The 243793-nt window shown below is 46.7% G+C and overlaps 1 protein-coding gene across 1 annotated transcript; it reads right to left on the reverse strand.

The window, feature by feature from the left end:
* Positions 1 to 104035: 104035 nt before the first annotated feature.
* LOC135057340 (lysosomal alpha-glucosidase-like) lies at positions 104036 to 242672 on the reverse strand. Its single transcript, XM_063963230.1, has 19 exons — positions 242274 to 242672; positions 234331 to 234476; positions 222527 to 222692; positions 216810 to 216906; positions 215306 to 215425; positions 210679 to 210797; positions 190339 to 190470; positions 190096 to 190206; positions 186493 to 186606; positions 175591 to 175675; positions 163591 to 163708; positions 156656 to 156789; positions 156417 to 156568; positions 155130 to 155278; positions 154888 to 155029; positions 149676 to 149774; positions 135505 to 135669; positions 134157 to 134309; positions 104036 to 104274 (listed from the first exon to the last, which is right to left on the reverse strand). Exons 1-19 carry the CDS (start codon positions 242670 to 242672, stop codon positions 104212 to 104214), a joined length of 2664 nt encoding a protein of 887 aa, XP_063819300.1. The 3' UTR covers positions 104036 to 104211.
* Positions 242673 to 243793: the final 1121 nt, after the last annotated feature.

Here is a 243793-nt window from a genome sequence, read left to right on the forward strand (position 1 = left end):
TCCTCCTTCCCCACCACTCTCATCTTCCACCCTTTGTGCCTGTCCAGGCACACCTGGGAGATATGTTGCAGGGTTTAATGCACTGCATCTCCTTATGGTGATGTTTACGGGGGCCATTAGTGCCAATTCCCATCTTGTAAACCGCGCTGATGAGACATGTCTGGTTTGGGCAGAATTTAACAAGGCTGACACTGCATGTGGTGTATGAATTGTGAGGTTGTGACCTAGCACGACGTCTTCGCTTTTCGTTACTAGCAATGCTATCGCAGCAACGCTTCGCAAGCATGTGGGGAGGGATCGCGCTACCGTATCTAGCTGAGCGCTGTAGTATGCTACTGGCCTGCTGGCATCACCGTGCTTTTGGGTTAGTACACCTGCCGCGCAACCAGCACTTTCTGTTCCGTATAGTTCAAAGGGTTTCCCATAGTCCGGCATACCCAATGCTGGTGCCTGCGTTAGGCACTGTTTAAGTCTCTCAAATGCTGTCTCAGACTCGTCTGTATGCGAAATCCGATCAGGTTTGTTTGAGGAGACCATTTCCTGCAAGGGTAACGCTAGGATGGAAAACCCTGGGATCCAGTTACGGCAATACCCACACATTCCTAAAAATGTTCTGATCTGTTGCTGGGTTTGTGGCAGAGTCATGTCTCTAATTGCTTGAATTCTATCAGCGGTCAGGTGTCTCAGTCCTTGTGTTAGACAGTGTCCCAAATATTTTACCTTAGTTTGGCATAATTGCAACTTGTCTTTGGAAACCTTGTGTCCTGTGTCTGAAAGATGAAACAGGAGCTGTTTCGTATCCTTCAGGGATGCTTCCAATGAATCAGAACACAGTAGTAGATCATCCACGTACTGTATTAATACTGATCCACTCTCTGGTTGGAAAGACTGTAAACAATCATGCAAAGCCTGGGAAAATATACTTGGACTATCTATGAATCCTTGTGGTAATCGAGTCCATGTGTATTGGACTCCTCTGTATGTGAATGCAAACAAATATTGGCTGTCAGGGTGCAGAGGTACCGAAAAGAAAGCGGAGCAGAGGTCAATAACAGTGAAAAATTTCGCAGTGGGAGGGATTTGCATTAGGATGACAGCTGGATTTGGCACTACGGGGAACTGACTCTCAACTATTTTGTTAATCCCCCTTAGATCCTGCACTAGCCTGTAACCCCTCCCCCCACTCTTTTTCACAGGGAAGATGGGACTATTGGCAGTGCTGGACGTTCTTACCAGAATGCCCTGTTGTAGCAAGCGCTCTATTACGGGATAAACTCCTAACTCCACCTCTGGCTTCAGAGGGTACTGTGGGATTTTTGGAGCTATCCTACCATCTTTTACTTGTACACTACGTTTGCCATTAATCCAGTGTCCTGTCCATCTTTTGTCCAAAGTGACTCTGGTATCTGAGATGTCATTTCTTCTACTTGGGAGGGAGTCCTATTTGTCATAATGGTATGTGACATTAATTTTGACGGGGAGTCTAACATGTCTCGTACTTCCTGAGCGTGATTCTCAGGTATGTCCAAGAATACACCTTCAGGAGTACAATAAATGACGCACCCCATTTTACACAATAAGTCTCTACCCAGGAGATTGGTCGGTGCCGATGCAGCCAGCAAAAAGGAATGCTTGGTATGTAACGGCCCTACTGTAATCTCGGCTGGTTTGCTAACAGGGTAGTGCTGGACTACTCCCGTTACCCCTATGGCTGGAATTGTCTTACCAGTGGTTCTCATGCCCACTGTCGAATTTATCACTGATTTGGCCGCCCCTGTGTCTACAAGAAAGTTTAATGATTTACCAGCTACATTGATTGCAATTTCTGGTTCACTTCCAAGGCTTGCAATCAATTTTACTGGCTGCAGATTACAGGTATGGCCACACCCCTATTGGGTATGGTGACCTCCCTGAATCCCGCTGGCAGCAACTACTTGTGAGGGAGTTAGCTGGGAACTACCAGAGGCTTGCCAATCTCTGTTTGGGGGGTATCTTTTTGTTTCCCCTGCATGTGGCTCATAACTCCGTTTCTGCGGACCCTGCTCCCAATGTCGTGTGTCGTGTCGTTGTCTAGGGGGTTGATAAGATTTTTGTACATTTCTCGATCTACAGTCTCGTGCAAAGTGTCCCTGTTTGTGACAAAAATAACATGTTACCACATTTGATTTACCCACAGGGTTTGGTGATGTTAACACAGGCTGTTTTGTGGTCAGGGCCTGTATACTTACTGCCATTAACTTATCACTTTGTTGTTCCCTGTGTCTGGTGATGTTCCTATCGTGATCAATAGCAGCCTCTCTCAAAGTAGCCACAGACAGACCTCGCCAACATGGTTGTGTGGTCTGTACCCTAGTCTTTAATGATTCTTTTAAACCATCCATCAGTACCGATACTGCTACTTCTCGATGGTTTATGTTTGTTTTAATGTCCTCTATGCCTGTGTATTTTGCCATTTCTGATAATGCTCTGTGAAAATACTCTGCAGCTGTTTCTGACTCCTTCTGTTTAATGGAGAATATTTTGTTCCATTTAACTACGGCTGGGAAATACTCCTTTAACTGTAAGCTTATTCTTTTTACATTGTCTTTGTTGTACACATCTGTAAGAGGTACATCCTGATCTAATCCACAGTCAGCTAAAAATTGAGCTGCGTCGACATTGGAGGGTAAACATGCTCTCAGCAATATCTGCCAGTCTTTGTTGTTGGGCTCTACAGTGTTACCTAGGTCTCTGATGTATTTTTGGCTGGCAACTAAGTCTTTTCTAGGGTCAGGGAATTCAGACACTATGGTCCTTAATTCCATTCAGGAAAATGGGCTATACATGGCAATGTTCCTCACAGGGGTGACTCCTGATGTGTCAGTTTTCCCATTTGGAACAGCTATTACCCTAACAGGATTAACTCTAACAATATCACTCTGTGTGGGTTCTACAGTCTGTGGTGAAATGGCTTCAGCATAGTGTATGGTGCCGTACTTACCTGTAGATACGACCTCACCTATCCCTCCGCTAGGGGCCCTTGTTACTAATCTCGTGGGTGGAGCTGTGCCTACTGTGGTCTCTGCTATGGTGGCTGCTAGAGAGAGCGCTGAAATTGTTGCCAATTCGTCTTCTTGATCACACTCCTGAGGAAAGTTCAAAACAGGGTACAACTTGCACGGGTTAATACTTGCATTGGTTAATTGGTTAACATTATCTTTAACATTTACACAGTTGCTAAGTGTTTGTGTGTTACACCTTAGTGCGTCATTCTCCGCAACCAATTTCTCTCCCGATATATATGGTGGCGGTGGGGCCGTGGCTATCAGTTTTCTGATTGAGCCAGATCCCGCCGCCTGAGCCAATCCTCTCTGTATGTCACCCTCCTGTTGCCACAACTGCAAATAATCATAATGCTTGATTCGTCTCTTTGCTGATTTAATGAGACATATCCTTCTCCTTAAATTCGTTAACACTTCTGTGCTGAAGCTACCTACTCTTGGGAATTTCTCCCCGTCATGTACCGTCATTCTCTCCCATTCATCACATAAAACCTCTGTGTGTGAACCGTATTTTTCACACATCACGTATCTTGCCGACCCGACTGGTCGGTTCACTGAATCAACCCGAACCGAGGTTGATCGCCCCCTACCTGAACAAGTGGCCCCCATAGTTTGAAGGTGTTGCTTTATTCAGCCAACCCTTACGCAAACCAAAATGTTCAAAATAGGCTGACGGTGGCGGTTTACCGAGTACCCCACTCACTCGCCCACGCCGACCAATACGACCTGATCACACCGATATGGTGCTGGCGTACTCGACCCAGGGCCCCTGCGACCTGAACCTCTATTTACTGGAACCTGTGAGGGTGATCCGAAGAACACTTACTCTTTCCAGTAACTATTGGTTGTTGGATAGTTCCTGAGTGAGCAGCGAACTTCCCTTAAAATAAAAAAAATTACACAAATCACGTTAGAATGTACAAATAGCGTTTATGACCTTCGTACACAAATAGTACCGGTCAGGTTTACTAATGTACACAATTACGTGCAGTACAATCGTTCAGCACATAAGCAACTAATCTTATGTACGGAGCGACCAGTGGAATCGAAAATTGCGGCTGCGAATTCCTTCAGCTAGAGCTTGTATGGCCTATATGGGTGTTGCACCAACCCTTTCTTGGTGTTGTGCCTGTGGACTGTATAGCGGACTTCCTTGTCTGCTGCACCTGAACCTGTTGGTCTGCTATGACCTCCTGGTCTGTTACAGGATGACCTCCTGGTCTGCTACACTCTAATGCTCAAATTGTATGTTTTAACCAGGGATGCCTCCCTAGCCACCATGTACGTCACTTACACGCATGTACCTCACGAGAACTCGACTTTTCTTGTGGTTCAACCTGTAAAATTGTATACAACACACTCACTCACCACATGTACACTTTTGTTTCTATTTCTATTTCTGCGCAGAAATTTCTCTTTAGACCAGATGTGTTACAAATTAGGAGAAGGATCTATTAATTTAAATTTCGCATTTAAAATAAATTTGTGCAATTTATCGCCTTGCATTATTTACCGCGTTGCGCTATTTATCGCGTTGAGAAGCGAAAAAAAAACTTGTGATTTGAGTTACGTGGGCGTACCCGGACGCTCCGCTGCGTGTTATACGCTGCGTGCGTCGGCCTTTGGTTTGCGTACGCAAGTCTCAGTCCTTTGTTAGAGACACGTGTACGCAAAATAAAGATCCACCGTAACACAATTTATACGTTTATCAATGTAGATGATCCTTGATCATCTACCGCGCACCACACTGACTTCGCCTTGTCTCTCAGGCAGAGCTGTGTGTTTGTCTATACTTTAACTATATTACCTTTACTTTTACACTTTGAAATAGCGGCAAATCTCTCTTAGCACGTTTATCAACTATATAATAGCAAACAGGAGAGTGATATACGAAAATACACGAATGAAAAGAAATGCAGATATGCGTGCGTGTGTACGCAAGACAGAAAAATAAACAGTTTTAAAAGAGACTAGCGTGTTGTTCTTACCTCTGGTTCCCGGATTCCTTCAGCACCCTTTACTAAGAGAAGCAGACGCTTATCCAAACAGCACTACGAGGAATATGATCTCCCGCCCTTTGCTGCTGGATAATGTCTGCTGAAATTACCTAGTGCAGATATGTGAAGGACAGGACGAGCCCGCAATTGTTAAAGCAGATTATTTATCTTATATAATACCCTTTATGAGGTCTAAGAACACTGTACGCTAACTACGTATGAAGTACCGTAAGGGTACGCACGTTGCGTAACAATCGCTTAGCCGTGGTCGAGACGCTCAAGCGTTACGTTCGCTCACGGCCAAGAGATCACTGGCAGGCACGCTATTGGCTGCCGACTACCGTAATGATTCGCTATAGCGATGCGACCGCTCGAGACCACGAGGAGATCACCAGCGGCGCATACGCTCACAATGTAAAACCTTTATATCTAAACCATAATCAGTGTATTATGCAGTAAACCCTTTGTGTAGTGATATGGTGTAAATGCAACACAGTATAACCTTACTAGCTTAAAAGCAGTTTGAGCGTCACCGACGCTCTGAGAATACTTAACTCTATAAGAAATACACAGATACCTAGGCTTAGGGTCCAACGCCTAATATATATATTTTGAATGATATACTTGCAAAAGAATTAATACAAATACAAATCATACACTACAATATAACATAGACTAACTAACCAGGTAACTACACAGTAAATACAATACAATTAAGTTTAAGAGAAAAATGAGAGAAAGAGAAGAGAGAGAAAGATATGGCCCATAATAACAAGAGAGAAACAGTATGATTACGGAGAAAAACTTACGCACAAAGGAAACGATCGCATGCGCCTCTGGACATCCAGCTCCCGATTTTCAGCAATGATAACCGTTGAAGAGTGAGAGCTGGATGTGATCGGCCTTTCTATTTATGCCCCACACACAATGCAATTCAATGGTCCCTACAATCTCATTGTTCATTGGACACAGGAATTCCTCCTCGCATTATAACAAAAGGTCATAGGTTGATTCATACAGGTGGGCTGTGACTATTTCCAACAGCTCAGGTGGGAGGGAAACTGGGTTTCCCGCCGCATGGGTAATAAAGTGCAAATAAAGTAAATGTTCATAAACTTCTTATGTCCATAACTATTCGCACGAGCGATTGATCTGCTTTAAACCAACACCGGAATATTTCTAATTAAATATTCTTCCGATGGATACTAAACACCACTGTATTACTCCTGTCTGACCCTTCGTATCAAACAAAGAGGGATTTCTCTGTTCATGAACATTCTATATTAACCAAACTTTCAGAATCTATCAAAGGGACCATGATCTAAAAAATACATTATATAGTGAAAATATGTAATGATTGAGTCGCACGCTACGATCACATAAACTCTACCGTAAATACGCATACCGTGCGCCTGCGGGTGCCCGCGACTGTGAGTATGCGCACGTACGGGAGAGCGTACGCATGCGCAGCACGGACCTGTGTGAGGTGCAAATATGGTAGTGTGCATAGAGATATTTTTCTGACTTTGACATACTATACTGTATACTACTATACTACTTGCTGAAGTGATATTTATAGAGTCATAGGGAGAGGACGTGGCTGGCGTCCTCTCCGTTTAGAGAAGAGAGAGACACAGTATACTATTTTGGGGAGCATTATTAGGAGGAGTACTACTATACTGTATACTACTCTACTACTTGCTGAAGTGATATTTATAGAGTCATAGGGAGAGGACGTGGCTGGCGTCCTCTCCGTTTAGAGAAGAGAGAGACACAGTATTTTGGGGAGCATTATTAGGAGGAGTACTACTATACTGTATACTACTATACTACTTGCTGAAGTGATATTTATAGATTAGATAGTGTGACTGTAAAGGCCCCCATCCACTAGTCCGATTTGGGCAGTTTTCTTCAGATTTCGACACATCTGACCGTCATATCTGAAGAAAAGTGTCACATCGGATGGCTCTTCCGATCCGATGCGCACTCCCGTGTCAGATATATCTGAACTACAGATCTCTGAGGCTGCCCCAACTATTTATCTGAATCTGAAGAAAACAGGTGCACATCGGATTGTTTTTTTTTACTTCAGATGTATCTGATCAGATTCATCTGAAGCGTCACTTGACTGGCATCTCCCTAGCCACTCCCACCCACCAAGAGGGGGAACAGCGGCAGCAGCAGCATCAGATCAATCGCATGTAGCATGTGTGCATCAGATATATCTGATGCGATCTGGCACATGATATATCGCATCAGATATATCTGAAGTGAATGTAATTAAAATTAAAGCCAGGGTCTGATCCAATTCCCGGGACTCTCCCGGGAGAGTTCAAGAGAAATCTGATGCTATCTGCAGTTCAGACAAGTCTGAGTAGTGGATGGCCACCTTTAGTGTATTATCTGACTTGTGGGGGAGACACTGACAGTGGGGAGCAGTTAGAGTCTGAGAGCAGGACTCAGGAGTACATATAACGTACAGTGCACACTTTTGCTGCCAGAGTCAGTGCCACACTGCCATTGTTGTGACCACACTGACCACCAGTATAATAATATATTTTGTGATTGTCTGCTTAGGACTCGGAGTACTAGTTGCAAGTTGCAACGTGACCTGACCACCAGTTTAATAATCAATCACCACCAGTTTAATATATATATAATTGTATATAATATATATATATATATATATAATATTGTATACCACCTACCCGTGGTTTTTTTTTTTCTTTCTTCTTTGTACATACTACTATAGTATAGTAGCTTACTGTAGCAGTCTGCGGTGCTGCTGAGCTGACAGTGTCCAGCAGGTCCGTCATCAGTCATCATTACCAATACCTAATAAATATATTATCTACCTGTCCGGCTGCAGTACTAGTGATATTATATATACATACATATATATATTGATTTCATCTCATTATCAATCATCCAGTCTATATTAGCAGCAGACACAGTACGGTAGTCCACGGCTGCCTCACACAGCTACCTCATTGCGCCTCTTTTTTTCTTTGCGTCATGTGCTGTTTGGGGAGGGTTTTTTGGAAGGGCCATCCTGCGTGACACTGCAGTGCCACTCCTAGATGGGCCCGGTGTTTGTGTCGGCCACTAGGGTCGCTTATCTTACTCACACAGCTACCTCATTGCGCCTCTTTTTTTCTTTGCGTCATGTGCTGTTTGGGGAGTGTTTTTTGGAAGGGCCATCCTGCGTGACACTGCAGTGACACTCCTAGATGGGCCCGGTGTTTGTGTCGGCCACTAGGGTCGCTTAGCTTAGTCATCCAGCGACCTAGGTGCAAATTTTAGGACTAAAAATAATATTGTGAGGTATTCAGAATAGACTGAAAATGAGTGTAAATTATGGTTTTTGAGGTCAATAATACTTTGGGATCAAAATGACCCCCAAATTCTATGATTTAAGCTGTTTTTTAGTGTTTTTTTGAAAAAAACACCCGAATCCAAAACACACCCGAATCCGACAAAAAAAATTCGGTGAGGTTTTGCCAAAACGCGGTCGAACCCAAAACACGGCCGCGGAACCGAACCCAAAACCAAAACACAAAACCCGAAAAATTTCCGGCGCTCATCTCTAGTTTTGATGGTGCAAACAATATGAGTCAGGTACTGATAGTGGGCATTTCAGTTCTTGCACACTTAGACGCACCGATGTACACCAGGGAAGAGCTTTTTAGCGGCATTAGCATAAATCTACAGGTGTGACTGCAGCAAAAGACACAGCCACATCTGCGTCCAAGTCAAAATCAGCCCCATCATTGCTCTGAGGCCTTCTACTGAGTTACCAAATATGTGTGCCTTATACTGTAAGTGTTCCTGCTCAGTGGTCAGCTACAAATACAGTACATACACAGAATAAAGTAGCAAATGATATTTGTTTCATTTAGATGAGAGGCAGGGGAAAGATGCAGTGCAAAAATCTGTGACACCAAAGGTCATTAACTGGAATGAGACCCCTAGTCCTGGAAGGTGGTGTCTCCTGTTGCTGCCCCTTTCACATAGACCACGATATGCTGACCCGTACTCAGTTGCCACTAAAACGTAACTCATGGTAGTTGAGGCCTCTGCTATCTCTGACATTGGCAAAAATACATTGAAGACGTAACTGGCTGACTATATATACTATCAGAAATTTGTTATCAAGTAAAGTTTTTGAGATATTTTTTTAAATGTAAAGTTTTAATCACAGTAAGTGCTCAGCAAGGCTACCTTCTGCCTACGCTATAGGGTACTTCATAAACTCTCTATGACCCAAGCACTCACGCTCCTTGCACACCAACTTATCTATAAATAATACACGGACAACAATAGCTGCGGTGAAATGGGTCAGCTTTTTTATTGAGAGGGATCAACTATTTAAATTTTAAACTAACTAATGTATGGTGGCAGGGAAAGAACGGCCTAGTACAAGTCAGAGTAAAATAATAAACGTTGATAACTCGGGCCAACTGCCCGACAGGGAAGGACAGACCAACTGCCCCTTTCCTTGCCCGTCTGACTCGCCAAGGCGGACCAACTGCCCAAGCCTTGCGGGGACAACACCACAAACTGATGAGGCCATCTGCCCACATCAGCATTGACTTGAGGCAGCAGTTCAGCCATGCAGGAGGAGAAAGGAGGGCCCACCTGGTCAGGTGATGCCCTCCGGTCCGCCTAATTGACCACGCCCATACTCCTACGTAACCGAACTGCCCCCCATGGGAAATTAACCTATACCTAATTAACCAATACCTAAGCCGTTCTGAAACCGGCCAACCCGAAGGTTTGCTCACCGCAAGCCTGCGCCGCCACCATACCTAACGCCTTAACTAACGACTAGGAAAACAACTATGAAAAAAGAAAACGACTAAGGCTATGGAAACTCAAACTAAACTCCAACTACAATGACCTAAGGCCCTGAAAAATATCTGCAACAAATACGGCCGTACCCGACTCAGGGGTATATTTACTAAGATTCGTAATGTTCAGAATTTGTTTGAAGTTGAAACGCGACTGACATCGGTAGTGTGAATTAGCAACTTTTTGTTTTTTTTACGGCTCATTTACTAAGCGTTCGTAATTTATGTTTTCGTATTTTCTGGTGTCGATGTCATTCGTATTTTTTTTTATGTGTTCGCGGCAGACTCTTGTTTTCCCGGCCGTATTTTGTGGTTTTTTTACGAATTCGTATCTTTAAATTCCACGGCAGTGTTTTTGACCCTTCCCGGCCGCGTTATTTTCTTACTTTCGTTTTCGGCACTCGTCCGTGATTGGTTGTGTTTGTCATGGAGGAGTGTCTGTGCTCATTAGTATAAAAACGCCCCCAACCAGCCGCACCTCGTGGGTTTAGCTAGTGGAGAGGTGAGAGGAAGTTGGTGTTTTGGAGTTGGTGATTTGTTGGTCGGTTTTGGTGGTTTCTTGCGATTGTTGAGTGCTGTATTGTGTGTGTAAGTAGTCTTGTGGTAATTGTTGTGTGGTCTCTTAAAAGTTTGTGTCATTTTTAGTGTTTGTGCATTTTACTTTCAGTCTATTGTTTGTGAGTGTGTGTGTGTGTGTGTGTGTGTGTGTGTGTTTGGTTGGTGTGCAGTGGTAGTGGAGGAGTGTGTTTTGTGTTTTTTTTTTATTAGTGTTATTTGTTGTTTGTCATTATTATGTCCCAGTCAGAGGTGAGTGAGAGGGAGGAGTTGAGTGAGGTGGAGGAGGTGAGTGAGGTGGAGGAGGTGAGTGAGGGGGAGGAGGTTAGTGAGGTGGAGGAGGGTGAGGTTGCTGCTGTGGCCTCGAGTGATAGTGACAGTGATGGTGGAGTTGCTCCGCTGCCACGCACCACTACCAAGACGGGCAGAAATGTTTAATTTAGCTTTGCGGAAAATATGGCTTTGGTGCATGAGTTGATGCGCCATCATCGCCAGCTGTTGCTGGCGTGATGCGGGCAAGGTGCCTTCGCGCAGGAAAACTGTTCTGTGGGGGAAGGTAGTAGCGGCAGTAAACAGTGAGGGTGTGGTGAAGAGGACCGAGGACACGTGTCGGAAGAGATTCTACGACATCAAGCGCCGTGTCAAGGCCAAGATGGCAAAGGAGGCTAAGTCAGCCAGGCAAACAGGGGGTGGCCATCCCTTTATAGCGTCTTATCGGGAGTGGGAGGAACCTGTGCGGACCCTTATTCCGCATGAAGTTGTTGGTGCGACTAATGTGCGGGATTCGGATCGTCCTAGGCCTGATGGTGAGTGTATTTTTACTAATCTGTTATATCTGCATATGTGTTTATGTCTAATTAGTATTTTTAAAATTATATTGTATTGTTAATATATTTTTATGTTCTAAATTGATTATCTTTTTCTGTATGTTTTTAATATATTTTGTGTTTGTATAGTGAGGTGTTAGGTTACATAGAGATGTGCACCGGAAATTTTTCGGGTTTTGTGTTTTGGTTTTGTGTTCGGTTCCGCGGCCGTGTTTTGGGTTCGAACGCGTTTTGGAAAAACCTCACCGAATTTTTTTTGTCGGATTCGGGTGTGTTTTGGATTCGGGTGTTTTTTTCAAAAAACCCTAAAAAACAGCTTAAATCATAGAATTTGGGGGTCATTTTGATCCCAAAGTATTATTAACCTCAATAACCATAATTTCCACTCATTTTCAGTCTATTCTGAACACCTCACACCTCACAATATTATTTTTAGTCCTAAAATTTGCACCGAGGTCGCTGGATGGCTAAGCTAAGCGACCCAAGTGGCCGACACAAACACCTGGCCCATCTAGGAGTGGCACTGCAGTGTCACGCAGGATGGCCCTTCCAAAAAATACTCCCCAAACAGCACATGACGCAAAGAAGAAAAAAAAGAGGCGCAATGAGGTAGCTGTGTGAGTAAGCTAAGCGACCCTAGTGGCCGACACAAACACCTGGCCCATCTAGGAGTGGCACTGCAGTGTCACGCAGGATGGCCCTTCCAAAAAACACTCCCCAAACAGCACATGACGCAAAGAAGAAAAAAAAGAGGCGCAATGAGGTAGCTGTGTGACTAAGCTCAGCGACCCAAGTGGCCGACACAAACACCTGGCCCATCTAGGAGTGGCACTGCAGTGTCACTCAGGATGGCCCTTCCAAAAAACACTCCCCAAACAGCACATGACGCAAAGAAGAAAAAAAAGAGGCGCAATGAGGTAGCTGTGTGACTAAGCTCAGCGACCCAAGTGGCCGACACAAACACCTGGCCCATCTAGGAGTGGCACTGCAGTGTCACGCAGGATGGCCCTTCCAAAAAATACTCCCCAAACAGCACATGACGCAAAGAAGAAAAAAAAGAGGCGCAATGAGGTAGCTGTGTGAGTAAGCTAAGCGACCCTAGTGGCCGACACAAACACCTGGCCCATCTAGGAGTGGCACTGCAGTGTCACGCAGGATGGCCCTTCCAAAAAACACTCCCCAAACAGCACATGACGCAAAGAAAAATTAAAGAAAAAAGAGGTGCAAGATGGAATTGTCCTTGGGCCCTCCCACCCACCCTTATGTTGTATAAACAGGACATGCACACTTTAACCAACCCATCATTTCAGTGACAGGGTCTGCCACACGACTGTGACTGAAATGACGGGTTGGTTTGGACCCCCACCAAAAAAGAAGCAATTAATCTCTCCTTGCACAAACTGGCTCTACAGAGGCAAGATGTCCACCTCAGAATCATCCTCCGATTCATCACCGTGTACATCCCCCTCCTCACAGATTATCAATTCGTCCCCACTGGAATCCACCATCTCAGCTCCCTGTGTACTTTGTGGAGGCAATTGCTGCTGGTCAATGTCTCCACGGAGGAATTGATTATAATTCATTTTAATGAACATCATCTTCTCCACATTTTCTGGAAGTAACCTCGTACGCCGATTGCTGACAAGGTGAGCGGCGGCACTAAACACTCTTTCGGAGTACACACTTGTGGGAGGGCAACTTAGGTAGAATAAAGCCAGTTTCTGCAAGGGCCTCCAAATTGCCTCTTTTTCCTGCCAGTATACGTACGGACTGTCTGACGTGCCTACTTGGATGCGGTCACTCATATAATCCTCCACCATTCTTTCAATGGAGAGAGAATCATATGCAGTGCCAGTAGACGACATGTCCGTAATCGTTGGCAGGTCCTTCAGTCCGGACCAGATGTCAGCATCAGCAGTCGCTCCAGACTGCCCTGCATCACCGCCAGCGGGTGGGCTCGGAATTCTGAGCCTTTTCCTCGCACCCCCAGTTGCGGGAGAATGTGAAGGAGGAGCTGTTGACCGATCAAGTTCCACTTGACTTGATAATTTTCCCACCAGCAGGTCTTTGAACCCCTGCAGACTTGTGTCTGCCGGAAAGAGAGATCCAACGTAGGTTTTAAATCTAGGATCGAGCACGGTGGCCAAAATGTAGTGCTCTGATTTCAACAGATTGACCACCCGTGAATCCTGGTTAAGCGAATGAAGGGCTCCATCCACAAGTCCCACATGCCTAGCGGAATCGCTCTTTCTTAGCTCCTCCTTCAATGTCTCCAGCTTCTTCTGCAAAAGCCTGATGAGGGGAATGACCTGACTCAGGCTGGCAGTGTCTGAACTGACTTCACGTGTGGCAAGTTCAAAAGGTTGCAGAACCTTGCACAACGTTGAAATCATTCTCCACTGCGCTTGAGACAGGTGCATTCCCCCTCCTTTGCCTATATCGTGGCCAGATGTATAGGCTTGAATGGCCTTTTGCTGCTCCTCCAACCTCTGAAGCATATAGAGGGTTGAATTCCACCTCGTTACCACTTCTTGCTTCAGATGATGGCAGGGCAGGTTCAGGCGTTTTTGGTGTTGCTCCAGTCTTCTGTACGTGGTGCCTGTACGCCGAAAGTGTCCCGCAATTCTTCTGGCCACCGACAGCATCTCTTGCACGCCCCTGTCGTTTTTTAAATAATTCTGCACCACCAAATTCAAGGTATGTGCAAAACATGGGACGTGCTGGAATTTGCCCAGATATAATGCACGCACAATATTGCTGGCGTTGTCCGATGCCACAAATCCACAGGAGAGTCCAATTGGGGTAAGCCATTCTGCGATGATCTTCCTCAGTTGCGGTAAGAGGTTTTCAGCTGTGTGCGTATTCTGGAAAGCGGTGATACAAAGCGTAGCCTGCCTAGGAAAGAGTTGGCGTTTGCGAGATGCTGCTACTGGTGCCGCCGCTGCTGTTCTTGCGGCGGGAGTCAATACATCTACCCAGTGGGCTGTCACAGTCATATAGTCCTGAGTCTGCCCTGCTCCACTTGTCCACATGTCCGTGGTTAAGTGGACATTGGGTACAACTGCATTTTTTAGGACACTGGTGAGTCTTTTTCTGAGGTCTGTGTACATTTTCGGTATCGCCTGCCTAGAGAAATGGAACCTAGATGGTATTTGGTACCGGGGACACAGTACCTCAAACAAGTCTATAGTTGGCTCTGCAGTAATGATGGATACCGGAACCACGTTTCTCACCGCCCAGGATGCCAAGGCCTCAGTTATCCGCTTTGCAGCAGGATGACTGCTGTGATATTTCATCTTCCTCGCAAAGGACTGTTGGACAGTCAATTGCTTGGTGGAAGTAGTAAAAGTGGTCTTACGACTTCCCCTCTGGGATGACCATCGACTCCCAGCAACAACAACAGCAGCGCCAGCAGCAGTAGGCGTTACACTCAAGGATGCATCGGAGGAATCCCAGGCAGGAGAGGACTCGTCAGAATTGCCAGTGACATGGCCTGCAGGACTATTGGCATTCCTGGGGAAGGAGGAAATTGACACTGAGGGAGTTGGTGGGGTGGTTTGCGTGAGCTTGGTTACAAGAGGAAGGGATTTACTGGTCAGTGGACTGCTTCCGCTGTCGCCCAAAGTTTTTGAACTTGTCACTGACTTATGATGAATGCGCTGCAGGTGACGTATAAGGGAGGATGTTCCGAGGTGGTTAACGTCCTTACCCCTACTTATTACAGCTTGACAAAGGCAACACACGGCTTGACACCTGTTGTCCGCATTTCTGTTGAAATACTTCCACACCGAAGAGCTGATTTTTTTGGTATTTTCATCAGGCATGTCAATGGCCATATTCCTCCCACGGACAACAGGTGTCTCCCCGGGTGCCTGACTTAAACAAACCACCTCACCATCAGAATCCTCCTTGTCAATTTCCTCCCCAGCGCCAGCAACACCCATATCCTCCTCATCCTGGTGTACTTCAACACTGACATCTTCAATCTGACTATCAGGAACTGGACTGCGGGTGCTCCTTCCAGCACTTGCAGGGGGCGTGCAAATGGTGGAAGGCGCATGCTCTTCACGTCCAGTGTTGGGAAGGTCAGGCATCGCAACCGACACAATTGGACTCTCCTTGTGGATTTGTGATTTCAAAGAACGCACAGTTCTTTGCTGTGCTTTTGCCAGCTTAAGTCTTTTCATTTTTCTAGCGAGAGGCTGAGTGCTTCCATCCTCATGTGAAGCTGAACCACTAGCCATGAACATAGGCCAGGGCCTCAGCCGTTCCTTGCCACTCCGTGTGGTAAATGGCATATTGGCAAGTTTACGCTTCTCCTCCGACGATTTTATTTTAGATTTTTGAGTCCTTTTTTTACTGATATTTTGTGTTTTGGATTTTACATGCTCTGTACTATGACATTGGGCATCGGCCGTGGCAGACGACGTTGATGGAATTTCATCGTCTCGGCCATGACTAGTGGCAGCAGCTTCAGCACGAGGTGGAAGTGGATCTTGATCTTTCCCTATTTTTGGAAACTCAACATTTTTGTTCTCCATATTTTAATAGGCACAACTAAAAGGCACCTCAGGTAAACAATGGAGATGGATGGATACTATTATGGATGACGAGTGACTGACGACACAGAGGTAGCTACAGCCGTGGACTACCGTACTGCGTCTGCTAGTATAGAGATGATAATGATATAAAATATATATATATATCACTACTGCAGGTATATATAATATATAATGACGGACCTGCTGGACGCTGTCAGCAGACTACTGAACTACTAGTATGAAGAAGATAGAAAAAAAAAACCCCACCACAGGTAGGTATACAATTATGGACGAGCACTGACGACACAGAGGTAGCTACAGCCGTGGACTACCGTACTGCGTCTGCTAATATAGAGATGATAATGATATAAAAAATATATATATATCACTACTGCAGGTATATATAATATATAATGACGGACCTGCTGGACGCTGTCAGCAGACTGCTGAACTACTAGTATGAAGAAGATAGAAAAAAAAAACCCCCACCACAGGTAGGTATACAATTATGTACGAGCACTGATGACACAGAGGTAGCCACAGCCGTGGACTACCGTACTGCGTCTGCTAGTATAGAGATGATAATGATATAAAAAATATATATATATCACTACTGCAGGTATATATAATATATAATGACGGACCTGCTGGACGCTGTCAGCAGACTGCTGAACTACTAGTATGAAGAAGATAGAAAAAAAAAACCCCCACCACAGGTAGGTATACAATTATGGACGAGCACTGACGACACAGAGGTAGCCACAGCCGTGGACTACCGTACTGCGTCTGCTAATATAGAGATGATAATGATATAAAAAATATATATATATCACTACTGCAGGTATATATAATATATAATGACGGACCTGCTGGACGCTGTCAGCAGACTGCTGAACTACTAGGATGAAGAAGATAGAAAAAAAAAACCCCCACCACAGATAGGTATACAATTATGGACGAGCACTGACGACACAGAGGTAGCCACAGCCGTGGACTACCGTACTGCGTCTGCTAGTATAGAGATGATAATGATATAAAAAATATATATATATCACTACTGCAGGTATATATAATATATAATGACGGACCTGCTGGACGCTGTCAGCAGACTGCTGAACTACTAGTATGAAGAAGATAGAAAAAAAACCCCCCACCACAGGTAGGTATACAATTATGGACGAGCACTGACGACACAGAGGTAGCCACAGCCGTGGACTACCGTACTGCGTCTGCTAGTATAGAGATGATAATGATATAAAAAATATATATATATCACTACTGCAGGTATATATAATATATAATGACGGACCTGCTGGACGCTGTCAGCAGACTGCTGAACTACTAGTATGAAGAAGATAGAAAAAAAAAAACCCACCACAGGTAGGTATACAATTATGGACGAGCACTGACGACACAGAGGTAGCCACAGCCGTGGACTACCGTACTGCGACTGCTAATATAGAGATGATAATGATATAAAAAATATATATATATCACTACTGCAGGTATATATAATATATAATGACGGACCTGCTGGACGCTGTCAGCAGACTGCTGAACTACTAGTATGAAGAAGATAGAAAAAAAAACACCCACCACAGGTAGGTATACAATTATGGACGAGCACTGACGACACAGAGGTAGCTACAGCCGTGGACTACCGTACTGCGTCTGCTAATATAGAGATGATAAAGATGATAGAGATGAACAAAAAAAATATAACACTACTGCAGGTAAATATTTATATAATATAATGAATGACGGACCTGCTGGACACTGTCAGCAGAATGCGTTTATAGAATAAAAAAAAACACCACAGGAGTGTTTGTTTAACTTTTTCAGGCAGACAATATACTGGTGGTCAGTGGTCACACTGGCAGCAAAAGTGTGCACTGTACTCCTGCTATAACTGCTCCCCAGTCTCCCCCACAATTAAGCTGTGTGAGCAGCACTGGCAGTGAGCACTCAACACAGTCAGATATAATACATACATAGATGATATATTATCATTATCATATTATCATGCAGCACACTGAGGCTGAGCACAGATATGGTATGAATTAGTAAATCAACTCAACTGTCTCTGACTCTCTAATCTAATCTAAACGGAGAGGACGCCAGCCACGTCCTCTCCCTATCAATCTCAATGCACGTGTGAAAATGGCGGCGACGCGCGGCTCCTTATATAGAATCCGAGTCTCGCGAGAATCCGACAGCGGGATGATGACGTTCGGGCGCGCTCGGGTTAACCGAGCAAGGCGGGAGGATCCGAGTCTGCTCGGACCCGTGCAAAAAAGGCTGAAGTTCGGGGGGGTTCGGATTCCGAGGAACCGAACCCGCTCATCTCTAGGTAGTATTGGGTTTTTTTTGTGAATTTTGTTTAATGTCTGCTGTTTTTTACTTGTCTTTGTGGCCAATATGTTAGTGTAGATGGCTAAGTATTGTATGTTTTTTTTAAATGTTAAAATCTTTTTTTTTTTTCTTTTTTTTTTTGTTTAAATTTAAAAATACTCATAAATGTAATAATGTAAAATATATGTTAATACATGTGTGTATATTCAGCTGTTGGCCCTGGAAAATTAGACTACTTGGCTATGTTTATGTCTTTGGAAATGGAACCACATTAGTCTGTTTACAAAAAATGAACCAAACCATTGTTTCAACATTTATTGTTAGAAACTGTACCCATAATGTTAAACATATGTCCACATCACTAAATGTTGCTGCTTACAAAAGTACACACTGTAATGAAAGGTCATAAACACCAATGTATCATTTTTACAGTACGAAAGCAAGCCTCCACTTCCAGAACACAAGCAACACTGTCAAGAGCTGTGGATGCTGGCGATACAGGTAACGCAAAAACGACACCTGTTAATGTGTCCACCACAAAAAAAAAAATAAGTCTAATGTTTGCAATGATCCATAGGAACTTCAACATCGCATCACAGTCCACAAAGATGTCCTTTACAGGGGTCTGGCAGCCACACGAGCAGGCCTAGCAAGAGACGTCATCCTGACGACGCACCAACACCAGCATTAAGCACACCCCCACGTCGTATTTCTACTGTGTTGCCTCAGCCACCAGAACACATTTTGGAGAGTACTCAATCACAGGGACCACATTCCCCTCAGCTGTCTGGTGAGTAAACACAAAACACAAATTACACATCAGCCAAAAAATGTAATAATCATAGTACTTATCCACAGCAGCAAGCACATGGCTTGCAAATTGTTTAAATTCAAAAAACATTTTTTTTTAAATAAAAAATAAAGTGTTCTCTTGCGCCTTACAGTAGTATTTTTTTATTTTTAAAATAGTAAAATATTGAGCTTCAGGTAGTTTCACACCCTTTCACAATGGTGATAGAATTCATATTGTCATTTACTGTTTTATATTTTAATGGTTGTACGATATGGCGGGTGACAAATCACTTTTTTTCATGGTGTAAACTTTATACCTCTGTCTGTTTGTTTCGTAAGTGTGTTATTTGTCAAACATGTGTCCACTTTTGTTTTGAAGTCATTTTTGACAACATAAAAACCATCACAATTTGACTTTTTGATTGTGTATACGAGTCTAGGTGAACATCCTAATTTGGTAAAGAAAAATGTTTTACAAACAAGTCTAGAAAGTTAAACTAAATATCAAAACCAACATAATTTAAAAAAACACTCAAATGTTGTCCCCTTAAAACCCATACAGAACCAGACATCATGCCCCCGGAAGCCGAGCAGGAATCTGAACAGGAAACATACACCCTCCAACTGCAAGCAATAGATGTTCACCAACCAAGCACGCCTCAGGAAAGTACCCCGCCACCTCAAATGTCACCACACCCACAATTGAGCCAAACAACCCCACCCCACCAACCTGAGCCATCCTTTTGGTCAACATGGAACTAACAACAGGCACAGAATATTGATTCCCTACGCACACACACCCAATACCTAGCCTGTCTGCCCCATCATCTACCGAGACTGTGTAGAAACACAAGCAGGCTCAATGTCCAGCTATGCAGAGTCGCAAACAGTATGGAGCAGATGAGAGCAGATAACAGCCAACTTATTGTTACCTTTCAGCGCATAATGGATGAGCAACAACGACATCAACAGGCCCTCATTCAGTTAATTCAAAGTAATCAAATTATATCAGAAACCATGTCTCGCATCATAGACAACAACACAACAGCCACAACACAACTTATCGCAACCCTGGCAAACCTCAGCCAAAATATTAATTTGTTGGCACAACACCAACAAGGTTCCAGCTCAGGAACCAACACACCTACACAGACCCCAATTTCATCACCAGTTCGAAGATCCAGCCGAACCCGCTCCACTGCCCAAACCAAACCCACGTCAGCCACCAAAGAACAGCCTAAGAAATAGTCCACCCTGTAGCTGGATACACATTGTTGACAAAACTAGGTCTACACAATAGCAGTTATTTGTAATGAAAACACATGTTGTACAGTAATAAATGTGAAAAGTGATTGATGTGCAATGTGTTATGTGTAAAAAACTGTCAGTGTAAGAGCAAATTTCTTAGAGTTAACACTCACATGTGTTGGGAATATTCTAGCATCATTACTAACATGAACGTTTACCACATCACAGCCATAATTATGTGACAAAAATTTTGTAAGGTTGGTGTTAGTCAATGTATGTATGGCTAATTGGCACACAATACTAAATGTCCATTATGTTGTGCTAATGAGGTAACATTTGAAACACAGCTTTAAAAGAAAGTCGACACACAACAAACACAAACAATAGGCTAAACAATAATGGTTGTTAGTGCATACTAAATTATTATGTAGTATTGTGGCAAACATTACCTTTGAATGTGTTTAAAAAACTTTGAACATTATAAAGACATAATTACTTCCCAAAATCGCTATACAATTAGCTAAGTAACTGATACCCAACAGTTAGACATAAACACATATCAAAAAAGTAGAGAATATTGCGCCACTCGTGTACAACAATAGTGAATAACCTGGCAGTGACCTCATACCAAGTTAAGCAAAAATCTTTTTATTTTTTAACTGGTATTATATTGTATTGTGTATATTGTTTTTATCCCAATTTTTAAAAAGTTTTTTCTGCTCAAATTTTATCTTAATTCAATTTTTATGTTTTAAAATTGTACTTAATACATTTTTTATAGATCTACCCTTCCTGATTATTCTTTTAGCACAAATACTATATTATATATTTTTATCCAACTATTTTTACTGCATCTCTCTTAGACACCACTGGTCGCTATAAACACATATCAAGCAAATAAACAACACTCAGCTGACTAGCTCAAGAGGGAGCAAGAGCCACATTACTACTGAAAAAACATTGGTGTGCCTTAATTGTTCATACAAAGCACACAGGCAAATTTACTTACCACTAAAATGTGCCAAAATCAGGTCTTGCCTTACCTGCCTCCCTATATCTGTACTCACAGTGTCGCCAGATGTTTCTAACTCCTCTGCTTGCTGACTGTTTTCTTCATCAACATCATCATGTGGCAGATGTTGCTGCAAACACATGTTATGAAAAAAACAGCAGCAGAACACAATCCTAGTCACCTTTAAGGGACTATACAACAAAAGCCCGGCAGACTTATCCAGACACCGAAACCTTGATTTCAGTACACCAAAACATCGTTCTATCACATTCCGCATAGACTTATGTGCATGATTGTAATTCTGTTCAGCAGGGGAATCAGGGGCGGACAATGGAGTCAGAAGTCAAGAGTAGCAGCCATAACCCCCATCACCTGAAAAACAGAGATTAGCAGCATTGTAAAACATTGATGCACAAACACAGTGCTAACATAATATGCAGGTTGAGCACAAAATAAAACACAAATACTTGGTACATACCCAGCAGCCAGCCATCCGGCATTTCTCCAGCCTCAAATTTATCAAAGAGGGATGACTGACTGAGGATGAAGGAGTCATGGCAGCCGCCAGGGTAACCCGCAACAACACTCATAATTTTGAGTTTTGCATCACAAACCACCTGGACATTAGTTGATTGGCGAAAATGTCTATTTATATAAATATATTGCCTGCCCCTAGGTGGTCTCAGCTCAACGTGTGTGCAATCTATGGCACCCAGCACATTTGGCATGCCAGCAAGGTCATAGAAAGCTACCCTGACTGCATGCCACTGAGACTCCTAGGTAGGGAAGCAGATAGAGGCATCTATGTGTGGTTCAAATGCATCCAAAACCTGAGTGTACAGTCAAACATATAAGGTGAGTGTCTTAAGCACTTTGTTCAAATATACTGTTATAAATTCACATTACACAATACAGAAATGGCCCATAGAGGAGTATGTATGGTTTGCCTCACCTGATTTAAATATTTTGAAAAGGTGGGCTGTGAGATTCCTATTACATCGCCTGTCACAGCCTGAAAGCTGCCAGTAGCCATAAAGTGCAACACAGCCAGGAGTTTGTGCAGGCCTGAGACAGAGCGAGAGCGTGCTGTCTCAGGGTCTAGGTCCAGTTTGACTAGGTCATACAGACGGAAAATGTTGGTCCTATTTAGCCTGAACATCTGTATGACCTGGCCATCGGCCAATGCGTTTAAGTTCAAACGCCCCCTAAAAAAGCAAGGCCTGCGCAGCCTCCGCGGCACCTGTACATCCTGCTGACCATGTTCACTTTCCTGGCCCTGGTTTCTTGTAGCCTCATGGAGCATTCTCAGGAATCCCACAGCAAAACCAAATTCACTGCTACACACGGCAGCAGCCATTTCAGAGTGATTGATTTGGCAAATGTGCTGGCCCACCTTTTAAAGGGCCAAAAATGCAGGTGTGATTAATGATGAAGTCGGAACACATGTAAACACGCTTCTCAAAAGCAGGTCTACTATTTTCCCGTGTTTTTTTACGAATTGTATTTTTTTACGAGCGCAAATGCTCTTTCTCGGTAGAGATTTCAAATACGAATGCATAGTAAATGACCGAGTTCTATACCTAAACAGCCGTGTTTGACCGATGGTGTATTCATTCGTATTTTTACAACACAGCCGTAATAAAAATACGAATGCCCTCATCACTGCCGTGATTTGAGTTTAGTAAATTCCCGAGATGACACTTTGATGAAAAAACACCATCTCGGTCAAAATCGGGAGCTTAGTAAATATACCCCTCAGAAAGATGCACACCATCGCCTCGGTACATCCCGCAATCCTTGTAGGAAATAGTCGGGTGCGGAATTACACAACCCCTAGCAGATGAGACAGCTTTGCCCACCACAGCGTTGACCCGTCTACGCACCAGGCCAATGGCACCGGGCTTCTCGGCTCCATACCAAACCCTACGCGGTAGAATGTCTGACCAAAATACCCTGCAGAAAGGCCATTCTGCAATCAAGCCGACCAACTGCCGCCTGACATCACAACGGAGGTCCAAGGACGACCGAGACATAAGGTCGTTGCCTCCCAGGTGAACAACAAGGAACAAAGGGTACCCAAATACCCGCAACGCCTCATCCAATTTTTGTCGGAAAGCCTCCCAGCGCATGCCCCTCCAACCTAACCACCGCATGACAGGAAGCTCCGGATAACTGGCACAATCCGCCATTACCGGCGACCGGGCGGTCCAAATAACAAATGAGTGTCCTAACACCCAGATAAATTGGGGGTCAATGCGTTTACCTGCAGGGGAATTAAAAACATCATTAATAATTGGACTAAAAGGTAATAATTGGACTAAAAGGTACAACTGGGCGGGGGGGGGGGGTTTAAAAGGGGCAACAGGCCTACACCTAGCCAGGGCTTGAGGCAAAAAACGCAAACATCCAATAGCCGGTAGAAACCGTGATTAAAACTGACTGTTAAACAAAAAATTCCTCAAGATCCCCATCTAATGATGGCGAGTAGCTAATCCCCAAGTTGGGTTGCCCCAGGCAAGCTAACGTCTGACATATCGCCGAAATACACCAGACCTCCACCTGCCCAGTGCTCGGATATCGTCTATGGACCACCCTGCCGCGGCAGCAGCCGTAGCGGCACCGATACGGAAGGAATAAGTACCATAGACATCCGCAGGAAGACCCAGGTGGAAGATGCAGCGCTTCAAGACCCACCCGAACTGATAGCGAGTCAAGGGAGTGCCGTCATGATGAATAAGCCACGACCCCGTAAGCAACGGGCGTCGTCGCTCATATGCCACTGCCAAGGCCACAGGACAAATCCTGCTTTCCGAGCAGCTACCCATGGATATCCAATGCCCCCTACCACTCTGATCCGTCTTGGACCGCTGCACCCGACACCACAACGCGTCATTGTTAAGGGACACATGAGACGTCAGAAGTGGGGAGAGCGCCCGCCGTGAAGAGGCAACCAGCTCTTCCACCCGAAACGCCCCATGGAAAGCCACTGCGAATGCCAGTCTGAAAAGGGCCGCCTCATATCGGGAAGCGCAAATCAACGGCAACACTCGCAGTAGCCTATAAAGGAGAGGCCCATCGATCGGCAATCGCGGGTCCGGAGGAGTGGGCTCCGCGCGGGCCCAACCCTTGAGAACCCGCGATAAGAAAAACGTTTTGGTGATATCCCATTCCCCCCCGTAATCGGAGGAAGTAGGATATACCTGCCAACAGCTTCACGACATAAGTTCTGGCCCGCCCTTCCAAGTATAACTCCCAAACGAAATTCTAAAAGCAAGGAAAGATGACTCTTACCTCCAGGGCCATTGCGAACCAAAAAACGAGACCACTGCTCCCACGTGGACAGGTAAGCCGCATAAGTAGCCGGGGCCAGGGAACGGTGGGCTAGTCCATCCACATCGGATGGATAACCTGCCACACATAAGAGGGGCAAGAGTCACCGCAGGAGTTTGCGGCCGGAGCCAGCCGCCTAAATCGCCGCCAATCAAAGCGCGACAACGTGTCCACAATGCCGTTATCAACCCCTGGGACATGATGTGCCGTAAGCAGGATATTGCTCTCTAGGCAGCGCAAAACAATCTGTGTCAACACCCGTAACACTGGAAGAGACGTAGAGCGCTGTCTGTTAATGGCCTATACCACGCCGAGGTTGTCACACCAGAACACCACGTGCCTGCTCTGCAGCTCAGAGGCCCACAGCTCGAGCGCCACCATTATAGGGAAAATCTCAAGCAGGAGCATGTTCATCGTCAGCCCCTGCGCCACCCAATCCTCGGGCCAGGGAGCTGCGCACTAAGCTTCTCGGAATACCGCTCCAAACCCTGTGGAGCCCGCTGCATCTGTGAAGAGCTGAAGAACCGGACTGGCGACCGGGGGTGACAACCAAATGCGAACCCCGTTAAAATTAGCCAAAAACAAGTCCCATACCAGGAGATTCCGCAGAATCTCCCCGGACAACCGAATATAGTGATGGGCGCGCCGCACACCCACCGTCGCTCTCTCCAGCTTCCTGCAGAATATCCTACCCATGGGAATAACCCGGCAGGCAAAATTAAAGAGACCAAGCAGCGACTGTGCCTGTCTAAGCGTAACCTTGCCCGCCGCCAATGCTAACAGGATGCTATCATGCAAGCGCGCTACCTTATCCCGAGGAAGTCGAACCAAACCGCCTAAGTTATCAACTTCGATGCCCAAATAGGCTATGACTGCCGAGGGACCTTCGGTCTTGTCCTCCGCAATGGGGATCCCCAGAGAACGAAACAAGGTTTCCGCCTTCTCCAGGAGTCTCGCGCAATGCGTGGAACCCGCGGGGCCCACAAGGAGGAAATCGTCCAAGTAGTCCGCTACACCCTCCTCCCCTGAACTCCGAACCAAACACCAGTGCAGGAATGAACTGAACCGTTCAAAATATGCACAGGAAATGGAACAGCCCATCAGGAGGCACTTGTCGACATAGAATTCGTCGTCCAGGCGAAAGCCCATGTATCGGAATGCAGAAGGATGTAACGGTAGTAACCGAAAAGCCGACTCCACATCCAGCTTACACATAAGGGCTCCCGGGCCAAACGACCGGACCATGTCCAATGCCGACTCGAAGGACTGGTAAGCCACGCTACAAAGACCGTCGTTCAGGGCATTATTCAGCGAAAAACCCTCGGGAGAGGATAGGTGCTGGATGAGCCGAAATTTCCCCGGGGTCTTCTTAGGGACTACCCCAACCGGCGACAGCAATAAGCCGTCAACCGGGGGACAGTCGAATGGGCCAGACATACGACCCAACGCCACCTCACGCATCACCTTCTCCCGTAATATAAGAGGAAACTCCGACGCTGAGCGCAAATTGCGTCCCGTACCCAACCGAACCTCCCTCGCAATGGGTAGGCTGAAACCCTCCGAGAAACCAGTCCTCAGGAATTCCGCCGTATCGCGATCGGGATAACAATCCAGCCAGACGGCGAGTTTCTCTAAACGGATGGGGGTTGGTGCTCTACTTAGCGGGGGCCGCCGCGGGACCGCGGTTTTGTTGGCCTGCTGTGCCCCCCCGGCTCCACTGGCCGCCCGCATGCAGACATTGATAGGGTGGGTACCGCTGCACCGGATACAAAGATGTTTGAACTTACATCGTGCCCCCAAGGAACACTGCCAGTTGTTGTAAGCAAAACATTTCCCGTGTCCAGTCCGCGCACCCCCTGACCTCCCTATGAATGCCTTTTGTGGGGGGTTCCAGAAACCGCGACTTTTACGCCGTGTCGGAACCGCCTCCGTGGGGGACTCGTCGTTATTCGTCACGTCCACATAAAGCTCGACATCTTTCTTTCCTAGATCCATGATCTCACGACCATGCTGTTTGCGACGAAATTCCTCGTCGTAGTAACGCCATGCCGAGCCCTTCGTGGAGAGCTTGTGGATTAAGAACATATAACGCATAATGTTAATATGCTCGTCCGGCCGCTTCCCCAGGTAACAAGTTGCAAACACGTACATACCCCGTAGTCATTTCTGGTACGACATGTACGCGTCCTCCGCCGCTTCGCCCTTCTTCCTAGCCGCCGCGAGCGCTTTCTTAGACTTGCCAGTTAGGGCAAATATATTCACGTAGCGTCCTTTCTGGATCCTATCCTTCACTTGCGGGCGCAGTCCCCAAAGAACAGCCGTGTTAGCACAACGGACCTCGTCCGATTGCGCCGATTCCACCGACATGCTGGACGTGGACGATCGCCTGTGCCTTTTCCGGCCTCTATCCCTAGAGCGCCTCCTGTGAGCCCGAGAGGACCCTGAGGAGCCAGCAGAAGTATAAGACAAACTATCGGCGCCCCGGCCTCGCCTATGTCGCCTATGGGTACGCCTCCTATAGCTCACCGAAGAAGAGGACCCCCGGGACATTGACACCTCCGAACTAGCGACGCTCGCCCCCGAGCCAACCCAATCGGGGTCAGATGCGGACTCACCAGATGATCCAGGTGCATGCGCCGCCACATCCGCGTCGTCTCCGGGTCTTCCACTCCGAGCTAGGTCCGCCATGTCGTCAGGTCCAGCTACAGCAGCTGCGGGTGCGAGAGAAGGAGACACTCCAGCCCTGTCGGGTTCGGTGCTGGCCGAAGGAGCTGCAACCCGGCCCGCACTAGGAGCCCTAAACCCGTCAGCGTGGGACTCACGCACCCTCCTAGTGTCCCTAACAGAAGGATCCACACTGCCCGTAGCGTGGGAAGTGGGGGCCCACAAATGGTCCGAGCCCTGCAAAGGCTCCAGCTCCATAGACGAGCTGCTACCACTGAGCCTGGCCGCATAATCCTCCTGTTGCCTATGGCGTCTCTCATGCATTGTCCAGAGGAGTCCCATCATCCGACGGGACCACAGTGCCAATGCCGCGCTGCTGGGGGTCCCCGCGTGTGAACCGTACGCCCAATCGGCCCCCACTCAACGCCCCTGCGCCACCCCTGAAATTACTCATGGCAGCCTGCACGTGATGTGTAGCCCCTTGAGGGGCCCTAATGCGCCGACCCCCGGGGGCCAGGGCCAGGACTTATGGATGTGGAGACCTCCCGCTCCACACTGGCTGCCACCCCCCACCCCCCCGTGCGTGTGGAGCTGCCCCCCGGCTCCCCGGAGGCCAGGGCCGCGCTCCCTAGCCGAGGAGACCTGCAGGCCCGACATCAGCCGCACGCACCACACTCCCAGCGCGGCGGGACACAGCAGGGTTTAGTGCGGCCGGAAGGGGGGCCCCAGCCGGCGAGCCGGAGAGGCCACGGATCGCCTCCCGGTCCCGGGGACGGCCCCTGCCCCTCACGGCCGTCGCCCCCTCCGTCTCCAGGAAGCCCCGCCGCGGGAGCCCGCGGGAGCGAGCGCCCGCGGCCGACCCCCGCAGCCTGCACTTACACCCCGCCGGGCGCCAGAGCGCGTCCGGAGCCCACGAGGTAGCGAGCAGGGAGGGCGACTACCCTGCGCGGCCTTCCTGCACGGGTCCCCGCGCTCTCCATTAGCATACAGGCAAAGGGTATAATAAGGAAAAAAGGGGGGTAGAATAGAGAGGAATAAGGAGTAGGAAAATAGAAGGAGGAGAAAGTAGAAGGGAGGATATAAAGATAGAAACAATAAAGGATAAAGCAGAATAGATTATGTGAGAAACACAAGAAGAGCAATAAGGACAGTAAGATAAACTGTACTTCTCTGGGTAACGTCCAGCAACGAAGAGGCTGAGTTGCCAGAAGATTCCTTACTTAGCTCCCTAAACTACCTCCCACATCTTCCTAAACCAATCACGGGCCTATCACCCCATTTTAACCCCTCCCAGCAAAAAAGCTAACCCTTCGTGTGTCTGCAAGAGCATGAGATCACTGGGCCAGGAGGTTTATGACACTCCTGTCATATATGAATGCCCTCCGTGTTCTTTCTGCCAGACCCTCTATGTCACCAGAATCTCCCTCCTCATCTTCCTCACTCTCCTCCATGTGCTGGTACTGGGGCTGAACCCTTCCCTTAGTTCTGAATGAAATGTTGCTTACTGGCTCCTGTCCCACTACTGTATATCACAAAGGAGTTGCCAGAAACAGAACTCTGTGTTGCTGGAGAGAAAAAAATTAAAGTACACATCATTGGTTGAGCCACATAAAATCAATTTACTTGCGCTTTACATTCAGAATTTTGTGAAAGCTATGGATAAAATAGACCAGGCTATGGATAAAGCTATGGATAAAGAAGACCAGCCTTTCAATTATCTGAAGGTTATTTGGCTTCTGACAAAATAAGATCCCTAGTGTGTACACATGTGTCTTCTTACATCTTTGCTGCACACACGCCAAGCAGCCCCTCTTGGCACGCTAGGTCCTATAAAAAAAACTCTGCTTGCGTTGGGTGCAATTTTTTTTGCCAAAAATGACCAGAGACCAGGAGACTGTGATTAATTTGATATGTGACACTTCTATATCTGTGTGCGACTGAGTCTCTTAATCTGCATACGAAATGCTACGATGCAGCAGCAGTGGCTTTAAATTCTGTTATGCTTCATATACAGGCTCACAGATATACATACAAGGGCCACATATCAAATTAATCAGCACAGTCTCTTGGTGCATCCTTGATGCATCGCATTGCAACTTAGAGATATTTTCAGCAAAAAAAGATGCCTGATGCTAGCGGAGTTGCATGGGATCTGTCAGCTCACTTGCGCCATGCATCTCACATCCGTAAATGTATGCCTGTACATGTGTTTAGGGCATCCCTGACAAAAGCCTCTCTCCACTCCAATCTATCCTCAATGTTGCTGCCCGACTCATCTTCATCACCAAACATAATACATCCACCTCCCACTCTTACAAGCCCTTCACTGGCTCCCCTTCCCCTTCAGAATCCAATCAAACTTCTCACACTCACTTACAAAGCACTCACGCACTCCTCTCCCATTTACATTTCTGATCTTATCTCCCTTTACACTCCCGTCCGTCCTCTCCACTCTGCTAATGCACGCCACCTCTCCTGCCTACTGATTACCTTCTCCCAGTCCTACCTCCAAAATTTGCACGTGCTGCTCCATTTCTCTGGAATTCTCTACCGCTCCCCCTCAGACTCTCTACCTCTCTACAAAACTTCAAATGGGCCCTCAAGACCCACTTCTTCACCAAACCCAGCCAACTCTCATCATAAGCCCTCTGTCCCACATTCACTGTTTACCTCATCTGCGACTCCCATGTCTGTCTGCCCCTCCTCTTTAGAATGTAAGCTGTCATAAGCAGGGCTCTCTTCCCTCATGTCCTTCTCTTACTTAAACTATCTTCTGTTCCATACTCCCTTCGACAGCACCAAATCCCTCCACCCTGCCACCCTCATAATTACTTCAGTGTCCTGCTTGAGCCAAGTGGTTGTCTTCTGCTGTCAAATACTATGAGGGCGATTCAATTCTTTAATGGGCACCCATAATTTCATATCTCCCGTCACTTTAGACTGGGCAATATTATTGTTTTGGCGCCCATTGCTGTACAGTGCTGAACACAACACAAAAAGTGCCAGTTGGGCTCTCAAACAGCACACATTTCACACATTTCTGCTCACCACTTCAAGAGTCTGCGAGCAGAAATGATGTTGGCACACCCGTTGTCAGAAACAGTTGAATAGCTGCCAGCGGGCACACAATAGTGCGGGAAGTGGAGATAACAATTGAATCGGGACGATGTTTCTATGCTGCTCTCAGAGATTGTTAATTAGGGGGAAATTGTAATAAATCCTAACTTGCACATAGAACTTGCAACATGAGAGGACTTTGAGGCAAAGTATATATTACATTCCTATATGGCTTAAGTGTCACGAGAGAATATTTATTGCTTGAGATTGTTTTTGATCTTTTTTGACCTTGACCATGTTGAGAAAGGAATGATACTTGTTTATAGCATTCTAGAATGTCTCCATTTGTACTGTCCTGCCTATTTACTATTTGAACATGATTACTTTAGATTTCAAGATTTGTTCCGTCTTTTTCAGTAGGAATCAGTACACTGTAAATGTTGGGGTAAACGTACTGAAGGTCAATTATAATTGATTTTAAATCAATCTAAATCAAAGTTGTGCTTCAGGGGCTAAGAAGCACATTTACTAACAGACCATTTTTTATTTTAATTTTGAAATGTTAGGAAATGTGTGATTTTGGCCCGTACAACACAACATCAATTTAGATGGATTTAAAATAGTTTAAAACTAACCTTTAATAAATATACCTCATAGTAATTATGATTATACCCCCCCCCCCCCCCCAAAAAAAAAAAAAGAAAAAGAAAAAAAAGGAATAAAAAAAAAAAAAATAAGTGACAGTCCTGACAACACATAGATTTGGGCTTATTGCTGATGAAGTTGCAGAACTTATTTTTAAAAAGTCTCAATGAAATTTTGTTTCATATAATTGAGGAACAATTAAATTACTAAAATGTATATTCAGATGTGTTCTTACTAGTTGTTGCTGTGTATAGAAGCTTGTCCCAATGCTGCAGGGATGCGGTCCACATTGTTCCCTTCTATAACATGCTGTGACTACCGGATCCCCTAGAGCGGTGCATTGTACAGCGGGAGCGTGCCAACTCATGCTCCAGCGACTGCATGCCACGCTACTGTATGCTGCTCACGATACATATGCATTGAGGGCAGCGACAGATAACGAGACATCTGTATACTGTATTCAGCTCTACATCATTTTACATGAAATCTGAGAGCTTTGTGGTTTTATTGTGTATGATTTTACATGTGGGGTGAATTTTAATAGCCTGCGAGTTGCAGGCTGTGCGGAACATTGGGAGGAATTCAACTGGGAGTGAGGTTTAGCGAGAAAAAAACCTTGCTAACCTTGCGCCCAATTTTGAATGACCACGGCCAGTAAAAAGAAAAAAAGAAAAAAGAAGAAGAAAAAAGCATCTCTGCAGGGTCTCTGGTGGTCTATGCGGCTCCCAGGGTTCCGGTATGAATAGTCGACCATGTTATGGTCGACAGTCATTAGGTCGACCACGGTTAGTCAACATTGACATGGTCGACATGGACACATGGTCGACACATGAAAATGGTCGACACATAAAAAGGTCAACATGGCTTTTTGAACCGTTTTTGGTGTCATTTTTTTCGTAACATGACCAGGAACCCCAATTAGTGTACCACGTTCCCTTGCATGGCTCCCTTCGCTCGCCATGCTGAAGGCAAGGTTCCTCGCTCCGCTGCCGCTGCACTCGGCACAGGTTACTATTCCCAATCGTAGTCCACGTGGATGGTAAAGTATGAAAAATCTAAAAATCTTATTTTTTAAAAAGCCATGTCAACCTTTTCATTTGTCGACCTGTCATATGTCTGCCATTTTCATGTGTCAACCATGTGTCCATGTCGTCCATGTCAATGTTGACCAATAGTGGTCGACTTAATGACTGTTGACCATAACATGGTCGACCATCCAAACAGATACCAGCTCCCAGTGGTCTCCCCTCCATCTTACAACTGAGGAGGGGGCTGCTGGGATGCTCCGGGGTTGGTGGGTATATCTAAGTGTTTGAGAGAGGTATCAGAGGTGTTGGGTGGCTATGTGACAGACCTTTCATCTGAGCTGTTTCTCCCCATACCCTGTTCTGTAGTACCTTGCTGAGAGAGGTAGTATAGATTGATACGAAACAGGAGTGAGTCAGCAATTCCAACAGGATGTCTTTTTATTGAGCCACAATTAACTCCAGATTGAGGATGATGATTGGTTAATTTGGCATAAAACATTAAATAATCACACGAAGAATTGGACATAAAAAGAAGATAAAGAGAAGACTATTGGCTACAGTTCACATCACAATGGATCATTCAAAAATGCAAAAGACAATCAATTGAATTACAAATATTGGCATATTATAATCACAATCACAGTCCGTGATGTGGTAATGAGATCAGTGATGAAAAACACTTTTCAATAACAATTACTAAATTTCTAGCTCTCCGTAGCCAAGGTATAATGATCTTTTCTGGTGGATAATAATGATGGAGCTCTTTAAGAATTCTGTAGAACCACAGTGGTTCCCAATGGGGGAAATAGCACACAGATATATAAGTAATCCTGGGTTGTAATAATGTCAATGTATCTCAGTCTTATTTCAAAAGAAGATATATGTTGCGAAGGGATGGTAGTGTCTCTGAACAAGATAACAGATGTAACCCACTTTCACTTGCATAAGTAACTCAGTCTTTTCCCCAAAAAGTAACTCTCTTCCACTGGCATAAATAACTCAGGGGTCTATTTTTTAAGCTTTGGATGGAGATAAAGTGAACGGAGATAAATTCTCCAGCCAATAAACCAGCCAATCAGCTCCTAACTGCCATGTCATAGGCTGGGTTTGAAAAATGTCAGTCAGGTGCTGATAGGCGTCTACTTTATCTCTGTCCACTATATCTCCCTCCAAGGCTTGGTAAATAGACCCCTCAGTCTTATTTCTCAACAGTGCTATAAACATTAGTTTTATGCCTTTGCTATTTTCCAACAAGGTCTAACTTGTAAGGTATACGCTGTGCTGTCCTCGCCTTTTGTACTGCAAAGTGTGTAACAAACTATATATTGGGGCTAGGTGTTTGATTTGCCCATGGTTCGTGTCAATATCAGTCTCAGTGTACTCACTCAGGACTGCATTAGAGGTGTTCACAATGTAGACCTGTTTCAGCGGTTCCACCCTGTACAAGATTGCTGCGGCATCCACGCCTTTCACTTTGCCTGGCGGTGTCCGGTCTCAGGCTGTGATGTCTCACACTCGCTCACCTGGCTCTCCGCTTCCCAGTAGCACCCCGCTGCTTCTACTCTGCAGCACGGCTCTCACCACCCAGCGTGACCATCTGATTTGCATCCGTATTTTGCCTCCCGCTCCTCACTCAGCGTGCCCAGCACCACTCCACACTTCTTCTCGACTCCTCCTTCTTTCCACAAGGCTCCTCTGCTCCCAGACTACCTTGTACAATCCACTAGCTGCATCATGACCACATGATCAGACCAGGCTCCGTGCTTAACCCCTGCTGTGCCAGTGTTTTACCTGCACTGTTGTGAACACTGTAACCAAATGTTAAAAGAGCACACACACACCATTTTCCTCCATGCAGTGACAGTATCTGTTGATCACCCACCTCCCCATGTGCAATGATTGTATCCACTGATCACCCCCTCTCCATGCAGTGACAATATCTACTGATTACCCCTCTCCCCCATGCAGTGACAGTATACACTGATCACCCCTCCCCATGCATTAACAATATCCACTGATCACCCCCTCCCCAATGCAGTGACAGTATCCATTGATTACCCCACTCCCCCATGCAGTGACAGTATTCACTGATTACCCCCTTCCCTCCATGAAGTGACAGTAACAACTGATTACCCTCTCCCCATGTGTAGTGATAGTATCCACTGATTACCTCCTCCCCCATGCAGTGAAAATATAAACTGATCTCCCTCCCCTCCCCCATGCAGTGACAGTAGCCAGCGATCACCCCCCTTCTCCCATGCAGTGACAGTATCCACTGATTGAAATACTTTCTTGTTACCTTATTTTATTCTAGAGATGAGCAGATTCGGTTTTACTCGGTTCTCAAAACGGCATCTTATTGGCTATCCAAAACACGTGACATCCGTGAGCCAATAAGATGCCGTTTTGAGAACCGAGTAAAACCGAATCCGCTCATCTCTATTTTATTCACCGGTTACTTCAGGGATCCACAGACGGAAGGGGAGTCAATGTCCTTTCTCTCAATCTGCACGGATTTAATACAATATCCTTCAATTGTTCAATATGGCTATTAGAGTCAAGAATTTAGACCTGGATTGCACTTAAACTTTGTTTATTTCACTGGAACCGTAGTTGCAGGTACGATGTCTTACTGGTAACCACGCATGACTGTAATACAACTTAAGGTTATAGGACTCTAATACAACTTAATGTTATGTCACTCGTATACAACGTATGAAAATATTCAGAACTCTGTAATATTTTCAGTTAATAGCAACAACAATACTCTAGACTTCCCAATATTCTCAGATAATGGATACTATAACAATATACTGTCTTATTTCTGCTTCCCGATCAATAGTCTCGGCTAAACAACAATCACTGTCTTTACAACCCGCCAGCGCAACCACCCTAAGCTGTTTTGTCTCTCTCAAAGTTCAGCTGATTAAATAGACGTTGGTGCACGTTGGGTACCTTAGGTGGATGTTGTACTAACACCAGGAGGCGGTAGTTTTGCAGTGGGAGTTTTTAAGAAGTGAGATCCCAACAGGATTCCAAGATAGATCTGTACAAAGTACTATAGAGAGGCTTCAGGTTAAATGGGGAGCTAATATTCTCCTTAAATCCACCCCTTAGGCTAATTCTCTGTGATAGGGTCAATGACCAGCAGAACTGTCTATGCTGCGAGCCTAGTCTGGGCTTACTACCACATTAGTTAATTGCAATATATTATCTTTTTCCTTTTTAGTGTGCTCGTGGTGATGGAGAACCGGCTTGATGAATTACTTAAGGGTAAGCTGCTTTAAGAAAGGAGTTTCTGCAAAGGTCAGTCAATTCTAGGTAGCTGGTTCTATTATTAAGAATACTCCACTATACTGAAGCAATGTTATGAGTTTTCTCTCTCTCTCTCTCTCTCTCTCTCTCTCTCTCTTTTCCACCAAGCAAGGTTAGTCGTCTCACTTTATAGCTGAGCGGGGTCGTTAGATTAGATGAATCAGTCTATTTTACTTAGGCAGCTGAAAGATAAAAACGATTCGACTCTGGGTACTACCTCTTAATAATGGAGGTGTTATGTGAGTGACTGAGTCAGTATCATATACTTGAACAGCTGAGTGATATTTAAGAAGCTGTTTAACTCAAGGTGCTTTTTAATAACTGTGAGGTGTTAGGCTGCTGACTGACTCAGGGTGCATAGCCTGTGAGGATACCATCCTACCTCTCCTGCAGAGTCTCAATATCTTTTTGCTTTAATTTGCCCCACTGGTCTGGGCGTCATTTGATGGCCACCTCTCCGCCCTCTAACCTGTCTCTCTCTCCTGGGGCGTTGATCCTCTTATGCGGCCGCCTCCCCTTCTCCGTCTGGAGCCACCTCCCGGTCTCCGCCTCCTGCACGTCACCAGACCTGTGTCACTCAGTCCGGCGGGCCGCCTTCGCAGCTTCCCCGCTGCTTCCGGACTACAGCGGCTGGGTGCAGCTTGATCCACGGGTAAACCGAGGGAATCGACAGCCGTCTATCACCCACTCCAGGTACCTGGTCCTCTCTGCCACGGCGCACTTCAGCTTCTCCTTCACTCTCCTCAGCGGCTCTAACCGCCGCCGCCCGCGCCTCCTGGTTTTAAACTGTCCTTTTCCAGTTCCCCGGATCTTTCCCGCCGGGGACACGAGCCACCCCGAGCGGACACTTGAAAGGTGCTGCTGCAATAACCCCCTACGTGCCTGCCCGCTCTCTCTCTCCCACTCCCATGTCACCGCAATGTACAGTTCAGGGGTTAAAACACGGAGGGGTACCATTATAAGAGACACACTTTAAATAACTACATATTTATTAAACATCCTGGTGTAGCTTACTGTGAGGCATCACACTGATCCCCCGCTGAAACAATACATGTCCTCATGTTTCTCGCTAACTTGGTCTCTTATAGACCACTTCTATCAGTTTAATAATGGTTTATATCGCATTAAATATCGTGAATCACAATCTATACTATGTCACTCAACATTTTTCTACCATAAGTCATTAAATTATTACAATCGATATTTTACAACTAGCAAGTTACCATCTCTTTTATTATTTACGATTGATATCTAAGAGGCAGTTTCCCTCTTGTACTCCTCTCAGAGCGTCTTGCAGGAAGCATTTCGGACTCAAACTCAAAGAGGGCCGGGATGTCTCCACCCACCACCTTTACGGCTTCTTGCCCTTCTGTACTTGGAGTAAAATAAAGAATCGGGCAATATAGACTCATAAGAAAGTCCATCTGTGAATTTGACTCTGGAGTTACTGTGAAAGTGTCGATTGGGGGCCCAGGAGCCTCCATAATTTCTCCAGTTTGGTTTGCATAATATGGCCCATGGGGACACAATTTTAATTGATTCCGATGCACTAAACTAGGTTGAAACCCGTCGTCCCGTACTAGGCGGTACACTGGTACGTCATGGTTAGGTTGTTCGATGACGGTATATGGACGAGGTTCCCATTGATAGTCCAACTTACTATGTCGCTGATTGTTTTTCTTCCACACCTTACTTCCTACCCTCAACAAACTAGCTTGTGCCGAGGAATTATAGTGTTCTTCTTGCCGACGCCGTACTATTTCCATTGTTTTATTCACTGAACTTTGAGCCAACTGCAAGCGGCGCTGGTGTTCCTTCACCCAGGTCGTTTCGAGGAATGGTTCTGGGTTTGCTTCCAAATTGAATTTAACATCTGCCAGTAACTTCCCTTGTCTTCGCTGTGGGGGGTATTATTATATAAGAATACCAGCTCGGCTAGTAGTAAGGGCCACTCCACTTGTTGCTGGACCGGAACGACTCTTAACATGTGTATAAGAGTCTAATTGGTTCGTTCACACAAGCCGTTTCCTTGAGGATGATAAGCGGTGGTCTGAAGTTTCTTACATCCATAAAGTGTACACAGTTCGTGAAAGAGTTTAGATGTGAAGGCCGGTCCTTGATCAGTTAACACCTTCGTGGGATACCCGTAAGGCCGTACAAAAGCCCGCCAGAAAATTTCTGCAGTGGTCCTAGCAGTCAGATCTCTTACTGGTAAGGCGACAGCAAATTTGGTGTAATGATCCACAATAGTTATGGCATATTCGTAGCCAGCCTTACTTTTTCCCAATTTCACATGGTCTATTGTAACCAGCTCTAAGGGTTGACTACTAACGATGGGATGAAGCACCGCCTTTTCTGTTGATCGGGGTGGTCTCCTCAAATTGCAGGCCGTGCAATTTTTACACCAAGTGTCTACATCCTGATGCATACCGATCCAGTACACCCGTTGCCTCAGATTATCCTCAGTTTTCTTTAGGCCAAAATGACCGGACTGGTCATGGTAGGCTTGTTACACTATTGATATTTTTGAGAGGGGAATAACCACTTGGGTTACTGTTTGATGTGTCTTTGGGTCGATGCTTTTCCAGACCAGTAGACCCTGTCGTAGTCTCAGACGCTCTCGTTGCCGCCACAACTTCACCAATTCCGGTGCATAAGTCTGTCTCTCCCGCTTGGTCAACACTCGGTCCTGCCGCAGTAAAATCTTTAATTGCTGTAGAATGGGGCATTTCTCTTGCCAGCGTTTCCATTCATTAGCGGACGCCGTTCCCAGAAGCGGCTCACTCGTTTCAACCTTTGATACCGTCGAGTGTTGAGTGATCTGTTGTTTTCCAGGTTGGAACGGAGGCAGTTCAACCGTTTCCCACTGATCCGAGGTTTCTGGTTCGGTCTGAGTCGGGAGGCGCGACAAAGCGTCAGCGTTACTGTTACTCCGTCCCGGTCGATAGCGGATACTGAATTGGTAGTTGGCTAACCGTGAATGCCATCGTTGTTCTAAGGCTCCGATGCGGGCCGTAGCTAGATGGGCTAACGGGTTGCAGTCGGTGTAGGCTATAAATGGGGTAACGGCCAGATAATCCCTGAATTTTTCCGTGACAGCCCATACTAATGCTAAAAACTCCAATTTAAAAGCGCTATAGTTGGCGTTGTTGCGTTCCGTTTTCCTAAGTCCGCGACTAGCATACGCAATTACTTTCTCCTTACCATCTTGTACTTGCGCCAACACTGCACCCAAACCCTGCTTGCTGGCATCGGTGTAGAGAATGAAGGGTTGTTGATAGTCCGGGTAGGCTAACAGAGGAGCTTCCATAAGAAACTGCTTCAGATGCTCGAAGGCTGTCTGATGCCGAGTTGTCCAGGTTATCATTCCCCGATCGTTTTTTTGATACATCTCTTAACAGTTCGTGTAGCGGAGACGCCACTTTGGCAAAATCCTTCATAAATCGGCGATAGTATCCTACGAATCCCAGAAATCGCCGGACCTCTTTGATAGTCCGGGGAACTGGCCACTCTCGAACTGCTTCGACTTTGTCTGGATCAGGAGCCACCCCGTCCGCACTTACAAGATGGCCCAAGTAATGGACTTTAGGTTTCAATAGATGACACTTGATAGGATTTAATTTAAGTCCATACTTAGCTAATTGTTGGAACACTTCATGCAGATGCTGCAGATGTTCTGAGTACGATCGGGAAAAGATAATTATATCATCAAGATACAGTAAGACCATTTCGTAGTTTCGGTGACCCAAGCAATGTTCCATAACTCTTTGAAAAGTCGCCGGAGCATTGCATAATCCGAAAGGCATTCGATTAAATTCATGCAAACCCATGGGTGTTGTAAATGCGGTCTTCTCTTTATCCTCAGGAGCCATCAGAATTTGCCAATAGCCGCTGGTTAGGTCTAACGTTGAAAAATACTTTGCCGACTTCTGGGCAATGGGTATGCATCTTTATGAGTGATCTTGTTTAATTTTCGATAGTCGACGCAGAAGCGCAATTGTCCGTTTTTCTTTTTCACCAACACCATCAGTGCCGCCCAGGGGCAATGGCTCTCTTGTATTACGCCCGTAGCCTTCATCTCTTCTAGCATCTTCCGGACGGGTTGGTATAAGGCTGGCGCCAATGGTCGATGCCTTTCCTTAATGGGTAGAGCGGCCCCTGTTATAATGCGATGCTTCACCGTGGCAACTGTACCGAAGTCAGTGGGGTTTTGACTAGTGATGAGCGGATTCGGTTTTACTCGGTTTTACTCGGTTCTCAAAACCGAATCTTATTGGCTCACTGATGTCACGTGTTTTGGATAGCCAATAAGATTCGGTTTTGAGAACCGAGTAAAACCGAGTAAAACCGAATCCGCTCATCACTAGTTTTGACTAAACGCTTCAGAGTTTTCTTTCACCACCTGGAGCGTTCCTTGTTTCTGTTCAAACGGGGTATCTTTATCGCCAATTTGGATTTCTTCCCACAAATTTTTATCACTTTCACTATGAGCAAGGGTAGTACGTTGGCTTGCCTCTCGTTTCGGATCAATAATATCTTGGAAAGTGGTCCAGGTTAGTTTAGCAATAGCCTGTTGTCGATACAACTTAATTGTATGATTGTGGGGATTCATGATCCGCACAGGGACTCTTCCATTCTCCACTTGGACTAACGCGTGAGCAACTATGAGATTATTTCCGTGGTTTGAACCATACGGTTCTACCAATGCTTCATAGGTCCTTCCTTGTGGTCCACACCTACTCTTACCCCACACAATCATTTCAGAATTTGGTGGTATCTTCACCGGTTTGCCATCGGTGATGCACACTTTTCCCAGATATCCGGCACAGTTTACGAATTTTTGCTGGCTTTGCAGGGTCTTAATAGTTTTCTGAAGTGTACTTTGCTCAGTTAATTCCATCTTTGATAACTCTTTTTGCAGTATAGTGATTGATTCATTAGGGCACCGTTGTAGAATGTTCATTCTCAGAATGATGGGCGTGGCATCTGGGTCGTTGGTATGGGTAATAAGGCACCCTTGCTGTGGAAGAAAAACCTCTCCTATCTGTACATCTGCCTCCCAGTAACCAACACAGATGATGCGTAGTCCATTGCTGGCCATCAATTGGAGCCAAGAGGGAGGAGGCATCATCAATTGATCTTTGCCCCAATGTTGCCGAAACGTGGAAAGCTGAATAGTGGTTATTTGTGATCCGGTGTCTAACATGGCAGTCGTTTCTTTACCATTAATTGAAATTGGAATATTGGGACACCGACCAACATACTGAGGCCACCATTCATCCGGATTTGGATCTATTCTGTTGAGTCCCCCCGAGGCTCGGTCTCCAACCTCGGGGCATTGGAGTTTAAAGGCTCCCGTAGGTTGCATTGACGCTCAACATGTCCTGGTCTTTGACATTGACGGCAAATGGGCCGTCCCTTGCTGTCGAACCTATCTGTGGATCGTCTCCCTCCTCTCGGAGGCGGGGCCCTCCAATCACTAGAGGTTTTTCGCCTTTCTCTTGACCATCGTGTCGCCATAGGAGTCTCATTTGGTCTATTGGTACTGGTTAAATTCCGCACCTCTTTGCAAACTTCCGTCATCCCTACCATTAATTCTTCCATTTGACATCGGAGGGTCTGCATGGGATCTGGTATGGGAGTTTGAAGATTATGAATGGCAGAATCCATATTTTGAATAACTTTGGTAGAGGGGTGGCGGTATTTCCACCTGATGGTGGCGCCTCCTGAAATCCAGGCATCTCTGGGAAACTTGCATCCGGCGCTGGCCTTGTTCCAACTACTTTAATGGCCGCTTCTTTGAAATCAAGAAAAGATTGTGCAGGTTGTTGAAGTCGCAGCAATCGTAACTGTGCTCGTATACTTTCGCCGCCGGCCCCTTCAATAAGCTGAGTGACCAGCGTTTCATCCACATTTCGTATTTCCTGAGCATCAACAACTTGAATAGCTTTCAAAAATTCCTGTAAACTCAGAGCGAAATCCCGTAAAGTTTCAGTGGGGAATTGCTTACGGGCATAAAATCTCATTTTTAGATCAGACATCGTTTGGGCCCCAAAGGTAGTGGCTAATCTTTGTAGAATCTGGTCAGTTTTCTTTCTTTCCTCCTCTGGCCAGGATCTGACTTCCCTAAGGGCAGACTCCTTCAGTTGTCCCATTGTCATGACTGAGGTTTTGTGAACCCGGTGTTAGTGAAGTCTGTGCGGGCGACTGGAGAATTATATGAATACTACCACTGACCTGGTTTGGGAGTGTTGTGGATTCGGGGCTTCTTCCGGTGACTGGGAAGAGGAACCGCAGCAGAGATGGCCGAATCTAGGTTCTCCCCATGCAGGATTAGGTCGGCAGACAGGGGGCACGTGTGAACGCTGAAGGTCTCCTGAAAGACAGAACTGGAAAGGCGCTGATGAATCAGTGAAGAATACCAGGTACAACTGCGCTAAAGTGCACTGGATGCTTGGAGACACTGAGGTGCTAGGAGGCACAGAAGTGCTTGGAGACACTGGGGTGCGTAGAGACACTGGGGTGCGTAGAGACACTGGGGTGCGTAGAGACACTGGGGTGCTTGGAGGCACTAGGTGCTGAGACACGGAGATGCTGGAAGCACGGAGATACTGAGGCACGGAGGTGCTGAGGCACGGAGGTGCTGAGGCACTGAGGCACGGAGATGCTGAGGCACGGAGATGCTGAGGCACGGAGGTTCAGAGGCACAGAGATGCTGAGGCATGGAAATACTGAGGCACTGAGGTACTGAGGCACTGAGGTGCTGAGGTACAGAGGCACGGAGATGCTGAGACACGGAGATGCTGAGGCACGGAGATGCTGAGGCACTGAGGTGCTGAGGCACGGAGGTGCTGAGGCACTGAGGTGCTGAGGTACTGAGGCACTGAGGTACTGAGGCACTGAGATGCTGAGGCACGGAGATGCTGAGGCACGGAGATGCTGCAGGGATACGGGAGCTCTGGAAATCACAACTACAACAGCAGTAAAGATGAACCACGGCAGCTGTGGTTTTCAGTTGAGACTATGGAATATAATACTGTGCCTTTAAGATGAACCACTGCAGCTGTGCCTTTACTTTGAGACTCGTGGAAATAGTGATCATCAGTGGCAACACAAAAGTAAACCAAACAGGGTAACAAGGAACAGAGTTTTCACAGGAACTAGAGTATAAAGGTTACCTTTAGGGAGCTCAGCTTGAAGACTCACACATAGCTGTGAGTGTGACACAAGGAACTGGCCCAGTTTCTAACTCAGCCTCCAAACTTATACTTCCTGGTTCTTGGTGATTGGTGAGCAGGATTAGGTAATGCAGAGAGTCTCAGGCTGGCAGAGGATTGGACAACTCTGGATCAGGTGAACAGTCACTGTCATGTGACTACTCCAGACTAGGCTGTGATGTAGAATGAGGCCTAGCAGGCCGAGAGAACACTGAAGCCTGAACTTCATATTACTGAATTCAGCCTCACACAGGAGATCACCACAGGTGGAGCTAATTAACTATTACCTTTCAGGCAGAGAACTCAGGAAAACACATAGTGCTGACAAGCTGTTTAACTCAGTGAGTAAAAAGACACAGGATCCGGGACAGATGGCAGGGGTAAGTCACCAAATATGAAACCTACAGTCAGGATTGTGACAGTATCCCCCTCTTCAAGGGTGGACTCCGGACACCCATCTTGAATCTTAGAGGAACTTGAGAAATTCATACGGAAGAATTTAGGACCTTCGTTGATGCCTCTTCTTCTTACGGGAACATTTGGTTTTGACCAGGGAGAGTGGAATCTCCTGTAAAGAAAAAACTTCCTTAGAAAACATGGGACCTCCCCTGAAAGAAGTAGCATCATGAACTGGATCAAATTCAGAGTCAGTCCAAGTCTATTGGAAGATACCAATCTTCTTTGGGAGTAACTACATCCGCTTTGTAAGCTGCAATAACAAGTTCAGAACAACACAAGGAACTTGGAGTGGAATCAATGGAAACATAACCAACACTTAAATCAACAGGCTGTTGTCTTTGTACTGTTTTCCAATTCTTGGCATTCCTGAAATTCCTAATGTATTGGTTCATCAAGGCATTATCTTGCTCAGAAAGCGATGGGTCAGAAAACAGAGCATTGGCTGAATGTTCTGAAGACTGAGTGGAGGATGAAATTGGACTCAAGGAAACAGATGCCACTGAAACAACATTAGACTGAGGTACCCATTCAGACATTAGGTCAATAGCCTTGGTATTTTTCTCGACTTTAGATGCTACTGCAGAATTATCCCGACATCGAGGAGAAGAGGTATTAGAATTCCCCGCTGAGGCTGTGGACTCAGTGCTGGAAGACAAGGAAACAGAATCAGAGACAGACTGAAGTCTAATTTTAGAACTAGATGGTGGAAGTCCTTTACTGGGTCCAACAGACAAAAGTTCTTTACTCGGACCAATGCTTGGAATCGGTTTGTGTCCAGATGAGTTTGAGCAGACTGAAACTGGAGAAATCTTTGGCTGGACGAGTAGGACTGGATTGGATCCGAGGATACTTGAATTGGCTGGGGCCAAAGGAGACTGACCAGGCAGGTCCTGGAGTATTGCTGGACCAATCGGAACTGGGACGGGCTGACCAGGCTGGGCCTGGAGTATTGCTGGACCGGCTGGAACCGGGACGGACTGACCAGGCTGGACCTGGAGTATTGCTGGACCGGCTGGAACCGGGACGGACTGACCAGGCAGAGCCTGGAGTATTGCTGGACCGGCTGGAACCGGGACGGACTGACCAGGCTGGGCCTGGAGTATTGCTGGACCGGCTGTAACCGGGACGGACTGACCAGGCAGAGCCTGGAGTATTGCTGGACCGGCTGGAACCGGGACGGACTGACCAGGCTGGGCCTGGAGTATCGCTGGACCGGATAGAACCGGGACGGACTGACCAGGTGGAGCCTGAAATATAGCTGGACCGGCAGGAGCCCCCTCTTCACGAGGCTGAACTGAGGCAGGAGCCCCCTCTTCACGGGGCTGGGCTGAGGCAGGAGCCCCCTCTTCACGGGGCTGGGCTGAGACAGGAGCCCCCTCTTCACGGGGCTGTGCTGAGGCAAGAACCCCCTCTTCACGGGGCTGGGCTGAGGCAAGAACCCCCTCTTCACGGGGCTGGGCTGAGGCAAGAGCCCCCTCTTCATGGGGCTGGGCTGAGGCAAGAGCCCCCTCTTCACGGGGCTGGGCTGCACTCTGTAGACTCTCTGGCTGGGCAGCACTCTGTAGACTCTCTGGCTGGGCAGCACTCTGTAGACTCTCTGGCTGGGCAGCACTCTGAAGACTCTCTGGGGCTGGACCCTCTGAACCCCTCTCTGGGGCTAAAGACACGGACGCCCCTCGTTGGGCTGAAGACACGGACGCCCCTCCTTGGGCTGAAGACATGGATGCCCCTCCTTGGGCTGAAGACACGGACGCCACTCCTTGGGCTGAAGACACGGACGCCACTCCTTGGGCTGAAGACACGGACGCCACTCCTTGGGCTGAAGACACGGACGCCACTCCTTGGGCTGAACACACGGAAGCCCCTCCTTGGACTGAAGACACGGAAGCCCCTCCTTGGGCTGAAGACACGGATGCCCCTCCTTGGGCTGAAGACACGGATGCCCCTCCTTGGTCTGAAGACACGGACTCCTCTGTGTCTCTAAATGGCTTGAATATTCTTCTCTGGACACCCAACTTGGAATAAGGTCTTTTAATCACCGGACCCCAGTCAAAAATTTGAGTCTCTTTCAGAGTAGCCATCTTGATACCCCCATCAGCAGTAGCAGGATCGGCTACTGTGGATGACTTGTAGACATGAGCACTGTGATACTGAGATTTGTCACCATTCCCTGGCTTACGAAGAATGCAGTCTTTAACAAAGTGACTGGAATTTCCACAGTAAAAACAGAGGTGTAGCTCCCTACGCCGCTGATGTTCAGCTTCAGAGAGTTTGGGCCGTGGATAGCTCTGATGAACAACTTTTCCTTGCACAGAGGAAGAGACTCTATTAACTGGATGGGACAAAACAGGATCAACAACGTTGGTAGTATTCCTGAAGAGATCAGGCATCACAGAAAGAATACTATACAAAAGTTCTTGTAACTGTAATAACATCTGGTAGAAAAACTGAAGTTGGTCAGGAGTCTTAGTGCAGAAGGTCAGAGAATCTCTGGAGAAAGAATTCCACTGCAGACACTGTGCTAATTGATGCTGAGTCGACTCCAGACCTTCCAAGCGTCCTGCAATATTGCTTAGGAGGTCCTGCGTCAGACAAACACTTTCAGCCGGGTCCATGTGGCCAGTTCCTACTGTCATGACTGAGGTTTTGTGAACCCGGTGTTAGTGAAGTCTGTGCGGGCGACTGGAGAATTATATGAATACTACCACTGACCTGGTTTGGGAGTGTTGTGGACTCGGGGCTTCTTCCGGTGACTGGGAAGAGGAACCGCAGCAGAGATGGACGAATCTAGGTTCTCCCCATGCAGGATTAGGTCGGCAGACAGGGGGCACGTGTGAACGCTGAAGGACTCCTGAAAGACAGAACTGGAAAGGCGCTGATGAATCAGTGAAGAATACCAGGTACAACTGCGCTAAAGTGCACTGGATGGTTGGAGACACTGAGGTGCTAGGAGGCACGGAAGTGCTTGGAGACACTGGGGTGCGTAGAGACACTGGGGTGCGTAGAGACACTGGGGTGCGTAGAGACACTGGGGTGCTTGGAGGCACTAGGTGCTGAGACACGGAGATGCTGGAAGCACGGAGATACTGAGGCACGGAGGTGCTGAGGCACTGAGGCACGGAGATGCTGAGGCACGGAAATGCTGAGGCACTGCGGTACTGAGGAGCTGAGGCACGGAGGTGCGGAGGCACTGAGGTGCTGAGGCACGGAGGTACAGAGACACGGAGATGCTGAGGCACAGAGGTGCTGAGGCACGGATGTGCTGAGGTACTGAGGTACAGAGGCACGGAGATGCTGAGACACGGAGATGCTGAGGCACGGAGATACTGAGGTGCTGAGGCACTGAGGTGCTGAGACACGGAGGTGCTGAGGCACTGAGGTACCGAGATACTGAGGCACTGAGATGCTGAGGCACGGAGATGCTGAGGCACGGAGATGCTGCAGGGATACGGGAGCTCTGGAGATCACAACTACAACAGCAGTAAAGATGAACCACGGCAGCTGTGGTTTTCAGTTGAGACTATGGAATATAATACTGTGCCTTTAAGATGAACCACTGCAGCTGTGCCTTTACTTTGAGACTCGTGGAAATAGTGATCATCAGTGGCAACACAAAAGTAAACCAAACAGGGTAACAAGGAACAGAGTTTTCACAGGAACTAGAGTATAAAGGTTACCTTTAGGGAGCTCAGCTTGAAGACTCACACATAGCTGTGAGTGTGACACAAGGAACTGGCCCAGTTTCTAACTCAGCCTCCAAACTTATACTTCCTGGTTCTTGGTGATTGGTGAGCAGGATTAGGTGATGCAGAGAGTCTCAGGCTGGCAGAGGATTGGACAACTCTGGATCAGGTGAACAGTCACTGTCATGTGACTACTCCAGACTAGGCTGTGATGTAGAACGAGGCCTAGCAGGCCGAGAGAACACTGAAGCCTGAACTTCATATTACTGAATTCAGCCTCACACAGGAGATCACCACAGGTGGAGCTAATTAACTATTACCTTTCAGGCAGAGAACTCAGGAAAACACATAGTGCTGACAAGCTGTTTAACTCAGTGAGTAAAAAGACACAGGATCCGGGACAGATGGCAGGGGTAAGTCACCAAATATGAAACCTACAGTCAGGATTGTGACAGTATCCCCCTCTTCAAGGGTGGACTCCGGACACCCATCTTGAATCTTAGAGGAACTTGAGAAATTCATACGGAAGAATTTAGGACCTTCGTTGATGCATCTTCTTTTTACTGGAACATTTGGTTTTGACCAGGGAGAGTGGAATCTCCTGTAAAGAAAAAACTTCCTTAGAAAACATGGGACCTCCCCTGAAAGAAGTAGCATCATGAACTGGATCAAATTCAGAGTCTGAGTCCAAGTCTATTGGAAGATACCAATCTTCTTTGGGAGTAACTACATCCGCTTTGTAAGCTGCAATAACAAGTTCAGAACAACACAAGGAACTTGGAGTGGAATCAATGGAAACATAACCAACACTTAAATCAACAGGCTGTTGTCTTTGTACTGTTTTCCAATTCTTGGCATTCCTGAAATTCCTAATGTATTGGTTCATCAAGGCATTATCTTGCTCAGAAAGCGATGGGTCAGAAAACAGAGCATTGGCTGAATGTTCTGAAGACTGAGTGGAGGATGAAATTGGACTCAAGGAAACAGATGCCACTGAAACAACATTAGACTGAGGTACCCATTCAGACATTAGGTCAATAGCCTTGGTATTTTTCTTGACTTTAGATGCTACTGCAGAATTATCCCGACATCGAGGAGAAGAGGTATTAGAATTCCCCGCAGAAGCTGTGGACTCAGTGCTGGAAGACAAGGAAACAGAATCAGAGACAGACTGAAGTCTAATTTTAGAACTAGATGGTGGAAGTCCTTTACTGGGACCAACAGACAAAAGTTCTTTACTCGGACCAATGCTTGGAATCGGTTTGTGTCCAGATGAGTTTGAACAGACTGAAACTGGAGAAATCTTTGGCTGGACGAGTAGGACTGGATTGGATCCGAGGATACTTGAATTGGCTGGGGCCAAAGGAGACTGACCAGGCTGGTCCTGGAGTATTGCTGGACCAACCGGAACTGCGACGGGCTGACCAGGCTGGGCCTGGAGTATTGCTGGACCGGCTGGAACCGGGACGGACTGACCAGGCTGGACCTGGAGTATTGCTGGACCGGCTGGAACCGGGACGGACTGACCAGGCAGAGCCTGGAGTATTGCTGGACCGGCTGGAACCGGGACGGACTGACCAGGCTGGGCCTGGAGTATTGCTGGACCGGCTGGAACCGGGACGGACTGACTAGGCAGGGCCTGGAGTATCGCTGGACCGGATAGAACCGGGACGGACTGACCAGGTGGAGCCTGGAATATAGCTGGACCGGCAGGAGCCCCCTCTTCACGAGGCTGAACTGAGGCAGGAGCCCCCACTTCATGGGGCTGGGCTGAGGCAGGAGCCCCCTCTTCACGGGGCTGGGCTGAGGCAGGAGCCCCCTCTTCATGGGGCTGTGCTGAGGCAAGAACCCCCTCTTCACGGGGCAAGGCTGAGGCAAGAACCCCCTCTTCACGGGGCTGGGCTGAGGCAAGAGCCCCCTCTTCACGGGGCTGGGCTGAGGCAAGAGCCCCCTCTTCACGGGGCTGGGCTGCACTCTGTAGACTCTCTGGCTGGGCAGCACTCTGTAGACTCTCTGGCTGGGCTGCACTCTGTAGACTCTCTGGCTGGGCAGCACTCTGTAGACTCTCTGGCTGGGCAGCACTCTGTAGACTCTCTGGCTTGGCAGCACTCTGAAGACTCTCTGGGGCTGGACCCTCTGAACCCCTCTCTGGGGCTAAAGACACGGACGCCCCTCGTTGGGCTGAAGATACGGACGCCCCTCCTTGGGCTGAAGACACGGACGCCCCTCCTTGGGCTGAAGACACGGACGCCCCTCCTTGGGCTGAAGACACGGACGCCACTCCTTGGGCTGAAGACACGGACGCCACTCCTTGGGCTGAAGACACGGACGCCACTCCTTGGGCTGAAGACACGGACGCCACTCCTTGGGCTGAAGACACGGACGCCACTCCTTGGGCTGAAGACACGGACGCCACTCCTTGGGCTGAAGACACGGAAGCCCCTCCTTGGGCTGAAGACACGGAAGCCCCTCCTTGGGCTGAAGACACGGATGCCCCTCCTTGGGCTGAAGACACGGACTCCTCTGTGACTCTAAATGGCTTGAATATTCTTCTCTGGACACCCAACTTGGGATAAGGTCTTTTAATCACCGGACCCCAGTCAAAAATTTGAGTCTCTTTCAGAGTAGCCATCTTGATACCCCCATCAGCAGTAGCAGGATCGGCTACTGTGGATGACTTGTAGACATGAGCACTGTGATACTGAGATTTGTCACCATTCCCTGGCTTACGAAGAATGCAGTCTTTAACAAAGTGACTGGAATTTCCACAGTAAAAACAGAGGTGTAGCTCCCTACGCCGCTGATGTTCAGCTTCAGAGAGTTTGGGCCGTGGATAGCTCTGATGAACAACTTTTCCTTGCACAGAGGAAGAGACTCTATTAACTGGATGGGACAAAACAGGATCAACAACGTTGGTAGTATTCCTGAAGAGATCAGGCATCACAGAAAGAATACTAGACAAAAGTTCTTGTAACTGTAATAACATCTGGTAGAAAAACTGCAGTTGGTCAGGAGTCTTAGTGCAGAAGGTCAGAGAATCTCTGGAGAAAGAATTCCGCTGCAGATACTGTGCTAATTGATGCTGAGTCGACTCCAGACCTTCCAAGCGTCCTGCAATATTGCTTAGGAGGTCCTGCGTCAGACAAACACTTTCAGCCGGGTCCATGTGGCCAGTTCCTACTGTCATGACTGAGGTTTTGTGAACCCGGTGTTAGTGAAGTCTGTGCGGGCGACTGGAGAATTATATGAATACTACCACTGACCTGGTTTGGGAGTGTTGTGGACTCGGGGCTTCTTCCGGTGACTGGGAAGAGGAACCGCAGCAGAGATGGCCGAATCTAGGTTCTCCCCATGCAGGATTAGGTCGGCAGACAGGGGGCACGTGTGAACGCTGAAGGACTCCTGAAAGACAGAACTGGAAAGGCGCTGATGAATCATTGAAGAATACCAGGTACAACTGCGCTAAAGTGCACTGGATGCTTGGAGACACTGAGGTGCTAGGAGGCACGGAAGTGCTTGGAGACACTGGGGTGCGTAGAGACACTGGGGTGCGTAGAGACACTGGGGTGCTTGGAGGCACTAGGTGCTGAGACACGGAGATGCTGGAAGCACGGAGATACTGAGGCACGGAGGTGCTGAGGCATGGAGGTGCTGAGGCACTGAGGCACGGAGATGCTGAGGCACGGAAATGCTGAGGCACTGAGGTGCTGAGGCACTGAGGTGCTGAGGCACGGAGGTGCTGAGGTACTGAGGTACAGAGGCACGGAGATGCTTAGACACGGAGATACTGAGGTGCTGAGGCACGGAGGTGCGGAGGCACTGAGGTGCTGAGGCACGGAGGTACAGAGGCACGGAGATGCTGAGGCACAGAAATGCTGAGGCACTGAGGTGCTGAGGCACGGAGGTGCTGAGGTACTGAGGTACAGAGGCACGGAGATGCTGAGACACGGAGATACTGAGGTGCTGAGGTACTGAGGCACTGAGGTACCGAGGCACTGAGGTACTGAGGCACGGAAATGCTGAGGCACGGAGATGCTGAGACACGGAGATGCTGAGGCACGGAGATGCTGCAGGGATACGGGAGCTCTGGATATCACAACTACAACAGCAGTAAAGATGAACCACGGCAGCTGTGGTTTTCAGTTGAGACTATGGAATATAATACTGTGCCTTTAAGATGAACCACTGCAGCTGTGCCTTTACTTTGAGACTCGTGGAAATAGTGATCATCAGTGGCAACACAAAAGTAAACCAAACAGGGTAACAAGGAACAGAGTTTTCACAGGAACTAGAGTATAAAGGTTACCTTTAGGGAGCTCAGCTTGAAGACTCACGCATAGCTGTGAGTGTGACACAAGGAACTGGCCCAGTTTCTAACTCAGCCTCCAAACTTATACTTCCTGGTTCTTGGTGATTGGTGAGCAGGATTAGGTGATGCAGAGAGTCTCAGGCTGGCAGAGGATTGGACAACTCTGGATCAGGTGAACAGTCACTGTCATGTGACTACTCCAGACTAGGCTGTGATGTAGAATGAGGCCTAGCAGGCCGAGAGAACACTGAAGCCTGAACTTCATATTACTGAATTCAGCCTCACACAGGAGATCACCACAGGTGGAGCTAATTAACTATTACCTTTCAGGCAGAGAACTCAGGAAAACACATAGTGCTGACAAGCTGTTTAACTCAGTGAGTAAAAAGACACAGGATCCGGGACAGATGGCAGGGGTAAGTCACCAAATATGAAACCTACAGTCAGGATTGTGACAGTATCCCCCTCTTCAAGGGAGGACTCCGGACACCCATCTTGAATCTTAGAGGAACTTGAGAAATTCATACGGAAGAATTTAGGACCTTCGTTGATGCCTCTTCTTCTTACGGGAACATTTGGTTTTGACCAGGGAGAGTGGAATCTCCTGTAAAGAAAAAACTTCCTTAGAAAACATGGGACCTCCCCTGAAAGAAGTAGCATCATGAACTGGATCAAATTCAGAGTCTGAGTCCAAGTCTATTGGAAGATACCAATCTTCTTTGGGAGTAACTACATCCGCTTTGTAAGCTGCAATAACAAGTTCAGAACAACACAAGGAACTTGGAGTGGAATCAATGGAAACATAACCAACACTTAAATCAACAGGCTGTTGTCTTTGTACTGTTTTCCAATTCTTGGCATTCCAGAAATTCCTAATGTATTGGTTCATCAAGGCATTATCTTGCTCAGAAAGCGATGGGTCAGAAAACAGAGCATTGGCTGAATGTTCTGAATACTGAGTGGAGGATGAAATTGGACTCAAGGAAACAGATGCCACTGAAACAACATTAGACTGAGGTACCCATTCAGACATTAGGTCAATAGCCTTGGTATTTTTCTCGACTTTAGATGCTACTGCAGAATTATCCCGACATCGAGGAGAAGAGGTATTAGAATTCCCCGCAGAGGCTGTGGACTCAGTGCTGGAAGACAAGGAAACAGAATCAGAGACAGACTGAAGTCTAATTTTAGAACTAGATGGTGGAAGTCCTTTACTGGGTCCAACAGACAAAAGTTCTTTACTCGGACCAATGCTTGGAATCGGTTTGTGTCCAGATGAGTTTGAGCAGACTGAAACTGGAGAAATCTTTGGCTGGACGAGTAGGACTGGATTGGATCCGAGGATACTTGAATTGGCTGGGGCCAAAGGAGACTGACCAGGCTGGTCCTGGAGTATTGCTGGACCAATCGGAACTGGGACGGGCTGACCAGGCTGGGCCTGGAGTATTGCTGGACCGGCTGGAACCGGGACGGACTGACCAGGCTGGACCTGGAGTATTGCTGGACCGGCTGGAACCGGGACGGACTGACCAGGCAGAGCCTGGAGTATTGCTGGACCGGCTGGAACCGGGACGGACTGACCAGGCTGGGCCTGGAGTATTGCTGGACCGGCTGGAACCGGGACGGACTGACCAGGCAGGGCCTGGAGTATCGCTGGACCGGATAGAACCAGGACGGACTGACCAGGTGGAGCCTGGAATATAGCTCGACTGGCAGGAGCCCCCTCTTCACGAGGCTGAACTGAGGCAGGAGCCCCCTCTTCATGGGGCTGGGCTGAGGCAGGAGCCCCCTCTTCACGGGGCTGGGCTGAGGCAAGAGCCCCCTCTTCACGGGGCTGGGCTGAGGCAAGAGTCCCCTCTTCACGGGGCTGGGCTGAGGCAAGAGCCCCCTCTTCACGGGGCTGGGCAGCACTCTGTAGACTCTCTGGCTGGGCAGCACTCTGTAGACTCTCTGGCTGGGCAGCACTCTGTAGACTCTCTGGCTGGGCAGCACTCTGTAGACTCTCTGGCTGGGCAGCACTCTGTAGACTCTCTGGCTGGGCAGCACTCTGAAGACTCTCTGGGGCTGGACCCTCTGAACCCCTCTCTGGGGCTAAAGACACGGACGCCCCTCCTTGGGCTGAAGACACGGACGCCCCTCCTTGGGCTGAAGACACGGACGCCCCTCCTTGGGCTGAAGACACGGACGCCACTCCTTGGGCTGAAGACACGGACGCCACTCCTTGGGCTGAAGACACGGACGCCACTCCTTGGGCTGAAGACACGGACGCCACTCCTTGGTCTGAAGACACGGACGCCACTCCTTGGGCTGAAGACACGGACGCCACTCCTTGGGCTGAAGACATGGACGCCACTCCTTGGGCTGAAGACACGGAAGCCCCTCCTTGGGCTGAAGACACGGAAGCCCCTCCTTGGGCTGAAGACACGGATGCCCCTCCTTGGGCTGAAGACTCGGATGCCCCTCCTTGGGCTGAAGACACGGACTCCTCTGTGACTCTAAATGGCTTGAATATTCTTCTCTGGACACCCAACTTGGGATAAGGTCTTTTAATCACCGGACCCCAGTCAAAAATTTGAGTCTCTTTCAGAGTAGCCATCTTGATACCCCCATCAGCAGTAGCAGGATCGGCTACTGTGGATGACTTGTAGACATGAGCACTGTGATACTGAGATTTGTCACCATTCCCTGGCTTACGAAGAATGCAGTCTTTAACAAAGTGACTGGAATTTCCACAGTAAAAACAGAGGTGTAGCTCCCTACGCCGCTGATGTTCAGCTTCAGAGAGTTTGGGCCGTGGATAGCTCTGATGAACAACTTTTCCTTGCACAGAGGAAGAGACTCTATTAACTGGATGGGACAAAACAGGATCAACAACGTTGGTAGTATTCCTGAAGAGATCAGGCATCACAGAAAGAATACTAGACAAAAGTTCTTGTAACTGTAATAACATCTGGTAGAAAAACTGCAGTTGGTCAGGAGTCTTAGTGCAGAAGGTCAGAGAATCTCTGGAGAAAGAATTCCGCTGCAGACACTGTGCTAATTGATGCTGAGTCGACTCCAGACCTTCCAAGCGTCCTGCAATATTGCTTAGGAGGTCCTGCGTCAGACAAACACTTTCGGCCGGGTCCATGTGGCCTGTTCCTACTGTCATGACTGAGGTTTTGTGAACCCGGTGTTAGTGAAGTCTGTGCGGGCGACTGGAGAATTATATGAATACTACCACTGACCTGGTTTGGGAGTGTTGTGGACTCGGGGCTTCTTCCGGTGACTGGGAAGAGGAACTGCAGCAGAGATGGCCGAATCTAGGTTCTCCCCATGCAGGATTAGGTCGGCAGACAGGGGGCACGTGTGAACGCTGAAGGTCTCCTGAAAGACAGAACTGGAAAGGCGCTGATGAATCAGTGAAGAATACCAGGTACAACTGCGCTAAAGTGCACTGGATGCTTGGAGACACTGAGGTGCTAGGAGGCACGGAAGTGCTTGGAGACACTGGGGTGCGTAGAGACACTGGGGTGCGTAGAGACACTGGGGTGTGTAGAGACACTGGGGTGCTTGGAGGCACTAGGTGCTGAGACACGGAGATGCTGGAAGCACGGAGATACTGAGGCACGGAGGTGCTGAGGCACGGAGGCACTGAGGCACGGAGATGCTGAGGCACGGAGATGCTGAGGCACGGAAATGCTGAGGCACGGAAATGCTGAGGCACTGAGGTGCTGAGGTACTGAGGCACTGAGGTGCTGAGGCACGGAGGTGCTGAGGCACTGAGGTGCTGAGGCACGGAGGTACAGAGGCACGGAGATGCTTAGGCACGGAAATGCTGAGGCACTGATGTGCTGAGGTACTGAGGCACTGAGGTGCTGAGGCACGGAGGTGCTGAGGTACAGAGGCACGGAGATGCTGAGACATGGAGATGCTGAGGCATGGAGATGCTGAGGCACTGAGGTGCTGAGGTACTGAGGTGCTGAGGTACTGAGGCACTGAGATGCTGAGGCACGGAGATGCTGAGGCACGGAGATGCTGCAGGGATACGGGAGCTCTGGAGATCACAACTACAACAGCAGTAAAGATGAACCACGGCAGCTGTGGTTTTCAGTTGAGACTATGGAATATAATACTGTGCCTTTAAGATGAACCACTGCAGCTGTGCCTTTACTTTGAGACTCGTGGAAATAGTGATCATCAGTGGCAACACAAAAGTAAACCAAACAGGGTAACAAGGAACAGAGTTTTCACAGGAACTAGAGTATAAAGGTTACCTTTAGTGAGCTCAGCTTGAAGACTCACACATAGCTGTGAGTGTGACACAAGGAACTGGCCCAGTTTCTAACTCAGCCTCCAAACTTATACTTCCTGGTTCTTGGTGATTGGTGAGCAGGATTAGGTGATGCAGAGAGTCTCAGGCTGGCAGAGGATTGGACAACTCTGGATCAGGTGAACAGTCACTGTCATGTGACTACTCCAGACTAGGCTGTGATGTAGAATGAGGCCTAGCAGGCCGAGAGAACACTGAAGCCTGAACTTCATATTACTGAATTCAGCCTCACACAGGAGATCACCACAGGTGGAGCTAATTAACTATTACCTTTCAGGCAGAGAACTCAGGAAAACACATAGTGCTGACAAGCTGTTTAACTCAGTGAGTAAAAAGACACAGGATCCGGGACAGATGGCAGGGGTAAGTCACCAAATATGAAACCTACAGTCAGGATTGTGACACCCATCAATATTTCTACCTTCTGTTGTTCACTAAGTGGGTAAAGGCGAAACATGGAGTTCATGCGATGTTTAAATTCAGCCAAAGTATTTCCATCCAACCCCTGTGCATCCCCCGAATACGTGGGAAGCCATGGGGCTCCGAAGTAATAAGGCAGAGTGATTGGATTCATTTTTGCCATTCTTGGTGCACTATCAGTATCACTATTGGAGGTGTCCTGCCCCAGTTCCTGTTCACGGGACATTTTTCCTGCTCCGGCCTGTGGATCCTGTTCGTGATGCCAAAAGAATGTGAAATACTATCTTGTCACCTTATTTTATTCACCGGTTACTTCAGGGATCCACAGACGGAAGGGGAGTCAATGTCCTTTCTCTCAATCTGCACGGATTTAATACAATATCCTTCAATTGTTCAATATGGCTATTAGAGTCAAGAATTTAGACCTGGATTGCAATTAAACTTTGTTTATTTCACTGGAACCGTAGTTGCAGGTACGATGTCTTACTGGTAACCACGCATGACTGTAATACAACTTAAGGTTATAGGACTCTAATACAACTTAATGTTATGTCACTCGAATACAACGTATGAAAATATTCAGAACTCTGTAATATTTTCAGTTAATAGCAACAACAATACTCTAGACTTCCCAATATTCTCAGATAATGGATACTATAACAATATACTGTCTTATTTCTGCTTCCCGATCAATAGTCTCGGCTAAACAACAATCACTGACTTTCCGTCCCGCCAGCGCAACCACCCTAAGCTGTTTTGTCTCTCTCAAAGTTCAGCTGATTAAATAGACGTTGGTGCACATTGGGTACCTTAGGTGAATGTTGTACTAACACCAGGAGGCGGTAGTTTTGCAGTGGGAGTTTTTAAGAAGTGAGATCCCAACAGGATTCCAAGATAGATCTGTACAAAGTACTATAGAGAGGCTTCAGGTTAAATGGGGAGCTAATATTCTCCTTAAATCCACCCCTTAGGCTAATTCTCTGTGATAGGGTCAATGACCAGCAGAACTGTCTATGCTGCGAGCCTAGTCTGGGCTTACTACCACATTAGTTAATTGCAATATATTATCTTTTTCCTTTTTAGTGTGCTCGTGGAGATGGAGAACCGGCTTGATGAATTACTTAAGGGTAAGCTGCTTTAAGAAAGGAGTTTCTGCAAAGGTCAGTCAATTCTAGGTAGCTGGTTCTATTATTAAGAATACTCCACTATACTGAAGCAATGTTATGAGTTTTCTCTCTCTCTCTCTCTCTCTCTCTCTCTCTCTTTTCCACCAAGCAAGGTTAGTCGTCTCACTTTATAGCTGAGCGGGGTCGTTAGATTAGATGAATCAGTCTATTCTCACTTTATAGCTGAGCGGGGTCGTTAGATTTGATGAATCAGTCTATTTTACTTAGGCAGCTGAGAGATAAAAACGATTCGACTCTGGGTACTATCTCTTAATAATGGAGGTGTTATGTGAGTGACTGAGTCAGTATCATATACTTGAACAGCTGAGTGATATTTAAGAAGCTGTTTAACTCAAGGTGCTTTTTAATAACTGTGAGGTGCTAGGCTGCTGACTGACTCAGGGTGCATAGCCTGTGAGGATACCATCCTACCTCTCCTGCAGAGTCTCAATATCTTTTTGCTTTAATTTGCCCCACTGGTCTGGGCGTCATTTGATGGCCACCTCTCCGCCCTCTAACCTGTCTCTCTCTCCTGGGGCGTTGATCCTCTAATGCGGCCGCCTCCCCTTCTCCGTCTGGAGCCACCTCCCGGTCTCCGCCTCCTGCACGTCACCAGACCTGTGTCACTCAGTCCGGCGGGCCGCCTTCGCAGCTTCCCCGCTGCTGCCGTACTACAGCGGCTGGGTGCAGCTTGATCCACGGGTAAACCGAGGGAATCGACGGCCGTCTATCACTCACTCCAGGTACCCGGTCCTCTCTGCCACGGCGCACTTCAGCTTCTCCTTCACTCTCCTCAGCGGCTCTAACCGCCGCCACCCCGGTTTTAAACTGTCCTTTTCCAGTTCCCCGGATCTTTCCCGCCGGGGACACGAGCCACCCCGAGCGGACACTTGAAAGGTGCTGCTGCAATAACCCCCTATGTGCCGGCCCGCTCTCTCTCTTCCACTCCCATGTCACCGCAATGTACAGTTCAGGGGTTAAAACACGGAGGGGTACCATTATAAGAGACACACATTAAATAACTACGTATTTATTAAACATCCTGGTGTAGCTTACTGTGAGGCATCACACTGATCTCCCTCCCCTCCCCCATGCAGTGACAGTATCCAGCGATCACCCCCCTTCTCCCATGCAGTGACAGTATCCACTGATTGCCCCCATCCCCCCAAGCATTGACAATATCCACTGATTGCCCCCATCCCCCCATGCATTGACAATATCCACTGATTACCCCTCTCCCCCATGCAGTGACAGTATCCACTGATTACCACCTCCCTCCATGCAGTAACAGTATCCACTGATTACCCCCCACCCTCCATTCAGTGACAGTGTTCACTGATCACACCGATCCCGGCTGCCTCCTGCAGCCTGACTGGCTTTCCCAACCCCCTAGAGCTGGATACACAGGCACCAGCCTGTCCTGACTGCAGCAGTCTTCCAAACTGACTCCACTCTGCAGCAATTAGGTGTGCTCACACCTGCCTGTTCTTACTTTGTGGGCAGATACCTTCTGCCCCATACAGAATCCATATTTCACTACTGCAATTAACGTTCATACTGCCACACAGGCCAATTTATCATTGGACTATTGCCAGAAAACTGTCTCCGATAACAGTAGAAAGAAAATGTATACCAGCGCTGGCTGAACAAAATAATAATGTATTAAATAAAGTAATAAAGATGGTTTGCTCTATGTAAAAAAGTAATAATTTATTAACATATCACATGTAAACAAATCTAAAAAGAAGGAATTCCTGTTGCCACAAGGTGGCGATAAAACTTAATAATGTCTTATCTGGATAAAATTTCATGGATTTCACATTCTCCTATATTGAAATTGTCCATTCCTAAAGGCTAGGACACCCTCTCCTTGTGCATTCACTGTAATAGGTAAATAATTACCAGATCCCCACGTTGGTAAGCATCAGCGTTGGAACAAGTCCATTTATAGCTGTAGGGGTGGATTAGACCGGTTTGATGAATGGGTCCAGTGATGGGAGATAAGTCCAAAATGTGCTGAAGGATAACAAAGGCTTTGCGGGCCGGTTTGGAGAGTGAAGTCCAGATGAGTGGGGTAAGCTCAACGCGTTTCACTGGTATAATCCAGCTTCCTCAGGAGCATGAGTTCCATAAGCATGGGGTACTCTATTTATACCCTTCCTGATAAATTGATAAGCACCACCTGTTTGGGTTATTGCTAATACATATATATATACATCAGGGCAAACCATCCGATAACAGCCTATCACGACAATGGATAAAAAGTAAAAGAGATGCTGTAGGTTTACCTATCATTTTGCTTCCAGGACCAGATTTTGCTGCACAACTGTGGCCAAGCGATTAGGCTGCATATACACAAAATAAAGCAAATACATTGGGCATCACAAACTGTTCCTGCCCACTGGAAAGGGATCATTAAATCTACCTATACACAGGCTGCTCCCATAGATCAAAGTGGGTTGACGCCAGTGGTGCAAGTAGAAAAAATGTCTTACAGGTACTGTGTGCGCGCCAAAAAATGGGTGTGGCCAAATGCCATATGGGGCATGGCCAATGAAAATGTGGGCGTGGTACACATATGGGGGAGGGGCAGATACACATATGACCCCCACAGTGCCAGATACACGTTGCCCCACAGTGCCAGATACACGTTGCCCCACAGTGCCAGATACACGAATGCCCCACAGTGCCAGATACACGAATGCCCCACAGTGCCAGATACACGAATGCCCCCCACAGTGCCAGATACACGAATGCCCCCCACAGTGCCAGATATACATTGCCCCCCACAGTGCCAGATATACATTGCCCCCCACAGTGCCAGATATACATTGCCCCCACAGTGCCAGGTATACATTGCCCACAACAGTGCCAGATATACATTGCCCACAACAGTGCCAGATATACATTGCCCGCCACAGTGCCAGATATACATTGCCCACCACAGTGCCAGTTATACATTGCCCCCCACAGTGCCAGGTATACATTGCCCCTCACAGTGCCAGGTATACATTGCCCCCCACAGTGCCAGGTATACATTGCCCCCCACAGTGCCAGATATACATTGCCCCCCACAGTGCTGCCTCCCCCCCCTTCCCCAGCTCACCGCTGCTGCTGTTGTGTTGTCTCCCGTGTGTGAGGGGAGGAGAGCGCAGCCTGCGCCTCTCCTTCCCCTCAGTCTCCGGCGGGTGAGTTCAATATTCAGCGCCGATCCGTGAGCCAATCAAAGCTCCGCGAGCTCTGATTGGCTCACGGGCGGTGCTGATTTGAACGAAGACACTGAGGGCAGGAGAGGCGCAGGCTGCGCTCTCCTCCCCTCACATGAGCGGTAGCAAGCGGCGGCCCGTCGGTGTGGGTACGGCGTACCCACGGCGAAATTCTTAAGGGTACGCCGTACCCACCCATACCCGCATACTTGCACCGCTGGTTGACGCCATCTTCAGATCTTGTCAGATAGGTCCATGTCACAGACCCCATAGTGAACTCTGTTTTGTTCTGAACACAGGAGATATCTCTGGTGTTAAAGCTTTCATAAAGGGCACTGCTGCTAAACATTAAAAAAAAACATGTAAAAACTTAAATGTCAAATATGTTATTGATGCCTAATGTATATCCATCCAAAGGGTGTGACACCTATTTCATGGTATTTTGTCCAGTGTATTTTGTCCAGTTTCATGAATGTTTATTCATTTGCTTTTTAATTGTATGATATTCTGTGGCTCTGTTCAATATCAGTTATTTTTACACTGTATAAGACATTATTATCATGAGGAGATGTGTGGCACCCCGGAAAATTGTGTGTACCCCTTTAAAAGTCCAAGAACAGTGTATGCAACCTGGAGAGCATCATACTGTACAGCAGGGGTTAAGGATGGACCAGAATCAGGTTACATTTCCTGTGCTGTTGAGGTGGTGAGAGCTGATTGAACAGAAAGATAGAGCAAGAGGAGCATTGTGGATAGAAGGAGGAGTTGGAGAGAAGCCATTGAAGGAGCTGGACACATTGTGAGGAGCGGAGTGGGAGAAGTTGAAATGTAGCAAACCGGGCGGTCACACAGGGCAGCGGAGAGCAGCGCTGCAGAGCTAGAGCAGCAGGTGCTTCCGTGACTGCAGAGAACTAGGAGAGGGGGCATGAGATGTCACAGCCAGGGACCAGACACCACCAGGCCTATGCAGAGGCATGGATGCCGTGGCCATCTTGAGAAGCTGAAAACCACTGAGACAGGTCTAGCCAGTGAACGGAAGTAAAGAGACTGTTTGTGTTGCAGACTGCAAGCAGGCAAGTGCTACAAACAATTGTCCATTTGTCACACATACTGCTCATGACTGCATAGAGAGAAGGGGTGCTACCCGGCCCTTCATAGAACATTCCACAGACTGGCCCCTGTTTGAACATAGTTACCACGACAGAGACATCATTTGTAAGAGGAACTTGAGAGAGACACTGACTTGCTTTAAGGTGTAAAGACTGAGTTATTTGTTCAAGGAATAATTACTACAGAGAAAGCTGCATTGTTAGCGATTCTGACATACCTTCACTAGTTACATTCTTTTTGCAATACTAAAGAACAGTGACATTTCTGCTTAAAATAACCCATGATTAATATTGCTTCACAAGTGCCGTTATCCTCATTGCAATACTGTGGCATTGTAGGATCTCCAACCCTTGAGCAACAAGAACTGTGGCACTGTCAGATCTAAGAGCTCCAACGTAAAATTGCTTGTGAAGATTAAGACATTCATATCAGGGATAGTTAGAAAAGTAGGGATTGTCATTGAAACAGTATTCTTAATAATTTTCTTCATTGTGCTCATTATTGTCTTCTTTTTCTTGAACTATGCATGTATCTGTGATTAGATTGACTTAACCACTGAATTGTTAAATGTTCCAGCGTATTGTGAGTTGTAGTCAAATGTGATTTTCTTGTATTCTTTAAATTCACAATTATTATTGTGATTGTCTCATTTTGCCAAATAACTAATCACCATCTTAATCCCGAGTTATTTGTGGCTCAATAAAAATGCACTTCCTCTTGGAGATTGCTGTCAGTAAATTACAGTTGCATATCAATCTATCCTACTGTACCTCTCTGAGCAAGGTACAACGAACAAGGTACAGGGGAAAACATCTTAGGGAAAGGGTCTGTCACATCGCCACTGAACACGTGTGATACCTTTTCCAACCACTTAGACACACCTGCCAACCCCGAAGTGTTACAGTTGGGTTTTCGCAATCTCTGTACTTGAATGATGAACTTTGATTGGTTTTATTGTGCTCAGTATTGTCATTGATTATATCAAGACATCTAATATAAATCAGTAGTGTCTGTCATATTGTGCCAATTTCTTCTCATACTTTTGGCAGACTTTGATATTTAACTATAGTGCACTAATCAGGATACTTTTATCAAGCATGGGTCAAATTAAGCATTTAAATTATAGTCCTGATTATCAACTTTGAAACCAGATATGGCTCAGCCTTTGATACTGACACCAGATAGTACTACATCTACAGTACTTGTCAGGTATGGCTTGGTTCTAGTATTTGTATTCGTCCCCATGCTTTGTATTCTAACTAGAGATGTGCACCGGAAATTTTTCGGGTTTTGTGTTTTGGTTTTGGATTCGGTTCCGCGGCCGTGTTTTGGATTCGGACGCGTTTTGGCAAAACCTCCCTGAAATTTTTTTGTCGGATTCGGGTGTGTTTTGGATTCGGCTGTTTTTTTTACAAAAAACCCTCAAAAACAGCTTAAATCATAGAATTTGGGGGCAATTTTGATCCCATAGTATTATTAACCTCAATAACCACAATTTCCATTAATTTCCAGTCTATTCTGAACACCTCACAATATTATTTTTAGTCCTAAAATTTGCACCAAAGTCGCTGGATGACTAAGCTAAGCGACGCAAGTGGCCGGCACAAACACCTGGCCCATCTAGGAGTGGCACTGCAGTATCAGACAGGATGGCACATAAAAAAATTAGCCCCAAACATCACATGATGCAAAGATAAATAAAAAAAAAGAGGTGCAAGATGGAATTGTCCTTGGGCCCTCCCACCCACCCTTATGTTGTATAAACAGGACATGCACACTTTAACAAACCCATCATTTCAGCGACAGGGTCTGCCACACGACTGTGGCTGAAATGACTGGTTGGTTTGGGCCCCCACCAAAAAAGAAGCAATCAATCTCTCCTTGCACAAACTGGCTCTACAGAGGCAAGATGTCCACCTCCTCCTCATCCTCTGATTCATCACCCTTTTCACTGTGTACATCCCCCTCCTCACAGAGTATTATATATGAAAAAGATAGTATGCACTATCAAGGGAGCGCTGGAAACCTTATTGGATTTAAATGTATTTAATTTATTTATACTCCAAATATACAACATAAGACATAAAACCATATATATAAATTCATGTATAAAATTACTATGATTAATATAAATAAATCCACATACAATAACTCTTTAAAAATTGCCCTTAAAGTTCATTTATAAATAATGTCCATATATTATATCTTGTATATTTAGTAACAATTGTTACTCTTGGACAACCTCTCTTAGGAAAGCCGGGATACAAAGTTGCAGTCATTAATTGCAGCCACTTGGTGAGATTAATAATAATGACAGGGGGAGAGCGCTGTGTGCTGAACTGTCCACAGCGGTATGCTACGACTCTAAATTGTGTGTTGCTGTATTATGTCTCTTTAGCCGGAATAAAGATTTATAGTTGGTAATTTCAATCGATTATAGGATTTTTGCTGCTGACAGCGGGAGTCCGCTGTGTTAGATTTTGGCCACAGCAATACACTCCACCCCTGTGCTGTCTAGCCGCAATAGTTGTCACAGATTACTCACGGCTGTAGCGGCTTTGAGATGAACAGGGTGCGGACCTCCTTAGCTTGGTCCCGCAATAGCCTTTACCCTGTTTGGAGGCTCACCGGCAGACAGAGAAGGTAGATAGTGACGGGCAGCAAGATGCAAGTGCTGGTGCCTTCCTTACGCGTTTCTCCGCTAAACTGGCAGGCGGTTTCGTCAGAGGATATGTCACAGAGTATTAATTCGTCCCTACTGGAATCCACCATCTCAGGTCCCTGTGTACTTTATGGAGGCAATTGCTGGTGAATGTCTCCTCGGAGGAATTGATTATAATTCATTTTGATGAACATCATCTTCTCCACATTTTGTGGAAGTAACCTCGTACGCCGATCGCTGACAAGGTTACCGGCTGCACTAAACACTCTTTTGGAGTACACACTGGAGGTGGGGCAACTTAGGTAAAATAAAGCCAGTTTGTGCAAGGGCCTCCAAATTGCCTCTTTTTCCTGCCAGTATACGTACGGACTGTCTGACGTGCCTACTTGGATGCTGTCACTCATATAATCCTCCACCATTCTTTCAATGGTGACAGAATCATATGCAGTGACAGCAGACGACATGTCAGTAATCGTTGGCAGGTTCTTCAGTCCGAACCAGATGTCAGCACTTGCTCCTGACTGCCCTGCATCACCACCAGCGGGTGGTTTTGGAAATCTGATCCTTTTCCTGGCAGCTCCAGTGGCGGGAGAAAATGAAGGAGGAGCTGTTGGCGGGTCACGTTCCGCTTGACTTGACAAGTGTCTCACCAGCAGGTCTTTGAACATCTGCAGACTAGTGTCTGCCGGAAAGAGAGATACAACGTAGGCTTTAAACCTAGGATCGAGCACGGTGGCCAAAATGTAGTGCTCTGATTTCAACAGATTGACCACCCGTGAATCCTGGTTAAGCGAATGAAGGGCTCCATGCACAAGTCCCACATACCTAGCGGAATCGCTCCATTTTAGCTCCTCCTTCAATCTCTCCAGCTGCTTCTGCAAAAGCCTGATGAGGGGAATGACCTGACTCAGGCTGGCAGTGTCTGAACTGACTTCATGTGTGGCAAGTTCAAAGGGTTGCAGAACCTTGCATAACGTTGAAATCATTCTCCACTGCGCTTGAGTCAGGTGCATTCCCCCTCCTTTGCCTATATCGTAGGCAGATGTATAGGCTTGAATGGCCTTTTGCTGCTCCTCCATCCTCTGAAGCATATAGAGGGTTGAATTCCACCTCGTTACCACCTCTTGCTTCAGCTGATGGCGGGGCAGGTTCAGGAGTGTTTGCTGCTGCTCCAGTCTTCGGCATGCGGTGGCTGAATGCCGAAAAGTGGCCCGCAATTCTTCTGGCCACCGATAGCATCTCTTGCACGCCCCTGTCGTTTTTTAAATAATTCTGCACCACCAAATTTGTAATTTGACCAGGCATGTCAATGGCCATATTCATCCCACGGACAACAGGTGTCTCCCCAGGTGCCTGACTTAAACAAACCACCTCACCATCAGATTCCTCCTTGTCAATTTTCTCCTCAGCGCCAGCAACACCCATATCCTCATCCTGATGTACTTCAACAGTGACATCTTCAATTTCAATATCAGGAACTGGACTGTGGGTGCTCCTTCCAGCACTTGCAGGGGGCGTGGAAATGGTGGAAGGCGCCACCTCTCCCCGTCCAGTGTTGGGAAGGTCAGGCATCGCAACCGACACAATTGGACTCTCCTTGGGGATTTGTGATTTAGAAGAACGCACAGTTCTTTGCTGTGTGTCACAACTGAGGGCCTGAGCTGACGGGAGGCAGCCTCAGTTGTAGGGGCTGAGATGTACCGGAACCTGGGAGGTTGTATCAGACCCCTGGACATGTAAGTAACATGAATAATAACTGCCCGAAGGCGTGACCACGACAACTTGGATAAAAGTCAATGATGTTTATTATGACAACTCCGCAACACAGCAGCAGTAAAAGAAAACGTAAAAGTCAGCAAAGAATAAATACAGTTCCTGGGTACTACAGGATGGCAGGAGCCACAGGGCACTGGTAGTGTGAGATAGTTCTTATGATCTTCTAGATGGAAAGTCCTTACCAGGCCCGACTGTAGCAATGGAGATAACCCAGGATTGTGCCAGCTGGTGTTCCAGGAAAAGCTGGGTTGCTGAAGATAAAACAGCTGCTGTGGATACTGGCTGGAACCAGACTGTTGTTAGCACGGAGTGGATACTGGCTGGAACCAGTTAAATAATAAATGAACTTGGGAGCGATGAAATATGAACTGAAATGTAGAACTTGAGAGCGGAGAAATAATAATACCGGTGGAGAGTGGTAAAGTGTAGAAAGGACACCGGCCCTTTAAGGGAAGCTGTACTCTGCTGGAAGCTGAGCTGGAAGCAGGTAATGTTGTAGCTGGAAACAGACGAATCCACAATGGATTGGAGAGTCAGGCTACACCGCAGGTGGAATGCTGGTGCGGGTCTCTATGGTGGAAGTCTTGAGACAGGAGCTGGAACCTGGAAGACAATCACAGGAGGGAGACAAACAGGAACTAGGTTTGACAACCAAAGCACTGACGCCTTCCTTGCTCAGGCACAGTGTATTTATACCTGCAGCAAGGAAGGGATTGGCTAGGCAATTATGCAGATTATCAATACTGAGAACAGATTGGTGGAAATGATCAGCTGACAGAATCCAAGATGGCTGCGCCCATGCAGACACTTGGAGGGAAGTTTGGTTTGTAATCCATGTGGTAATGAAAACAGTAATGGCAGCGCCGGCCACCGGAGACAGGAGGCGCCAGGCTGACAGATGCACATCCAACCACGCGGACACAGCGGAGGCCGCGGCTGACGTAATCGCCACTCAGACACTCTGCATGCAGAAGTTCAGGGACGGCGGCCGCGGGAGACGCCATGCCAGGTGTAATATGGCGTTTACTGTGACAGCGTCCCAGAGTGACAGGAGAGGATACAGGAATGTACACATCAGGATAACAGATGGGATCCGGTCCTGGAGCGCTGAGCCAGCCTTAGGAGGCATCTGATGGGTAAGAAATGGCGTCCAGATACCCGGATCGTGACAGCACCCCCCCCTTTAGGAGTGGCCCCAGGACACTTCTTTGGCTTTTGAGGAAACTTGGAATGGAATCTCCGGACCAAGGCAGGAGCATGGACATCAGAAGCATTGGTCCATGAACGTTCCTCAGGACCATAACCCTTCCAGTCAATAAGATATTGTAGTTGACCGTAACGGTGACGTGAGTCCAGGATCTTGGCCACTTCATACTCAACGCCTCGTTGAGTTTGGACTTTCGGAGTTGGAGGAAGTGAGGAATGAAACCGATTCAAGATCAGCGGTTTCAACAGGGAAACATGGAATGTCCTGGGTATTTTTAAAAAGGGAGGCAACTGGAGTCTGTAAGCAACAGGATTGATGACTTGTTCAATCTTGAAAGGACCGATATAGCGAGGTGCAAACTTCATACTGGGAACTCTTAACCTCAAATTCTTCGTGGATAACCATACCCGATCACCCACCTTGAGAGCAGGAACTGCTCGACGCTTCTTATCCGCAAACTTCTTGTACCTGAACGATGCCTTGAGCAGAGCTGATCGTACGCTCTTCCAGATATTGGCAAACTGATGCAAGGTGATATCCACTGCGGGAACAGAAGTTGCTGGAAGCGGTTGGAACTCAGGGACTTTAGGGTGGAATCCAAAGTTAGTGAAGAATGGTGTTGAAGCAGATGAAGAATGATACTGGTTGTTATGACAGAACTCGGCCCAGGGAAGTAATTGAACCCAGTCATCTTGAGAGGAGGACACATAGATGCGGAGGAAGGCCTCCAAGTCCTGATTCACCCTCTCGGTTTGACTATTGGTCTGAGGATGGTAAGCCGTGGAAAACTTTAGCTTGACTTGGAGGACTTGACATAAACTTTGCCAGAATTTGGCTGTGAATTGAACTCCTCGATCTGAGATAATTTCTTCAGGAAGACCGTGGAGTCGGTAGATCTCTTGTATGAATACTTGAGCCAACTTGGAAGCTGACGGAAGACCGGTGAGAGGAATGAAGTGTGCCATCTTGGTGAACCGGTCAACTACCACCCAGATGGTATTGAACTTGTTGCACATGGGTAAGTCTGTAATGAAATCCATCGACAAGTGGGTCCATGGTCGACGGGGAACGGATAGTGGAACCAGTTGCCCCGCAGGCGACTGGCGGGATACTTTATGTTGGGCACACTTTGGGCAAGATGCAATAAACTCCAAGACGTCCTTTTTCAGAGTTGGCCACCAATAGGACCTAGAGATAAACTCCAGGGTTTTTTGGATACCTGTATGTCCGGCAAAACGGGAAGCATGGGCCCAATGCATGAGCTTCTTCCTTAGCATCGGCTTCACAAAACTTTTCCCTGATGGGGGCGTAGAGTCCATCCCTACCGTGGAGAATGCCAACGGATTTATAATAGGATGCTTGTCTGAAGACTCTGACTCATTTTCTTGCTCCCATGAGCGGGAAAGGGCATCGGCCTTGCGATTCTGAGAGCCCGGACAGAACTGGAGTTTAAAGTCGAACCTGGAAAAGAAAAGTGCCCATCTGGCCTGACGAGGGTTGAGACATTGTGCGCCCTTCAGGTATAAAAGGTTCTTGTGGTCTGTAAGTATGGTGATTGAATGAGAAGCTCCCTCCAACAGATACCTCCACTCTTCTAGAGCGAGCTTGATGGCTAGCAACTCCTGGTCGCCAATGGCATAGTTGCGCTCAGCTGGGGAGAACTTCCGGGAGAAGAAACTGCAAGGGTGTAAATGGCCATCTTTAGCCCTCTGAGATAACACCGCTCCTACTCCAACGGAGGAGGCATCCACCTCTAAGATGAAAGGAGAGTCGATGTCAGGCTGTTTCAGAACAGGCGCAGAGATGAACCTTTGTTTTAAAAGATGAAATGCTTGCATGGCTTCTTCAGACCACTTGGACGGGTTAGCACCCTTCTTAGTGAAAGCAGTAATAGGCGCCACAATGGTGGAAAAGTCTCGTATAAACTTTCGGTAATAGTTGGCGAACCCTAAGAACCTCTGGACCCCTTTGAGGGTTAAGGGTACCGGCCAATTTTGGATTGCTTGTAGTTTCTCAGGATCCATCTCTAGTCCGGAACCGGACACAATGTACCCTAGAAACGGAATGGACTTGACTTCAAAGACGCATTTTTCTAATTTGCAATAGAGATGATTGACACGGAGACGGGACAGAACCTCTTTAACCCAAAAACGATGTTCCTCTAAATCGTTGGCAAAAATGAGGATATCGTCTAGATAGACCACGACATGACGGTATAGAATGTCTCTGAAGATCTCATTGACAAAATGCTGGAAGACAGCTGGAGCATTGCTCAATCCGAAGGGCATGACGAGGTACTCATAATGTCCGTCACGGGTGTTAAAGGCGGTCTTCCACTCGTCACCCTCACGGATCCGGATGAGATTGTATGCACCTCGCAAGTCCAGCTTTGTAAAGATGGTAGCTCCGCTAACTCTGTCAAAGAGCTCAGTAATCAGGGGTAAAGGATAACGGTTCTTGATGGTAATGTCGTTCAAACCTCTGTAGTCGATGCACGGCCGCAGACCACCATCTTTCTTTTTTACAAAAAAGAAGCCTGCGCCGGCTGGAGAAGAAGGTCGAATGAACCCCTTTGCTAGGTTCTCTTTAATATATTCCTCCATAGAATGCGACTCAGGCAGAGACAACGGATAAGTTCGGCCTCGAGGTGGAACCTTCCCTGGAACGAGATCAATCGGACAGTCCCATTCTCTATGAGGAGGAAGGATATCAGCAGAAGCTTTACTGAACACATCCGTGAAATCTTGATATGGAGGAGGTGGAACATCAGACGACCTGGGGGAGGAAGAACAGACAGGCAATACTTTAAACAAACATGTCTCAGCACAGGAGGAACCCCATGCCAGGATTTGCGTAGTCGTCCAATCAATTGTAGGATTGTGAAGACGGAGCCATGGAAGGCCCAGGACCACAGGATGTGTGGCTCTTGGAATCACTAAAAAAGAAATAAGTTCGGAATGAAGAACTCCCACTCTCAGACGAACTGGTAGAGTCCTTAAAGAAATAACTGCATCAAAAATTTTGCTGCCATCCACGGCAGTTAAAGAAATGGACGAAGGAAGTCTCTCGGTGGGTAGGGACCACCGTTTAACATAGGCTTCGGTAATAAAGTTCCCAGCTGCTCCGGAATCAAGGAGGGCAATGACGTTCCGATAACGTTGAGCAACTTGAAGCGAGACTGGGAGATTACAATCTTGAGGAGATGGAGAGGAGATCATTACTCCTAGCCGGCCCTCTCCTTGGCGAGCTAGGATTTGGAGTTTCCCGGACGTTTGGGACAGGCATTAATGGTGTGAGACGGAGCTGCACAATAGAGACAGAGAAACTCGGAGAGACGTCTTCGGCACTCAGCAGGAGTTAAACGGGAACGGCCAAGTTGCATGGGCTCATCTTTAGATGGTGACAGTTGACGAGGAGGAGGAGCAGAAGATTTTGGAGCAGATGATCTTCCACGCTCAGTTGCTCTCTCTCTGAAACGTAAATCAACTTTCGTGCAGAGTGAGATTAGCTCATCTAACTTAGAAGGTAAGTCTCTGGTAGCTAACTCATCTTTAATACGCTCAGATAAGCCATGCCAGAATGCAGCATACAGGGCCTCGTCGTTCCATGCCAGTTCGGATGCCAGGATCTGGAACTGTATCAGATATTGTCCTACAGTACGTGACCCCTGGCGTAAACGGAGAATCTCGGATGAAGCTGAGGTTACCCGGCCTGGCTCGTCGAAGATGCGCCTGAATGTTGACACGAAGGCAGTGTAGGAAGATAGCAGGGTGTCGGACCTCTCCCATAACGGTGATGCCCAATCAAGGGCTGAGCCACTGAGAAGAGAAATAATGTAGGCAATTTTTGTACGGTCACTGGGAAAATTGCCAGGTTGTAGCTCAAACTGAATCTCACACTGGTTGAGAAATCCCCTGCAGAATCTTGGAGATCCGTCAAATTTTGCTGGCGTTGGAAGATGAAGACGTGGAGCAGAAATGGGTAAGGTGGGTGGGGTTATAGCTGGAGTCACTGTGGTTGACGCACCAGACGCGCCTGATCCACGGAGAGTTGTCTGAATCCCATCCAGCCGAGTAGAGAGATCCTAGAGACAGCGGATGATGTGGCCCTGTGCAGCCTCCTGATGTTCTAGTCGGGCTGCCAGTTCTTGCATCGGCCTGGCCGCTTGATCCTGGTCTCCGGCTGGATTCATTAGGTCAGTGCTTACTGTCACAACTGAGGGCCTGAGCTGACGGGAGGCAGCCTCAGTTGTAGGGGCTGAGATGTACTGGAACCTGGGAGGTTGTATCAGACCCCTGGACATGTAAGTAACATGAATAATAACTGCCCGAAGGCGTGACCACGACAACTTGGATAAAAGTCAATGATGTTTATTATGACAACTCCGCAACACAGCAGCAGTAAAAGAAAACGTAAAAGTCAGCAAAGAATAAATACAGTTCCTGGGTACTACAGGATGGCAGGAGCCACAGGGCACTGGTAGTGTGAGATAGTTCTTATGATCTTCTAGATGGAAAGTCCTTACCAGGCCCGACTGTAGCAATGGAGATAACCCAGGATTGTGCCAGCTGGTGTTCCAGGAAAAGCTGGGTTGCTGAAGATAAAACAGCTGCTGTGGATACTGGCTGGAACCAGACTGTTGTTAGCACGGAGTGGATACTGGCTGGAACCAGTTAAATAATAAATGAACTTGGGAGCGATGAAATATGAACTGAAATGTAGAACTTGAGAGCGGAGAAATAATAATACCGGTGGAGAGTGGTAAAGTGTAGAAAGGACACCGGCCCTTTAAGGGAAGCTGTACTCTGCTAGAAGCTGAGCTGGAAGCAGGTAATGTTGTAGCTGGAAACAGACGAATCCACAATGGATTGGAGAGTCAGGCTACACCGCAGGTGGAATGCTGGTGCGGGTCTCTATGGTGGAAGTCTTGAGACAGGAGCTGGAACCTGGAAGACAATCACAGGAGGGAGACAAACAGGAACTAGGTTTGACAACCAAAGCACTGACGCCTTCCTTGCTCAGGCACAGTGTATTTATACCTGCAGCAAGGAAGGGATTGGCTAGGCAATTATGCAGATTATCAATACTGAGAACAGATTGGTGGAAATGATCAGCTGACAGAATCCAAGATGGCTGCGCCCATGCAGACACTTGGAGGGAAGTTTGGTTTGTAATCCATGTGGTAATGAAAACAGTAATGGCGGCGCCGGCCACCGGAGACAGGAGGCGCCAGGCTGACAGATGCACATCCAACCACGCGGACACAGCGGAGGCCGCGGCTGACGTAATCGCCACTCAGACACTCTGCATGCAGAAGTTCAGGGACGGCGGCGGAGGCCGCGGGAGACGCCATGCCAGGTGTAATATGGCGTTTACTGTGACAGCGTCCCAGAGTGACAGGAGAGGATACAGGAATGTACACATCAGGATAACAGATGGGATCCGGTCCTGGAGCGCTGAGCCAGCCTTAGGAGGCATCTGATGGGTAAGAAATGGCGTCCAGATACCCGGATCGTGACACTGTGCTTTTGCCAGATTAAGTCTTTTCATTTTTCTAGCGGGAGGATGAGTGCTTCCATCCTCATGTGAAGCTGAACCACTAGCCATGAACATAGGCCAGGGCCTCAGCCGTTCCTTGCCACTCCGTGTCGGAAATGGCATATTGGCAAGTTTACGCTTCTCCTCAGACGCTTTTAATTTAGATTTTTGGGACATTTTACTGAACTTTTGTGTTTTGGATTTTACATGCTCTCTACTATGACATTAAGCATCGGCCTTGGCAGACGACGTTGATGGCATTTCATCGTCTCGGTCATGACTAGTGGCAGCAGCTTCAGCACGTGGTGGAAGTGGATCTTGATCTTTCCCTATTTTACCCTCCACATTTTTGTTCTCCATCTTTTAATGTGTGGAATTATATGCCAGTAATATGTCAATAGCAATGGCCTACTGTACCGTACTGCTATATATATACTGGTGGTCAGCAAAATTCTGCACTGTCCTCCTACTATATACTGGGCACTACAATAGAAAATTTACCATACAGGTCAAGGCGCTTTGATATTATATATAGACCAGGATCTAGGCAGATTTCATTGATCCAGAGTTTGCTTAAAACAATAGAGAAAACACCATCATAGTGTAAATTGTCGCATATACTGACATATGGCTAAAAAATTGGACTCCTACCCTAACTTGTGGTCTACTTGGTAGTAGACATATATCGCTTTACTCAGGGGATGGGTCAACAGGATGGTGAATCCCAATCTCTTTTCCAATCTTCCTTGAAGCCGACAATCTTCCCCAAGCAGAGTGTTCACAATATATAAAATTGGAAAGAAACTCCAAATAGTGTAACACCATTTATTAAAACATCCAATAAAAACACTTTGGGTAGATAGTGGACTCTCACCAGATGTACAGAATAAACAAGCATGTAATGATCCAGGCGTCCCCAGGAACCAGCATGCGAGCAGATGAGTGATCCACGTATCCTCCCGTCTCCTTCACCAACGCGTTTCGATAACACTGGGTTATCTTTTTCAAGGTATGGGAGACAATGATATAAGGGAGGTATTTATACCCCTCTTAATGCGCCCAAATCACAATTTAGAAGTATTACCTAATACCAGACACAGATCAACTAACATCTAACATTCCCTATATTTAATACTAAACTCCAGTCCAGCAGTAGTCCATCCCCTAATGCTTCCTTACGACTCGCCATTTAAATGTCCCGTTTTCCCGGGTAAAGTAATGTCCGCGTATGACGTGTAGTTCATTTCCGGCGGAAGAAGATCATCGGCCGGTTCGTCATAGAGTTCCATCCTGATGTATGCCCCACTTCCGGCGGAAGGAGGTCGTTCCTGGATTTCCTGCCATCGGCGGATAACAACCATCTCCATGGTTTCCTACACGTCAGCGGAAGTCTCCTGTTTTATGGCGGAAAAGCCTTCCCCCTTGCGTTTCAAGGTCGGCATTTGCGTGTCATATGGTCCGTCAATCGGGATGTGATAAATTTTGTTTCATATGAATGGAGACAAAAATAAATCAATAAATAAAACAATAAATAAACAGGAAGAGTTATAATTAATACTGATGCCGCATGCATCTACCTCTTATAAAAACCATTTCATTTCAAAGTCTTTATTTAGGCCGGTAGGTTCTAAAGTTTTACACATATGTATCAACTGCATTTCATTCTTTGCCAGTTTTTTTCTGTATATTACCACCCCTCACATCAGGAATAATTTTTCTTAAACCAAAAAAATTCTTTATATGTTTTGGGTCGCAATTATGCACTTTTTTAAAATGCAATGACAATGCATGTGTATCCAGGCCTTTTTTGATATTGCGTAGATGCTCGGCAACTCTAATCTTCAGAGCCTGACCAGTTCTGCCTATATAGAATTTATCACAACTGCACTCAATACAATAAATAATGTTAACCGAGTGACAGGTGATAAAATCCCTTATAGAACACTTTTTCCCATTTATCACTACCTCCAATTTCTTGTTACCAAAAGAGTTGGGAATATTCCTACATGGTAAACAGGATCCACAACGAAAAAAAACCTTGTGATAATACTTGTCCTGGTGTGGGTTTATCCAGGAAACTATGAACTAATTTTGACTGAAGGTTCTGAGCTCTCCTATATATACAAATAGGCTCGTCTGGCAGTTCCATTCCGATAACCGGATCCCTTTTTAATAATGGCCAATGTTTTTTTTAGGATACTCTTCACTTTATTATGTTGAGTTGAATAGTTTGTTATGAAAGCCCATTTAAACTTATCATTTCCTTCTCTAACAGTTTTATCTTTTTTTATTATGAGATCTGATCTCTCAATTTTAGTGACCTTATCTAGAGACTCCCTTACCTCCCTCTCATCATACCCACATTTAAGGAAACATTCTTCCATAGCCAATGCTTGAGTATTGAACACTTGTGGGTCTGTGCAATTTCTCTTAAGTCTTTTAAATTGGCTAGTGGGGATAGTTTTAAGCCAATTATCGTGATGACAGCTGAGTCTATCAATAGATGATCGAGAGTCCGTTGGCTTTACAAAGGTCCTAGTCTTAACTATACTATTTTCAATGTATATAGTTAAGTCTAGGAAATTTACTTCCCTAACACTGATATCAAATGTTAATTTGACATTGTATTCGTTTTCATTCAGGTAGGCGCAAAATGCTTCCAATAGTTCTCTCTCCCCCTTCCAAACGAACAATATGTCGTCGATAAACCTATGCCAGGTCACCAGGTCAGTATATGCGACAATTTACACTATGATGGTGTTTTCTCTATTGTTTTAAGCAAACTCTGGATCAATGAAATCTGCCTAGATCCTGGTCTATATATAATATCAAAGCGCCTTGACCTGTATGGTAAATTTTCTATTGTATTGTCTTCTGTAAGTGTTGGTGACACTGTTTTACCATTTGGGACACGGGCTGCTATTAGCGCAAAGTTTGTGGCCACAAATATTTGTCTGTAGCTTTACTTGTTCACCTGGTGGTTACGAATATTGCTGCTATTATGTTTCGATATAGAGAAGAAAGGATGAGAAAGCTGGATTCTGTGTTCTCTTCACCTGATATAAATGTATCTGATGAGGACTTTGGTAGTATTATGAATAAAATAGAGTCCATGCTCCTAAAAGAAAATAAAGTATGGTGGGAGGTGGTAACTTTGGAAAAGTACCTTACGTCTAAAATTATTCCAAAGGGCCTGAAAATTTCTAAAAAGGCCAGTTTTACCACGTCTACAGAACATTTTAGAAATGAATGGGAGTCAATAATCTCTAATTGTTCCTTTCAATTAATGGAACTAATTATAAGCAAGAGAAAGAAGGACTTATCAGTCCTGGATGATGAAATTAAAAAGCTTAAGGAGATGACTATCCCATTCATGAATTCATCTGATTTTAAAGAGAGAGAAAAAGTGATAGAAGAGAGGATAGAAAGATCAGAGAGGCAGCTTATCTCAAGGAAAACGAATAAATTCCGTAGAGATAAAAATGAATCAGAACCATCAACACAGCCTATTGTAAAGACACAGTTGAGAGAAAACTCTATTCAAGATAGAGAAAGATTTAGGGGACCAAACAGAGGTTATAAGAAAAATATGGGAAACCAGAGAGGACAACCGGTAAGAAATAAATATGATGACCATAAAAACCGATGGCCCATAGGGAAACGTGATAATGGTTATTCCATGGATGATCAAGAGGGAACTACTCCCAATTGGAGGATTCCTAGAAAGAGATTCTTACAACCTAGAAATCATTGGGAGGAAGAGGGACAATTTAATAGGTTTAGTCCTGTTTCTACACGAAATAGGTTTGCCCCTTTGAGGGAAGCTGAATATCAGACCCTTTTTTAGAGAGAGGGAGGAGATATGTAGACCAAAGATAAAGAGACATTGAGGAAAGAGGGGAGGGACTAAGAGGAAAAGGAAAATCAAGAGGAGAAAAAAGAAAAATAATAAAGCAAAATTAGATCAGTTGGGGGAAGGAATCCAACAAGAAGGTTCGAAAGGAGGTGTTAAAATCTTTAACTTGAGTACTCATGTCCTCCTAGCAGAAGAAAGGAACTTGTTGGAGAAAGGACTAAAATATGCCCCATCCACTAAGGTAGACCAGTTCGATGTCTTTGTGGATATCGAGAAATTTACTAGAAAATTGACTCTAATTTTTTTTTGCCAATTAAAAGAGGGCGACTCTATAATATACGAAAAGGTTGAGGCTTCCTCATTCAAACCAAGGTCGACCTTTTATCCATCCTATTTGAAAGGATGTTTTGTTGAATCTTTTGCCCATCTAGTAAAAGAGGATCTTGAAAAATTAGATGTACAGAAAATAAAGTATAATCTAACTATGAAAGAAAGAAAGGCTATTAAAACCCTCACCTCTGACAAGGAACTCATCATCAAACCTGCAGATAAGGGGGGAGGGATTGTCCTCCTTAATAAAAAAGAATATGAAGCAGAAATATACCGTCAATTAGATGATAAGGTTACCTATAGAAAAATGCGGGGAGATCCGACAAAAAAGATCCAATTACAACTTAAAGAATTTATTGAAAAGTACAATAAAAAAGGGGTCTTAACAGAGGAAGAAAGTAAATTTTTGTTTGTGGAATATCCAGTGATCCCCACAATATATGTATTACCCAAAATACATAAGAATCCAACATGTTCCCCGGGGAGGCCCATAGTCTCGGGGATAGATTCCTTGACGGCTAATTTGTCCCAAATGATTGATTGTAGTCTCCAACCGTTTGTGTTACACAACCAGTCACATTTGAGGGACACATGTGATGTCTTAAATATATTACGGGACTTTCAGTGGGAAGATGATTACCTACTAGTGACGGCAGACGTCAACTCCTTATATACGATTATAAATCATCAACAGGGTATCAAAGCAGTGAGACAAGCATTATTAGGATCTGAGTTGTCTAGCGGGTATCAGGATTTTATCGTAGAGGGGATAAATTTCATTTTACAAAATAATTATTTCATTTTTCAGGAAGAGTTCTACATTCAAAAATGTGGCACTGCCATGGGTACCAGGTTCGCCCCTAGTTATGCAAACATTTTTATGGGCGCATGGGAGGATCAGTTCGTGTGGACTGATTGTCCCTATGGGGCGAACCTGGTGACCTGGCATAGGTTTATCGACGACATATTGTTCGTTTGGAAGAGGGAGAGAGAACTATTGGAAGCATTTTGCGCCTACCTGAATGAAAACGAATACAATGTCAAATTAACATTTGATATCAGTGTTAGGGAAGTAAATTTCCTAGACTTAACTATATACATTGAAAATAGTATAGTTAAGACTAGGACCTTTGTAAAGCCAACGGACTCTCGATCATCTATTGATAGACTCAGCTGTCATCACGATAATTGGCTTAAAACTATCCCCACTAGCCAATTTAAAAGACTTAAGAGAAATTGCACAGACCCACAAGTGTTCAATACTCAAGCATTGGCTATGGAAGAATGTTTCCTTAAATGTGGGTATGATGAGAGGGAGGTAAGGGAGTCTCTAGATAAGGTCACTAAAATTGAGAGATCAGATCTCATAATAAAAAAAGATAAAACTGTTAGAGAAGGAAATGATAAGTTTAAATGGGCTTTCATAACAAACTATTCGACTCAACATAATAAAGTGAAGAGTATCCTAAAAAAACATTGGCCATTATTAAAAAGGGATCCGGTTATCGGAATGGAACTGCCAGACGAGCCTATTTGTATATATAGGAGAGTTCAGAACCTTCAGTCAAAATTAGTTCACAGTTTCCTGGATAAACCCACACCAGGACAAGTATTATCACAAGGTTTTTTTCGTTGTGGATCCTGTTTACCATGTAGGAATATTCCCAACTCTTTTGGTAACAAGAAATTGGAGGTAGTGATAAATGGGAAAAAGTGTTCTATAAGGGATTTTATCACCTGTCACTCGGTTAACATTATTTATTGTATTGAGTGCAGTTGTGATAAATTCTATATAAGCAGAACTGGTCAGGCTCTGAAGATTAGAGTTGCCGAGCATCTACGCAATATCAAAAAAGGCCTGGATACACATGCATTGTCATTGCATTTTAAAAAAAGTGCATAATTGCGACCCAAAACATATAAAGAATTTTTTTGGTTTAAGAAAAATTATTCCTGATGTGAGGGGTGGTAATATACAGAAAAAACTGGCAAAGAATGAAATGCAGTTGATACATATGTGTAAAACTTTCGAACCTACCGGCCTAAATAAAGACTTTGAAATGAAATGGTTTTTATAAGAGGTAGATGCATGCGGCATCAGTATTAATTATAACTCTTCCTGTTTATTTATTGTTTTATTTATTGATTTATTTTTGTCTCCATTCATATGAAACAAAATTTATCACATCCCGATTGACGGACCATATGACACGCAAATGCCGACCTTGAAACGCAAGGGGGAAGGCTTTTCCGCCATAAAACAGGAGACTTCCGCTGACGTGTAGGAAACCATGGAGATGGTTGTTATCCGCCGAGGGCAGGAAATCCAGGAACGACCTCCTTCCGCCGGAAGTGGGGCATACATCAGGATGGAACTCTATGACGAACCGGCCGATGATCTTCTTCCGCCGGAAATGAACTACACGTCATACGCGGACATTACTTTACCCGGGAAAATGAGACATTTAAATGGCGAGTTATAAGGAAGCATTAGGGGATGGACTACTGCTGGACTGGAGTTTAGTATTAAATATAGGGAATGTTAGATGTTAGTTGATCTGTGTCTGGTATTAGGTAATACTTCTAAATTGTGATTTGAGCGCATTAAGAGGGGTATAAATACCTCCCTTATATCATTGTCTCCCATACCTTGAAAAAGATAACCCAGTGTTATCGAAACGCGTTGGTGGAGGAGACGGGAGGATACGTGGATCACTCATCTGCTCGCATGCTGGTTCCTGGGGACGCCTGGATCATTACATGCTTGTTTATTCTGTACATCTGGTGAGAGTCCACTATCTACCCAAAGTGTTTTTATTGGATGTTTTAATAAATGGTGTTACACTATTTGGAGTTTCTTTCCAATTTTATATATTGTGAACACTCTGCTTGGGGAAGATTGTCGGCTTCAAGGAAGATTGGAAAAGAGATTGGGATTCACCATCCTGTTGACCCATCCCCTGAGTAAAGCGATATATGTCTACTACCAAGTAGACCACAAGTTAGGGTACGAGTCCAATTTTTTAGCCATATGTCAGTATATGCAACAATTTACACTATGATGGTGTTTTCTCTATTGTTTTAAGCAAACTCTGGATCAATGAAATCTGCCTAGATCCTGGTCTATATATAATATCAAAGCGCCTTGACCTGTATGGTAAATTTTCTATTGTATTGTCTTCTGTAAGTGTTGGTGACACTGTTTTACCATTTGGGACACGGGTTGCTATTAGCGCAAAGTTTGTGGCCACAAATATTTGTCTATATATTGCGCACAACTACAATGCAGCACAGGTATGGATAGTATACTTGATGACACAGAGGTAGAGCAATGGACTACTGTACCGTACTGATATATACATATATACATATATATATATACTGGTGGTCAGCAAAATTCTGCACTGTCCTCCTACTATATACTGCGCACAACTACAATGCAGCACAGATATGGATAGTATACTTGACGACACAAAGGTAGAGCAATGGACTACTGTACCGTACTGCTATTTATATATATATATACTGGTGGTCAGCAAAATTCTGCACTGTCCTCCTACTATATACTGCGCACAACTACAATGCAGCACAGATATGGATGGTATACTTGACGACACAGAGGTAGAGCAATGGACTACTGTACCGTACTGCTATATATATATATATATATATATACATATATATATATATACTGGTGGTCAGCAAAATTCTGCACTGTCCTCCTACTATATACTGCGCCCAACTACAATGCAGCACAGATATGGATAGTATACTTGACGACACAAAGGTAGAGCAATGGACTACTGTACCGTACTGCTATATATATATATATATATATACTGGTGGTCAGCAAAATTCTGCACTGTCCTCCTACTATATACTGCGCACAACTACAATGCAGCACAGATATGGATAGTATACGTGAAGACACAGAGGTACAGCAATGGACTACTGCACCGTACTGCTATATATATATATATATATATATATATATACTGGTGGTCAGCAAAATTCTGCACTGTCCTCCTACTATATACTGCGCACAACTACAATGCAGCACAGATATGGATAGTATACTTGACGACACAGAGGTAGAGCAATGGACTACTGTACCGTACTGCTATATATATATATATATATATATATATATATATATACTGGTGGTCAGCAAAATTCTGCACTGTCCTCCTACTATATACTGCGCACAACTACAATGCAGCACAGATATGGAGCGTTTTCAGGCAGAGAACGTAGATATTTGCAGCACACTGAGCACAGATATTTGCAGTACACTGGGCACAGATATTTGCAGCACACTGAACACAGAAACTGAGAGAACGCAGCCACGTCCTCTCGCTATCATCTGCAATGCACGAGTGAAAATGGTGGTGACGTGCTGCTCTTTATATGCAATACGAATCTCGCGAGAATTTGACAGCGGGATGATGACGTTCGGGCGCGTTCGTGTTAACCGAGCAAGGCGGGAAGATCCGAGGCTGGCTCGGACCCGTGTAAACCACGTGAAGTTCGGGGGGGTTCGGATCTCGAGGAACCGAACCCGATCATCTCTAATTCTAACCACCCTCATAATTAGTCCTAATGTTTTTAAATCATAAAGTTGAGTGTTTGATACATCATTATTTCCATTTCTTTCTAATAATAAATTAAACATACTGGCATTAATAACATCAGTATACTAAATGAGGATACAGATGTATTAACTGCACGTATATATACTTTTATTATCATTATTGTATTTCCCTTGTTTGGCATTATGAACCCGTGTGACATCTTATAAAGAAATTTCTAGTCTCTCGACCTGGAGATAACGTGTGTGGTGTGATTGGAGAGGACAGGCTGTTTGTGAGTTAGCAGTGACTGGAGGATACAGGATGTGTGTGTGTGTGTGTGTGTGTGTGGTGACTGAAGGGGATAGGTTGCGTGTGTAGGGACTGGGGGGAACAGGCTGTGTGCGTGTGTGTTTCTTTGGTGACTAGGGGGAACAGGCTGTGTGTGTCATACTTTTCCTACTCTCCCAGAATGGCCGAGAGGCTCCCAAAAATCAGGTGGCAATGCCGACCGCCTGGAAAAGTGGGCAAGTTCTCCCACATTTCACTCACCCCTGCTCGCAGCCCAACTCTCTCTGCTGCATCCTCCGCTAACCACAACTCATGGAAAAGTGCGCTGTACAATGCCAGTAATGTGGGCATTGTAAAGCATGGTGTGGACTGCCCCTTTTCCAGAGCCACAGCCCCTTTTGAGATGACCTGGCTGGTCCCTCGGAGGAGTAGCTATTAAGTTGGCAAGTATGGAGTGTGTGTAAGGGAACAGACTGTGTTTACATGTGTGCTTGCGTGTGTAGTGACTGGAGAGGACAGACTCTGTGCACATGTGCGCTTGTGTGCATGTAGTGACTGGATGGGACAGACTGTGCGTGCAAGCTGAGAGGGGGGGGGGGGTCCAAATACACGTGCCCAGGCTGTTGGAGGGGCCCCGATCTATTCCCCCCCCCCACTGAGTATACCTGCACTGTGACCGGCAAGCAGCGGCGCCATCTTCCCTCTAGTGACCAGTGTCATCTTACCAAATATCACTGGGGAGGAGGGACCCGCTTCCAGATCAAGTAAGGTAGGAAGCTGGCGCCCTCCCCCCTGCCCCCACTATGTTAAAACGGTGCCCCCATGTTAAAATAGTGCACCCTTATGAAACAGGCAGTATTTTTTTTATTAACATATTTTTATACTAAAGGACATAGGGCTCTATTTACTAAGCCTTAGATGGAGATAAACTATCAGCCAATCAGCTCCTTACTGACATGTCACAGCCTGGGTTTGAAAAATGACAGTTAGGAGCTGATTGGCTGGTATTTTATCTCCATTGACTTTATCTCCATCCAAGGCTTAGTAAATAGACCCAAAAGTCACAACCACTTAATAAGCAACGCCCCAAGACCGTTCCCGGGGCCTGGCGTGGCTCCCTATCGCCCTGTGTACATGTGTAACTGTGTGTGTAGTGACTGCAGAGGACAGGCTGTGTGTGTGGATAGGGACTAAGAGAAACAGTGTGTGTGTGTGTGTGTGTGTGTGTGTGTGTGTGTGTGTGTGTGTGTGTGTGTGTGTGTGTGTGTGTCCAAGTAATAAAAGGCAGCTGGAAGTTATTACAAAATACAGTTCAATATATGAATATGTAGTCCCAAAAGCATACAATCAAGAGCCCCTAATCTGATATCTCACACTATCCATGCTGAAATTCCCCCCAGCCTCTTCAGTATAATATTATATTTTGACTAGGACACAGACTTTTTCTAATACACACACACACAGCATACTGTACTTGCCTACTTATTATTCCTCATCTTTTGGAGAAGCCTGGAGAGGAGATGCAGGTGGCCGGTGACGGGGGCCGAATCGGGCTAGTTATTATGTCATTAGCCCCCGCCCCCCACTGTAACTTTGCCACATTTGGCTCATATTTGCATAGGGGCAGGACCAAAATAACACATTTGTGTAGAAACACATCCCTAAGTTCCGTCCCCCCCCTTCAGGGAGCCCGGGATTCCCTCTATTTATCTCTCCATTTTGCCCACTTCACTAGGAATGGGCGAAATGTGAGAGGTGTGCCCACTCTTCCTGGGCTGCTGGAAACTATGCACTAAGCCTTGGAGAGTGATATAACGTGGGGAGAGATAATGTACCAGCCAATCAGCTCCTAACTACCATGTTACAGGCTGTGTTTGAAAAATGACAGATAGGAGCTGATTGGCTGGTACTTTAACTCTCTCCATTTTATCCATACTTGCCTACCCTCAAAATTCATGTGCCGGTCCTGGACCCCCGGAAAGTGCAAGTCTCCCACAGCGATACAGTCCCCACAGCCCCCGTCGGTCGCCCACTTATAGAGCACAAGAGGGAGGTCCAAGGGGGCCAGACGATGTGATTCTTGCTGAAGAGCGTCATCGGGCCCCCTTGGACCGCCCATGCTCTACAATGCCTGCTCTACAGTGCCTGTAATATCAGCATTGTATAGCAGGGGCATTGCCACGATGACGCAACCTCAAGCACCATACTCCTTGTGCAGTCTCCTATCCTGAGCCCCGCCAACTCCCCACCCCCTATGTCACGTCATGCCCGCCCCCTGCTGTGCTGAGCTGGATGTGGTCTCCTGGTGGGGGCAGCTGGAATGTTAGCGACCCTGACTTTATCACTCTCCAAGGCTTAGTACATCTGCCTCGGGTGTGGTTCATCAAATCGACAGTATCTAGGTCGACAATGTTTAGTAGGTCGACCACTGGAGGTCGACAGTCACTAGGTCGACATGGATGGAAGGTCGACAGGGTTTCTAGGTCGACATGTGCTAGGTCGACAGGTCTAAAGGTCGACATGAGGATTTTTTTTTTTGTGTGTGTCGGTTTCTTCGTAGAGTGACCGGGATCCCAAATTAGTGCACCGCGTCCCCGCGCATGGCTCGCTTCGCTCGCCATGCTTCGGGCATGGTGCCTTTGCTCCGCTACCACTTCGCTCGGCACAGATTACCGTTCCAATCGTAGTCCACGTGGATCGTTAAGTGTGAAAAAATTCAAAAAAAGAAAAAAAATGTGAAAAACTCATGTCGACCATTAGACCTGTCGACCTAGCACATGTCGACCTAGAAACCCTGTCGACCTTCCATCCATGTCGGCCTAGTGACTATCGACCTACAGTGGCCGACCTAAACATTGTCGACCTAGATACTGTCGATCTTTAGACCGGATCCCATCTGCTTCTTAGGGTAGTGTTATATGTGGGATGTGTGTATTATGTTTATGGTGTGTGTTTGTTTGTTTATGTGTGTGCATGTGCTGAGCCATTGTGTAGGGCAGTGTACTGCATACCTCCCAACTGTCCTGATTCCAGCGCGACAGTCCCGCTATTCGGACACTGTCCCACCTGTTAAGCAAAGCAGCCGGTGATCACCGAATAGATGCTGTGCGAATGTTCATGGCATCCAACAGTGTGGGCAGTGAGCCAGGGGCTGCCCAGCTGCTCAGAGAGCACTGGGCACACCCCCAAAGTGATGATAACAAGGGTCAGGAAGCAAGACACCTCACCTATATTTGAGGCCCTACCTCTTTTAGTCGAGCCTCACCCCTTTTTCATGCGCAGGGAGGTATGGTGCTGTGTATGTGTGTGGTCCATGGGGGTCATTCCGAGTTGTTCGCTCGTTATTTTTTTGTCGCAACGGAGCGATTAGTCACTAATGCGCATGCGCAATGTCCGCAGTGCGACTGCGCCAAGTAAATTTTCTATGCAGTTAGGTTTTTTACTCACGGCATTACGAGGTTTTTTCTTCGTTCTGGTGATCGTAATGTGATTGACAGGAAGTGGGTGTTTCTGGGCGGAAACTGGCCGTTTTATGGGTGTGTGTGAAAAAACGCTACCGTTTCTGGGAAAAACGCAGGAGTGGCTGGAGAAACGGAGGAGTGTCTGGGCGAACGCTGGGTGTGTTTGTGACGTCAAACCAGGAACGACAAGCACTGAACTGATCGCAGATGCCGAGTAAGTCTGGAGCTACTCAGAAACTGCTAAGAAGTGTCTATTCGCAATTCTGCTAATCTTTCGTTCGCAATTTTAATATGCTAAGATTCACTCCCAGTAGGCGGCGGCTTAGCGTGTGCAAAGCTGCTAAAAGCAGCTTGCGAGCGAACAACTCGGAATGACCCCCCATGTGCTCAACTACAGTATTGTATGCAGTGTTTTTTGTGCATGTTTTGTTTTTATCTTGTGCAGTGTTTTTCGTCTGTGCGTACGTCCCGGTGATGTTCCCGCAGATTCACAGTGCAGATTCAGATGCTCCCAAGGAGAGGTGTGTTGGACATTTCTGAGTGGTTGTGGGGGTTTGGCTGGTCATACGCAGATGTGGGCATGTTGCTGGGGGTGGTTGCATGCAGAGACTCTGGCTTGCTCACATTGAAGGCCATGCTCAGGTGGGTGATCTACACATCTGTGGACGCTCGGTCCTTGCATGATCAGATGCACTATGTGCACTGGGGAGGGGCTTTGTGACGGTGTTGGAGTGGCATACCTAGAAGTATTTCCATATGCGTAACAAAATATATTTCTATCTAGATTTGTACATATCTTAGAATACAGTAAGCTTGTGCTCAAGTAAATGCACCAAGTTCCCCTGGAGATGTGGCATAATTAAACTTGGACATATTTCCAAGAATGCCTTTTAGGAAATATGGCGTAAAGTAAATGCAAGATATTGATGGTGAAAGAAGCAGCACTAGCCATTTCTGATTGGCTGTTTGCATGTTGATGTCTCCATCTCATACAGATGTGTCCTCATTCACCTAACACTTTTGTGCCAATGGCCCTCATTCCGAGTTGTTCGCTCGCTAGCAGATTTTAGCAGCATTGCACACGCTAGGCCGCCGCCCTCTGGGAGTGTATCTTCGCTTAGCAGAATTGCGAATGAAAGATTAGCAGAATTGCGAATAGAAAATTCTTAGCAGTTTCTGAGTAGCTCGAGACTTACTCCTACACTGCGATCAGCTCAGCCCATTTCGTTCCTGGTTTGATGTCACAAACACGCCCTGCGTTCGGCCAGCCACTCCCCCGTTTCTCCAGACACTCCCGCGTTTTATCCTGGCACGCCTGTGTTTTTCCGCACACTCCCAGAAAACTGTCAGTTTCCGCCCAGAAACACCCACTTCCTGTCAATCACACTCCGATCACTTCAACGATGGAAATTCTTCGTTCGGACGTGAGTAAATCTACTAAGTTTTGTGCTAAAATACTTAGCGCATGCGCACTGCGTACCATGCGCATGCGCATTTTCGCCTTAATCGCTCCGTTGCGATAATCGGCAACAAGCAAACAACTCGGAATGACCCCCAATGTTCGGTACTTTGAGCATGCGCCATACCTGTAATTCCCATGTGCAGTATGGGTCTGCAATGTTGTAAGCAGATTGGCTGCAGACTGTCAGTGATTGAAGGGCTGTTTCCCACAACGGAGGTTTGTCACTTCCATTTTGCTTGAGTGATGAGGCCAGGATCACCGTTGGAAGACAGAAATTTCCTGGCCTCTTTGTGGGATCAGCAGCGGTCCCATGGGTCACGTAGCCAGGCGATGGTGTTGCAGGTGATCTAATGCTGCTTCCTCGGACACAGCTCGGATCAGTAATGGAGCAGGAGACATGACCCACCAACGGAATAGGAATAACCAGTGGTGGTCGGGATTCAGTCCAGCGGTATTTCACCAGCTGTCCCGCGGTGGGGGGGCAGTTGGGAGGCTCCTGGCAGTCACTGCTCTGCCTAGCTGAGCAGCGGTGAATAGACGCTGTGCGCATGCACACAGCATCTATTCACTAGAGACGGAAGGACAGCGGGCATGCTAGCGGCTCATAGAGTGCTGGCCATGCCCCCATAGTGAAGAAAAATTGGGGCATGGCTTGCGATGGAGGCACTCCCGTAAAGCCAAGCCCCCATTTCTATAGTCCACACCCACTTTTCATTCCGGCGCGTCCCTCTTCCACTTCTCTCAATGTTGGAGGTATGGCTTTCATAATGTTCTATTTTGATTTGATGATTCTTTTGGATGACTGCATCAATTTATTTAAATTTATTTAAAAAAAAATTCTTCTTGGACACATTTGTAAATATACAGCAGCCACACACTACATGCAACCACAAACAGGTTTTAAACTAATTACAACAAGCTTCATATAGGAGCTAATTCAGACCTGATTGCTGCTGTGCTTTTGCACAGCGGGCGATCAGGTCTGAACTGCGCAGGTGCTGCAGTGCGCTCACGCATGCCAGAGATGCGATCGGCATCTCAGCTCAGCAATTGCCTCTGCCTGATTGACAGGCAGAGGCGTTCACTGGGCAGGAGGGGGTGGGCCGGCGGCGTTGGGCCGCTGTTTTGGAGTCACAGTCCGGGCAACACAGGCGTGTTGAGAGCAAGAGCCAGACATGTGGGGCGGACTAGCCCTGTAGTGGGCGTCCCCAGGCATGTCTGTGAAAGTGATCGAAGATATGCTAAATTTAGCACATCTACGATCAGGTCTGAATGTATTACCCCCATAGTTAGAGTTGCAGGCTTTCTGTGCAGGAGAAAATAGCTCCATGTGTTGCGATGTCTGACTGTGGTGTATAAAGTTGCGAGTTTGAGCCCCGTGCATGGCATGCTCAGAATTATATGTCTTAAATAAACAGTGATGTAACTGAATGTCAAGATGTACATAAATAACACGACTCACACATTAGGTGTGTATGAATTGAAATAGGTTTGCTGTTCAAATTCCCTGCTTGGAGTGTTCTCAAAGTTAGTGTGTGTGTGTGTGTGTGTGTGTGTGTGTGTGTGTGTGTGTGTGTGTGTGTGTGTGTGTGTGTGTGTGTGTGTGTGTGTAATATATATATATATATATACCACTGGCACCGTAGATGTATGAGTGCTGTGGGTTCTAGCCTATTGTTTATTTAAAATGTTTGTGGTCGCACTTCTTCTTGCACCCCTATTGTCCATATGTAAATTAAAATAGGATTTTAATACCTACCGGTAAATCCTTTTCTCTTAGTCCGTAGAGGATGCTGGGGATGCTTCCAGAACCATGGGGTATAGACGGGATCCGCAGGAGACATGGGCACACTATAAGACTTTGAATGGGTGTGAACTGGCTCCTCCCTCTATGCCCCTCCTCCAGACTCCAGTTATAGGAACTGTGTCCAGGGAGACGGACATTTAGAGGAAAAGGATTTATTTAATTATTTTTAAACTAAGGTGAGATACATACCAGCTCACACCTCCAACACGCCGTACAACATAGCATTCAACAACAACGCATGCAACGGCATGACCAACGACAGTCACAGATTGACTGAACTCAACGCAACATGAGCGTAACTATAACCAAACTGCAGATACAGCCCGCACTGGGACGCGGGCGCCCAGCATCCTCTACGACCTAAGAGAAAAGGATTAAAATCCTATTTTCTCATACGTCCTAGAGGATGCTGGGGATGCTTCAAGAACTATGGGGTTTATATCAAAGCTCTAGAACGGGCGGGAGAGTGCGGATGACTCTGCAGCAACGATTGACCAAACAAGAGGTCCTCCACAGCCAGGGTATCAAACTTGTAAAACTTTGCAAAGGTGTTTGATCCCGACCAAGTAGCAGCTCGGCAAAGTTGTAACGCCGAGACCCCTCGAGCAGCCACCCAGGATGAGCCCACCTTTCTGGTAGAATGGGCTTTCACCGATTTCGGTAACGGCAATCCTGCCATAGAATGAGCCTGCTGAATCGTATTACAAATCCAGCGTGCAATAGTCTGCTTAGAAGCAGGAGACCCAATCTTGTTGGGAGACAACAGGACAAACAGAGCCTCTGTTTTCCTAATCTGAACCGTTCTGGCGACATAGATCTTCAAAGCTCTAACCACATCGAGAGACTTTGATTCCGCCAAGGCGCCAGTCAGAGGCGTCACTAGGGTTGGTGTCACCCGGTATGGTAACTCAGGGTGTCACCCCCATGGACCTCCTTCCGTATCACACCACACAGAACCCGTAGTAATGGTTTTGTACTAGTTTTACTTGTAAATCATAATTCCCGTATATATATTCCGTGCTCTACGTGGAGCAATGTGTGTAACGTGCTCTACCTGGCGCAATGTGTATAACGTGCTCTACCTGGCGCAATGTGTATAACGTGCTCTACCTGGCGCAATGTGTATAACGTGCTCTACCTGGCGCAATGTGTATAACGTGCTCTACCTGGCGCAATGTGTATAACGTGCTCTACCTGGTGCAATGTGTGTAACGTGCTCTACCTGGCGCAATGTGTATAACGTGCTCTACCTGGCGCAATGTGTATAACGTGCTCTACCTGCTGCAATGTGTATAACGTGCTCTACCTGGCGCAGTGTGTATAACGTGCAATACCTGGTGCAATGTGTGTAAGTGCTCTACCTGGTGCAATGTGTATAAAACGTGCTCTATCTGGCGCAATATGTGTAACGTGCTGTACCTGGTGCAATGTGTATAACGTGCTCTACCTGCTGCAATGTGTGTAACGTGCTCTACCTGGCGCAGTGTGTATAACATGCTCTACCTGGTGCAATGTGTATAATGTGCTCTACCTGGTGCAATGTGTATAACGTGCTCTACCTGGCGCAATGGTATAACGTGCACTACCTGGCGCAATGTGTATAACGTGCTCTACCTGGTGCAATGTGTATAACGTGCTCTACCTGGTGCAATGTGTATAATGTGCTCTACCTGGCGCATTGTGTATAACGTGCTCTACCTGGCGCAATGGTATAACGTGCTCTACCTGGCGCAATGTGTATAAGGTGCTCTACCTGGCGCAATGTGTATAACGTGCTCTACCTGGTGCAATGTGTATAAAACGTGCTCTATCTGGCGCAATGTGTGTAACATGCTCTACCTGGTGCAATGTGTGTAACGTGCTCTACCTGGCGCAGTGTGTATAACATGCTCTACCTGGTGCAATGTGTATAACGTGCTCTACCTGGCGCATTGTGTGTAACGTGCTCTACCTGGCGCAGTGTGTGTAACATGCTCTACCTGGTGCAATGTGTATAACGTGCTCTACCTGGCGCAATGTGTATAACGTGCTCTACCTGGCGCAGTGTGTATAACATGCTCTACCTGGCGCAATGTGTATAACATGCTCTACCTGGTGCAATGTGTATAACGTGCTCTACCTGGCGCAGTGTGTATAACATGCTCTACCTGGTGCAATGTGTATAACATGCTCTACCTGGTGCAATGTGTATAACGTGCTCTACCTGGCGCAATGTGTATAACGTGCTCTACCTGGCGCAGTGTGTATATAACGTGCTCTACCTGGCGCAATGTGTATAACGTGCTCTACCTGGCGCAGTGTGTATAACATGCTCTACCTGGCGCAATGTGTATAACATGCTCTACCTGGTGCAATGTGTATAACGTGCTCTACCTGGCGCAATGTGTATAACATGCTCTACCTGGCGCAGTGTGTATAACATGCTCTACCTGGCGCAGTGTGTATAACATGCTCTACCTGGTGCAATGTATATAACGTGATCTACATGTCGCATGTGTAAAAAAAAAAAAGTGTAATTATACATACACACACACTTTAAAAAAAATAATAATACTGGATTCTATTGAAATTAACCATTTGTTTGTACAAACAAATGGTACTAATTTCAATAAAATCCATGTTTACTTCAGGAAAAAAAAATGTAATTCATTGACTGTATAATATTTTTTTACTGTAAATACTAACTTATTAATGAAGTATCCACAATCAACTGGCAGCGGAAACGACTTGCAGCCAGCCAGGGAGTGACAGCAGAAGGTTGAGAATGAGCCTGAGGTGCGCAAACAACTTCAAGGCAGGTCCTCCGGTCCGACCCTAGGCTCCCTGTAGCAACCGCAGCTCTAACCTCCTCCCACTTCTCCCTCCCAGCAGTGCAAGCGGCCGAGCGGTGGCGTGAAGACGTCACAGGACGTGCACAATGAAGACGTGATCATGGGTACCGCGTGGGGGGGGGGGGTCATAAGTGTACCGTAGTGGAGTCTTCTTGTTGCAGGCGGGGGTGTCGGATTTTAAGTTGACGGGGGTGCGATCGTAACTGTTGTGCTTGGTGTCAGACGACAAATAGAGCAATGTAGTTACGATCGTACCCCCCGTCAACTCAAAATCCTACACCCCCGCCTGCAACAAGAAGACTCCACTACGGTACAGTTATGATCGCATTCCCCCCTCCCCCCGACTCCATACGATTGCACCCCCAATGTCTCCCCTGCCCCGCTGACTGAAAATCACCCCCCCCCCCCGCCTGGAAGACTCCGCCACGGCCAGTTCCGTGCTGTGTGACAGTGTCATGCAGCAGGGAATGGGGATGCAGAAAGGTGCGAGTGTGTGGCTCAATTTGCTGTCACCCCACTGAAGGGTGACACCTGGGTGCGGGCCGCACCCCCCGCACCCGCCTCATGACGCCACTGGCGCCAGTAGCCACTGGCACCACAATAGGGTGGTTCACGTGAAATGATGAAACCACTTTCGGCAGAAATTGCTGACGAGTTCTCAAGTCCGCTCTATCAGCATGGAAGATTAAATAGGGGCTTTTGTGAGACAAAGCCGCCAACTCAGACACCCGCCTTGCAGACGCCAAGGCCAACAACATGACTATTTTCCAAGTAAGGAATTTCAACTCAACCTTGCGCAAATCAATGCGATTGCAGGAACTGCAACACCACATTAAGATCCCACGGTGCCACAGGAGGCACAAATGGAGGTTGGATGTGTAGCACGCCTTTCACGAAGGTCTAAACTTCTGGAAGGGAGGCCAATTCTTTCTGAAAAAAGATCGACAAGGCCGAAATCTGTACTTTAATGGAGCCTAACTTTAGGCCCGCATCCACACCTGCTTGCAAAAAATGGAGCAAACGCCCTAGGTGAAATTTTTCCGTAGGAGCCTTCTTGGATTCACACCAGGACACATATTTCCTCCAAATACAGTGGTAATGCTTTGCCGTTACTTCTTTTCTAGCCTGAAGAAGTTTGGGAATGACTTCACTGGGAATACCATTTCGGGCTAGGATTTGGCGTTCAACCGCCACGCCGTCAAACGCAGCCGCGGTAAGTCTTGATACACGCACGGCCCCTGTTGCAACAGGTCCTCCTGAAGAGGAAGAGGCCAGGGATCTTCTATGAGCAACTCCTGAAGATCTGGATACCAGGCCCTTCTTGGCCAATCCGGAACAATGAGTATCGCCTGAACCCTTGTTCTTCTTATAATTTTTATCACCTTTGGAATGAGTGGAAGTGGAGGGAACACATATACCGACGGAAACACCCACGGCTTCACTAGGGCGTCCACCGCTATCGCTTGAGGGTCCCTTGACTGGAACAATATCTCTGAAGTTTCTTGTTGAGGCGGAACACCATCATGTCTACTTGAGGAATTCCCCAACGACTCGTCACTTCTGCAAAGACCTCTCGATGAAGACCCCACTCTCCTGGATGGAGATCGTGTCTGCTGAGGAAGTCTGCTTCCCAGTTGTCCACTCCTGGAATGAAGACTGCTGACAGAGCGCTGGCATGTCTTTCCGCCCAGCGAAGAATCTTCGTGGCCTCGGTCATCGCCACTCTGCTCCTTGCGGTTTATGTACACCACTGCTGTCACATTGTCTGACTGAATCAAGACAGGCAGACCTTGAAGAAGATGTTCTGCTTGCAGAATGCCGTTGTAAATGGCCCTTAATTCCAGAATGTTTATGTGTAGACAAGCTTACTGGCTTGACCACTTTCCCTGAAAATTTCTTCCCTGTGTGACTGCTCCCCAGCCCCGGAAGTTTGCATCTGTGGTCACCAGGATCCAATCTTGAATCCCGAACCTGCGTCCCTCCAGAAGGTGAGAACTGTGCAGCCACCACAGAAGGGAGATTCTGGTCCTGGGAGATAGAATTATTTTCCGGTGCATGTCCAGGTGAGACCCGGACCACTTGTCCAACAGGTCCCACTGAAACACCCTGGCATGGAACCTGCCATACGGAATGGCCTCGTAGGTCGCCACCATCTTCCCCAGCAACCGGGTGCATTGAAGAACTGACACCTTTGCTGGTTTCAGAATCTGTTTTACCATGTTCTGGATTTCCAGAGCCTTTTCCACTGGAAGAAAAACTCTCTGCAATTCTGTATCCAGAATCATACCCAGGAACGACAGCCGTGTCGTCGGATCCAACTGTGATTTTGGCAAATTTAGGAGCCAACCATGCTGTTGCAGAATCGTCAGTGAAAGGGCAACATTTTTCAGCAATTGCTCCTTGTATCTCGCCTTTATAAGGAGATCGTCCAAGTATGGGATAATTGTGATTCCCTGCTTGCGCAGGAGAACCATCATTTCCGCCATTACTTTGGTGAAAATCCTTGGAGCTGTGGACAGACCAAACGGCAACGTCTGAAATTGGTAATGACAATCCGGAACAGCAAACCTCAGGTAAGCCTGATGTGGAGGATATATGGGGACATGCAAGTAGGCATCCTTTATGTCGACCGACACCATAAAATCCCCCTCCTCCAGACTGGAGATCACTGCTCGGAGAGATTCCATCTTGAATTGGAATTTTTTTAGAAAGAAATTGAGGGATTTTAGGTTCAGAATCGGTATGACCGAGCCATCCGGCTTCGGGACCACGAACAGGCTTGAATAAAAGCCTTTTCCCTGTTGTGACGGGGGTACCGTGACAATTACTTGATTTTGACACAACTTTAGTATCGCAGCGCATACTACCTCCCTTTCTATAAGCGAATCTGGCAAGGCCGATTTGAAAAATCGGTGAGGGGGCACGTCTTGCAACTCCAATCTGTATCCTTGGGTTACTATTTCTACTATCCAAGGATCCATGTCCGAGTGCACCCAGACCTGACTGAAAAGTCTGAGACGTGCCCCCACCGGTGCGGAGTCCCGCAGAGGAGCCCCAGCGTCATTCGGTGGATTTGGTAGAAGCCGGAGAGGACTTCTGCTCTTGGGAACTTGCCACAGCCTGTGACCTTTTCCCCCTTTCTCTTCCTCTCGCAGCAAGGAAAGAGGACCCTTGTCCTTTTTTGAATTTATTGGGCCGAAAGGCATTTTCTTCTGTTGTGCAGGAACATAAGGTAAAAATGACGACTTACCCGCGGTAGCCGTAGACACCAGGTCAGTGAGGCCGTCGCCAAACAGGACACTACCGTTAAACGGTAACGACTACATCGCCTTCTTAGAGTAAGCATCAGCATTCCATTGATGAATCCACAATGCTCTCCTCGCTGAGACTGCCATGGCATTGGCCCTTGACCCCAAAAGGCCAATATCCCTTACAGCTTCTTTTAAATATGCTGCAGCGTCCCTGATATGACCCAGAGTCAAAAGCACGCTATCCCTGTCTAGGGTATCTATCTCAGATGACAAGATGTCAGGATTTTCCCGAGCTTTTTCAAAAAGCGCGTTCAGTTCATGAGAGGGAGGAAACATTACCTCAGGCTTCTTTCCTTTATACATACAGACCCTAGTATCAGGAACAGCAGGGTCCTCAGTTATATGCAACACTTCTTTTATTGCCACAATCATGTACTGAATGCTCTTAGCCAGTTTTGGATTTAATCTGGCATCACTATAGTCGACACTGGAATCAGAGTCCGTGTCGGTATCTGTATCTGCTATCTGGGTAAATGCACGTTTCTGTGACCCCGAAGGGGTCTGAGCTTGTGACAAAGCATCCTCCATGGATTTCCTCCATGTCTGGTTCTTAGGCTCAGATTTATCATTCAAAACCCTCAACATATTTACCCAATCATCCGTCGGCGGTGCCGACACGGTCACTCTCACAGTATTTTCTGTCCTCACTCCAGCCTCCGCCTGGGAAGAGCACTCAGCCTCAGACATGTCGATACACGCGTACCGACACCCACAACCACACTGGGGCTATAGGAGACAGACCCACAACAAAGCCTGTAAGAGAGACACAGAGGGAGTTCTGCCAGCTCACAACCCAGCGCCTATCCCGGTACTGAAGCGAGTAAAAAGACTGCCCAGACCTGTTAGCGCTTTTATATATATATCAATTAGCACCAAATCACTTGTGCCCCCCCTTCCCCGTTTTGCACCGTGTACTTGCACAGCGGTGTGGAGGTCAGGGCCAGCGTCTCTGCAGCTTCTGTGAAGAGAAAATGGCGCTGGTCAGAGCTGTGTGGGCTAAGCCCTGCCCACTACATGGCGTGCTTCAGTCCCGCTTAAATTTATATTTATACAGGCGGGGGTCCCTTAACTAGTGCCTAGGCACTGTTGTTTACTTATGCTAGTGCTGTTTGAGGTTTTCATGCTGCCCAGGGCGCCCCCCGTGCGCCCTGCACCCTGCAGTGCCGTGTTGTGTGGGAGCATGGCGCGCAGCGCGCCCGCTGCGCGGTACTTCAAACGCCGTCTTCTGCCATCACTGAAGTCTTCTGATCTTCTCATACTCACCCGGCTTCTGTCTTCTGGCTCTGTGAGGGGGGTGACGGCGCGGCTCCGGGAACAAGCAGCTAGGCGGACCAAGTGATCGAACCCTCTGGAGCTAATGGTGTCCAGTAGCCTAAGAAGCAGAGCCTTTGAACTCAGAGAAGTAGGTCTGCTTCTCTCCCCTCAGTCCCACAATGCAGGGAGCCTGTTGCCAGCAGGTCTCCCTGAAAATAATAAACCTAACAAAAGTCTTTTTCTGAGAAACTCTGGAGAGCTCCTCAGTGTGCATTCAGTCTCACTGGGCACAGAATCTAACTGGAGTCTGGAGGAGGGGCACACAGGGAGGAGCCAGTTCCCACCCATTCAAAGTCTTATAGTGTGCCCATGTCTCCTGCGGATCCCGTCTATACTCCATGGTTCTTGAAGCATCCCCAGCATCCTCTAGGACGTATGAGAAATGTTAAGAAATTCCCCAGGTGTTTATTAACTGGGTGTGGTTCCTGTCTCTTTAAAAGAGTGAGACAGGGCCTAAACCCATGATAGAAGCATTCTGTGTATTTAAAATCTAAAAGATGCCTGAGAGCTAGTGTGGTATTGTATGCCGGCGGCCGGGCTCCCGGCGACCAGCATACTGGCGCCGGGAGCCCGACTGCCGGCATACCGACAGTGTGGCGAGTGCAAAGGAGCCACGCTATTTTTCTCCCTCCAGGGGGGTCGTGGACCCCCACGAGGGAGAATAGCTGTCGGTATGCCGGGTGTCGGGATCCCGGCGCCGGTATACTGTGCGCCGGTATCCCGACATTCGGCATACTGAAGACCACCCCTGAGAGCAATGCTCAGATTTTTGTAAGTCAGTGTAGGGCAGGCATTCCCAACCTCGGTCCTCAAGGCACACCAACAGTGCGGGTTTTAGTGATATCCAGGCTGCAGCACAGATGGTTAAATCAAAATAACGGAGGTACTAATTAAGTTACCTGTGCTCAAACCTGGATATCACTAAACTAGTGATGTGCACTGGCAATTTTTCGGGTTTTGTGTTTTGGTTTTGGGTTCGGTTCCGCGGCCGTGTTTTGGGTTCGAACGCGTTTTGGCAAAACCTCACCCAATTTTTTTGTCGGATTCGGGTGTGTTTTGGATTCGGGTGTTTTTTTCAAAAAACCCTAAAAAACAGCTTAAATCATTGAATTTGGGGGTCATTTTGATCCCATAGTATTATTAACCTCAATAACCATAATTTCCACTCATTTTCAATCTATTCTGAACACCTCACACCTCACAATATTATTTTTAGTCCTAAAATTTGCACCGAGGTCGCTGGATGGCTAAGCTAAGCGACCCAAGTGGCCGACACAAACACCTGGCCCATCTAGGAGTGGCACTGCAGTGTCACGCAGGATGGCCCTTCCAAAAAATACTCCCCAAACAGCACATGATGCAAAGAAGAAAAAAAAGAGGCGCAATGAGGTAGCTGTGTGAGTAAGCTAAGCGACCCTAGTGGCCGACACAAACACCTGGCCCATCTAGGAGTGTCACTGCAGTGTCACGCAGGATGGCCCTTCCAAAAAATACTCCCCAAACAGCACATGACGCAAAGAAAAATGAAAGAAAAAAGAGGTGCAAGATGGAATTGTCCTTGGGCCCTCCCACCCACCCTTATGTTGTATAAACAAGACATGCACACTTTAACCAACCCATCATTTCAGCGACAGGGTCTGCCACACGACTGTGACTGAAATGACTGGTTGGTTTGGGCCCCCACCAAAAAAGAAGCAATCAATCTCTCCTTGCACAAACTGGCTCTACAGAGGCAAGATGTCCACCTCATCATCATCGTCCGATTCATCACCCCTTTCACTGTGTACATCCCCCTCCTCACAGATTATTAATTCGTCCCCACTGGAATCCACCATCTCAGGTCCCTGTGTACTTTCTGGAGGCAATTGCTGCTGGTGAATGTCTCCACGGAGGAATTGATTATAATTCATTTTAATGAACATCATCTTCTCCACATTTTCTGGAAGTAACCTCGTACGCCGATTGCTGACAAGGTGAGCGGCGGCACTAAACACTCTTTCGGAGTACACACTGGAGGGAGGGCAACTTAGGTAGAATAAAGCCAGTTTGTGCAAGGGCCTCCAAATTGCCTCTTTTCCCTGCCAGTATACGTACGGACTGTCTGACGTGCCTACTTGGATGCGGTCACTCATATAATCCTCCACCATTCTTTCAATGGTGAGAGAATCATATGCAGTGACAGTAGACGACATGTCAGTAATCGTTGGCAGGTCCTTCAGTCCGGACCAGATGTCAGCATCAGCAGTCGCTCCAGACTGCCCTGCATCACCGCCAGCGGGTGGGCTCGGAATTCGTAGCCTTTTCCTCGCACCCCCAGTTGCGGGAGAATGTGAAGGAGGAGATGTTGACAGGTCGCGTTCCGCTTGACTTGACAAGTGTCTCACCAGCAGTTCTTTGAACCCCTGCATACTTGTGTCTGCCGGAAAGAGAGATCCAACGTAGGTTTTAAATCTAGGATCGAGCACGGTGGCCAAAATGTAGTGCTCTGATTTCAACAGATTGACCACACGTGAATCCTGGTTAAGCGAATGAAGGGCTCCATCCACAAGTCCCACATGCCTTAACGGAATCGCTCTGTTTTAGCTCCTCCTTCAATGCCTCCAGCTTCTTCTGCAAAAGCCTGATGAGGGGAATGACCTGACTCAGGCTGGCAGTGTCTGAACTGACTTCACGTGTGGCAAGTTCAAAGGGCAGCAGAACCTTGCACAACGTTGAAATCATTCTCCACTGCGCTTGAGACAGGTGCATTCCACCTCCTTTGCCTATATCGTGGCCAGATGTATAGGCTTGAATGGCCTTTTGCTGCTCCTCCATCCTCTGAAGCATATAGAGGGTTGAATTCCACCTCGTTACCACCTCTTGCTTCAGATGATGGCGGGGCAGGTTCAGGTTTTTTTGGTGGTGCTCCAGTCTTCTGTACGCGGTGCCTGTACGCCGAAAGTGGCCCGCAATTCGTCTGGCCACCGACAGCATCTCTTGCACGCCCCTGTCGTTTTTTAAATAATTCTGCACCACCAAATTCAAGGTATGTGCAAAACATGGGACGTGCTGGAATTTGACCAGATGTAATGCACGCACAATATTGCTGGCGTTGTCCGATGCCACAAATCCCCAGCAGAGTCCAATTGGGGTAAGCCATTCTGCGATGATCTTCCTCAGTTGCCGTAAGAGGTTTTCAGCTGTGTGCGTATTCTGGAAAGCGGTGATACAAAGCGTAGCCTGCCTAGGAACGAGTTGGCATTTGCGAGATGCTGCTACTGGTGCCGCCGCTGCTGTTCTTGCAGCGGGAGGCAATACATCTACCCAGTGGGCTGTCACAGTCATGTAGTCCTGAGTCTGCCCTGCTCCACTTGTCCACATGTCCGTGGTTAAGTGGACATTGGGTACAACTGCATTTTTTAGGACACTGGTGAGTCTTTTTCTGACGTCCGTGTACATTCTCGGTATCGCCTGCCTAGAGAAGTGGAATCTAGATGGTATTTGGTAACGGGGGCACACTACCTCAAGAAATTGTCTAGTTCCCTGTGAACTAACGGCGGATACCGGACGCACGTCTAACACCAACATAGTTGTCAAGGCCTCAGTTATCCGCTTTGCAACAGGATGACTGCTGTGATATTTCATCTTCCTCGCAAAAGACTGTTGGACAGTCAATTGCTTACTGGAAGTAGTACAAGTGGTCTTCCGACTTCCCCTCTGGGATGACGATCGACTCCCAGCAGCAACAACAGCAGCGCCAGCAGCAGTAGGCGTTACACTCAAGGATGCATCGGAGGAATCCCAGGCAGGAGAGGACTCGTCAGACTTGCCAGTGACATGGCCTGCAGGACTATTGGCTTTCCTGGGTAAGGAGGAAATGAGGAAATTGACACTGAGGGAGTTGGTGGTGTGGTTTGCGCGAGCTTGGTTACAAGATGAAGGTATTTACTGGTCAGTGGACTGCTTCCGCTGTCGCCCAAAGTTTTTGAACTTGTCACTGACTTATTATGAATGCGCTACAGGTGACGTATAAGGGAGGATGTTCCGAGGTGGTTAACGTCCTTACCCCTACTTATTACAGCTTGACAAAGGCAACACACGGCTTGACAACTGTTGTCCGCATTTCTGTTGAAATACTTCCACACTGAAGAGCTGATTTTTTTGGTATTTTCACCAGGCATGTCAATGGCCATATTCCTCCCACGGACAACAGGTGTCTCCCCGGGTGCCTGACTTAAACAAACCACCTCACCATCAGAATCCTCCTTGTCAATTTCCTCCCCAGCGCCAGCAACACCCATATCCTCATCCTGGTGTACTTCAACACTGACATCTTCAATTTCACTATCAGGAACTGGATTGCGGGTGCTCCTTTCAACACTTGCAGGGGGCGTGCAAATGGTGGAAGGCGCAAGCTCTTCCCATTCAGTGTTGGGAAGGTCAGGCATCGCAACCGACACAATTGGACTCTCCTTTCGGATTTGTGATTTCGAAGAACGCACAGTTCTTTGCTGTGCTTTTGCCGCAAGTCTTTTCTTTTTTCTAGCGAGAGGATGAGTGCTTCCATCCTCATGTGAAGCTGAACCACTAGCCATGAACATAGGCCAGGGCCTCAGCCGTTCCTTGCCACTCCGTGTCGTAAATGGCATATTGGCAAGTTTACGCTTCTCCTCAGACGCTTTTAATTTTGATTTTTGGGTCATTTTTTTACTGATCTTTTGTGTTTTGGATTTTACATGCTCTGTACTATGACATTGGGCATCGGCCTTGGCAGATGACATTGATGGCATTTCATCGTCTCGGCCATGACTAGTGGCAGCAGCTTCAGCACGAGGTGGAAGTTGATCTTGATCTTTCCCTATTTTTTTAACCTCCACATTTTTGTTCTCCATATTTTGCGCACAACTAAAAGCCACCATAGGTATACAATGTAGATGGATGGATAGTATACTATTATTACTTGTACTTATGGACGACGAGTGACGACACAGAGGTAGGTACAGCCGCGGCCTACCGTACTGCTGCTTAGTGCTTATATATATAATATACTGTATAACGGACCTGGTGGACACTGTCAGCAGACTGCTAAACAAACTAGTATGAAGAAAGAAAAGAAAAACACCACAGGTATACAATGTAGATGGATGGATAGTATAGTATTACTTATACTTATGGACGACGAGTGCACTGACGACACAGAGGTAGGTACAGCCGTGGCCTACCGTACTGCTGCTTAGTGCTTATATATATAATATACTGTATAACGGACCTGGTGGACACTGTCAGCAGACTGCTAAACAAACTAGTATGAAGAAAGAAAAAAAAAACACCACAGGTATACAATGTAGATGGATGGATAGTATTAGTATTACTTATACTTATGGACGACGAGTGCACTGACGACACAGAGGTAGGTACAGCCGTGGCCTACCGTACTGCTGATTAGTGCTTATATATATAATATACTGTATAACGGACCTGGTGGACACTGTCAGCAGACTGCTAAACAAACTAGTATGAAGAAAGAAAAAAAAAACACCACAGTTATACAATGTAGATGGATGGATAGTATAGTATTACTTATACTTATGGACGACGAGTGCACTGACGACACAGAGGTAGGTACAGCCGTGGCCTACCGTACTGCTGCTTAGTGCTTATATATATAATATACTGTATAACGGACCTGGTGGACACTGTCAGCAGACTGCTAAACAAACTAGTATGAAGAAAGAAAAAAAAAAACACCACAGGTATACAATGTAGATGGATGGATAGTATTAGTATTACTTATACTTATGGACGACGAGTGCACTGACGATACAGAGGTAGGTACAGCCGTGGCCTACCATACTGCTGCTTAGTGATTATATATATATAATATACTGTATAACGGACCTGGTGGACACTGTCAGCAGACTGCTAAACAAACTAGTATGAAGAAAGAAAAAAAAATCACCACAGGTATACAATGTAGATGGATGGATAGTATAGTATTACTTATACTTATGGACGACGAGTGCACTGACGACACAGAGGTAGGTACAGCCGTGGCCTACCGTACTGCTGCTTATGGCTTATATATATAATATACTGTATAACGGACCTGGTGGACACTGTCAGCAGACTGCTAAACAAACTAGCATGAAGAAAGAAAAGAAAAACACCACAGTGTTTTTCAGGCAGACAAACGTATACTGGACTGGTGGTCACTGTCAGCAAAACTGTGCACTGTACTCCTGCTATAACTGCTCCCCAGTCCCCACAATTAGGCAGTGTGAGCAGTGCACTCAGCACAGATATATCATGCAGCAGTGCAGCACACTGAGTGAGCACAGATATGGTGGAGACTTTTTTTCAGGCAGAGAAACAAAGGATTAAACTAATCAAAACCCTGCACTGTACTCCCTAACAGCTGCTCCCCGTCCCCCCAATTATAACTAACTAAGTCACTCTGTGTTCTACTATAACGGAGAGGACGCCAGCCATGTCCTCTCCCTATCAATCTCAATGCACGTGTGAAAATGGCGGCGACGCGCGGCTCCCTTATATAGAATCCGAGTCTCGCGAGAATCCGACAGCGGGATGATGACGTTCGGGCGCGCTCGGGTTAACCGAGCAAGGCGGGAGGATCCGAGTCGCTCGGACCCGTGTAAAAAAAAGGTGAAGTTCGGGCGGGTTCGGATTCCGAGGAACCGAACCCGCTCATCACTACTAAAACCTGCACTGTTAGTGTGCCTTGAGGACCGCGGTTGGGAATGCCTGGTGTAGGGACTGACCAAATGGGAATGGCCGTGAAGTGGCTGGTCAGCTTAACAAACTATTGGAATATTTGAAAACTAACATTCCCTGAATTCAGATGAATTATAGTTTGAAGTGTTAATATTAGGTAAGTGCTGAATTTGTATGATTATGTTTTATATATATATATATATATATATAAAGAGCGAAAGAGAGAATTGGTGGTGGTGGTGGGGGGGGGGTGTTATGTAAGGATGTGCCACCACAACATTTTTATATATGTCATCTTTATGTATGTTGAAATAACACTTCAGCATATCCTGGATGGATACGTTCCTTGGAGATGTTTTCTGAAGATGGAGGATTTCTTCTTTATATTTCTATAGTAAGACCCTCACACCAGAGATCTTACATAGCAAATGCAGAGTGATTTAGGAGGGACATATGTTAAACTTCATGTGCTAGCTTATATGCACCAAGGGAATACAAACGTTTTTCCGGTGGTTGGGATCCCGGCTGTCATGATCCCGACAACAGGATCCCGGCCACCAGAATGCCGACAGCGGGGCGAATGCTAGAAAGCGGGTTCGCTGCGCTCGCTACAGGTTATAGTCTCCCTCTATGGTGTCGTGGACATCTATAGAGGGAGCAAAGCCTGTGGCGCCGGTATTCCAGCACGGCATTTCACCGCCTGTCAGGATTTCGGCATCAGCATTGTGACCACCAGGATCCCGACAGGCGGTCTCGTGATTGCCTCCCACACCAAGTATTCCCACATTTCACTATTGCATTAATCATTCAACACGTTTCATCGAATTATCGACTTCCTCAGGGGTGTTCAATGTTTAGACTAGCATCTCCAAAAATGGTATCAATCCTTCTCAGGGATTTATAATATGCTGAATTATTTTCAGAAAATTCCTCCCTTCATTATATACTGTAGTTCCTTTTTAAAATCACTCTATCCAAACACTATACAAATACTGCAGCTGTCTGTGTGTGTTTGTTTCTCCGTTAAATCATATAGATCTATTTATTAAGCCTTGGATGGAGATAAAGTGGAGAGAGATAAAGTACCAGCTAATCAGCAACTAACTGCCATGTCACAGGTTGTGTTTGAATAATGGCAGTTAGGAGCTGGTTGGCTGATGCTTTATCTTCGTCCACTTTATCTCCATCCAAGGCTTAGTAAATAGACCCCCACATGAGCATTCTGAAGATGCTAGTGGCAACACTGAAACATTGTAAGAAACCTGGTGTTTTGTATTTATTATGCCTTGAGCTGCGCTTTTTGAATTACAGTATATACATATTTGTATGCAGCCCCCCCCCCCCCCCCCCCCGACCCCCCTGAAAATCCTGTGTTTGCCCCTGAAGTTAAGGGGGGTACTCACGGAGCGATATTCTAAGCAATCTGACTAGATTGCTTAGAATATAAGCCTGATCGCTCCGTGAGTACCCCTTACAGCGATAGCGATGCGCAGCCCCGCGCATCGCTATCGCTGCTGCTAGATTGGGCCAATCTAGCGGGTCGCTCACTTCACCAGCTGGGTGAAGTGAGCGGCCCCCCGTCTCCCCCCGCACGCTCAGCACAGATCGCGCTGTGCTGAGCGGCGGGAGAGATGTGTGCTGAGCGGTTCGCTCAGCACACATCTCTCATGCATCGGCCCGTGGGTACTGGGCTTTAGTGTTAAACCATCTACTTAGAACTAGTTCAGTTGGAATAGAATTATTTTGCTATAATCAAGAAGGCAGAGAGAAACTGTTATATATAATAGATGCTTTTTATTTAACATACGATTGGCATGACAGTTATACTATGAACAATCTGACATGCTGTATAAAACTGGACCAAAATGTTTTAAAAATCAAAATTATGACCGTATAGTACTTTAATCTTTTCCACATAGGGTCAGGTTTTCCAGAAGATTAATTCTTATTTCAAGACCACTCAATGTTAAACTTCTCTGTGATTGGCAGTGAGAGCTTCGTAATTTGCAGGAACTGCAAAACACAAATGGAATCACATGCTAATAAGTACAAAATTAACACAGGACAAAAAGTAGTATTTATTTACTTAACTCACTACACAGATGGGCAGAGGTTTTTTAACGCACTTAAGCATACCTCCAAACATTGTAACACAGTGGCTCAGGACTCTGAGGTGTGTGCACGTGGAAGGGGGCGTGGCCTTGTGCCCGCTTGGTCATGTTATGTTTTATAGGCCCCCAGCCTCTCCAGGCACTAAATGGACACTGAGTACCCAGAAACCCCCCCTGACGGGTCAAGTTTTTTTTTTTTATTGTGGGCAGAAACAGCTTCTCATTGCCGCCAGCGGCTCCTCAGGCATAAAGCGATGATGACCGAGGCGGGAAGCAGTAGCTATGTGCACTCATATGCTGCAGGAGCTGTGGGCACTCGGCACCGACTGGCACTCAGCGGTGGGTGAGGCGGGCACTCTGAAGCTTGCGGGACCTCTGCAGTAGCGGATACTCGGCAGCGGCAGTGGAGGGGGGCTTTCTGCAGAGGGGAGCTGCAGGACTTCAGCAGTGGTGGTAGCGGTGGAGAGACGGGCACTTGGCAGTGGTGGGGGAGGCATGCAGTCGACAGCAGTGCGTGGGAGGTGGGTGCAGATGCTTAAATGTGTATTTTTTTGTACAGTATGTGTGCATAATATATTTATCTATTGAGTACGAGCTGTGGCTTAGTGTATACATTTCTGATTCTGTTACTAGCGGTACTTGCAGGACTTTTCAGAGTCATATATAATATACAGTGTCGGACTGGGGCATGTAGAACCCACCAGGGGAATGCAGTGGTAGGGGCCCATATTTAGGGGTGTGGCCAGTCCACAGAGGGGGTGTGGCCTGCCACATCATTGGTTTGACTAACCATTACAGAGTGCAACATCTGGGCCCCTTCATAAATATATACAGTAAATTCAGCTGCTGCATGCATGATAATGTACCAGATTAATAACAGATTAATAACAGCAATGCACTGTAGATAATACACCATAGTACAGTATAATGTAACATATGTATGATGTATAATTCAAGTGCACAGTCTGGAACCCGATCCTTAGAGCAGGAGGTGGGGCCCCAGGCAGTGGGGCCCACCGGTGGTTTCCCCTGTACCCCTGTGGGCTAGTCCAAGCCTGTATGTATGTATGTATGTATGTATGTATGTATGTATGTATATATGTAATGTATATATATAAATATATATAGAGAGAGAGAGAGAGAGAGAGAGAGACTTTTGAAGCACCCGGCACTCACGTGGTGTAAACAGCTCTGGTGCCTTCCTAGGGAATGATAGTCCAAAGATAGATGTAGGTACAGGTGGCACTCAGAAGACTTCACATAACTCCTTTTATTATAGGTGAATCATCCTACAATTGTTTCGGGCATCAGCCCGGGCTGAAGTGATCGCAGCGGCTGAATAAGTCCTGGGCTACTCAGAAGCTGCACAAAACTTTTTTGTAGCGCTCGGGTGCACATGCGTTCACTTGCAAAGCAAAAATACACTCCCCTATGGGCGGCGACTATCTGCTCGCAGCGGTGCAAAAAACCCCTAGCAAGCGATCAGGTCTAAATTAGGCCCAGTGTCTCCCCACATACACACACAAACACATCTGCATGCTGCGAGACACCATGACCCACAGGCAGGAGAGCGGGACAATGCCCAAAAAGTGGGACTGTCTGGCTGAAATCGAGATGGATGAGTGGTATGAGTAAGTGAAAATGCAGGTGAAAAATGTATTAACCAACAATCTGTCATTTTGTGAATAGAACTCTACAGCTTCACAGGTAAAGTCACACTCAGTACAATATAAGATATACTGTACTTGTAGTGAATTAATCTCTTTTCTCATGCTGGGATTTTTGCTTCTGGTGTTATTGCAGCATGGGTGGTATAATGGTTAGCATTACTGCCTCACAGTACTGAGGTTATGGGTTCAATCCCACCATGGCACTAACTGTGTGGAGTTTGTGTATTCTCCCTGTGTATGGTTCCCTTACAGATGGTTTTACACCATCGAGGTTATCCATTAATGGTACCATTGATGGATAAACCACCTAGCTCCCCATGCAGTCTGGGGGCAGTGCTTTGACTGTGAGTGACAGCAGGACCTCAAGTGGAGAGACAGGAGGACAGGGAAGGAGCAGCCACCACACTGCCTGTACGGCTCCACAGGTTGAGAGTGCTGGAGCCAGAGGAGGTGGGGCATGGGAGAGAGGACGGCCGCTGGCAGTCTGTGACAGGAAAAAGCTTTTTCCTGTCAGCGCTGTCAGTTTGCTGTGGGCCTATTTTCAATGGGGGGCCTGGAGCTGCAGCTCCACCTGCCCCATTGTTAACCCAGCTCTGCTAGCGTGAATGTGTGTGCGTGTACATGTGATAGGGAATATAGATTGTAAGCTCTACAGGGGCAGGGACTTATGTGAATGGCCAAATATTCTCTGTAAAGCAATGCGGAATATGTGTGTGCTATTGCTAAGTTCTCTTCTATAATATCAAAACACACAGTGACCCTCTTGCATACTGTACATAATTAACAGGAAAGCCTCCCTGCTTTGGCAGACCTATAGAATCGGCCAGTGGTGGAACTTGCGGCGGTGCAGCCTGTGCATTGCGCCGGCAGCAGTATAATGAGTCACACTGATTGATAGATAGATAGATAGATAGATAGATAGATAGATAGATAGATAGATAGATAGATAGATAGATAGATCAGGATTTTGATACCTACCGGTAAATCCTTTTCTCCAAGTCCATAGAGGACGATGGGGATGACATCAAGACCATGGGGTATAGACGGGATCCGCAGGACACATGGACACTCTTAAGACTTTTCATTGGGTGTGAACTGGCTCCTCCCTCTATGCCCCTCCTCCAGACCTCAGTTGTAGGAACTGTGCCCAGGGAGACTGACATTTCGAGGAAAAGATTTACTTAAATTAGTGGTGAGATATCTACCAACTCACACTCTCAACCATGCCGCATACATGGCATTCAACATAACATACGCCAAAAGGCATGAATCAATTGCAGCAACATGCTGAAAACTAAGATAACACAGCTTGTGTAACTCTAATAACTAAAACTGCAGGTAAAGTACGCACTGGGACGGGCGCCCAGCATCCTCTACGGACTAGGAGAAAAGGATTTACCGGTAGGTATCAAAATCCTGTTTTCTCATACGTCCTAGAGGATGCTGGGGATGACATCAAGACCATGGGGTATAGACAGGATCCGCAGGAGACATGGGCACTCTAAAGACTTTACATTGAGTGTGAACTGGCTCCTCCCTCTATGCCCCTCCTCCAGACCTCAGTTTTAGAAATGTGCCCAGGCAGACTGGATGCATTCTGAGGACCTCTACTGAGTTTCTCTGAAAAGACTTATGTTAGGTTTTTTATTTTCAGGGAGATCGGCTGGCATCAGACTCCCTGCTTCGTGGGACTGAGGGGGCAGAAGCAGAACCAACTTCCTAAAGAGTTTCATGGCTCTGCTTCTGGCTGACAGGACACCATTAGCTCCTGAAGGGTACTGAACGCAAGCCGTGTCTAGATGCTCACTCCCACAGCACGCCGTCACCCCCCTCACAGAGCCAGAAGTCAGAAGACAGGTGAGTATAAGAAGAATGATCTTCTATCAAGTAAGTGACAGCTGAGGTGCGGCGCGGCTGGCGGGAGCGCAGCACGCCATTGCTACCCACACACACGGGCACTGTAGGGTGCAGGGCGCGGGGGGGAGGGGCGCCCTGGGCAGCAAGAAAAATACCTCAAACTGGCTAAAAGGGGGCATAAGTTGCCGCTGGGACAGCCCTACACCCGCCAGAATAAATATTACAGTGATTTTATGAGTGTAAGGACACGCCATTGCAGGGGCGGAGCTTCTTCCTCAGGCAGCCAGCACACTACTCCACGCCATTTTCTCTCTCTCCTCAAGCTGCAGAGAACACGCTGGTCCTCTCCTCCACTTCTGACAAGTACAGGGTGCTGATAGTGTATATTACTATTTAAAAGCGCTGTTGGACTGTGGACATACTGTGTTCACAGGTAATACTGGCGCTGGGATTGTGAACTGGCTGCTCCTATCCTGTGTCCCTCTGACAGATTTTACTGTGGGTCTGTCCCCATAAATAAGTCCCAGTGTGTCTGTGAGTGTGCTGTATACGTGTGAGGCATGTCTGAGGCAGCGAGTTCCTCCCCGGAGGAAGCCATTTTAGGGACACAGAGTTGTAATGTGGTGGCACTACTGGCACACCAAGAGCCTGCATGGGTGAAAGAGATACGTGACAGTATGCATCTGATTAACCGTAGATTAGATAAATCTGAATCTAAGGTTGCATGCTGGAGAAAATCTGTGGAAGATGTGATTTTTCAGGATGCTGTTATTTCTTATGCGGGCGGCCCCTCTGGGTCACATAAGAGACCATTTGCAAATGTTGTAAACACTGATACCGACACGGATTCTGATTCTTGTGTCGACGATAGTGAATCCAGAGAGATAGATCATAAATTGGCAAAAAGTATACAATATATGATTGTGGCTATAAGGGACGTGTTGGAGGTTACAGAAACCACTGCTGTACCTCAGGAGAAGGCGTATTTATGTAAGGAAAAGAAGTCCAAAGTCACGTTCCCTTCTTCACACGAACTAAATGCTCTGTTTGAAGGGATGTGGGTGAATCCTGATAAAAGATTTTGTATTCCCAAAAGGATTCACATAGCTTACCCTTTCCCGGCTGAGGACAGGAAAAAATGGGAGTCACCCCCTGTGTTAGACAGTGCGCTTTCCAGGTTGACAAAGAAGGTAATTCTCCCTGCTCCTGGAACGGCTTCTCTTAAAGAGCCGGCACACAGCAAAATGGAAATTACATTGAAATCCATTTATGTTACCAATGGTACACTGCTCAGGCCCACTATTGCCTGCGCATGGGTGAGTCGCTCTATTGAAAAATGGTCAGAAAGCGTGTCATCAGAAATTGACACGATTTATAAAGATGAGATACTCCTTAAGTTAGGGAATATAAAAGGACGCTGCCGCCTACATGCTGGAAGCAATGAATGATATTGGACTCTTGAGCTCACAAGCCGCTACCATGGCAGTATTGGCTAGGCGGGCGTTGTGGATTCGCCAGTGGAACGCGGATGCAGATTCCAAAAGAAACATAGAGGCTCTCCCATATAAAGGTGAGGCCTTATTTGGCGATGACCTGGATGCGTTAGTCTCGGCGGCTACCGCAGGTAAGTAGACATTTTTGCCCTCTGCGCCTGCACCGGCAAAAAATACCTATCACCCGCAAATGCAGTCCTTTCGGCCCAATAAATACAAAAAGACGAGAGGTCCCCCCTTCTTTGCAGGTAGGGGAAGGGGAAGGGGAAAGAAGCCCACAGCGGCTCCAGGTTCCCAAGAGCAGAAGTCTACACCTACTTCTGCCAAATCCCCAGCATGACGCTGGAGCTCCCTTGCGGGAGGCCACTTGGGTGGGGGCACGTCTCAAACTCTTCAGCCAGGTTGGATTCTGTCTGGCCTGGATCCCTGGGTGTTGCAAATAGTATTCCAGGGATACAAACTGGAGTTTCAAAACGTTCCTCCATGCCGATTTTTCAAATCGACCTTGCCAGTTTCTCCGTCAGAAAGAGAAGCAGTAACGGCGGCAATCCAAAAATTATGTCAAGACCAGGTCATAATCCTGGTACCGTTGTCAAAACAAGGGAGGGATTTTTATTCAAGCCTCTTTGTGGTTCCGAAGCCGGACGGCTCGGTCAGACCGATCCTAAACCTGAAAAATCTGAATTGTTACCTAAAAAGGTTCAAGTTCAAGATGGAATCACTTCGGGCAGTGATTGCCAGTCTGGAGGAGGGGGACTACTTGGTGTCAGTGGACATAAAGGATGCTTACCTGCATGTTCCCATTTATCCTCCTCACCAGGCTTATCTGAGAGTCGCGATTCAGGATTGCCATTACCAATTCCAGACGTTACCTTTCGGTCTCTTCACGGCGCCGAGGGTATTCACCAAGGTGATGGCGGAGATGATGGTCCTCCTTCGTCAGAAAGGAGTCAATATAATTCCTTATCTGGACGACCTCCTGATAAAGACGAGATCCAGGGAGCAGTTGTTACAAAACATATCACTCTCTCTGTCAATACTCCAACAACACGGATGGATCATAAATTACCCAAAGTCACAGCTGGAACCGACGACAAGGTTGTCTTTCCTCGGGATGATTCTGGACACAGAAGTTCAGAGAGTATTTCTTCCGGTGGCAAAAAGCTCTGAAAATACAGAAAATGGTAAAACAGATATTGAAACCATCAAGTGTGTCGATCCATCAGTGCATTCGGTTGTTGGGGAAGATGGTGGCGGCCTACGAGGCAATACAGTTTGGCAGGTTCCATGCCAGAGTATTCCAGTGGGACCTGTTGGACAAGTGGTTGGGGTCACACCAACACATGCACAGAAAGATAATCCTGTCGTCAAAAAACAGGATTTCGCTCCTGTGGTGGTTGCACAGCTCTCACCTGCTAGAGGGACGCAGGTTTGGGATTCAGGACTGGGTCCTGGTAACCACGGATGCAAGTCTCCGAGGCTGGGTAGCAGTCTCTCAGGGAGAAAACTTCCAGGGACGTTGGTCACATCAGGAAGCCTGCCTTCACATAAACGTTCTGGAGCTAAGAGCCATTTACAACGGCCTTCAACAAGCGGTACATCTTCTTTAAGACCGTCCCATGCAGATCCAGGCAGACAATGTAACAGCAGTTGCATACATAAACAGGCAGGGCGGAATGAAAAGCAGAGCGGCAATGGCAGAGGTGACAAAAATCCTCCGCTGGCCAGAAAAACATCTACAAGCTCTGTCGGCAATATTCATTCCAGGAGTAGACAACTGGGAAGCAGACTGCCTTAGCAGACACGATCTCCATCCAGGAGAGTGAGGCCTCCACCAAGAAGTCTTCGCAGAGGTGACAAGTCTTTGGGGAGTTCCTCAAATAGACATGATGGCATCTCGTCTCAACAAGAAGCTTCAGAGATACTGTTCCAGGTCGAGAGACCCTCAAGCAATAGCAGTGGATGCACTGGTGACCCAGTGGGATTTTCCGTCAGTGTATGTCTTCCCTCCACTTCCGCTGATCCCAAAAGTACTCAGGATCATAAGAAAAACAAGGGTTCGAGCAATCTTCATTGCCCCAGACTGGCCAAGGAGGGCTTGGTACCTAGATCTTCAGCAGTTGCTCATAGAAGACCCTCGGCCTCTTCCTCCTCGAGAGGACCTGCTGCACCAGGGGCCGTGCGTGTACCAAGACTTACCGCGGCTACATTTGACGGCATGGCTGTTGAGCGCCGTATCCTAGCCAGGAAGGGTATCCCCGAGGTCATCCCCACCCTTATTCAGGCCAGAAAGGGAGTAACGTCGAAACATTACTGTCACAACTGAGGGCTGATGACGGTGACTGGAAACCTCAGTTGTAGGGGCTGACTGGTACCGGAATTTAGGAGGAGAGAGTGGACTCCTAGACATGCGCAAGGTAGCAGTATGAGGAGCCTGAAGGCGTGACCACAACAACTGAGATAACTTTGAAGGAATTTATTAAATAAAAAGTCAAACAAGGTGCACTGAAATAATACTGTCACAGGGGATAAAGGAACATACTGCTGGTTGAGACCAGTAATCCCGAATAAATAAAAGTTCTGTATAAAGCTTGGGGACCCAGGTGAGGAATAACGTGATGATGAGGATGATACGTGAAACTGTAAATAATATGAGTGTTCGTGGGTAAACAGAAGATGAAGCTGGGGTTCGCAGGTAAATGAGAAATGAAGCTGGGGTTCGCTGGTAAATAAGAAATGAAGCTGGTGTTCGCTGGTAAATAAGAAATGAAGCTGGGGTTCGCTGGTAAATAAGAAATGAAGCTGGGGTTCGCTGGTAAATGAGAAATGTAAATGGAGAGTGGCTGCTGGGTAGCCAGAGTATTCACACCACATAGCACTAGATGCGGGAACACAGAGAAGCAGCCTGTACCACAGGCTGAATACAGGAGAGCTGGAATGCACCGCAGGAGGAGACCACTGGAGAGTCAGGCTGAGCTGCAGAGAGAGTCCATAAGAGAACTGCACACTGGAGTAGCTGAAGGAAACAGAAGCACTGACGGTGTGGATACAGGATATTTATACCCACAGCTTAGCAGGGATTGGTGGGCAATTAGGCTCCAGCACTGTCAGTACTGCGGATAGGAGGAACAATGTCATGTGATTGAAGTCCAACATGGCTGCGCCCATGAACACACACAGAAGGGGAATAAAGTACTTTAGACATGCAGCAATGGCCGCGGAGGCCGCAACAGCAGAACTTCACGTGCCCAGACGCGCACAGCGGCCACAGGGACGGAGATGACAGCAGAGACACATGGAGGACGTGCATCCAGGAGAGGACCTCGGGTGCGGCGGTGAAGGCCGCGGCGGGGCTGAGGGCGCCTAGCATCCAACCAAGGTTAAAGCCTGGCCGTGGCCCGCTGAGCCAACCTCAGGAGGCACCTAACGGGTAGAAAATGGCATCTCAGTACCCGGATCATGACAATTACCACCGTTTTTGGAGAAAACGCCCAGCATCCTCTACGGACTAGGAGAAAAGGATTTACCGGTAGGTATCAAAATCCAATTTTCTTATACGTCCTAGAGTATGCTGGGGATGACATCAAGACCATGGGGTCTATACCAAAGCTCCAGTACAGGCGGGAGAGTGCGGATGACCCTGCAGCACCGATTGACCAAACTTTAGGTCCTCCTCGGCCAAGGTGTCAAACTTGTAGAACTTAGTAAATGTGTTTGACCCTGACCAAGTAGCTGCTCGGCACAGTTGTAATGCCGACACCCCCCGGGCAGCCGCCCAGTATGAGCCCACCTTCCTAGTGGAATGGGCCTTCACCGACGTAGTTAACGGCAATCCAGCCGTAGTATGAGCTTGCTGAATCGTATTTCTGATCCACCATGCAATAGTCTGCTTGGAAGCAGGACACCCAATCTTGTTGTGAGCATACAGGACAAACAGAGCCTCTGTTTTTCGTATACGAGCCGTTCTAGCAACATAGATTTTCAAAGCTCTAACCACATATAGAGATTTTGATTCAGTGAATGTGTCAGTAACCACTGGCACTACCATAGGTTGGTTTATGTGGAAAGATGAAACCACCTTCGGAAGAAAATGTTGATGAGTCCTCAACTCCGCCCTATCTTCATGGAAGAGCAAGTAAGGGCTCTTGTGAGACAAGGCCCCCAATTCAGACACCCGTCTTGCAGATGCCAAAGCCAAAAGCATCACCACTTTCCAAGTGAGAAACTTCAACTCTATCTTTTGTAGAGGCTCAAACCAATCCGATTGAAGGAACTGCAATACCATGTTAAGGTCCCATCTTGCCACTGGAGGCATGAATGGAGGCTGGATGTGCAGAACCCCTTTCACGAAGGTATGAACTTCTGGAAGAGAGGCCAATTGTTTTTGGAAGAACACTGACAAGGCTGAAATCTGAACCTTGATTGATCCAAATCGGAGGCCCGCCTCCACACCATCCTGCAAAAAATGGAGGAAACGCCCTAAGTGAAACTCTTCCATAGGAGCTTTCTTGGATTCACACTAAGACACATATTTTCTCCAAATACGGTGGTAATGTTTCGACGTTACTCCTTTTCTGGCCTGAATAAGGGTGGGGATGACTTCCTTGGGATTACTCTTCCTGGCTAGGATCCGGCGTTCAACAGCCATGCTGTCAAACGTAGCCGCGGTAAGTCCTGGTACACGCACGGCCCCTGCTGCAGCAGGTCCTCTCGAGGAGGAAGAGGCCGAGGATCTTCTATGAGCAACTGCTGAAGATCTGGGTACCAAGACCTCCTTGGCCAGTCTGGGGCAATGAAGATTGCGCGAACCCTTGTTTTTCTTATGATCCTGAGTACTTTTGGGATCAGTGGAAGTGGAGGGAAGACATACACTGACGGGAAAACCCACTGGGTCACTAGTGCATCCACTGCTACTGCTTGAGGGTCTCTCGACCTGGAACAGTATCTCTGAAGCTTCTTGTTGAGGCGAGACGCCATCATGTCTATTTGAGGAACTCCCCAAAGACTTGTCACCTCTGCGAAGATTTCTTGGTGGAGGCCCCATTCTCCTGGATGGAAATCGTGTCTGCTGAGGAAGTCTGCTTCCCAGTTGTCTACTCCTGGAATGAATATTGCCGACAGAGCTTGTAGATGTTTTTCTGCCCAGCGGAGGATTTTTGTCACCTCTGCCATTGCCGCTCTGCTTTTCATTCCGCCCTGCCTGTTTATGTACGTGACTGCTGTTACATTGGCCGCCTGGATCTGCACGGGACAGTCTTGAAGAAGATGTACCGTTTGTTGAAGGCCGTTGTAAATGGCTCTTAGCTCCAGCACGTTTATGTGAAGGCAGGCTTCCTGATGTGACCAACATCCTTGGAAGTTTTCTCCCTGAGAGACTGCTCCCCACCCTCGGAGACTCGCATCCGTGGTTACCAGGACCCAGTCTTGAATCCCGAACCTGCGTCCATCTAGTAGGTGAGAGCTGTGTAACCACCACAGGAGCGAAATCCTGGTTTTTGACGACAGGATTATCTTTCGGTGCATGTGTAGGTGTGACTCCAACCACTTGTCCAACAGGTCCCACTGGAATACTCTGGCATGGAACCTGCCAAATTGTATGGCCTCGTAGGCCGCCACCATCTTCCCCAACAACCGAATGCACTGATGGATCGACACACTCAATGGTTTCAATATCTGTTTTACCATTTTCTGGATTTCCAAAGCCTTTTCCACCGGAAGAAATACTCTCTGAACTTCTGTGTCCAGAATCATCCCGAGGAAAGACAACCTTGTCGTCGGTTCCAATTGTGACTTCGGGTAATTTATGATCCACCCGTGTTGTTGGAGCATTGACAGAGAGAGTGATATGTTTTGTAACAACTGCTCCCTGGATCTCGCCTTTATCAGGAGATTGTCCAGATAAGGAATTATATTGATTCCTTTTGACAAAAGAGGACCATCATCTCCGCCATCACCTTGGTGAATACCCTCGGTGCTGTGGAGAGGCCAAAGGGTACGTCTAGAATTGGTAATGGCAATCCTGAACCACGAATCTCAGATAAGCCTGGTGAGGAGGATAAATGGGAACATGCAGGTAAGCATCCTTTATGTCTACCGACACCAAGTAGTCCCCCTCCTCCAGACTGGCAATTACCGCTCGAAGTGATTCCATCTTGAACTTGAACCTTTTCAGATAACAATTCAGATCCTTTAGATTTAGGATCGGTCTGACCGAGCCGTCCTGCTTCGGAACAACAAAGAGGCTTGAATAAAACCCCCTCCCTTGCTGTGACAACGGTACCAGGACTTTGACCTGGTCTTGACATAACTTTTGGATTGCCGATGCTACTGCTTCTCTTTCTGGTGGAGAAACTGGCAAGGTCGATTTGAAAAATCGGCATGGGGGAACGTCTTGAAACTCCAGTTTGTATCCCTGGGATACTATTTGCAACACCCAGGGATCCAGGCCAGACAAAATCCAACCTTGGCTGAAGAGTATGAGACGTGCCCCCACCCGAGCGGCCTCCCGCAAGGGAGCTCCAGCGTCATGCTGAGGATTTTTCAGAAGCAGGGAACCTGCTCTTGGGAACCTGGAGCCGCTGTGGGCTTCTTTCCCCTTCCCCTACCTGCAAAGAAGGGGGAACCAATCGTCTTTTTGTATTTATTGGGCCGAAAGGACTGCATTTGCGAGTGATAGGTCTTTTTTGCCGGTGCAGGCGCATAGGGCAAAAATGTCGACTTACCTGCGGTAGCCGCCGAGACTAACGCATCCAGGCCATCGCCAAATAAGGCCTCACCTTTATATGGGAGCGCCTCCATGTTTCTTTTGGAATCTGCATCCGCGTTCCACTGGCGAATCCACAGCGCCCGCCTAGCCGATACTGCCATGGTAGCGGCTTGTGAGCTCAAGAGTCCAATATCCTTCATTGCTTCCAGCATGTAGGCGGCAGCGTCCTTGATATTCCCTAACTTAAGGAGTATCTCATCTTTCTCAATCGTGTCAATTTCTGATGACACGCTTTCTGACCATTTTTCAATAGCGCGACAATAGTGGGCCTGAGTAGTGTACCATTGGTAACATAAATGGATTTCAATGTCTTTTCCATTTTGCGGTGTGCCGGCTCTTTAAGAGAAGCCATGCCAGGAGCAGGGAGAATTACCTTCTTTGTCAACCTGGAAAGCGTACTGTCTAACACAGGGGGTGACTCCCATTTTTTCCTGTCCTCAGCCGGGAAAGGGTAAGCTATCTGAATCCTTTTGGGAGTACGAAATTTCTTATCAGGATTCACCCACATCCCTTCAAACAGAGCATTTAGTTCGTGTGAAGGAGGGAACGTGACTTTGGATTTATTTTCTTTACATAAATAAGCCTTCTCCTGAGGTACAGGAGTGCTTTCTGTAACCTCCAACACGTCCCTTATAGCCACAATCATATATTGTGGCGGTATTAGTGTTTACAACATGCGCAAACGGTCTCTTATGTGACCCAGATGGGCCACCCGCATAAGGAATAACAGCATCCTGAAAAATCACATCTTCCACAGATTTTCTCCAGCATGCAGCCTTAGAGTCAGACTTATCCAATCTACGGTTAATCAGATGCATACTGTCACGTATCTCTTTCACCCATGCAGGCTCTTGGTGTGCCGGCAGCGCCACCACATTACATGTCTGTGTCCCTAAAATGGCTTCCACCGGGAAGGAACTCCCTGCCTCAGACATGCCTCACACGTGTACAGCACACTCACAGACACACTGGGACTTATTTGGGGACAGACCCACAGTAACATCTGTCAGAGGAACACAGGATAGGAGCAGCCAGTTCACAATCCCAGCGCCAGTATTACCTGTGAACACAGTATGCCCACAGCCCAACAGCGCTTTTAAACAGTAATTCACATTATTAATATGCACCACAATCGCTTTTTGCCCCCCCCCCCCCCCCCTTAATAGCACCCTGTACTTGTCAGAAGTGGAGGAGAGGACCAGCGTTGTCTCTGCAGCGTGAGGAGAGAGAGAATATGGCACTGAGCAGTGTGCTGGCTGCCTGAGGAAGAAGCTCCGCCCCCACAATGGCACGTCCTTACACTCAGTATCCATGACAGTATTTATACTGGCGGGGATAGGGCTAATTGCCTATTATTTCCACCTGTTGTCTGTTCCATTTGCGCAGCCTCCGGCTCTCTGCTTCCATGGTCTACATGGAAATGGGGGGTGCCGCGAGTCCCGCCCCCCAGCAACCATCGCCATGGTAATGGGGGCGTGCCATGAGTCCACACCCCCATGACTCGCGGTAGGCCCCCTTACGTTGTGATGTATGCGCCCCCCCGTGACGCGCGCGCATTCACAAATGCCAGGGCCGAATTAAGAGCCCAGTCCGTCGCTGTTTGCAGCCTTTCAGAGGTATTCAATTAGCTGCTGTATTTTACTGTAACTAATCAGCCATTCAATTAACCCCGATATCAGGTACTTATTGGAGATTATGCTTCAAGAGCCTCAGGCATCCGAAGCATAATACCCGATAAGCAGCCATCAGAGCCAACAATAACACATGAGTCTGGATACTTATCCCAGATTCCATATGTTATTATACGTAGATGGGACATTTCTTTCATTTTTGTCAGGAGAAAATTGTTCAGGGATAATCACTGGCATATCTATATGGGTGCAGTGTGTGCGGTGCACACAGGCCCCTAATTCCAGAGGGGGACCCCATTGCACACACTGCACCCATTTTTTGAATACTTACCCCTCTGGAGCATCAGCAGCGCTGTGGAATCACTGTGAAAATGGCTTCTGTGCCATTTTCATGGTGTTCTGTATACGCGCAGTAGAGAAATCACTGGAAAATGATCTGCACATGCACTGTAGAGTCTAAGCCAGGCATGTCCAAACTGCAGGCCTCAAGCTGTTGAAAAACTACACATCCCAGCATGCCCTGACACAGCTTTAGCATTCTCTGAAAGCAAAACTGTGTCAGGGCATGCTGGGATATGTAGCTTCAAAACAGCTTGAGGGCCGCAGTTTGGACATGCCTGGTCTAAGCCCTCTAGAGCTCAGACTTTCCAACGCTGCCGCAGAGAGGAGGGAGCCCGAATGGAGGAGGCAGCACACAGGCCTCATCCTCTCTTAAAGCGCGCCTGGGGATGATTGAATACCCTCTTTGTTGGCTACTTCTGTGTCTATTAGAATTGTGTCTACATTCCTTTATCTACAGGTGAAACTCAGAAAATTAGAATATCGTGCAAAAGTTCTTTTATTACAGTAATTCAAACTTAAAAGGTTAAACTAATATATTATATAGACTCATTATACGCAAAGTGAGATATTTCAAGCCTTTCTTTATTATAATTTTGATGATAGTGGCTTACAGTTTAAGATAACCCCAAATCCAAAATCTCAAAAAATGAGAATATTTATTTATTTATTTATTAACAGTTTCTTATATAGCGCAGCAAATTCCGTTGCGCTTTACAACTGGACACAATTAGATGACAAAACTCGCAAGCTTACAATCTATGGATATTACATAAAATCAATAAAAAAAGGATTTTAAATACAGAAATGTCGGCCCCCTGAAAAGTATAATCATGCATATGTACTCAGTACATGTCGGCCCCTTTTGCATGAACTACTGCCTCAATGTGATGTGGCATGGATTCTATCATCCTGTGGCACTGCTGAGGTGTTATGGAAGATCAGGATGCTTCAATAGCGGCCTTCAGCTCTTCTGCATTGTTCGGTCTCTTGTCTCATCTTTCTCTTGGCAATGCACCATAGCTGCATTAAGGCAGTAATTCATGCAAAAGGGGTAATGAGTCTAAATAATATATTAGTTTCACCTTTTAAGTTGAATTACTGAAATAAATGAACTTTTGTACGATATTGTAATTTTCTGAGTTTCACCTGTTTTTCCTGGAAATGATAATAATAATAATAATAATAATAATAATAATAATAAATTATTCTAATAATATATTTGCCCATCGATCAGCTATGGCATCATCTTATTAAACTGCATAATGTTGAATTGGCAAAGTGTGACAAATAGCAGGGATTTGTAACAGACAGAACAATGCAAACATATTTTGTATTCAATTGTTAGTTTAGAAAAACCAATAACAAAAATATACAATTATAATTGAGCATTCATATTCTTGTGCCTGGAAATAGTATGTACATACAGTTCAAGTGTGTACACACATATTTAGGGGAAAAATGATAGATTATTGTAAATCACATCTCAGCGATTTCATTATCAGTCACCACAAGCAGCAAACTAATTTCTGAACAGTGTTACTCTTAGCGTCCATAGTCTGCCACTGCCCCTGATGGGTCAAATAAGAACATTAAGCCAAGAACCATGCATTTATTTGAGCCCCATGTTGCTCAAGTAGAACCAGGAAGAGTGAATACACAAATACAGATGGGTATTTTGTGGGGGAATTCAATTTCGGGCAAAGACATTAGTCGAATCAGTGCGGCAATAGAACTTTACGGCAGCCCGATCAGGTCAGTACAGCGGGCAATCAGCGATTAACTGTGCATGCATATGCACTACAATGCACACGTGCATTGGCAAACAACAGGCATCGTTGGTCAGTGACAGGCTGGTGCGAAAATTCTAATAGCACAGCCATTCGCATGCTGATTGACATGAAGAGGCCATCTGTGGGTGGTAACTGACCGTTTTCTGAGAGTGTCAGGGAAAATGTAGGCGTTCCCACACGTTTTCAGGGAGGGTATGTGACGTCAGCTCCGGCCTGATCAGCCTGTTCTCTTCGCACTGGAGGAGTAAGTCCTGGGCTGCACACAGACTGCACACAGTGGTAAAAACATTTGATGGTGAGTGTGGTGCGAGCGGATTTGCAGCTGTCCGCTGACTGAGGGATATTTGTAGCACGACGTGCACATGCGATTGCACACTTGCACGGCGAATATACACTCCCTTTGGGCGGCGACTATCTGAACGCAGGAGGGTGAAATAGCAGCCCAATCATCAGGTCTGAATTAGGCCTTGAGTTTTCTCAGTCACACTAATCTATGCTTTGGCAGTTTATAAACAGGCAGCATAACAGCTGCACAATTAGGAGTCAGCCATCTATACCGAAGAGGCACTGAACAAGCAGCTCTGACATGCATAAATGTAACTAATGTTGCAACTGAAAATAACTAAAATTAGTAACATCTGAATTCTCATTTGTTACATAACAGAATGTTCGATGCTGCTGCAGCCCACAATAAATAGTGGATTAAAATAAATATCTGCATTGCGGCATACTGTTTAATACTCCAGACTGTGGGCCTAAAGGTGTGTACACACGATGAGATAAATCTGTAAGATTTTGACTATATAGTCAAAATCTTAAGGAAAGTTAGTGCACATCTCAAGGTGTTAGGCAGCTTACGATACCGATTCGATCCCGATGCGCACTCCCGCGGGGTCGGTATCACAAGGCTATCTTGCCTGCACAGTCTATCTTGACTATCTAGTGTATTATCTAGTACAAAGTATAATCAAGATTGGCACATAAGGTGTATACACATGGTGAGATTCGGGCTAACCCCGATTCTCACTATGCAAAAGGGACTAAGTCAGTATCGCAATCACATAACGAGTGTGCTTACGATACTGACTATGTGCGATTTTGGCTAAGTGTCAATTTTGACTATCTTTTCTATGAGATAGTCAAAATTGACTTGCCTGCACAGTCTATCTATGCTTACGATGCCAATCGTGCGGGACTGCGCATGGCATCGGGATCACAAGGTGATTTTCACCTTGCGATCTGCACTAACTTTTACTATTTTGACTATATAGTCAAAATCGTAAGAAAATATCTCACCGTGTGTACACACCATTAGTCAAAATCGTACATAGACAAACTCAAAAGTACAGATAGTCAAAATCTGTGCTATCTGGGCTCTGGGGGAGTTCAAGGGAAATTGCATAGTTAAAATCGGTCATAGTAAGGATATCACCGTGTGTACACACCTTTATTCAGATCTGATCGCAGCAGCAAATTTGTTAGCTAATGGGCAAAACCATGGGTGTAATTCAGACCTGATCGTTGGGCTGCGTTTTTTCTGCTCTGCGATCAGATAGTCACCACCTACAGGGGGAGGGGGAAATCGCTGTGCAAGTGTGCGATCGCTTCGTTAGCAGAGCTGCCAAAAATCAGTCTGTGCAGTCTCTGCGCAGCCCAGGACTTATTCAGCTGCTGCGATTGAATCCTCCAGATCGGAGCCAGAGCTGACGTCAGACACTCTCCCTCAAAACACATGAGCCCGCCTGCATTTTTCTGGACACTCCTGGAAAACGGTCAATTGCCACCCACAAATGGCCTCTTCCTGTCAATCTCCTTGCGAACACCCTTGCAACTGAAACATTATTACCATTGTTAACTCGCTTTCTGCGAGGTACATTGGGTTCCACGGGGAAACATCGGGGGTGTAGAGTGGATCTTGATCCAGAGGCAGCAACAGGCTAAAGCTTTAGGCTGTCCCAGGATGCACTGGGGCCTCCTCTATAACCCCGCCTCCAGGCACTGTGAGTTCAGTTTCGTTAACCAGTCCAATGCAGGAGCAAGTAAGAGAGAAGGTAGATGTTAGTCACATAGAACCACATTCTCACGACAGGAGAAGGAACAAGCAGGGTGGGTGCCCTGTGGAACCCAATGTACCTTGCAGAAAGAGAGTTACCAATGGTAAGTCTACCATAACTCTCCTTTTCTGCAAGAGGTTACATTGGTTTCTACAGGAAAACATCGGGGTTGTCCTAAAGCAGTTCCTCAAGGGAGGGAACGTGCTTTAGCGGGTATGAGAACCCGGCATCCAAAGGAAACATCCTGGGAGGCAGACATATCAAAGGAATAGAACCTAATAAACGTGTTCACTGAGGACCATGTAGCCACCTCGCACAATTGTTCTGCGGACGCGCCACGGCCTGCTGCCCAAGAAGTCCAAAAGACAGAGTAGAATGGCCATTAATAGCAGTAGTAGCTGGGAGACCAGCCTGCGCATAAGCTTGTGCAATCACCATTCTAATCCATCTGGCAAAGGTTTGCTTATTCGCAGGCCAGCCATGTTTGTGAAAAACAAACAAGGCAAACAGGGAGTCTGACCTCCTGATAGAGGCAGCCCTCTCCACATATATACGGAGAACCCGTACCACATCCAAAGACTGCTCTTTGGAGGACAAATCAGAAGAGATAAAGGCCGGAACCATAATCTCTTGGTTAAGGTGAAAAGATGACACCACCTTAGGCAAATAACCCTGTTGAGTTCGTAGAACTGCCCGGTCATGGTGAAAAATCAAATATGGTGGACAACAGGACAAGGTGCCTAAGTCCAACACCTGTCTTGCCGAGACAATAGCCAGCAAGAACAGGATCTTGGCCGTGAGCCATTTAAGGTTTGCGTACTCAAGAGGTTCATTGGAGACTCTTGCAGGGCATTCAGGACAACAGACAGGTCCCATGGAGCCACATGAGGGACATAGGGAGGCTGAATCCGTAAGACACCCTGAGTGAATGTATGAACGTCAGGTATAGACGCAATTTTTCTCTTAAACCATACCGACAAGGTAGATATGTGAACCTTGACAGAGGCTAGACGAAGGCCTAAGTCCAGGCCTCTTTGCAAAAAAGCCAGAATTCTGGAAGTTCTGAATCTGTATTCATCATAATTCTTATCAGCACACCAGGTGAAGTAAGAATTCCAGACCCTGTAATAAATTCAAGCTGTTGCTGGTCTGGGCCATGCTGGAGTGACTAGAAGTAGAAATCCTCTTTGTTTGAACTTCCGCAGGACCCTGGGCAGGAGTGACACTGGAGGGAAAACGTAGGGCAGCCGAAAGTTCCATGGAATTGCCAGTGCGTTAACGAACACTGCATGAGGATCCCTGATCCTTGATCTGAAGACCGGAACCTTGTGATTGTGTCGAGACGCCATCAGGTCTATGTCTGATAGGCCCCACTTGTCCACTAGGAGTTGAAAGACTTCCTGATGAAGACACCACTCTTCGGCGTGCATGTCCTGGTGACTGAGGAAGTCCACTTCCCAGTTTAGGATGCCCGGAATGAACACTGCCAATATCGCTGGCAGATGGCGTTCCGCCCAACGAAGGATATTTGTTACTTCCATTATAGCCATGCGGCTTTGAGTGCCGCCTTGATGGTTTTTGTATGTCACCGTAGTGACATTGTCTGACCGTACTTGAACCGGTCTGTTCTGTACCAGAGTCAGGGCGAGTGACTCCTCCTTGGTCCAGCGACCCTGAAAAGAGTGTTGCTCCAACACCGCACCCCATCCCCTCAGACTGGCGGTTGTTGTCAGCGGGACCCATTCGGGGATCCAGAAGGGACAGCCTCAATTGCTGGTTCTGTAGCCACCAGGTCAGCGACAGACGAACCTCTGGAGTCAAAGTGATCATGTGAGATCTGATCCGATGATCTGAGGAGGTAGGCCGTCAGCAGATACTGCAGATGCAACATGGCAATAGGTATATACAGGTACGCATCCTGTAAATCCAGGGATACCATATAGTCTCCGGGTTCCATAGCCAGTATAAGTGAGCGCAGTGTTTCCATATAAAACTTGGACACTCCCACAAACTTGTTCAGTGATTTGAGGTTGAGTAAACGCCGGAAATACCTATTGGGTTTCGGAACTAGAAACAGGGTCGAGTAGTAACCTCTGGGCAAGAGGAACCGGCACTACCACTCCTGTATTCAGGAGAGAAGTCACAACCTTTTGCAAAGCTTGCGCCTTTAACGGATCCGAAGGGATAGCCATGGTGCAAAACTGGTGAGGAGTACATATCTTGAAGGAGACTGCATACCCGTGAGAGACAACATCTCTCACCCATGCGTCTGAAGTAGTCATTAACCAGACCTAGGTGAACTGCAGAAGTAGGCCTCCCACCTTGGAGTCCCCCACGGGTAGGCCCGCCCCATCATGCGGCAGGCTTGTCTTGTTTAGAAGCAGGCTGACGGGTCGCCCAGGACTGCTTTGCTGTGGACTTAGTGGTTTTGGGAACACGAGATTGTCTCGGGTATGCCTGACCTTTTGCGTTCCCTTGAGGCCGAAAGGAATGAAAAGCGGTACCTTTAGCCTTCTGTGCAGAAGGATTAGTATTTGGGAGAAAAGCAGTCTTAGCAGCCGCCAGTTCAGACACAATTTTATTTAGGTCTTCCCCAAACAAAATGTACCCTTAAAGGGGAGTACCTCCAAGGTCTTTTTGGAGTCTAGGTCCACCTTCCATGACCTCAACCACAGAATACAGCGAAGGTTCCTTCAGTGAAGTGACAGTGGTGACAGGCAGAGTGGACGACACCACTAGGCGGGTGACATTAGAATCCACCAGCGGTGAATTTTCCCACTTGTTACATAACTGTGCAGGGAGAGGATAGCGAGCCAAGTCCCGTTTAGACAGAGGGAATTTCTTCCCTGGATTAGACTAGGGCTCCTGCCTGATGTCCACCAATGGTCAGAACGGGGTAATAGATTTTTATCCACCTTCTGCCGTTTAAACAAATCAGTTTTCTTAGCCACAGTAGTGGAATCCTCATCATCAGTGATTTGTAGGATTTGCTTAATAGCAACCACAAGGGCAGGGACATCAATTTGCAATGGAGAATCCTTGTCAGAAACACCTGATTCAGTGTCTGACAGGACAGTATGCTCCCCCTCCTCTTCAGATGAAACATCTGAGAGATTCATGGATTGTGAGGAGGAAGCAGCCCGCTTATATGACCCAGAGACACTAGTGACCTGGAGTAGATTTTTGTCTGACCAAGGCATAATTTAATTGCTGCAACTGGTTAGACAAATTTTCTGCCCGAGGCTGATTAACCATAGGGACAATTTGTGGCTGTAATGGCACAGGTGGTCCCATAGGGTGTGTAAAGCATTCCACCAGAGTACCCAGTAGGTTTGTGAATGCAGCCCAGGGTGGCTCCTGATTGGTTACAGGAGCTGCGGACTGACTGGGAGATGTATGACACACAGCACACAGACAATCATACATAGCTTCCCCCTCTGGAAAATCTTTGGCGCATGCTCTGCATGATGCAGGAGTGTCAACAGACTTACTGCCATTCTTTTTAGTCATTGTACACAAATGCAACAACAGAGCGAATTAGTACAATTAAGCCAGAGTACAATACCTGCAAATAAATCCGTTGGTGACTGTAGACACAGTACACAACACCAGCGAATAAATCTGGTATTATGTGACTGAGTACCCAATTGAATACATGTAATAGGTAAATACTGTGAAGCACTATATATAAGACCCTGACGCACCTAGTCCCTTAGGGTATAGAATATAGTGATAGATATATCTGGCAACACTGAAAGTGAAACCACACAGCAGATACAGGCACACACAGTCACAGGCAATGCAGATAATTATTATAACAATAAAACTGCACTGGACTAGTATGTGTGTGTGTATGTATATATATATATATATCAACAAAGAATTATATATATAACCAAATTGCTCTATAATAATTGGCCTTAGACCCAAAATGTCCTTGGGGAAGGTCAGCTGCTATTCTCCAAATAGGTCCTCCTGCCAGTCGAGAACCAGACGGTTAACAATGTAGGTGGTTGTATGGAGAGCGCTCACAACAGGTAGTAGTGTCTCTTTAACTTTTTTCTCTTTAGGATAGTCCTTCAATTTGGGATTTGATCACGAGAAGATGGATAATTCTGCAAAATACCCTCTCACCAGATTCACCCAGATAACAGCATCACTCATTAATTAAAACTTCCATGAAATGTATTATTAATAAAATCTTTTCTTCTTTTTAAAATGAATGACTCTTACATCAATATTAACATTCATGGGATAAGGTCTTAATGGCACTGCTGTCTACCCCAGCCGGGGAGGAGCTCCTATGACAGCCCGTCTAACCCACAAAAGTTAAATCACCCAACGTGTTTCGTCTAACAGACTTCCTCAGGGGTGTTTTTTTATATGTAAGAGAGATGTCTTAATTGTGAAAATAAATGGGACAAACCCATATAGCTTATCCCAGTATTAAAATCCTATAATTAGTATGAACCAGTGTAGAATAATTCCAGATCTCTTGTAGCTAACGTACAGAACCATTCGGACTTGGTGTGAACAGCCTTTATTTTTTTATTAGCTGCAATACTGGAGCTTGTGTCCTCTGCACAGTCCTCACTCTGAATATATATATAAAAACACAGCACGGTCCTATACCGGAGGTATATATCAGAATACTCGTACAATATATCCTGTAATAGGTACACATTTTTACTTAACTAACGCTGTCTGTATAAACACATGTAGAATACTCAAGTGTTTGTAAAGTCACAGCGTTGTATACAGGCGGCTTTACAAGGGAGACCTTGCCCTGCAGTCCCAGAGACTAGCCGCAACTTTAATTATAAGATGGCGCCCAGCGTCTCAGTCAAGGAAGTGAGGGAGAGTGTGAGTAAGCTCCAGGGTGGGAAAATCTACAGTAGATGTCGCCCTGGGACGGGGAGAGGCTACAGCTCCCCTATGCTGGACTTCCACCCCAGGTACTAGCGAGCCTTATTAAATGGGTCGTTAGTACACCTGACCTGTGCTCTTTTGCCCTGGTGGTCTAGGGGGTCCCTGCTCGGTGAAAATGTCCACGCCAGTGCCGTGACCCATCTCCCTAGGTCGCAGACGGAACGCGATTTAATGGAGGGTCCCACCTGGGGGACCCTCTTACCTCCCCCCTGTAGCAGCCACGCGAACCAGGAGAGCGACTGCGACCGTGTGCCTAAAGCCGGAGCGTCTACGCAGCAAGTACCCGGGAACAGGCCACGGGAGTATGCAACACCACTTGGGAGGTGATGGAGCTGCAGCGCTGAAGTGTCACCATGACATACAGCGCTGACAGCCCAGTTTTGAATAAATTTTCTGTCAGAACAAGCTTTTTCAGGGCTGCCCAGTGCAGCCCACCTGTTAAGTGACCTGCTGCTGCAGACACCAACTGAAACTGATCTCACAGTGCCTGCAGGAGGGGTTAATGAGGATGCCCCAATGCATCTTGGGACAACCTAAAGCTTTAGCCTGTTGGTGCCTCTGGATCAAGATCCACTCTACACACCCAATGTTTCCCTGTGGAAACCAATGTAACCTGCTGCAGAAATTTGCACCTCTAAGGTAACTCTTCCTCCTGAATTCAAAAATCCAAACCAAATCACTTTATCTGCCTTATGTTTCGAGTTACAGCAAAAACGCATGTTTTTTGAAAATACTTAAAAACACTAGTTTCATTCAACATTAGATATCCCCATTTTTTTAGGTGCTTAACAAAGGTATACATTACTACCACACAAAAAATCAGCAAGGTACTCTGTTTCATAGTGGAGAAAAAAAATCATGACGTTGACGTTCAATTACTGTTGTACCGCAGTACATAATTAACACAAGAAACCATAAAATGTAAAAACTTAAACATAACTTGACACCATAACTTCAGTTGAGTCAACAATAACATTATCTTTCCCTTGTTTGGAACCTGTTGTAACGGTCTGTAATTTTCCTTAAAGTGTCAGCACACAGTGCCTTTCAGTCCTTCCCTGGATAGTGGGCACTTCCATTACAAAGGGGAAGTGAATAAAAGGAACAAAACACTGAAGGCCAGGACAACACATTTGTTGATTGGTTTTGTTTCATGAAGTGTACCAGCACATCTTGTTCCTCTTCATTACATTGAATAATACACCGAAAGTACCAGATGTTATTGTACACTGCTGCTATGTATAGGGGAGTACACATGGGGGAGATGTGTGCTAAGTGACGGGGGTGGATAATAATAATAATAATAATAATAATAATTTTATTTATATAGCGCTCTTTCTCCAATAGGACCCAAGGCGCTTAACAGATACATAGCATAATATAGTACAGAAAATAATGAAGTACATTTTCATAAAATACAGAAGCATGAAGATACTAAAAGGGACATTATGGAAATGCTTGAGTAAACAGAAAAGTCTTGAGTCTACTTTTGAAGAATTCTATAGTTGGGGCCTCTCGCACTGTGCGGGGAAGTGAGTTCCATAGAGTCGGAGCCGCATGACTAAAAGCTCGACCCCCAGATGAATTACGGTAGATTCTAGGTACTGCTAAAAGTCCTTCATCTACAGATCGCAGTAATCGAGTGGGGCAGTATGGGGTCAGAAGCTGTTTCAGGTACCTTGGGCCTTGGTCATGTAATGCTTTGAAACTCAGTAAGCCAATCTTGAAGATGATTCGCCATCGTACAGGCAGCCAGTGAAGGGAGTAGAGGATGGGTGTTATGTGGCTAGAACGGGGCTGGTTGGTTAATAGCCTGGCAGCTGTATTTTGCACCAGCTGTAAGCGCTGCAATTCTTTTGCTGGTAGACCAAGGTAGAGGGCATTACAGTAGTCTAAACGAGATGATACAAATGCATGTATGACTTTTGGCATATCATCTGAGGGAATTAAGTGCTTGATTCTGGCTATGTTCCTCAGGTGAAAGAATGAGGATTTGATTGTGGCTGATATCTGATGTTTAAGTGTCAAGCCACCATCCAGGACAACGCCAAGCCACCATCCAGGATGGGGGTCCTCTCATTTCACCCAGCGGTGAAAATGAGCGATCTCACTAGATTTGGCATGCATGCATGCCAAATATAGAGCCTGCAATAGTGACGCACGGGGCCAAGCATCGCTGTCGCCGGCACCCTACACACAGAGAGAGATCTGTCTAAGAAATCTAGTCAGATTGCTTAGAATTTCAGCACGGATCTCTCCGTGTGTACCCCCCTTAAGTTCCATGTTGCAGATCACTTTTGTCTACATGTTTTATGACTGTGGTCACAGTGACACTAAAGGGGTTATGCAATTAGGCACTGTAAATTAACGCGGCTAATTGTCCCGCCGGGGGCTTTCCAATTAACCCCATAAAGTCGCGGCTCGCGCTGGCTTATCATGGATTTTGTTTCACCTGCCTTAGGCAGGCAAAACCAAATCCACGGAAACGTGGCTTTTTCTACCAAAAACACACAGGTTTCACTGAACCTGTGTGTTTTTGGTAGATAATGTATTTTTTTACGGCGACTATGGCCCTCATTCCGAGTTGATCGCTAGCTGCTTTCGGTCACAGCGCGGTGATTAGGTGAGAAAGCGGCATTTCTGCGCATGCGTACGGTCCGCAGTACGCACGCGCAAAGTACTTTCACACAAAACTATGCAGTTTTACACAAGGTCTAGCAACGCTTTTCTGTCTCACTGTTGATCAGTGAGTGATTGACAGGAAGTGGGTGGTTCTGGGTGGTAACTGGTCGTTTTCAGGGAGTGTGCTAAAAAAACGCAGGTGTGACAGGTAAAAACGCAGGCGTGCCTGGGGAAATGGGGGAGTGGCTGGCCGAACGCAGGGCGTGTTTGTGATGTCAAAGCAGGAACTAAACTGAGTGAAGTGATCGCAAGGTAGGAGTAGGTTTGGAGCTGCTCAGAAACTGCATGAAAATTTTTACGAGCAGTTCAGCTAACCTTTGTGTCGCACTTCTGCTAAGCTAAGATACACTCCCAGAGGGCGGCGGCCAAGCATTTGCACTGCTGCTAAAAGCAGTGAGCGAGCGATCAACTCAGAATGAGGGCCCAAATTGGATAGCCTGTAAAAAAAATATGGGTGAAACATCGGGAAAAATTGCCCGATGTATTTTTACCTGTAATTCGATACCCCCCCCCCCCATTCTGTGGTTCCTGCTGTCTTCATGTCGTCTGATGACAATTGGAATATGTGTAGTTCATCATAACAGGCTGTTATTGGTGATGAGCAAGTGCTCCTACCACAGACTTTGCTGTTTCTACATGGCTATGCAGCTTGGTTTTGCAGTCTTGTATTTTATTTTGTGACATGTAGAAGAACTTTATGCCATGTATCTTTTCAGCCCAGCTATACAGGTCCAAAGGTGTCAAGATGTGATGAGTTTCCATCGCTTGCAGACTGGTGAAGGGGAGCTAGACGTTTTCTAGCACCATCACTAAAGTAGTGAACATACTCCAATTTTAGTAATAGTTCCGCTAAGTGTTTCAAAACTACGTTATGGCTATATGGTCACAGGTATCACTTATAAACACACATACTCACACAGTGTAAAGTGTCACACAATCATCGTGCCTAAAAAAACCCAGATGTAGCCACGCTAATAGTAGCCTTGCGGCAGGTGTACCTACAAATGCACGACAACAGAAGCCTATGGAGCGAATGCCAGCTGCAATCAGTCACAACTCAGCGCATTCGCACTATGCCGTGATGCGTATGCCATGCGCACGCATCACAGCATAGATGAGTGTGGCTCTAACTGTATACAGCAAATGGGTGAAGTATAGCTTGTGAAGTGTCCCAGTGGAATCCTTGAATTGCATCCCGACACACAAATTAATAATTTTCTTCAAAATCTAGAAACACATAGCTTCTGTTTCCGGTCGAATGGTTTCCCACAACTGGCGTAGGTATTCAGCCTGCAACTTTGCTGTATACAGATGGGCTGTTGCATCATTAACAGCACTACAAATAACTTCACAGAATTGTTCCACTGTACTAGTGATTGTAACTAATTTACTGCGGACCCACTGCTTATAAACAATTGTGTCCTCATCATCCATGTCACTATCATGAAAAAGTTTTTCAACTATTTTCTGAAGTGCTTCCAGAGCTGAGCATTTATATCACATCGATGAAGTATACAAGTTGTTGAGACTGAAGAACAAAACAAGGATTTCAGATAGGTCTTTGTAGTCCATCTTTAGTGGTAGAGCAGCAACCAATAATTTTTTATGTTTTGATGAGTTTTGCAAACACACACAGAATGCATACTTCTTGTAGCAACGCTAACAAGCATACCGTGTAGGTCGTCAGGAACAAACCTTAGACAGTCCAACTTGAATGTCTGGAAAACTGTATATAAAGCATTTTCAAGTTTACTAGGAGTAGCCATTTCTGTGTGTGAATCCTTTGTCCTCCTGGAACTTTTATAGAAACAGACTTTCTTTCCAGGGCACATCCGAGAATGTTCATCATCTTCGTAAAACTGCTGTACTTAATGAACTATTTGTACAGGAAAGGGCTTTCCCTCTATATTATTCAGGTTCTGCCAGTATGGCATGGGTTTCTTTAAGTTTTGTTGATTGTTTTACTATGTGTTCTGTAACATTAAATAAGTTAGGAACTCAAGTTATGTTTAAGTTTTAAAATTTCATGATTTCTTGTGTTAATTATGTATGCGGTACAACAGTAATTGAATGTCATGATTTATTTTCTCCACTATGAAACAGAGTACCATGATGATTTTTGTGCGTGGTAATAATATATACCTTTGTTAAGCAGAAAAAAAAATGTGGATACCTAATGTTGATTGAACTTAGCATTTTTAAGTATTTTCGAAAAACGTGCCATAACTCAAAACATAAAGCAGATACAGTAATTTTTGTTTGGATTTTTGGATTCCGGAGGAAGAGTTACCTTAGGAGGCCACATTTCATAGTGATTCCTTAATAAACACCTGTGATACTTCAAATAAACTGGATAAAGAAGCCGCGATTAGTAAATAATTGAATAAATTGAAAAATCAGTATTTAATAAATGAATAGTCAGACAATCGAGATATTTGGCAGAAATAGTTGTTTTGACATCCTCTCTTGTAAAAAAAAAAAAAAATCGTAAAAATCTGAGATGGCTGGTGGATATTTCATTTTTTTGGGGGGGATTTGATGTGGAATGACCCTTAATTTTATATTAATGTATACTTTGTCCTTGGCAATAAAGGGGTTGGGGCTGGGTGACCGAAAGTGGGGATCCCGACAGTCAGCATACCAACACCCGGGATCCCAGCCACAGAATGCTAGCAGGAAGGGAGGGGGGTAAGCGCAACAAAGCCCCTTGCGGGCTCGCTGCACTCGCCACAAGTTCTATTCCCACTCTATGGGTGTCGTGGACACCCACGAGTGGGAATAGTCCCTGTTAGTCGGCATGCCGACAGTAGGCTTTTGATTGCTCGGGATCCCGTCGTCGGCATGATCTCCTTTCTGCTGGCGGCTGTCCCCGCTGGTCCCCCCGTGGCTCCCCCCCCCCACCCACCCACTCCTCCTCTGGGTCACTCATCTCAATTCGACTTGAAAAAGTCGAATTGAGATGAGATTTGAATAGGGGTTGTCGGATCCATTCCCACAAATGCATGTCAGAATGGATCCGACTTCAATTGAATTTATCCCATAGGGCCTAATTCAGAGCTGATCGCTGCGTTTTCATATAGCCTGCGATCAGGTCTGAACTGCACATGTGTATGCACCGCAATGCGCAGGTGTGTCGGTCCGCAGCGATGGGGATCACCGGGCAGCGACGGGATAGTGCAAGAAAAGCGATCGCACGGGCGATCGCAAGGTGACTGACAGGAAGGGGCCATTTGTGGGTGGCAACTAACCATTTTTAAGGAGTGTCCGGAGAAACGCAGGAGGGACCAGGCGTTTGAAGGGAGGGTTTCTGACGTCAGCTTCGGCCCCCGATCATCGCACTGGAAGAGTAAGTCCTGGTCTGTGCAGAGACTACACAAACTTCTGTTTGTGCAGCTCTCCTGCACATGCGATCACACCCCTGCACAACGATTTCCCTCTCCCCCTGTAGGATGCGACTACCTGATCGCAGGGATGCAAAAAAACGCACCCTAGCGATCAGGTCTGAATTAGGCTCATAGTGTACTACAATCACACCTACCATTTACAATACATACTGGTATTATTATCACTTTTTCCTCTAACAGATTATTCAGAAATAATACTGGAACACCATTCATGCGTCTACATGGAGCAATATAGCTTGAAATTTATTGACACTGAATGATAATATCATCTGTGAGTGACTGACAATCCAGAAGCTTATATTTACCAATACTTACCGGACACATAACAAATGTTGATTTGAGAAGTACAGTATAAATGGTATATATACACATTTACTTTAACTCAATCCCATCAGTAATATAGAACAATCTGGTTGTGCGACAAATCAAACAGGACAAAAACAGGTGGACACTGCTCTCTCCTTTTTAATCTTCATTACACTCTTTATTTTCAACAACACATATTTGTATGTCTTTGTTAGTGTGATTTTAACCTCTAATTTTCATTGTTGTACCAAAATTCAACTCTGACTAAAAAAGTCACAAGATTTTACTAATAAGGTCATTAAAAGTTAGGTTTTACTAAAATTACTCTTTTTGTGCGCCCAGACTTTCTCTCTTTGCTTGCTTAAAATATGTGACCCTACTGGGGTTCACTACGGCTGGCCGGCGGTCGGGCTCCCGGCGACCAGCATCCCGGCGCCGGGAGCCCGACCGCCGGCTTACCGACAGCTTGGCGAGCGCAAATGAGCCCCTTGCGGGCTCGCTGCGCTCGCCACGCTACGGGCACGGTGGCGCGCTACGCGCGCCACACTATTTTATTCTCCCTCTATGGGGGTCGTGGACCCCCACGAGGGAAAATAATTGTCGGTATGCCGGCTGTCGGGCTCCCGGCGCCGGTATACTGAGCGCCGGGAGCCCGACCGCCGGCAAACAGAAGACCACCCCCCTACTGTAGTCTCTCTGTACGTTATATCTGCCCCTCCCCCCCTGCAGTGCACAAGGTTTTGCCCATTAGCAAACACATTTGCTGACACTATTATAACCTACTGCTGCATGTGAGTGTCTTACATATAAAGACTATTTAATACCACAGAAATATATAGAGCAAGAATTAAATGCAATACCTTCGTGGTTCCATTGTATGTGAAAGCTTTAGTGGCCACACCATTAATTTGCACTTCCTTTGGATTATTGGGTACCCCAAACACTTGTACCACATTCAGCTTCAGTTTTCCCACTTCACTTTTGTCCTGTTTGACCTCATTGAGAATAACATTCTGTGGTTTCAAAGAAAACATGAAATACAGTAATGTTGCAATGTACACAAGCAATGGCTACTACTTAAGGTGGGTACACACTGGTAGATGGTAGGAAAGATAGTCACCAGCGCTAGTTGTAAATTATAATTACAACTGAGAATCAAAACGAATAAATAAATAAAAATCTAGGACAGTAGGTTAAAAATTGATAGAATAAAGTATTACATTTAATATATATATTTACTTTAACATAACAGATGTCATTGGGACACAATTATTTAAAAACCAAGTATACATGAATCGTGACATGTTTGTATATCCCTACAATGGAAAGTTATATCATACCCCGGCTAGGACTCCATCTGAGTATAAGGCCACGATGAATGGTTGGAGGAAATGATAATGAAGCAGTGGAGATTGTATTAGTCCCCAGTTAAGCACATGGGTGCAAGCGTCTTTGGCAGGTAGGGGTAACTCCAATTCCTCCGCAAGTGGTAAGGTCCAAGGGAATTATTGTCCAATAATTGCCGTATGGGTAGAGCTGAATAAAAAGTCAAAACTGTGGGGATTTTCAGTATGTGTCCGTCGCACTCAAGTGTGATGGACACCTACTGAAAATCCCCACAGTTTTGACTTTTCATTCAGCTGTACCCATACGGCAATTATCCATTGCAGGGATATACAAACGTGTCACGATTCATGTATGCTTGTTTTTAAATAATTGTGTCCCAATGACATCTGTTATGTTAAAGTGAATATCTATATTAAATGTAATACTTTATTCTCTCAATTTTTAACCTACCGTCCTAGATTTTTATTTATTTATTCGTTTTGATAGATTCTCAGTTGTAATTATAATTTACAACTAGCGCTGGTGACTATCTTTCCTACCATTTGTATTCACCTTGGGGACTTACCACCCCCTATACCAGCAGCTGTTGACAAGCGCACTCTCATTCACTTTATAAATACACACTGGTAGATATATCTGCCGATCAATTGATCGGTAGATATATTGGCCGTCGGCTGTGCAGTGGGGCCGACGCAATATGTCTGTGAACGATGGAGTTCACAGACGTATCACCGTACACACTGGCCGACGGACCCGCGATATATCGGCTGTTCAAGAGAACAGCCGATATATCGGCCAGTGTGTACCCACCTTTAGAAATCACTCAAACCATAAGCATTATGGCCTCAATATATAACTTACGTTTTTAGCCACAAACTGAATCAAACTGTAATCTCCTTTCTCATATGTGTCTAAACTGTCTCCATCATCCCAGTATAGGTCTCCTTGAGCAAAACCATCTGATGAAAGTGCAACCAACAGTATTAAACCATTTTTGCGTGTCTCCTCTGTGGTCATCCCTGGTTCCTGGTGGAGCAGATAGTAAAACAGACAGTGAACCCATATACTACATTGGGATATACATTTTATTAACTTCTCAGATGTGAGTTTGCTGATATTATTTATGAGATACTGTAAAGCCATATATATTGTCTCACAGTGCCTAAATATGCATTGGTAAATATTGATAGGTACATCTATTAATAACATTTAGATCACAGTTGTGCACATTAAAAAATTACATTAGGTGTATATTTGCTAAAGTGCGGGTTTTTCCCCATAGCAAACAATCATATTCTAGGTATTATCTTCTAGAAGGTGCTAGATAATGATAAGTGGAATCTGATTGGTTGCTAAGGACAACATCTCCACTTCTAAAAACCTGCACTTTAGTAAATATACCTTTTCTCTGACGTCCTAAGTGGATGCTGGGACTCCGTAAGGACCATGGGGAATAGCGGCTCCGCAGGAGACTGGGCACAACTAAAGAAAGCTTTAGGACTACCTGGTGTGCACTGGCTCCTCCCACTATGACCCTCCTCCAGACCTCAGTTAGAATCTTGTGCCCGGCTGAGCTGGATGCACACTAGGGGCTCTCCTGAGCTCCTAGAAAGAAAGTATATTTTAGGTTTTTTATTTTACAGTGAGATCTGCTGGCAACAGACTCACTGCAGCGAGGGACTAAGGGGAGAAGAAGCGAACCTACCTGACTGGAGATAGTTTGGGCTTCTTGGGCTACTGGACACCATTAGCTCCAGAGGGATCGAACACAGGACCCGACCTCGATCGTTCGGTGACGGAGCCGCGCCGCCGTCCCCCTTACAGAGCCAGAAGCAAGAAGTGGTCCGGAAAATCGGCGGCAGAAGACCTCGGTCTTCAACAAGGTAGCGCACAGCACTGCAGCTGTGCGCCATTGCTCCTCATGCACACCTCACACTCCGGTCACTGATGGGTGCAGGGCGCTGGGGGGGGGGGCGCCCTGAGCAGCAATATAAACACCTTGGCTGGCAAATCATCACAATATATAGTCCCAGGGCTATATATGTGATAAATTACCCCTGCCAGAATCCATGAAAAAAGCGGGAGAAAAGTCCACCGAAAAAGGGGCGGGGCTATCTCCCTCAGCACACTGGCGCTATTTTTTCTTCACAGTGCAGCTGGAAGACAGCTCCCCAGGCTCTCCCCTGTAGTTTTCAGGCTCAAAGGGTTAAAAAGAGAGGGGGTGGGGGGCACTAAATTTAGGTGCAATATGTGTATACAAGCAGCTATTGGGGGAAAAATCACTCAGTTATAGTGTTAATCCCTGCATTATATAGCGCTCTGGTGTGTGCTGGCATACTCTCTCTCTGTCTCCCCAAAGGACTTTGTGGGGTCCTGTCCTCAGTCAGAGCATTCCCTGTGTGTGTGCGGTGTGTCGGTACGGCTGTGTCGACATGTTGGATGAGGAAGGTTACGTGGAGGCGGAGCAGAGGCCGATAAATGGGATGTCGCCCCCTGTGGGGCCGACACCAGAGTGGATGGATAGGTGGAAGGTATTAACCGACAATGTCAACTCCTTACATAAAAGGCTGGATGACGTAACAGCTGTGGGACAGCCGGCTTCTCAGCCCGCGCCTGCCCAGGCGTCTCAAAGGCCATCAGGGGCTCAAAAAACGCCCGTTACCTCAGATGGCAGACACAGATGTCGACACGGAGTCTGACTCCAGTGTCAACGAGGTTGAGACATATACACAATCCACTAGGAACATCCGTTGCATGATCTCGGCAATGAAAAATGTGTTACACATTTCTGACATGAACCCAAGTACCACATAAAAGGGGTTTTATGTTTGGGGAGAAAAAGCAGCCAGTGTTTTGGTCCCCCATCAGATGAGTGAATGAAGTGTGTAAAGAAGCGTGGGTTCCCCCGATAAGAAACTGGTAATTTTTAAAAAGTTACTGCTGGCGTACCCTTTCCCGCCAGAGGATAGGTCACGTTGGGAGATATCCCCTAGGGTGGATAAGGCGCTCACACGTTTGTCAAAAAAGGTGGCACTGCCGTCTTAGGATACGGCCACTTTGAAGGAGCCTGCTGATAAAAAGCAGGAGGCTATCCTGAAGTCTGTATATACACACTCAGGTACTATACTGAGACCTGCAATTGCCTCAGCATGAATAGTGCTGCTGCAGCGTGGTCTGATACCCTGTCAGATAATATTAATACCCTAGACAGGGATAATATTTTGCTAACATAGAGCATATTAAAGACGTCTTATATATGACGGATGCACAGAGGGATATTTGCCGGCTGGCATCCAGAATTAATGCAATGTCCATTCTGCCAGGAGGGTATTAGAGATCCGGCAGTGGACAGGTGATGCTGACTTTAAAAGGCACTTGGAGATTCTGCCTTATAAGGGTGAGGAATTGTTTGGGGATGGTCTCTGGGACCTCGTATCCACAGCAACAGCTGGGCAGAAAAATTTTTACCTCAGGTTTCCTCACAGCCTAAGAAAGCACCGTATTTTCAGGTACAGTCCTTTCGGCTTCAGAAAAGCAAGCGGGTCAAAGGCGCTTCCTTTCTGCACAGAGACAAGGGAAGAAGGAAAAAGCTGCACCAGACAGCCAGTTCTAAGGATCAAAAATCTTCCCCCGCTTCCTCTGAGTCCACTGCATGATGCTGGGGCTCCACAGGTGGAGACAGGTGCGGTGGGGGCGCGTCTCGGGAACTTCAGGGACCAGTGGGCTTGCCCACAACTTGGGGTCGGCGTTTGGACGTAGGGTCCCCCGTGCCTGTTCTGGCTGGACTGTCTCAGGGCATCACCATTTAAATACACAGTCACTTTTTATATCCTGTTTGTCTATTATTTATGTATGCACATTTTTTTTTCACATACTCTCTACCTTTAAACTCATAGTAGGGACCTCCATATACTCACACTTTATATCCCTTTATTATCACTATTTTTTAGTGTGATGCCCTGGGGGGGTCCTTTGCTGGATCATGTTTGGGGGTTTCCTGCGTTCCTGATGTTGGCCCCATAGTGTTAGGAACCTGCCCGACAAGAGGTGACCTGGACGATTGGTGGGTAGGCCAATATCATTGGCCAACGATATACTAACAACCTCTTATGATATACCAAATTATACTGTAATGATCGCTTAGTGCATCTGCACCCCCTTTTGTCTGTGTGTACTACTTTATTCTCAGCAGCATAGCACCTTTCATTACTGGAGGGTGTGCAATTTAGAACCATTTCCCCTACTATGTATATGTGTAGAAATACACACCTGAGGTTTGAGAATGCCTCAAATCTAGATTGGCACCCCTCCCCCACCACCCTCTATGTTTTTAAGCAGGGAAACCAACAAGGACTGCACAGTGACACAGGCATAATTTTAAGTAAGTCCTATTTATTTATACATAGTGTCAGTCACTTGGGGTCGGCGTTTGGACGTAGGGTCCCCCGTGCCTGTTCTGGCTGGACTGTCTCAGGGCATCACCATTTAAATACACAGTCACTTTTTATATCCTGTTTGTCTATTATTTATGTATGCACATTTTTTTTTCACATACTCTCTACCTTTAAACTCATAGTAGGGACCTCCATATACTCACACTTTATATCCCTTTATTATCACTATTTTTTAGTGTGATGCCCTGGGGGGGTCCTTTGCTGGATCATGTTTGGGGGTTTCCTGCGTTCCGGATGTTGGCCCCATAGTGTTAGGAACCTGCCCGACAAGAGGTGACCTGGACGATTGGTGGGTAGGCCAATATCAATGGCCAACGATATACTAACAACCTCTTATGATATACCAAATTATACTGTAATGATCGCTTAGTGCATCTGCACCCCCCTTTTGTCTGTGTGATCCCTAGGTTCTGCAAGTAGTATCACAGGGATACAAGCTGGAGTTCGAGGCGACTCCCCCTCGCCGTTACCTCACATCAGCCTTGCCTGCTGCCCTCGGAGAAAGGGAGGTAGTACTGGCGGAAATTCACAAGCTGTACTTCCAGCAGGTGAAATCAAGGTACCCCTCCTTCAACAAGGCCGGGGTTACTATTCCAAAATTTTGTGGTACCGAAACCAGACGGTTCGGTGAGACCCATTCTAAAATTGAAATCCTTGAACACTTATATACGAAGGTTCAAGTTCAAAATGGAATCGCTCAGGGCGATTATTGCAAGCCTGGAGAATTTCATGGTATCACTGGACATCAAGGATGCTTACCTGTATGTCCCTATTTACCCTCCTCACCAGGAGTACCTCAAAATTGTGGTACAGGATTGTCATTACCAATTCCAGACGTTGCCGTTGGTCTGTCTCCGGCACCGAGGGTATTTACCAAGGTAATGGCCGAAATAATTATCCCGTACTTGGACGATCTCCTTATAAAGGCGAGGTCCAGGGAGCAGTTGTTCGTCGGAGTAGCACTATCTCGGGAAGTGCTACAACAGCACGGCTGGATTCTGAATATTCCAAAGTCGCAGCTGGTTCCTACGACGCGTCTACTGTTCCTGGGTATGGTTCTGGACACAGAACAGGAAAAAAGGGTTTCTCCCGGAGGAGAAGTCCAAGGAGTTGTCGTCTCTAGACAGAGACCTCCTAATACAAATACAGGTGTCGGTGCATCAATGCACGCGAGTCCTGGGAAAGATGGTAGCTTCTTACGAAGAAATTCCATTCGCCAGGTCCCATGCAAGGATCTTCCAGTGGGATCTGTTGGACAAGTGTTCCGGGTCGCATCTTCAGATGCATCGGCGGATAACCCGGTCTCCAAGGGCCAGGGTGTCGCTGTTGTGGTGGCTGCAGAGTGCTCATCTTCTAGAGGGCCGCAGATTCGGCATACAGGACTGGGTCCTGGTGACCACGGATGCCAGCCTTCGAGGCTGGGGGGCAGTCACACAGGGAAGAAACTTCCAAGGACTATGGACAAGTCAGGAGACTTCCCTACACAAAAAAATTCTGGAACTAAGGGCCATTTACAATGCCCTAAGTCAGGCTAGACCCCTGCTTCAACACCAACCGGTGCTGATCCAGTCAGACAACATCACGGCGGTCGCTCATGTAAACCGACAGGGCGGCACAAGAAGCAGGATGGCGATGGCAGAAGCCACAAGGATTCTCCGATGGGCGGAAAATCATGTGTTAGCACTGTCAGCAGTGTTTATTCCCGGAGTGGACAACTGGGAAGCAGACATTCTCAGCAGACACGACCTCCACCCGGGAGAGTGGGGACTTCATCCAGAAGTCTTCCAAATGATTGTACACCGTTGGGAAAGGCCACAGGTGGACATGATGGCGTCCCGCCTCAGCAAAAAGCTAAAAAGATATTGCGCCAGGTCAAGGGACCCTCAGGCGATAGCTGTGGACGCTCTGGTAACACCGTGGGTGTACCAGTCGGTGTATGTGTTCCCTTCTCTGCCTCTCATACCCAGGGTAATGAAAATAATAAGAAGGAGAGGAGTAAGAACGATACTCATTGTTCCGGATTGGCCAAGAAGAGCTTGGTACCCAGAACTCCAAGAAATGATCTCAGAGGACCCATGGCCTCTGCCGCTCAGACAGGACCTGCTGCAGCAGGGGGCCTGTCTGTTCCAAGACGTACCGCGGCTGCGTTTGACGGCATGGCGGTTGAACGCCGGATCCTGAAGGAAAAGGGCTTTCCGGAGGAAGATATCCCTACGCTAATTAAAGCTAGGAAAGAAGTGAACGCAAACCATTATCACCGCATATGGCGGAAATATGTTGCGTGCTGTGAGGCCAGGAAGGCCCCAACGGAGGAATTTCAGCTAGGTCGATTTCTGCACTTCCTACAGTCAGGGGTGACTATGGGCCTAAAATTGGGTTCCATTAAGGTCCAGATTTCGATTTTCTTCCAAAATAGAACTGACTTCACTGCCTGAAGTTCAGACTTTTGTTAAGGGAGTGCTGCATAGTCAGCCCCCGTTTGTGCCTCCAGTGGCACCGTGGGATCTCAACGTGGTGTTGGATTTCCTGAAGTCGCATTGGGTTGAGCCACTTAAATCCATGGAGCTAAAATACCTCACATGGAAAGTGGTCATGCTGTTGGCCTTGGCGTCGGCCAGGCGTGCATCAGAATTAGCGGCTTTATCATGCAAAAGCCCTTATCTAATTTTTTTATATGGATAGGGCGGAATTGAGGACTCGTTCCCAATTCCTTCCTAAGGTGGTATCAGTTTTTCATGTGAACCAACCTATTGTGGTGCCTGCGGCTACTTGGGACTTGGAGGATTCCAAGTTACTGGACGTAGTCAGGGCCCTGAAAAATATATGTTTCCAGGACGGCTGGAGTCAGGAAAACTGACTCGCTATTTATCCTGTATGCACCCAACAAGCTGGGTGCTCCTGCTTCTAAGCAGACTATTGCTCGCTGGATCTGTAGCACGATTCAACTTGCACATTCTGCGGCTGGACTGCCGCACTCTAAATCTGTAAAAGCCCATTCCACGAGGAAAGTGGGCTCTTCTTGGGCGGCTGCCCGAGGGGTCTCGGCTTTACAAATTTGCCGAGCTGTTACTTGGTCGGGTTCAAACACTTTTGCAAGAGTCTACAAGTTTGATACCCTGGCTGAGGAGGACCTAGAGTTTGCTCATTCGGTGCTGCAGAGTCATCCGCACTCTCCCGCCCGTTTGGGAGCTTTGGTATAATCCCCATGGTCCTTACGGAGTCCCAGCATCCACTTAGGACGTCAGAGAAAATAAGATTTTACTCACCGGTAAATCTATTTCTCGTAGTCCATAGTGGATGCTGGGCGCCCATCCCAAGTGCGGATTGTCTGCAATACTTGTATATAGTTATTGCCTAACTAAAGGGTTATTGTTGAGCCATCTGTTGAGAGGCTCAGTTATATTTCATACTGTTAACTGGGTATAGTATCACGAGTTATACGGTGTGATTGGTGTGGCTGGTATGAGTCTTACCCGGGATTCAAAATCCTTCCTTATTGTGTCAGCTCTTCCGGGCACAGTATCCTAACTGAGGTCTGGAGGAGGGTCATAGTGGGAGGAGCCAGTGCACACCAGGTAGTCCTAAAGCTTTCTTTAGTTGTGCCCAGTCTCCTGCGGAGCCGCTATTCCCCATGGTCCTTACGGAGTCCCAGCATCCACTACGGACTACGAGAAATAGATTTACCGGTGAGTAAAATCTTATTTTAATAACTATAATCCTATTTTACATTTTTTGCATAGCACAGGTTCCGCAACAGACCTACTGTAGGTTAGGTGGACAATTTGCAATATCTGTGCAAAAAGAGGCACATAAAGACCATACCCACAGAAGGCCGATTCTGAGTCGGTAATGAGAACACAACTCAAGATACTCCCTGGGAATGGAATGCAATCTTTGTTTTCTTCTTTTGCCCATTTGTTTACGTACTTTGGGCCTAATTCAGACCTGATCGCTATGCTTCGTTTTCATACAGCCTGCAATCAGGTCAAAACTGCGCATGCGATTGCGTATGCACCACAAAGCGCAGGCGTGTTGCACGGGTACAAAGCGGATCGCCGCTCAGCGATGGGTTTGTGCGAAGAATCCAGAAAACAGAAAATACCAGTGCTGGTATTTTCTGTTTTCTTGTTTCCATACCCACCGGGGACTTACCACCCCCTACCAGCTGCTATTGATAAGCGCACCCTTTTTTTCTTTTTCTCTAACGTCCTAGTGGATGCTGGGAACTCCGAAAGGACCATGGGGAATAGCGGGCTCCGAAGGAGGCTGGGCACTCTAGAAAGATTTATGACTACCTGGTGTGCACTGGCTCCTCCCACTATGACCCTCCTCCAAGCCTCAGTTAGATCTTGTGCCCGGCCGAGGTTGGATGCACACTAGGGGCTCTCCTGAGCCTCTAGAAAGAAAGTATAGAATTAGGTTTTTTATTTTCAGTGAGACCTGCTGGCAACAGGCTCACTGCAGCGAGGGACTAAGGGGAGAAGAAGCGAACTCGCCTGCTTGCAGCCGGATTGGGCTTCTTAGGCTACTGGACACCATTAGCTCCAGAGGGATCGACCGCAGGCCCAGTCCTTGGTGTTCGGTCCCGGAGCCGCGCCGCCGTCCCCCTTACAGAGCCAGAAGCAAGAAGAGGTCCGGAAAATCGGCGGCAGAAGACATCAGTCTTCACCAAGGTAGCGCACAGCACTGCAGCTGTGCGCCATTGCTCCTCATACACACTTCATACTCCGGTCACTGAGGGTGCAGGGCGCTTGGGGGGGGGCGCCCTGAGCAGCAATAAAAACACCTTGGCTGGCAAAAATACCACAATATATAGCCCCAGAGGCTATATATGTGGTAAATACCCCTGCCAGAATCCAGAAAAAAGCGGGAGAATAGGCCGCGGAAAAGGGGCGGGGCTATCTCCCTCAGACACACTGGCGCCATTTTCTCTTCACAGTGCAGCTGGAAGAAAGCTCCCCAGGCTCTCCCCTGTAGTTTTCAAGCTCAAAGGGTTAAAAAGAGAGGGGGGGCACTAAATTTAGGCGCAATATTGTATATACAAGCAGCTATGGGGGAAAATTCACTCAGTTATAGTGTTAATCCCCACATTATATAGCGCTCTGGTGTGTGCTGGCATACTCTCTCTCTGTCTCCCCAAAGGGCTTTGTGGGGTCCTGTCCTCAGTCAGAGCATTCCCTGTGTGTGTGTGGTGTGTCGGTACAACTGTGTCGACATGTTTGAGGAGGAGGCTTATATAGTGACGGAGCAGATGCCGATAAATGTGATGTCGCCCCCTGTGGGGCCGACACCAGAGTGGATGGTTAGGTGAAAGGTATTAACCGACAGTGTCAACTCCTTACATAAAAGGGTGGATGACGTAACAGCTGTGGGACAGCCGGCTTCTCAGCCCGCGCCTGCCCAGGCGTCTCAAAGGCCATCAGGGGCTCAAAAACGCCCGCTCATTCAGATGGCAGACACAGATGTCGACACGGAGTCTGACTCCAGTGTCGACAAGGTTGAGACATATACACAATCCACTAGGAACATCCGTGACTTGATCCCGGCAGTAAAAAATGTGTTACACATTTCTGACATTAACCTCTAAAAATGTTTTTTTATGTTTGGGGAGAAAAAGCAGGCAGTGTTTTGTTCCCCCATCAGATGAATGAATGAAGTGTGTGAAAAGCGTGGGTTCCCCCTGATAAGAAACTGGTAATTTCTAAAAAGTTACTGATGGCGTACCTTTTCCCGCCAGAGGATAAGTTACGCTGGGAGATATCCCCTAGGGTGGATAAGGCGCTCACACGGTTGTCAAAATAGGTGGCACTGCCGTTTTAGGAACGGCCACTTTGAAGGTACCTGCTGATAAAAAGCAGGAGGCTATCCTGAAGTCTGTTTTTACACACTCAGGTACTAGACTGAAACCTGCAGAGCGTGCTGCTGCAGCGTGGTCGGTGACCCTGTCAAACATACTAGTTTGCTAACATGAGAACATATTAAAGACGTCGTCTTATATATGAGGGATGCACAGAGGGATATTTTGCCGGCTGGAATCCAAAATGAATGTAATGTCCATTCTGTCAGGAGGGTATTAGAGACCTGTCACTGGACAGGTGATGCTGACTTTTAAAGGCGCATAGAGATTCTGCCTTATAAGGGTGAGGAATTATTTGGGGATGGTCTCTGGGACCTCGTATCCGCAGCAACAGCTGGGAAGAAATATTTTTACCTCAGTTTTCCTCACAGACTAAGAAAGCACTGTATTATCAGGTACAGTCCTTTCGGCTTCAGAAAAGCAAGCGGGTCAAAGGCGCTTCCTTTCTGTACAGAGACAAGGGAAGAGGGAAAAAGCTGCACCAGTCAGCCTGTTCCCAGAATCATAATTCTTCTCTCGCTTCCTCTGAGTCCACAACATGACGCGGGGGCTCCACAGGTGTAGCCAGTTACGGTGGGGGGCCGTCTCAAAAATTTCAGCGATCAGTGGGCTCGCTCACAGGTGGATCCCTGTTTCCTTCAAGTAGTATCTCAGGGGTACAAGCTGGAATTCGAGATGTCTTCCCCCCGCCGTTTCCTCAAATATGCCTTGCCGACAACTCCCTCAGGCAGGGAGGCTGTGCTAGAGGCAATTAATAAGCTGTATTCCCATCAGGTAATACTTAAGGTGCCCCTGCTTCAACAAGGACGGGGTTACTATTCCACACGGTTTGGGGTACCGAAACCGCATGGTTCGGTGTGACCCTTTTTTATATTAAAATCCTTGAACACATACATAAAAAAATTCAAGTTCAAGATGGAATCGCTCAGGGCGGTTATTGCAAGCCTGGACGAGGGGGATTACATGGTTTCCCGGGACATCAAGGATGCTTACCTGCATGTCCCCATTTACTATCCTCGCCAGGAGTACCTCAGATTTGTGGTACAGGATTACCATTACCAAGTCCAGACTCTGCCGTTTGGACTGTACATGGCACCGAGGGTGTTACCAAGGTAATGGCCGGAATGATGATACTCCTTCGAAAAAGGGGAGTTTTTAATGATCCCGTACTTGGACAATCTCCTTATAAGGGAGAGGTCCAAGGAGCAGTTGCTAGTCGGGGTAGCACTATCTTGGAAAGTGCTACAACAGCACGGTTGGATTCTAAACAGTCCAAAGACACAGCTGTTTCCTACGACACGTCTACTGTTCCTGGGGATGGTTCTGGACACAGACCAGAAATAAGTGTTTCTCCCGGAGGAGAAAGCCAAGGAGCTGTCATCTCTAGTCAGAGACCTCCTGAAGCCAAAACAGTTATCGGTGCATCATTGCACGCGAGTCCTGGGAAAAATGATAGCTTCCTACGAAGCAATCCCATTCGGCAGGTTCCATGCAAGAACTTTTCAGGGGGACCTGTTAGACAAGTGGTCCGGATCACATCTTCAGATGCATCGGCTGATAACCCTGTCTCCAAGGACCAGGGTAGCTCTACTGTAGTGGCTGCAGAGTGCCCATCTTCAAGAGGGCCGCAGGTTCGACATACAGGACTAGGTCCTAGTGACCATGGATGCCAGCCTTTGAGGCTGGGGGGCAGTCACACAGGGAAGAAGCTTCCAGGGACTTTGATCAAGTCAGGTGACTTCCCTACATAAATATTCTGGAACTGAGGGCCATTTACAATGCCCTGAGTCAGGCAAGGCCTCTGCTTCAAAACCGGCCGGTCCTGATCCAATCAGACAACATCACGGCAGTCGCCCATGTAAACCAACAGGGCGGCACAAGAAGCAGGATGGCGATGGCAGAAGCCACAAGGATTCTCCGATGGGCGGAAAATCATGTGTTAGCACTGTCAGCAGTGTTCATTCCCGGAGTGGACAACTGGGAAGCAGATCTTCTCAGCAGACACGACTTCCACCCGAGAGAGTGGGGACTTCATCCAGAAGTCTTCCAAAGGATTGTACACCATTGGGAAAGGCCACAGGTGGACATGAAGGCGTCCCGCCTCAACAAAAAGCTAAAAAATTATTGCGCCAGGTCAAGGGACCCTCAGGCGATAGCTGTGGACGCACTAGTGACACCGTGGGTGTACCAGTCGGTTTATGTGTTCCCTCCTCTTCCTCTCATACCAAAGGTACTGAGAATAATAAGAAGGCGAGGAGTAAGAACGATACTCGTGGTTCCGGATTGGCCAAGAAGAGCCTGGTACCCAGAACTTCAAGAAATTATATCAGAGGACCCATGGCCTCTGCCGCTCAGACAGGACCTGCTGCAGCAGGGGCCCTGTCTGTTCCAAGACTTACCGCGGCTACGTTTTGATGGCATGGCGGTTGAACGCCGGATCCTAAAGGAAAAGGGCATTCCGGAGGAAGTCATTCCTACGCTGATTCAAGCCAGGAAAGATGTAACTGCAAAACATTATCACCGCATATGGCGGAAATATGTTGCTTGGTGTGAGGCCACAAAAGGCCCCAACAGAGGATTTTCAACTAGGTCGATTTCTGCATTTCCTACAAGCAGGAGTGTCTATGGGCCTAAAATTAGGCTCCATTAAGATACAGATCTCGGCTCTGTCGATTTTCTTCCAGAAATTAACTTCAGTACCTGAAGTTCAGACATTGTAAAAGGAGTGCTGCATATTCAGCCCCCGGTTGTGCCTCCAGTGGCACCTTGGGATCTCAACGTGGTGTTGAGTTTCTTAAAATCACATTGGTTTGAACCACTAAAAACCGTGGATCTAAAATATCTCACGCGGAAAGTGGTCATGTTATTGACCTTGGCTTCGGCCAGGCGTGTATCAGAATTGGCGGCTTTGTCATATAAAAGTCCTTATCTGATTTTCCATATGGAGAGGGCAGAATTGAGGACTCGTCCCCAGTTTCTCCCTAAGGTGGTATCAGTTTTTCACTTGAACCAACCTATTGTGGTGCCTGCGGCTACTAGGGACTTGGAGGATTCCAAGTTACTGGACGTAGTCAGGGCCTTGAAAAATTATGTTTCCAGGACGGCTAGAGTCAAGAAAATTGACTCGCTATTTATCCTGTATGCACCCAACAGGCTGGGTGCTCCTGCTTCTAAGCAGACTATCGCTCGCTGGATCTGGGACACGATTCAGCAGGCGCATTCTGCGGCTGGACTGCCGCATCCTAAATCAGTGAAAGCCCATTCCACAGGGAAGGTGGGCTCATCTTGGGCGGCTGCCCGAGAGGTCTCGGCTTTACAACTTTGCCGAGCTGTTACTTGGTCAGGGGCAAACACGTTTGCAAAATTCTACAAATTTGATACCCTGGCTGAGGAGGACCTTGAGTTCTCTCATTCGGTGCTGCAGAGTCATCCGCACTCTCCCGCCCGTTTGGGAGCTTTGGTATAATCCCCATGGTCCTTTCGGAGTTCCCAGCATCCACTAGGACGTTAGAGAAAATAAGATTTTACTCACCGGTAAATCTATTTCTCGTAGTCCGTAGTGGATGCTGGGCGCCCATCCCAAGTGCGGATTGTCTGCAATACTTGTAAATAGTTATTGCTAACTAAAGGGTTATTGTTGAGCCATCTGTTGAGAGGCTCAGTTGTTTTCATACTGTCAAACTGGATATAGTATCACGAGTTATACGGTGTGATTGGTGTGGCTGGTATGAGTCTTACCCGGGATTCAAAATCCTTCCTTATTATGTCAGCTCGTCCGGGCACAGTGTCCTAACTGAGGCTTGGAGGAGGGTCATAGTGGGAGGAGCCAGTGCACACCAGGTAGTCATAAATCTTTCTAGAGTGCCCAGCCTCCTTCGGAGCCCGCTATTCCCCATGGTCCTTTCGGAGTTCCCAGCATCCACTACGGACTACGAGAAATAGATTTACCGGTGAGTAAAATCTTATTTTTACTTATTGTGCGAAGAATCCATTTGCACGGGCGATCACAAGGAGATTGACAGGAAGAAGCCATTTGTAGGTGTCAACTGACCATTTTCTGGGACTGGCGGAAAAAACGCAGGCGTGTCCATGCGTTTGCAGGGAGGGTTCCTGACGTCAATTCCGGTCCCGGACAGGCTGAAGTGATCGCAGCGGCTGAGTAAGTCCTGGGCTACGCAGAGACTGAACAAGATCTGTTTGTACAGCTCTGCTACACTTACAAAGCGAAAATACACTCCCCTATGGGCGGCGACTATGCGAACGCAGGACTGCAAAAAAACCCTAGCGAGTGATCAGGTCTGAATCAGGCCCTTTGTTAGGCGCTGCGGAACCCTTATGGCCAATATAAATAAACAATAATAATAACAAAAATATGCACGTCCTACTGTGTACACATCTAAGCGATTGCACTGTCCCATTCTTTCATATTTGAGAACAGCCATCAGTTTTAACAGTGTTAATGGTTTCCTTTTCAACTGCAATTCTTTCTTATGTGACCAAATACTTTCTGTGTTCTCAGATTTAACCAAACTGGTTGCCTTTTATTCATATAAATATTCTTCCTTAAAGTACTAATTAAAATATAAAAAATAAAATTGACTGTTTCTGAGAAATTATATACAGTAATAACCATTTTTCTTAAACTAAGTCCATTAATGTCAACATAAATTCATATGTGCTCATGTGTGGTGGAAGCTCTGCAGAATATGCCATCTTCTTACCTGTGCTGGTATTATATAGCCGCCTCTAATGTGAAGATTAATAGTGTCCATTGGTGCTGGAAGAGTCATCCATTGTCCCATACTCTGAATTGCTCCATCCTGTAATGTCGAGTTCAGAAAGAGTGAAAAAGTAATGTAGTAATGCAGTTGACATTGGTAGAATCCTTAATGAGAAGCTATTGAACGCTTGCCCTGTACCGACGCAGCTTACTCCACACTGGCATGGCCGTGATCTCTCCTTCTTCCTTCTCCTCCTCATATAATACTGGTCCATACATGCATCAATTTCCTTATCACTACATGGGGCGTACCACATGGGTCAGTATGATATGTACATTTTTATGTAGTTGACATTAGCCATGTAGACACTGATGAAATATTGACATTGTTCCTGGTTGCCTAGTAGTCACTTACATGGTTCCACTAGCAGCAGTGTTGACAGCGGTGGCTTCTGGGTCCCGGCGGTCATGTTCAGTTCCAGTGAAGTCATCTGATGCCCCAGAATTTCAGTACCTACAAAACCCCTATCCCTAACCTTAATACCTACCCCTAACTCCCCCCGTAGCTTATCTCTATCACTTGTGTAAAACCCTCCTGTCCCACAGGATAAACCTAATATTGACATTCTGATAATGTCTGCATTTCACGTGTCTACATTATGACAAAGTTGACATTTTAAGAATGCCAACATAATAACGGTCAACATTGTGGTGTTGACATTATTATACAATCTCACCCCAGAGAGCTCAAAGCATTACTATCTACATTATCATCAGTAGTTCTACATTTATATCTGTACTATGAATAAAACAAAGCAGTAACATGCTGGAACATACTGTGCACATGCACCACCACCAGCATTACCTACTCCTGCAGCTGTCATCATGGACGGCTAAGCCATGTTACAGTAGGTGGGTTCTTGGCAGACTGTAAATCATACAACTAGTATGGTATATATCATGGTTCCAGTGGTTCAAATAATAAAGTCCAGGTCCCACAAAATGAATGTTTTATAATATTTTCAAGAAAACTGTACATTGTGTCATTCCACCTTCTTCTGATTAATACTGCCCAGATGGAGATAGGTGTTCTTATATCAGTTGAATTTGCATATTGTATTACTGCCTTTGCTGCCACATTATTTTATATTTTGATGTACACCTGTTAGTGGGCCATAGCCACCTACTGTAAAACAAGACCACCATATTGTCTGCTTGGCCTAGCTAGAACACCTTCCATATTCCACATGCAAATGTGTTTTTAGCACGTATACTTGTTAAGTAAAAGCACCACATTATCTATTGCAGGTGCTTCCTTGCTATTTATTTGGTAATTTTGAAAGTATATATTCAGTTTGGTTATATCAAGAATATGTTAATGCTAATAATTTTATTAAAGACCAGGGGGTATATTTACTAAGGTCCCGATTTTTACCGAGATGCCGTTTTTTCATCAAAGTGTCATCTCGGTAATTTACTAAGCAATAATCACGGCAGTGATGAGGGCATTCGTAATTTTTTGTAAGTCCAACAAAAAAAATACGAATGAATACACCATCGGTCAAAACGCGGCTGTTTAAGTATGAATCTCGGTAATTTACTAAGAAGTGCAAAGCAAAAAAAAACCAAACACTGCCGTGAAAAATTACAACTCGTAAAAAAGTGCTAAAAAAAAACAGACCTGCTTTTTTAATCCGTGATTGTATAGGCATGCAGGGATCCATGAGATCCGTGCATGTATATCAGTGGGAAGGGGTGGGAAAGTGGTTATTTTCTTAAAAAAAATTGCGTGGGGTCCCCCCTCCTAAGCATAACCAGCCTCGGGCTCTTTGAGCCGATCCTGGTTGCAGAAATATGGTGAAAAAATTGACAGGGGTTCCCCCATATTTAAGCAACCAGCATCGGGCTCTGCGCCTGGTCCTGGTTCCAAAAATACGGGGGACAAAAAGAGTAGGGGTCCCCCGTATTTTTAAAACCAGCACCGGGCTCCACTAGCTGGACAGATAATGCCACAGCCGGGGGTCACTTTTATATAGTGCCCTGCGGCCGTGGCATCAAAAATCCAACTAGTCACCCTGGCCGGGGTACCCTGGCGGAGTGGGGACCCCTTCAATCAAGGGGGTCCCCCCCCCCCCCAGCCACCCAAGGGCCAGGGGTGAAGCCCGAGGCTGTCCCCCCCATCCAATTGGCTGCGGATGGGGGGCTGATAGCCTTTTGTGAAAATGAAAAGATATTGTTTTTAGTAGCAGTACTACAAGGCCCAGCAAGCCTCCCCCGCATGCTGGTACTTGGAGAACCACAAGTACCAGCATGCGGCGGAAAAACGGGCCCGCTGGTACCTGTAGTACTACTACTAAAAAAATACCCAAAAAAAGGCAATACACACACACACCTTGAAAGTAAAGTTTTATTACATGCATCCACACAAACATACATACATACTTACCTTATGTTCACACGAGGGTCGGTCCTCTTCTCCAGTAGAATCCAAGGGGTACCTGTTGAATAAATTATACTCACCAGCTCCAGGGTCCCAGGCTCCTCGTAGCATCCATTTGTAATCCATGTACTTGAATAAAATAAAAAAACGGAGAGCCGAGCCACGCACTGAAAGGGGACCCATGTTTTCACATGGGTCCCCTTTCCCCGAATGCCAGAAACCCACTCTGACTGATGTCTAAGTGGGTTTCTTCAGCCAATCAGGGAGCGCCACGTTGTAGCACCCTCCTGATCGGCTGTGTGCTCCTGTACTGTCTGACAGGCGGCACACGGCAGTGTTACAATGTAGCGCCTATGCGCTCCATTGTAACCAATGGTGGGAACTTTGTAGTCAGCGGTTGACCGAAAGTGACCTCACCGCTGACCACAAAGTTCCCACCATTGGTTACAATGGAGCGCATAGGCGCTACATTGTAACACTGCCGTGTGCCGCCTGTCAGACAGTACAGGAGCACACAGCCGATCAGGAGGGTGCTACAACGTGGCGCTCCCTGATTGGCTGAAGAAACCCACTTAGACATCAGTCAGAGTGGCTTTCTGGCATTCGGGGAAAGGGGACCCATGTGCAAACATGGGTCCCCTTTCAGTGCGTGGCTCGGCTCTCCGTTTTTTTATTTTATTCAAGTACGTGGATTACAAATGGATGCTACGAGGAGCCTGGGACCCTGGATCTGGTGAGTAGAATTTAATCAACAGGTACCCCATGGATTCTACTGGAGAAGAGGACAGACCCTCGTGTGAACATAAGGTAAGTATGTATGTTTGTGTGGATGTATGTAATAAATCTTTACTTTCAAGGTGTGTGTGTCTTGTCTTTTTTTGGGTATTTTTTTAGTAGTAGTACTACAGGTACCAGCGGGCCCGTTTTTCCGCCGCATGCTGGTACTTGTGGTTCTCCAAGTACCAGCATGCGGGGGAGGCTTGCTGGGACTTGTAGTACTGCTACTAAAAACAATATCTTTTCATTTTCACAAAAGGCTATCAGCCCCCCATCCGCAGCCAATTGGATGGGGGGGACAGCCTCGGGCTTCACCCCTGGCCCTTGGGTGGCTGGGGGGGACCCCTTGATTGAAGGGGTCCCCACTCCCCCAGGGTACCCCGGCCAGGGGTGACTAGTTGGATTTTTGATGCCACGGCCGCAGGGCACTATATAAAAGTGACCCCCGGCTGTGGCATTATCTGTCCAGCTAGTGGAGCCCGGTGCTGGTTTTATAAATACGGGGGACCCCTACTCTTTTTGTCCCCCGTATTTTTGGAACCAGGACCAGGCGCAGAGCCCGATGCTGGTTGCTTAAATATGGGGGAACCCCTGTCATTTTTCCCCCCATATTTCTGCAACCCAGTGGCGCACCCAGGGGGGGTTTCCGAGTACCCAGAAACCCCCCTCCACTAAAAAAAAAAAAAAAAAAATTTTTTTTTTTTTTTTTTACCTGCATGAGTATTATTAATGACTGTCTAGCGTCCTCTGCAGCCTGCTGTCTTCCTGGTGGCACTTGCAAGTGCAATAAAAGTTTACTTTATTTTAATTATAGTACATATATATCCATGTGCCTACATATATACACATGTATATACATACATATAAACACAAACACACACACACACACACACACACATATGATATATATATATACACATGTGTATATATGTGTACTGTATATGTGTGTGTATATATATATATATATATATATGTATGCATGTTTAATATGCTATGTATATGTGTATATGGGTTCACTACGATCTCCCGGAGGCCGGCCTCCCGGCGACCGGGAGGCTGGCCGCCGGCTTACCAATAGTGTGGCGAGCGCAAATGAGCCCCTTGCGGGCTCGCTGCGCTCGCCACACTATTCTATTCTCCCTCCAGGGGGGTCGTGGACCCCCACGAGGGAGAATAAGAGTCGGTATGCCGGCGGTCAGGCTCCCGGCGCCGGTATGCTGGTCGCCGGGAGCCCGACCGCCGGCATACTGAAGACCACCCGTGTATATGTATGTGTGTGTGTATGTATATATATATATATATATATATATGTGTGTGTAGATATATACATATATATATATATATATATATATATATACACACACACACACACACATACACACAGACACACTAGTTTTACGGACCCAGCATATACTGGGTCACCTCAGTCCCCACCCCCGTGATTGGCTCCATCCAGTTCTGGAAACCCCCCCATGCAAATCCTGCGTTTGCCACTGCAACCAGGGTCGGCTCAAAGAGCCCGAGGCTGGTTATGCTTAGGAGGGGGGACCCCACGCATTTTTTTTCTCAGTTTTACAGTGTTTATTTTAAAAAAAAAAAAAAATGAACCCCAGCACGGATCACACAGATCCGGCCGATATTCATTGTGATAAAGTCGGCAGTGTTTTGCTAATCACTGCCGTAAAAAACGGGAAAAAAACACGAATGACATCGACATCGGAACAAATGAAAAATCCGAATACGACAGCTTAGTAAATTAGGCGTAATAAATTAAAAAAGTTGCAGTTTTACACTTTCGATGTCATTCGTGATTGAACTTTGACCTTTTTCCGAAAATTACGAATGTTAGTAAATATACCCCCAGGAATTCATTTTGTAGGTAGAGTTAATTGCAAAACTGCAAGAATAGGATAGGTGATAAATAATTTACAAAGGTAAAGCCATCACTTTATTAGGCTATGTACAACATAATAATAATAATAATAAAAGAACGTACCAATGCAAAATCATACCACACCCCAGCAGGAAAATATCCCTTAACTTCAGTTTTTCCCTCTGCCAGGACTGGAGTAATCAGCAGAGCATCTCCCCAGAGGAACTGGCTGCTAATCTCCCAAGTGTTTGGGTCAGAGGGGAACCTAGAAGGGAAAATAGGGAAATAAATGAGCCAGGTTCTTCATTGCACACCCAATATACAAATACACTTCCCAAAATCCTAGCAAAACAAGTTCTACTCACTCAATAAAGAGAGCTCGTGCCACAGTGTCTCCCAGATGGTGAGCCTTATGGAACAGACTGTACAGATAGGGAAGGAGCATATAGCGCCATTGCACAGTCTTTCTTATGGCTTTCTGGGCTTCCTTGCTGAACACAAATGGTTCCTGTGACTGAAACAGTAGAAGACAGATTATTGTTATATAGATTATTTACTGTTTTACCCATGTATAATGAGTGTGAGCCTACTTTTGTGCCTGAGCAATTTAATTATGATCTAAAAGGGAAATAATTTAAATTATATTTGGGAAAGTTACTTAAATGGGATAATGTACAATAGGAATTAGAGATGCTGGTTTCATGCAGAAGCGAGTCATGTTAGCTCTGTGGCTACCTTACATGTAATCTTCACGCAACAGCTATATGGTATACCAGCAGTTAGAATGCCGGCGGTCAGAATCCTGACTCCGGCATCCCGACTGGATGAATTTGCGTCAGAGGAGCTTAGGTAAGGGAACCCTAACCCCCCTCACACACACACCCTCTAACCCTAACCTTCCTCCCTGCAGCCTAATCCTAACCCTCCCTTCCTGCAGCCTAACCCTAGCCCTCCCTTACCGCAGCCTAACCCTAACTCTTCCTCCCTGCAGCCTAAACCTAACTCTCCCTACCAAAACCTATCCCTCCCTCCACAGCCTGCCCCTATCCTCCCTGGGATACTTATATTTGGGATTCCGGCTGTCGGGGTGCCGGCATCAGCATTCTGACAGGTGTCAGGATTCCGGTGCCAGCATTCTGAATGCCAGGTTGCCAAATACATCCCCAGCAATACATGTGTGTAGGCAAAGGGAGATTACAGGGTGCTGCTGAGGAGTTTTATCGCCACTGACATATCTATAGTGGGTTCAGGTTGTGCATTGCTCACAAGCCCCTCAGTCAGTGGAGGGCCCACACCTTGCACCCCTTGAAAATACCTCTGAGACCACCACTGAAAAAATCCCCCATGAAATTCCTTACAGATGTGTGGTAGAGAAATAATGGGGCCTGCACCATTCTCCCAGAGTGCAGCAGATTTTGGCACAGTGCCAGTATCTTCATTATGGAAGCAAAGCGCAAGTGGGGGGCTGCACAGAGATTTCACACGGATCCCCCCTTGCAGAAAAAAATATCCTCTGGTTATCCCACAAGGACAAGCATGTTTCAGGGATGACCACCACTTGAGATTTAGAAAGCAATCAAAGTATTACACAAAATTTCAATCCAATATTAAGATACAATACAATTATCAAGTCAACTCAAGAACTAGCTAACCTTTGCATCCATCGTGTTGTGGTTTCTCATAAATGGGTAGAAGGCGCCAACCTGACTCCAGCGTACACAAAGCTCCTCTGTTACATTACCCACAAAGCCACACAGATCTGCCCCGACCAGGGGAACCCCATACATATTAAACAGTAGTATAGCTGTGAGGGAAACAAAGAAAGAAAATGGTTATAGTAAAATTAGTTTTCAAATGGACACCACGGAATCTCCTACTGAGAGCAACTTACCAGGGACTGTATGCCACAGCTGATCCCAGGTGCTTTCTACATCCCCTGTCCAGTGGCCTGCATAGCGACCATGACTGGGGAATGTGGAGCGAGAGATCACAAAAGGACGTTTTCCTAGAATTTTCACCAAAGCACTGACATAGCAGATAACAATTGTTAGTAAAAAGGTCCCTAAATTATTTTTTATTATTGTCATCATCATCATCATCATTATCCTCATAATCTTATATATCTAGAATGCAAATACATGACACAATACAGTATTAACAAAACGTGATCATAATCCTAGAATTTTAAGCTTGGGAGCAGGGCCCTCTTACCTCTTTGTCTACAAATATATCCTCATTCACTAAGCGCCTTTATGACATACGGCGCGAGATTCCCGGAATGACAGAGATGCTCCGGGAGGAGTAGCGTTCCATAATTTGCTTTAAACTTTGCATCTTAGTTGCATCACAGATACAGCGAGAAGCCAATCACAGAGATGGTAAGCTGCACTTTAATCACACAGGAATTTGTGTAACACACGTACAGAGTTGTAGATGAAGCACAGTGGTATGTAGCATGAGGAAAAGCTGCAGCTGCTCACATCGGAGCCCTTTTTACATAGATTCAGACTCAGCTGCACACACATGTACAAATGCATACCTCCCAACTTTGCTGCTGACCAGGGAGGGACACTATCGCCCGGTGAAGGCGTGTGCCCGAAATTAGGGGATGTGGCATATTGGAAAGGGGGCGTGGCATCACGGCAAGTGCCGCGATTGCAAGCCACCCCCCCACCCCCCGATTTCATCATTATGGGGGCATGAACAGCACTCAGAGAGCTGCTGGTCATGCCCCCTTGTCTCTCTCTGCCGTGAATAGACACAGCATCTATTTACAATAGAATAAGAATATATACAGCGCTAAAAAAACTGGATATGGAAAAACAATCACAATTTATTATAAAAATTGTTGCAACAAATATATAAAATAATTTTTCATATGAAAAAATGTGTCAAACAGGGCAGGCACGGCAAGTTTGTTTGGTAAGTTACCACACGGGGAAGCCGGACATGATGCACTGGTAAGAATCCCTGGAATTATTGCCACAGTCCTGGGTGCAGTTTTCAATGCTAGCAGATAGAGTCCAAATGCAGAGGCAGACCTTTATGTGCTTGGTTCCGGACCAGAATCAGTCCTATTGAAAGCTGTTCTGAGGAGCCGTACACCACTGGAATTACCATCTATACCCGGAACGAGCCTAGAAGTCCACCAGCAATTGGGAAAACTGCAGAAGTCCATAAAGGCGCAATAGATCCAACTTTCAATAGGACTGATTCTGGTCCGGAACCAAGCACATAAAGGTCTGCCTCTGCATTTGGACTCTATCTGCTAGCATTGAAAACTGCACCCAGGACTGTGGCAATAATTCCAGGGATTCTTACCAGTGCATCATGTCCGGCTTCCCCGTGTGGTAACTTACCAAACAAACTTGCTGTGCCTGCCCTGTTTGACACATTTTTTCATATGAAAAATTATTTTATATATTTGTTGCAACAATTTTTATAATAAATTGTGATTGTTTTTCCATATCCAGTTTTTTTAGCGCTGTATATATTCTTATTCTATTGTCTATCTAGGGACTAACTATCCCTTCAAACAGCAGCTTAAAGGTCAAGCATATCTTCTTGACAGCGCCGGACAAATTACCTTGGTAATTTTGTTTCTTACAGCATCTATTTACCTCTGCTCTAGTCAGAGCAGCGAGTGACAGGGGGGGATCTTCCAAATGCCCCCCCCCCCCCCCCCACCACGGGACATTGTGACCCGCGGGACTGTCCCGCCAAAATCGGGAGAGCTGGGAGGTATGCAAATATTGTAGACACCAGTGGTCAGTGTATGCTAGCAATGTAGTTTTGTCGCTTCCAGTTGTTTTAATTATGCAAATAAGATGTGCATTATTTTAGCAGTTGTACTGGACCTGGCGTGCTGAGAAGGGCTATTTGGCACTACTTGAGCTACAATATAATAGTACATGATCTCTGTTATTGTCTAGCCCTCTTTTATTACTGTTGTGTTCCCAATTGTAAAGCGCAACAGAATATGCTGGCACTATACAGTATTAAGTAAATGCTAATTATAAATGAAGCTTGTCAACCTGAGAAACCCATAATATGTTGGATAAACTGTATTGTCTTATATTTCTGTGAATATTGGAACCAAATTGGTCAATCAGAAATAAAATCAAAGTTGTTCGCTGCATGTTTCTATGAAAGTCCAGTAATGGAATAAAGAAAGAAATAAACAGCACTGAGGGAAACTATATATGTGCGAGCCAAGGTTTTTACTGCCTTTGGACCCTATTCAGGTTGGATTGCAGATTCTGCTAAAAGCAGACTCTGCAGTCTTTTCTATTGCATGCTAGGGCCGTCCAGTGCAGGGCAGGGCCGCCCAGTATGCTGACTGTCCCTCCCAATGGTTGCGACTGCAATTTATTTGCATTTGCAGCAACTGTGGAAGACCTCTTGCCTTCACAGTCTGGCTGCGAAGGCAGGCGCACCGCCGCCATTTTTTCCTTTGGAGCTGTTGCGTGTGACATCACGCAGCATCCCCGAAAATGGTGCCAACCTGCAAACCCATTTGTAGCATCCTGCCCTTGCAATGCCACATCGCCGTCCTGTGAATGCCTCTGCCTGTCAATCAAGGGCAACTTGCGGTCGCATCATGACAGCGATGCAACCTGAATAAGGCCCTTTGTCTACTTAAATACTACACAAAGACACAAATAGAGCATAGAATTTCTATACTTATTTGCTGACAGTACATAAGAACAACATTAAACACTATGAAAGATTAGCCACATAGCGGCCAAGCGGGTCCCGCTTGGCCGGGAGGGGGTCTCTGTGTTCACACGGATCCGCAGAACAGGATCCGGCCAGTGACACACAGGACTTCAGTGTAACACAGTGCTGCACAGCCTCACTGTGTGAACACATACATTGAAATGTATGTGTTCACATTGAAATCCCATTGTCCTGCCGTCCGGCCCAACCAGAGCATGCTGCAGTAGGACCCGCATGCTGCATAGGCGCACATGTGCACTCTCCTTCCGGCCAAGCGGGTCCCCCTGAACGGGCCCCGCTTGGCCGCTATGTGTGGCCGTAGCCTTACAGCTACCAGTCAGGCAAGGCTGAGATAGCAAAAGTGACATAAATCAGAATATATCTCCCATTTATCAGTTTTTTTAATAAAGTAAATTAACATATATTGTTATACTAGGTGCTTCATCGCGCCCTACGGGCGCTCTTCACACCGTCGCAAGGGGCTACACCCCCTTAACCCTTGCATGCCTTTCTGGGGTTTAATATTTGTATTATATGGCGTATTACCTGCATTCCTTTGTTAGTGGTTAAATATTGCACAATGAAAGGGCGTGCGATGGTGAAGGAGGCACAGCCCCTTGCGACGGCGTGAACAGCACCTGCAGGGCACGATGTACAGAATGTAGCGGGTGCGGGGGGGACTGCGGATGGTGTATGTAGATGCTGCGGGTGGAGGGGGGGCAGAAGTGGGGGTGGGGCCCGGATGGGGAAGGTTCGGGAGGTACTGCGGGTGGGGGAGAGGCAGAGGAGTGGGGGTTGCAGATGGGGGAGGGGTCCGGAGGCACTGCAGGTGGGTGAGGGGCAGGGGTGCCACAGGTGGGAGAGGTGCAGGTGTGGGGATGCTGTGGATGGGTGAAGGGTTCTGGAGGTGCTGTGGGATGGGAAGGGATGGGAGTGCCGGGGGTGGGGTAGGGGACCGCAGGCACCATGGGTAGGGTAGGGGCAGGTACGGGTGGTGCGGTGGATGGGAAAGGAGGTCCGGAGGTGCTGCAGGTGGTGGAGGGGCAGGTGCGGGGGTGCCATTGGTGGGGGAGGGGTGGGTGAGGGGGGGACCGCGGATGGAGGAGGGTGTCTGCAGATGCTGCGGGTGGAGGGGGGCAGGTGTGGGGGGGAGACATATAAGGGGGGTGAATGGTGGAGGGGGCCTGGAGGTGCTGTGGGTGGTGAAGGGGCGGAGGAGTGGGAGCCGCGGGTGGTGTAGGGGGTCTGGAGGCACAGCATGTGGGGGAGGGGTGGAGTGCCGCATGTGGTGGAGGGGAAGGTGCGGAGGTGTGGTGCATTGGGGAGAGGTCTGGAGGCGCTGCGGGTACTGTACATGCCATAAAAGGTAGTTGGAGGGTATGCAGTAACAGGGACAGGACAGGGGTGACAGGGTTCAGAACAGGGTTGATGGGGCCAGGACAGGGGTGACAGGGTCAGAACAGGGGTGACAGGGTCAGAACAGGGGTGACGGTGCCAGGACAGGGGTGACGGGGCCAGGACAGGGGCGACGGGGCCAGAACAGAAATTACAGGGACAGGATAGGGGTGACAGGGCCAGGGTAGGGGCGGCAGGACCAGGACAGGGGTGACGGGGCCAGTATAGGGTTGACAGGGCAAGCACAGGGGTGACAGGGCCAGGATAGGGGTAACAGGGCCAGGATAAGGGTGACAGGGCCAGGATAAGGGTGAAAGGGCCAGGATAAGGGTGAAAGGGTCAGGATAAGGGTGGTAGGGCAAGGCCAGGGGTGACAGGGACATGACAGAACACAGGGCACGGGAGAGATTGGTATTAGGGACAAAACAGTGGTGACAGACAGATGTGTCTTACCGGAGTCACTGCTGCTGGCTGCTGCTGTTCCACTCCAACCTGTTGGGATCTGCTGCTGCTGGAGACTTGGCATGGTTGACTCTCTCAGGCTGGAGTCCTGCTTCCTCTGCCCGTCCGCATCCCTCCCCCCCTCCTCAGTCACACACCGCAGACCTCGCGCAGCTGCCGGGCACTGTGGTAAGGTGAGACTGGAAATGACTGGTTAGCCCCCAGGAGATGCTGCGGCTGGAGGGAGGAGGGGGTCATAGCATGCAGCTTGGATTTCTGCAGCGCTACCCGCCAGCTAAAGTGTGTGAATGAGCTGGGCGCACCTCACTGCGGGTGGCAGCGCTGCAGCTAGCGGTGGGGTTGCCGGGGCTGGAGATAACAGAGGCAGTACGGAACCTGCACAGCGGCAGGTGCCCCACAAAACTGCAGCTAAGAAGCGTGGAGTGTGCTAGAAAGTGACGCTCCTCCGCGCCAGAGAGCCCCTGCTGAGTATGCTGATGTGGGGGGTCAAGCACACAGTGAGCCGGTGCACGTCTGTCTGTATGGCATACCCCCTCACCCACCCCCATACCTCCCAAATGTCCCGTTTTTCGCGGGACAGTCCCATTTTTTGGGGTCTGTCCCGCTGTCCAACCCGCGGGTCGCAGTGTCCCGCGGTGGGGGGGCAGTTGAAAAGCTCCTGTACTCGTTCTGCTTAGCAGAGCAGCAGAGCAGCGGTGAATAGTGGAGACAGAGGGAGAGGGGGCATCAGGGGGTACGGATTAAGGGGGGGTTCCAGCAGCAGAGCCGGATTAGGGAGGGGGTGGGCAGGGGGTACGTACCGTTGGCCCCACAGTTTTAGGGGGCCCCCCGGCTCGAGTAGCTCTGTCCCATCTCAGAAGCTCCCCCGTCCTGCCAGCAACAGCGGCAGCATTGTGCTACAGTCAGCACACGCTGCTGTGTATTGGCAGGTCTGTGGTGTTACAGGGAGGCAGCAGTCTCCCTGCTTTCTTCTGCCTGTGCGGGTGTGTAGGGGGGAGCGACCACCCCCTCTGGATTTAGCCCTAACTGAGGGGCCAAAATCCCATTTAAAAAATAAAAATAAAAATCGGAATTTGCATAAGGGGGCATGGCCGCGCGTCCCCGCGATTAGGCCACGCCCCCAACCCCACAGCAGGCACAGCAATGAGATAGGGCTCCACTGTCTCAAGTGCCCTGGGCCCCCCGGACTCATAATCAGCCCCTGGGGGCATGCCAGCAGCTCACAGAGCGCTGGGCATGCCCCCTCACTGACGAAAACGGGGCCCTCCCGTGAAGCCACGCCCCCTTTTCGCCGAGTGTGTGTGTGTGTGTGTGTGTGTGTGTGTCCCTCCTTCTGCCTGAAGAAAGCTCCTGAAGAAAGTTGGGAGGTATGCACCCCTGCCTGTGCCATGCCCATACTATCTGCTTCTGCTCCTAGTCTCCTGTAGATTTGGCCAGATCTGTGACTCATTTGACTAACTCCGCCCAGTCTTGTGACTCCGCCCAGCGTTAGCAAATGAATCACAAAGTCACAGAATAGGGCTATTATATAGGAGATAGCCAGTGGTTTAAATAAGTGGTAGAAATGTATGTGTTTATTGACTGAAAATGTGTAACATTTGCAATTGCATATTTGCCAACTTTTCCTGTAACTACTGAGACAACATAAGCCCAGTACATTGTACATTTTGAACTTTGAAAAGCAAAGCATTAAACTGAATATGTTAGAAGAGAAATTATTCCTCATTATACAGTAGTTATAATTACAAATAATACATATCTGAAGTGATTTATGTAGGGTCAGGTACAACTGGTCATACAGCTAGTTGTTAATTTAGATTTATGGTGAAATATATCTTTCAGATAGCAGTAGTCAATTTCTATATGATACATACAGTAATTATTGATAAATATTGAAAAGACATAACAGTACATGGATGATTTTTAAGAATATGTTTGATTTAAGCATTTCATTCTACATACAGTATTTTTGCCATACATGTACCAATGTGTAGTCATTGTTTTATCTTTTAAACAAAAGAACGATTTCTGTAACTAAGAGAGACATGTACTAAGCAGTGATAGAAGTGGAGAAGGGAGACAGTGGAGAAGCTGCCCATGGCAACCAAGGAGTTGCTCTGTATACTTTTAAAGTATGCAAATTAGAAATGTTACATCAATGCTGATTGGTTGCCTTGGGCAACTTCTCCACTGGCTCACTTCTCCACTTTTATCACTGCTTAGTACATGTCCCCCTAAATCCTCACTTACTTATGGGATGCGATGGCTTCAGTGAATCCATACATGTTGTGAAGGTTGTAATGTGATGAGAGGTGCTGGTGGCTGGAAGCACAGATGGTAGTATCACGTAGCTTGCCCCCTACAACGGCTGGAAGAAAGACAAATGTTGGTAAAAGGGACCTACAGGAATTCATGAAAGAAAATGGTATATGTAAAGCTCTGTCTGAAATGAGTCCAATTTCAGTCCGCACACTACATCGAGCTAGGAACTATGGCGTTACCTAGGGTTCCACATAGTAATTATCACATTTATTACTTAATTTGTTTATAGTATTATCTATTTTTAAAATTGTATACTTATTTATAAATGTCAGAATATACATTCTATTCTATTCCCTTTTCCATTGGTTAATATGGCCGCTGCAATCCATTCAGTTTTATAGTAATATACTAAGGATCAGAATCCATACAGGCATGTGTTATGCAAAAACCTGTAAAACAAATGAAAATTGTATCCCCCCCCCTCTTCCCATCTGTTACTGATTTACAAGTTGAATGGGTTCCATCCTCTTCAGTCCCTGCAACATCATGAACCCCCACAAAACCTGTGCTACTACACCTCCTGGAGCCATGCTGTGAGAGGCCACTTGGAAACACTCTCTCTAGAAATAAATGGGCTGATCAGTCTGGGGCTGTTTGCTGTCATCTGTCACAACTGGTTCAGCCTAGTGCTGGCTATTGAACAATAGGGTGGGGGGGGGGGGGGGGGGGGGGACACACCATTTGTTTCCACCCCTATTTTTACTGCCAGCCGATGCTCTGAAGCCTGAGGCTGATTATCATTTGGGGGGGAACCCCACACCGTTTTAATTTTAAGGTCATAGTGACCTGTAAAGTGTTCACACAAACTTGCCTGCCAGAGTCAGGATTAATTGGGTGGTTTTGCGGTCTCTGTGATGGGTTCTAAAACCACCGCACAGTAAATCCCGTGTTTTTATTTCTCTGCTGAAAAGAACATCAATGATGAGCCGACATTTTATTATGTTCTAAACTTTGTATTGTCAGTGAATTCCCATCATATTTGCCTTACGGAAATCAGCTGATAGCAAACCCGCCAGAAATCTATAAACTGATGCTTAGTAAAATAAATATAGTCCTAAGTGTGCAATATATGCATCCTTTTTCCTCTTCGGGAGAAGCACTAATAGAAAATTCTGCTGGCCAATGGGTGGGGCCAGGCTTTCACGTCATCATTAGGCCCCATCCCCACAATGGGACAAATAGCTGCAATTTGTGCGCCTATGGCTAAGAGGCGGGGTTTAATTATGCAAATTGCATCATTAAGTCCTGCCTCATCTATACGACGCAGCAATTATGGTCATTTTCTCCCCATCCTGATGCAATTTTTGTTTATACAGTATGTAGTTTGTGATACAGAAGACACAATTGTTCCTCATAGTATATTTTAATGTAAGTGTATTTTAAACATTTATGCACTGTTTACCTGTTTTTATCATAGTTTTATATGGAATTTGCAAATACAGCAGCTGGATTTATATAAAAATGACTCTATATTGATCTTAATACTGGAGAGGAGTCTATATACTGTATATATTGTATATTACACCTGGATTTTACTATAACATTGACTGTGTAAGGTCCAGTGTCATTAAAGTCTCATTTTGCTATAAATGTAATAACATACAAACATTTACATTCACCACCTAATAAAGTTAATAAATATATTTTTTGCTTTCACCCTTGTACTATAACATTATTTTACTGAGTATTCATGTCTGTCTTCTGATGTGTGCTTAGTATTATTATTATTATTATTCTTTATTTATATGGAATCACAAGGGATCTGCAGTGCCCATTACACAGTACATAATCAAATGAGCAAATAAGTAAACAGCACTTACAGTTCAATGTATGTTTAATGAGAACAATCAGCCATGAGGGCCTGATTCCGAGTTGTACGCAAACCCAATGGCAGAACAGGTCCTACATAGTAGCACACAGTAACTTTAAAAAGTTAGGAAGTATGGATGATATACTTTGTACATTTGATGCTTTCATTTTTCTACTGTGCGTAAATGTTAACGCTCTTCTAAACTATAATTTGATTTGTCCTTATTTAATGCTTACATTAATTATGAGAGCGTGGAGAGAACTGGACTGTCTTTATTTCATGTAACTCTTTTGGGAGTTTTAAACTTTGTTTTACATAAGGCAGAGTCTGCTACATTGCAAATGGCAGGAGCAATGTACATCTATTTAAAATGACTGGACATTGGGTCTGATTCCGAGTTGCATGCAATGCCAAGGTTCCTGTAGTTGAGAGATATTTTGGTATTGTGAATGTGCAATAATCCCTAAAACATGACATGGTGCATGCATTCCCACCATAGGCGTGCGCACGGGGGTGTCTGGTTGCGCGCAGGCACCCCCTAATGTCCGGCCCCCCCCGCACGTCACGCCTGCGATCCAGTCATCGCTGTCTGTGTGCTGCTGTTGTAGCAGTGCTACTACAGTAGCACACTGATAATGATGATCGGATCACGTGCATTGCTGCCCGGGCTGTTCCACAGTCACTCCCTCCCGCTGCACCGCCGGTCAGACGGACTCACTGGGGTATATTTACAAAGCTCCCGATTTTGACCGATTTGGTGTTTTTTCATCAATGTGTCATCTCGGGAATTTACTAAACTCAAATCTCGGCAGTGATGAGGGCATTCGTATTTTTTTTTAAGTCAAAGAAAAAAAATACGAATGAATACACCATCGGTCAAATACGGCTGTTATTTGATACAACTCGGTAATTTACTAAAAATTCTATTTCACAAACACTGCCGGCAATAGGCAAACACTGCCGTGAAAAAATACAAATCGTAAAAAAAAGCAGTTTTAAAATTGACCTGCTTTTTTTTACCGTGTTCTGATAGGCATGCACGGATCCGTGAGATCCGTGCATGTTTATCAGTGGTAAGGGTGTGAAAGGGTTAAATTTAAGGAAAAAAAATGCGTGGGGTCCCCCCTCCTAAGCAAAACCAGCCTCAGGCTCTTTGAGCCGGTCCTGGTTGAAAAATATGGGGGGAAAAATGACAGGGGTTCCCCCATATTTGATCAACCAGCACCGGGCTCTGCGCCTGGTCCTGGTGCAAAAAATACAGGGGACAAAAAGCGTAGGGGTCCCCCGTATTTTTTGTACCAGCACCGGGCTCCACTAGTCAGAGAGATAATGCCACAGCCGGGGGACACTTTTATATAGGTCCCTGCGGCCCTGGCATTAAATCAATAACTAGTCACCCCTGGCCGGGGTACCCTGGAGGAGTGGAGACCCCTTAAATCAAGGGGTCCCCCCCTCCAGCCACCCAAGGGCCAGGGGTGAAGCCCGAGGCTGTCCCCCCCATCCAAGGGCGGCGGATGGGGGGCTGATAGCCTTGTGAAAAAATAAGAATATTGTTTTTTGTAGCAGTACTAAAAGTCCCTGCAAGCCTCCCCCGCAAGCTGGTACTTGGAGAACCATAAGTACCAGCATGCGGTGGACAAACGGGCCCGCTGGTACCTGTAGTACTACTACAAAAAAATACCCCAAAAAAACAGGACACACACACCGTGACAGTAAAACTTTATTACATACATGCACACCTACATACACACATACTTACCTATGTTCACACGAGGCTCGGTCCACTTCTCCATGTAGACTCCACGGGGTACCTGTAAAAAAAATTATACTCACATAATCCAGTGTAGCAAGTGTCCTCTTTATAATCCACGTACTTGGCAAAAAACAAACCGGAAACCTGAACCACGCACTGAAAGGGGTCCCATGTTTACACATGGGACCCCTTTCCCCGACTGCCAGGACCCCCCCTGACTCCTGTCAAAGAGGGTCCCTTCTGCCAATCAGGGAGCGCCACGTCGTAGCACTCTCCTGATTGGCTCTGCGCTCCTGTACTGTCAGTGAGGCTGCGCACTGAAGATACAATGTAGCGCATAGGCGCTCCATTGTATCCAATAGTGGGAACTTTGCGGTCAGCGGTTGAGGTTACTCGCGGACAACCGCTGACCGCAAAGTTCCCACCATTGGATACAATGGAGCGCCTATGCGCTACATTGTATCTTCAGTGCGCAGCCTCACTGACAGTACAGGAGCGCAGAGCCAATCAGGAGAGTGCCACGACGTGGCGCTCCCTGATTGGCAGAAGGGACCCTCTTTGACAGGAGTCAGGGGGGGTCCTGGCAGTCGGGGAAAGGGTTCCCATGTGTAAACATGGGACCCCTTTCAGTGCGTGGTTCGGGTTTCCGGTTTGTTTTTTTGCCAAGTACGTGGATTATAAAGAGGACACTTGCTACACTGGATTATGTGAGTATCATTTTTTTCACAGGTACCCTATGGAATCTACATGGAGAAGTGGACCGAGCCTCGTGTGAACATAGGTAAGTATGTGTGTATGTAGGTGTGCATGTATGTAATAAAGTTTTACTGTCACGGTGTGTGTGTCCTGTTTTTATGGGGGTATTTTTTTGTAGTAGTACTACAGGTACCAGCGGGCCCGTTTGTCCACCGCATGCTGGTACTTATGGTTCTCCAAGTACCAGCTTGCGGGGGAGGCTTGCTGGGACTTTTAGTACTGCTACAAAAAACAATATTCTTATTTTTTCACAAGGCTATCAGCCCCCCATCCGCCGCCCTTGGATGGGGGGGGACAGCCTCGGGCTTCACCCCTGGCCCTTGGGTGGCTGGAGGGGGGGACCCCTTGATTTAAGGGGTCCCCACTCCTCCAGGGTACCCCGGGCCAGGGATGACTAGTTATTGATTTAATGCCAGGGCCGCAGGGACCTATATAAAAGTGTCCCCCGGCTGTGGCATTATCTCTCTGACTAGTGGAGCCCGATGCTGGTACAAAAAATACGGGGGACCCCTACGCTTTTTGTCCCCTGTATTTTTTGCACCAGGACCAGGCGCAGAGCCCGGTGCTGGTTGATCAAATATGGGGGAACCCCTGTCATTTTTTTCCCCATATTTTTTCAACCAGGACCGCCTCAAAGAGCCCGAGGCTGGTTTTGCTTAGGAGGGGGGACCCCACGCATTTTTTTATTTATTTTTAACACTTTCATTTTTTTTGAAAGGTGCACAATGAAGCCCTGCACGGATCTCACAGATCCGGCCGAGATTCATTGTGTTAATGTCGGCAGTGTTTTACTATTCACTCCCGTAAAACACTGCCTGAAAATACGAATGACATCGACATCGGAAAACTCAAAAATGCAGAAAACGACAGCATAGTAAATGAGTCAAAAAATGAGTCAGTGAATTCAAAAAGTTGCAATTTCACACATTCGATGTCATTCGTGTTTGAACTTTAACCTCATTCAGTAAATTACGAATTTTAGTAAATATAGTATACCCCACTGTTGTGGGTGGGTGGCTGACCGCACAGCCCAGGCCACCCACCGTCATGCTTCATTGTGGGTGGGTAGCTGGCCGCACAACCCAGCCCACCTGCCATATGCTTCATTGTGGGTGGGTAGCTGGCCGCACAACCCAACCCACCTGCCGTCATGATCCGATTCTGCGGTGTGACGTCAGCACGTCACACCGCGCGGCCTCCCTCTCTTCCTTCCAGCCCGCACTCAGTCGCTAGTGCAGTCCTTCGTGTGTGCCCTGCCCTGTTCAACAGCCCAACACACGCTAGGAGGACTGTCTGGAGCCTAGGACTAGACGCCGCTGGAGGAGGACTGTGATGGTCTAGTCTGGACACAGCCTTCCTGTCTGAGCCTTCAGAGTGTGAGTGAGTCAATACTTGAATGATCACTCACTCACTGTGTGCACCAGGCAAAAGACTGAGAAGGGTTTAGGGCAGCCAGAGGTGGGGGGATAAAGTTCTGTATGAAAAAAATAAAGGGTTATTACCTTATTCTAAAAATGTTATATATATATATATATATATATATAAATAAAAATTTTAGAATAAGGTAATAACCTTATACATATATAATATATATACACTGCTCAAAGAAATAAAGGGAACACTTAAACAACACAATGTAACTCCAAGTCATTCACACTTCTGTGAAATCAAACTGTCCACTTAGGAAGCAACACTGATTGACAATCAATTTCACATTCTGTTATGCAAATAGAATAGACAACAGGTGGAAATTATAGGCAATTAGCAAGACACCACCAATAAAGGAGTTGTTCTGCAGGTGGTGACCACAGACCACTTCTCAGCTCCTATGCTTTCTGGCTGATGTTTTGGTCACTTTTGAAAGCTGGCGGTGCTTTCACTCTAGTGGTAGCATGAGCCGGAGTCTACAACCCACACAAGTGGCTCAGGTAGTGCAGCTCATCCAGGATGGCACATCAATGCGAGCTGTGGCAAGAAGGTTTGCTGTGTCTGTCAGCGTAGTGTCCAGAGCATGGAGGCGCTACCAGGAGACAGGCCAGTACATCAGGAGACGTGGAGGAGGGCAACAACCCAGCAGCAGGACCGCTACCTCCGCCTTTGTGCAAGGAGGAACAGGAGGAGCACTGCCAGAGCCCTGGAAAATGACCTCCAGCAAGCCACAAATGTGCATGTGTCTACTCAAACGATCAGAAACAGACTCCATGAGGGTGCTATGAGGGCCCGACGTCCACAGGTGGGGGTTGTGCTTACAGCCCAACACCGTGTATGACGTTTGGCATTTGCCAGAAAACACCAAGATTGGCAAATTCGCCACTGGCGCCCTGTGCTCTTCACAGATGAAAGCAGGTTCTCACTGAGCACATGTGACAGACGTGTCAGAGTCTGGAGATGCCAAGGAGAACGTTCTGCTGCCTGCAACATCCTCCAGCATGACCGGTTTGGCAGTGGGTCAGTAATGGTGTGGGGTGGCATTTCTTTGGGGGGCCGCACAGCCCTCCATGTGCTCGCCAGAGGTAGGCAGACTGCCATTAGGTATCGAGATGAGATCCTCAGACCCCTTGTGAGACCATATGCTGTATGCTGGTGCGGTTGGCCCTGGGTTCCTCCTAATGCAAGACAATGCTAGACCTCATGTGGCTGGAATGTGTCAGCAGTTCCTGCAAGACGAAGGCATTGATGCTATGGACTGGCCCGCCCGTTCCCCAGATCTGAATCCAATTGAGCACATCTGGGACATCATGTCTTGCTCCATCCACCAACGCCACATTGCACCACAGACTGTCCAGGAGTTGGCGGATGCTTTAGTCCAGGTCTGGGAGGAGATCCCTCAGGAGACCATCCGCCACCTCATCAGGAGCATGCCCAGGTGTTGTAGGGAGGTCATACAGGCACGTGGAGGCCACACACACTATTGAGCCTCATTTTGACTTGTTTTCAGGACATTACATCAAAGTTGGATCAGCCTGTAGTGTGTTTTTCCACTTTAATTTTGAGTGTGACTCCAAATCCAGACCTCCATGGGTTAATAAATTTGATTTCCATTGATAATTTTTGTGTGATTTGGTTGTCAGCACATTCAACTATGTAAAGAACAAAGTATTTAATAAGAATATTTCATTCATTCAGATCTAGGGTGGTCATTCCGAGTTGTTCGCTCTGTAATTTTCTTCACATCGCAGCGAATTTCCGCTAATTGTGCATGCGCAATGTTCGCACTGCGACTGCGCCAAGTAAATTTGCTATGCAGTTAGGAATTTTACTCACGGCATTACGAGGTTTTTTCTTCGTTCTGGTGATCGTAATGTGATTGACAGGAAGTGGGTGTTTCTGGGCGGAAACTGGCCGTTTTATGGGTGTGTGTGAAAAAACGCTGCCGTTTCTGGGAAAAACGCGGGAGTGTCTGAAGAAACGGGGGAGTGTCTGGGCGAACACTGGGAGTGTTTGTGACGTCAAACCAGGAACGAAACTGACTGAACTGATCGCAGTTGCAGAGTAAGTGTGGAGCTACTCAGAAACTGCTAAGAAGTGTCTATTCGCAATTCTGCTAATCTTTCGTTCGCAATTTTACTATGCTAAGATTCACTCCCAGTAGGCGGCGGCTTAGCGTGTGCAAAGCTGCTAAAAGCAGCTTGCGAGCAAACAACTCGGAATGAGGGCCTAGGATGTGTTATTTTAGTGTTCCCTTTATTTTTTTGAGCAGTGTATATATATATATATATATATATATATATATATGCAAAACAAATGAGGCGGCACTCGAAGTCTGATACAAATAGTAAATGATGTATTGGCATGGTAGGGGATTTGTGCACACATGTGCAATAGTTGTGTGCTTATTCGTATAAATTGATTTTATTTTAATTCTTTATATAATTATATTTGTAGTAGCTGATGAGCTTAACACTTGTCCTTTTTTAATATTGGATTTTATACTTTATCATGTTTTGTGCACTGATTAACATTTGGGCACCATTTATGAATTATTGTGTGTATGTTTTTCAGTGTTTCCTTGGCAACCGAGCCGGGTTCCATGATGTCACATCCGCCCGGCTGTGGGCAGCTGATGGGACCGCGGGAGCACAGCGGGCGGTCAGGCATAGCGTTACCATGATCACCAAGCCGAGCCCCGTCGCGTCACTTCCGCCCCGCCGCCGGAAGCCGGAGGTGCCTGAACGGAGCCGCGGGCAACGTGTCGAGGATGCACGCTGGTGGGGGAGGATCATGGGGTAAGTTGGGTATTTATTGTTCACATGTTGCACTGTTTAGATTGTTCTGAGGAAGGGGAGCACGTCCCCGAAATGTCAACTCTTTTGCCAATACATCATTTACTATTTGTATCGACTCTTTTGCCAATACATCATTTACTATTTGTATCAACTCTTTTGCCAATACATCATTTACTATTTGTATCAGACTCATTTGTTTTGCATTGGTATTCTGGGGCAGTTTCCCGGGTGGAAAGCACAGGAGCAAGGAATTTTTTTGCCATTATAGGAGTGCCGGAGTTTCTACGTGGGGTATATATATATATATATATATATATATATATATATATTAGCTGAGCCAAGCAATCAGTAGTTTCCTGAGTGCACCTATAGTCTATAGGTACACTCAGTAAACTACTGATTGCTTGGCTCAGCACATACACACACGTCGCACTCACATACTCAGGAAAAATCAGCAGCCGGAGTGTCCACCGGATACCAAGGTATCATAAATATAGAAACAGTCCAACAGGGGGCACTCTCCAGACTTCTATATATAATGAAGAATAATACATTTATTGAACATACTCAACTTGCACAGGTTACTCCCCAAATGTTTCCGCTTCCGTTTGGGAAATAACATGTGCAAGTTGAGTATGTTCAATAAATGTATTATTCTTCATTGTATATAGAAGTCTGGAGAGTGCCCCCTGTTGGACTGTTTCTATAGTGCTGCAGCCTTTCACTGACTATATATCTTTATATTACTGAAGGCATTGACTGCTAATACATGGTGCTAGGCACGCCACTCAAGTCGTGCACCCCCTAATAAAATGTTCTGCGCACGCCTATGATTCTCACTGTGTGTATGCGCAGTTGCGATTGAGATGCATAGTATCAGAAATATACAGAAAATGTGATGGCATTCCCAGGTGGTGACTTGGAGGTGACTATATAGGTCTTATGGGCTTGTTATGGGAGTGTTGCTGAACTGGTTACATACAGAGGCACAGAATTGCCCATGTTGGAGGTCATAGACTGCACCTGCCATAGGGCTAGTCAAGTTTCGATGGTGTGACCGGTTGTGGCATCTAAAGATGCAGAGAGCGGTATTACAGCATCTATAGACACTTGTACACCAGGGTAAGCGCTAATACTATCATTAAGAAAAAGTATTGTTTACTGGTGCAAAGGTATTTGATAAATGAGTTAATTATATAAAGCTGCCTCCTCAAAAGGGTATTGCAACATCACATAAAGACAAGATTACTGTTAGCGGCGGGTCGCGCCGGCTCCCGGCCGTTGCTGGGCAACGGGGCCAGCGCGTCACTTCCGCCGCTAACTCCCTGCTCCCGGCCGGTTGCCTAGCAGCCGAAGACGCCGGGGCGGCTGCCCGGCACTGCAGTCCCGGCTGTTACTAAGCAGCCGGGACGCCATGCGCTGCGCACCAGCTAACATCTAGATACTTAGGATCTGGGGCTGGGCTAACTGCTGATTGGGTTACAGGGGGGTTGTATGGGAGCCAGATTAGGACATTCCCGCCGGGATAGCTTCCTGTGGAGCTGTGTTCTGCCCCTGGATTGTTCCTGTGCAGCCAGTTAATCCTATATCCTGAGTCCTGGAGTCCGGAGCCTGATCATTGGAATTTTATCCAGCCTTCCAGTCCTGTTATCCTGTATCTGCAGCCTTGGGGTTCCTGTTCCTTCTGCGTGCACCTTTGCCGGTGTCGTGTGGCCGTATTTATTCTTACTTTCTGGCTTTTGTGTTTCTCTGCGGAGGTTTCCGCTATTGCTGTCCTCACCGAATTACGACGGTGTCGTGTTTGGTGTTCGGGCAGCATTACCTTGGTTACAGTTTTGTTGGCGGCCGTGCCGCACATATACTAGTTTATTGTTTTTTAGTGGTTTCCCCCTATTTTCTTGTGTGTCTGTCTTAGTTAGTTTTCCCCTTGTTCTCTCTCTGTCTCGGTTAACGCCTTGTCACCTACTAAGACCGGGGGGCATCGGAGTCGGGCAGACCTAATCCGCCCGTCAAATGCGGCTGCCATGGGCCAAAGAAACCATAGTCTCGCAGGCGTTGACCGACCGCTTGGGAGAGACAACAGAGTCAGGATTCCCTTTAGGTATTGCTATGTATCCCAGTTCTGTCGCAGCTTCACTCATCTGTACTTGGAACTCTTCTGCTGCCACCCTATCTCCTGGGTTCCAAGAACAGAGAACCTAACAACTACTGATATGTAAGAAAGGAAGGGCATGAATATTAGATATTGGCAGAGTGTGTATGCAGTGCAATATTTTTGTTATCTAACCAACTGATCATAAAAAAAACCATATAGCAATATAACAGTACTATCAATACATGTTCAGCTCAAAGGGCTATAATCCTAAAAAACAACTTTAAACTTGTAACAGTTCCATTACAAATTGCACAATCGTTGAAATTGCAGTATCCTTAATAGGAATATTGGGGGTAATTCCAAGTTGATCGCAGCAGGAAATTTTGTAGCAGTTGGGCAAAACCATGTGCACTGCAGGGTGGGCAGATATAACATTTGCAGAAAGAGTTAGATTTGGGTGGGTTATTTTGTTTCTGTGCAGGGTAAATACAGGCTGCTTTATTTTTACACTGCAATTTAGATTGCAGAATTAACTCACCACACCCAAATCTATCTCTCTCTGCAAATGTTATATCTGCCCCCCCTGCAGTGCACATGGTTTTGCCCAACTGCTAAAAAATGTCCTGCTGCGATCAACTTGGAATTACCCCCCTTACCTCTGTGTTTTAGATAGAGATTTTGCTTTACAAAAATATTTTTCCAGTGGGTGATGTGAGTAAAGAAACACATATATGTGCACGCTGCTAGCATTAGCATAAAGCCGCAAATGTGGCTACAGCAACAGATGCTAAAGCACTGCAGCCACAGCAATCAGAATCAGGCCCAGGGATGTTTGATCTGCAGTCCAGAGCTAAGATGTGGCCATGTGCCCCTCTGCAAAATATGGGGCTCCATCCAATTAACCACGAGTAAGTGCGGCTGTATGCCACACTTACAGTACCACAGGACTCAGATTTTTGTTCGGAGCCCCAACGGGCTGTGTACAAAAATCTGCATGTCTGCAGTGGAATCAAGCTTGGGCAAATTACATGCCGCTGCAACAGCAACTTGCTCCTTTCATGGTTAATTGGGTTGACCTCATGGAATACCATTCAAAATGATTCCCCCTACTGTTCTCACTCTGCCCACTGAAAATATATGAACTGTACAGAATGGAGATGTAACGTACCTCCAAGGATGATTCTGCACTGTGTCGCCACCGTTTTCAACTTAGTAAATGAGGCCCATAGAGATAGAACTTTGTCAGTATCAGACACTTTTGATCCCGAGTTATGTTGTTGAAACTTACCAGGGACATATGGAGGGTTTTCTAGTTTGTTGTCTGGACAGTTATCCACTGAGCCATGAACATTATTAGCTGGTTCATTCATGTCCTATGACAAAGAAAGTTATTAGGTGCAGCTATTATAGCAGTGCCGGATTACCAAATAGGCAGAGTAGGCACCGGCCTGTGAGACTCGCGACAATGTGTCAAAATGATATTGATTTGATCATGAAAGAAAAATTACAATCAAGCTTTTTTAAATTGTTTCTAAAAGATAGAAAAAATTAATCAACTCAAAGAAATGAAAACTTTACATTAAAGACTATGAGGTGTATTCAATTGATGCCGGATCCTTTCAGACGGAAATGATCCGACATTAGAGTATTCAATTAGTGGGCAAATCCAACAGGATTTGGGCATTCCCGACAATGCCAATCCGACTTTTTTTCAAGTCAGATTTACATTGTCGAAAATGGGGCTAAAACATGTTGGATTTGGCCACAAATCCGACAAAACACGTGGATCCACGGATAATCCACCGATCCACGTGTTTTCCATCAAGTCAGAAAATTGCCAACCTCTTAGAAAAACGGCAGCCAAATTGAATAGGTCGTAACACTATCCGACCTAAAAAAAGTCGGAAACTGATGTCTTTCCGACAAGACAGCAGTTCCGACTTGCATTGAATACCCCCCTGTATAGTATATATATATATACTATATTAATGTAATATACCCATTAACAACTTAAAGTACATAAACCATAGACATCAGATTCACATTAGTTTCCTGATCGTAGACTGTTGGTTGGTAAAATTAAATTAAAAGTATTAGGAGATACTTTGCAGCCCCCCCCCCCCAAAGATTTTTACTGCCTAGGGGTCTCCACAGGGTTTAATCTGGCACTGTAGTACAGTACAATATTGGGTCACCAATATACTATGAGACATACAACAAAACGAATATGCAAGACAAAACCATTTTATAACTCATTAAGGGGCAGATTTATCACCATCCGCATCTAAGGATACGGATGTGAGGTGATAAAATCCACCCAATTCACGATACAATTAATGATTACATCACACGGATGTATCAATAATCACATACAGGGACAGAGATTGCGAGAATGCTCTGTCCCTGCGATGGCACTCCGCAGCACTATTGGGGTATTTTTCGTGAAAAATACCCTGAGTGTGTGCTGCACATGTGCCACTGCTACACCCGGCACCACCCTACCCATCGCGATGACTGCACCCGCGGGCGCCGAGACTCCCCGACCACTGCACTACTCACCAGCGCTTCCAGTCATCGGGGCTTCCTGCTCTCGTGACCTCCAGAGCAATAAAGAGAGCTGCCGCTTTGCAGCATAACTGTACAGCAGAGAGCCCCGATGACCGGAAGCCCACACCGGAGCACCGATCACCGGACCCTGGGGAAGTGAGTATTTATGAATTTTATTTTATTTTTTTATTATTTTTCACAGTGATCAGCTTGTGTGTCCATCGGGCACACATAGCTGTTCACACTGCCGGCTCCATGCACTGCTTTCTCTGCCTAGGGGCAGGGAAAGCTGTACAGAAGTACAGACTCTGCAGTGTGCTGAAGCTAGCGTAATTTTAACAGTGCTTACTGCTTTGGGTTTTTTTTTTTAGTAGATTTGTGCATATTGCATTTCCCATTATAAGTATGGGAAATGCGATGTGGTTACTAAAAAAATGACAATTAAAGGGTTTGGAGCAGTTTTTCCATGAAAAACTGCTCCAAAAGCCCTTAAATATATTCAGGCGAAACTAAAACAATGTCAATGGGATGTGAAAACTGCCATTTTCACATTATTTTTGTTTAAAAAAAAATAAGAATTTACTTACCGATAATTCTATTTCTCGTAGTCCGTAGTGGATGCTGGGAACTCCGTAAGGACCATGGGGAATAGCGGCTCCGCAGGAGACTGGGTACAAAAGTAAAAGCTTTAGGACTACCTGGTGTGCACTGGCTCCTCCCCCTATGACCCTCCTCCAAGCCTCAGTTAGGATACTGTGCCCGGACGAGCGTACACAATAAGGAAGGATATTGAATCCCGGGTAAGACTCATACCAGCCACACCAATCACACCGTACAACCTGTGATCTGAACCCAGTTAACAGCATGATAACAGAGGAGCCTCTGAAAAGATGGCTCACAACAATATTAACCCGATTTTTGTAACAATAACTATGTACAAGTATTGCAGACAATCCGCACTTGGGATGGGCGCCCAGCATCCACTACGGACTACGAGAAATAGAATTATCGGTAAGTAAATTCTTATTTTCTCTGACGTCCTAGTGGATGCTGGGAACTCCGTAAGGACCATGGGGATTATACCAAAGCTCCCAAACGGGCGGGAGAGTGCGGATGACTCTGCAACACCGAATGAGAGAACTCCAGGTCCTCCTCAGCCAGGGTATCAAATTTGTAGAATTTAGCAAACGTGTTTGCCCCTGACCAAGTAGCTGCTCGGCAAAGTTGTAAAGCCGAGACCCCTCGGGCAGCCGCCCAAGATGAGCCCACTTTCCTTGTGGAATGGGCTTTTACAGATTTTGGCTGTGGCAGGCCTGCCACAGAATGTGCAAGCTGAATTGTACTACAAATCCAACGAGCAATAGTCTGCTTAGAAGCAGGAGCACCCAGCTTGTTGGGTGCATACAGGATAAACAGCGAGTCAGATTTTCTGACTCCAGCCGTCCTGGAAACATATATTTTCAGGGCCCTGACTACGTCCAGCAACTTGGAGTCCTCCATGTCCCTAGTAGCCGCAGGCACCACAATAGGCTGGTTCAAGTGAAATGCTGAAACCACTTTAGGGAGAAATTGAGGACGAGTCCTCAATTCTGCCCTGTCCGTATGAAAAATTAGGTAAGGGCTTTTATAGGATAAAGCCGCCAATTCTGAGACACGCCTGGCTGAAGCCAGGGCTAACAGCATTACCACCTTCCATGTGAGATATTTTAAGTCCACAGTGGAAAGTGGTTCAAACCAATGTGATTTTAGGAATCCCAAAACTACATTGAGATCCCAAGGTGCCACTGGAGGCACAAAAGGAGGTTGTATATGCAGTACCCCCTTGACAAACGTCTGTACTTCAGGAACTGAAGCCAGTTCTTTTTGGAAGAAAATCGACAGGGCCGAAATTTGAACCTTAATGGACCCTAATTTTAGGCCCATAGACAGTCCTGTTTGCAGGAAATGCAGGAAACGACCAAGTTGAAATTCCTCTGTAGGGGCCTTCCTGGCCTCGCACCACTCAACATATTTACGCCAAATACGTTGATAATGTTGTACGGTTACATCCTTCCTGGCTTTGATCAGGGTAGGGATGACTTCATCCGGAATGCCTTTTTCCTTCAGGATCCGGCGTTCAACCGCCATGCCGTCAAACGCAGCCGCGGTAAGTCTTGGAACAGACAGGGTCCCTGCTGGAGCAGGTCCTTTCTTAGAGGTAGAGGCCACGGGTCCTCTGTGAGCATCTCTTGAAGTTCCGGGTACCAAGTCCTTCTTGGCCAATCCGGAGCCACGAGTATAGTCCTTACTCCTCTCCTTCTTATGATCCTCAGTACCTTGGGTATGAGAGGCAGAGGAGGGAACACATACACTGACTGGTACACCCATGGTGTTACCAGAGCGTCCACAGCTATTGCCTGAGGGTCCCTCGACCTGGCGCAATACCTGTCTAGTTTTTTGTTGAGGCGGGACACCATCATGTCCACCTTTGGTTTTTCCCAACGGTTCACAATCATGTGGAAGACTTCTGGGTGAAGTCCCCACTCCCCCGGGTGGAGGTCGTGTCTGCTGAGGAAGTCTGCTTCCCAGTTGTCCACTCCCGGAATGAACACTGCTGACAGTGCTATCACATGATTTTCTGCCCAGCGAAGAATCCTTGCAACTTCTGTCATTGCCCTCCTGCTTCTTGTGCCGTCCTGTCTGTTTACGTGGGCGACTGCCGTGATGTTGTCCGACTGGATCAGCACCGGCTGACCTTGAAGCAGAGGTCTTGCTAGGCTCAGAGCATTGTAGATGGCTCTTAGCTCCAGGATATTTATGTGAAGTGATGTCTCCAGGCTTGACCACAAGCCCTGGAAATTTCTTCCCTGTGTGACTGCTCCCCAGCCTCTCAGGCTGGCATCCGTGGTCACCAGGACCCAGTCCTGAATGCCGAATCTGCGGCCCTCTAGAAGATGAGCACTCTGCAACCACCACAGGAGAGACACTCTTGTCCTTGGAGACAAGATTATCCGCTGATGCATCTGAAGATGCGACCCGGACCATTTGTCTAGCAGATCCCACTGGAAGGTTCTTGCGTGGAATCTGTCGAATGGGATTGCTTCGTAAGAAGCCACCATTTTTCCCAGAACCCTTGTGCATTGATGCACTGAGACTTGGCTTGGTTTTTAGAAGCTTTCTGACTAGTTCGGATAACTCCCTGGCTTTCTCCTCCGGGAGAAACACCTTTTTCTGGACTGTGTCCAGGATCATCCCTAGGAATAGAAGTCGTGTCGTCGGGATCAGCTGCGATTTTGGAATATTGAGAATCCAACCGTGCTGGCGCAGCACTATCTGAGATAGTGCTACCCCGACTTCCAACTGTTCCCTGGATCTTGCCCTTATCAGGAGATCGTCCAAGTAAGGGATAACTAAAACTCCCTTCCTTCGAAGGAGTATCATCATTTCGGCCATTACCTTGGTAAAGACCCGGGGTGCCGTGGACAATCCAACGGCAGCGTCTGAAACTGATAATGACAGTTCTGTACCACAAACCTGAGGTACCCTTGGTGAGAAGGGTAAATTGGGACGTGTAGGTAAGCATCTTTGATGTCCAGAGACACCATATAGTCCCCTTCTTCCAGGTTTGCAATCACTGCTCTGAGTGACTCCATCTTGAATTTGAACCTTTGTATGTAAGTGTTCAAGGATTTTAGGTTTAAAATTGGTCTCACCGAGCCGTCCGGCTTCGGTACCACAAATAGTGTGGAATAGTACCCCTTTCCCTGTTGTAGGAGGGGTACCTTGATTATCACCTGCTGGGAATACAGCTTGTGAATGGCTTCCAATACTGCCTCCCTGTCTGAGGGAGACGTCGGTAAAGCAGACTTTAGAAAACGGCGAGGGGGAGACATCTCGAATTCCAATTTGTACCCCTGAGATACCACCTGAAGGATCCAGGGGTCCACTTGCGAGTGGGCCCACTGCGCACTGAACTTCTTGAGACGGGCCCCCACCGTGCCTGAGTCCGCTTGTAAAGCCCCAGCGTCATGCTGAGGACTTTACGGAGGCGGGAGAGGGCTTTTGTTCCTGGGAACTGGCTGTTTGTTGCAGCCTTTTTCCTCTCCCTCTGCCACGGGGCAGAAATGAGGCGCCTTTTGCCCGCTTGCCCTTATGGGGCCGAAAGGACTGCGCCTGATAATATGGCGTCTTCTTAGGTTGAGAAGCTACCTGGGGTAAAAATGTGGATTTTCCAGCAGTTGCCGTGGCTACTAGGTCTGATAGACCTACCCCAAATAACTCCTCCCCCTTATAAGGCAATACTTCCATGTGCCTTTTAGAATCCGCATCACCTGACCACTGCCGCGTCCATAAACCTCTTCTTGCAGAAATGGACAGAGCGCTAACTCTTGATGCCAGTCGGCAAATATCCCTCTGTGCATCACGCATATATAGAAATGCATCCTTCAAATGCTCTATAGTCAATAATATACTGTCCCTATCAAGGGTATCAATATTTTCAGTCAGGGAATCCGACCACGCCAGGCCCGCACTGCACATCCAGGCTGAGGCTATTGCTGGTCGCAGTATAACACCCGTGTGAGAGTATATACATTTTAGGATATTCTCCAGCTTTCTATCGGCAGGTTCCTTTAGGGCGGCCGTATCAGGAGAGGGTAGTGCTACCTGTTTAGACAAGCGTGTGAGCGCTTTATCCACCCTAGGGGGTGTTTCCCAACGTGTCCTATCCTCTGGCGGGAAAGGGTACGATGCCAATAACCTTTTAGGAATTATCAGTTTTTTATCGGGGGAAACCCACGCCTCATCACACACTTCATTTAATTCCTCGGATACAGGAAAAACTACAGGCAGTTTTTTCTCACCAAACATAATACCCTTCTTAGTGGTACTTGTATTATCAGATATATGCAATACATTTTTCATTGCTTCAATCATGTAACGTGTGGTACCAGGTGCTGATTACCAAATCATTAAATAATGTTTAATAAAAATCAATTAATGTCATAAACACATATTAAAATCAAATATAATAAAACAAGCCTCATGTGCCAGTGATATGACCAAATGGAGAACTTTCCATGGACTCTTGTTAAGGCCAGATGGTAATGAGTATTCCACTGCGTTAGAATATCATATCCTGCATGGATAGCCGTGTAATAGTTACCAGATCCCAAGTGGAAAAAGGCAGGGAATCCCACCTAGCGCGGTGATGATAATTCTGTCCTGCGCAAATATGAATGGCGGTTCTCCCTTTTTATTGAATGTCCACAGGTATGGATCGGTCTCCGGATGGGTGAGCGTGAGATGGATCAAAGCTCTGTGGACCACTGCGGGTTGTCCCAAACGTCAAAATCCAACTTTAAAAGTAGCAATGGATGTTGGATTCCATAGACTCACTGGCCTTGGCGACGTCCTGGTCATGGACTGGCAAGCTAACGCGTTACACTGTCTGTTTGGCAGCTTTATCAAACCTTTGATAAAGCTGCCAAATAGACAGTGAAACGCGTTAGGTTGCCAGTCCATGACCAGGACGTCGCCAAGGCCAGTGAGTCTATGGAATCCAACATCCATTGCTACTTTTAAAGTTGGATTTTGACGTTTGGGACGACCCGCAGTGGTCCACAGAGCTTTGATCCATCTCACGCTCACCCATCCGGAGACCGATCCATACCTGTGGACATTCAATAAAAAGGGAGAACCGCCATTCATATTTGCGCAGGACAGAATTATCATCACCGCGCTAGGTGGGATTCCCTGCCTTTTTCCACTTGGGATCTGGTAACTATTACACGGCTATCCATGTAGGATATGATATTCTAACGCAGTGGAATACTCATTACCATCTGGCCTTAACAAGAGTCCATGGAAAGTTCTCCATTTGGTCATATCACTGGCACATGAGGCTTGTTTTATTATATTTGATTTTAATATGTGTTTATGACATTAATTGATTTTTATTAAACATTATTTAATGATTTGGTAATCAGCACCTTGTAGCGCTGTTATTATATTGTTTTGTGTTTCTACATGTGGTGACTGACTATCACCTTGATTTAACAGCTGCTTTAGGAACACAGCTCTGTTAAAGCGCCCGTCAATTAAATATATACCTATTTATTGGTATATTTTTTAATTCTTTTTGCCATGTAACGTGTGGCCCTAGTGGAAGTCACGTTTGTCTCCTCATCATCGACACTGGAGTCAGTATCCGTGTCTGTGTCTGCCATTTGAGGTAACGGGCGTTTTAAAGCCCCTGATGGCGTTTGAGACCCCTGGACAGGCACAAGCTGATTAGCCGGCTGTCTCATGTCGTCAACTGTCTGTCGTAAGGAGCTGACACTGTCACGCAGTTCCTTCCACAAGCTCATCCACTCAGGTGTCGACTCCCTAGGGGGTGACAACTGTATAATAGGCAATTGCTCCGCTTCCATCTCATTTTCCTCCTCAAACATGTCGACACAGTCGTACCGACACACCGCACACACACAGGGAATGCTCTGATAGAGGACAGGACCCCACTAGCCCTTTGGGGAGACAGAGGGAGAGTATGCCAGCACACACCAGAGCGCTATATATATACAGGAATACCACTATCAAGTGTGCTTTTCCTTTATAGCTGCTGTTAATATAAAACTGCGCCAAATTAGTGCCCCCCCTCTCTTTTTTACCCTTTTCTGTAGTGCAGGACTGCAGGGGAGAGTCAGGGAGACGTCCTTCCAGCGGAGCTGTGATGGAAAATGGCGCCCGTGTGCTGAGGAGATAGGCTCCGCCCCCTTCTCGGCGGCCTTTTCTCCCGCTTTTTTGGCAATTCTGGCAGGGGTTAAAATACACCCATATAGCCCTGGGGGTTATATGTGGTGTATTTATGCCAGCCAAGGTGTTTTACATTGCTGCTCAGGGCGCCCCCCCCTAGCGCCCTGCACCCTCAGTGACCGGAGTGTGAAGTGTGCCTGAGCAACAATGGCGCACAGCTGCAGTGCTGTGCGCTACCTTGTTGAAGACTGATGTCTTCTGCCGCCGATTTTTCCGGACCTTTTCTTGCTTCTGGCTCTGTAAGGGGGCCGGCGGCGCGGCTCCGGGACCGAGCTCCGAGGCTGGGCCTGTGTTCGGTCCCTCTGGAGCTAATGGTGTCCAGTAGCCTAAGAAGCCCAATCCACTCTGCACGCAGGTGAGTTCGCTTCTTCTCCCCTTAGTCCCTCGATGCAGTGAGCCTGTTGCCAGCAGGTCTCACTGAAAATAAAAAACCTAAAACTAAACTTTTCACTAAGAAGCTCAGGAGAGCCCCTAGTGTGCACCCTTCTCGGCCGGGCACAAAAATCTAACTGAGGCTTGGAGGAGGGTCATAGGGGGAGGAGCCAGTGCACACCAGGTAGTCCTAAAGCTTTTACTTTTGTGCCCAGTCTCCTGCGGAGCCGCTATTCCCCATGGTCCTTACGGAGTTCCCAGCATCCACTAGGACGTCAGAGAAAATTGTTAATAAATATGCCCCTTAGTAACCACATAATTTGCGGACACTAATACATACTAATGTAATAGCCTGCATCAGTGAGTTTCTGGCAAATCTGCCTATGTTTTATAGGGGCAATCGGGGTCGGACTGGCACACAGGGGTAGCAGTGACACCCCCAGTGGGCACCACTGCCTGGGGGCCCACCGCCTCCTCTAGGGATCAGATTTGGACTTGAATTATACATTATGCATATGTTACATTAAGCTGAAAAGGACAATGGTGTACTTTCCACGATGCATTGCTGTTATTAATCTGGTACATTATAATCCATGCACTAGCAGTATTTACTATATATTTTATGAAGGGGCCCAGACCATGCACTAATGGTTAGCCAAGTCTCTAAGCATGGGCCCCTATTACTGCATTTCCCCAGTGGGACCTTCATGCAACAGATCGAAACTGGGGGCAGTTATTTAAATATCAAAACAAGGTTGGTCTTGCCTTTTAAATGATTGCCCCTTTAACCCCTAGTTTTTTCACCCTTGTGCTGAGACCATTTTCTGACGTTGGTGCTCAACATATTCCAAAATCAATATCACTGGTTATTTTTTTATGCAGTACCCACACAAATGATACCTTGTTTTTGTTTTGTTTTTCAGAATACTGTATTTTCAGAAAATACAATTAGTCTTTTTATTTATTCTAACATATCAAAATGAATTTAACCCAAATGGGCAAAAATGTGTTTTTATTGATATTTCAAGAAAGGGAACCAAATGCAAACATAATTTTGGTTTTGTCTTAGAAATAGAATCAACAAAAAGAAATACTTTGTGGTTTTGTTTCGCCAATATACTACCTTTCCAAAATAGAAAAAAAATCTGTACTTTATTGGAAAATGCATGTTTTATTTTTCAGATTTTCATTGCCTCTGTTTAAACACTGCCTACTGTATGTTAAGGAAGAATTTTATAGGCCAACAAGGACTTCCATTTTAAAGCTAAATAACCTACCGCATTAAATGAGGGATTACTTTTTTGATTTAGCGCACAGTGGGGGAGATAAGGGCTATAGATCCTCTCCCATCCGTGGCAGAGTTTTATTTTTTTTACATTTATTTTATGGCAGTCTGTCCAACTTCATATCTTCTGTTAATAACTAGCACAGGCATCAATTCAAGGCAAGATTGACAATGGGGCAGATGGAGCTACAGCTCACAGCCTCCAAATAAAAATAGACCCATCATCATGGCTGCATAATGTTGACCAGCTGCCTAGATGGCCATGCAGTCGGCATAAATCTTAAGTATTAATATTGTAGTTCTAGTTTTTTTTTTAAAATATGCAATTTTTCAATTTTTACGTATTTAGGGAGATAATGGGACTGATAGTGTAGTGGGTGTACACAGCTACGTGACTCTTGCCACACCCACACAGCACTGGATACAGCTCCTCCCCTTCTCAGTATAGGCCGTGGAACCTTTTTAGCCCTGGCCCATGTGGCTCTTAATCCGGATGTGGGCACCACTGTAGGATATTTTCTTATCAATAGCACTATTGGTGAGCTGGCCGCTGCGCTCATATCCTATTAGCAGGAGGGATATCAATTAATAATGTGTAAATAATGATGTGAATACCACCAGCACATAATAAAAATCATGTATTCAATTTGTGCTTGGCAGCATGCTTGGCCAGATGATGGTTCATTTAAAAGTATATTTTTTTCATTTTGGGTAAACAGCAAACAATAAAACGTTGGGGGTAATTCAGAGTTGATCGCAGCAGCAAATTTGTTAGCAGTTGGGCAAAACCATGTGCACTGCATGTGGGGCAGATATAACATGTGCAGAGAGAGTTAGATTTGGGTGGGTTATTTTGTTTCTGTGCAGGGTAAATACTGGCTGCTTTATTTTTACACTGCAATTTAGATTTCAGTTTGAACACACCACACCCAAATCTAACTCTCTCTGCACATGTTATATCTGCCTTCCCCCTGCAGTGCAAATGGTTTTGCCCAACTGTTAACAAATTTGCTGCTGTGATCAACTCTGAATTACCCCCACTGAGCAGTAAGTCAAGCAAATGAAAATGCACATGTTCAGATTTCTTTTATGATATTTAGGTATTAATATTTAGGTAAATTATTGAAACTCAAGACTGTATTTGTCAGGATTTTATCAGGATAATTATACCATATAACATATGCTGTTACTTACAATCCACAGCCCATCAAAATGAACCTTTTCATGGAAAGCCTTTATCATGTCGTGCCACCAGTTATGGGCTTCAGGGTTTGTGAAATCAACAAACACAGTCAGTCCAGGCCAAACCTACAAGAGAGAGTGATAATAAGGCTCATACTTCTTATAGATAATCAACACACACAGGATATTTATGTGGTTTATTTGACAGTTTAGTGTGCTTAGATTTCCTGAATTTGAAGTCACACAAAAAAAAAAAAATCATAAATCACACTCCCAATGTGTATGCACAGAAGGCATAGAAACCACCTCATATATTAAGCGTGGCTTGGGCTTGACAAATTGACACTTTTTAGTAAAGACATGGTTCTCACAGGCGGGATAGCTCAGAATGCATTCTGTTTGAGGAATCTTGCCTGTCAGTCCTGCGGAAAATGCATAAATATATTAAAAATAAACATCCTTTCCATTATTTCAGAGCTCAAGCTGTTCTTGGACAGGAGAGGGTCTAAAAAAATGATTGCTGCCTCCACACCTTGACTAGATCTGTCCAGCGCTGAGTTGCTCTGAGCCCCACCTGATACCAGCGGCCAATTAATACCATGATAAAAGTATGAAAAAAAGAGTCCAAGTAATTCTGCCACTCCAAGCACCAGAGTGCATACTAGCACTCGTTATGTAACAAGTGTACTATTTGCTCTATATGTAAAAAATAAAAAAAAATGTGCCCCCACAGAAATTGTCTTATGAAAATAATGAATATATGTGGGCCATAGACTTGTATAAATGATACTAATTATTATCACCCCCAGCAGGCCCGGACTCCTTTACTAGCAGTCAACCCCCCCCCCCCCGATGGTGGCTTTGCTTAGGGATATACAAACTGCAACACACTGCATACAGTTTAAGCTTTTAGGGGCAGATGTATTATACCCGCACATACCGTAGCACTTCCTTCTTCGTCTCTTTACCGAGACACAGCAGGAAACATCTCAGGTGCCGAAGTGGGGGGAGTGAAAAACTCTCCCCTCTGGCGATCCGTGCTAGAGCCAACATCACATCAGCACTGTGTCTCACCCCCAGGCCAGCTCCACTGGGCACGCGCAAGATCTCTATTATTGCAAGATCTTCTGTGCAGCCCAGAGCCAGGCAGCCGCCACAGCCAGGGACAGAGCTGTAGTAATGGGGTAACGACACCTGCAGTTGATGAAATCTATAGCTGCAGGTGTCGGAATGGTCAACGCAACTGACCGTTAATACATTGCACAGCATATCGGCATGCTATCTTTTAGATAGCAGTGCCGATATCCTGTACACAGGGGTGCATAGCCACCTTGCACACACCACCGCTGTAATACATGGGGGGGGGGGGGGGGAGCGGTATGAGTGCACATAATGTGCACTGATGCCACTTCCCCCCCATAACACATCTACCACTCAGACTCCAAAGTGCAGGGTAGTAAATCCTGCGGTTTGGGCTGTTTTCCAATTACAGTATGTGGCCATTTTCAAATTGCTTCAAAAATCATTCTTTAGTAAATCTACTCCAAAAAATAGTGGCAGCATGTTTTATTTATTCTTACTGCAATACCTTTTTATTATACAGTGTGTTCATTTATACAATTCTGATAGCTACTTTTGTATCATATGCAGAAGACCATAGTAACTCTGGGGGAGATGTACTAAGCAGTGAAAAGAGTGAAGTAATCCAGTAGAGAAGTTGCCTGTGGCAGCCAATCAGCTGCTACGTATAATTTTTAAATGTACCCGCAAAGCTGATTGGTTGCTTATGGCAACTTTTCCACTGGTCCACTTCTCCACTGATTAATACATCTACCCCTTTGTCATCGCTATTAATAAAAAATATATTATTTACTCTTTTAATGCATGCCGCCTTACTGCTGTGATTTAGGTTAGTTAAGAAATATATAATAAATGGCAGTAAAACCATTGATGAAAGACTGGTCCTGGTTGACTGCCTGTTTATAAGTCAGAGGGCTTACTTGACATTAACTCATTTCGGTGTTGAGAGCCCCTCAGGAGGAGTCCACTTCAAGAATTAGTTAAATATAATTCATGTGGATTATAGGCCTGATTCAGAGATGTGCACAGTGGAGCAATTATTTACCACTGCGGGCGCTCCATAGCCACACTGTGCAAGCAATTGATTAGCACACCCAAAGAGGATTTATTTGCAAAATGTGTGATAGGTAGTCAGCATTTGGGGGAGGTAACAGGGGAGGTGAGAAAAGCAAGGCTTGTCAGGACCGTTTTCTGAGCATTCCAAAGTCATATTCGCTTGCAGCTGGAGAGCCCCAGAAAGTTAGGAGAGCCGCTCTGTCTGATACTGCATAGATTTACTCTGAAGGCCGATGGTCGACCCAAGCACATTCGATGTTTCTGCTTATGTACGTAACTAAGTAGTAGATGTGGGATGTCAGGATTTGGAATATTTGTGTATACGACTCTGTCTCAGAACTAGATGGACTTGGGTTGGAAGAATACGTAAAGCTGGAGGGTTTTATATACAGATGTAACCACGCTAGCTAGAGTGGGGAACAGTCTAGGGACTGATGACCAAGGAATATTGGACTGGTTCTGATGAATGAAGACTTGGGACTGGTACTAGGCTGAAGTAGACAACAGATAGACTAGAAATAGATGGAGGTCCAATGCAGGATCACTCCGATGGTCCAGAGAGTAGCACTAGTACTGGTGGATAGGAATATCAGAGTTGCACTGATTATATCTGGAGTATCATTAGCACTGTGGGAGTAAGTACTGGAGGGGGTGGAGAGGACTGAGGGTAAGTACAGTAGGGGATGGAAAGAGGACTGTGGGGGTAAGCACAGTAGAGGGTAGAGAGATGACTGTAGGGGTAAGTACAGGAGGGGTGGCTAGAGGACTATGGGGGTAAGAACAGACAGGAAGGGATAATGCCCCCCCGTGGAAGACCAGACCCAGTGCTAAGTTGCACTGGTCTATTACACAACATAAAAATGGATGCGTCACATCCTGTTTACCAGATGACTTGTCCTAAATCAATATTGGGATTTTAAAACCACACATCATCATCAGTGGTCATAACTCCTGCGGAGATGAAAACCACAGGGTAAGGTTTGGTTTTTAAGAATTAGAATTTAAATAGATATTTTGGAAATTTACAACTTGTACTTTTCAAAGATCACAATTGCTACAGGTTGAACTTAAGGTGCATACACACGGAGAGATTTTAACTATGAGACATTTTTACTGAGCGTTTTCCCTTGAACTGGCAGTAGGAGATTTTGACTAACTTTACCAGCGATTTTGACTACAGTAAGTGTGCAAACGATTTTGGCTATGGGCGATTTTGGCTAACTCATTTAAGCAAGGGGATGCTTTTTCTTCTCCAGCAAACTAGCCAAAATTAACTTGCCTGCACAGTCTATTTTTAGCAGCGATAGCGACCTGGCGGGGACGCGCATCACTATCGCTGGCTGTGTACACACAGAGCGATATGCACTAACTTTCTGAGCGATTTTGACTATATAGTCAAAATTGCTCAGCTATATCACTCTGTGTGAATGGACCTTAAAACAAATAAGCATATATACCCATTTTTAGTGTTCACTATACCTTGCCAACAAGAGGTTGGCCTGTCTCATTGGTGATAAAAACACCTCTCTTCAGCCCATCCTCATAGGGTAGATAACTTCCATTGGAGCTGGTGAGGCCAATGGCTGGTTCCTGAGGAGAAACAAACAAGGAATGGAATAAACATGAAATCACATAAGTAAGACACTGCTTAGCTCCATGTAATACATGGTTAAATCATATCCACAGGTACACACACACAGATTTCCATACATTGATCCTTACCATTATCAAGATGTATTTCATGCCCATTTCATGAAATTCATTGACCATCTGTGGCATATCACCAAAACGTTTTGGGTCGTAGGTAAAATCTAGGTACTCATACATGTAGTCAATGTCATTCCACTGCACATCCTAAGAAATATAATACAAATATTGGATAATAATGAGTCTATATTCACATGTCTATTTACCTTTAATGCTGTCTTCTCTTAAAAATGCTTTTACAACTCAAACAGCATCCTCTACCTGTATGAAATGTTTAAAGATTTTATATGACTATAGGAGCACTGTGCTGGCTGCGAGCAAATTAAATAGGCTTAAAAAATGATTTTATTGTTTTGGTAGGAGGGTAACTATTGTTCTTAATATTTTCCCAGAAACTGTAACAGTCATACTTCAGAGCATGATGTAACATCAATGTCCTACAAGCAGACTAAAGAACTATTAGTGTTGTGAGTAGTGGTAAGGAGGAAAGACCCAATGCTGTAGTCAGCCTAGAAAGCGTCTAGGCACCTGTAATACTTATTATGCCAGAAAGTAAGCTCTTTATATGATGTTCATTCTCTGCACTGGTCAGGCCCTTACAGCCAGGCCAGCATTTCTGAGCCCAGAGTGTAATTTGTAATCAGTGAGCTCAACCGACCTAGGGGCAGATGTATTAACTTGGAGACGGCATAAGGAAGTGATAAACCAGTGATATGTGCAAGGTGATAAAGGCACCAGCCAATCAGCTCCAATATGTAAATTAACAGTTAGGATCTGATTGGCTGGTGCCTTTATCACCTTGCACATATCACTGGTTTATCACTTCCTTATGCCTTCTCCAGGTTAATACATCTGCCCCATAATGTTATGTGTGCAGCAGCTGCAAATCTGTCGGTTCTGCTTTCTGCATTGATTAGCACCTGGATCCGGCTGCTCCCTTCTGTTGTTCTCGTTTCCTAGCATCTGATCACCTGGACCTCATTACCTGCAACTCAAGCCTGACTATCATGTGATTGGTCTGTCTCCCTTTAACTAGGGAGTATCCACATACCACCAGGCCAGTGATAGAGTTCAGTATCAGAGAGAGTCAGGATCTAGTCTGGACTCTTTAGAGCCTGTTTCTGTGAGCTCAGCACGTGGCCATTGCACGCTGTGCAAGTTCCCAGTCTCTTGTGTCCTGGTAACTGGCCCCAGTATTCCTGCACCCAGTTCATCTTGGACCTGTATCTACTACAACTATATATCCAGTGTGTCCTTCTGCCATGGAATCCCTGCTTCAAGATATCCGTGCACCATTCCAGCCAGTCTTGCACCTTGCCTCAGTAATCCTGCACCTGTCCAGTTTTGCAAACCACAGTCTAATCACACAGACCTTTCTGCAAGTTCATCTCCATTCAGTACCTGCAATTGTGTATCCAGACTCCAAACAAACTCCTGTGAATTCTGCCAAATTCCAGCTCTGCAATCCAGAACTTACAGACTGCAAGTTTAAGTTTCCCTCTGTGACCCAGCTCAGCTCTCATCAAACCTCTGCCATTAGCCCTGCTGTGTCAGTCACTCTGCAATTAACCCCTGCCTTACCAGCTGCATTTCTCCAGGTAAATTATTCTGTTAATACCTTGTGGACTCGTGTGCAGATACCAGGTGACCCTGGCAGGGGGCCGCGACCTTGCGGGGTTCCTTGATGAACACCCCCCGGTGTGTTAAACTCTGTGCCTCTGTTCTGGGTTGCGCCAACCACCTGGTGTCTGCTTCCAGAATACAGGTGCTTCCCAACACCTAACTCTAGTAGGCCATGACTGCCATCAGACCTAAGCTAACCAGTTGCCATCCTCCAAATATTTAGCAAGGCAATAATATTTCTAAAACACGCATCATAGCTTAATACACTGCTGGGCAAAATACTGTAGTAATGAAAATGATGCTCTTTTCTTTCATGATACTTTGAGAAACCAGAAATACATTTGGTGGCCATAGTCTTACTGGAGAACTTTCAGTAGCCCTTGTATTCTCAGAAGGTCAATTTAAAGTAAAGTCAACTATTAAATGATACTGAATGTGAATTTTTGCTCTGCTGTCTCCAAATACAGTACATGATAGTTATATGTAGCTTTGAGCATAGCTGTGTATAATAGTGTATAATCTGCCCACTGGCTATGGTGCCTCAGACTCTACACCTTAAAGATCCTTCCGCTCCCCAGTTTCATGTGCTGTGTGTATCAGAGCTCATATACAGGAATGGTTGTATACTAGAGATGAGCGGGTTCGGTTCGTCGAGATCCGAACACCCCAAACTTCACGTGGATTACATGGGTCCGAGGCAGCCTCGGTTCTTCCCACCTTACTCGCAAAACCTGAAGAGGCAAAACGTCATCATCCCGCTGTCCGATTCTCGCGAGATTCGGATTCCATATAAAGAGCCGCGCGTCGCCGCCATTTTCACTCGTGCATTGTAGATTAAGCGGAGAGGACGTGGCTACGTTCTCTGCCTGAATAGCCCAATATCAGCTCAATATCTGTACTCCGTATCAGTGCTGCATTGTGGTGACCAGTATACTACAGTACAATTGTCCATTGCTGTATTTTGCTGCTCCGTGTCAGTTCTAGTATCCTGAACAGTGCTCAATATCTGTGCTCAGTATCAGTGCTGCATTGTGGTGACCAGTATATAATACTGCAGTACAATAGTCCATTGCTGTATCTTGCTGCTCCGTGTCAGTTCAAGCATCCTGAACAGTGCTCAATATCTGTGCTCAGTATCAGTGCGGCAGTGTGGTGACCAGTATATAGTAGTACAGTACAGTAGTCCATTGCTGTATCTTGCTGCTCCGTGTCAGTTCTAGTATCCTGAACAGTGCTCAATATCTGTGCTGCATTGTGGTGACCAGTATATAGTAGTACAGTACAGTAGTCCATTGCTGTATCTTGCTGCTCCGTGTAAGTTCTAGTATCCTCATCAGTGCTCAATATCTGTGCTCCGTATCAGTGCTGCATTGTGGGGACCAGTATATAGTAGTACAGTACAGTAGTCCATTGCTGTATCTTGATGCTCCGTGTCAGTTCTAGCAGTTCTAGTATCCTTGTGATAGGTGGCTAAGCGTACCTGCAGTCTCACGCCTGTCCAGTTGCGGTCTCTCTGGTCGTTTGGATCTTGCTTGTCGCGACGTCGGGCGGAATCTGTGTGGGAAGGCTGCGTAGGACCTGGGCAGAGGGGACGGGGATACCCCAGTATAGTCAACACCCCCCTTTAAAGGTGAAAGGACCACTACGGTGGGATACAGTAACAACGATTTATTATAGACAGGGTTAGTCACTGGTCCATGTGACTAAATTCACCTCTTAGAGTTCAGTGCAATTCAATAAGCCACGATACTTTGTCACATACTAAAAATATAACATAACATTAACACAAGAGCATTTCAGAATTTCAACACTCAGACGTCTTATACAGCTGTTTCATGAGTATGCATGCGTTATACTGACGGGTCACTAGATGGCGCTAGATTGGATATGTTCAGTTTATGCTGCTGACAAAATGTTCCAGCTATATCACTGTCCTACAGGGGGTGCTGTAGAATGAGTTCGCACTGTGCACAGTATTTGTAATCCAACGGGTGGTGCCGTGGAGCAGCTACTTGCCATGTATAGCACCAGTTTCCAATAGAGGGCGCTGTGGAGTAAGTCATATCACAGTATAGTAATGCTTCAAATAGAGGGCGCTGTGGAGTAAGTCATTTCACAGTATAGCAATGCTTCAAATAGAGGGCGCTGTGGAGTAAGTCATATCACAGTATAGCAATGCTTCAAATAGAGGGCGCTGTGGAGTAAGTCATATCACAGTATAGTGGGTCACAGAGCAAATGACCCAATCCTGGCACACACATTGTGCTGCAGCTCAAACAGTCTAGGGATAAGTGTCACTTCGTGTTTTCCTTGCAATTGCAGTGGTAAGGGGAAGCAGAGGGTTTCACACAACCCTATCCCTTAAGGCTCTCTCTGGTACAATGGCAGGCAGCTCCAAATAAATCCCACATGTCCCTCTCCTTGTACATAGAGTCCTGCTGTGATCTGTCCCAAGGGACTGTGATGTTGCAAGCTGTCAGGGTGATCACTGTTGGTCTGGGTGCCCATATGTGGGGGCTGTCTGGGGTGAAGTAGAGTACCTGCATTATCTGCTGCTGTTGCCAGCTCCTGCCGGTCACTTCTCACTGCTGCTTTTCAGGATGACAGCCGTCTCTCGCTGCCCAGTCTCTCCCAGCGCAGCGCGCCTCCAGACCTCCGCGTACAGCTCTTCACACCCACACATGACACACTGCCTACTGTTCCACTGCCATGCTGCTCTCTCCCTCTGCTCACTGCAGCTCTCCTTCCTGCTTCTCTCCCCACACAACACGGCCAATCAGAGCGCTCCCAGCTTCCCGCTCTGCAGGGATCCTGATGGAAAGCCCAGGGTCCTAGTGCTATATATATTCCTCTCCTGGTTGCCATAGTTGCTTAGAAACCAGTGTAAAAAGGATTTTAATCCTCACAGTGCATCTGCAACTGGTTTAACTAGCAGAAGGGGTACCCCAAACGCGGGTATCACATCCTCATCAGTGCTCACTGCTCAGTATAACTGCTCATTGTCTTGTGCTGCTCAGTATCACTTCTCGGTATCACTGCTCAGTAGTATCATCAGTGCTCAGTATCACTGGTCAGTGTCATGTCAGAACAAAATGTTTTGGAGGTTGTGGAGGTGTCTTCCTCAGAGGAGTCTGTACCAGGTACTCAGAATTGCCTTGAGTGGTTTCATCCCATTAGGATGGAGACAGAATGGCTGGATAGCCTAGGAAATAAGATTCCTCAGAGTTCATTAGGGCATACTCTATTAAGTTGCTGGGAAAAAAGCTACGAAGAATGCTCTAGATATGGATCAGTCCATTTCATCTAGGACCCCCACAGCTCCTGATACAAAGGTCTTGCAGGCCAATGTGGACATCGATGCTGACACAGGGATCGACACAGAAGTTAGAGGGGGGCACTATGATAGATTGGAATATAAAATTCAGACATACCTATACAAATAGAGAAAAATTATTGTATTCTAACTGCAAAATCATTAGTGACATTCCCAGTTTCTGAAGAGTTGAATACCCTATTTGAAAGATCCTGGTTAAACCCAGAAGAGGGTTTTCACATCCCCAATAAAGTACTTAAGACATATCCCTTTCCTGAGGAGGATAGAAGGAGATGGGAGATTCCTCCCATAATGGACATTTCAGTGTCCAGGCCATCAGGGGTAATTACATTACCTGTATCAGGCTCGGCCTCGTTAAAGGAGCCGACTGACTGCAAGATAGAGACAACTCTAAAATCCATTTACACGGCTACTGGAGCCACTGTTGCATGCACTTGGGTAGCTAGGGCTATGTTAAAATGGTCAGACAAATTAATAGAAGACCTTGATACAATCCATAGGGATGATGTTGTCTTGATTCTAGGTCACATAATGGATTCGACTAATTTTATGGTGAAAGCCATGAGGGACATTGGGCTGATGAATTCTAGAGCATCCTCCATGGCAGTAGCGTCTCGCAGAGGTCTCTGGATCCGCCAATGGAACGCAGACGCCGAATCAAAGAGGTACCTCCCCTTCGCAGGTGAGACACCGCTTGGGGACACTCTGAATACAAATCCTTCCGCAGCACCACCTGTGAGAAGATGTAACTCTGCTTCTCTGATGCAGTCCCCTTGGGCTGCCAGATCGAGAAAATTCGGGAGGGCCTACTTCTGCACGAGGCTAGGCTATGGAAAGAGCAGAAAGTCTGCACCCTCTACAGGTGCACGGGTTCAGAGGTTGGATTCTACTCCCTCAGCGTGATGCGGAAGGACTCCCATGTGGGGGTCCACTGGGGGGGGGGGGAAATCTCATCTACATCACTACAGGGGAGCCTTAGTGATTATTATTATATCCCGGATAATAAAAATTATTACCCAGGGTTAGAAACTGGATTCAGGAGTTTCCCCCTGGCTGTTTGTTTAATCAGCCCTGCCAATTGTTAGGACAGTGGGTTTGTCCCTGTTATATTAAAAAAAAAAAAAGTTGTTTTTTAAAGTGCCATCCTGTCTGTAACTGCAGTGCCACTCCTAGATGGGCCAGGTGTTTGTGCCGCACACTTGTGTCGCTTAGCTTAGTCATAGAGCTACCTCATTGCCCTCTTAGTTCTTGGTACATATGGGACAGCTACTTCTTGGCATGATGTGCTGTTTGGGGACTATTTTTTTAAAAGTGCCATCCTGTCTGACGCTTCCGTATATGTCCAGTGGTACTGCCATTCGATATAATGCCCGACATTACTGGCATTTAATTCCAGTGATTTTGTCATTTTCTTCCAGTGATTTGGACCAATAATACCATTGATTAGAACGAATAATTCCTGTGATATTGCCTTATAATTCACATGATACTGGAGTCTAATTCTAGTTGGGTCAGGTGTTTGTGTCGCTTAGCTTAGCCATCCAGTGACCGCCATCCAGCGACCTTGGTGCACCTCTTTTTTTTTTTTTTCTTTTTTTTTCTTCTTTGCATCGTGTGCTGTTTGGGGACTATTTTTTTAACTGCCATCCTGTCTGACACTGCAGTGCCACTCCTAGATGGGCCAGGTGTTTGTGCCGCCCACTTGGGTCGCTTAGCTTAGTCATCCTTGGTGCAAATTTTAGGACTAAAAATAATATTGTGAGGTGTTCAGAATAGACTGGAAATGAGTGGAAATTATGGTTATTGAGGTTAATATACTGCTCAAAAAAAATAAAGGGAACACTAAAATACATCCTAGATCTGACTGAATGAAATATTCTTATTAAATACTCTGTTCTTTACATAGTTGAATGTGCTGACAACAAAATCACACAAAAATGATCAATGGAAATCAAATTCATTAACCCATGGAGGTCTGGATTTGGAGTCACACTCAAAATTAAAGTGGAAAAACACACTACAGGCTGATCCAACTTTGATGTAATGTCCTTAAAACAAGTCAAAATGAGGCTCAATAGTGTGTGTGGCCTCCACGTGCCTGTATGACCTCCCTACAATGCCTGGGCATGCTCCTGATGAGGTGGCGGATGGTCTCCTGAGGGATCTCCTCCCAGACCTGGACTAAAGCATCTGCCAACTCCTAGACAGTCTGTGGTGCAACGTTGCGTTGGTGGATGGAGCGAGACATGATGTCCCAGATGTGCTCAATTGGATTCAGGTCTGGGGAACGGGCAGGCCAGTCCATAGCATCAATGCCTTCATCTTGCAGGAACTGCTGACACACTCCAGCCACATTAGGTCTAGCATTGTCTTGCATTAGGAGGAACCCAGGGCCAACCGCACCAGCATATGGTCTCACAAGGGGTCTGAGGATCACATCTCGGTACCTAATGGCAGTCAGGCTACCTCTGGCGAGCACATGGAGGGCTGTGCGGCCCCCCAAAGAAATGCCACCCCACACCATTACTGACCCACTGCCAAACCGGTCATGCTGGAGGATGTTGCAGGCAGCAGAACGTTCTCCTTGGCGTCTCCAGACTCTGTCACGTCTGTCACATGTGCTCAGTGAGAACCTGCTTTCATCTGTGAAGAGCACAGGGCACCGGTGGCGAATTTGCCAAACGTCCTGCATGGTGTTGGGCTGTAAGCACAACTCCCACCTGTGGATGTCGGGCCCTCATACCACCCTCATGGAGTCTGTTTCTGATCATTTGAATAGACACATACACATTTGTGGCTTGCTGGAGGTCATTTTGCAGGGCTCTGACAGTGCTCCTCCCGTTCCTCCTTGCACAAAGGCGGAGGTAGCGGTCCTGCTGCTGGGTTGTTGCCCTCCTACGGTCTCCTCCACGTCTCCTGATGTACTGGCCTGTCTCCTGGTAGCGCCTCCATTCTCTGGACACTACGCTGACAGACACAGCAAACCTTCTTGCCACAGCTCGCATTGATGTGCCATCCTGGATGAGCTGCACTACCTGAGCCACTTGTGTGGGTTGTAGGGAGGTCATACAGGCACGTGGAGGCCACACACACTACTGAGCCTCATTTTGACTTGTTTTAAGGACATTACATCAAAGTTGGATCAGCCTGGAGTGTGTTTTTCCACTTTAATTTTGAGTGTGACTCCAAATCCAGACCTCCATGGGTTAATAAATTTGATTTCCATTGATCATTTTTGGGTGATTTTGTTGTCGGCACATTCAACTATGTAAAGGACAAAGTATTTAATAAGAATATTTCATTCATTCAGATCTAGGATGTGTTATTTTAGTGTTCCCTTTATTTTTTTGAGCAGTGTAACACTATAGGAGAAAATTATCTCCAAATTCTATGATTTAAGCTGTTTTTGAGGGTTTAAAAAAAAAAAAACGCCCGAATCCAAAACGCACCCGAATCCGACAAAAATTCTTAAGGGAGGTTTTGCCAAAACGCGTCCGAATCCAAAACACGACCGCGGAACCGAATCCAAAACCAAAACACAAAACCCGAAAAATGTCCGGTGCACATCTCTATAATGGATACTGTAAAAAAAAATGTTGCTATCATCTAAAATTGTAAGTGTCTAAAAGGGGATGGCATAGGGATCCCGACGCTTGGGATGCCGACAGTCAAAATGCCAACAGTGGCATCCTGATGCTCAGGACCCCGACACCTATTTGATAAGTAAAGTACCTCTAACCTCCCTAACCCTCCTTTAACGCAGCCTGACCCTAATCCTTTTACCCCCGTAGCCTAGCCCTAAGCCTCCTCAGTGGTGCCTAACCTTAATCCCTCCTCCCCGCAGCCTAAACCTAACCCTTCCTCCCCAGTGCTGTCTAACCCTAACCCTTCTTCCCTGCAGCCAATCCCTAACCTTCCCCCCTCCTGCAGCCTAACCCTCTCACTGCAGCCTAATCCTAAACCCCCACCCCAGTGCAAAGTCCCGGCAGACCTCGATCGGGATTCTGGTGTTCGGGATCCTGGCGTCGGCATTTAATTCCATGTAGGCATTCAGAGCAGTATTGGGTTTCCGGCTTCATTATTCCAACTGCCGGGATCCAGAATGCCAGGATCCTGATTGGATCCTGTCTGAAAGAGTTGATCTTTTTTTATAAAAAGATCGGCTCTAGACCCATGGATTTTAGAAATAGTGTCCCAGGGGTACAAACTGGAGTTTCAAGACGTTCCCCCTCGACATTTTTTCAAATCAGCCTTACCAGCTTCGCTTCCGAACAGGGAGGTAGTATGCGATGCAATACAAAAGTTGTCTGAATCAAGTCATTGTCAAGGTTCCCCCGTCACAACAGGGAGAAGGCTTTTATTCAAGCCTGTTTGTGGTCCCTAAACCGGATGGCTCGGTCAGACCAATTCTGAACCTAAAGTCCCTCAATCTTTACCTAAGAAAATTCAAATTTAAGATGGAATCTCTCCGAGCAGTGATCTCCAGTCTGGTGGAAGGGGATTTCATGGTGTCAGTCGACATAAAGGATGCCTACTTTTTTTTTTTAATTCAACAATTTTTATTAGATTTTTTATAGAAATACAAGAACAGGGAAGACCTTCATGATACAGACATACCAAAAACCAGAGAGAAACCGGTATAGTTACAATAATCCTGAGGATTCACAGGACATCAGTATACCCGAGAGGTCAGTAAAGAAGACAGAGAGGAGGAGGGGGGGGAGGCGTGAGAAACAAATGGGGAAAACAATACAAGTATAATCATATCGTGAATGAGTAGCGGCCAAAGAAGTCCTAAGTAAAAATATGAAAGAAGTAATTCAGGCATGGTTAGCCATTCTAACCAAAGAGAAGGTTCAGTACCCATATGGCATCAGACTAAACATACAGCATGGGGTATTAAAATTGATATAATTGCATTTCCTAAGAAAACAGCAGGGGGTCCCAAAGGAACAGTACATGGGCCTAGGTTGTCAAGAGGCCCTATCGATTTGTCTATATAGATACCACGTTGTGGTCTGAAAAAGTTTATAGATGAACGACTGTACTTTCGGGTCTAGAGTATCAATATACCTCTCCCACTTCTTGGCAAACCGCCTGACCCCCAATTCAATATCGGGAAGAGTAGCACGCCTCTCAAAATAAATAATCCGGAGGGTCATGTGTTTCACAGCCATCAAAGAAGGGGTAGACGGTTTGATCCAATTATTAAGAATTTGTTTCTTGGCAATTGTCAGGATAACAAAGAGTACCGGAACAATGTCCCTATCTTCACGCCCAAGAGACCACTCCCTAAAATCAAGTAGCAAACAAGCCCTCGGGCGTTTTATTAACCGTAAGTTAAATACTGTGTTGAGATAAGCGACCACCTTGTACCAAAACTTAGATATTTTCCGGCAAGACCACATATTGTGGTACAAGGTGGCACTCTGCGCAGTACATTTGATGCAACAGCCAGTGTCGTCTGGGACCATGTGTGCCCTCTGATTAGGCGCTATATATGCCCTTTGGAGCGTCTTCAAGTGAACCTCTTGCAAAGAGGCAGAGTATAAGAACCTAAAAGTGGGTAAAATGTTATCTAACAATTCAGCGCACGATCCCATATTGGGGATATCTCTGGACCATGAAGACAACGCGGAATCCCAGAGCCGGTCTCTATATGAGACCCTAAAGGTGTTTCTGAAGTAACTAAGATGGTAAGGACAATCTTTAGTAAGCACCATTAAGGTGCGCAGCGGGTCTGTGGTAGCCTCAGAAATCATTGGGTGAGACTGGGATTGAGCAAAGTGTCTAGCCTGCAGGTACATAAAAAATTCCCGGTGGGAAATACCAAATTTTATCTGGATATCAGAGAAAGAAAGCACTGCGTTGCCTCCTGGGTCGTATATGTCTCTAATAGCTGCGATCCCCTTTTCTCTCCAACTCAAAAAATGTGCGTTATCAAGGCCAGGAAGGAAACATGGGTTACCCCAAAACGTAGTGTGAAGAGAGGTGTCAGGTTTTCTCTGGGCTTTAGTGTGAGTGGCCTGCCATGCTTGATATGTATGCCAAAATAAAATATTATGTTTTATCTCAGATGGGAGACGGGAGTTTGGGGTGTGTAAGAGTGCAGCAGGGGAGAAAGGATGGAATACGGCCAGTTCAAGTGGCAAGTTCGTAAATACTGATCTGCCCCAAAGCCAGTCTGTGATATACCGGTACATCGCTGCTCTACTAAATAGAACAGGATCCGGGATTCCCATACCTCCCTCTTCACGGAATAGCTGTAACCTAGAGTAGGGGACTCTTGGTCGTTTACCTGCCCATAGAAATCTAGTGAAACACTGTTTAAGAAAAAGGACATCTTTCTCAACAAGGGCAATAGGGAGCATAAGAAGAAAATAAGCAATCTTGGGAAAAACAACAGATTTAATAACTTCTGCGCGACCCATAAGAAACAAGGGCAGAGACGCCCAGTCTGTAAGGATTTTAGACACCTTGGACAAAATAGGACCAAAATTAACCGCATATAGATCCGGGAGGGAAGTAGGGATCTGAACCCCTAAATATCTAAGACTATCTCGAGCCACTGGGAATCGGGACAGGACCGGGTGTAATGGAAAGAGGGAAGAGTCTCCTGAAAGGAGGAGAAGCTCGGATTTAGATATATTAATTTTGTATCCCGCAAAGGAACCAAATTGTTCAATCAGGGAGACAATCGCAGGGATGGACGTATCAGGATGAGAAATAAATAGAAGCATGTCGTCAGCATACAGTGATAATTTTACCATTGTGTCCATTATTTTTATGCCTGTAAATCTGGGAGAATTTCTCAGGGAAACAGCTAGGGGTTCTAAAGCTAAGGCAAATAATAAAGGTGACAAGGGGCAGCCCTGACGTGTGCCACTCTGGATAAGAAAAGGGGATGAGAGGATACCATTCCCCAAAACTTGAGTGGAGGGAGATTCATATAATCGGGAAATAAGAGAGACAAAGTTTTCAGGTGCACCAAAGCGGTGAAGCGTTTCATACAGATGGTCCCAGGTGACCATGTCGAACGCCTTTTCGTCATCAAGTGACAATAATGCATTAGTGTCAGTGGGTTTGGAAAGCTGAAAGGCCTGCATAACAGTCAAGACCTTTCGGATATTGCTCACTGATTGCCGACCCCAGACAAATCCAGTCTGGTCTGTATGAACTATATCAGGGACTATGAATTTGAGTCTATTCGAGAGGATTTTGGTGAACAATTTATAATCCGTGTTTAGAAGGGAGATCGGACGATAAGAACTGGGAGACTCAGGATCCCGGCCAGGCTTCGGGATAACCTTTATGACTGTGGAATTAAAATATTGGGGCAAGGGAGCACACTGCATAAAATAATTAAATAGACAGAAAGAGGTTCGCACAGTATAGTAGATAGAATTTTATAGTAGTCATTGGCAAAACCATCAGGGCCCGGAGTCTTCTCAGTCTTCAGTCCAGCTATTGCTAAAGAAACTTCCTCAGTGGTGATAGTTGCAAGAAGAGAGGTACAGTGCAACTCTGACATTTGAGGCAGATCAGTAGAAGACCAAAAGCTAGACTTGTGGGTCTGGTTAATAACAGGACGTGCATAAAGAGTGGTATAAAAAGACTGTAGCACCTCAGCAATCTCGGCCGAGGTCCGTACTCTGTCCCCACCTTGGGTGAGCAGAGAGTGAATGACCACTTTAGGGTGTCTGCCTTTTAATAAACGGGATAACAGTTTGCCAGACTTATTGCCATATCTGTAAATGCCACAGTCTCTTGAAAATGAATATTTAGCTTCCATTTGAGAAAGGAGGGTATCAAACAGTGTTTTTTGTGTAAGGTATCGTTCCCTAGTAGAAGGGGAGGGGGAAGATTTAAATTCCTGAAAAGAGTGAGTAAGAGCCGCCTGGGCTTCCAAATATTGTGAGTTTAAATCTAAATCCCTTTTTTTACTATAGGATATAATGTGCCCCCGAATAACTGATTTTGACGCCTGCCAGAAAAGAGCAGGATCCTCGCTCAGAGTTTCTCCATTATGCGTATGATAATCCAGCCATGCTGCATCTAATGAGGAGCGGAATTTCAGAGAGCCACTTAAATGAGAGGGGAAGTGCCAGGAGCGAAAAGGGGATTTTTCTGAGAGGAGCATCAATTTCATCCAGCATAAAGCATGGTCCGAAATACGGATATCCTCAATTTTAGAGTCAGCCACTTTTGAGAAAAAGGAGTCAGATAACAGCAGATAATCAATCCTCGAGAACGTGTGGTGCGCAGCTGAGAGGCATGTAAATTCCCTTTCTAATGGGTAGCATGCGCGCCACACATCCACTAAGGACAACTGCGAGCAAATATAGGGGATACCAATACGTGGTAACGAGGGTGGAGCGCGAGGGGGGGGGGGGGGGGGATTTATCCAAGGTTGGAGAAGAATATAAATTAAAATCTCCACCCAAGATTATAGGAATTTCAGAGTAGCTTAGTAGCTTAGTGACCATGTTCGTATAAAATTGCTTAGAGTACTGATCGGGAGCATAAATATTACAAAGTAGGAACCTGGATGCATACAATGTGACATCTGCCAGTACATACCGACCCTGAGTGTCCTCTAAAATCGTATGGACAGAGATAGGGACCGTGTGCCGTGCTAAAATAATCACTCCCCTAGCCTTAGAAGAGAAGGAGGAAGATGCTACCACAGACCAACCCATAGTGTTCAGTTTTACCACCTCATTTGGCATAAGGTGAGATTCCTGAATGAAAACAACATCCATCCCCACCTTCCGAAGATAGAGCAAAATCTTTCTGCGTTTAGCTGGGGAGTTGATCCCTCCCACATTCCACGTGCCGACACTCAAACTAGCCATGCATCAAATGAACTGGGAAAACCTGAAAACCTGCGCAGTAATCATGATATCTACAGCCGCCGAAAAACGGATACAAATCATACCGGGATGGACACATAAGGAGGAGAAGGGGAGGGGGAGAAGAAAAGAGGGACAGAAACATAGAAAACACACAAAATATAACATTAACATTGTGAAAGAAAGTCCTGCTAAGGACAATCATAACTTCAGAAAACGAGAACAACTGGTTCAAGTAAGCACAGAGGCCGTCATAGACTGCCAATGAGCCAGCCAGAATTATGAAAACCTGAGGAAAAAATGAGGGAGGGGGCGCCCTTACCCACCCTCGGCAACATAATATATGAAAATATACATAGGAAAAATAACAAGAAAATATCAGAGCACACAGAGCATGTTACAGAAAAAGAAAAACGCAGCCTGTCGCATAAGAAGTAGGGGGAGATATCTCCGCTAAGCGTATATAACCATTCTAGAAAGATTACATAGCCACAAAAAGACAACAGATGAATAAGAAAAATCTAAAACAGAAAACAAGGCAAAAAGGTTCAGCCCGCTGGATAAGACCAAAGTCTCTTTTGGGGGAAAAAACACCTGCAGCAGATTCTACAGCAATAATTAAATTGGCAGACATAACCGGAAACAGAGAAGTCCAGGAGCAATACTCAGCCATCTCGATCCAGGGTGTCATCCGCCTGAGAGGAGTCGTCATCTGCCTTGGATGCCTCAGAAACCTAAGCCTCTGCATCTGCAAGATTTGTAAAGTCCCGGAAAGAATTTCCATCAAACAGGCGTAGTCTTGCAGGGAAGAGCACAGCAAATTTTTTATTCGCCTTTACCAAACGGGAGCAAAGGGGGGTAAATTCCCGACGTGCCCGGGATACCTCCGCGGAGTAGTCCTAGAAAATGGCCAAACGAGCTCCCTCCCATTGTAAATTCCTATGCCTCCTGGATGCTGTCCATATTGCCTCCTTATGGAGAAAGTTCAGACATTTAAATATAACCACACGTGGTCTGCTATTAGGTGAAGAACGTGGGGGACCCAGTCTGTGGGCTCTCTCGATAACTCTGCCAGTGCATTCATCTTGGATATGCAACAAATCAAGGAGGGACGTTTGTAAAAAAAAGAGTCAATTCAGGACCTTTCAGTGACTCAGGAAGCCCCAGCACCCGAAGATTCGATCTCCTCGATCTATTTTCAAGATCGTCAACCTTGTTCAGCAGCTGGAAGTGAGATTTCTGGAGCTCATCATATCTGTGCTTAAGATCCCCAACATCCTGAAAAGTCTCCCCCAGCCTTTGTTCATTTGTAAGAACAGTCTTAGATAACTGCTTGATTTGGGATTTTAGGTCTTTTACTGCCTGCTGCATTTTAGCAGCATGTGCATCCATGATAGGCTCCATGGCATCCCTAACAGCTCTCACTACATCAGCATAAGTCACTGGAGAGGCAGGGGAACAGTCAGGCTCACCTGAGGGAGAAATGTGTTTTGCAGAAGCCTGTTTAATGCTGGCAGCAGCCTGCAGACTCGTTTGTGAGCTAGGTGCGGCGGCCATCTTGGATTACCCCGGCCGTTTTTCAGACCTCGATCTCTGGGCTTTAGGGGGCATGGGGGAGGACAGAAACCTTTCCATCCAGTCCCCAGCACTTTCCCACAGGTAGTGTGCGCCAGGTGCGGAGAAAAGCCGCGAGCGGGAGGCGCTGTGTGCTCCGGTTACCGAGGGTGCAGGAGAGCTGCAGCAATCAGCCTTTCCTCACATGGGCGCCGGAACCGGAAGTCAAAGGATGCCTACTTACACGTCCCCATATATTCTCCGCATCAGGCTTACCTGAGGTTTGCTATTCAGGATTGTCATTACCAATTTCAGAATGTTGCCGTTTGGTCTGTCCACGGCTCCGAGGATTTTCACCAAGGTAATGGCGGAAATGATGGTTCTCCTTCGCAAGCAAGGAGTCACAATTATCCATTACCTGGACGATCTCCTGATAAAGGCGAGATCCAAAGACAAGCTGGAACAGGACATTGCGCTCTCCCTGACAGTTCTGCAACAACTTGGTTGGCTCCTAAACTTGCCGAAGTGACCGTTGAATCCGACGAAGCGGCTGTTGTTTTTGGGAATGATTCTGGATACGGAATTACAGAGTTTTTCTTCCAGAAGAGAAGGCTCTGGAAATTCAGAGTTTGGTCAAACAAATTCTAAAACCAGCGAGAATATCAATTCATCAATGCACTCGATTGCTGGGGAAGATGGTGGCGGCCTACGAGGCCATTCAGTTTGGCAGATTCCATGCCAGAGTGTTTCAATGGGACCTATTGGACAAGTGGTCCGGATCCCATCTGCACATGCACCGGAAAATAATTCTGTCCTCAAAGACCAGAATCTCACTCCTGTGATGGCTGCACAGCTCTCAGCTCCTAGAGGGACGCAGGTTCGGGATCCAGGACTGGATCCTAGTAACCACGGATGCGAGTCTCCGAGGCTGGGGAGCAGTCACACAGGGGGAAACCTTCCAGGGAAAATTGTCAAGCCAGGAAGTTTGTCTACACATAAACGTCCTGGAGTTAAGGGCCATTTACAACTGCCTTCTTCAAGCGGAACGTCTTCTTCGCAACCTGCCCGTCCTAATACAGTCGGACAATATAACAGCAGTAGTGCACATAAACCGCCAGGGCGGAACAAAGAGCAGTGCGGCAATGGCAGAGACCGCAAACGTTCTCCGCTGGGAGGAAAGACATACAAGCGCTCTGTCAGCGATCTTCATTCCAGGAGTGGACAACTGGGAAGCAGACTTCCTCAACAGACACAATCCCCATCCAGGAGAGTGGGGTCTTCATCAAGAGGTCTTCACAGAAGTGACAAGTCTTTGGGGAATTCCTCAAATAGACATGATGGCGTCTCACCTCAACAAGAAACTTTAGAGATATTGTTCCAGGTCGAGGGACCCTCAAGCAATAGCAGTGGACGTGCTGGTGACACCATGGGTGTTTCAGTCGGTGTACGTGTTTCCTCCGCTTCCACTCATTCCAAAGGTGCTAAAGATCATAAGAAGAAAAAAGGTTCAGGCGATCCTCATTGTTCCGGACTGGCCAAGGAGGGCTTGGTATCCAGATCTTCAGGAATTACTCATAAGAGATCCCTGGCCTCTTCCTCTGAGAGGATCTGTTACAGCAGGGGCCGTGTGTGTATCACGACTTACCGCGGCTACGTTTGACGGCTTGGCGGTTGAACGCCGGATCCTAGCCCGAAAGGGTATTCCCAGTGAAGTTATTCAGCTAGGGCGTTTTCTCCATTTCCTGCAAGCAGGTGTGGATGCGGGCCTAAAGTTAGGCTCGATTAAAGTACAAATTTCGGCCTTATCGGTTTTCTTTCAAAAACAATTGGCCTCCCTTTTGTGAAAGGAGTTTTGCACATCCAACCTCCATTTGTACCCCCAGTGGCACCATGGGATCTTAACGTGGTGTTGCATTTCCTTAAATCACATTGGTTTGTACCTTTACAGAAGGTAGAGTTGAAATTTCTCACTTGGAAAGTGGTCATGCTATTGGCCTTAGCATCCGCAAGGCGGGTGTCTGAGTTAGCGGCTTTGTCTCACATAGTCCTTATTTAATCGTCCATGAAGATAGAGCGGAGTTGAGGACTCGTCAACAATGTCTGCCGAAGGTGGTTTCATCGTTCCACATAAACCAGCCTATTGTGGTACCGGTGGCTACTGACGCCTTCGCGGAGTCAAAATCTCTCGATGTTGTCAGGGCCTTAAAGATTTATGTCACCAGAACGGCTCAACTTAGGAAACCGGAAGCTCTGTTTGTCCTCTATGCTGCCAACAAGATTGGGACGTCTGCTGCCAAGCAGACTATTGCGCGCTGGATCTGTAATACGATTCAGCATGCTCATTCTACGGCTGGATAGCCGTTACCGAAATCAGTGAAGGCCCACTCTACCAGAAAGGTGGGCTCATCCTGGGCGGCTGCCCGGGGGGGTCTCGGCATTACAACTCTGCCGAGCAGCTACTTGGTTGGGTTCAAACACTTTTGCGAAATTTTACAAGTTTGGTACCCTGGCTGATGAGGACCTCATGTTTGGTCAATCGGTGCTGCAGAGTCATCCGCACTCTCCCGCCCGTTCTAGAGCTTTGGTATAAACTCCATGGTTCTTATGGTGTCCCCAGCATCCTCTAGGACATATGAGAAAATAGAATTTTAATACCTACCGGTAAATCCTTTTCTCTTAGTCCGTAGAGGATGCTGGGCGCCCGTCCCAGTGCGGACTCTATCTGCAGTTATTAGTTATGTTTACACACGGGTTGTGTTATGTTATAGTCAGCCTGTTGCTGACGTTCATGCCGTTGACTGGAGTTCTGTTAAATGCCATGTTGTACGGCGTGTTGGAACTGTGAGCTGGTATGTGTCTCACCTTAGTTAACAATAAATCCTTTTCCTCGAAATGTCAGTCTCCCTGGGCACAGTTCCTATAACTGGAGTCTGGAGGAGGGGCATAGAGGGAGTAGCCAGTTCACACCCCTTTCAAAGTCTTAAAGTGCCCATGTCTCCTGCGGATCCCATCTATACCCCATGGTTCTTATGGTGTCCCCAGCATCCTCTACGGACTAAGAGAAAAGGATTTACCGGTAGGTATTTTACAATCCTATTTTCTCCACTACTACGTAGCAGTAAAGTAGTGTAATAAGGCTCATGGGACAGCTGCTTCTAAGGCAGCTGCTGAATGAATGCAAGAGGCGGAGCCTTCAGTGCTGCTGCTGTGCGGTGCTTACTCAGCTGGCTATCTGCGTGAAACATTGTGATGGATCCCAGCTTGCAACGTTTGTCGCAGTACTGGGATTGCAGTAACATGCAGAAGGCGACTCTTCTACTAAAATGTATTTTGCCTGTTCCTCCTGGAGATCGGCTGAAAATAAAATGCTGCTTGCATGCTGCATTTATAGTCATGATCCATCTCTGAATCAGGGCCATCATTTTTGAGTGGATAGTTATACTATAAGGTCACTATTACAAATGATCTGCCTCATATTGGGGTTAATTCAATTTAGCGCAGATTGAATAGTGCCAGGAATTAGCTCCTGGTGCTATTAAATTCAGTGCGATGTGACGGGGGTTCAAGCAGAAATCCGACAAAAGTGCTGGCATGATGCTGATTTCTGCCCTTAGCGCGGTGGAAACAGCATCATCGGAGAATGGTGGTTCTCGTGACAAAACACTTTACTTAGGGGATAATTCAGAGTTGATCGCAGCAGCAAATTTGTTAGCAGTTGGGCAAAACCATGTGCACTGCAGGGGGGGGGGGTGCAGATATAAATGTGCAGAGAGAGTTAGATTTGGGTGGGTCATTTTGTTTCTGTGCAGGGTAACTGACTGCTTTAGTTTTACACTGCAATTTAGATTTCAGTTTAAACAAACCCCACCCAAATCTAACTCTCTCAGCACGTTATATCTGCCGCCGCGCCCCCCCCCCCCCCCCCCCCTGCAGTGCACATGTTTTTTTCCCAACTGCTAACAAATTTGCTGCTGCGAGGAACTCTGAATTAGGCCCTTAGTCCGTGTAGTCCGTGAGAACTGACCTTCTCCAACAAAACAACGCAATGAATTGAATAGCATCGGGAGCTAATTCCCGGCGCTATTCGATCTGCGCTGCATTGAATTGACCCCATTATCAGGTGGGACAGTTACAACTCCTCTGCATTAGTGGAAATTGTTAATTAATAGAACTGTGCATCTGAATAATATAGCCAGAGACCTTGATTGGGCTATATGTTAACTATATTTCACTATAGAGCTTATCCATAAGTAGCAGCACAGCTATTTCAATTACTTTAATTAAAGTTTTTCTTTTAAGCCATTATTTTTATGTATTTGTGACAATATTCTTATATGAATTTATGTAAACGTTATATTAAACTGTGTGACAGTCTGCAACTTTGTTTTTTGTTTATTGTTGTTGATTAAAGACTGTTAAGGCCCGTACACACTGGTCGATGTATCGGCCGTTCTCTTGAACGGCCGATACATCGCGGGACCGTCTGCCAGTGTGTACGGGCGATACGTCTGTGAACTCCGTCGTTCACAGACGTATCGCGTCGGCCGCGCAGCACAGCCGACAGCCAATATATCTAACGATATATTGGCCCGTCGCTGTGTGTACGGGGCGGTCGTCCGACCGCCCGTACACATGCGGCGGCCGGCGGTGATTGACAGGTGAACTGGGCGGGCGTGAGCGCCCGCCCAGTTCATGACGTCAGTCCCCCGACGGATCGGGCTGTGTGTATGCACAGCACACTGCCCGATCCGTACATAGATATATCTGCAGATCAATTGATCTGCAGATATATCTAATAGTGTGTACCCACCTTTACAGTTTTCCCTTCAGTCACATGCCGCAGTCTGTTTGCTGCTAGTATCCCATTATCTGTACATGACTCTTCTCTGAGAGAGAGAGTTAGGCTCATCAGAATGCCTGGCAATATGTGTTTTTGTTTTCCATACTGTTCTAGATATGTGATTATAAGGTGGAAAAGGATTATTCTCTTACCATAGGAATTTTAGCATTTCTCATGTTTTTCACTGCTTCTCGAGTCATGTTGGAGCTTGTGTAACCCCAGCGGCACAGATGGAATCCAAGGCCCCAGTAGGGTGGCATAAAGGGCAACCCTATAATAAGAATTAAATGGCTTTATTAATTATGACCATATGAGGCTTTTCTAAGTTCCAGTTAAAGTGGTCCTTGAAATTTGCAGTATTCAGCGAAAACCAAGCGAAAAGGCTAGAACATGGGTCTTCAACCTGTGGCCCTCCAGCTGTTGTGAAACCACACATCCCAGCATGCCCTGCCACAGCTTTGCTATTAAGGTATGCTAAAACTGAGGCAGGGCATGCTGGGAAGTGTAATTCCACAGCAGCTGGAGGGCCACAGGATGAAGACCCATGGTCTAGAAAGTCCTCTAAAGTTAATCACATAAAAGAGAATACAGAATTGTAGGGTCTCATTACACAAATGAGAAAAATACAGAAAAAGAATCATGCACAACCAGTGGGATATTTATTATGTTATATATGTCTGTTATATACAGTATGTATTGTTGTATTATGTATGTTATATATTTATGTTATATAAGTATATGTATGTTATATTATATGTATGTTATTTGCATGATTATGAATGTGATCAAATGTTATCATACCATAAACAATAATTGTAGGTGAAGAAGTTGGCATGATCACTGACATGGTTCCACCGTAACAGACCTGAGTGGGCCTGAGTCAGTGGTGGACGCAATGCCAATGTTTGCAGATCTCAGTGATATTTTTGGACTATAAGGTTGCTCAGAAGTTCGATGTAGTCTCCAATGGTACCGATGTTATGTCTTTTATAAGTAAGCTGCGGATGAGGGATGTGCCACCAGTGAGCATCTCTGTACAAATACACATGGCTGTGGCATTAGCTTATTTCCCCAGATCGCGGTGTACAGGATCGCAGTAGTGACGCCATTTTCGTCCAACTCTGAATCAGGCCCAGAGTGATGTAAGAACACATTATTGGAAAACACTGAATGGATTTTAGGTAAATAATTACCATAAAAGTAACATTTATGTTCATACTGTAAGAGGTAAATTTACTAACATTTGTGTTTTTGCCGTTGTCAGCCGAGATCAATCTCTGCTGACATCGGCCGTTTGAGAGTGCAACTCTTTTGAAAAAAAAAACGTAATCTACCAAACTACCGTGTTTTTTCAGTTTGCACTCACCGATGTCGATGCCATTCGTATTGTCGAGCAGTGTTTTATGGTAGAGATTAGTAAAACACTGCTCGACATAACACAATGAAGCCCGGCCGGATCAGTGTGATCCGTGCAGGGCTTCACTGTGTACAGTACACAATGACCTCAATTAACCTCGCTAACCACAAGGTTAATTGAGGTCACCCTCAAGAGTGACCTCAATTAACCTTACGGTCTACCGCAGACCGCAAAGTTCCCACCTTTGAGTACAATGGTGGATAGCGATTCTCCATTATATCCAATGCGTTCCACCTGATTGACAGCCCAGGAATACACAGCCAATCAGGAGAGCGCTATGATGTTGGCTGCCGGGTCCTCTAGTGACAGGAGTCACGGGGGGTCCTGACATTCGGGGAAAGGGGATCCATGTGTAGACATGGATCCCCTTTAGTGCGATGATTCGGGATTTTCAGTTTGTTACTTTTTTAACCTCTGTGATGCCTACTTGGGCAGAAGAGGACCGATCTACTCCGGATAATAGGTGAGCATATTGGGTTTTTCATTACAGGTACACCAATGGATTCTACATGGAAAAAGGGGGCCGATGTGCTGCGTGGGACACTAGGTAAGTATGTTTTAGTGTGTAAGTGTGCATGTTTGTGTAAATAAACTTTTACTATCACGGTGTGTGTTGTGTTTTTTTTTTTTGGGGTGGGGGGTATTTCTTTTGTTGTGGAACTACAGGTACCAGTGGGCCCTTTAATTCCCTTCATGCTGGTACTTGTTATTCTCCAAGTACCAGCATGCGGGGGAGGCTTGCTGGGTCTTGTAGTTCCACAGCACATGACAATATTCTTAACACATTTTTGGCTATCAGCCCTCTATCCACCGCCCATGGATGGGGGGACAGCCTCTGGCCTCACCCCTGGCCCTTGTGTGACTGGAGAGGGGGGGGGGGGGAGAGACCCCTTGATTTAAGGGGTCCCCACTCCCCCAGGGAACCCTGGCCAGGGGTGACTAGTTGGGGGGGGGGGGGGGGGGGTAATGCCACGGCCACAGGGACCAGTATAAATGTGTCCCCTGGCTGTGGCATTATGTCCCTGGCTAAAGGAGTCCAGTGCTGATTTTAAAAACACAGGGAACACCTATGTCTTTTGTCCCCCATATTTTTGGAACCAGGACCGGACCAAGAGCCCGATGCTGGTTGTATAAATACTGGGTACCCCTACACATTTATTTTTTTCCCCTGGTATTTTAACAGCCAGAAACAGCTCAAAGAGCCCGGGGCTGGTTATGCTTAGGAGGGAGGACCCCAAATTGCGTTGTGTTTTTTAACTATTTCACACACTTTTAAACAGAGAAGCATGCACGGATCTCACTGATCCGTGCATGATTCTCCAAACACGCCAGCCACAAGCTGGTCCATTTGAACGTTCTATTTCTGTACGAATTCCATGCTTTTCGCCAGTGTTTGGCTATTGTCGGCAGAGATAGGGAATACAAACTCTTAGTAAATTACCCTGTTGTATGAGGTGTATGTAAAACACCAACCGTGTTTGACCGATGGTCTATTGATTTGTATTTGTGTGGACGGCAGTGTATCTCAATATGAATGGCCCCCAACACTGCCATGATTTGTGTTTAGTAAATTTTCGAGTTGCATTTTCTGAAATTGTAAGCTTAGTAAATTTACCCCCTAAATATTCAAAATTATATTCAAGGTTTCTACTATGTAGAGAGTAAGGATTGATTAGATATTAGTATATTAGTGCTGTTTGAATGGGAAATTAGTGGTCTATGGGGGTGATTCAGACATGATCGCTAGGCTGCTAAAATTGTAGTCCTGCCATCAGATAGTCTCCGCCCAAGGGGAGTGTATATTTGTCATGCAAGTGTGCGATCGCAGCAGCTAAAAAAAATCCCTCAGTCAGCGGACAGCTGCAAATCCGTTCGCACCTCACTAACCAGTGAATGGTTTGTACCACTGTGTGCAGTCTGTGCGCAGCCCAGGACTTACTCCTACAGTGCGATCAGAACGGGCTGATCATGGCCGATCTGATGTCACACACCCTCCCTGTAACGCTTAGGAATGCCTGTGTTTTCCCTGACATTACCAGAAAACGGTCAGTTACCACCCACGAACGGCCTCATCCTGTCGCTGTCCGGCGATGCCTGTTGTTTGCCAACATGCATGCACATTGCGGTGCATGTGCAGTTAATCACTGATCACCCGCTGTGCGAAAATGCACAGCAGTGATCAGGTCTGAATCCGACCCTATGTACTAATCCTTGGAAAGTAGTAAAGTGTACAGGATAAAGTACCAGCAAATTCGCTCATAACTGCCATGTTACAAGCTGTGTTTGAAAAATGGCACAAGCTGATTGGTTGGTAGTTTATCTCCATCCGCTTTATCTCTCCCCAAGACTTAGTACATATGGCAGGATGTAATGAAGTCCAAGATTGTGGGTTGTTTAACGATCTTGGACTTTTTTTTTTTAAAGGGCTAATCGCTTACAATGTAAAACCATGCCTTGTAAGTGATTGCACATTTAAAAAAAAAAGTCTAAGTTTGGTCGGCATCAATGCTCCACCGGCGATCTTGGACTCCATTACCTCCTTCATCTCCTCTTCATTAGAATTGTATCTCCACTGCACTTCATTGATGCTGTTAATTCACCCACCGACCCCTCCCCCCGCGCGCACACTCACTCACTCACTCACTCACTCACTCACTCACTCACTCACTCTGCCTGACAGTTCAATGACAACATCTTCATCTGGCTTTTTCATTCTTTTCATCTCATTCTCTGTGACTTTAACATACCCACTGATGTTGCTACCAGCACTGACACCACTAAACGCCCCTCTGTCACTACCTCTTCTGGTTTCTCACAGTGGACATCTCACCCACCCCAGTATTAATTATATTATCGTTGGTCGATTTTGCATCAACGTTTTTTTATATACACACTGAACTATTTTTCTGGCTGATTTGGACAATATTACATTACATTACATTGATATCGTCCAAATTGGCTTGCATGAATAAACGATGATCGACCAACAATAAAGCACTGCGGGAACACGCATCGTTCATCGTTGATGCATCCACACTGAGCGATATGAACTATTTACCGTTCATTTTTTAACGATATAGTTCATATCGTCCTTCAATATCGCCAAGTGTGTAGGGCCCTTATCTGACATCCTAATACATATTTATCATGGCCTTCTACTCTGTGACGCTTTCTCTTGCCATGCAATAATAGTTTAGATTCTTCATATCAGTTTGTTTGTTTTATTTGTTCAGATTGTTTTATTGCCTGTCCGATGCTACAGAACCTGTTGCAATTTATAAATAAACATTGATAATGATGATGATGAAGTGGTAATGTGATTTTAAAAATGTTGCCTATGTAACATTTTATAACATACATACCAATGACATCCTGATACTGCTTGATAACAGCCTTGGGATTAGGGCCCATGAAGACATAAAAATTCAAAATCCCTCCTGTGGTTCTCCAGGTCAGAGCTGGAGCCGGCTGCAGTATGATATCTGGGGATAAACCAATAGGAATTTATGCTATAACCTATGCTCTGAACATGTATGCAGAACCTAAAATATGGTCAGCATGGATAAAAACTTTGCAAGCCGACAGTTCCATTTTATTAACGTGTTTAAAACCTACTGCAGCCAGGGCCGTCTCTTTCATTAGGCAGCTTTAGACGGCTGCCTAGGGGCACTGGCCCTTGGAGGGTGCCACTGAATTCATCAAGCAATAAATTGAAGGATGTCTAAGTACGAGACATCCTCCTTTTACACTGCACTGGCAGCGGCTGCTGTGGGTCTAATCTGGTACCGCTGCCACTGTCGGGCTGCACTGCAAAGTGCCTCAGCGCTTCATCCATGCTGACAAGTGTATCATCAAGTCATGTCACTTACATGTGTGACGCCCGGTGCGGCTCCTGTTTTAAAAGGGGGTGTGGTGTCATCAGAAGGGGGCATGGCTTCATGAGATGGGATGCACGGGACATGGCCATGCTTCCCGACCCCCGTTTCCGTCACTACGGGGGTATGGGAGATGTTGGCTGACTACGGAGACTGCAGTGCCGGCTTCTTCACTGTGACAGAAGTCGGGCACTGCACGTAATGTTACAGTGCAGCACTCGGCTCCTGTCACTGAGCAGGAGCCGACACTTTAGTGACACTCCTCGGCGGGTGACACCCGGGTGCGGACCGCACTCCCCGCACCACCGTTGTGATGCCTTTGCCCCCACGACCGCTCCTCATAGCCCTGATGCACCTCCTCCAGACCCCTGGATCCAGGCTCTCCAGCAGCAAGCAGAACATGACTACGTGTCTGCACCCACAGTGTTGCTGTGGTGCTGCTGCCGACTGTAAGAGGAACCCTGCCAAACATGAGGGTAAACAACATAAGGTAAGTAACCCATGGTGGTTTCTGCTGGACCACAGAGGGGGGCGGGGGGGAGTATGGGGGGAGTTTGGAAGGCACATTTAAGAAAACACAGGATCCTAAAAAGTTATGTAGGTGCATATATACAGTATGTACACATACAATAAAATATGCCCACCAGATGTATATCACTCAGCATAAAAGTGAAACTGGCCTCAGTGTCCGATTCTATTCTTAACATGCCAGCTAACATTTATACATATTACAGTATATCTTTTCATTTTAAAAGTCCTTGAGTGTCATCCCTTTTCTCTATGTATAATGATACCTCCGGGTGGTGGTAAGAGGGAGGGGGTTTTGCAGATTAGGGGGCACTAGGCTGAAACTTTGCCTAGGGTGCAGAGAGACCTTGCATCGGCCCTGACTGCAGCCTTATTCATAAATAATTATTTTGATCTGCTAATTATGGGATAAAGAACGTTTATGCTTAATTTGAAGATATTTTAATTGACACACAACACTTACCCATGGCATTGCTGTTGAGTAGAAACACCCCATGAGCTGAACCATTATTTTCCATTGCGAGGTAGAATGGATGAGTACCATATAGGTTTGCATCTTTCTAGCCAGCAAGAAACAGATAGATGGTGTCAGACATATTCTAAAGGTTACAACATACTGTGAAATTATCACTTGATAGGAGTAAATAGCAGAAGGTTTTTACGGAATTAGAATTTGTAGCAGAACAGGCTTCTTCTGGCAGTAATACTTTTGAGTTCCAGTTTTGGTTTTCCATGCCACAACGTGGCTTTCTGCACTGTATTTGTAGCATATGCTTTTTGCATTTTGCTGAATTTATAGATGACGTCAGTGTCAATCAATTCTGCTCTGTGATTTGGTTGGTCTAGCAGAGAGAAATTTCTCATGAAGCACTAAAGATCAAATGTTTTTTTTTCCTTAAGCTTTCTGGAATCGCGATGGGGTAATCTGTCTCTCTCTCTCTCTCTCTCTCTCTCTCTCTCTCTCTCTGACACTACACTCTCCACAGTTCTGGATGCAATGTTTTTTGTCTGCACATGTATCTGAGTCACGTAGCAAATGTGTCCCAGTTTTGTTTATACAGAGTCATAGATCAAATTTAGACCCACGGTAGTAGAAAGGGGCTTTCCTGCATGATGACTGGGAGGTAACCGGGGGGAAGGGGGTGGTTGGGGGGAGGGGGGGGGGGTTAAAAAGATGCATGGAGATATTACATCTTATGGGAGTGTCCACCGCTATTGGTCAACATGCATTAGGTCGACATGGTCACTAGGTCAACATGAGCAAGGTCGACATGAGTTTTTCACTTTTTTCATTTTATTTTTCATTTTTCATACTTTACGATCCACGTGGACTACGATTGGGAATAGTAACCGGTGCCAAGCGCAGCAATAGCGGAGTGTGGCACCTTGCCCGAAGCATGGCGAGCCATGCGAGGGGACACGGTGCACTAATTGGGGTTCCCCGTCACTTTACGAAGAAAACGACACCAGAAAAAGTAAAAAAAAACCTCACGTCGACCTTGTTCATGTCGACCCAATGACCATGTCGACCTAGTGGCCATGTCAACCTAATGCATGTCGACCAATAGTGGTCGACCTAATGGCTGTCACCCTAAGTGTGGTCAACCTAATGACCCATACCCCTTCCTAACATCATAGTCATAACTACAATACTGCTTGAGAGCTACCCACCTGTCCTTATAGGCAGATCGCACTGTCACCAAATATATAATTGAGGAGACCCACAGCCGATGTCTGAGCCAGTAAGCAAAAGCTGGGTGCAGCATGCGGTGAGTTGCCAAGATTCCTTCAGGATCCTATTGGTTTTTCACATTACCCTACTGCAGGCTTTTTCAACCAGTGTTCCGTGGCACACTAGTGTGCCGCGACCAGTTGCAAGGTGTACCGCGGAGCCAGAGCAGCTTCCTGCACCTTCAGAGTGAACTGTTGGCCCGAGCTCTTCTTAGAGGATCAGTTGTGCTCCGGCCATGACCTATGCCTTGAAAACTATGTGATATCATAGGTCACAGCCGCCGCGTCTCGCCACCCAGCCCACCCGCCTGCATACACATCTTCCAGTTCCTGCCTGCATGCACAGCTTTCTTTGCCCACCCACATCCACACCTGCCCGACCGCCCGCTGCTTAGTATTCGCAGAACTCCACTATGAACAACCCCCGCCACTGAGTGACAGGGAGGAGTACAGCTGATAATAATATTTGTTATTTTATTTCTTCTGTGGGGAACAATAGTATTTCAGTAGGATTTATGTGGGGATAATAAGAATTTATGGATTTATGGGGGGAACAATGTGAATAATTCATGTGTGGAGCAATAAGACTTATGTGGGGAGAAATGTGATTAATTTATGTGTGGAGCAATAAGATTAATGTGGGGAGCAATGTGATTGTTTTTTCTCTGTAGGCCAATGTATGTGTGGATTTTTTTTTTTTTACTGTAAAGGCCAATGTGTGTGTATTGCTTTTTCTGTGAGGAACTGATGGTGTGCCTTGGCAATTTTAAAATATTGGGGGGTCATTCCGAGTTGTTCGCTCGTTGCTGATTTTCGCTATATTGCGATTAATCGCTTACTGCGCATGCGCAAGGTTCGCAGAGCGCATGCGCTTAGTTATTTTACACAAAAGTTAGGTATTTTACTCACGGCATAACGAGGATTTTTCATCGTTCTGGTGATCGTAGTGTGATTGACAGGAAGTGGGTGTTTCTGGGCGGAAACTGTCCGTTTTCTGTGAGTGTGCGAAAAAACGCTGGCGTTTCTGGGAAAAACGCGGGAGTGTCTGAAGAAACGGGGGAGTGTCTGGACGAACGCTGGGTGTGTTTGTGACGTCAAACCAGGAACGAAACTGACTGAACTGATCGCAATGTAGGAGTAAGTCTCGAGCTACTCAGAAACTGCTAAGAAATTTCTATTCGCAATTCTGCTAACATTTAGTTCGCAATTCTGCTAAGCTAAGATACACTAACAGAAATGTGACTCTGCACCAGTCCTAAAGGTTCAGGTAATAATTTATGGAACCAGAATTATATTAATATATAGGTGTACTTCCTATCATTTATACCTGGTGGTGCACCCAGAGTCAGGGAGAAACTAGAGAAAAAACAACTTTGCAGAAGACTCTTGTGTGGGTGCACTCTTGTTTATGTTATATGACTAATAATTAAAACATAACTTTTATTAAATCACTTTAAAATGAATCCTCACTCTCATATTCCACCATATAGAATTATAATTATACCAATAAATGTACTCGTATAATCAGAAATGAATAAGAAGCCCAAAAGGGTTATTATCACAAAAAAAAATTGGAAATGTTCTGGTTAGTCTATCACCAAAAGACTTGTAGGAGGATGTAGAGACTATGGCTCTACATCCAATTCCTAACCAACCAGCACAAGCGAAGCTTGTTTTAATGAGACCCATTGAGGTCTCATTAAAACAAGCTTCGCTTGTGCTGGTTGGTTAGGAATTGGATGTAGAGCCATAGTCTCTACATCCTCCTACAAGTCTTTTGGTGATAGACTAACCAGAACATTTCCAATTTTTTTTGTGATAATAACCCTTTTGGGCTTCTTATTCATTTCTGATTATACGAGTACATTTATTGGTATAATTATAATTCTATATGGTGGAATATGAGAGTGAGGATTCATTTTAAAGTGATTTAATAAAAGTTATGTTTTAATTATTAGTCATATAACATAAACAAGAGTGCACCCACACAAGAGTCTTCTGCAAAGTTGTTTTTTCTCAAGCTAAGATACACTCCCAGAGGGCGGGGGCTTAGCGTGTGCAATGCTGCTAAAAGCAGCTAGCGAGCGAACAACTCAGAATGAGGGCCATTGTTCGGTGTGCCGCGAGTAAAAAAAGGTTGAAAATCACTGCCCTACTGAATTAAGTGATGAGCACCCATTTCCAAAACCACCAGGAATGCATCTACCAACCAGTCATTGATTCCTGCAGATCCAAGAGAGGTGTGCAGTATATGATGCACTAGAAGGGCTTTGGTCCTCTTGGGTTAAGTGAAAGACAATTTGGCAAGCAAAGCAGGTTATTATCTTTCACTTAATGAACTTTGCTAAAGGCATATTCCATTGGAACTAACACACCTCATCTGTACAAGGCCTCCATTTATACCAGTTGTTGTAGCACATGCAATTCGGAATTTAGTTTCTATCTTGGTGCTTCAAGAGTCTTGTTTGCCTGTTTATTGACTTCAGTTTCATCCCTCATACTTCTACATTCTCCAAATCCCCAACATCAGCTTTATCATTCCTAATTCTATCATCTCCAAAACCCATCAAATTCAGCTTTGTCTTTTACAAACTACGATTCAGGAATAAGTGGTTTGGATTGATATGGTGTGTCTCTGATAGCTGTCCCACCCAAGTTGTTCACTCCTGGCAAACACCAGCACTGTAAAAGTTGGACTATATTTATGGTTAAACTTTTCCTGTTACAGTTTCTTCCCCAATACAAATTGAAAGTGAAGGAATGGGTACTGAATGGAGAGGCTACAACATGGAAGGAGGTTATCGTAGACCAGCATGTACTTGCTAGTGGCAGTCAGCCTCAAGAGACAATCTGAGTAGAGAACAATCCAACCAAATTTTCCTGGCGCTGCGATTGATCAGAATTGAATGCAGCAATTCTCAAGGGTAATTGGTTTTTAACCCCTTATATGCAAAAAAAAAGTAAAAAACAATGAAAATGCGCTAATTCAATTTGATGTAGATTTTAATTTACAGATAAATAATAGAGCATATACAATATTAATACCGGCCGGCATCACATAAAAAAAAAAAAAAAAAAAAACATTAAAAAAAACCTTAAAAAAACACACAATTAAAGCTCCTCTTTAGAGAAATGGAACTCACACTATCCATGCATTTGTTTTTTACATGAACAAATGCTATATATTCAGCTGCTTTTTGTTAGTAATCAGGCGAACCATGTATTAATAAAGTCCTTAATTTATCCACGTATCTAAATATAAGGTTAGTATCCATGCCACAGAAATATCTTGCAGTATGCTTTTAGTAGCCTATTCACAAATTTTGTTGGTATCCAAGCAATTCATGCATTTAGTATAGTGTTATTATTTAACAGTCCGTGACTTCTCGCACATACAGATAGTTAGCATTCAAGTAGTTCATGCATCATTGTGACATTTATTATATAGAGCAGTCCATGTAGCATGGCTCAATTAAGATGGATTGCATTCAGGCTGCTTTGCATTCCCCCTCCCGGCTGACTCTCTCACTCTCAGCCTTATCCGGAGTTCGTGGGCAGTAGTTGCAATGTGCTCACCTGATTCCCTTTAGCACTAGGGTTTTTAATTCAACAGACTGGCTGGCTGACTAGCACAATTAGCTATGCTTTGAGCTGTGATCCATCCGTGGTGATAGTGACAGGCGCGTTTCCCCACCTCCTCGTGTGTATCAGCGGCTTCCTCAGTGTCAAGTGTTTTTTTTAAGGGTTCTTTAATTTTTTTTATTGTGATGCCAGCCGGTATTAATATTGTATATGCTGATTATTTATCTGTAAATTAAAATCTACATTATATTGAATTAGCACAATCTGAGTAGAGGAACACCACTTTTCTGCTCCTTCCCCCTCCCAGTAGGAGACAAAAGTGTTTTGGCTTTGGGAAGATCAGAGAATAAACTGACCCACAGTCCAAGAAGCGGAGGCTCATGCACTTAATCCGTTTAACTTGCTTACGTGTTGAGGGGAGACAAGCCCACAGACATTATTCCCACTACAGTCAGTACACTGGAGTGTGGCATGTAAGTAAGTGATTCAAGGAAAAGAGTACTTATATGTTAAAAGGCCATCACAAAATATGAAGCGGCACTTGCATCTGGTCAAGCAAACTCAGCATCAGCGCACTGTCTTCTGCATTAGACTAGATGAATTGAATATATTTCACTAGGGTGAATATTGTGTGTATAAGCTTAGCCTGCTCTGAGTCAGGGTATGGACAATACACATTGTAGCTCTGTCAGAGACAAGATCTTCTAAGCTGTTGGTGGATCCTGCTCATTGAGAAGGTGTTGAGTTAATCATATATTTTTTTTCTATGTAATGAAGGTTTTAAAAAGTTTTACTTAACATAAACCTATGTACAATAATAAAATAGACTTATTGTATTTTCAGCATCCTGTTATACGTTTTCCTTACCCGTGGAATTAGGTCTCTGTTCCAGAATGTTAATCGTTTCCAGTTGAAGTCTAAGTTAATGGATGTGAGATGCTCACCAAGACCATACACAAATTTTGAAGGAAGAGTTGTGGACATTTGGATGAATTGGTCTGCAAACAGAAATGGCGCCACACTGGTGTTTAACCTGAAATAAACACAAGCAAATTTCTGTTCTGCTTACAATGGACTCAAATCATTAATTCATCTAAAATAGAAACAAAAATATAAACTATAAAGAACAAGAACTGGGTTAACCAAGCACCAATCCATCCATCTTTAGTAGGTAATTAGGAAACTGTTTTTTTTTTTAAATTATTCAATTGCTGTGATGCATGAATATAATGGTGCCCATACACTTGTGAGATAATCGGTGCTAACCTTCGATTTCGACCGCATCTGTGAGAGAAATTGAAGGATTGGATGCAAATTTTAGGTACCTTGAGACGCGATGCGCGGGCACGCTGCTCGAATGTCGTGTCTCAAGATATTATGTGCTGCACTTAATATCTCTCGCATCGCGATCGCATGTGGTTTTAAAACCACATGAGATATATCGCACTGCGATGGGCACCCGCTGGGAGCGGCCACAGGCTACTCCCACTCGGCAGTGACGTGCCGATCACGTGATTACCATGCGATCTATAGCATGGTGATCACTTTGGCAGTTCAGGTGCGATTTCATCGCACCTGAACTGCCGGTGTGATGCCCTGCGATGTCGCGGGGCATCGCACTAGTGTATGGGCACCATAATACTATACTATTAAAACTGATAAGAGGCATGTTGCTAAAGGTAGCTGTAAGATGCTATCAGTTTGTAAGACTGCATAAAGCATTTGTGATGTAATGCAAGTAAATGTATTCTTATTCCCGTTTTGAGAGCTGAATGCGTCAAATGCAGTGCGAAGTAATTACATGAGTGTCATTAGACAAAAAACAGAATGCAATTGAATCACTTGTAAAAAATACAAATATACAGTATATGGCCCCACTCGGAACAATGATTTTTAGTGCCACAAGGCCCCCGGTGGGGTTGATTCTATTTCGGAGTGGGAGAAGGGACCTTCTGACGTATCTGGGGGCGGAGACACGTCACCAGGGGGAGGAGCTACGGGCGAACAGGGTACCCGAAAAGTACCCTCGCGGGCTCGCTTCGCTCGCCACGCTTCGGGCTCGGTGGCTCGCTCCGCTCCGCTTTGCTCACCATCTGATTACTAAAGGTAATAGTTGGTGGTGTAGCAAGGGCCAGTGTACTCGTGCGGTCACTGGCCCTGCTACTAGCCTGCACCTTCCTCCTTACCTGGGATGGCTCGGCGCCATCCCATGGGGCCGGAGGTCGCACTGGCTCCGGGCAGCACTGGGGGCCGGGCCTGGTCCGGTCTTCCCCTGCCTGGCCGGTTGCAGAGTTCGGCAGTGGGCGTGGGGGCGGCAGTGAATATCCACTGCCGCTCCACGCGGGTGATGGCGGCGGGCCTGCATCCTCCGGGACTCAGGCCCCGCCAATCACAGCGCCGCTTTTTGAATTTGGCGCCAGCCGCGAGCCAATCACGGCTCGTGAACTGGCAGCCAATCGGGAGTGGCGGCGGCGAGCCAATCCCGGCTCGCCGTGTCATAGCCCCGCCCCCCGGCACTGGTTTGTTTTAGCCAGCGCCGGGCGCGTGAAGTCAGTTCGGCGACGGAGAAGGAGCGGAGAAGTGCTCCTGAAGATAGAAGAAAGAAGACGGCGCTGGAAGTCCCGGAGGGCGGCGGTAGTTGCAAAAGAGCTGAGACACGCCGCCGCCCGCCGGGTGAAGTACAAGGAGCCGACCCCCGTCGGTGAAGACCTCGGAAGCCCTGGGACAGCGGTGTGCAAAGCGAAAGAGCTTGCACAAGCCACTGCTGCCCAGGTGAAGTCTCCAGGAAGCCCGGAGGTGGTGGGAGCCATCCCACCTCCGGCGAAGACAACGCGGTGGGCATGGCCGGACCAGGCTTGGTCCAGCCGTGGCCCTTTGGACGGGTAAGTACAGGCGGTGTCGCTCCCCCTTCCCCTAGACCACCAGGGATTCGGGCACCAGGCCCGGGGGGCATGCAGGCACTAGGCCTGAGGCGCATTAGGCGGGCGCTAGGCCCGGGGGACCGAAGGGGGCATTAGGCCCACTGGCCGGAGGCACCTTAGGCGGGCACTATGCCCGTGGGGCAAAAACAGGCACCAGGCCTGAGCAGCAAAGGGCGTTAGGCCCCCATTATCCCCCCACAGTTAGGCAGACATTGGCAGGGGGCATCCAGGGCAAGGAGGCCCAACGCAATGGTGTGTACATAAGTCGGCACTAGGACGCAGGTTGCTGAAGTCGGCGTTACGCCGCAGGTTGCTGAAGTCGGCGTTACGCCGCAGGTTGCTGAAGTCGGCGATAGGCCGCAGGTTGCTGAAGTCGGCGATAGGCCGCAGGTTGCTGAAGTCGGCGTTAGGCCGCAGGTTGCTGAAGTCGGCGTTAGGCCGCAGGTTCGCATAAGTTGGCGCTACGCCACGTGTGTGATGAGTTCTCAGTTTTCCCCACAGCCAGGCCCCCATGAAAGGTAGGCTGTCGGAAGTACGCGTTGGTGAGTACCACAAGGTTGAAACAGTATTACGGTGTTGTGCTATAACCTTTGTATAAGTGTCTCTCCGTCATAAAGCGTAAGCAGCGCCACGTCCCGTGGGCTGTGTTGTGTGTTCTCTTACAGGAGCAAAGAAGAAGGGCCAGTCGTCTGGCGGAAGCCGAGTATATAGCTGGTGAGCATAAAGGTGTTTCGTGTGTGTTCGTGGTGTATGTTGCCCCTCCCCCACCTCCCCTTTGGGCGTTTTCATTCAGGGTCGCCCCTGGTGCTTCGCACCACTACGGGGGCACCCAGTCTGAGGCCACAAGTGCCAATGATGACCCTTCACTGAGCCCAGTGTAGGCCACCCCTGCGTAGTGTGTCCCCCGTTCGTTTCAGGTCACCAAAGGAAGTTCTGTGTCTGGACGTGTGCCAGTACCGTCTGAGCTACTTCGACGGACTGAAGGTGGAGGACGGGAGGCGTGAGGTACGTAGGCTGGTAAGTGAGCGCGCCGAACTTTGTTCCCCAGGGCCCCACCCCCGTGCCTCTTACATTTGGCGTAGCCGGCAGGATCTGCGGACGACAGACACGATCTGGAGAACGCCACCAGAACTGATCCACCCCCTGGCATGTGAGGATAGAAGTAACTGGCCCGTCCTCACGTCTGCTGACCTACTACGGGCAGTGCAGCAAGCCATAAAGCGTAACCGAGAGGAGCGCCGCCAGAAGAAGCGTCATCAAGCCACCACCGACCCCTACCAGACGGGCCAGCAGACGGAGGAGTACCCCCGGCCACCTGCTGCTGGAGTGGATGTCGAGACGCAGCCGTTGGTCGCAGGGATCCATAGCGGCGGGCATTACTCCACAACCGAGCCCCCAAGATCAACAATCCCCGTGGAACATAGGGATTGGCCCCGAGATTGCAGCGACCAAGCAGTCCAATCGGAGGGGCCACAATGGACCCAGCGGAGCTTGGACGAGCCCTGGTGCGCGCTCTGTGGAGAAGTGGACCATGAATCGCCGGATTGCCCACACGCCTGAGCCCGGGCGATTAGGAATTGGCGCCAAGGGCAAGCCGAGAGGAAGGGAGCGTCAGACAGGCGCCAGGAGGAGCGTCGGATGCGGGAGGTCAACTGGTCTGCCTGTGATGACTACGGCGGCGACCACAAGGGCTGCACCTGGGACGACGACCGGAGCGAAGGGGAGGTAGAGAGATGTACGGGCTGCGGCGATCCCGACCACGAACGGCCCGAGTGCCCCTGGCCTAGGGACGACGTATCCTCCAGCTGGACCGACCTGGAAGATCCCGACGACGATGGGTGGGAGACTGTGTCATCTGATGAGGAATCCAGTGTCTCCGACCAGATTACGGATATCCTTGAAGAATCCAATAACGACGAGTGGGAGACCATGTCATCCGATGAGGAACCCGGTGTTGCTGACCAACCTGCAGACGACCCGGATGACGACGACGGGTGGGAGGATATGTCATCAGATGGGGAATCCAGTGTCCTAGAGCGCCGGAACCAGCTCCAGGAGGCCACCGCCCTCGCCATGGAGGGTCTACCCCCCCCACGGTGGTCCCCAAGGGGATAGCACCCCCAGGCCAAAGGGGGAAGGTGAGTTTTCCCTCCACAGATGCAGGCGCAGATACGTCGGATGGGACACCTGAACGGGGGCCAACCTCCAGAACTAGCGATGAAGGTCCTGACGCCAGGACAAGGGCGATCTTCAGCTTTGTGGGGACCACAAAGGAAAAAGCGTGGAGGAATGTAGCAAGGGCCAGTGTACTCGTGCGGTCACTGGCCCTGCTACTAGCCTGCACCTTCCTCCTTACCTGGGATGGCTCGGCGCCATCCCATGGGGCCGGAGGTCGCACTGGCTCCGGGCAGCACTGGGGGCCGGGCCTGGTCCGGTCATCCCCTGCCCGACCGGTTGCAGAGTTCGGCAGCGGGCGTGGGGGCGGTGGTGAATATCCACCGCCGCTCCACGCGGGTGATGGCGGCGGGCCTGCATCCTCCGGGACTCAGGCCCCGCCAATCACAGCACCGCTTTTTTAATTTGGCGCCAGCCGCGAGCCAATTGGGAGTGGCGGCGGCGAGCCAATCCCGGCTCGCCGCGTCATAGCCCCGCCCCCCGGCACTGGTTTGTTTTAGCCAGCGCCGGGCGCGTGAAGTCAGTTCGGCGACGGAGAAGGAGCGGAGAAGAGCTCCTGAAGATAGAAGAAAGAAGACGGCGCCGGAAGTCCCGGAGGGCGGCGGTAGTTGCAAATGAGCTGAGACACGCCGCCGCACGCTGGGTGAAGTACAAGGAGCCGACCCCCGTCGGTGAAGACCTCGGAAGCCCTGGGACAGCTTGCACAGGCCACCGCTGCCCAGGTGAAGTCTCCAGGAAGCCCGGAGGTGGTGGGAGCCATCCCACCTCCGGCGAAGACAACGCGGTGGGCGTGGCCGGACCAGGCTTGGTCCAGCCGTGGCCCTTTGGACGGATAAGTACAGGTGGTGTCGCCCCCCCCCCCCTTCCCCTAGACCACCAGGGATTCGGGCACCAGGCCCGGGGGGCATGCAGGCACTAGGCCTGAGGCGCATTAGGCGGGCGCTAGGCCCGGGGGACCGAAGGGGGCATTAGGCCCACTGGCCGGAGGCACCTTAGGCGGGCACTAGGCCCGTGGGGCAAAAACAGGCACCAGGCCTGAGCAGCAAAGGGCGTTAGGCCCCCATTATCCCCCCACAGTTAGGCAGACATTGGCAGGGGGCATCCAGGGCAAGGAGGCCCAACGCAATGGTGTGTACATAAGTCGGCACTAGGCCGCAGGTTGCTGAAGTCGGCGATAGGCCGCAGGTTGCTGAAGTTGGCGATAGGCCGCAGGTTGCTGAAGTCGGCGATAGGCCGCAGGTTGCTGAAGTCGGCGTTATGCCGCAGGTTGCTGAAGTCGGCGATAGGCCGCAGGTTGCTGAAGTCGGCGATAGGCCGCAGGTTGCTGAAGTCGGCGTTAGGCCGCAGGTTCGCATAAGTTGGCGCTACGCCGCGTGTGTGATGAGTTCTCAGTTTTCCCCACAGCCAGGCCCCCATGAAAGGTAGGCTGTCGGAAGTACGCTTTGGTGAGTACCACAAGGTTGAAACAGTATTACGGTGTTGTGCTATAACCTTTGTATAAGTGTCTCTCCGTCATAAAGCGTAAGCAGCGCCACGTCCCGTGGGCTGTGTTGTGTGTTCTCTTACAGGAGTAAAGAAGAAGGGCCAGTCGTCTGGCGGAAGCCGAGTATATAGCTGGTGAGCATAAAGGTGTTTCGTGTGTGTTCGTGGTGTATGTTGCCCCTCCCCCACCTCCCCTTTGGGCGTTTTCGTTCAGGGTCGCCCCTGGTGCTTCGCACCACTACAGGGGCACCCAGTCTGAGGCCACAAGTGCCAATGATGACCCTTCACTGAGCCCAGTGTAGGCCACCCCTGCGTAGTGTGTCCCCCGTTCGTTTCAGGTCACCCCAGGAAGTTCTGTGTCTGGACGTGTGCCAGTACCGTCTGAGCTACTTCGACGGACTGAAGGTGGAGGACGGGAGGCGTGAGGTACGTAGGCTGGTAAGTGAGCGCGACGAACTTTGTTCCCCAGGGCCCCACCCCCGTGCCTGTTACATTGGCGTGGATAGTAGAGGAACTATCCCGCTGGCCTTGCTCCTCCCCCTTGTGTTGTGACTCCTCCCCCAGACGGAAAAGGTCCCTTAGCCCACTTGATGAGAGTGAGTCAGGGAGAGAGGGAGAGGCACATGAGAGAGAGTGAGTCAGGGAGAGAGGGAGAGGCACATGAGAGAGAGAGAGAGTCGGAGAGAGAGGGAGAGGCACATGAATGTGCCAGGGAGAGACGGAGAGGCACATGAGAGTGTGTCAGGGAGAGAGAGGAGCAAGACAGAGTGTCAGGGAGAGGGAGGGAGAGGCACATGAGAGAATCAGGGAGAGAGAGAGAGGGCACATGAGAGTGTGTGTCAGGGAGAGGCACATGAGTGTCAGGTAGAGAGAGGTGCATGAGAGAGAGGGGAGCAAGACAGGAGTGTCAGAGAGAGAAAGTTAGATATAGAGGAACAAGATGGTGAGTGTCTGTGAGGGGGAGGCAGCATGAAATACACTACCAACTCCAGCAGCTCAGGCACAGGTCTCTGATGGGGGCGGGCAGTTCATTGCACTAAGCTCCGCCCCTAATTACACGCAAATCGCTGCATGCACTGCATGTATTAGGGGCAGGCAGAGCAGACTGACTGGGCCAGGCTTAGTGCTTTTCCCCCCTCCCTGCGAAATCCTCCGTGCCGCGATACACAGGCTGCAGCCACCGCGGTGGTTTCCAGTCAGCATAGTGCTCAGATCCTCCTCCTCTCTCTCTCTCCCTCCTCGGGCAGAAGTGAATAGCGCTGTATACTCAATAGGGTGGCTGGTCCCAGGGGTGGATCCAGCGATCCAGGAGGCACAAAACGTCCAATCATGCTGGGGGATGGAGAAGGGGAGAGGTACATTCCACCGGCCGGACAGCCTCACCTCCTCCCTCAGCGATGCAGACACCTGCCAGTGCACTATAATGAGTCAGGCTGACTCACTGTCTTGCATAATGCCTCCGGCCGCGGGCACTTTATTGAGCCTAGTTCTGCCCCTGCCCCCTCTGTCTCTGCTGCAAGATCGGAGCTGAGACTTCCGATCGCAGCAAGCACCACAAAATGCTGCTGTCACTGACTGCTGTGACAGCAGGATGATTCCGGTCATATGGGCACGGAGCAGACGGTGAGGGGAGGCGGGGCGGGAGAACACACTCTCCATGGTCTCCTCCCCTTCCAAGTTCCTCCCTCTGTTGCCGTGGAGACGGAAACTGACTGACAGCGCAGGACAGCGCTGCTGGTCAGAGAGCGCGTCCTGAAGGACCCTGCATTTTTTTGTTTTTGAGTCCCCACCATCAATTCTCGGGTAAAATACATGCCATAGCGCGTTTTTGCGATCACTGCAATACAGATATGGTTGGGTTAAAGACAGACAAATGTGCACATATATAATTAGATACAAATTAATGGTAGGGACTTGGGGTTAAAATGGGCCAGAACGGGGCGGAACTACGTTCCGTCAGTTCTATTTGGAGGCCCGCCTTGCCCGGCCATGAGAATTCTGTAGTGCAGCCGCAGCTCCCACATAAATAGATAGGGTTGGCAGGCGGCGCTAGACTGTGACTGACACCCTTAGTCCACCTCCCTCAGTGCTGGGCTGCGGTGGGAATGAGTAGCCGGTGGCGTGCTGAGAGCAGACACCAGTGACAGATGAGGCAAGTAGGGTGGGGGGTGACATTTATTATGTGTATAAGGGGCACTGCTACCATGGGCATTTACTATGTGTATAAGTGGAACTGATACTGTGGGCATGTGTAAAAAGGACACTACTGTGTAGAGTAGTGTGAATTTGGGACAGTACTCTCTGTCATAATGTGAATAAGGGGCACTACTCTCTGTGGTGTAATATGAAATAGAGGTACAGTGTAATGACAATAAGATTGTTCTACTGTGTGGCGTAATTAGAATTGGTACTATTGTGTGGCCACGCCCCTTACTTGTGATGTCACACCCCTTATTTTGCACCGCGCTTTCAGCATGCACTGTTCATTTAAACAGTATAGTGGTTAGGACACATATTTGTAGTTTACAGGGGGTGCCAACTACCTTCACCCATGACTCCACCGAATGGGACAGAAAGTCGGTGGCGGAGGAAATGAGTTGGACTTAGTGGGGGAGATAGACTAAGGGGTCAAATCAATTCAACATGGATTGAATAGCGCTGTGAGGGAGCTTCCAGAGCTAGTCAATTGAAGTGACCCCTAAGAGGCAGAGATACAAATGCAGGAGATGGACAGAGAGAGAGAGGAGATGCTTTCAGGAAATTTACTGATATATTTAGTAAGTGTGCAAAGGATTAAATGTCACCCCAGTTTTAATTTCTTAATTACTTCTGCTGCAACACAATACTTTTGAAACTTTTTAATGTGTTAGGTCCTGCTAATATGACATGCTCTGTTTTTTGTTGGTGTAACTACGCCTACATTACATTTTGAAGTAGTAATCCCGCCTACTGTGGTATTGGCTCCGCCTACAGTTGGTTTGGTGCCACCCACATGAGGCCACTTCTAGAAACTTTTCCAGGGCCACTTTTGTTTCCCTATCCGCCCCTGGGCAAAACCATGTGCACTGCGGGGGGTGGGGGGACGACAACAGATATAACATCTTCAGAGAGAGTTAGATTTGGGTGTGGTTGTGTTCAAACTGAAATCTAAATTGCAGTGTAAAAATAAAGCAGCCAGTATTTACCCTGCACAGGAACAAAATAACCCACCCAAATCTAACTCTCTGCAAATTCTATATCTGCCACAACTGCAGTGCACATGGGGGGTCATTCCGAGTTGATCGTAGCTGTGCTAAATTTAGCACAGCTACGATCGTAAACTCAGACATGTGGGGGGACGCCCAGCACAAGGCTAGTTCGCCCCGCATGTCAGTGCCGGCCACCCCGCACAAATACAAAAGCATCGCACAGAGGCGATGCCTTTGTATTTGAGAAGTAACTCCCGGCCAGCGCAGCTTCTGTGGCTGGCCGGGAGTTGATCGTCGCTCCCGCTGGCCGCAGCGGCTGAGTGAGACGTCATGCAGCCACCGCGGCCCGCCCCCCCACCCCGGTCCGGCCACGCCTGCATTGGCCGGACCGCTCCCCCTAAATGGTGGCTTAATGCCGCCGTTCAGCCCCCTCCCACCTAGCGACCTCCTCTGTCTCAGAGGCGATCGCTAGGTAACAAAAGCTGCCATGCGCCAGCACACTGCGGCGCTGGCGCAGTTCCGACCCGATCGCTGCGCTGCGACAAACTGCAGAGAGCGATCGGGTCGGAATGACCCCCATGGTTTTGCCCAACTGCTAACAAGTTTGCTGCTACAATCAGGTCTGAATTGCCCCCTTTGTACATTAACTTACATATATACATATATACATATATATAATCAGCATCTTAACTTCCTTAGATTTTTGTGTTTTGATACCTGTTAACTGCACCCAAATAAAACTGCTCTCTGCCCACCCGTTCCACAAGAACTGTGCCAGATAGCACTAAGTGGATACTCATCACTACTTGGCATACCAGTACTAGGAGCCTAATGCAGTACTGAATCCAGGAGGCCTGGTCCTTCTCACTCACTCTTTGACAAGGAGATTTGCCATTCATTTGGGCATGAAGCCTCTGAGGGCCATTAGACTTCAGTGCAGCCTTTATCTGGGACAATAAAACGTCCATATTACTAACAAGTTACAACACTCCTAGATTTGACAGGAACATCATGTTCCTCTGAATTGTAGGGTCTATAAATCAGAAGTGTGCAGCACTGTAGAACAACAAATCACAGGAAATATGCTGCATGCTGTATCTAACCCTTTTGTTCCCAGTAATAAAATATTAGTAGCAAACATAACTGTGGTATGACTTCCTCTATGAGGTCTGAGAATGAATAGCTACTTCTGTGGATCAATTATTTGTGCTTAATTCTGTATTTAAACTGGGTTATCAGGTGTACTATATGACGCCAACAATCAGAATGTTTACATTCTTATTGGCGACATTTAGAATATCGACAATGGGATTTTACATGTAAACTCTAACTCTGAAATTGACCCTAATCCTAAATGCAGCCTAATCATAATTGAACCCTAACCCTAATATAACCCTATCCCTAAATTCATCCTAACCCTAATCTAATCTAATCCTAACCCTAATTGCAGCCTATCCTTAATCTAACCCTAACCATAATTGCAGCCTATATTTAATTTAACCTTATCCCTAATTGCATTCTATCCTTAATGGAATCCTAAATCAGCCTATCCTTAATGTAACCCTAACCCTAATTGCAGCTTAAACCTAATCTAACCCTAACTATAATTGCAACCTAACCCTAACCCTAATTGCAGCCTAACCCTAACCTCACCCTAACCCTAATTGCAGCCGAACCCTAATCTAAACCTAACCCTAATTGCAGCCTAACCCTAATCTAACTCTAACTCTAATTGCAGCCAATCCCTAATCTAACCCTACCTGCATCCTAATCTAACCCTAACCCTTATTGCATCCTATCCTTAATGTAACCCTAACCCTAATTGCAGCATAACTCTAACCCTAGAATCATGTGTTGACATTGTACCTTTTTGACATCGTACAGTGTCGATATTCTGACAATGTCTACATTATGTCGACATTGTGAATTTGATGTGATGAATGTCAACATTCTGAACATGTTGAAATCCTAAATGTTGACATAACTACATACCAGATTATCTGAGTACTATATGAAAGCACTGTTTAAACGGGCTAAGGAAGAGAATATTTGGGGAATCTAGTAATGAGCAATTTGCAGAAATTGCTATGTATGTAACTTTTTATTAGCTATTTACATAGCTGTTTGCAATCTACCACATGCAATTAAACCAACTCACCATGTAAAAACTCTGCTTTTAAAAAAAAGTAGCTATCCTACTAATAATTACCCAACATCCGCAAATATGGGCAGTTTACTTTGTTACCCAATTGCAGTGTTATTGATAGAAAAATACGTTTAAAAACAGATACATGTGATGCAAACATAATGTTACCACTTCATAAGTCACATTCTAGACTAGGGCCCTCATTCCGAGTTGTTCGCTCGCAAGGCGATTTTAGCAGAGTTACACACGCTAAGCCGCCGCCTACTGGGAGTGAATCTTAGCTTCTTAAAATTGCGAACGATGTATTCGCAATATTGCGATTACAAACTACTTAGCAGTTTCAGAGTAGCTTCAGACTTACTCGGCATCTGCGATCAGTTCAGTGCTTGTCGTTCCTGGTTTGACGTCATAAACACCCCCAGCGTTCGCCCAGACACTCCTCCGTTTCTCCAGCCACTCCCGCGTTTTTTCCAGAAACGGTAGCGTTTTTATCCACACGCCCATAAAACGCCGTGTTTCCGCCCAGTAACACCCATTTCCTGTCAATCACACTACGATCGCCGGAGCGAAGAAAAAGCCGTGAGTAAAAAAACTATCTTCATAGCAAAATTACTTGGCGCAGTCGCAGTGCGAACATTGCGCATGCGCACTAAGCTGAAAAACGCTGCGATGCGAGGAAAATTACCGAGCGAACGACTTGGAACGAGGGCCCATATCTCCAATAAGGAGTAAAATGTGGGTATGACAAAAACTACTCACAAGGTTTGGCCATTGCTCTTTCTACTGATTATTAAACCAAAGGGTTCAGCAGCAAATTTGATATCATACTGTGTATGTACTGATTTCTCATGGACACATGGTGTTTCTATAGGAACTTCATAGCGTTTCTTAGCTGGATCTTTTATCTATAGTCAGAAATAAGCCAAAAGGAAAGATGTTATTCAGCAATGCAATGTAAAAATACAAATATTATTTTGATGTCTTATAGAGTATCTAGATTTCAGTGACACATAGAACTTGACTCTTAGGGGCTACCTTTAGTGGTACAATCAGTGGTGAATCCGGGGAGGTGAGGGGGCAATCGGGGAAGGCGCCACCCTTCTAGAATAGTCTAGAAGTAATGGTCTCCAATGTGGTGAGAGGCTACTGCACATAACCTTACACTGCAGTGGCATGACTGTAGGGTATCTTGTTCATGTGCAAAATTGGTCTGCACATGTACAAATCAGGTATCTTCATGGTGATGGGGTCTGGCAGTAAGTGAGTGGCCACCTTAGACTCAGAGCTCCCAGACAGCCCAACTTATGGAGCTTGAGAACAATATGGCCAACACGGTGCTGCTGAAAGCTAGGGAAAATGTATATGTATAGGCATAGGTTTGAGATTAACAGATGGTGTGTGGACTGACTAATGTGATTAGGAAATAATGGGGCTGATAGCATCTGGTAGGTCAGTTGGCATTTAGGGAGATGTGAGTGACATGTAGAAAGCATATGGGGATAAAGGTTTCCATATAGATTTTCTGTTTTAAATGCTGCTTTTCAAAGACAATTTACAGAAGTATATAAATTAGACAATTTAAGAACAAATGTGTGCAGGAGGAGGGTGGTTGGGAGGTGAGTTCAGTTTTTGTTTTGGGTGATGGAAAGTCCAGCTTCGTCCCTGACATGCTAGGCCTGAGGTGGCAACCTGCCATTTCTCTAACGTCCTAAGTGGATGCTGGGGACTCCGTAAGGACCATGGGGATTAGCGGCTCCGCAGGAGACTGGGCACAACTATAAAGAAAGCTTTTAGACTACTGGTATGCACTGGCTCCTCCCACTAAGACCCTCCTCCAGACCTCAGTTAGATTCTTGTGCCCGGCCGAGCTGGATGCACACTAGGGGCTCTCCTGAACACCTAGAAAGAAAGTATATTTAGGTTTTTTATTTTCAGTGAGATCTGCTGGCAATAGACTCACTGCAGCGAGGGACTAAGGGGAGAAGAAGCGAACCTACCTAACAGGTGGTAGTTTGGGCTTCTTAGGCTACTGGACACCATTAGCTCCAGAGGGATCGACCGCAGGACTCAACCTTGGTGTTCGTTCCCGGAGCCGCGCCGCCGTCCCCCTTACAGAGCCAGAAGCACGAAGAAGGTCCGGAAAATCGGCGGCAGAAGACTTCAGTCTTCACCAAGGTAGCGCACAGCACTGCAGCTGTGCGCCATTGCTCCTCATGTACACCTCATACTTCGGTCACTGATGGGTGCAGGGCGCTGGGGGGGGCGCCCTGAGGGCAATAAATAACACCTTGGCTGGCAAAATATACATCATATATAGTCCCAGAGGCTATATAGATGTAAAATTACCCCTGCCAGTATCACAGAAAAAGCGGGAGAAAGTCCGCTGAAAAGGGGGCGGGGCTTCTCCCTCAGCACACTGGCGCCATTTTTCCCTCACAGTTCCGCTGGAAGGAAGCTCCCTGGCTCTCCCCTGCAGTCTGAGAATACTACAGAAGGGTAAAAAAGAGAGGGGGGGCACTAAATTTAGGCGCAGTATAGATATATATATATATGTAATATATATATAAAAAAGCAGCTATAGGGAAAACACTCATTGATAGTGGGATCCCAGTGTTATATAGCGCTCTGGTGTGTGCTGGCATACTCTCTCTCTGTCTCCCCAAAGGGCTTTGTGGGGTCCTGTCCTCTGTCAGAGCATTCCCTGTGTTTATGCGGTGTGTCGGTACGGCTGTGTCGACATGTTTGATGAGGAGGCTTATGTGGAGGCGGAGCAGGTGCCTGTAAATGTGATGTCACCCCCTGCGGGGTCGACGCCTGAGTGGATGGTGCTGTGGAAGGAATTACGTGATAGTGTCGACTCCTTACATAAAAGGTTTGACGACATACCTAATGTGGGACAGCCGGCTTCTCAGCCTGTGCCTGCCCAGGCGTCTCAAAAACCATCAGGGGCTCTAAAACGCCCGCCACCTCAGATGGTTGACACAGATGTCGACACGGATACTGACTCCAGTGTCGACGACGAAGAGACTAATGTAACTTCAAGTAGGGCCACACGTTACATGATTGAGGCAATGAAAAATGTGTTGCACATTTCTGATGTTACCCCCGGTACCACAAAAAAGGGTATAATGTTTGGAGAGAAAAAACTACCAGTAGCTTTTCCTCCATCTGAAGAGTTAAATGAAGTGTGTGAAGAAGCGTGGGCTTCCCCTGATAAAAAGATGGTAATTTCTAAGAGGTTACTAATGGCGTACCCTTTCCCGCCAGAGGATAGGTCACGCTGGGAAACATCCCCTAGGGTGGATAAAGCGCTCACACGCTTGTCAAAGAAGGTGGCACTACCGTCTCCGGATACGGCCGCCCTGAAGGAATCTGCTGATAGAAAGCAGGAGGCTATCCTGAAATCTATATATACACACACACAGGTGTGATACTGAGACCGGCTATAGCTTCAGCCTGGATGTGCAGCACTGCTGCTGCATGGTCAGATTCCCTGTCAGAAAATATAGATACCCTAGACAGGGACACTATTTTGCTGAACGTAGAGCATATAAAAGACGCACTTTTATACATGAGGGATGCACAGAGGGATATTTGCCGGCTGGCATCCAAAATTAGTGCAATGTCCATTTCTGCCAGGAGAGGGTTATGGACTCGGCAGTGGACAGGTGATGCAGATTCCAAACGACACATGGAAGTTCTGCCTTATAAGGGTGAGGAATTGTTCGGGGATGGTCTCTCGGACCTCGTTTCCACAGCAACAGCTGGGAAGTCTACATTTTTGCCCCATGTTCCCTCACAACCAAAGAAAGCACCGTATTATCAGGTACAGTCCTTTCGGCCCAATAGGGGCAAGCGGGTTAAAGGCGCGTCCTTTCTGCCCAGAGGCAGAGGTAGAGGGAAAAAGCTGCAGCATACAGCCAGTTCCCAGGAGCAAAAGTCCTCCCCCGCTTCCTCTAAGTCCACAGCATGACGCTGGGGCTCCACAGGCAGAGCCAGGTACGGTGGGGGCCCGTCTCAAGCATTTCAGCAAGCAGTGGGCTCGCTCACGGGTGGATCCCTGGATCCTTCAAATAGTATCTCAGGGGTACAAACTGGAATTCGAGACGTCTCCCCCCCGCCGTTTCCTCAAATCTGCCTTGCCAACCACTCCCTCAGGCAGGGAGGCAGTGTTACAGGCAATTCAAAAGCTGTATTCACAACAAGTGATAGTAAAGGTGCCCCTACTTCAACAAGGAAGGGGTTACTATTCCACAATGTTTGTGGTACTGAAACCGGAAGGTTCGGTGAGACCCATTTTAAATTTGAAATCCCTACGACACGCCTGCTGTTCCTAGGGATGGTTCTGGACACAGAACAGAGAAAAGTGTTTCTCCCGGAGGAGAAGGCCAAGGAGCTGTCATCTCTAGTCAGAGGCCTCCTAAAACCAAAACAGGTGTCGGTGCATCACTGCACGCGGATCCTGGTAAAAATGGTAGCTTCCTACGAAGCGATTCCATTCGGCAGGTTTCATGCAAGAACCTTTCAGTGGGACCTGTTGGACAAGTGGTCCGGATCGCATCTTCAGATGCATCGTCTGATAACCCTGTCTCCAAGGACAAGGGTGTCTCTGCTGTGGTGGCTGCAGAGTGCTCATCTTCAAGAGGGCCGCAGATTCGGCATACAGGACTGGGTCCTGGTGACCACGGATGCCAGCCTTCGAGGCTGGGGAGCAGTCACACAGGGAAGAAACTTCCAAGGACTATGGTCAAGTCAGGAGACTTCCCTGCACATAAATATTCTGGAACTAAGGGCCATTTACAATGCCCTAAGTCAGGCAAAACCCCTGCTTCAAAACCAGCCGGTACTGATCCAGTCAGACAACATCACGGCAGTCGCCCATGTAAATCGACAGGGCGGCACGAGAAGCAGGACGGCGATGGCAGAAGCCACAAGGATTCTCCGATGGTCGGAAAATCACGTGTTAGCACTGTCAGCAGTGTTCATTCCGGGGCTGGACAACTGGGAAGCAGACTTCCTCAGCAGGCACGACCTCCACCCGGGAGAGTGGGGACTTCATCCAGAAGTCTTTCAAATGATTGTAAACCAGTGGGAAAAACCACTGGTGGACATGATGGCGTCCCGCCTAAACAAAAAGCTAGAAAAATAAGAGACCAGCAGGCGATAGCTGTGGACGCTCTGGTAACACCGTGGGTGTACCGATCGGTTTATGTGTTCCCTCCTCTTCCTCTCATACCAAAGGTACTGAGGATAATAAGGAGAAGAGGAGTAAGAACTATACTCATTGTTCCGGATTGGCCAAGAAGAGCGTGGTATCCGGAACTTCAGGAAATTATGTCAGAGGACCCATGGCCTCTACCACTCAGACAGGACCTGCTGCAGCAGGGGCCCTGTCTGTTCCAAGACTTACCGCGGCTGCGTTTGACGGCATGGCGGTTGAACACCGGATCCTGAAGGAAAAGGGCATTCCGGAGGAAGTCATTCCTACGCTGATAAAAGCTAGGAAAGAAGTAACCGCGAACCATTATCACCGCATATGGCGAAAATATGTTGCGTGGTGTGAGGCCAGGAAGGCCCCAACGGAAGAATTTCAGCTGGGCCGGTTCCTGCACTTCCTACAGTCAGGGGTGACTATGGGCCTTAAATTGGGTTCCATTAAGGTCCAGATTTCGGCTCTATCGATTTTCTTCCAGAGAGAATTGGCTTCACTACCTGAAGTTCTGACTTTTGTTAAGGGAGTGCTGCATATTCAGCCCCCTTTTGTGCCTCCAGTGGCACCTTGGGATCTCAACGTGGTGTTGGATTTCCTAAAGTCACATTGGTTTGAGCCACTGAAAACCGTGGATTTAAAATATCTCACGTGGAAAGTGGTCATGTTGTTGGCCTTGGCTTCGGCCAGGCGTGTTTCAGAATTGGCGGCTTTGTCAAGTATTATCTGATTTTCCATATGGATAGGGCAGAATTGAGGACTCGTCCCCAGTTTCTCCCCAAAGTGGTATCAGCTTTTCATCTGAACCAACCTATCGTGGTGCCTGCGGCTTGGAATGACTTGGAGGCTTCCAAGTTGTTGGATGTAGTCAGGGCCTTGAAAATTTATGTTTCCAGGACAGCTGGAGTCAGGAAGACTGACTCGCTTTTTATCCTGTATGCGCCCAACAAGTTGGGTGCACCAGCTTCTAAGCAGACTATTGCTCGCTGGATCTGTAGTACGATTCAGCTTGCACATTCTGCGGCTGGACTGCCGCATCCTAAATCAGTAAAAGCCCATTCCACAAGGAAAGGGGCTCTTCTTGGGCGGCTGCCCGAGGGGTCTCGGCTCTTCAACTTTGCCGAGCTGCTACTTGGTCAGGGGCAAACACGTTTGCTAAATTCTACAAATTTGATACCCTGGCTGAGGAGGACCTTGAGTTCTCTCATTCGGTGCTGCAGAGTCATCCGCACTCTCCCGCCCGTTTGGGAGCTTTGGTATAATCCCCATGGTCCTTACGGAGTCCCCAGCATCCACTTAGGACGTTAGAGAAAATAAGAATTTACTCACCGGTAATTCTATTTCTCATAGTCCGTAGTGGATGCTGGGCGCCCATCCCAAGTGCGGATTGTCTGCAATACTTGTATATAGTTATTGCTTAACTAAAGGGTTATTGTTGAGCTATCTGTTGAGAGGCTCAGTTGTTATCATGCTGTTAACTGGGTATTGTATCACGAGTTATACGGTGTGATTGGTGTGGCTGGTATGAGTCTTACCCGGGATTCAAAATCCTTCCTAATTGTGTCAGCTCTTCCGGGCACAGTATCCTAACTGAGGTCTGGAGGAGGGTCTTAGTGGGAGGAGCCAGTGCACACCAGTAGTCTAAAAGCTTTCTTTATAGTTGTGCCCAGTCTCCTGCGGAGCCGCTAATCCCCATGGTCCTTACGGAGTTCCCAGCATCCACTACGGACTATGAGAAATAGAATTACCGGTGAGTAAATTCTTATTTTTCGTCAGAGGCTGGTGTGAGAAAATTAGTGCACTCATCAAGACTCTCATATGTTTGTTAAAGATAAACTGCTCAGATTGTCCTATTCAATCTGGCTTTCACCCACTCCACTGAAACTGGCCTGATCAGTCACCAATGACCTGCTTTCAGCCAAATCCAGGGGTCACTTCTGCTCATCCCCCTGGATCTCTCTGCAGCCTTCAACACTTTGGATCATCCTCTCCTCCCTACAGTCAATTGGCCTCTCCAGCACTGTCTTTGCCTGGTTCACATCTTACCTTGCTAACCACTCCTTCTCTGTGTTTGCCTCTAGATACACCGCACCCACTTCCATCCTCCCTGTTGGAGTCCCCCAGGGTTCTGTCCTTAGACCCCTTCTCTTCTCCCTGTATACCTCTTCCCACTGTGAGCTCATAAGCTCCATCGGCCTTCAATACCACTTCTATGCTGATGATACGCAACTATAACTCTTCTCTCCTGACCTCTCTCCCTCTTGACTCTCTTAGGTATCCAGCTGCCTCTCTGCCATCTCCTTGTGGATGTCTGTGCACTCCCTGAAGTTCACTGTTGACAACACCATCATCTACTCCGCTCCCCAACTCTGCTACTTGGTCATCACTCTTAACTAACTGCTCCCTCTTCTTCGCCTCCCATGTTCAATCTCTGGCTCAGTCCTGTCGGTTCCAGCTACACAACATTGCTGAGATCAGGCCGTTCTTCTCCCAGAGTGTGACTGAACTTATTATCCAATCACTAGTCAACTCACGGCTTGACTATTGCAACATTCTCCTCACTGGCCTCTCACTCTTCCATCTCACTCCACTTTGATCTCTTTTCAACTACCAGCTAGACCTATCTTTCTCTCCTGCTGCTCCACATTTGCCACTCCACTTTGACAAAACCTGCACTGGCTCCCATTCCCCTACAGAATCCTCTTCACACTCCTCACCCTCACATACAAAGCCCTCTCTAACTCCACTGCTCCCTACATCTCCAACCTCATCTCCATACATTCTCCCTTCCACCTTATCCAGTTGGCCAATGACTACCTCCTCTACCCTGGTCACTGCATCCCATGCACGAATCCAAGATTTTGTCCGGGCTGCCCCCATTCACTGGAAGGAGCTCCATCACTCTTTTAGACTCTGCCCGAACTTACAAAGCTTCAAACGTGCACTGAAATCTCACCTGTTCATCAAAGCCTACCCTTCCGCATAACCCAGTCTCAAGGCCGCTCTTCCATCCTCATGGCTTGGCCATCTCTGCCTTGCTTACTTCCTGCAACTAGGCCAACTTTCGCTTGCTTGTGCCTCATGTCACCCATCTGTCTCCCCCCTCCCCCTAGATTATAAACTCCTTGGAGCACATCCCTCTTCCCTCCTGTTCTCACAGCCCTCTTTACTTGTACTTCAATTACAGCTCTCTCCTACTTAGTGACTATCTATACTCACATCTCCTCTCGCTTGTAACCGTTCATCTCTTCCAATGGCTTTCTGTTCCTAGTAGTACGCCAATTACTCCTTTGCTTCCTTTCATCTCGGCTGTATTGTGTACTGAGCACTGTGGTGCTAATTGTTACCTGTGCTCTGTTTTAGTTTTTCTGTAATGTTGTGTTCTGTGTACCCTGTATTGTTCTAATGTGTTGTATGTATGGCGCTACAAAACACTTGTGGTGCCTTTATAAATAAAATGTAATAATAATAATTGTCAGCCTTCCATACTTACAGTAAAATGCAGCCTGTATTCCGTCTCAAATAAAATATCCAGTTGCAACGTCATTAAATCATCTGGCATAAATGTCTTCTTGTAGCGTATGAGGGTTGCGGAGTAACCACTCTCTGTCTCTGTTAGGTTGACCATCTTGTAGCTGGGATAGTCGGATGGGTAAAAACACGAAGGCTGCCCGAGCCCCCAGCTATCAGCCTCTGCAACATAACAGCATCCACGAGCTTCGCATTCATCTTTGTTCAAAATCTTTTCTGGTGCACAGTCAAAACGGCTTCCAGCGGCTGCACTGCATCTTGAAGGATCTTTTCCAATACATACTGTAAAAAGCATAAAAAGCATCCATAGCCCCCATGCTGTCTTCCAATGGTTCTTTCTTCCTTGAGACTCTTTGAACATGTTGAGCCAAATTTAGTATTTCCTGCAAGTGGAGACATATAAAGTAACTTAGATAATTTTATTAGCATTATTGGAGGTAGAAATTAGTAGTAGTAGTATTAGTTGTAGTACCAGCAGCAGTAGTAGTAGTATTAGTTGTAGTAGTAGTAGTAGTAGTAGTAGTAGTAGTAGTAGTAGTAGTAGTAGTAGTAGTAGCAGCAGCACTAGAAGTAGTGGTAGTAGAAGTAGTAGTAGCAGCACTAGAAGTAGTAGAAGTATTGGTGGTAGTAGTAGTAGTAGTAGTAGTAGTAGTAGTAGTAGCAGCACTAGAAGTAGTATTGGTGGTGGTGGTAGTAGTAGTAGTAGTATCATTATTATTAGTTTCAGTTTAACAAACTAAATACTATAAAAAGATTTAAATACAAAAAGTATATAGCCATGTTTAGTCACCTGGGTGTAAACATAAGGGGCGGGATATAATGAAGTCTGAGTTCGGCATCCGTGCGGGATGCCAGCCAAACTCAGACTATTTTTAAAGGGGCAATCATGTATAAAGTACTGTTTGGTTTAGCCTTGTACATGATTGCCCCTTTAAAAAAAACATCCAAATTGAGCTGGCATCCTGCACAGCTGCCCTATTCGGACTTCATTATATTCCACTCAATTAATTTGTTCACATAAGCAAAAGTCTTATGGGCAGCATGGGTTTTCTCTGTTACACTTATGAGGCCCCACATTTGCACAAAGTAGTAAATCGGGCTTCTGCAACTACAGCCACATTAAGTGCAGCTCAGAATTAGACCCACTGTGTACACAGATATTTATAATGGGGATGCAGTTAATTTGCCAGCTGCAAGGATCCTTACGGTCAGGATACCGATGCCAGATTCCTGACAGTCGACAATGCCGACAGCCGGAATCCTGGCGCACAGGGGCTATTCCCACTCATGGATAGCCATATAGAGTGGGAATAGAACCTGTGATGAGTTCAGCGAGTGGGATGCTGCTTTTGGAATCTTGACAACTGGCATCCTGTCTGCTGGGAACACGTATGTATTTCTTACAATATACCATACATGTACAACATTACCTGTAGTTTAGAAACTGCTAAATGGTATAATGTTATTTGGATAACTAGTGGT

Source organism: Pseudophryne corroboree, chromosome 3 (assembly GCF_028390025.1).
Source record: "Pseudophryne corroboree isolate aPseCor3 chromosome 3, aPseCor3.hap2, whole genome shotgun sequence".
NCBI classification, from domain to species: Eukaryota; Metazoa; Chordata; class Amphibia; order Anura; family Myobatrachidae; genus Pseudophryne; species Pseudophryne corroboree.

Bases quoted from the DNA above. Each gene is read 5' to 3' on its own strand.
- LOC135057340 (XM_063963230.1), bottom strand. From the start codon at position 242,672: ATGTTCAAAGAGTCTCAAGGAAGAAAGAACCATTGGAAGACAGCATGG. The intron at 190,471-210,678 runs GTAAGAGAATAA...TATATTTCTTAG, and splicing joins GAAATGCTAAAATTCCTATG to GATGTGCAGTGGAATGACAT. The intron at 149,775-154,887 runs GTACGTTCTTTT...TCGACATTACAG, and splicing joins TGTGGTATGATTTTGCATTG to GATGGAGCAATTCAGAGTAT.